The 251,397-nt window shown below is 48.2% G+C and overlaps 6 protein-coding genes, 3 long non-coding RNA genes, 3 other non-coding genes and 1 pseudogene across 30 annotated transcripts; 6 read left to right on the top strand and 7 right to left on the bottom strand.

Annotated features, from left to right (window-relative positions):
* The first annotated feature begins 11,566 nt into the window (after positions 1 to 11,566).
* Positions 11,567 to 20,499, top strand: HPCA (hippocalcin). Of its 2 annotated transcripts, none has more exons than XM_072827194.1 (4): positions 11,567 to 11,713; positions 14,489 to 14,887; positions 19,380 to 19,485; positions 19,574 to 20,499. In XM_072827194.1, the coding sequence occupies exons 2-4, from the start codon at positions 14,510 to 14,512 to the stop codon at positions 19,669 to 19,671; spliced, it is 582 nt and encodes a 193-aa protein (XP_072683295.1). In that variant the 5' UTR covers positions 11,567 to 11,713; positions 14,489 to 14,509; the 3' UTR covers positions 19,672 to 20,499. The 2 variants fall into 2 exon arrangements, with proteins under 2 accessions (XP_072683295.1, XP_072683294.1); XM_072827193.1 differs by lacking the exon at positions 11,567 to 11,713 and adding an exon at positions 12,025 to 12,139.
* On the bottom strand, positions 20,446 to 26,634 carry TMEM54 (transmembrane protein 54). Of its 3 annotated transcripts, none has more exons than XM_072827191.1 (6): positions 26,507 to 26,634; positions 23,694 to 23,887; positions 21,696 to 21,755; positions 21,368 to 21,556; positions 21,110 to 21,244; positions 20,446 to 20,732 (listed from the first exon to the last, which is right to left on the bottom strand). In XM_072827191.1, exons 1-6 carry the CDS (start codon positions 26,520 to 26,522, stop codon positions 20,658 to 20,660), a joined length of 669 nt encoding a protein of 222 aa, XP_072683292.1. In that variant the 5' UTR covers positions 26,523 to 26,634; the 3' UTR covers positions 20,446 to 20,657. The 3 variants fall into 3 exon arrangements, with proteins under 3 accessions (XP_072683292.1, XP_072683291.1, XP_072683293.1); XM_072827190.1 differs by lacking the exon at positions 26,507 to 26,634 and adding an exon at positions 25,736 to 26,292; XM_072827192.1 differs by lacking the exons at positions 21,110 to 21,244; positions 26,507 to 26,634 and adding an exon at positions 25,736 to 26,216.
* Positions 26,635 to 35,383: 8,749 nt separating this feature from the next.
* On the top strand, positions 35,384 to 35,546 carry LOC140634512 (U1 spliceosomal RNA). Its single transcript, XR_012031959.1, has one exon. It is a non-coding gene; the product is annotated as a U1 spliceosomal RNA (small nuclear RNA).
* A 14,351-nt stretch (positions 35,547 to 49,897) lies between these two features.
* RNF19B (ring finger protein 19B) lies at positions 49,898 to 72,544 on the bottom strand. Of its 5 annotated transcripts, none has more exons than XM_072827181.1 (10): positions 71,811 to 72,541; positions 62,559 to 62,764; positions 61,245 to 61,389; positions 59,465 to 59,627; positions 58,912 to 59,026; positions 57,019 to 57,159; positions 55,847 to 56,054; positions 53,250 to 53,381; positions 52,013 to 52,455; positions 49,898 to 50,657 (listed from the first exon to the last, which is right to left on the bottom strand). In XM_072827181.1, the coding sequence occupies exons 1-10, from the start codon at positions 72,464 to 72,466 to the stop codon at positions 50,584 to 50,586; spliced, it is 2,283 nt and encodes a 760-aa protein (XP_072683282.1). In that variant the 5' UTR covers positions 72,467 to 72,541; the 3' UTR covers positions 49,898 to 50,583. The 5 variants fall into 5 exon arrangements, with proteins under 5 accessions (XP_072683282.1, XP_072683285.1, XP_072683283.1 ...); XM_072827184.1 differs by having other exon boundaries at positions 51,957 to 52,455; positions 71,811 to 72,539; XM_072827182.1 differs by having other exon boundaries at positions 61,245 to 61,386; positions 71,811 to 72,539.
* Positions 72,545 to 76,136: 3,592 nt separating this feature from the next.
* Positions 76,137 to 98,862, bottom strand: LOC140633962 (uncharacterized). Its single transcript, XR_012031552.1, has 4 exons — positions 98,626 to 98,862; positions 96,717 to 96,802; positions 81,723 to 81,770; positions 76,137 to 76,476 (listed from the first exon to the last, which is right to left on the bottom strand). It is a non-coding gene; the product is annotated as an uncharacterized lncRNA (long non-coding RNA).
* Positions 78,592 to 78,698, bottom strand: LOC140634578 (U6 spliceosomal RNA). The gene has a single exon (XR_012032004.1). It is a non-coding gene; the product is annotated as a U6 spliceosomal RNA (small nuclear RNA).
* On the top strand, positions 83,479 to 84,138 carry LOC140633106 (epidermal growth factor-like protein 7 pseudogene; annotated as a pseudogene).
* A 14,905-nt stretch (positions 98,863 to 113,767) lies between the features above and the next one.
* Positions 113,768 to 142,833, bottom strand: AK2 (adenylate kinase 2). 3 transcript variants are annotated; one of them, XM_072827188.1, is made up of 7 exons: positions 135,135 to 135,317; positions 125,612 to 125,737; positions 123,390 to 123,500; positions 123,167 to 123,261; positions 118,283 to 118,355; positions 116,681 to 116,876; positions 113,768 to 114,667 (listed from the first exon to the last, which is right to left on the bottom strand). In XM_072827188.1, exons 1-7 carry the CDS (start codon positions 135,231 to 135,233, stop codon positions 114,663 to 114,665), a joined length of 705 nt encoding a protein of 234 aa, XP_072683289.1. In that variant the 5' UTR covers positions 135,234 to 135,317; the 3' UTR covers positions 113,768 to 114,662. The 3 variants fall into 3 exon arrangements, with proteins under 3 accessions (XP_072683289.1, XP_072683290.1, XP_072683288.1); XM_072827189.1 differs by lacking the exons at positions 113,768 to 114,667; positions 135,135 to 135,317 and adding an exon at positions 142,731 to 142,833 and having other exon boundaries at positions 116,507 to 116,876; XM_072827187.1 differs by lacking the exon at positions 113,768 to 114,667 and having other exon boundaries at positions 116,507 to 116,876; positions 135,135 to 135,322.
* Positions 142,834 to 146,666: 3,833 nt separating this feature from the next.
* Positions 146,667 to 159,414, top strand: LOC140633038 (uncharacterized). 2 transcript variants are annotated; one of them, XR_012030680.1, is made up of 4 exons: positions 146,667 to 146,848; positions 151,857 to 152,070; positions 152,716 to 152,812; positions 158,904 to 159,414. It is a non-coding gene; the product is annotated as an uncharacterized lncRNA (long non-coding RNA). The 2 variants fall into 2 exon arrangements; XR_012030681.1 differs by lacking the exon at positions 146,667 to 146,848 and adding an exon at positions 149,771 to 150,301.
* A 2,426-nt stretch (positions 159,415 to 161,840) lies between these two features.
* Positions 161,841 to 198,807, top strand: AZIN2 (antizyme inhibitor 2). 7 transcript variants are annotated; one of them, XM_072827178.1, is made up of 11 exons: positions 161,848 to 161,977; positions 162,069 to 162,189; positions 162,871 to 163,043; positions 164,821 to 164,994; positions 171,264 to 171,436; positions 172,453 to 172,587; positions 173,319 to 173,484; positions 174,623 to 174,785; positions 175,940 to 176,052; positions 193,172 to 193,386; positions 195,964 to 198,807. In XM_072827178.1, the coding sequence occupies exons 3-11, from the start codon at positions 162,939 to 162,941 to the stop codon at positions 196,100 to 196,102; spliced, it is 1,383 nt and encodes a 460-aa protein (XP_072683279.1). In that variant the 5' UTR covers positions 161,848 to 161,977; positions 162,069 to 162,189; positions 162,871 to 162,938; the 3' UTR covers positions 196,103 to 198,807. The 7 variants fall into 7 exon arrangements, with proteins under 7 accessions (XP_072683277.1, XP_072683279.1, XP_072683280.1 ...); XM_072827179.1 differs by lacking the exons at positions 193,172 to 193,386; positions 195,964 to 198,807 and adding an exon at positions 184,645 to 192,062; XM_072827175.1 differs by lacking the exons at positions 193,172 to 193,386; positions 195,964 to 198,807 and adding an exon at positions 176,721 to 178,010 and having other exon boundaries at positions 162,072 to 162,189.
* Positions 179,558 to 202,356, bottom strand: LOC140633959 (uncharacterized). 2 transcript variants are annotated; one of them, XR_012031551.1, is made up of 4 exons: positions 201,904 to 202,356; positions 198,599 to 198,831; positions 198,388 to 198,474; positions 179,558 to 196,403 (listed from the first exon to the last, which is right to left on the bottom strand). It is a non-coding gene; the product is annotated as an uncharacterized lncRNA (long non-coding RNA). The 2 variants fall into 2 exon arrangements; XR_012031550.1 differs by having other exon boundaries at positions 198,599 to 198,716; positions 201,904 to 202,310.
* LOC140634584 (U6 spliceosomal RNA) lies at positions 183,351 to 183,457 on the top strand. The gene has a single exon (XR_012032009.1). It is a non-coding gene; the product is annotated as a U6 spliceosomal RNA (small nuclear RNA).
* A 17,059-nt stretch (positions 202,357 to 219,415) lies between the features above and the next one.
* TRIM62 (tripartite motif containing 62) lies at positions 219,416 to 250,881 on the bottom strand. Of its 2 annotated transcripts, none has more exons than XM_072827171.1 (6): positions 250,800 to 250,881; positions 249,824 to 250,355; positions 237,531 to 237,626; positions 232,228 to 232,484; positions 231,135 to 231,250; positions 219,416 to 221,741 (listed from the first exon to the last, which is right to left on the bottom strand). In XM_072827171.1, the coding sequence occupies exons 2-6, from the start codon at positions 250,229 to 250,231 to the stop codon at positions 221,191 to 221,193; spliced, it is 1,428 nt and encodes a 475-aa protein (XP_072683272.1). In that variant the 5' UTR covers positions 250,232 to 250,355; positions 250,800 to 250,881; the 3' UTR covers positions 219,416 to 221,190. The 2 variants fall into 2 exon arrangements, with proteins under 2 accessions (XP_072683272.1, XP_072683273.1); XM_072827172.1 differs by having other exon boundaries at positions 249,824 to 250,258; positions 250,800 to 250,876.
* Between the last annotated feature and the right edge of the window lie 516 nt (positions 250,882 to 251,397).

The raw sequence follows: 251,397 nt of genomic DNA, 5'->3' as shown, positions 1-251,397 counted from the left end.
GCACCTTCCAGGTCCCAGACACTGCCAAGAGCTTGACTTGCATCTTGCCCCTCCTTCTCACGGGGCCCCTTAAGGGGTGCTCCGGGCCCCCCGTTTTGCACGGGAGACCGCAGCTCGGAGAGGTCACTTGACTTGCCCCACGACTCGCAGCAGAGCCAGGATCTGAACACAGGCTGATCGGACTCCCACGCGTGTGCTTGACTCGATTGTGTCCCCACCCAGAGTGAACTCACCCACCCCACCATCCCTGAGATCCTAGAACCTGCGTGTGCCAGCTTGCTCCTCAGAGAACAATCTGGAACAATCTTCCCAACAGCCAAGGGTGGCTCCAGCCCCCTCCCCCACCGTTCTAGTCCCGCCGGTGCAGCGAGCCGGGAAGGAGCTAATGACTCTAAAGTGCAGGGGGCTTTGGGGACTTGGCAAGTAACCGCGGTTCAGAAAGGGCGCGGATGGCTCCTTCCCACCACCCTGGGCACACCCATATGCCTCCTGCTGTGCCCACCTCAGTCTCGCCCCCTCTTCTGCCCAATTCACCCCTTTTCTGTCCTTGAAGAGGCAGAGAGCTGCACCTGCCCCGGTCTCCCTAACCAGGGAACCTCCGGGCCAGCAGGCAGCGAGGGAAGCCCCCCCCCCCCCCCCCCCGACCTGGGGCACTTTCCAGCCCGAGTCCCAGTCAGAGAAACAAGGCTGAGGAGGGAAGCACAGACCGGGCCCTCGCATCTCCAAATGGGCCCCTCCCCCTCATCTGAAATTCTACCATTAGGGGGCATTCCTTTGGCTCTTAGAGGCCTTTTTGGTCTTCCAGAAGCTCCTGGAAGGGGCTAATCCTTTTTGAAAAGGGACACTTTGCAGAGTTATCCCACCAGAATGTCTTCAAAATCTCCCACGCCCACCATTTGAGATTGAGAAACTGAGGTCAGAGATGGAAAGAGCTCCCCGATCGGGAGCAGCAGTGGGCCCTCTCCTCCCGGTGCCCACCCCAGGACTCTTGCACTGACCCCCAAAGTTTCTGTGGGTCACCTTGGAAAGGGCAGGGTGAGAGGAGGCTCCGGGGTTCTTACTGGCCCCTCAGGACCGCCAGGCCTGCTCTGCGTGCCAAGCTGAAACCCCCGGCCCCACGGGCTTCCCCAGCCACATACCTGTGCTGAGGGGAGGCTCAGTTGGGACCTCCACCTGTTTGGGGCAGGAGCCAAGGAACCAAAGCACCTCTCTCCTCTCTCTCTCTTCTTTCTCTCTCTCTCTCTCTTCCCCGGCAGCTGCCTTCGGCCCCACCCCGCCCGGCCCCGCCCCACCAGCTGCAGCTTGGCCCCTAGGGACCCCCAACCCCAGCAGGCAGGAAAAGACAGCCCGGGGCTCGCAGGAGCAGCTGGAGGCTCCTTAGGCCTCACGCGGGAGCCAGCAGGAAGGAGAGGGGTCACTTAGAGGTCACGGAGTCCACTCTTGTCCCCGTTAGGGCGAAAAAGAGAGAAGGGAGAGGGTCCGGGGGGCTCTGGAGTCCAGTGTAGCGCGGGGGAAGGGGGAGTCTCGGCGCCACCTGCTGGCCTCTCTCGGTATAACCCCGGGTAGATGTAGGGCACCGGGAGGGGGGGTGGCAGTGTCTAAGGCTTTGAGAGGGAGGGGGAAGGTGGTTGAAGGAGGGCGTGAAAGACAGGGAGGATTCAGAGAGTCGTGCCTGTGGGGGTGCAGCCCTCTCAGGCCCCAGGATGCATGGGGTGCTTGGGCATTACCACCGTTCCGGGAAAAGCCTCGATGCCTGGAGTCTGGCATTCAGGGGAAGCTGGGTAGGAGACAGGAAAAGTTGGGAGGATTTAGAGCCCCCTGGTGATCTTGGGAGGGGGCTCTCAGGACCAGTTACTGTATGGGCACCATCTGTACACCATCTCTTAGCACAGGGCTACAAGCAGTAGGCACTCAATAAATGTGTGTTGAATTTATGGAATAAATTCTCTCTTGCAACATATATCTATTGAGCACCAATTATGTACCAGGCTCCGTGCAACATTCTGGAAATACAGCCTTAGAAGAATGAACGAATGCATGAGTGATGGGCCTCCGTCTTCCCAGGCAGCGCTGGACTCCATTCGGGGAGGACTCCACAGGCATCTCCCAGGGGGCTGGCTAGTCCTGAGCACTTGGATCCTCCAGAGTCCAGAGCTGCCCAGAGTCCTAGTACCTAATTCAGGCTGCAGGTGCCCAAGCCAGACCACCCAGGTAACCATTTAGAATGGGAAAGCTCCTCTTCACAGCCTAGAATGGTCATGACCCTGTCTAGGGAGTTCCCTAGATACGTATATACCCCCAAAATCACAGGAAAAATCAGAAGGGCAGGAGATTGCTTTGGGTATATAAATAATCAAGCACCTACCAAGAGCTTAACTTTTTGTCCATGTTATTCTGAGTCTCAGGCTGAATGGAATGTGTTCTTAGCTCCTGTTCCAGATCCAGAAGCGGAGGCTCAGAATGGTGTGAGAACCTGCCCTGGATCATACAGCCGGTGAATTATGGAGGTTGATCCAGTCTGCCTCCCTCCTCCCCTCACCTCTAGGATCCTTAGAGTAGGGATCCCGGCCAGGGTCGACTGAAGGACATTCATTTTCCTCTCCTGGAGGGCATAAGGGGGCTTGCTGCTTGCAGAGGCAGTTGCTAACCCCAAGACCACACCAGGGAAGGAACCTACCACTCACCCGATATTTTCCACATGCTAGCACATTACATATATGACAGAAGCTTCTTTTGAATCCTCACAACCCTGAGAAGTCAAGATTGTTATACTCATTTTACAGATGGAACTGAGGCTCCAAGTGAGGAAGTGGCTTGCCGTGGGAAACCCTGGTCTGACCTGTCTAGTCCCCAAAGCCCCCATCACAGCAGTGATGATGCTAGCCCAGCTCTCTGTTTCCCGAGTGCTTGTGCCAGGGCAGCCTGGGCCTGGGTGCTGAAGACACAGTGAAGAACCAGATCGATCCTAGCCCTTGAAGAGCTCCAGTGGTAGAGGAAAGCGGCATGCTTAAAATGCAGAGAGAACATGACCCTCTGTACCAGAAGGATCTAAAGAGGTCAGAAGGGAGCATTAATTTAAAAGGAAAACAGGGAGGCCCCCTGGAAGGAGGTGATGCCTGAGGTTAACTAGTACTTGAGAGTCAGGTGGCAATTAGTCAAATGAGGGTAAAGGGGCAGAGGGAAAAAGGAATCTTTGGCCCTGAAGCCCCGGAGAGCATAGTGTTCATGTTGTGGGGATGCAGGGGAGACAGAGGAGGCTGGCAGGGAAGGGTGCGGGGGGGGGGGGGGGGGTGCGGAGGTTGCTACAAGCTCTGGGCTGTAATGATGGGAGCAGGGAAAACAGCCCTGGATTTGACAGACTGTTGCAAGCTGCAGAAGTTGGGCTAGGGAGGGCTCTATTCATGCAACAAATATGTAGGAACACCTACAAGTACCAGGTCCTCAGCTAGATTCCAGGGACACAGCCGTGACCAAGCTGGTAAGATTTCCGCCCTCGTGGATCTCACATTCCAGTGGGGGAGCCAGGAGATAAACAGTGAGCTAATGACTAAATAAAATCCCATCAGGGACTCCCAGGGGGTACGAAAAAGATGGAGTGATGTGGTAGGGAATGGCTGGGTGGGGTAATGTTAGCTGGTGTGCTGTAAGGGGCGAGCCAAGGCTTCCTGACTGGGCAAAAGAGACCTCCTCAATTTTCTTCAGTTCTTCAGAATCTACAAAGGAACTAACTTCTATCTGACAGGACCCAGAGAGGTTAAGAATCTTGCCCAACCCCACACAGCCAGGCAATGCCTCAAATTGCCTCAAACACCGGGGCCCATTTTGCTTTGGGAGACGTTCTCAGCTACAAACTGCGGTTCCCCAAGGTCCCTCGAGGGTAGGAGGGCCAGAAGCCCTGTTTTCAGGGCCCAGATGTGGAGGGGGCTACAGTAGGAAGTGGAGGCAGCTGGAGTAAAACCTCTTGCTCACCAGGGAGGGCAGAAGGACAAGAGCCTGGCAATCAGACGGCCCTTAGACTCCAACCTTAGCTCAATCTTAACCAGCTGGGTGACCTCAGGTACCCCCATCTGAAATGAGGATCCAAGGCCCCAGGGCCTGCCCACGCCTCACATCCCAGGGCCTAGAGGGCCTCCCCTGGCCTGAGAGAACATGGTTCTGCAGAGCCAGGAATGGCCAGCAGAGGGCGCCTCATTGGCCATAGTGAAGCCAATGTTGCCCAGAATAGGAACTGGCTCCAGGACCTGGGAGCCCTGACCCAGGGGAGGGTGTCCTGCTTTGCCCAGGAGGCCAGCTGTGGGGTCGGCGGACCACAAACTCAGCAGCCAAGCACAACATAGGTCTTGCTGTCCCTGCCCGTGCATGAATCACTGACATTTTTTTTTTTTTAAGATTTTTTATTCATTCATGAGAGACACAGAGAGAGAAGCAGAGACACAGGCAGAGGGAGAAGCAGGCTCCATGCAGGGAGCCCGACACCAGACTCGATCCCAGGTTTCCAGGATCAGGCCCCCGACTGAAGGTGGCGCCAAACCGCTGAGCCACCCGGGCTGCCCCAAGTCACTGACCTTTCTGAGCCTTGGTTTCCTCATCTGTAAACGGGCCTAACAATAGCGCCCGCCTCTTAGGTCCCTATGAGGAGTCAGCGGAAGAGCAACCACACAAGGGCTGAATATGTAGGGGCTGCTATTTTTATTAGCAGTAGTGGCAGTCGTATTTTAAGTGCCTACGCGAAGGATATCCAATCAGTGGTGGCTCTGACAAAGACAATGATGATGACAATGATGCAGGGCTCAGTCACTGTTTATTTTGAATTGCCTAAGCAGGGGGCACCAGCACCTCCTGATCTGGGATGCCTGCAGTGACAGGGAGCTCACTATCTCCTCAGCAGCCTATTTGCACTGCCAATGGATCTTCCTGCCGACAGCTCCTTCCTGGATGATGCCCCCCTGCCAACTCCTTGCTCAGGTTGACCTGGCTGGCTTGGCCTCCAAACTCAGGCTCCCTCACTTCTGAGGGGTCTGCCTGAGAGGCCCATGAGGTTGGAGAGCCAGGACCTCAGCAGCTAGATTCCTACCTTTGCTGGAAGGGCAGGGAGCTCACAAGTGAACCCGGTGGCTTCACCATCAAGAGGTTCCTGGTGGGTCTTGGTGTTCAAAATTCCTTGTCTGCTGCCTGGGAGAAGTAAGTGGAAGGCAAGTGCTGCTGTCCCTTGGACCTCCCTTCACTCCCCAGTCTCAAGAATGGCTGGGGGCTGGAGAGGGAATCTCATGACTCTCATGAGCCACAAGTCCAGGAACCCTGCATTCTAGTTTGGAGGCCCCAGTTCCTGTCCTACCTACTATGAGGCCTCCCCATCTGTTTGTGGGTCCCAGGCAAGTGCTCATGGGTCTGGCACCAACAGGTCTGGGGGAGGTAAGGTAGGAGCCAAACAACCCTGGACTCAAACTTTGGCTTGGCCCACGTCTACTGTGACAACACCCCCCTTCTACTCCCAACGAGCCTGTTTCCTCACTGGGCACCTGTCTCAGAGTGGCACTGTGGAGAGTACAGATGTTATACGTGAAAAGGAAAATGCAGTACCGGGCGCATAGTAAGCATCTATATATGTCTCAGTGGGTATTATACAGTGGAAGTCCCTCATTTCCCTAAGACCCTCCCTGTGCCTGAGTGGGCCAGGGTGTAGGTTGTGTCAGGCATGGTCATATCCTGATCCGTTTCTTGGTTAATGGGCACCTGGCACATGCACCTGCTTGTACTGACATGTGCAAGGATGTGCACGGGTGTTCACAAGGGGGGCATGGGGGTGTGCACATGTACATTGGGTGTGCATGCGTGTGCAAGCAAGTGAGCCAGTATGCATGGGTCTATGTGCTTGTCCTTAAAGCTATCCATCCCAGGGATTCCCAGGCACATGCATACTGGCAGATACCCGTGCAGTATCCCTGCACTGATTCAGGAGACCCCTCTGTTCACTGTTACTATGGAAACAAAGAGGCAATCCCCAGCTTCAGGGAGAGTCTAAGGTGCCAGAAATGAGAGCTGACCCCATCTTCCCAGTGAGGGAGAAAGATCGGGAGCATGAGGTCTTCAGCTTCTGAGGGCTGGGTTGTGAGACTCTAGGTCCCTGGGAACCCTCTGGGAAGCCTGTACTACTCCAAGGCATCCTGGCCCACTGGAAAGAGCTCAGGAAACAGAGCTGGGTCCCTTCCTGATCTGGCTCCCATCCCAGGCACAGTCTCAGGCAGGGAACTCCATTTCTTTGTGCCTCTGCTTCTTCATCTCTAAAATGGGAACAGTAGTGGGTGCCAGCAGAAGCCTTGAGCGAGGATGTCACCTTTCTTCTCCCTGGAGCACCTACCCTCCAGGCTGTAGGAGGGTGCACCCGTGAGCCCTGCAGTGTCACAGAGCAGCCTCCTTCATGTGCACTACCCTGCAGTGTCTTGTGGGCTCCTCACAGCAGCTCTAGGAAGGAGGCTGTTTACAGCGGAACTGAAACTGCAGGAGAACACAGCTGGCCGTGGAATCAGATCAGCTGCCCCCACTCCTGGGGGCCCAGCCCTGCAGCGCGTGTGCAATCCTTCAGGCCGTGGAGCCACTGCAGAGGTGACTGGGGATTCCATCAGCTCTTCTGGGTTGGGCATGGCAGCGGGGGTGGGATGGGGTGGGGGTGGGGGTGCAGGAAAGTCATCATGTGGCCCTGGGCAAACCCCCAGGGCAGAGCTGGGCTGCTGGAAGGCTTCTGGGAGACAGATCACAGTGTAGGAAGGACTTTAAAAAATATTTTTGGGGACACCTGGCTGGCTCAGTCAGAGGAGCTCGAGACTTTTGATCTTGGGGTCGTGAGTTCAAGCCTCACATTGGGCATAGAGATTACTTAAATAAAAAACTTAACAAAATGCTTTGACTCTAGATTCTGACTCAAGTTGTGAATGCGGTTGAGTGTGTGCATGCAGGTTGTAGACATGCACACAGAATTGTGTCTACAGTTACAAGTGAACACTCAGCCTCCTGCCTTTTATCCCACTTCCAAGGGTGACCATTGCATTTGTGATGACCCCAGGAGCAATTTTCAAACAGTTAGTGATACACCAAGAATTGCTGCAGGAGCAAACTGAATGTGTAATGCAGTAAAAATGTGCAAGATCCAAATGCTTATTTGCCAGAAAAGGTGCCACAAAAGGGGCCATTTTCTCATTTGAGGTGGAGGAAGAATGGGCCCAGAGGGAGGACCTAAGGCAAGCCATCAAGCCTGAGGCCCTTTCCAGCTAAGAGTTGCTTTTACCTGCAGAGGGAAGAGGGAATATTGTGCCAACAAGGGGTGGCTGGGATGTGACCCCAGCTGCCTGCATCACTTCACCCAGGTTAAAACCCATATGCAGGGATATGGGGGTCAGAGGGGTCCTTTTCCCCAGCCTTGACTCCAGATCCCTTCTTCAGCCTAGGGGAGATCCTGGTCATCTGTAGAGGAGGTATTGGCCCTTGGGGCATTTATCAGAGGAAGGTGGAGAGCAGGAGCTGGAGTGGGAAGCAAGGGTTGGGCATGTCATGGAGAGTCTCCATGCCCACTTACTTTGGTAGGCAGTGGGGAGCCATGGAAGATGGCTGGAATATTAAGCAGGGAGGAAGGGGATTAGAGGTGGAGGAACCAAAGGCTGGGGAGCTGTAAGAGGACCAGGACAGGGTAGGCCCAAGAGGCATCCTTTGGTTGAACTCTGACTTGGGAAGGAAAGAAGGGTGGGATGAAGAGGAGGGAGGGTCCCCTCCCCCCCTGGAGGGGACCCAGTCACAGTGCAGGCTTGGTGGAGGGCCATGAGTTGGATACCGGCTGGCTTGAGTCTGAGGTGCCTGTGTGCTTCTGACAGCAAGTCCAGGAAGTGGCTGGAAATACTGGCTTTACTAAGAAGAAGCAGTCAGTGGGGTGGTTTTTGTCAACTTTCCCAAAGTTGGGAAGGAGCCACATCAAGATCTGAACCTGGGTCTGTTTCCCTCTGATGTCTGTAGGTTCACGCTGAGGGACCAGTAAAGGTGTGCCTTTGGGTCCTGGATTCTGAGCTTGGCAGACAGATCAGCTGCTCTTACCCGGGAGGGAGTTGGTGCTTTTCCTGGGAGCTCTGCAGAGGCCGGCAACCTCAAGGGCTCCGCACGCAGGATCTTCAAGCCCAAATTTCTGCTCTGTGAAGGGGCCATTTCTAAGCAGCCCCACCTTCCCAATCCCCCAACACCAAGCTCCACCTTCCCAATCCCCACCTTCCCAATCCCCCAACATCCCCCTGGAGCTGACATTAACTGTGTACAGCCCAGTGTCCCCTACTTCATAGGCTTCCTCTCACTCAATCCTCACAAAGACCCTTCAGGAAGGCGTTAATATTCTTGTTTCCATTTTATAGATGAAGGAACCAACAGAACCTTCCAGAGGTGAAGGGCCTTGCCCCCACTCCACTGTGGTGACCAGGGGCTGGAGCTCAGGGTGAGGCTGTTGTGTGACGTGGCCCAGCAGCTCTCTGAGCACCATCTGTATAGTGAAGCTTGCTGGAAGGGCCCCACCCCACCCTGATTTCAAGTCTACAGTCCCAGCTCCCAGGACATTCCCGACACCCCCACCGCCCCCATTCTGTTCTTCATGGCCCAGCTCCCTTGGGAACAGCCAGACCTACCCCCTCCCCCTCCCGGGCTGTGCTCTTGGCAGCTCTGCCGCCCTGGGCTCTGGTCCGGGGGTGGTCCCCGTTGGTGAGAGGGGCGGGTGGGCAGATGCTGGGATCAGTTGGACTAAGACTGGGGTATCCGGAGCCCCTCCAGGCCCCCACCTCTGGGTCCATGGTGCTCCAGGCAGGGGTGGGCAGGGCCCTTTGGAAAGGGGTGGCTTGAGGTTTAATCACTTTATCAATGTTTGTTTGTGTAATTCAGCCCTGAGATGCTTTTCCTTCCATCTGTCCCCACCATCTGCTCCCATCAGGATTTTCCAAACCATTTGGGACCTGAGAGAAGAGGGTGGGGGCTGTGTCTCTGAGGGGGCTGGGGAGGGGCTGCCTCCACCTACCTCACTTGAAGCTCTCCAGGGGAAAGCCTGGGCTCCTGAGTCACATGGAACTGGGTTCACAATTCTGACATTGTTACTTGTATTACCTCTAGCAGGTGACCTTACTTCTCTGAGCCTCAGTCTCCACATCTGTGAAATGGCAGTAACACTATTGACCCCTCAGGATTAGTTCAGATCAAAGGAGGTGATACATGCAAAGTACTCTGCATACATCAGGTGCTCAAGAGATACGCAATCCCTCTCCATTCATTCCCCACTGGCTTCTCCCTCTGGCATCCCTCTTTAATGCTAGGGGAAGGTAGCGGCCTCTTTCTATACCCCAGCCCTATTCCTCAGATCCTGGGGACATCCCTCCCCTGGGACTTGCTCTTTCTTCCATCCCCCTTGGGTCCTGCCCATTGCTCAGTTCTCTCAATGACCCCACTCAACAGCTACGCTAAGCTGTGCCTCTCCTTCCCTCCTAGATGCCTCAGTGTGGGGTGGAAGGGGGATGAGCGTCATCAGTAAGGACACCCGCCACCCTCACCCTGACCACAGGCCTTCATAGAGCCTTCCAAATCTACAGGGTTCCAGGGCCACTGGGGCCTCATCTCTACTATGCTCAGGTAGGCCTCTTGACAGCTGCCCCTCTGGGCCCTTTTCTGGGCTATCTCTCAGGGCGCTAGGTTTTGGGCCAAGGGCCTTGGGGTGCAGTGTGAGGGAGCCCCAAGCCTTCTGTTTTGGCTCAGAGGGGTGCTCCCAGTTCTTCCTAGGACCCCCAAGAGGGGAAAGGTGGCTGATGGGTCCAAACTCGGCCCCCAGATCTACCCTACTGACTCAGGGAAAGTCAAAGGGAGGTGAGGCCTCAAGGTAGAGAAGACATGGTCCTGCCTTCAGAAGCCCCATCTCCTGGGAAGACAGGATTCAGACTAGGGGTCCTGAGGGCAGGGCATCAGAGTTTCTCTCGCAGGGAAGAAAAAACGGTGGAGATAGAAGGTTCCTGAGGGGTTAAGCCAAGAAGTCAGCCTGGGGGAGGTGAGGCTGGGTAAGGAAGTGAGAGGACAGAGAGAGTGGCTGAGCAGCACCCAGTGAGGGTAAACTGAGACCTCACGAGGAGGGAGAAGAAGATCCAGACCAGCCTGGGAAGATTCTCTGGCTTCAGGCCGAGAGAGAAGAAGGAGGAAGAGTGGGAGAAGCTCAGGCAGTGAATGCAGGGCTGTCCCCTCATCCAGTCCCAAACAGAGCAGACTCTCCAAGCCTAGTGGGAAGGAAGTAGGGAGCTTGTTGCTCCAGGGCCCTGGGGTGGGAGCTGAGTGGCAGCTGGCTCCCTGCCCCCAGGGCCTCACACAGGAGACAGCTGGGAATCACCCACGCATGTCTGGCATTTCTCACGCCTCCACTGGGGGTCCCAACACCAGAGCCAAGACACACAGATGAACTGATGTTCTAGAGGGCCCAATTGGCCCCCATCCCTCCGCCTGGCTCCCCAGCTCCTACAGCTGAGACCTCCCCATGCTCATGCAGGAAGTACTAAGGCTAGACTTCTAACACCTAAACTGCCTGGTCTAGGACCTGGAGGTGGAGCTTTGGTCTGAGCCCTGGAGAGCCGGGGGTCTCCCAGCTGCTGCCACTGAACTGGCAGGAGCTATGCGGTCAGAACGCAAATGCTGTGGGCTCACCTTCAAAATAACCAGACCCATCTCTCTCACCCTGAAATGGTCCCCTGCTTCTACCCTGGCCCCCACTCCTCAAAGTCTGTTCTTGACAGAATGCCCGAGTTAAGCTTGACCTGAAAGTCAGACCCTCACTCTGCTCAAAGCCCCAAGAGCTTTCCATCTCACCTGGAATAAAATCTAAAGTCTCTGGGATGGTCCTAAGCAGCACCACCACCCCAACCTCTGAACACCAACTTTTCCCCAAACACTTATCTAATACATCATAGGATTGACTTGTCTATTCTGTCCATTGTTTACTGCCCGCTTCTGTAACCCCACTGCCTAGAACAATGCTGGGCACAGAAATAGTGCCTGATGAACATTTGTGCCATGAATGGATGAGGCCATATGGAGTCAAGCCCAAGCCTTCCACTCACCAGCTGTGAGACATGGGGAAAAATCATTTAACCCCTCTGAGGGGTTGCTCATTTGTGAAGAGGGGACAGTAAGGACCACCTCCTAAAAATAAAGGAAAAACTCAAGCCAAGGATGTGGGGATTGTTGCAGAAGCTGGGGGAAGGAGGATGCAGCCTCCATCCTGGCAGGAGGAGCTGTGATGGGGGTCAGGGACTCGGGAGAAGGGCTGTCCTGTCTACAGGTGAGGTCCCTACGCACTTCAGAACCCCTCCAGACTGAAGATGCTCCCCAGTCCTCACCTAGGACCAGAGGCGGGGGAGGAAGGGTATGGGAGGAGCAATTTAGATCAATGTTGGGAGGTGGGATTCATTCTGAGAGGAGCCCAGGTAGGAGATCCCGGGCTGTAGGCAGGAGATGGGGGCGGGGCTCTCTAAGGCCGAGGTAGGGTAGGGGGCGTGTCTTTCCCCCGAAGACCTCCGGGACCGGAGGAGTGGGCGCTGCCCCTCGCGGAAGAGCCCCCAGCTCAATTAGTTCCCGAGTTGAGGCGCGGGGGCAGGGAAGGTGCCTATCCAACCGCCCAGGCTCCGGATTCCGCCCGCGGAGCGACGTGCAGCTCCGCGCACAGGTAGGGATGGGGCAGGAAGGCGGGCGGAGCTGCCGGGGTTGTCCCCGGTTCGGAAAGAGGTCTCTGGGCAGTGACCCCCCCGACCCCATTCGGGCTACCTGATCGAGATGCTGAGGAGATGGAAACCTCTGTCCTCCCCCGGCGGGCGCTCCCTCACGAGGGGGCCAGGGAAGTGAGGGCGTCCCTTCCCCTCTCCCGGGCAGGGACGGGGGCGGAGCCAAGCGCACCGCCCCCTCCCCCCTCCGGGGCTGCAGGGGAAGGGGAGGAACGGGGACCCCCCCAGGGGAGGGGCTCCGGGCGAACGCCGCGGGGCGTCTCCCTGGCAGTCCCTCCCCCCGCCCCCCGCCCGCCCCTCCGGCCGCCTCTGCCGCCGCGCGCCGCAGCAGCGCCGCCTTCCCTGCGCAGTCGGTGTCTCCGCGTCGCTGGGTGAGTGGGGGCCGCTCCGGCCGGGGCCGGGGGGTGCAGGGAGGGGGCAGCCCAGAGGGAGGGGGCCCCGTCGAACCTCTCCAGCCCCGCCGCTCGCGCGCCTCCCGGGAAGCCTCCCGCCCAGGGCGCGGGGGGGAAGGGGGCTCCCCCGGGGAAGGAGCGCGGCGCTCTCCAGGGTCCTGACCGCCGAGTGGCCAGCGGGGAGGAGTCGCGTTCTGGTCGCCTCGGAGCGCCCCCTCCAGGAGGGGCCCCGCGCCCGGCGCTCTGAAGCGTGGGCTCAGGGCGAGAGCTGGGGAGAGGTTTGGAGAGGATCCCGGGGGTGAGTTGCTCAGGTCGAGCCGTGGGTCCTTCCCATCTGGGGGACGAGGGAGTCTTTGCGGAGACAACAGATTCTCCTACCACCCTCGTTTCCAAGTCTCCCGATTGGGAGGGGCAGCTCTGAGGGTGGCAGGGAGGAGGGGGCACTGGAGGATCTCTCCTGCTCAATGCATCTCTCAGCCCCCGCCCCGATGACCCAGTTCCTTGGACCTTGAGGAGGGGACTAAGGGACACACTCCTCCGCCCCAGCCCAACGCATTTCCTCAGTCCCCCCCCCCCCCCACACACACACTTGTTCATTGGGTCCTCAGTCTGGGGCAGAAGAGGCTGCTTTAGAAAGGAGGGTCATCAACTTACAAAAACATGCATGTGACACACTGCTGAGGACACACACAAGTCCCCCAAATGGCCATTCAGGCACATCCCCCTCATACTGTGATGGGTGCATACCTAGTCACATGCACATGTATGGACTGAAACACACGGGAGTCAAAGGCAATGCAGAAACCAGGGGCATATGTGCATACATGAACGCTAGCACTCACACAGATGCTCATCCACATGTGCACAGAGCTTCATGCAGATGCACACACAAGGAACCCCTTCATCCTGTCTCACTCCCAGTGCCAGGCTGCGAGGAGGGAGTCACCTGCATGCTCCCCTACATCCCTGCCTGGAACTGCCTGGCTGTCTCCTCTCCCTTGCCTTCCCCTCAGCCATCCACACCCTAAACTCCTACATGAAAAGGTAAGTGTTGGGGGAGGGTTGGCTGGCCGGGGCTCTCCCTGGAAGAGAGGCCCCCCAGTAGGTCTGAGAAGGGTTGCGGCTCCCTCTCCTGGGACCTAGAAGCACCCCTGGGAAAAGAAAGATGGCAAGGGTTCCTGAGGGTTCCACGTGCAGCTGGCCATGTGAGAGGTGTCGGCATGGGAGTTGGCTTGTGATGGCATGTGTGAGACATGTGGGGTCGTGGGCTGGTGTCTTGATGCATAGGGTATGGGAGCTGTTCGTGAGTGGTGCCGTGTGTCAGAACATGTGAGTTGTGGAGCAGAGGGAATGCTGTCATGTGTGGAGGCATGGTGACCCATGGGTGGCTGTGCGCTGGTGTGTGAGTGGCATGGGAGCCAGTGTGTGGATTTGGTGAGTTGTGTACCACAATTTGTGTGTGTATTCATTTGTATATTGTTGTGCATAAGTCTTGTGGCACCTGGGTCCATGTAAATCATTTTTATTTAACACTTACATAGCACATATATGTGCAGGCATCACTGTAAGTGCTTCACATGTATTAACTAATTCAATCCCCATAATAATGAGGTAGGTACTATTACCCTCGCTTTACAGATGGGGCAGAGAGAGTATAAGAAACTCGTCTAAGGCCACCTAGCTGGTAAGAGGCAGAGCTGAGGTTTAAACCCAGGTGGTCTGGTTCTGTTGCCTAGGTTAACATCTACCTTACTTGGGCCTTTGTCAGGCACACATGTGTGGAAGAGAGAACAGGATAATAGGTCAGTGCCTGGGCTGCAGGTGTATTTTGTAGTGAGCAGACATATGTGAAGCAAAGAAGGAGCAGGAGGGAGGAGGGAGGACCAGAAGGCCTATTGCACCTCCCTGGGCAACTCTGGGAGTCAGCCCTATCACTCCATGGCTATGTGACCTGGGCCAGATCTCCTTACTTCCTTGAGTCTGTCTTCCCATCTGTAAAGTGGGGCTAATCTCCAGGCTTCACTTTGTGAGGGTGAAATGGTACACACCTGTGATGGCTCAGTGGCTGGCACTGAGCAGGCCCTCAGTGAATGGGAGCCCCCTTCCCTTCCTCTGTCTCCTGGTCTGTTCCCTGGGAAAGTATAAGCTCTGGGGAGATGATGTGGAGCTGGTCACAGAGGCAGGATGCTGACTTTGGGCCAGCTCCTCTCTTTCCCTGGGTCAAATGAGAGGCCAGGTGGCTGGTGTCTGGGGCCTCCCTGGAGAGGTGTCAAGGGGCCAAGAGGGTCTGACCATTCCTCTCTGCCCCTTGACCCCCTCGGGATCCAGGTGGGACTTGGCTTGGTGGCCATGGGCAAGCAGAACAGCAAGCTGCGGCCGGAGATGCTGCAGGACCTGCGGGAGAACACGGAGTTCTCGGAGCTGGAGCTTCAGGAGTGGTACAAGGGCTTCCTCAAGGACTGTCCCACGGGCATCCTCAACGTGGACGAGTTCAAGAAGATCTACGCCAACTTCTTCCCCTATGGTGACGCCTCTAAATTTGCTGAGCACGTCTTCCGTACGTTCGACACCAACAGCGATGGCACCATTGACTTCCGGGAGTTCATCATCGCGCTGAGTGTGACCTCACGTGGCCGCCTGGAGCAGAAGCTCATGTGGGCCTTCAGCATGTATGACCTGGATGGCAACGGCTACATCAGCCGCGAGGAGATGCTCGAGATTGTGCAGGTGGGCCCCTGGGCCCCTCAGAATGCCAGGAGCAGGGCCCAGCCGCTGGCACCCGTCATCCCTTTTTATCCTCTCAGCAGCCCTTGTGGGTAGGTAGTGGCAGGTGCTACTCTTGTGACCCATTTGAAAAACCATTAGGAAATAATTTCCAATTTAAGGAAAAGTTGAGAAAACTCCCATATACCCTTTACCCAGATTCACCAATTAACTTTGGCCATATTTGCTTTATCATTATATGTGTGCGTGTGTGTAATGCTTTGTTGTTGTTCCGAACATGGCCCTCTAACCCTGACTATATCAGGATATATTTCCTAATAACAGGGACATACTCTTATATAACCCATAATATGATTATCAAACTCAGGACATTTAATGTAGAAACAATGCTATTATCTAACTTACAGACCATATTCCAATTTTGCCAACTGTCTCAGAATGTTCTTTATAGCCCTTTTTACCCAGGTCCGGATCACACGTTGCATTTCGTTGTCATGTCTCTTTAGCTGCCTTTAATCTGTAGCAGATTCTCAGCCTTTGTCTTTCAAAACTTGACATTTCTTCAGGGTACAGGCCAGTTATGTTTCTTTGATCTCCATTTCCTAGTACTAACCAAGATGTTTATATATATCCTTACAATAACTCCATGAGGCTCAGAGAGGTGAAGTGACTCGCTCAAGGTCACACAGCATGTAAGTGGCGTTAAGTTCAAGCTGGCCACTACTCAGAGCTGCCCCTAGAGAGGGGTCTGGCTTCCAGTTCTGGAGTTGGCTTCAACTCCTAGATTTCTCATTTCAATTTCCATGATTTCTCATTTCTCATCTCAAATGAAGATGATGAGACTGACCTCACAGGGAGATTTAAGGACCTGATATGAATGCCCATTCTTTTTTTTTAAGAGTTTATTTATTCATTCATGAGAGACACACAGAAAGAGAGAGAGAGAGAGGCAGAGACACAGGCAGAGGGAGAAGCAGGCTCCATGCAGGGAGCCCGATGTGGGACTCGAACCCGGATCCCCAGGATCTGCCCTGGGCTGAAGGCGGCGCTAAACTGCTGAGCCACCTGGGCTGCCTGAATGCCCTTTCTTAGTACAAGTTTAAGTGTAACACATGTTAGCTCTACCTCAGAAACCTTCCAGAGTGCCCATCCCTTCAGCCTGTCATTGAAGTCCATCAGGGCTCTGGTTCCATTTTTTTTTTTAAGATTTTATTTATTTATTCATGAGAGACACAGAGAGGCAGAGACATAGGCAGAGAGAGAAGCAGGCTGCATGCAGGGAGCCTGATGTGGGACCCAATCCCGGGACTCAGGGATCATGCCCTGAGTCAAAGGCAGATGCTCAACTGCCAACCCACCCAGGTGTCCCTGGTTCTATTTATCCAGTTCCAAGTTCACTTTTTGCCTAAGCCTGTGTTTCTTTACCCATATAGTAGGGGTGTTAGCCCCCAACATCACCAGGCTATTGTTGGTAAAGAGAGTGGGATAGGGGCTCCAGCAGAGGATCCAGCATATACTTGTTACTTGGTTAATGTTAGCAGTCGTCACTTAGTATTGTCTCCTCTGCACATTCTCTACTCTAGCCAGAATGGCCTTTTCAGCATCCTTCGGATATGCCCTGAATAATCCCACTGCACAGCTCTGCACAAGCTCTTGTCCTGTTTCCTTTTGCCTCTCTGAATCCTTTCTCTCTGGTTCCCCAGCTTTGCTGCTTCCCCCTCCACCTCATCCAGACCCTACTGGATTCTTGCTTTGGCTTCTCTCTTGCTAAGCATTGGGGTCTGCTCTTGAGCTAGAGTAGAATGGGCTGCTTTGGAATGTGGTGCCCTCTCTGTACCTATCATTAAGGTAAAGCCTTAATGTTTGTCTGTGACTCCCATGGGTCAGGCATTAACTCTCTAGTTGATGGATAGTGGGAAGTTCTGGGGGTCCTAGTGGAAGGGTTGGGGCAGGTGGGGTGATAGCAGATCCCTCAGGGATTGGGCAGCAGCTGGATACCAACCAATATGAGGGATGTTCACGTTTTACCAGTTAGGGTGGTTGCACTGGTATATACTGATACATATCAGCCCTATTGGAGGCACCAAGCCCGACATCAGTCAAGCTAGCCTCATTCCTTAGACATCCTTAGGACCTCTGCTCCCCAGGCCCTGATTTCCTTTACGGCATCCGGGTGGCCTGAGATGGCCAGTGCTGTCAGAGCTCTGCAAACCCCAGTGACATTAATTACAAGTCGGCTCAAGTGAAACAATGAGTGCACAGCAATTCCAGACAATTAATTAGGAGGCCCAGGAGAGGGGTGTCATGAGGGGAGCAATCATTCTCTAAATCACTCGCCCATCCTTCTAAAGATCCAACCCTGCGGTCAGGTGTGGGCACATTGCAAGGGAAAAAAAACGCTGCATCTTGGCCTCTTAGGACTCCCACTCTGGTGGGAGGGAACAAGTGTTCAGCCCACACTGATGAGCTAAATGTGGCATCTGAGAGTCTAGGGGACTGAAAGGCAGGGAAGACCTGAGGATGTGATGGATGAGTAATGATTATAATATGAGCTGCTGTTTACTGACCACCTACTCTAGCCAGCTACTATTCTAACTATACACACTGTCTCATTCAATCCTCTAGATAGTCTTCATGAGGGAGACATGAGAAACTGAGGTTCACAGAGGTAAAGGACTTGTCCAGTAAAGTGATTAGTGGAACCAGGAAGCCACCGCAGGTGCACCTTCCTTCGAAGTCCCGGCTGGTCATCACCACCCACAAGCATCTATCCAGCAGCTAGGAGGGAACAGATCCTAATTCAGTCTCTGCCATCAATTCCCTTCCAAGCCTCTGTTTCTTATCTGGAAAATTGGGATGATACCTGCTTTTCAGGCTGTTGTAAACTCGAGAAATAATGCATGTAAAGTACCTGGCACATAGCAGGTGCCTGATAAGTAGTAGCTAGTAGTATTATTCCAAGTGGAAGCTGTCCATTCTGGGAAACCTGAAAGGCATGGAAGTGTTTGGTTGTGGTGGGGTCACCCACCAGGGGAGGCCTGATAATGGAGAGGTCAGTAAGGAGCAGAGCACCAAGTCCCTTGAATTCCTAGGACTGAATGGTTTGGACTCAGTAGAGAGGACAGTGGGAGGTGCCAAAGGCTTTTAAACAGTGGAGTCCCTGCCAGATGCCAGACACTGTGCTAAGTTCTGAGGATATGGACACTAGCTAGGTGTCCATGATCTTTATCTGTATGCTGGGGACTAGGAGCAATCCTACAAAGGCAAAATAACTTACAAGGAGGTGTCCCCAAAGGAAAAGCCCAGGAGACTCTGGGCCAGCATGGGGGCCTTGACCCAGCTGGGATCGGAGAAGGCCTCCCTAAAAAAGTGCCATGTAAGTTGAGTCCCAAGGAAGAGTGGGAGGCAGCAGAAGGAGCGTGGGGCAGCATCCAGAAGGAGCTGGGTGCATGGTGGGCCTGGAGGGAAGCCTGCGTGTGTGATGGGAACGAGGGGGTGGCCCATTGGGCTGTGGACAGGGCGGTGATCTGTGTTTGGAAAGCTTTCAGAGGCAGTATAGGGGACAGACCTGAGGGAGAGAGGCCTGAAGAGACCAGTACGCAGGCTGCGGCCGGATCTAAGGCAAGGGAAGTTTTTGGGATGGAAGAAGGGAGGCTTCTGGGCGGAGGTGTCAGTAGCAAAAAGCTGGAGGATTGGGGTGATCGATTTAGTCCTTGAGCTGTGGGGCGCTGGGACCCAGCCCATCCCACAAGCCAAGCCTTACGTGCTCTGTGTACAAGTAGCACAAATACCCTACCCTCCCTCGCGTTGCCTCCAGAGCTCCTGCACGTGGCAGCTGCAGTTCTGGGCACCACGGAGCGCATACTGGCCCCGCCCCCGGCAGATGCTCTTTTGAGTTTATTTGCATAACGTCTCCGCCCCCTCTGAGCCCAGCTGCCTCGGGCCTTCAGCCCTCAGAGAGACCCTGCGCCCCCTGCCGGCCACAGAGGCCCCGCAGCCCAGCGTCGCCTCCTCTGCCCAGCGCCCCCTGCAGGCCCCCGAGCGCTGGCCGCCCAGAGCCCCCAAGTTCCAGAAGAGCAGCGCCTGGCCCGTACTTACCCTGCAGCCTGCGGCGCCAGGTGTTCTAGTCCCTTCGCTATCCGGGCCCTGATAGCCTCCAGCATCTCCCCTGGCCCCCTGCACTCAGACACCCCAAATTCTCGGCGCCGACTCCGAGCTTCCCGCCGTGGGGCCTCCGTACGTGCAGGCTGCTCTGCCTGCAATGCCTTTCCCGCCTGGCGCGCCAAAGGAACTTGGTCAGGGCCCACTCCAATAGCCCCCTCTTCTGGGAAGCCTTCCTGAACATCCCCCCCCCGCCCTCCCGCTTCTCCGCGACCACCTCTCCGCCTCCCCCAGGAGCTGCGATCTTCCGCGTCGCTGCGGGCGGCTTGGGATGGGGGGGTGGGGGGCTCGGGCAGGCTCCTCTCACTCCCTGCCTCCCCCTCCCGCCCCTCAGGCCATTTACAAGATGGTTTCGTCCGTAATGAAGATGCCGGAGGACGAGTCGACCCCAGAAAAGAGGACCGAGAAGATCTTCCGCCAAATGGACACGAACAACGACGGTGAGGGGCAGGGGCGGGGCGGGGCGGGCGCCACACCCCGTCGCTCTCCCGCGGCCTCCTCCCGCTCACTGCCCCCCTCGCCCCGCAGGCAAGCTGTCCCTGGAGGAGTTCATCCGCGGAGCCAAAAGCGACCCGTCCATCGTGCGTCTGCTGCAGTGCGACCCCAGCAGCGCCTCCCAGTTCTGAGCGAGAGGACCCAGGTTCCCCCTCCTCCCTGCCTTCACTGGCCCTCTCCCGGCTCTCAGCTTCCTCTCCCTTGTGTCTGTCCAGCCTGGGGGTCAGACTGGGCTCCCCCAGGGCCTGCATTCCGGGGTCTATGGAGAAGGGAACCCCGCGGTAGCCCCAATGCCCAAGCAAGCAAGCGGTCAGCACCTCCCGTCGAGGCAGTAGCTCCCTGAGGCCGTGGTTGAGACGCAGGCTCTGGCTGGGTCAGCCTTCTCTTACCATTCTCCTGCCCCCCCCACCCCGCCCCTACCCGCAGCCTCAAGCTCCTCCCCGAGCCCCCACCCAGCTCTAGTAGCTCTCCGTTAGGGTGGAGGGGGAATCATGCCCAGGTGAGGAGGCTGTCTTCATTTGGAAAGAAGAGAAGGATTCCAGAGGTGTTTGAGGAAAAAGCTTCCTTGAGCAGTCCTTCCCTGCAGGAAGGCCTCAACTCTTCCTGTTCCGCTGCTTTTGTCGGGCCTGGAGGCCAGGATGCAAAGGAGAACCTCCCAGTCCAGCCTCCCAGCTGTGGGTCCCATGAACCCCTACCTGCCTTTCAGCACTTGGATGAACACAGACCCACTGATCCTTCTGTGTAGTTTTCCTCTCTCAGACACACACATGCACACACACACACACACACACACACACAGGCCCACGGATGGGCAGACACACCCAGAGCCCCACCCACAGCATCCTGTGTGGGAAAGAAGCACAGGCCCCCTGGCCAAGTCCCCGCCCCTGCTGCATGCATCCATGTGGAGCATCTCTGTTCTTTTTAATAACTTCAGAATAAAGTCTCATTTCAGCGCAGTGGGCTGGGTAGCTGAAGGAGGGGGTGGAAAGCCCCAGTGGGGTCCCTGAGTGACCAGTGAGCCTCTCGGGTCTGCTCCAGGAATCCTGGCCTGGTCACAGTACAGACTTGGTTGTAGGGCCATAGTGGTCATGGGGCCTGGACCGGACATCAGCTCTCAGAGAGTCAGCGGCTCAGAACTGGTACAGCTCAGCAGGTCACGGCCCTCCACAGGCTCTGGGCTCTCCTGCATCTGCAGAGGCACAAGAGGGTGCTGGGGTCTGAGTCTGCTCCTCCAGGACACCTAGGGGATGGGAGGAGGGGAGGGCTGCGAGGATCTCTGGGGCAAAGAGGCATCACTACTCCCTCCCATATAAAATACTCCTGCTTCTCCCTCAAGACTCATCCTGGCCCTTGGGGGAGCCACATTTCAGCTGTGTGACTTAGCTGGGAGATCTGACCTCTCTAAGCCTCCAAGCTTCTCCCTTTTGTCCTGGGGGAAAAGCTTTTGCCCCAGTTCTCACGGCAAGCGCCCCATACAGAGGAGTAGGGGAAGACCAGCCTAGCTCCCCAGCAAGTGCTCCCAGAAACATGGGGAGTCGGGCTGAAAGAGGGGATAGCAGGCCTTACCATGCGGTGGCTGCTTTTTCCCCACCACGGCCTCAGTTCCAGCAGCTGGTGGGCGAGCTGGGCACAGCGTACAGCAAACACACTCTCTGCCACGCAGAGAACTAGCGAAATGCCCCAGAGGCACAGGCTGGAGCTCTGTGGGGGCACAAGGCACAGGATGGGGGGGGTCTCCAAGAACCCTTCCTGCCTCTGATGAGCACCCCCCACTCTCCTACCCCAGCCCCGCACTCCCTGCAATCCCAAGGCCTAAGCACTCACATAAATGCGTGTGGGGTCGAAGGGACAGTCAGGCACCAGTACTAGCAATTCGGGGCTTCCAAAAGTGCAGGCAGCCAGTAGTGCACGGCCCTGGGTGGCAAACGTCACAGCGATCGAGGCCAAGAGGCCCAGAGCACAGGTCAGAGACAGAAGGGCACATGCCACACTCGAGCTAAACACTGTCCAGCGCTAGATGGGGGAGGAGAGGTGGGTACTGGTCAATGGATGTCATGAAGTCGGCCTCGCTCCCTCCAGGCAGACCAGGCCCTTGGGGGTGGCCACTGCCCCTGTGCTACCCCTACAGCCCCTCCCAGGAGGAGCCGCATACCAGGGGGATGCTGGGGAGGTAGCGTGACAACACGATGGCTGCAATGCCTGATGTGATGACCTGTGGGGGAAGGAGAGTGGGTAGGGGGTCAGGGCCACTCTTGGACAAAGACTCCACTAAGGCTAACTCTAGCCCTCCCAGCCCCCAGCCCCTCAACCTGGCTTGGCTTTGGCCTCATTACTTCCATCTGCACAGAGGCACTGACTCCTCATGTCCAGCCCTGAAGACATGTTTCTAATACCCAGTAATTCCCTGCCTGCAACCTTCCATGACTCCCACTGCACATAGTTGTATATCTCAAACAGGCCCCTGTGTAGCACAGGGCTGCAGGGTCATGTCACAGGGTATATCCGACAAGCCTCCCTGGAGTGGAAAAGATTTTGGAAGAAACTAAGTAGCTCAACTGGCAAGGAACTAAAAACAAAATTGTTATTTTAACAAGTCAGAAAACTTTATGGAGTAGGGGTGCCTGGGTGGCTCAGTCGGTTAAGCATTCAATTCCAGCTCAGCTCAGGTCTGGATCTCAAGGATGTGAGTTCAAGACCCCTGTTCAAGACTCCACACCTAGCATGGAGCCTACTTAAAGAAAAAAAGAAAAGAAAAAAGAGAAAACTTTAGGAGTAGAATTCTATGGGCTGGGCGCATGGGAGGCAGGTTGTCTGATGGGGATCCAGCAATGTCTTTAATTCACCAAGCAGACTCAAGTAAGTGCCTCAGCCTCTTGGGGCTAAGTCCTACTCTGAAGGCTGAGCTCACAGAGAGGACACTAGGTTTGGTGTCATACACAAGTCGTTTCAAATCCAGCTTGGTTTCTTTCTATCAGCAGGACATTGGGCTCGCCCTCGGTGTGGCCCATGTTGCCGGAAGCAATGAGGATTAGCTGAGAAAATGAGGGCAAAGCTGAAGGGGTGTGGCCCGGAGCCCATCCCCAGCGGACCTCCAAACCCGGAGCTCACTGCTTTCCCTGACTTCCTTGCAAGGCAGGTGAGAGGAAGGAACCCACTAACACCGGGGGACACTACACACATCTGCACCACCCAGCCCTGTCCCATTGACTGAGGCTCTCCTGCCAGCTGAGGCCTGAGATCTTCATTCACCCCAGCCTTGGGGCCAGCAGGCTGTTTGAGCTTCACTTTGTAGAGGACAGAATAGGCTTTAGAGACAGAAATAAGTCCCTCAGGCAGGAGGCAGCAGAGGTGGAACTCCAGAATTTGAGGTATGGATGTTGTCCAACAGCTGTCACCACCTCTGCTAACAGGTGGGAAAGAGCTTTATGACCTTGAGAATACCAGGCTCCTTCACTCATGTATTCCTCAAACAGGTATTGACATCCGGTCCTAACCATGGCCACCATTAATCGAGCACCTACCATAGACCAGGCCAGTGCTGAGTTCCTGACAAGTCGGTTTTTTCAGCATCTCCAGAATAGATTTTAGCTAATCCCACCTCCACACCTTTGCCTCTGCCATTCTCTGTATCTGGAATGTCATCCCAGCTTCCCCTCCTACCTGCTGGCCCCAGCATGCCTCCTATCTGGGTTGTGGTAATTACAGCCTATCTTTGAACTCCTACTCATCCATCAATACCCAGCTCAGGGGCCTCCACCTCTGTGAACACTACTGGACCCTCCCAAGCTGAGCTGATGCTCCTTCCTTTCGTCCAGCACTGCTTGACTACTTCCTTATTGTAATAATAATCCTAGCTCGCAGTAGTCAGCACTACCCGTGTGCTAGATACTGGGACAAACACTTGATGTGGATGATCTCATTAGTACTCACCAGGACCCTCTGAGGTGGACACTTGTTACCTTCCCCATGTTATAGACAAGGCAGCTGAGGCAGACAGAGAGGTTGAGAGACATGAACAGTTGGTAAGGGGCAGAGCAGAGGGCGTGGGGATCTCTACGTGCCCACCCCAGGCTCGGGGTAGGGACTCATCAAAGACCTTTCAAGCCCCCTCCACTCGCTCTCGCCGGTCACCCTCCCAGCCTGGCCATACCACGATGGCAGAAGTGACAGAGACGATGTTGACCACGCAGTACTGCAGGGCCACAGCATCGTGCGGGGCAGTCACGTAGCGCAGCACGGTGCCATGGAGTAGAGCGGCTGCAATGAAGCTCACGTGGCCCAGCACCACCAGCACCAGCCCTGTCTTCATCAGCACCTTCCGGAAGTCAGCCACATTCAGGCCACCTGTTGGGGACAGCCACGTCAGGGCTACGGGTAGGGCTCATCCTCTGGCAGAGGAGAAAACTGAGGCCCTGGCAGGAGTAAGGGACAGTGGGCTCTAAGTCTGTTTCTGTTTCTGGATGACTTGGAGTTGGTAACTTGTCTTGAGCCTCGGTTTTCTCATTCAGAAAAGGGGTTCATAATGCCTTCATGAGAGTCTTTGGAACTCTAAGGCTGGAAACTTGAGTCTCTAGCTCTAGATCCATGATCTTTCTACTAAACTCCCCATTCACTGACTTATTCATTCAGGAGTTTATTACACAAATGTTCACGGAGTGTCTGCTCTGTGCCAGGCCCTGAGGTACCACGGTGAGTTTGACAGTGTCCAGGCCCCAGGATCCCCTAGTACATGGAGCAAGGATCAGGTCCTGCTCAGAATTCAGTTTGGTGTATAGAGCCAGGCACACAGTAGATAATCAACTCACAATTACTGAACTGACTTGGGGCAAGAAACTCAGTCTCTGAGTATCCATTTCCTCATCTTTAAAATGAGAAGAATAACCCTTGTCTCCCAGTGGAGAAGGAGGGTCCCACGAGGACACAGATGGGAAGGTGGGGGGCATACCCTGGGGGTGTTGGGAAAAGCCAGCTCTTGGTGCAGGGGCACCGGACAGGGCCAGGGCCAGTGGGGGAGGCTGGGATCAAAAGAACATCAGAGACTTGTATGCAAATTCCCTCTGAGTGGCCAAGTGGCTTCCCAGCCCCTACCTGCACACCCCAGGAACAAGGAACTCTCCTCTTTGGACAGCCCAGGCTGCTCCATATATCCCTCTGGAATGTTCTCTGTGGATCCTGGCTCTGCCCCTGAGGATACACACCTTGCTAGCCCTTTGGCCCTCTCAGCCCCCTCATTCCAGCCAGCTCTGGGAGACTGGCCAGGCCCCTGAACCAAGCAACCCCTTTCTTTGTTTAGCTCTTTCCAGTGGGACCTGTGAGCCCCTTCTTAGACCTCAGTTTCCCCATCTGTGGCAGAAAGGGTTGGATCATATTTCATTTATGGGAGCCCTGTAGCTAAAAGAGATAAAGAAAAAGATAGAGAGGGATGGGGGAATCCCTGGGTGGCTCAGCGGTTTAGCGCCTGCCTTCGGGCCAGGGCGTGATCCTGGAGTCCCCGGATCGAGTCCCACGTCGAGCTCCTTGCATGGAGCCTGCTTCTCCCTCTGCCTGTGTCTCTGCCTCAAGCTCTCTCTCATGAATAAATAAATAAAATCTTAAAAAAAAAAAAAAAAAAAAGAAGGATGCCTGGGTGACTGCCTTTGGCTCAGGGCATGATCCTGGGATCCAGAATCAAGTCCCACATTGGGGTCCCTGAGGGGAGCCTGCTTCTCCCTCTGCCTCTCTCTCTCTCTCTCTCTCTCTCTCTCTCTCTCTCTCTCGTCTCTCATGAATAAATGAATAAATCTTAAAAAAAAGAGAGAGAGAGAGAGGAAGGAAAGAAGGAGAGAAGGAAGGAAGGAAGGAAGGAAGGAAGGAAGGAAGGAAGGAAGGAAGGAAGGAAGGAAGGAAGGAATCGCTAGGTTGGATGTTCTTGGGGGCCCTGTGCCAAGAGGCAGTTCCTAGGGAGCAGGGAGGATAGGGTCACTGTCACAGCCCTTCTGCCTGACCTTGCCATATGTAAAATGGGGAGGGGCTGGTCCAGTGGTCTCTGAGACCAGCACGGTCCTCTGCAGCTGGACCAGGTCTAGGAGCAGAGGGCAGATAATGAGCTGGACAGGAACTGTGGAACTGGAATGACATTGTGAAGCTTAATTGCAGGCCAAACAGGAAGCTTCCTCCCAGGGACCTGACCCACCACCCCATCCACCCACCTACCTGGCAGCCCAGACACCATCTGGCTCAGGGTTGGGCTCATGAACAACAACAACGTCCTAGGACCAAGACTTGGTCAAACAGGAGGTGCTGTGCCAGAGCAGCGCTGTGCCCAGGCCGAGTCTCGGGGCCTGGCCTCTCTTAGTTTCTAAGTGACCATTCTTAGAGCACTTAGCAATGTGGCTCACTTCACTCTTAGGAGCGAACTTCCTTCTCACAGTAGTCCTAGGAGGTGGGGCTGCCATCCCCATTTTACAGATGAGGAAACTGAGGTTCCCAAGGTCTCTTGGCTGAGAGTGGGGAGTCCTCAGGTCTGTCTGATGCCCAAGGGCAGCATCCCCGTGCCCAGGGAGTGAGGGGAGAGGACGCACGGGTCCTACTGTGTCCCGCTGTTTGCGAGCGGCCCTTCCATCCCCGCCTGGTGGGCGGCGTGGAGAGGGGTGAAGGGGGAGCCTTTTGCAAGGCCTCGGGCTCAGAACCCCCCGGGCCCTGGCTCTCTCTCCCTCCCGCTCTCTCCAGCGACTCTCCTCCTCCCGCCGGGGGGGGGGGGGGGGGTCCTCTCCTCGGTAAGAAAGGAAAGTAGGGGCGAGGGGCGGCGGCGCTACGCCATCCCCTCTCCACCTCCCCGCCGGGGAAACTGAGGCCGAGAGCGGAGAGCGGCGCGGGAGGAGGCGGCGCGGACCCCGGGGCTCGGGGCTCGGGCTCGGGCGCCAGCGCTCCGCCGCGGGGGATCTGGGGCGGCGGGGGCCTCCGGGCCGTCCCGCCGCGGCTCACCCAGGCGCAGACACATCTCGGCTCCCGCGCGGGCTCCCCGCGGCCGCTTCAGCGGGGCTCCGGGTGCGGCGGCCGGCGGGGCCCCGCTCGCATCCCCGTCCGCAGCCCTCGCGCCGCCCGCGCCTCCGTCCCGCCCGCGCCCGGCCGGCCTCCCTTCCCGTCACCCCCCGGGCGGCCCAGCCCCGGGAGGGCCCCGGCGGCTCCTTTGCACCCCGGCCGGTCCGACCGGCTGGGCAGCCCTTCCCGGCCCGCCCGGCTGAGTCACGGCCCTGGCCCCACCCCCCGCCCGCCTCTCCCAGCCCTGCACCCCCTGCACGCCCCCCCCCCCCCCCGCAGCGGTCCCACTGCTGATGACCCCTGAGGCTCCGGGAGCCGCCGTGCTGGGGTGGGGGCCGTGTGCCTGGTGGCTGCGGTGCCGCGACCTCGTGGGCACCCGGACGGGGCCGCCCCAGGGTGAAGGTTGCGAATCCCCTTCTTTCTAGACGATGCGGAGGGGCAGCCGTGGTGGTGCAGGAGCACTGCTTGGGGAACCAGAGTCTGTCCCTGACTTACTGCGTGACCTCAGGCAAATCACTTTCCCTCCCTGGACCTCACTTAGTTTTACGGGGCAGAGAACTGGCCCTTCCATCCTCCGTGCCGAGCAAGCCGCTTTCTTTCTCTGTCTTGGGCGTCTCGGTTGTCTCACACTGGAAAAACAGGAATAATAACTGGTGTCCTTAAAGGCTGTGGTGGGACCAAAAGAGATACCAAAATGAGATAAGAACATTTGGAAAATTCGCTGGAGTACCTTCAAAGTGTAAACCTAGTGGGAACACACAGTGGGAGCTTTACGCATCCTGGCTGTTGGCTACTGAGCTGCTTTAATGAGACAGGATGGACCCCTGCCCTCCCTTGGTTCCTTCTCAGCGTCTGGACAGGGCCTCACCAAGAGCTCCCAGCAGGAAGTGGTGGAGTAAGTGGGAACCCAGACTCCCATTCAGGTCTTGGTGCCCATGTCCCCCACTGTGGCCCTGCCATGGTTGCCTCCCTGGGCTTTCTCAGCAATCAGAGCAAGCCTCTGGGAGGCACTTGTGTGGCATCTGGGCAGCAGCGGTTCATGGTCTGCACCCCCACCCCACTTGTCAGTGGTCTTTTTTTTTAAATTTTTTTAAAATTTATTTATGATAGTCACACAGAGAGAGGGAGAGGCAGAGACACAGGCAGAGGGAGAAGCAGGCTCTATGCACCGGGAGCCCGATGTGGGATTCGATTCCGGGTCTCCAGGATCACGCCCTGGGCCAAAGGCAGGCGCCAAACCACTGCGCCACCCAGGGATCCCTGTCAGTGGTCTTAAGGGCAGGGGCTGGCTTGGTACATGGAATGCCGGTGTCCACCAATGTGTGCCCTCCAGCATACAGAGCCTCTGGAGTCTAGATTTTTTTTAAATTTTTATTTATTTATGATAGTCACACAGAGAGAGAGAGAGAAAGAGGCAGAGACACAGGCAGAGGGAGAAGCAGGCTCCGTGCACCGGGAGCCCGATGTGGGATTCGATTCCGGGTCTCTAGGATCGCGCCCTGGGCCAAAGGCAGGTGCCAAACTGCTGCGCCACCCAGGGATCCCGAGCCTCTGGAGTCTAGAGGACAATAATACCAGGTGGGAGTGGAGCCGTGTGAACCGGACTGGGAAGTCCCCTGGAGTGTAGGCAGACCACCACCATCAGGCAGGCTGGTCTGATAACCCCTCAGCAGATACATCTCCCAGTTAGCTTCTGTCTGTGGGGGGACCATGCATGGCAGGGACAGAGTGGGGAGAAAGACTTTCAGGGTGGAAGGCAAGATACTGACTTCATGACCATGAAGCCATTGGGCTCATGCCCTCCCAGGCTGGCATTTAATTTTTTATGTCCTTAGAGACCACCTTTTAGTATGGCAGGTGGGCAGTACTTACCTGCATCGTAATGGTCAAACACTTGTATTTGTGACCAAGCAATTCGATTTCTAGATCTCTATCTTACACATCAGAAAGTGCAAAGATAGGGCAGCCCCGGTGGCGAAGCGGTTTGGTGCCACCTGCAGCCTGGGGTGTGATCTTGGAGACCCGGGATCGAGTCCCACGTCGGGCTCCCTGCATGGAGCTTGCTTCTCCCTCTCCCTCTGCCTGTGTCTCTGCCTCTCTTTCCGAGTCTATGAATAAATAAATAAAATCTTTAAAAAAAAAAGTGCAAAGATAGGCATGCGTTTAATGATGGTTATGGGCGGGCTGTTCCTGATAGCAAGCAATAACACCAAAGTGGCAACCAAGGAGAGGGAAGGAAGGATTTTGCTTTTTGTTGTAGGTATGGCTATATCGTAGGAGTCTTACAGGCATATTTATTCATGTCTTGCTTTTGTTACAAAGAGAGAAAGAAAAGGCCCTCTTACCACCGCCCTGCCCCACTCCACTCCGACACCAACTTTTTGCTGACAAAGGCCACCTCCCAGGGAGAGTACATGTGGTCACTGCAAAGCCAATGCCAAATCTCAGGTGTGCCTGTGGCTTGTCCCTCAGTGTCAGGCGGTTGGTTATCTTGACACTGAGCCCATCTGGGGCCTTCTGGGAATTAGGCCGGGGACCCAGACCTCTTAAATGTCTCTGCCTTCGATGCATAAGTGAGGATTCTCTCTTTTTATCCTTGGAACAATACTGAGTTCATGGTTATTACCCTGTTTTAAAGATGAGGACATTGAGGCCCAGACAGGGAAAAGGCTTCTCAAAGATCACACAGCATTTATCAGTGGTAGGGCTGAGCCTTGTGTACCTGTGAAGCTGCTCCGGAGTGTGTGTGGGGGCTGGGGGGTGGGGAGGGGAGCCCCAGCCTCCAGGGATGGGCTTGCTCTCTGAGATCTCTGAGGAGGGTGAACTGCCCATATGTTTCTCACCAGTTTCCCAGCCATGGCCCAGCCTTAGCTCCCTGAAGTTATTTCCATTTTTCTTCCTTATTGCCAAGTGGCCAAAGTCCAAGCTGCCAGGTGTTCCTTGCCTCTACCCCACCCTTCTGCATACTGGCCTAGGCTTCTGGGAAGAAACCTAAGCCAAGCTCTGATCCCTTATCCTCTACCAACTCACTGTGACATTCTGGCAGCTGCCTGCCATTCCCTGGGCCTCAGTGTCCCCATCTGTCAAATGGAGATGATGATTGACTTCCTTGGCTCCCAGCTCTCTGAGGTGTAAATGACTTGTGAGATATGAGAGTGGGTGGAAACCTAACCAGGGAGGGGCACCTGGGTGGCTCAGTTATTGAGCGTCTGTCTGCCTTTGGCTCAGGTTGTCATCCAGGGTCCTGGGATGGAGTCCCACATCAGGCTCCCTAAAGGGAGCCTGCTTCTCCCTCTGCTGATGATGTCTCTGCCTCTCTCTGTGTCTCTCATGAATAAATAAATAAAATCTTAAAAAAAAAAAACACCTGCCCAGGGAAATAAAAACAGTAATTCCCCCTCTTCCTGGAACATTTAACAGCCAGGTGTGGCCCAGCACATCAGCTGAAGGCTGTGGCTTTCCAGGTCACGGCCTTCCGCTGGGCTGCGCAGCTGGAGAGGGGGTTTGGGCCCCTTGAGTCCCTGTGCAATTCCTCCTCACCTTAAAAATCTCCTTCCCCCTAATTATTCGAACACTTCCTCCATGTAAACTCAATAGTCATGCACAAACCATTTTCTAGTTTAGGTGTGTATGTGCACAAACCTACCCTAGGTGTGTATATGTGTGTGCATAAAACGAAAGACCTATTGATCATGCTCCTCTGAGAGGAGGAGGTACTCAGAGGGGACTCAGGCAAGTTTACTATGACAAATTCTAGATGCTGTGAACGGAGGAGTTTGTTATTTGAATTTTTTCCTTATCTTTTACATTTCTACAAAAAATATCATTGTAGGAAACGGGGGGAATAACAGGAAAGCGTAAAAAAGAAATCAGAATGACCCATGATCCTCCTAGCCCTCGTGGACACCTGTGGAGGGTTTTCTCCTGTGTACATACATTTTCTTCCTCTCTGAGACTCCTGCCACCTGGCTCTACTCTGCCCCCACTTCTCATCACCCTGACTTCTTGCCCTCCTGGTTACCCCCCTCCTTCCAGCAAGGACTTGGGTTTCAGAATTTCCGTTGGGTGATCTGTCCTCTTGTCCTGCTCCTGCATGTAAATGAACCTCCCACACCCTTCCCTGACCTGCATCATGACCTTGCCTCTCGGGGGCCATGCCTTGAATAGGCCCCTGGAACCCCAGCCTCAAGGGTCCCACAAGGGCCCCTCCTGCAACATGCCTGTCTTCTAACTTCCCTGCCTCATCCCCTGACTTCACAGAGGTTGGTGGCTCATTCTATTTCCTTCTTCACTCAACCCCTCCTGGCCACTTGTCCAGGGAGCCTACACCCAAAGGCTGAGCAACTGAAGGCCGGTGGCAGAATGATTGGGGTGAGGAATGCAAAGCTGGGACTTGATTTGGGGAGGAGAGGAGACATTTGAGATATGTGATTGGTGCACACATCCACATTTGAAAAGCACTATTCCAGGGCAGCGTGGGTGGCTCAGCGGTTTAGCACCTGCCTTTGGCCCAGGGCGTGATCCTGGAGACCCAGGATCAAGTCCCACATTGGGATCCCTGCATGGAGCCTGCTTCTCCCTCTGCCTGTGTCTCTGCCTCTCTCTCTCTCTCTCTGTGTCTCTCCCGAAAAAATAAATAAAATCTTAAAGAAAAAAAAAGAAAAGAAAAGCCCTATTCCAGAGTTCCGGGGAGGAGGGGGGAACTCAGTTGGTTAAGCTCTTCCTTCAGCTCAGGTCATGATCTCAGGGTCCTGGGGTGGAGCCCCCATCTGGCTCCTTGCTCAGTGGGGAATCTGTTTCTCCCCGCTTGTGCTCTCTCTCTCACTAATATCTGTCTTTTTCAAATAAATAAATAAAGTCTTTAAAAAGAAAGAAAAGCACCATTCCCAACCCACTCCCTTGCTTTCTTCTCCTCCTGCTTCTCATGAACCCCACTCCCTCCCTCATCCTCCCCCTTTCAGCTAACCCTCCCCACCAGCCCAGAAACACTCCCAAGTCTCTTCTGCCCTAAGACCCCATGCTTTTCCCTTGACTCCCTTTCGTTTTCTAGTTACTTCTTTTTCATGTCCTTTTCCTTCCCCTCCAAACTTCTGGAATGAATTATCCTTCTATGCTGCCTCCATCTTCTCAACTACCCCCTGCTCCTCATCCACAGCAATGCGGTTCAGCCTTCTGCTGGAAGAGCCCAGTCCAGGTCACTAGCACCTTCTAACTCAGCCCAACCCAATGGAAGCGGTTCAGCACATGGCTGGTCATTATTAGCCGCTCCCCTTGCACTCAGAGAGCAGCACACTGGTTGTTCCTGGCTGGTCCTTCTGTCTTCTTTGTGCCCTTCATTTTTCTTTATTTTATTTTAATTCCAGTAGAGTTAACATACGGTGTTCTATTAGTTTCAGATGTACTATATAATGATTCAACAATTCTATACATTACTCAGTGCTCATCAAGGTAAGCATATGCTTAATTCCTCACTTATTTCACCCATCTCCCCACTTACCTCCTCCTCTGGCAACCACTAGTTTGTTCTCTAAAGCTGTGAGTCTGTTTTTTGGTTTGTCTTTTTTTCTTTGCTTTGTCTCTTAAATTCCACATATGAGTGACATCACACTTTATTCGGTGTTTCTTTGACTGGCTTATTTCACTTGGCATTATACTCTCTAGGTCCATCCATGCTGTTATGAATGGTCCTTTGGGGACTTTTTGTGATCTGCTTTACCTTTATTTATTTTTTAAGATCGATTTAATTATTTATTGATTGATTGATTGATTGATTGATTGATGAGAGGGAGAGATTGAAAGGGAGCACACAAAGGAAGGGGCAGAGGGAGAGGGAGAGAGAGAATCCCAATCAGACTCCTCACTGAACACAGACCCTCATATGGGGCTGGATCTCATGACCCTGAGATTATGACCTGAGCTGAAATCAAGACAGGGACGCTTAATCAACTGAACCACCCAGGCACCTCCTGCTCTACCTTTAAATATTGACAGTCCTTTGCATCCTTTCTGCTTCCTTTATTGTTGCCAGTGGTTGGTTCATGTCATCCCTTGGCTCTCCTTTTATGTGATGGTCCTCAAATCACCATTGCCAGGCTACACTCTCCTGAGCATTAGACTCAAATATTCAGTCACCTGACCTTTCTGCCATGTGCCCCAGTCATCTCAAGCTGGACATGTACCAACTGATCATTTCCCCTTTTCTCTCAAACTGCTCCTTGTGTATTTTCTGTCTCAGTTGGTGGCATCACCAAGCCAAAACCCTGGGAGTCATTCTTTATACTTTCCTCTCTTTCTACGCAGGATCAATCATCAAGTCCCGCTGAGTTACATCATAGATGATTCTGTAACAAGTACTTTCCTCTTTGTCCCTGCTACTATTGCCCTTGTTCATGTAGCATCTCTTACCCACCAATTGTTTTTCCACACACTACTGAGTTTATCATCCTAAAGTATAAATCAGATTATGTCACTCTTCTGCTTAAAATCTGTAACATAAAGAAAATTTGAGAGACATACATAAATGGAAAGCCATCCTGGTTTTGTGGATTGTAAGACTTAATATTGTTAGGATGGCAATTCTCCCCAGCTGATCTGTAGATTCATTGCAATCCCTATCAATCCAAGCTTCCCCTGCCCTTCTTCTGCAGAAGTTAACAAGATGATCCTAAAATTCATATGGAAATGCAAAGGATCCAAAATAGCCAAAACAATCTTGAAAAAGCAGTCAGTTGGGAGACTCATACTTTCCAACTTCAAAATATACTGCAAAGCCGCAGTAATCAAGACATGATACTAGGCATAAGGATAGACATATAGGCCAATGGAATGGATTTGAGAGTAAAAACATATAAGGAAACCAGAAATAAATCAGAAATAAAAACATAGGTCAATTAGGTTTTGACAAGGGTACCAAGGTGATTTAAAGAATAAACAGTGGGGTACATGGATGGCTCAGTTGGTTAAGCACCCAACTATTTATTTATTTATTTATTTATTTATTTATTTATTTATTTATTTATTTATTTTTGAGACACACACAGAGAGGCAGAGACACAGGCAGAGGGAGAAGCAGGCTCCATAAGGAGCCCGATGTGGGACTCAATCCCAGGACTCCGGGATCATGCCCTGAGCCAAGGACAGACGCCCAATGGCTGAGCCACCCAAGTGTCCCAAACACCCAACTCTTGATCTCCCCTCAGGTCTTGATCTCAGGGTGATGAGTTTAAGTCCTGCATTGGGCTCCACACTGTGTGTGGAGCCTACTTTAAAAAAAAAAAATCAGTGCTTCCCAAAGTGTGATCTACAAACCCCTGAGCATCCCCAAGAGCTTTTCCAAGGCTCTGTGAAGTCAAAACTATTTTCATAATAATAGTAAGATCTTTTTTTTAAGTTGATTTATTTTTTTTTAAATTTATTTATGATAGTCACACACAGAAAGAGAGAGGCAGAAGGAGAAGCAGGCTCCATGCACCGGGAGCCCGACGTGGGATTCAATCCCGGATCTCCAGGATCACACCCTGGGCCAAAGGCAGGCGCCAAACCGCTGTGCCACCCAGGGATCCCATAATGGTAAGATCTTATTTTGTCTTTTGATGGTGGGAAAGTGATGGTGGGTAGTATAGCCGGCTCCTTAGAGTAAAGTGAAGCTCGGCTCCAGACTACATTTGAGGTCATTGTATTCCTCGTTGCCCTGTTTACACTGCAAAGGAAATAAATAAAGCAGTTTCACTTAAGACCGACTTGATAAGGGGCGCCTGGGTGGCTCAGTCAGTTAAGCGTCTGCCATCAGCTCAGGTCATGCCCAGGGTCATGGGGTTGAACCCTGCATCAGGCTCCTTGCTCAGCCAGGAGCCTGCTTCTCCCTCTCCCTCTGCTCCTCCCTCTGCTTGTGCTTGCTCTCTCTCAAATAAATAAAATCTGAAAAAAAAAAAAAGTTGAGGGCAGCCCGGGTGGCTCAGCGGTTTAGCACCGCCTTCAGCCCAGGGCGTGATCCTGGAGTCCCGGGACCGAGTCCCACGTTGGGCTCCCGGCATGGAGCCTGCTTCTCCCTCTGCCTGTGTCTCTGTGTCTCTCATGAATAAATAAATAAAATCTTAAAAAAAAAAGATTGACTTAATAAAACAGTAAAAATTATTAACTTTATTAAGTCTCTACCCTTGAGTATACTTCTTTTAAATATTTTGACAGAGTGAGAAAAATTCTGCTAGATACCTAAGTACCATGATTGTCTCAGGAAAAGTACTTTTGTTTGAGTTGCAAGCAGAACTAGCTGCTAGTTGCAAGTTCAACACCATCTCTACCCGAAAAAAGGATTGATAGACCATGATTATGCAAACATTCATATATTTTTTGTTCTCTAAAATAAGTGAGCTGATCGATTCAGGGGGAAAATTGACAATATTTGCTGCTAATAATACAATTTCAGTTTTTGAGTGAAAATTCGCCTTTTGAAATATTTGTATCTACCACTATGGGCTTAATAGCTTCCCAATACTAAAAAAAAAAAAAAAAAAAAAAAAAATTAGCTTCCCAATACTTAAAGACCCTCTGATAAGATCAATGGTGACATTAATGAACATGATTTTTAAAATATTGTATAATAACATGTGTGACATTTGGAAGACCTGTATAGTATAGCTCAGTGAACCCTATGTTCCAAGTGTTACAAAATCACTCGTGGGTAAAAGATACATTCAAAATGCGAGATAGACCAATGAATTTTAATTAATGAAACATTGATTTCAGATTCCACACTGAAACTAAATTTTACAAAACTGTCATTTGTTAAGTTTTGGTGTAGTATCAAAGAGGAATATCCACATACTTATCTGGATGGGGATAACCATGATCATGAAGATGATTTTCCCAGGGCGAGGCCCATCCATGGCACTCTGGGTGTGCTACCCTTTTTGATTACTCCAAATGTAGGAGACTTGGCTGTGTAATTTATGGTGATAGGGAACTGTGTCCAGTCTCTTCCCTTATAAACAAAAGAGGAGGGAGCATCTGAGTGGCTAGGTGGTGAGTGTCTGCCTTTGGCTCAGGGTGTGATCTCAGGGTCCTGGGAACGAGTCCCATAATGGGCTCCCTAGAGGGAGCCTGCTTCTCCCTCTGCCTATGTCTCTGCCTCTCTATCTCTCATGAATAAACAAATAAAATCTTTTTTTTTTAAGAGGAATATCTATAGTTATCTGAAAAGTCTTTTAAAAATAATCCTTTTTCCACTTTTATATCTTTATGAGTTTGAATTTTATTCATATACTTCAACTAAAACAACATAGCTCAACAGATTGAATAAAGAAGCAAATATGGGAATCTAGCTGCCTTTTATTAAGCCAGATATTTAAAGAGACTTGCAAAACTATCAAATAATGTCATTCTTTCCACTGATATTTTTGATTTGAAAAATGTAGTTATTTTTCATTAAAAAGGGTGTTATTTTGGGATCCCTGGGTGGCACAGCGGTTTGGCGCCTGCCTTTGGCCCAGGGCGCGATCCTGGAGACCCGGGATCGAATCCCACGTCGGGCTCCCGGTGTATGGAGCCTGCTTCTCCCTCTGCCTATGTCTCTGCCTCTCTCTCTCTGTGACTATCATAAATAAATAAAAATTAAAAAAAAAATAAAGCAGGGTTAGTTTTAAAAAAAAAAAGGGTGTTATTTTTAAAAAAGGGTGTTATTTATGTTAGGATTAGTGAGTTTATTGTTTTTATTTTTTAAAATATTTTATTTATTTATTTGACACAGAGGGAGACAGAGAGTGAGAGATGGTCAGAGAGAGAGCATAAGCAGGCAGAGCAGCAGGTAGAGGGAGAGGGAAAAGCAGACTCCCCACTAGGCAGGGAGCCCAACACGGGTTTTATCCCAGGACCTGAGATCATGACCTGAGCCAAATGCAGATGCTTAATGACTCAGCCACCCAGGCACCCCTATTATTGTTATTTTTAAATAAATAAATGTATTTTTTAACTCTTAATTTTACTTTATTTATGTATGTATGTTGTTAAAGATTTTATTTATTTATTCATGAGACACACACACACAGAGGCAGAGACACAGGCTGAGGGAGAAGCAGGCTCCATGTAGGGAGCCTGATGCGGGACTCGATCCCAGGTCTCCAGGATCAGGCCCTGGGCCAAAGGCGGCGCTAAACCGCTGAGCCACCCGGGCTGCCGTAAACTCTTAATTTTAATTTAAATATGGCAAATATCAGGGGGATCCCTGGGTGGCTCAGCAGTTTAGCGCCTGCCTTTGGCCCAGGGCGTGATCCTGGAGACCTGGGATCGAGTCCCACATCAGGCTCCTGGCATGGAGCCTGCTTCTCCCTCCTCCTGTGTCTCTGCCTCTCTCCCTCTCTATGTCTATCATAAATAAATAAATCTTAAAAAAAATAAAAAATAAATAAATATGGCAAATATCAGTAATTTACCCCATATAAACAAAAGCTCTTTCAGGCCTTCAATTTTTCAGAATATAAAGGGATCTTGAGGCCAAAAAGTTTGGAAATTACTACTATAGATAAACAATGAAGTTAATCAGCCCCATACGTAGTACTTTAGTGCACTGGTAAAGGTTACACCAGATAATTATAAATAAACATGCCTATTTGGAAGAGGAGAGGAGACAAAACAGCACCCAATGGCCTGTGGTGTGTGTTGTACCCAACGAGGTGGAGAATAGGAAGGATTCCTTGCCTTGGTAGAGTGAAGCCAGGCTGTCTACTTTCCCATGTTGGTGGGTCTCCCCTATTTGTTGTTACTGTGTGGCCACATAACCCCCACATAGGGGGATTTTGAAGATGTCCCTTAGTGTTGGTGGAACCAAAACATGGCCTTGGGTGTTGATCAATTGCAGGCTTCCTTGTGCTAGGATTTGGGTTTCTCTGGCAAAACCACTCCCTTAGAAGAGAAGTTTCTGACCACTCCTATTTGGATAACTCTACGAGTTAAGAACCAAGGGGCAGCCCGGGTGGCTCAGCGATTTAGCGCCGCTTTCAGCCCAGGGCCTGATCTTGGAGACCCAGGATCGAGTCCCACATCTGGCTCCCTGTGTGGAGCCTGCTTCTCCCTCTGCCTGTCTCTCTCTCTCTCTCATGAATAAATAAATAAACATCTTAGAAAAAAAAAAAGAACCAAGTCAGAAGAATTGTGAATTATGGTCTCTGAATCTAGACCAGAGGAGTCTGTCAGCAACTGGACCTCCAGTCCCTTGGCCCATCATCACCTCTGCCTTGGAGCAACCCTGACCACTAGGCTGCATCCCAGTGGAAGGTTCTTTACATAGGGTAACCATTCTATTAGTGGGGACAGGCAGGAAGGGCTTGGGTGGGGCTGTGTTTCCTGCCTTCCTGCCTTTGTTCTACTCACTTTAGCTTTGGCTTTTTCGATCCTGCAAGGCGTGTGACCTGCAAAGCACGCGATGGTCAGACTGTGCTGGTTACAGGCAGGCTGTCTTGGCAAAGCTGTAGGCACGCAAGATTGGGGGCCAGGCTGCCTGGATGCAAGTTATAGCTCTCGCTTGTGTAGCTTCGTGACCTTGGGCAAATTGTTCTGTGCCTCAGCTCCCCTAATGTAAAATGGGGAATGACAGTGCTACCTATTTCTTCGTGTTATTGTGAAGATTCAGTGACTTCGTAAGTGTAAAGGTCTTAGACCCGGCACAGGATGGGTGCCGCGGAAATATGAGCTTTTATTATTCATTATTCTGTCTGCAAAATTTGTGTCTTTGACTGCAAACTAAAGGCTTGGGAAATTATTTTTTTTTAAGATTTTATTTATTTATTCATGACAGACACACAGAGAGGGAGAGAGAGAGGCAGAGACACAGGCAGAGGGAGAAGCAGGCTCCATGCAGGGAGCCCGATGTGGGACTTGATCCCAGGTCTCCAGGATCCGCGCTAAACCGCTGAGCCACCCGGGCTGCCCAGGCTTGGGAAATTAGCCAACACATACAACCTCCTGACAGATTCCTACTGAGTCCCGGAGCTCCCACCTGTGTTAGGTACCTGGTCTCAGGAGCTGCGCTGCAGGGCATGCTGCCCTCCCTGCCTAGGATGAGGAAAACCTCACTGCCTGTACCCTACCTCAACCCTGCCAGTCCTGTGGGCTAGGGATCATCACCAGCAACACCTCACTTCCATCAGTAACAGGTGACAGAGGCCTAACAGAAATGGCCATTGGATAAGGGGAAATAATTTGTTGAATTATGGTACGTGAACGTTCAGGGGCTTCATGCATGGTTAGATCCTGGCCCTAAAACAATGTCATCTGATATCTTCACATGGTGACCCTGTCTCTTGCCTTCCATTTCTCAGTTCTGCCTTGCTCTGCATGGTTTCAGTATCAGGAAGTCTGTCCCCATAGTGGAAGATCCACACTTCCATCTTCCCAGCTGAGGAGCCTCAGGAGAAAGCAGCCTCCACTCCTCTGAAATTCCAGCAAAGTTTGGGGATGCCTTGAATTTCTCCAGCTCTGGCTGTGTTTTTTAGTCTTGTAATAGCCCCAAGTGATATCACATGTGGCTTCAAAGGACTGGGACCACACAGCCAGGGAAGGGAGGAGGACTGGCATTTATTTATCAGCCATCCATTCTGTCTGTAAGCATTATAATCTTCTCAGAGTGAAGATTAGCCCCTTTGGGAAGGACACTAAATATCCTGGTCTTCATGTCCCTCCAAGCTGAGAGAGGAAGGGCCTGGTCCCCTTCTTGTGTCCACAGCTAACCCCTCTGCCTGCGCCTGATTTCGTCTCTCTGACGTCCAGACGCAGAGCACTATGAAATGGCTTCCTCTCTTTTTCTATTTTCTCCTGAGTCTCCAACCTTTCATGAGCCTCTCCTACTAAAAAAAAAAAAAAAAAAAAAAAAAAAAAAAAAAAATCTGGGCAGCCCTGGGCAGCCCTGGTGGCCCAGCGGTTTAGTGCCACCTTCAACCCAGGGCTCAATCCTGGAAACCAGTGATCAAGTCCCACATAGGGCTCCCTGCATGGAGCCTGCTTCTCCCTCTGCCTGTGTCTCTGACTCTCTCTCTCTCTGTGTCTCTCATGAATAAATAAATAAAATCTTAAAAAACAACCAAATCTCCTTTTCTTAAGAGAGAATTGTCTACCATCTCTACCTCCTCCCCATCCACTCACACCTCAACTAAATGAAATCCGTTCCAATTCTCAGCCAGCTTGACCTATCCCACATGTCAGTGAACCATGCTTTCCTTCTTGGACTTCTTACCCCACTTGGCCTCCAGTATTCTGTTCCTTCCTGGCTCCCCTTTCCCTCCCTTTCTGTTGCTCCTTTTGCTGCTCTCATTAGTGAAAGGTTTATGAGAAGAGAAAGCCAGTCCTCCTCTCATTCACATCTGGTGCCATTTTTTCCCTTGATGATTTCCCATCTGCACGGCCTGGGTCTGTCTCCGGGTGTCAGCTCCTATGGTCAAGCACAGAGTCTGGGCAGAGCTCCTGTCCATGTATAGTGAGCAACGAATGAATTTCCTCAAAGGCAGGGGCTTCAGGAATGGCCAAGCGGTATGTGCGTCTAGAACTCTATCCCAAGCCAGTGGCAAAGGCAGAGCCACAGGAGTAAAGTGAAGCAGCATCTCCAGTGCAGGCTAAGAGGAGGGACAGTTATCCTGCCCTTGCTGGATCCCTCTAATGACAGTTCAGGCCTCAGAATTCAACCCCTCAGAGCCAATAGCCTCCTCTAGTCTCCCCACACTCAGGAAGCCCCCACTTTCATGTTGCATGTGACCCAGTCTTGTCAGAGTGGAAAGAGCATAAGGTCTGCAATTCCAGATCTGGGGTTATGGGCTGCTTTTTTTTTTTTTTAATCTGTCTGTGATCCCCAGAAAACGAGTGGCCATGTCTGGGTATATTCACGAGCTTCTTCAGGTGGGCAAGGAAGAGCCGCGCTCAGGTGACTTTCAGTAATGGGAGTGAGTGGAAAGGACAGAGATGAAGTAAGGTTGGCAGGGGAAGCTGTGTCAGCAGCCCACCTAAATCCCTGGAGAACAGGAACAGTGATGTGGTGATGTGTTCTATCAGGTTCTATCTTCTAGCACTTATGTCTCCATACCAGGCATCTCACACAGGCGATTGGCCTCTATCACATCTAGGTTGTTCACAGCGGCATTTGGCTTGGGCCCAAAGCCTGTGTCCAATCAGCCACAGGAAGGTTGGAAGGGCTGGCCTCATTGGATTTACGTGACCTAGATCACAGATTTCATGAAGCAAGAAGATCAGCTCAGGTCCACTGGCCTTGGGAGAAGGCTGAGGGAACTGTGGGCCCTTGGCTTCATGGGTTGTGTGTCTTGTCTTCCTCATTGCATCTCATTTTCCTTTTCCATTTGACAAATGAAAAGGTTGGACCAGTTGATCTTCAGAGGTGCTTCCAAATCTAGACTTTCCAGTAATTTATTATTACAATGTAATCATACATCAGCTCTAGCAAAATGGTATGTCCTATTCCTGCTGGAAGGTTTCAAGCTGTCTTATTTATCAGTCAGGGGTCAGTTGCAGGAAACAAAATTGCTCTAATTATTTTAAGCAGCAAAGGACTTCATGCAGAGAATCCAATGTTAAGAGAAACAGATGGAAGGGCTGGAGTGCGTTCTGGACAAACCTCCAGGCATGACTCCTAGAACAAGACCCCAGAATAGCTGCTAACTCTGGCACAACATGAAGGTGATGAGTCAGGAGGCCACTACTAGAATTCTGGCATTGAAGAACGTACCAAGTGAAAAGACAACCCACAGAATGGAGGAAAGAACTTGGGAATCAGATGTTTGTTAAGGGAATTTTATTTTTTAATTTTTAATTTTTAAAAGATTTTATTTATTCATGAAAGACACACAGAGAGAGGCAGAGACATAGGTAGACAGAGATTCAGGCTTCCCTGTGGGGAGCCTGATGTGGGACTCGATCCCAGGACCCTGGGATCATGATCTGAGCCGAAGGCAGAAGCTCAACCACTGAGCCACCCAGGTGCCCCTGTTAAGAGAATTTTAACTAGAATATATAAAGCAGTCTTTTGACTCAACAATACAAAAGGCAAATAACCCAGTTTAAAAATAAGCAAAGGATTTAAATAGGTATTTTTTCAAATAAGACTTACCAAGGTATAAGTGAAAAGATGCTCAATATATTAGTCATTAGAGAAATGCAAATTGTAACCACAGTGAGTTAACACTTCATGCCCACAAGGGTGGCTACCATGAAAATGACAGACAGTAACAAGGATTGGCAGGAATGTGGAGAAATTGGAACTCTCGTGTATTGCTGGTGGGTAAAATGGTATAGCCTCTGTGGAAACAGGATGGTGATCCCTCAAAAAATTAAATGTAGAACTTCCATATGATTCCTTAATTCCACGTCTAGTTATATACCCAAAAGAATTGAAAGCAGGGACTTGAGCAGATTTTCATACACCAATATTCATAGCAGCATTGGTCACAATAGCCAAAAAGTAGAAAGCACTTAAATGTCCATCAGTTGATGAATGGGTAAACAAAATATGGTATATCTGTACAATATACCGTGGAATATTATTTAACCATAAAAAGGAATGTGTTCTGATACATACTACAATGTAGAGGGACCTTGAAAACCTTGTGTCAAGTGAAAGAAGCCAGACACGGAAGGTTATCTATTGCATGATTCCATTTATACAGAATGTCCAGAGCAGGCAAGGTCATAGAGACAGAAAGTAGATTAGTAGTTGCCAGGCTTGGGGGAACAAGAGAATTGAGGATGACTACTAATAGGGTGTGTTGAGGGTGATGGAAATGTTTTGGAATTAGATAGTCGTGATAGTTGCACAACTTTATGAATATATTTAAAATCTACTGAGCAGGAGAGTTTATTTTTTGCTGAGTTGTACAGTTTAAAATGGTGAAAGGATGGTTAACACACACACACCCTTGTGGCAGCAATCTCAGGCTCAGAAGGCCACCCCTGCTGCTGCCACCACTGCTTTTCAACCTCATGAAGCTAGTGATTGGACCCTGACATGCTGCTGAAGAGTAACCCAAGTTTGCCATGAACATAAAGCAATAACCACACAGCTGGGAGGTGACCTTGGCCTTACTTTCTCCTCCCACCTCTCATAGAAATAGATGAAATTTATAGACCCTAATTTGCGTGCAGAGTGTTAACCGTCAAGGATTTGGTGAAATACAGTGTTTATTTATTTTTTTTTTTAATTTTTATTTATTTATGATAGGCACACAGTGAGAGAGAGAGAGAGAGGCAGAGACACAGGCAGAGGGAGAAGCAGGCTCCATGCACCGGGAGCCTGACGTGGGATTTGATCCTGGGTCTCCAGGATCCCGCCCTGGGCCAAAGGCAGGCACTAAACCGCTGCGCCACCCAGGGATCCCGAAATACAGTGTTTAACTTTTCAGCCTCGGCAGTATGACAAAGAGATTGGAATGGATGCTAATGGCCAATTGACCATCATTTACCCTTTGACCTTTTTGGAGCCTAAATTTGCTCCCTAAAAGGAGATATCCAAAGTCCCATTAGTCATGTATCCATCTCTGGGTGATATTCATCATCCTAGTTCAGTTGGAATTCTGCTTCAACAACTTAAGGATCCCATGATCAAATTAGCAACAATAACACACCTTATAATGGTAGGGAAAATGGAGGTAGGAAAGAAATGGGTTGATATTTATAAATGTATACACAATAGAGCAAGGAAAAAATATGAAATGCTAACATAGCCCTCATTTCTCAACTTTTCATGAATTAGTTATTTATATTCATACATTTCTTTAAAAAAAAACTTTTAAAGATTTATTTGGGAAAGAAAGCAAGCATGAGCTGGGGTGGGTGGGGAGAGGGAAGGGCAGAGGGAGAGGGAGAGGGAGAAGTAGGCTCCCTGCTGAGCAGGGAATGTGATGCAGGGCTTGATCCCAGGACCCCAGGATCATGAGCTGAGTCAAAATCAGAGTCAGGGCAGCCCCGGTGGTGCAGCGGTTTAGCATTGTCTGCAGCCCAGGGTATGATCCTGGAGACCCAGGATTGAGTCCCACGTCAGGCTCCCTGCATGGAGCCTGCTTCTCCCTCTGCCTATGTCTCTGCCTCTCTCTCTTTCTCTCTCTGAATTAAAAAAAAAAAAATCTTTAAAAAGAAATCAAGAGTCAGATGCTTAACTGAGGTGCCTCAATACATTTCTTTTAGAAATTTGAGTCCTAAATATGGCAGGACTGGAAATAGCCTTGGAGGGTCCTTTAAGTTCCAGACATACACCTTCTTGCTCCCACTGAGCAACAGCAAACCCATCTCCCTCAAAAATCAAGAACAGTCAATGTACCTAACACAGTCGCCCCCTTTTGGCTATTGGTTCAGTGGATGAGGAGCCCAAATTGGTCAGAAAGCTTTCAGATCAATGGTCTCATTGTTGTGTGCTCTGGTGGAAGTATTCCTCCCCTGGCTATTGAGGTAATGAAGTATTGGAAGTATGGAAGTATTTCTCCTCTGGGTCTTCTTCTCCTTCTTCGAGTGAGTGAGCGAGGGAGGGGTAGAGGGAGAGGGCGAGAGAATCTCAAGCAGGCTCCATGCCCAGCGCAGAGCCCAAGGCAGTGCTCCATCCCACAACCCTGAGATCATGACATGAGCCAAAATCAAGAGTCAGATGCTTAACTGCCTGAGCCACCCAAGTGCCCCTGGGTATTGAGACTTCTAAACTAACAAAGACCAAAGTCACAGGGACAAGCAGTATAGCTTTTGTGGTCACTGCTTCAGAACATATACCTCATCCTGTGGGACAGAACTTCCCTCACAAGATGTTTTCCAGTAGTCCTCAGTAAGCCATTTGACTGTTCTCTGGGGCCACGGGTCTTAGCCCATTGGCCCTAGCTCACCTGATGAGAGGCAGTATGTGGAATACTACACAATGAATACGACATTCAGTAAGTTCATGGATGATAAATGAAAATAATATTAGCTAATACATGTAGCACTAACTATAGGCTAGGCACTGTTACATGTACTCAATCCTCACAGTCTCAAATGATGAAAATGAGATAGAGAGGTTAAATAATTTGCCCAAGGTCATAAGCTACTTAAATGGTGGAGTTAGAAATTCCTATCCAGGCATTCTGGCTCTGGAGTTTATCCTCTTAACCACTATGCTTCTCAAAGTGAACGTACAATCAGATTTACAATCAAATTTAGAATAGTGGAAAGGGGGGGATATCTTTGGTTTCATAATTGAAATTTTATTTAAAATTTGTGAATAGGGCAGCCCCGGTGGCTCAGCGGTTTGGCGCCACCTTCAGCCCAGGGCCTGATCCTGGAGACCCGGGATGGAGTCCCATGTAAGGCTCCTTGAATGGAGCCTGCTTTTCCCTCTGCCTGTGTCTCTGCCTCTCTCTCTCTCTCCCCCTCTCTCTGTGTGTGTCTCTCATGAATAAATATTCTTTAAAAATAAAAAAATAAAATTTGTGAATATTGTAGGTTTGACATTCATGGAAACAATCCATATCTTGAATGTGTGTCTTTTCCAGTGAGGACAATCCCTGTGTTCTCTGTGATGGAAGGGATCTGATCTGCTAGTATGGAGAAGAGCTCAGTAGTAAGCCACCATCAGCTTCTCAAAAGGAGACATTGCCAAAATTAGCACAACTTGACTCCAAAATCTTATGGCCCGGTACTGTGGTTCTTTTATGGAAGTTTGGTGTGTACGTATATACAGTATCCTCATTTGCTAAAGGACTTTGCACACCCCTGGATCTGTTGGGTCATAAAACCCAAACTGGTTACATTTCAGCCTATAGCAACTGGTGACCATTCTCTTTTTCTTGGCTCACCAAAGTCGATAGCCGTATGACTTAGTTGGTAAACAGGTCAGCACAGCATAACCCAAGGTGGCATGTTACCTCCAATATCAAGAGAGATTAAATTCTCAGGATTTTTCTCAGTGGTGGCAGGTGTACAGTGCAATAGCTTATCTTTCACTGTAAATAACCTACTATGCTCCAGGCTACTGCTCTGGATTCCTAAAAACTTCACGGAGGTGGAAGTACCCTTAATCTCCACAGGGATTACTTCCTATCCTCTAGAACACATGTGTTTTACCAAGGCATTCAGACACCTGCTACTTCCTACTAGGTCCAAAAACATGATGTTATCACATGTAGAGTGGTGTTCCGGGAAATGAGATGATTTAAGTGCCTACAGCTTGGATTTTAACAGAGTTGGAGAGGTGATATAACCCAGATGTAGGACAGTATGATGGACTGTTGACCTTGGCAGGTGAAAGTAATCTGCTTCTGGTGTTTTCTGCTCATAGGGCTAGAGGAAAAAGCATCTTCCAGGTCACCAGTTGTGTGGCTGCAGGTGCTGGGGCAGGTGCTAACCTGCTTCGTGAAGAGATTGTATCTGAAATAGCAGCTGCGAGTCAAGTCCTGTACAGGGCAAACAAATACTTTAAATGTGGATAAGATAGGGATCAGTCAGCACTCCTGAATTTCTCAGCCTTTGATGGTGGCAATAATATCTATCATGCCCTCAGGGATGCACTTACTGCTTTTGAATTATGATTCTGATGGGAAGGACAGTTCCAGGTGCTTTCTTTTGCTCTTCTTACCACAGTAGCTTTCACTCTGCAGGTCAATGTGAAGATCCTGCCAGTTGCCAAGTATGTCTATTACACCTGTGCCCACTCCAACTGGGAAATAACCCACAGGATGAATATATGAGATAGATCTGGGCCAAAACTCCTTTTAAATTACTCGATCCCTATGTATTTGTCTGGTAGATATGCTATACCAAGTGCCACACACTTAAACACCACACTTAAACACTTAAACACCACACATTGATGGAGTAGAAATCTGAGATCAAGGTATTGGTGGGTTTGGTTCCTTCGGAGGGGCTGAGAGAGAATCTGTTTCAGGCCTCTCCCCTAGTTTCTGGTTTGCTGGGAATCTTTGCAATTCTTTTGCTTCTGCTGCATCATCCTCATCTCTGGCTTCATCTTCACATGACACTGTTTTTGTGCCTCTGGTACAAATTTTCCCTTTATAGATGACTCCAGTCATCTTGGATTAGGGGCCTTACCCTACTCGAGTATGACCTCATTTTAATGCAACTACCTCTGTAACAGCCCTATTTCCAAATAAGGTCACATTCTGAGGCATTATAGGTTAGGAATCCAACATATACAATTTGAAGGACACAATTCAACCTGTAACACCCCATAAACCTCTAACTAGTGGGCTACAAAGATCTTTTAGGTCAGTTGAGATTACTGCTAGCCTAGGGCTAGTTTCTAAGTATTCCCTGAAGCCTCAGGTGTTTCCATTTCCCAAGCACAGGAACATAGATAAATGGCTTAAGGTTCCTTGGGAGAACACTAAAAGATTTATGAATACAGTTATGGTGATATTGTTTGGTGCTTCCTCCAGGGTACTAAGCACCCCCTTTATTCCAGGGCCTTGGTTCTGAGAATTTAATGAGAGTTCATAACTTTCCATTTGGTAACTCATAACAGGCCTTTCTTTGCTAGATCTGGCATCTTGCTTTGGGTTATACAAACCAAATAGAACCATCACCCCAGCTCTGTTGCCTTGGTACTGACCCTTGGGCCCTGCCACTTCAGGCTCCCATCATACCCACTGTCAGGGATTCCATTTCGACAACAGCATCTCTTAGCCTCAATCCTAGCCTATTAAGGATATAAACTACAGCATTTTCCCAGATAAGCTGTTTCTCTTATCTGTGTACTTTCCAACTCCTTAGTGAAAGGAATATCCTCTGAGCAATTCACATGTAAGTCACACATATGATAAATCTGCATCAACATTTCTATCTTCATGTTTCTGGATCCATCTTCTAATGCTATATACTAATGCATTTCAGTCTGAGTAGAGACCACTATTCAGTCCAGGCTGCTAAAGCCAATATATTATCTAATATCTCTAGAATTTGTTAATAAATTCAACCCAAATGAAAATAATGTTTTCTTCCTGGTTTAAAATCCAGGCTTCTGCTGATTCAAATTAACAAAATCTTACAATTCTCCTATACACCTTCTCTCAGATACTTTGTGTTTGCTTCCAAAAGCATACTGGGATCTGACCCTAGTTACAGATCTGGTGGCAATACAAGGTAGTGAGTGGGACATAAGTACTGGCATTCCCTTTCAAAGCAGGTACCCAAAGATCTCTGAGTAAGACAGGACCATCCGTATCAGTGAGGGAAGAAAGGCTGTTTCTGCTGGTAGAGAAGACTAAGGGGAATCTGGATTCAGAACACTGGAATTTGTCCAAATCCACTCAAATGTCCCCATTTCTCATTTTACGGTCCCACTCTCTCTCAAACAATGCTGTAATTTTCACATGAGAGACATGGTAAGACTATGAATTTAACTTATGTTGTAATTCTATAACCCAGAATCTCCTTTTGATTTTCATGTACATCAGCCTTGTAGTCACAAGAGATGAAATTCTTCTGGGGCTCTCCTATACATGCCTTGAGCTGAAAACTTAAGCTCTTGAGCCTTTGGTTTTCTTTCCTTTCTAAAATTTATTTATTTAAGAGAGTGCATGCATATGCAAGTGCACCCGTGTATGTGTGTGAAGGAGGGGTGGCAGGAGAGGGAGACGGAGAGGGAATCCCAAACCAACTCCACAGCTTAACATGGAGCCCAATGCGGGGCTTGATCCTAAGATACTGAGATCATGACCCCAGCCAAAACCAAGAGTCAGATAGACACTTAACCAACTGAGCCATCCAGGCACCCCCTCATTCCTTTACTTCTTTAGCAGAGCCACCACCATCTAGGCCCTCGTTTCTTATATAATGGCCTGTAATGGCAGCCATTTGGTCTGCCAAAGTCCTCCAAAAGACATTTCAAATTACCACAAATGTAAATAATCTTCATCTATTTCCTTCCAATGGCAATTTTATCCTCATTTCCTTCAAATCCAGCATAGTCATAACTAATCTAAGAGTCCCATCTGGGATCCCTGGGTGGCATAGCGGTTTAGCGCCTGCCTTTGGCCCAGGGCGCGATCCTGGAGACCCAGGATCAAATCCCACATCGGGCTCCTGGTGCATGGAGTCTGCTTCTCTCTCTGCCTCTCTCTCTCACTGTGTGCCTATCATAAGTAAATAAATAAAAAAAAAAAAGAGTCCCATCTTTGAGGGCCTATTGCCTATAACCACTTTTGGAACCAAATACCATTATCAGCATTTAGTAGTTGTAGGAAACAAAACCCTTCTATCTATTTTATAAGTAGATAAGGATTCAATACAAGTAAATTAGGTGCTTACAGGAATTGGAAAGCTTGAGCTAATGGGCTCTAGGCTGGATCTCCAAGAAAACTCAGATTGGTTCTACACTGGTAGCTGTTACCTCTGCGACTATCGAGATAAGGTATCAGGAGGCAACCATAGGCTAACTACAGGAACACACATCACTGTTATTTATGGATCAGGAAGCCCTTCAACACTTACAAAACTACGGATGGATATTGGAATACTGTTGAAGAGAAATCCAAGGTCTCTATATCCTTGCAGTAGCAACCAGCCAAAGTTGCTGAAGATGATGCCTCAATCACTCCCTCCTTCCACATCTTGCTTGCATAGTTAATTAGCAAAACTTAAATTATATTCAGAATCTTGGTTTAAGAAAGTTTAAGACACATAGTCCTTAGCTTCCCAGCCTCTGGAGTACAAGAAAGTATATTGAAAAGGGTCGGAATACGTTAGTACCCATTTACTATATCTGTGAGTTTCTTTACATCATTTCAAGTAGGACTGGTGAACAGACAAATCCTACCCCAATCTTAGCCTTTTTGAAAGTTGACTACAAGCATCCCGTCTGTCTGGATTTCAAGATTACCTCTCTTCTTGGCCTGAGAGAAACGTAAAATTTGTCTGCAGAGTGGTTTTGCTAAATCTATACAATCTCATCCCCAGCCACCTCTCCAACCTCCTTGGTCCACATAGGTCAAGACATATAGGCATGTAAGCTGTGTGTGTGTGTGTGTGTGTGTGTGTGTTAATCAGACTAAGGATGTTCCACCAAAGAAACTTTTGTCTGGTATGTTATTCCCCTAGATATCCACTGGTTCCTTCTCATTCCCCTTAGGACTCTGATAAAATGTACCTTTATCAAAGAAGCCTACACCACCATCTGAAGTAGAATCATCTACCATTCTCTCTTCCCTGCTTTGTTTTCTTCAGTGTATTTACCCTCATCCAGATTATAGATCTGATCGTCTTTCCCCCTAAAGCCTTAGTTTCACAGGGACGATAATTTTGTGTTTTCTTTACTGCTGAATTCTATACTTGAAATGTGGTAGGCATTTCAAAATGAAAAAAACAAAGAGGAAGTTAAACTTTCACCATATTTTAAAGGGAGAACTAACTTTTCCAACGCATTACTCATGTTCTTGTCCAGGTGGCGCCGAAGGGCCTTTTCATCAGCTAATGTCTAGGATCTACAACAGGACTACAACAGGAGTGTTACAAAGGATTAGAGTAAGCTTAGTTTTTCATAGCCTCTGGTGTAGAGTTCTGTTGTTTTTTTTCCCTTAGATGACACCCATCATCTCCCCTTACTTTTTCTCATTCCTGCAGGAGGAAAAAACATGGGTCTTTACCAAAAGCATTTCAGTACAACATCTCACTCAATCTTTACGACCACAGTTAAGGATTGTTTTCCCCATGTTGCCTAAGTGAAAGCAGACTCAGAGGCAACTGCCCAAGTCTCACAGTGGGAAGACGTGGAACCCAGATAACAACACAGGTTTGGCTGCCAACTCTTGCCCCTCCAAAGACTTCTTCGATTTTATCCAAGTTAACTGCTATCTGGTGAGGCTTCAAGAGAATTGCAATCTTGAGTTGATTATTTGCATTTCAGAGATTTCCAGACTGTCTGCCCCCTTTTCCAACAGGTCCCCCTTTTCACACAAGGACATTAGGGCACTTTCTTCCAGAGACCTTAAGTCCACCAAGAGCATTTCCTGTTCCAGGCACAGGGAAATGTGCTAAATCTAGCTGCAGTGCCCAAGAGATAATCATCTTCCAAGTTGTTGTCCAGACTCCTCTTCATTGTGGTAAAGCACAGGCCAGGAAGACAAGGAGCAGGCATCTGTGAAAGGAAACAGAAAGCCATCTGGTCCTCAGGGAAAGGATGACAACTCTTCCTCTGGGCCCAGGGCTAAGGTGCTAGAGAAGTTTGGCACTGGAAGCTCCTTAAATATTGTCTAAGAATTGGGGAAATTAGGGGCATGAGACAGAAACTGACTCACAGTCACAAAGTTACTGCCAGATTTAGAATCTTACATCAGGTTTCATGAATCTTTTAGTTTTTCTGCTATACTATGTATGAACTTTCATTTCTAAGGCCATTATTCTAGACAGAGCCAAAATCCTAAGTAGTACTAACTTAGCTCAATTCGGATGAATTTATAAGAGCAGATAAAATTAAATGCTAGATTTTGATGGCATGTCTCCTCTCTCCTTTCAATATGAATTTTAGTCAGATTCCTTAGCCACTCTCACTTACATGACGTTGGCAAAACAGAGAAAGCTTTTAGGAACAGGGAATGCATACCTGAGAATATAACAAACACTTGGGCTATTGCTTGGTGATTATGCAAAATCGGTACCTTTCCTTCTCCAACAAGAATACTCTGTCCCCAACTTGTAACCCTGTACCATTCACTGGGATCTCTCTGAAGAGCCACTGGGAACAGCCACCCCTCGCCTCTTCTGAACCACATTTCTCCTAGTGACTACAAACAACTCGGAGAAGTAAAGCTTTAACAGGAAAACTGCACAGTTGCCTCTAGAGGGCAAACAAGGTTCATTTTAATCCACAGCTTCTCCATATGGCTGACTCAGCTAATTCTTCAGTCTGACTACACAGTCCAAAACAAGCCTACCTTTACTTCCTGTCAGGCTAGGAGTCGTCGGTTTATAGAGGACTCCACTGCAGTCCTAGTTAGAATACAATCCTTCATTCCTGGGAATGGGAAAACTCCAATCTAGAGACTGTTAGAGATGTAAGTGGTCTACTCAAACACTTGGCTCTGTAGGACTACCCAAGCCAAGGAAAATGAGATTGAATTGAATTACGACAGAAATCTTTATTAAAATGTGTCCTTCAGTAATATGTTAGCATACATACAATATACACACATACATCTGTACACTCTTTGACACATCTCACGGATTGCCACCATCAATTTAACCAATAAATTAAAACTAAAAAAAGGAGGGAGGGGTTGGGGGGTAGGACTAAGGGCAAAAATCTCCATGTTTTATCTGGTAAGAAACTGCAAATTTCTCAGAATTTCCCTGGGGAAAACCTGTGACCAGAGAATCTTTGAAATAAAATACATAAGTCCCCGCCTCCCCAAAAAAAGATTCCAAAAGATGCAGTTACAACAAGTGTGCTTCTCAGAACAGCATTCATTCCACTTCATACTCTGGCTTCTGCACCTTCTGGCTTCAAGATAGTCTTCCCCTCGGCTGGGGCAGAGAGGTTCATATGGGCACTTGGGCTCGGTGCACCTGGGGCTCTGGGAGTCGAGGGGCAGGCTGCCGTATGGGAGCGAGGGGAGCCACACTCATCTGAGGTGATGTCTGGCACATCGTCTGACTGTGTATCAGAGCTCTCCAGGTCACTACGGATACTCTCAGGCTGGGCCAGGCTGATATCCCAAACTTTGCTGGCCAGGCAGTCTTTCTGTTCACAGCTTTGGTGTTTGCAGGAAGGATCCTCTTCATTGCTGCCACTGCCACCACGACCACTACCTTCTTCTTCATTCTCTGCCATCTGAGCATGAACATGGAGCGAGTCCTCTGTGCTGCTTCCACTCACCAGCTGATAGTGGCTCGGTTTGGCTTCAATGTCCACTTGGATTTCCATATTGTTGCATTCTCTGTGGAGACAAAATCCACTTTGCTGAATCATGAATGGGTCATGCTATACCTGTTGGTACAAGCAGTTTGTGGGATCAGGATTAGAAAGTTCAAAGCATAGGTAAACTGTAGACTGAAACTCACTTTTAGCAAAAATAAAAATTTAACTTAATTCTCAAATAAGAGAAGAACTAGAACGCTTTTGATGATTAAGAACACACATACCTCTGCCAATTTCTTTACACAACTAAAAAAGAGCTTTCAAAATTCAACTAAGGGTCAGACCCTCACACTATCTTACTCAAAATACAAAAATGAAAGAAGATTCGTAGTGTCTTACTACTATGTCACAATTAGAAGAAACCAGAACCTCTCCTGTAGGGAATGCTGCAATCACACCATTATCAGTTACACTAGCTTCTCAAAAATAAAGAGAACTAGGTGACAGGAGACACATCAAGCAAAGGGCGACCTAAGAGCAAAAGCCACAGACCCACAGACATCAGTGAACAGCAATCTAGCTCCTTAAGTTCCGTGAATAATTATACAATAGCCAAAAAAGACCTGAAAAAGTGGGGAGAGGGAAGAAAAGGAAGAAAGAAACCCCTAAAAATCAAGGGCTAACAAGAAGAATCAATCAAAAGATCCTAAATACCCCTATACCAAGAACCTGCCCAGTGAGCTCACAGGGCACACACTATATACCCTATCTGATGGTACACACAGCCCTGACATGAGGCATTGAAAATCTGAAGGCCTAGGACCCGACCACAAACTGTTAACCTCTCCTGGGCATCTCTGACTGTTCACATACCTGTCCTGTGGGTTGTAGGAACTGATTATGGAACCGGCCATAGCACGAGTACTTGCGTTGTCACTAATTGCACCAAGACTGGCTGTGTCTTTGGGGAAAATTTCCTTTTGGACATCGGCTTGGACTTCTAACCTGTGTAAAGAGGGGACGTTCAAGTTAATACAAGACCTGGGTATTCCGAGACAGTCTGCTTCCTGGAACACATCTATTGTTATCTTGCAAATTGAGTTGATCTGATCTTTTCCAATTGTCAAATAGCTCAAATAGATGCCCACACATTTCTCTCTCTTGAATATCTACTGAAATCGTCCCCTCCTTTCTCTCCCCATTGCTACTACGTAACTTTAGGTGCTCAACAGCTCCTGCCTGGAAAATTGCAATTAGGTTCTCTCTCCAGCAGCCCTAAGTCCAAGTCCAACACCTTACAGATCAGTGCCAATGTGGACCAAGACCCGATCACTCTAACAGTCCTCTCTTGGCTCTCTACTACCAACAGGCATTTAAGGTCTTCATGATCTGCCTTCAAGCTCTCTCTCCAGTTCCATCTCTCACCGTAGGTCCTAAATCATAATCACTCTGAATTCTTTCTTTCCTTATACACACATATACATTGTATACCTCCATAACTTGGCACATACTACGTCCTCTCTCTGGAAGTTTCCTTTCCTTATGTGTTCAGTCCTTAACAACAAAAGAAGTACCTCCCCTCACTCTCCCAGCAAACCAGTCATTTCCTGTTAAATGCTCCCATAGCATCTACCTACTTAATCAATTTATGCATCTCTCCCCCACTCATCTGTGAACTCCAAAAAAAAAAAGGAGAGACTACATCTCATTTATACTTTACCCTCTGTGTCTTGCAATAGGAACTCAAACACTTAGCAATCAAATTACCCCCAGGCTACGAGACTGAAGGACATAGAGGATCCAACCTCCCACAAGAGTAGCAAAATTTCCCGATGGTGTCTCAAAGTTGAGAACCTAATAACTATTTCCTTCCTTGGCTCTAACACCAGTTTGCTACACACCTAAGTATTTCCTCTTAATAGGTTTCACAGACAAACCCATCTGACTCATCTACTTCCTATAAAAGGCTTTCACAGAACTGGAACAGCTGGACTGGCTAAGCTGCAGTTTCAGCAAGTCAGTCTCCAATTATGTCTGTCTGCTTATTTACAACAGTGATGGTTTTAAGAAAGCCCAGCAGTGAGTTCTCTGGCATGTGGGGGGGGATCCCCTAACAAGAGATGACCAGAGTCATGAGACACAGATTGGTCAGCAGCAGCCTCCAGCTGCACATTCGAGCAACCCCCATTGTACAGCCTATGCCTTTACTCTGCAGCTCCAGGCTTAGATACCCTTTAAGAATATGCCATGCTCCAGGAAGATGAGGCAGTGTAATGGAAAGTGCACTGAATCAGAGACCTGGGTTCTAGGTTCAGATCTTTCATAGAATCTCAGAATTGGAAGAGGATGTTCACAAACGCCATTGTTTAGGTGCTTCTCAGATGCTAGCTTGTACAATGACTATGCTAGAATCACCTGGGGAGCCTTTTCAAAACACAGATTCCTTAGGTCCTACTCCAGGAGATTCAATTTATTAATTTTGGGATAGGGCCCTGAAATCTATTTTTAAGAGGCTCCCAGGTGACTGACAGGCACTCAGGTGTGGGATCCAGTCCATCTGTCATCTGTTGCTTGACTCCTTCTAATAGCCAAATGGCCATCTGGTCTTACTTTAAACACTTCAGGGATAAGCAGCTCAGTATCTTCTGAAGTAATTCAGTTCTTCCTTGGACTTTTATATAGATTTTCCCTATATTCTCTATAATGAAACAAAATTAGGTTTCCCTCTAGCTTCTGCCAAATTGTCTCAATCTACCTCTTGGCATGAGTCAGAATCCTTTCTTCCTATTTAAGGCCCTTCAGATATCTGAAGGCAACCATTTCTCTTACCTCCCTATCCTGTTTTGCCCCATCTGCAGGCCTCTCTTCTCAAGTGCATTCAATTAACTGCTTCTCATATTAACACCTGTTATGCTCCTCCGAATATGTTCTGCTTTACCTAACTGGTAAAATGAGCAAGTCAAACATTTTTAGTCACAAAGCTTTATAGCTTCTCAACACAAATTCGTAGAATTGATCTTCCTTATCTATCAAATGGGAATAATAAGGTAATAAGGATCGTAGCATCAAAAGCCAATAAGATACAGTATAGATGCTATTCAATTGAAGGTCAGTGAAAAGCCTCATGGGGAGCACAGCCCTGGGAACTCTACAAAAATGCACGCATTCCCTTCCAGAAGCAGGCAGCCTAATGTAGTAGAGAGGATATCTGAACTCAGGATTATTCTTTATAGGAAGCCACTATGGTGCAGTAGAAAGAACACTGAACTTTGTGTAAGTCATTTAGCGTTTTAGAAACTTGTTTTCTCATTGTAAAATTAAAAACAACAATAACAAAAGACCCAAACCACGATGATTACACCAAAATCAGATGATATATGAGATGTGCCTAGCACAGGGAAATGGCTCGATACAGGTATGTTACTTCTTACCATTCTAACTGGTTCTATCAGAAATTATCTATTGCTTACCTGCTATATTTTCCCTTGCCACTGGAAAGAATGCCACCACTCAGAGTGCCCCCTGAGAGGGCTGCAAAGCTGGCTGTTTCGCTGTATGGACCCTGCATAACACTGAGTCCATCTGTAGGGCTTCCACTTGTGCTCAATACACTAGTCAGACCTTCAATGCTGCTTTCCCCAATGCTGGGATTCTTGAGGGCTCGCCAGGCATCGGCCACTGGAGATGGAACCAAACATTTCAATTCAAAATAATATAGCATCAATAATAGAGTCTGTTATTTTCCTGTAATGACTCTTCAGAGTGGAGAAAATTCATGAAAATACTCATTTACTCACTTAATAACTACTATATGTAGCCACCACACATTAGGTGTTCTAACATATTGTTAATATTTAATCTTCCCAGTAACTAGGCAATAACAGTCCCAACTTTAGAAGAGAAAGCAAAAGCTTAGAACTAAATGACATGTTCAAGTCATGCCTGGTCACATGAAACTATACTTCCAACTCCAAGTCCACTATGCTGCCCATTTTACCATAGATGTCATCTAATCAAACATGAAGACTTCAAAAATATATTTAGGTCATGTTAGGTGTTGATTCTGGTAGAAAGCTTCCAAAACTTGTGAGACTCTCTGTGCCCCAGCTTAGTTTTCACTTTAATATGGTAAAGTGAAAACATCAAAGTAGAAGGTGGGGGGAAAAAAAGAAGCTAGAAGACTTGCTCTAGTCCCAGCTCTGCAGAAGCTCTTAAACCCATTTAACAGATGTTGAGACAAAAGTTTAAAGAAGTTCCCATTAAACAGGGATAATAATAGCCCCTGCCCTTCCTATTCAGAGAGCTGTTGTAAAAACCAGGTGAGATAATAACTGTGTGAATTCCTCTGAAAATTATAAAGTACTATGTAGATATAAGACTTTATTATAATCACTACTATTACCAGCATACTTGGAGTTACTTGGAATCCTACTAGTTTGTACCTGTCACACAGAGCCAAGTACCAGAGGAATTAACCTAATAACTCTGGAACAAAGAAATGAAAAGCTAAAAATACTTTACCCCCTACAAAGCTCATTATCCAAAATAATCCAATGACAATCTCTCTGTAAAATGTGCTGAATTCTACTGATTTTTATCTTCTGTCCCATAAATTTAAGGGAAATGAAAATCCTCTCTTTACCTGTGATTGGACCATCATCTTCATCAAATTCAATTTTCACCCCCTTTCCGTTGGCCGTGCTAACTCCACAGCCACCTCCACGACAGAGAGAAATGGGCACAACCCCATACACATAAGCCAGCATAATGGGGACACCAATACCTGGGGGAGGAGAAGGAAACAAATCAGCAGGCCATCGGGTTGCAACTGCCCTAAATTCTCCTTCCCAGCCTAAGCACAGACACACCACTTTATAAAGGGCCAAAGACACCTAAAACATGGCTATCCTAAAGAGATAGCTAGGGCTAACAGAATGACTGGACTTAGAATTAGAAAGCCCTGGATTAGAACCCTGGCTCCAATTTACTAGCGGTATAACCTCACATATCTCTTCCCAGGGTTGTCAAAGATCAAAAGAGAAGGCATACAGTGCCCAGCACAGTGAGTATATGTTGCTTTCATTTTCCCTCTTCTACTCACTGTTGACATGTCAATGCAAGAACCAATCAATACTCAAACATTAAATAAGTGACTCCTGGGGTTTAGGATCCCCCCCAGTGTTAATTCCAAAATCTTACTGCTGTGTGAGGCAGAATGGCTTAGTTATTAAGAGTACAAGCTCTGAAGTCAGACTGCCTTGAAAATCCCATTTCAGCTAAGTGACCTTGGGCAAATTACAACACCTTTCTATTACAATTGTGCTGCTGTAAGGATTAAATGAATTAATACATGCAAAATACTCAGAACTACTACTGGTACTGGTACATGGAGAGCCTTAATAAATGTTAGTTACAATATTCTTCTTTTTTAAGATTTTATTTATTTCAGAGAGAGAGTAAGCACACAGTCCATCTGTCATCTGTTGCCATTCAGTTGTCATTCACTAAGTAACTCAATGTTTGCACGAGAGAGAAAGAGAGAGAGAAAAAGAGAGAGAGAGAGAGAACATAAGGGGGAGGGGGGAGAGGGAGAAGCAGATTGCCCACTGAGCAGAGAGCCTGACATGAGGCTCTATCATGGGACTCCAGGATCATGACCTGAGCTAAAGGCAGATGTTTAACTGACTGAGCCACCTAGGTGCCCCTTGTTATAATATTCTTATCCTAAAACAAACCATCATGTCTCCCAAAATACTTTGAGGCATTAAGCAAATAAAAATAAAAGTAATTTGGGTAGTCCGGGTGGCTCCGTGGTTTAGCGCTGCCTTCGGCCCAGGGTGTGATCCTGGAGATCTAGGATGGAGTCCCACATCAGGCTCCCTGCATGGAGCCTGCTTCTCCCTCTGCCTATGTCTCTGCCTCTCTCTCTACTGTGTCTCTCATGAATAAATAAAATCTTTAAAAAAATAAAAGTAATTTCATTTTGTGGGTTCCATAGCAAGTGGAGAAGGAAGATAAAAGGTGAAAAACTAGGCCTTAAAGTAATATTCTTTTTTTTTTTTTTTTAAGATTTTATTTATTTATTCCTGAGACAGAGAGAGAGAGAGAGAGAGGGAGAGAGGCAGAGACACAGGCAGAGGGAGAAGCAGGCTCCATGCAAGGAGCCCAACGTGGGACTCGATCCCGGGCCTCCAGGATCACACCCTGGGCTGAAGGCGGCGCTAAACCGCTGAGCCACCTGGGCTGCCCTTAAAGTAATATTCTTTAATTCAATTTATGTGCCAGAGTTCTATTAATTTAAGAACCAAAGATCCCAAACTGACAATTTTGTGTGGCTGATATTCATTACAATAGTGCCTAATAGAGTTAACTCCCAAGATAGGTTTGACATGAAACGTAGAGAGCCTCCAGGGTGGCCATCTGGCCACATCTGGCCAGCTGGCTACACTGCTATCATCAGAAAGCTGGGAAGAGGGATATGGTAGAAGAAAAGAAAGGGAGGGAAGGAGAAGAGACACAGTCCAGGCTTGCTTACCCACACTAACCGCAGCAATAACTGGGGATGCAATGACTGACAAAGTCACTCCTCCTGTGATAGCCAAATTCCTCTTATGTTTGGAGGTTTTCCTTCCTTCATATCTGCTGTGTATCTAAGAATAAGAAAGAAAATCCAGGTCAGCAGGTTACATATCAATCTTTTTGCCAGGGTGGAAAAAGAGAAGCGAATATTCTATCTATATTAAAGTCTATCCCCCACCTACCAAGAAGCCATCTTTCTCAATTTTTAACCTAACTCAGATCAGGGTGACATAAACTAATACAGAAAAAGTTAGTCCAAGAAGAGACAAAATAACTCAGGGCTAGTGAGGAAAGTATTTCACCTTTAAGTCACTGAGACAAACCAGGCCCAGGATGCTAATAAGAACTTTTAGATCTCTTGGGGTTTGTGAAGATCCATTTAAGAAATTAAGGTTATTTTTATCTACGAACTAGTTGGTTCTCAATAAGTTCTGAAATATAAGCTCTTCCCTATTTCCTTCCAAACTTTACCTGGGGATGGAACACACACAGAACTCATTATGTCTTACCTTCCTGCCAACATAAACAGGAATGCCGATGACCATGGCAGGAATGGCAATGCCAGCAATGAGGGAAATCCCCACTGGAGCACCAATCAGTGTTCCCAGCTGCCAAAGAATTTTCTTCTTACGGCTCCACGGCTTCTTGCCCCAGAATGTGCAGCCAGAGGGGCTGCAGAGGAAACATGTTAAAGTTACTACCAATATTACAAATGCAGCTGTTGTCACCAGAGGGCTTGATAAGAGCAAGAGCCTTTTTTTTTTTTCCAATAAGAATAATTAACAGTTACAAGAGGTTGCAGGAAATGAATATAGAGGGGGGAGCAAAAGACAAGGTCAGATTATTAGACCTCTGGGCCCTTTACTTTTTGGTTGTAAAGATAGGCTTCCAGACTTGAAACTTCTTTCCTTTCTTTGCTACTGAACTCTGTCCTCCCTAACCCAACACTGATCCAGCTTCCTTGACTGATATACTACTTGGGATCCCAACCTACACACTTGACATCTCATCCAAAAGCACTGTGCCCTGCAGTTAGTGAACACTGATTTGCATAGTTTTCTTGGCATATGTTCTCCCCATATTCAATAGATAGTGTAAACCATGTTCCTGGGAAAGGATTTAAAAAGACTTGTCACACCCTTTATGCTAGTTTCATACCCTTAGTTTGCCTACTTTTATACTTAATGGTTTTGTGTTCAACCATTTTTCTTCACTCCCTTTGTCCTGTCTTCTCTACTATATAGGATAAGCAATTTTGAAAGTAGGGATCACGTCTTACACATCCTTGTGTCCCTGATTAATTGGTACAGTGTAAGTAACTCAATGTTTACTATATTGGAAATAAAAATGTTGCATTCAAACAACGAATTTTAAGTTTACAAATATTAACTCCTTCAGGACAATATTTTAATATTCACTTTGAATTCTTTGAAAAATGATTACATGCCAGGAACTGTAAAAAGGTTAACTCTGACCTTAATAAACTTATGCAGTTTACCAAATTAGACATGTATATGAAGTAAAAGTAGTGATATTTATACATTTAAGGAATGTCAATACAGAAGAACGAGGCAGAAAAAGCTGGGAAGGCATCATAGATGAAATGGCATTTAAGTGGCTCCTGAAGGGTGAATAAGAACTGAACAAGTTGAGATAAAAGGGGATTGCTGGGAGGGTGATGTTATCAGAAAGCATTCTGGGCAAAGGAAAGAGCATGAACAATTATGAAAGAACATGAACAAGTAAGATAGCCAGAGGAGAGAGAGGAAATAGCAAGCCCAGGTTACCCGGAATATAACATGTATAAAAGCAACATGAAAAAAGCTAGAGAAGTAGATTAGGGCCAGACTGTTGGAAAGCTATGGGAGGGAAACTGAACTCTATCTGGAAGGTAATGAAAACAGTCCCTGGAAGTTTCTGTACTGAAGAAAAACATGGTCACAGGAGTGCTTCAGAAGAACTTTTTACAGGAGATCCCTGGGTGGCTCAGTGGTTTAGCGCCTGCTTTCGGCCCAGGGTGTGATCCTGGAGTCCTGGGATCGAGTCCCAGGATCAAGTCCCACATCAGGCTCCCTGCATGGAGCCTGCTTCTCCCTCTGCCTATGTCTCTGCCTCTCTCTCTCTGTGTGTCTCTCATGAATAAATAAAATCTTCAAAAAAAAAAAAAAACTTTTTACAGCTTTCTTATACTGTAATGCGAGGATAGACAACTAAGTCTCTTTGACAACCTTTTTCCTAAATCAGTAAAAGAACAAGACTATAAAGCAAAGGACACATTTCCCATCTCACCTGAGGTAATGCAAGTCTGAGATCTCTTTCATGCAAAGCCAACAGAATTCACAGCCACACACTGCACAGGTCATATGATTACAGCTTCCATCATTCATCTTGATAATGTAAGCGCTACATCGTGGGCATGGCTTGATGTCATCTGCTAAGGGGGGGAAGGAAGATTGGGTAGAAAAATACCCCCAGTTAAACCTAATTTGACTTATTATTCCTAGGAATATATATTAAAAAAATGAAGAGGCAGTCAAGAACTCTTGGCTGAGAATTCCAAATTGTGCAACCCATTTCACTGGAAGGTTGGCTATGTCTAGACCTCAGGAATTTTCATAAAATGGATCCTGTCTCATATTGAGCTGCCTATCCCCCAAACTGGCATCGTACACAGCACTTACGCCACACTCCGAACAAGAAAACTTCCCTAGAGACAAAAATGGTTCCAAGGAAAATGGAATTTCACCAGCCAATAAGCGGTGTCCTGCAGGAAGAATAGTCTGCAGCTTGGGATTGGCTTTAAGTTTTGAAAAACTTTAGCTCAGGAAATTCATTTCTCTGGCTCAGCAAGTATCATTGTGATGTGCTGTTAACACAACCCACAGACCCCTCCCATGATACTTTCAAATTCAAAACCTAAAGATAATTGGGTATGTTATGTAGCACACACCTAGTAATTTTCACAGCAAGCTAGGAACTATCCTATTAAAATGACAATTTAGGAGATTATGCTGTGCCAGGAAAAAGTGAATGGTAAAATCTTTCCTACCAGCCTCTCCCAAATGACATCAGTGAAATAAAATACATTTATAAAAGGCAATAAACTCACTGACATTTTCAAATAGATTTACTCTGACTTGCCAAGGTTCCTCCTTTTAAGGTTAATCATTAACCCACACTAATATTTTTTCCTTTCCTTAACTCTGTATCCTATTTCCAAAAGCTGTGATGTACTTAAAGCTAATAGGAAGATAGTAGAGGTTTAATACCCATTAAATGTCTTTCTGCTCACAATGAAAGTTTTGAAAAAGTCCCTTGCAAAAGGATCTAATTACTCTCCAATATGAGACATATTATTAAAAAGGTAGAAATTAGAGAATTCAATTTTGTTTTATTCCAATTTTACCAAGTTATAGGTTGGAAAACCTATAATTGTCAGAGAGAGAAGTTACATGTCAAATAGAATATTGAAAGTATTACCAAGTATTTTTTGCTCTCTGATCCCAAGAAATACTTGGTTATACAGTAAAATAATCTCTTCCAGCTTTAGGCTCACATTATGAAGTATAAAATAAAGAGAAAAATGAGACAATGCCAACATACCTGGTCCAGATTCTTGTCCATAACTGAGACCTGAAGTGTGCTTGGTCCGTACTCGCAAAGTCTGTGCCCTCTGTTGACGGGCCATATCGCATGTCTGATTTGGATGCCATATTTGTTTGCAGTGGTAGCAGAACTCTGTTTGGCAGCCTTCCCTCTCACAGGTCAGCTTTGGGCAGCTGGCACAGCCATAGGCAATAACAGCATAACTGGGTAAGGAAATAAGAAGAGATAGGAGTAGAGTGAGATTGACTGGAACAAGACAGACATTATTCATCAGTTTCGGTGGGGTAACTGATACTCCTCCCCCCTACATGTGATATAGAGAAAAAAGTACATATATAACACATAAAATACACACAAGCATGACTAACAAAACTGTAAAAACATATTCTGTGTGAGAAAGTAAATTTCTTCTTGAGATTCTAAAAACAGCGATGCCTGGTGGCTCAGTGGTTGAGTGTCTGCCTTTGGCTCAGGGCGTGATCCCAGAGACCCGGGATTGAATCCCACATCAGGCTCCTTGCATGGAGCCTGCTTCTCCTCCCTCTGCCTCTCTTTCTGGGTCTCTCATAAATAAATAAATAAAATCTTTAAAAAAAGAGAGAGAGATTCTAAAAACACAAATCATTTACCTTTGAAAAAACAGGGAAAAATACCATATTTAGGCTGAATTCTAGCATGTATTCTAGCTTCCTTAAGAGCAGTTTACCACAGCAAGTTTCATAAATAACAGAGTACAAAACTATTCCTTTTGATGGTTTGCTGTATTTTTAAAGATTAGAATTTGTTTATATTAAGGATAGAACATTTGTAAAACAAAGGTATTATGAAAACTAAAGTATACTTTTTCATTTTAAGTTCCACAGTGAAGGGATGCCTGGGTGGCTCGGTGATCTGCCTTTGGCTCAGGAACTGATCCTGGGGTCCTGGCATAGAGTTCCGCGTCAGGCTCCCCACCGGGAGCCTGCTTCTCCCTCTGCCTATGTCTCTGCCTCTCTCTCTGTTTCTCTTATAAATAAATAAATAATTTTTTTTAAATAAATAAATTTTTAAAAAAAAGTTACACAGTGAATCTGGTCTCAGCACATATAGTCTGAAACAATTGTCATAGATGGATTTGTGATCAACTTCTCCTACTGAAAGCTCATTTTATCTTTCAAACATTTTTTTAAACTCAAATCTATACCTTGAAATATCTACTTCCTTGACAGACTCCAGAATCTAAGAATACCACTCATCTACTTTACTAATTAATACATAATAAGGCTATTATCTCCCTCCCCTTCCTTCTCTCTTCTGACACATATTCTTAGTAAAGATGGGCAACTCAGAACCCATCTGCACCAACATCAACTGTTTCTTATAATTCACATTTATTTTCTTAGAATTACTCTCTCACAATCGAATATATTTACAACTATTAGCCTCTCTCTGACTAGTTCTAAATGTCAACTAAATGTTTAGATAACCCCCAATAAGTGAACACTTTTTAAAAAAATTTTTTAAAGTAAAGAAACAAGGAAGGGGAAATAGTTGTGAACGTTCAAACAATTTTTAAATAGGTCAATGAATGCAGGTTTAGGTGTTGCCATTGGGCTTTGTTGTCTTCTAGTCCACTTTCTCCTTCAATAGCCAAAGATTTCACACAAACTTATAAAAAAAAGCTAATAACATTTTCTTGGATTTATTCTCCTGTTTATTTGAATGTACATTGATGTTTATAGCAGCAACTCAAGTTCTCAGTTTATTATAGAATCTGCAAGTTGATTTGAGAATGACACTGAAAATATCAATGACATATCATCTATGTTATATAATACAATCTGTACTAAAACTCTTCTCAGAAAGAGCAAAGTGAGAATAGGTCAATGTATGAATGCAAATGATTCATATCCTGTAGGAGTTCTGAGTAAATTCACCCTACCTAACTGCAAAATAGCTACTACAGATAAACAATGTTTCTCCTGAAGAAAGTGACTTGCTTGTTATTTTGTGTTAAATGGGAAAGGTACTGGATGACCTCCCTGCCTTAACACAATTGCTGATGATAAAAATTACATACTCAGGAAACCTTGATAATTTCCTGATCCATTCCTACCTTACCTGGTGGGAATAAATACTTATTAACAGATTCTTTTATTTATTTTAAAGAAGAACATTTAACAAGATTGAAAATGTCAATTTTGGATGTGTAAATTGGTTCCAAGGAAGTAAAATAACCCCAAATACTCATGAACCCACAGTGATCTATTACCATGACACAGAATTACTCAGGGCACGAGACTTGGTATTCCTGTTTTGGAGCGCCTGGTCTGAGCTCCTTGCTCCTGACTCATACTGCATGACACTGAGCTAATTTAAATTGCCAAGCCTTAACCTCTATCTCAAAAATGGAGCTTGCCACCTCCAAGTGTAACTAAACATATTCTAAAACTGCATTTGAGATCTTGCCCTGAAAGGTATGGTATAACAATATAGCACATTTTATCCTACTTCCTGGCCTTTGCATAATCTACTCCTTCTGCCTAGAAACGTTCTTTCCTTTCTTCTTGATCTGGCAAATAGTTATCTATTTAAGAACCAGCTCAAATGTCATCTTCCCTATAAAATCCACTTAACCTCTCCAGGTAGCTGGTTGCCTACTTTATGCCTATGTACAATAACTTTATATTACTTATTATATTATATTGTAATTATCTGTTTATACGTGTATTTCTCCAGCCAGACTAGACTCAAGGAAAAGTACTATCCATTTTTTAATCTTCGGGTCTAGCATACTGGTTCATGCTCAAAATACTTGTGTTGAATGAATAATAGAGACTCTCTCCTGTTTAGGTGTTTTACTTTCCTCAGGCCATTATAACTCTTCTCCTGGCCCATTACTCTATCACAAAGCAATCTTTAAACCTTATCCATGTATCTATTGGTTTACTATATGCCAGATACTATAACTTAATTCTAAAATTTTGTCTAGGGATGCCTGGGTGGCTCAGCGGTTGAGCGTCTGCCTTTGGCTCAGGGCGTGATCTAGGGATCAGGGATGGAGTCCCACATCAGGCTCCCTGCAAGGAGCCTGCTTCTCCCTCTGCCGAATGTCTCTAGCTCTTTCTGTGTCTCTCATGAATAAATAAATAAAATCTTTAAAAAAATTTTTGTCTAAACCCATTTTAGGAGCAAACTCCTAAATTCTGAATAGGGTAATCTTCTTCCCTAGGTAGTTGAAAAAAACTTCATCCTTGAGACCAAATCCACCTTGACAATCTTGTTTCTTCTCTTCCATGTCCTACAATGGAGCTTTTCTCCTACCCTGCTCTTTGCTTAGCCAAGAATTCAGGGTTGCTAATTAGAAGCTACATGGGGGAGAGGTGGGGAAGCAGCAGCAGCTAAATAGAAGGTGATGGAAATTACATGGTGCTAAGAAAACAGATGTATCCTTCCCCCTCTCCTTAAGTTTATATAAGTTTACTAATTTTGTTAATTTCCTAAGTCTTCAGAAATATAATAATATGTGACAGGCTAGATAGACTACAGCATTACCTAACTTCAGCCTTGGAGAAGAAAATCCCAATATTATGAATTTGGTTATGCTCCAACAGACCCTAGTAGTTAAAGGAATGTGTTCCTCTATTATGTTCAAACTTTCTAGCTCCAGGCCACATAACTTTTTTTTAAAGATTTTTTATCTTTAAGTCTACCTTTTCAGATTGATCTCTAGTTAACTTTCCAGATCATGCTCTCCATATTGTGCATCCAGAGGCTGACCAAACTAGATTCCAGACTTAGTATTGTATTTTTATACCTCTATGCACTTGCTCAAAACACTCTGGTTTAAGATGTTTTTTTTTTCCTCTACTCACATCAGTTTGCCTCGTATGAATTCCTACTCACATTCTTCAAGGCCCAGATCAAATATTACCTCCTCTATGAAGTTTTTCTTGACACCATCATACAAAAATCTTTTATCTATCCTCTAAGAGCATTTGTGTTTTCTTTAGTATGTATTGCATTGCGTTTATAATTTTATCTATATCTATTTATCTATCTAATCTCTTCTAACAGGTCAAACACTCTGTCAAGAGGACCATGTCTGAGTCCTTTTTGTAATACCCAATATCACCTAAGGTTCAACACTGCATAATTCTCAAAAGTGTCTACTGAAGGATCATCAGTCTGTCCTCTTCTTGACCCTCCCATCCCCATTATCTGTTTCTCTTTCAAAAACTGTGCTGTTGGGATCCCTGGGTGGCGCAGCGGTTTGGCGCCTGCCTTTGGCCCAGGGCGTGATCCTGGAGACAGGGATCGAATCCCACGTCGGGCTCCCGGTGCATGGAGCCTGCTTCTCCCTCAGCCTGTGTCTCTGCCTCTCTCTCTCTCTCTGTGTGTGACTATCATAAAAAAAAAACAAAAACAAAACAAAAAAAAACTGTGCTGTTCATCTTCTTTATCTTATCAAAATTCAACTATCTCATTCTTCTGGGATCTAATTGAAAAATTTTGTTTGTAGAGTTGTAGAATAAGTTGGAATATGGCTATCCTAGGCTAGAGAAACTCTCAATCTATTCAGAGCACAAAATTCATTGTTAAATCAGGACACTAACAGAAGACAGAGTAACACTGTACAGAGTAACTGTTAAAGAAGCTTAGAAAACTGCTCATAGGGGCACCTGGGTGGCTCAGTGGTTGAGCATCTGCCTTTGGTTCAGGGATCCTGGGATTGAGTCCCACATCAGGCTCCCCAGAGGGAGCCTGCTTCTCCCTCAGCCTATGTCTCTTGTGAATAAATAAATAAAATCTTAAAAAAAAAAAATAGAAAACTGCATATAGGGAAAGTGTCAGTTAAAGATGTCATAGAAAAAAACAAAAACAGGGCATCTGGGTGGCTCACTTGGTTAAGCCACTTTTCTCTGCTCAAGTCATGATCTCAGGGTCCTGGGATTGAGTCCCCACCCTGCATCAGGCTCCCTGCTCAGTGGGGAGCCTGCTTCTCCCTCTTCTTCTGCCCCTCCCCCCTTCTTGTGCATGCAAGCGCTCTCAAATAAATAAAATCTTTTTTTAAAAAAAAAGGAACTTTAAAACAAACCAACATGTTTCCTGTTGATCTAAATTTGGAGAAATTACACCAGATTGAAGATGTACTGTATATTAGCATTAGCAAACTTTACAGCGTATATTAGCATGTTTAAAGGGTCTAAAAAGTTCAGAAATAAATTTTGTTCAATCCAATACTTCCCAAGCTTATTTGATCAAAAAGGTTTTCAGTAATACCTATGATATACATTGGAAAATACTGATGTAGGTGAAAAACAGAAAATAAGATGAAAAGATGGTGGGAGACTGTAAAGGGACTTAAATTATAAGGGTAGATCATAAAAATAATCAGTTCTTGAAGATATAAGTCATTTTATAGGTTAGGTACTAACAGTTGGAAGCAGGAGAGTGATATAAAATGTTCCACTTTAGAATGAGTACTTTGACAAATATGGGAAAAATGTATGGAGCTGGGTGCAGATGGGAAGATGGGGGGCAGAGGATAGGATAGAATGAGGAGTTGTGAAATAGAAGGTACAGAGCTAAATTAAGAGAAGACGTACCCATGAGCTATATCTCAATTTTTAAAATGTCATACCAGAGAGAAAGAGAGAGAGAGAGAGAGAGAGAGAGAGAGAGATAAAGATGTAGAAAGGCTTCAGAGAGGAAAAAAAAAAATCCTTCACTGAGAAATTTGTCAAGGAGTTTAATTCCCTCATAAATGTGCTAGAGATGAACAGAATCTTCCTATTTATGGGATGGTCCAGTTCAGTTGTCCAGGAAGGCCAAAAGCTCACACCTGTTGGGTCCAGGTAGGAGGGGGGACTCTGCAGGAGAGAGAGCCAGCAATGTGGACCTACACAAAGAATTTAGGTCAAGACAGCCTTATCTCCTATTCATCTGTACAGAAGATCTGCTGCTGCACACCAGGAAATTTTGTTGCCTCCTTTGCTCACCTCTCAATCTTCTAGAGATTCTGAAAGGGTTTAAAGATTGGCAACAAGGTACTTGAGAGGAAAAATTATATATTTACATGATGTAGGGGTGTCTGAGAAGACCTCATGCTTAAGCAGAGACTCTAAGGGGTTATAGATCAACCGCACTATTTATTAGCCTGAGACATTGAAGCCCACACTTAAACTTCTACGAACTGGTTTCTCCTTTATAAAATAAGCTTACCACCATCCTCCACTTTAATGAAATTAAAATTATTCCTGAATGAGCTTATAGTCTGAAGATTATAAAGAACTATAAAAATGGTTATTTATATATTGAGTTAATTTAATCTCATTTAAAAATATGTTTTAAATATGCTTGGTAATATAGTACTTAATAATATTAAAAAATAATGTAAACGCTTCCCTACTGACATTGGTTCTCTTATTCATGAATAAAATAAAATCATATTCAAGTGTGGGAAAAGAAAAATTCAAGACTCTGCTCTACAAATATTTTGTAAACAAATAATCTTTTAATATATGATGTTCTCATTATCATAATCATAGTGAAACTAATGATCAGAAAGAACTCTGTGAGACCGCTTACATGCCCCCTTCACCCTGCCAAATACATAGACATATACACACACAGAGCGAAGGGAGAACTTGATAAATTTGGCTCTAAGAACTTGATCTGTTAGTAGTAAAGATAGTCAGGTACAAGAAAAGATAACTAGGGACTACACTTAATCCTCTCCATAATTTTTACCAGACACAGAAGAATAGAACAGTTTGATCAAAACAAAACAAACTGTTTTTCTTCCGGCATTAAAAAGAAGTGGCAAAACCATTGGCGACATCCCCAGGGAACTCAGACACCTGTTTGGGAAGTGACAGAATTTTAAAGTTACTCCCTGTTTATCTAACACCTCCAACTGCAGACCTCAAAATACTCTGCAAACATTAATTAAGCTTCTCAAGTCAGGAAAGGATTAGGCCTATTTCAGAGAAGAAAAATAAAGTAGATAAGAGGCTGTTCACAAAAAAAGAATCAGAAAAGAAACTAGATTCTTGGCTCTCTCAAAGTTGTCCTTAGGCCACAACTGACAAAATGGTCCAAATAGTAGCATCCCCAGTAGTGCATGCTTTTTAAAAAGAAAAGGTTGAGAGGAAAGAATATTGGCCTTGGTTGGAGTTAAGACCAGTGTTTCAAGCCTAGTTCCATCACCCAATAGGTATGACCCTGAACAAGCCACTTAATTTATTTAAATTTCAGTTTTCTCATCTACAAGACTAAATCAATCTTACAATGTTGTAAGGATCAAATTAAATTATGTATGCCTGGCACATGGATACTCAGATGCCAGCTTGCTTGCTTTCAGCAGACTTCACCTCCTTTAAACCCACAGATAACACATTACGATAAATACATAAATATAATTTTTATAATTCTTTTAACTAATTAAAAAGAGCTCTACATGATACTAACCCAATACTTGGCTAAAGTAAGAAATGGCCTTAATTCTTTAATAACTTTCAGTAATGGTTCACAGTTGTCACCATAAAGATTGTAAATTAATTCATGTCCATTTTTATTGTTGTGAGCAAAAACAGTCATTGACTTCAGAGAAATAAAAACAAAAAGGGAACTTTCCCAGAAAGATAATCAGCCATGCCACATTTCTCAGTTAAAATTCAAGGAAAGACATCTCAAAAAGGAGTTGATATACTATTCCAAAATTAGCCATGCAGCGTTCTTTCAAGTAAATATCCCTTTGGTTCAGAAAATAGATTAACAGTATCTATAAAAGTTGCCTATCATATATATTAGCCTCTTAGGCTAGTGAGATCACCAGACCACCAGATATAAGAGCCTACAACATTCTTTCCGACATTTATGAATTCAAAGTGAAAGTGATCTACCATAGACAAACACCATACCTTTGACCACAACACTTCAAAGTAATTTAGAAACTCCAACTCAGTGAGGTTAGATGGCACACCCATCTTTAGAGATAGTAGAATAGAAAGACAGAAGTTAACTCTTCCTACTTGACCCCTAGACACTCTTAAGACAGCTTCTTTTGAAGGGGACAAATAGCAGCATCATGGAAATCTTAAAACAGTCTTGGTATACAGGCTACAATTAAAAGCCCTTTTAAACTCCTTTGAAGTAAAGGCCCATGCAGCTTTTTTACTAGCATTATGTTCACACACTGCAAGGAGTCCCTAGCATCTTTTTGTCCCCAAAACATAACACACGAGAACATAATGATCTGCTCAAGGTCACAGAACTGGTAAACGGCACAGTCTGACTCCCAATCACTCCCTATCACTCCCTAGATAAGCGCTCTGCTGCATGCAGCCATTCATGGGATGTACAGACAGTAACACACAGATTTGTTTTACGTGGTGGGAGGGTGGTCTCCATTGAGTACTTTATAGATAGTAAAATCTGGTGGCATTCTATCTCTGCACGTACTGCATATTTTCTCACTGGCCTTAAAAATCCAGGATACATGGTACCTTCCTTAAAAGACAGTCATCAAGAACTCAAGATCAGAAGGGCTGGATAACACACTTTCTCCTACCGTGTCAAGCCTCTGGGCATCCTTCTTCTCAGTGTTGCTTCTCTGGACAAAGAAAGGGTCCGTCCACTCCTCACCCTGCCCGAGGCAGCGGTGTAAGAACCACAGGGGGCCTCCCAACAGCTTGGCACACAAGGAACACAATGCCCAAGATGCACCGGAGCTGCCAGTGAGCTGTCCTTTCCCCCCAGTGCCATTTCCATCACCTTCATCCCAACTTTCGCAGCTGTGGTCAGCTGCAGTGCCGCTAAGTCTGTCACTGGCCAAAGGGACACGCCCCTCCGAATGCTGTGAGCCCCTCCGAATGATATGCTCATTCCGTCCTTCGCCAGTTACCCGCTCCCCGCCCTCCTTAAGACGTGGCCCCTACCTCTGGACAGAGGGGCGTGCACCCGACCTGAAGGCCTCTCCCTGCCTCCTGACTTGATGGACAGCTCCCTCGCCCTCCCCGACTGCTCAGCCCCCACCTCGAGGCCTCGGGCAGGGCAGGTGGCGGGTGCCTTCCCCCACCCGTCCGGGCTCGCCGACCGTGACGGGTTACCGGCCCGCCGCGGTTGCCGCCTTCCCCTCCTTCCCGCTGCGGGGCCCTCACCCGCTGCTCGGCGCTGGGCCGCGCACACGCACGCACGCACCAGCCGCACCGAGGACCCAGTGGGGTCCAGCCCCGGGGGCCCCGGCGGCCACGCCCCCGCGCTCACCCGCAGTCCGGGGCCGGGCACCAGCGGCAGTCGGGGTCCGAGGCCAGGTAGCGGCGCAGCATGAACTCCTCGTACTTGTGCATGAGCGGGGGGTCGGCGAGCAGCAGGCGGATGTCGTGCGGGTTGAGTCGCTCGCTGCACTCGGGGCAGCTGATGGGCACCCGGCTCTCGCTGATCTCCAGGCGCAGGTAGTGGCGGAGGCAGTCCCGGCACGAGCGGTGCGGGCAACTGAGGAGGCGCGGGGCCCGCTCGGGAGGCAGCCGCACCAGGCAGAGCGGGCACTCCACCTCCTCCGGGCCCGAGCCGCCGCCCTCCGCCGCCTCCTCATCGTCGAACCCCGGCCCGGCCGCCGCCGCCGCCGCCGCCGCCGCCGCCGCCGCGGCCTCCGCCTCCGCCTCGGCTGCCGGCTCCGCGGGCAGCGCCTCGGGCGGCGGGGCCTGGGCCGCGGCCGGGACCGGGGCGGGCGGCGGCGGGGCGGCCGGGGGCGGCGGCTCGGCCTGCGGCTTGGCCCGGGCGCGGCGGCCGCGGGCCGAGGCGGAGAAGACACTGTGGAAGGTGAGGCGCCGGCGCCGGCCGCCGCTGCGGCACTTGGGGTCGGGCGCGGCCGCGTGTAGAGATGTAGAGCGCGGCGACTCGGAGTCCTTCTCAGAGCCCATGGCCCCCAGAGCCCGAGGAGCGAGCGGCGCCCAGCGCCGCCACAGCTCCCGCCTCAGCGCCCCCCAACCGCCGCCGCGACCGCCGCCGCCTCGGCCGCCCTCCCCGAGCTAGAAGCCGAGCGGCCGCGTCGAAGTGGTTATAAAGCCTCCGCCCCGCGCGCCTCTGCTCACTGCGCAGGCGCCTCGCGGAGACACCTCACAACCCGCACCCCCCACCGCGGAGGGGCGCTGGGCGCTGGGCGCTGGGCGCTGGGCGGGGCCGGGCGGGGCGGGGCCGGGCGTGCTGGGGCGGAGCTCCGCCTCCTCCTGGTCATGGGGTTCCCGGGCAGCCATCTTGAGCGGGCGCTGACCCAACTGCGCTTCGTGACCCCCTCCCCCATCCCCGCCGCCCCGACCGCCTTCGCCGCTGAGGTGTTTTGCGTGAGCCTCTCCTGGCGGCTGGGCCGACTGCCCCTCACAGCAAGCGCTCCGAGGTTCCTTCGTCTGTAGAGCGTGGACGAGGGTAGATCACATGGTGATTCCCAGCTGGTCCACCTTCCAACACTCCTTTTGCTGTTCAAGTTAGCAGCGTTAATAAAGAAAATAGTCATTCATTAAGCATCTACAACCTGGAGGCATTACTACATAAGACGGTTTCCTATCAGCAAGGGATTTACAGAATAAAGCCCGAATTCCTTAATCCAGCTTTCAGTGCTCTGTGTGAGCTGAAAAACTGTATTCCCAGGCCCACCTCATACTCCACCCTCCTGGTAGCTTGGTTATTTACAATTTGTGGAAGGAGGCCTAGCACTTTTTTCCCTCCCGACATGGAACTTTTTTTTTTTTTTTTTTAGGTTCTTACTGATTTATTTTATTTTAGGTTTTTTTTAGGTTCTTACTGATTTATTTTATTTTAGGTTTTTTTTAGGTTCTTACTGATTTATTTATTTATTTTTTTGTATTTTTTTTATTGGAGTTCGATTTGCCAACATATAGCATAACACCCAGTGCTCATCCCGTCCAGTGCCCCCCTCAGTGCCCTTCACTCGGTCACCCCATCCCCCCACCCACTCATTTGGGGAATATAAAGTATAGTGAAAGGGATTATAGGGGAGAGAAGATGAGTGGGAAAAATCAGAGAGGGTGAGGAACATGAGAGACTCCTAACTCTGGGAAACGAACAATGGAAGTGTCTTTCTTGTGCTGTATGCAGGCTTCCTGATGGGACGCAAGCGTGCAACTACAACAGCAACAGGAATGATCAGTTAGGGTGAGGTTTAGCTGCACATAACGAAAGAAAATAACTTACAATGGAAATTTGTTACTCTCTTCACAAAAAGGAAGTCCAGAGGTAGGAGCGCTGCTCTGCTACACTCAGCACTTGGTTTCCAATCTTAAGATCACCTCATTATGAGGATGCCTGGGTGGCTCAGTGGTTAAGCGTCTGCTTTCAGTTCAGGGTGTGATCCTGGAGACCCGGGATGGAGTCCCACCCACATTGGGCTCCCTGCATGGAGCCTGCTTCTCCCTCTGCCTATGTCTCTGCCTCTCTCTCTCTCTCTCTCGTGAATAAACAATTAAAATCTTTTTAAAAAAATAAAAGATCACCTCATTATGTCCCACCTTTGGAAGTAGGGAGGAGAAATGGGTAAGAGTGCACCCTTTTCTTTTTTAGGAGACTGCCTTGGAAGTCCCATACCTTTGTGCTTACATCTCATCTGCCAAAACATAGTCCCATGGCTCTACTGAGAAATGCAGTCTTTTAACTAGATACATGTGCCCTGCTTTAAAAAAAAAAAAAAAAAAAAAAAGGTCTCTGGGACTAATAGAGAATGGTTGAGTGAATACTGGAAGGTACCAGCTGTCTTTCTCATGGGTGGCAGGTAAAACCATGAGAAAGGTCCCCAGGAATAAGCCTTGAGAAACTTCAAACTTTTGAGGTAAAACAGTGGAAGAGGAGCCAGTGAAGGAAACTAAGAAGCAGAGGCTGTGAGAGAAGAAAAACCAGGCAGGTGTGATGTCACAGATGCCAAGATAAAATGTTTCCAGGAGGGAGTGGTCAATTATGACAAATGCTGCTGAGAAATCAGGAAAGAACAGAAAAGTGGCCACTGGATTTGGCAATACCATAAGGAGGGGGAATGTTCCTCCTCAAATAGGGAGGTCTGATACTGGATGGCTAAAACAATTAATTTCTATATGTTGGTCACAATAGGCTAGGCTTTGCTGTGGTAACACACAACCCAAATGGCTCAATGGCTTAACATAACAATGGTCTATTTTCCTTACTTGTGCAAGATGAGTGTTGATTTGGGTCAAGGCACTTTCCAAGACACGTATCCTCTACTCCACTGAGTACCTCAGGGATCCAGGCCACTTCCATCCTGGCTTCCACAACCTCAATGCAAGGCTTTCAGGATTGCCTCAATAAGGGAAAGATTGCTGTAGGGTTATACACTGGCAATTAAATACTCCAGCCTGAAAGGGCACTTATTACTTTTTTTTTTTTAAGATTTTATTTATTTATTCACGAGTCAGGATTGCCTCAATAAGGGAAAGATTGCTGTAGGGTTATACACTGGCAATTAAATACTCCAGCCTGAAAGGGCACTTATTACTTTCTTTCTTTTTTTTTTTTTTAAGATTTTATTTATTTATTCACGAGAGACACAGAAAGAGAAGCAGAGACATAGGCAGAGGGAGAAGTAGGTTCCCTGCAGGGAGCCTGATGTGGAACTCGATCCCAGGACCCTGGGATCATGATCTGAGTCAAAGGCAGAGACTCAATTGCTGAGCCACCCAGGTGCCCAGCACTCATTACTTCCATTCAGACTATTAACTGGAACTTGTCATGCAAGCCGAATTTAACTGTAAGGGAGGCTGGGAATTGTAGGAGGGAGTCATGGACTAGTTAGTAAGCAGTATTATCAAAGCCATGGTTCCCTGTAGTTATTTTTTACTCTGTCCTAAGTACCCAATGTCCTGAGAGGTTGCAGGGCTGCTTTTGAGGAGGTGTGTGCCTGTGGTAAGGACGAAGGGTGGGGGAAAGGGATGCCTTGTTTTTTGGGTTAGATTGTGTTGAAGGAGATGGGGACCCTTGATTCCAGGCAGCCCCAGATGGCTTTTAGGTGCTTCTCCCTGTGCAGCTGTCAGAATCCATGCTTGCTGAAAAGCTCAACGCACAGAATGTTTGCTTGTCTTGGTGCTGGCACCCAAACAAACTCTGCCTCAGCTCAAAGCTGCCACCATCCGGGATTTGGCAGAAAGCTGACCTCTCATAAATGCCATTGAACTTTGCAATGGCCCCGTTTCTTTCCTCCTGGATTTTCTTCCCTATGGATCCATCACTCTTGAATCGAGGGACTAAAGCAATTCCACCCACGTTTTTGTTTTTTTTTTCTGTGTCCTCACTTGGTAGAAACTGAAGAGTGACTCAGGGAGATGACATGAGAAAAAGAAGGATTTTTACTCATCTATTCACCCATTCAGTAAACATTTATGATAGTTTGTGCTAGGCTTTTTGTCAGGCATGAGGGTCATGGAAATGAACAGCATAGCCTAATGAGGGCTACAAACAAGAAAGCGGGTCTTTGGGATACTAGGTGACAAAGGCATGTACAGGAAGCTCTGACAGAGGAGGGCATGGCAAGCCCTGTGGTCAGGGATGGCTTTCCGAGGAAGAGCTCTTTCATTTTTTTTTTTTAAGATTTTATTTATTTATTCATGAGACACACAGAGAGAGGCAGAGACACAGGCAGAGGGAGAAGCAGGCTCCCTGCAGGGAGCCTGATGCGAGACTTGATCCCAGGACCCCAGGATCACATCCTGGGCCGAAGGCAGGAGCTAAACTGCTGAGCCACCCAGGGATCCCCAGAAGAGCCCTCTCAGCCCAGTCTCAAAGGATGAGTAGGAGTTGACACTTGTAAGTAGGGGAAAGGGCAGAGGGAGTCTGGAGGAAAGGCATAGGGGTACAAATGCAGGATTGGTCTGAGGAACTGTGGGCAGCAGGCTGTGACAGGAGTAGAGAAAGTCTGAAAGGATGTGAGAGAAAAGAATGGAAAGATTCTGTGTTAGGACTCCATCAGATGCAAGGAAAAGAAGGCCAACATGAACTAGCCTATGCCAAAAGAGTAAATTTTTGACTCATAAACCACCCTTTGAGACAAGCATTACAGCAACAGGCCCAAAGATCGACCATATCCAGGGAGCCACCTGCACTCCTCCCTCATTCCATCTTTCCTCATCTGCCTGGCAGCTCTTCCTCCTCCTTCTTCTTTTAATTATGGTAAAGTGTAGGGGCGCCTGGTTGGCTCAGTGGTTGAGTGTCTGCCTTTGGCTCAGGTTGTGATCCTGGGGTCCTGGGATCAAGTCCCAAGTTGGGCTCCCTGCTGGGAACCTGCTTCTCCCTCTGCCTGTGTCTCCTCCTCTCTCTCTGTGTCTCTCATGAATAAATAAATAAAATCTTTAAAAAATAATTGTGGTAAAGTGTATATTACATAAAATACCATTTTAACCAATTTTAAGTGTGCAGTTGAATAACATTAAATATATTGACATTGTTTGTGTGAGCACCACCCATCTCCAGAACTTTTTTAAAAAAGATTTATTTATTTATTTATTTATTTATTTATTTATTTATTTATTTATTTCAAAGAGACAGAGCAAGCACACAGAAGGAGAGGGAGAAGCAGACTCCCCGCTGAGCAGGGAGCCCAGATCCCAGGACTTGATCCCAGGATCCCAGGATCATGACCTGAGCCCAAGACGGATGCTTAACCAACTGAGCCACCCAGGTGCCCCCATCTCCAGAACTTTTTTTTATCTCTCAGACTGAAACCCTATTAAACAATAACCCTCTCTTCTCCCTACTTTGGTTTTTTAGACCACTTTACTCTCCAGGCTGGCACTGTGCCCAACAGCAATCCCCAGCTCACGCCTCCTAGCTTCCTTACCAGAGAGATGAGAAATTTTCTTCCCTTTGTTCCAAATCTCCAAAATCCTTCAGGAGGATTCTGATTGACCAGGCTTGGTCACATGTGCACTCACACCCTTGATTATGGGGAATGGGATGCTAAAATTGATCGTCCCCACCTGGACTATATGGTTGGGCCAGGGGAGGAGCAATTCTTGTGTTTTCAGAAGGAAGGAGGGGCCAAACATGACCAGGTAAAATATGAACCATTCACCAGAGATAGTTTGGACCAGGTCACCAGAAGGCTTGAGTGCCAGGCTGAGGACCTCAGCTTTTATTCTGTTAGGCAGTGAGGCACTGTGGGAATATTTTGGTCAAGGAGAGCAATATATACAAAGAAGCTGGTCTGGAAAATCTGCTCTTTCTTTACTTGAGGCTCTACTTTTGAGTTTTCCCTTGCCTTTCAAGGTTGTTCTGAAAGCTAATTTTATTTATTTTTTCATGAGTCACACACACACACACAGAGAGAGAGAGAGAGAGAGAGAGAGAGAGAGGCAGAGACACAGAGGGAGAAGCAGGCTCCATACAGGGAGCCTGACGTGGGACTCCAGGACCACGCCCTGGGCTAAAGGCGGTGCTAAACCGCTGAGCCACCTGAGCTGCCCTGAAAGCTAATTTTAATCAGATGTCACCCGAATACTAACTGGGCCCCAGCTCCTTCCTCTGACCTTAGAAGTGACCTCTACCTCTTATGACCCCTACTTTTCCCCTCTGGATCAAGAGTGGTGAATGCCACAAGTCCAATCTGGATCACCTCCTGTCTCCGGGTTTCCTGGCCCTCTCATTTCCCCACCTGCTTCAGGGAATGGCCTCCTCATTCACCTGGAAGTCCTCCTGACCTGTCCTCCAGGCCTACATCCAAGTTCCGCTTACCTCTAAAGTGCTTATAGAATCTTCTCCTGGCTTCAGGCTTCATTATTTCTCTTGCCTGGATTTTGGCCCGAACCCCTCCATTGGTCTCTTTTGTGAATCTGCTCATACCAATCCCTTCTACAGTTCCCACTGCCAGCCTCATCTCCTTCCATGCCTTTTGAATAGAGCCCTTTGGCCTTTTTCTGTTTTTGTTTTTGTTTTTGTTTTTTAAATAATCTCTGCACCCAATGTGGGACTTGAATTCATGACCACAAGATCAAAAGTCACATCCTCTACCAACTGAGCCAGCCAGGCACCCCTTAAAAATATGGAACACTTCACAAATTTGTATGTCATCCTTGTGCAGGAGCCATGCTAATCTTCTCTGTATCCTTCCAATTTTAGTGTATTTGCTGCCAAAGTGAGCACCATTGGGCCTTCTTAATATTATCTAAACATGCCTCAAATTACCAAATTTTGTTTCCTTTGCAAATGCAGGCCCCTCTGTCTGTTATGCCTTTCCTATCTCTTTTCACTTGGTGTAATCACATACATGCTTCCAGGCTCATTTCCATGATCACCACCCTCCTTTCTATAGTCAGCTCACCACCCTCCTACCTTTGTTGTCTCCAGGGCACAATGGGGATAACTCTAGTGTTACACCTGTGACTAGGATGACCACATAATTTACTGTCCAAACCCAGGACACTTCTGAGAATGAAAGGGAATGCTATTAATAATTGCCCTGGTTCAACAGGTGTCAGCTGGTCTGTTCCAGGCAAAGTAGGGGGGCATGATCACCTACCCACACACAACATTGTTGAAGAACCTGGCACTTGGTGTTTTCATTTATCTTGTTCGTATCTCTCAGCCCTTTTAGGAAGTACTGTTATCCCCCATTTTTAAGATGGAAAAATGGAGCCTCAGAGAGAGAAGAGACTTGTGGTCACACAGCCAGAAGGAGGCAAAGCTGGCCGGGGAAGCCAGATCATCAGATTCTAAGCCCTGGACTCTTCCGACTCTAGAGGTCATTCATTATATACCACCACAGCTAACCTCTCCAATACCAAGGTTTATTATCTAGGTTGGACATGTGTGGTCCCTCCATATGAAGGGGAAAGGTGGAAATGGTGTCTTATCCATCTTGTGCACCAACCCTGCTCAGAGCTAGCCTAGAGAAGGATTCAGGGCATGTTTGTTACATAGATGACTTCTTGAGGATAGAACTGTGTGTCTCATCTTAAAATATGTATCCCCCTCCACACCTACTACCTAGCACAGGACCAGCCATGCATCTATTTATTTACTAAAAATTTATCAAGCACCTACTGTGTATTGGTGATATAACGATGAGCAAAAAGATAAGGTCCTTGTTCTCGCAGAGCTTACTATACAAAAAAGATCACAAATAAACATACAGGTACAGATTGGGATAAATGCTAAGGAAAAATACCGGATATTGAGGTTTAAGACATAATTTGGAGGTAAATTTAATACATTTCAGTCATAGGGACACCTGGGTGGCTCAGTGATTGAGCGTCTGCCTTTGGCTCAGGGTGTGATCCAGGCTCCGGGGATGGGGTCCCACATCTTGGCTCATTATAGGGAGCCTGCTTCTCTTCTCTGCCTATGTCTCTGCCTCTCTCTGTCATGAATAAATAAATCTTAAAAATACGTTTCAGTCATAGATTTGATGGGGGACAGCAAGATGGACACGGCTATCAGGTTTTTGCTTAAAACAGAGATGGAGACAGAAAGAAGAAACAGTTTGGGTAGAAACTGGCTGGCTGGTTGGGCTGTGTGGGGCTTGAGGTGTCTGTGGGATTTCTATTTGATTCTTCCCCACCTCCAGCCAGGTTAAATGATTTCCCCAAAGCTGCAAAATTGTGGCAAGTAACGGAAACCTGCTTCGGCCAGTCCTAACAAAGCTGGCTTCAGGTAGCACAGTGGGAAGAGGGACACCTGGGGAAAGGCAGGAGAGAAGCCGAGAAAGGATGTGTTCACGGAGACAATAATCAGACCTCCCAAACTGCGGCGAGGATCGCAGCGAGAAACCAGGGACCTGGCAGCGGTTAGCTGGGCAAGGAGAGCTCGGCCCCCGCCCTACCCGGCTCTGCGCGGGGCCAGACCATCCCCTGCGCGCCGGGACGCGGCAGGGGCTGCTCGGTGCTTGGAAACCCGAGCAGCCGGGCAGGCTCGGCTGCGGGACCGCCAATCGGGGAGCGCCTGCTGGCGGCGCCACGTGACCGGCCTCCCTCCCCACCCCCTTCTCCAGCCTTCCAGGGAAGACGGGCATCCCCGCCACCCCGCGCCCCCGCCCCTCGCGTGCCGCAGCGGCGCGGGAGGGCGCAGAGGCGAGGGGCCGGGATTCCGCCGCAGTCCGCTGCGGCGCGGGGGTGGGGAAGGGGAGGAGGCAAGCGCTTTGCAGCTGCAGCGTCCGCAGTGTTTTCCGTCAAGGTCAAGCGTACCCATTCCCCGGCAACGCGGTCCCGGGAATCCCTCCCTTGTCATCCTCCCAGCCCTTCCCGCCGCCGCTGCCACGCGCCTGGCCCGCCTGGACCTCGGCCTCGGCCTCTCGGCCTCTCGGCCTCTCGCTGGGCTTTTCCGCGGGGACAGCGAGGGGGTGGGGGGTTCAATCCATCCTGCCCACAGCTTCCCAGCCTCTTTTGTCATAAGCACACCTCATTCTGTGTCCCTGTTTTAAACCCCACACTGGCTCCCAGTGCCCGCTAAGAAAGCGTTAAGGCCCTTTAGAACCGACCCCCAGTTTAACCGTTTCCAGCTCCACCGCCCCCTCACACCAGAGACCCGGTCCCTCCGGACACTTTGCCCTTCCAGGAACGGTCACCGCTTGCATGCTTAAGTGACTATTGTTGCTGTATCTTTGGCCTAGCGTGCCCTTTGCGAACCTAGCAAATTCATAGAACCCAGTCTGATCGCAGGAATGCAGTGGAGGTGGAAACCCATGCTGAAATGCCCTTTGGCAAAGGTTCACAAAGTTGAAAGCCTACAGGGATCAAACAGGAGAAATAAGGCCAGTGGGCCAGGGCATAAGAAAAAATCTGTCTAAATTAGGGCAGGGACTGTGCTCTCCATTCAGGCCAACATGCTCCTTGAGGAGAAAGTGGGTCCCATGATGTCAGATTTTATGAGTTTACAAGAAAAGGCACAAGTCTAGATTTTCATGTGTAATGTCTCAATTTTCAAAAGTATTTTACTTATTCATGAAAGACACACAGAGAGAGGCAGAGACTAGGCAGAAGGAGAAGCAGGCTCTCCGTGGGGACACTGATAACTGGGCTCATCCAATGACCCTGGGATCATGATCACAACCTGAGCCAAAGGCAGATGCTCAACCACTGAGCCACCCAGGTACCCTTAATCTCTCAATTTTTTTTTTGATCTCTCAATTTTTAAATGTTGTTTTAATTAAAAACAAAAACAAAAACATACCTGTGGACCAGATGCAGCTTGTAGATCCTCAGTGCATAACCTCCTGACCTAGGGAAGAGAATGGCTTTTGTTGGAAAAATACCTTGAAAAACTGTTGAAGGTGAAGGTTTGCTCTTGAAGCTCTGAGAGACAGCTGCTGTGGAGGCAACAAGGAAGTGGAGTAGGATTTGATTTTGTTCCTAACATGACACTGATGTTTTAAACTACCGGGCACTCAAGAGAATCTACCAGAAACTGGAGGACTGGGTTTGGGAAATGGGCAGGAATCAAGGGTGAGGAGTATAGGGGAGGCCTGTTGGGCAGCCACAGCCACCCACCAGCATCACCTACCATGAATGATAGCAAACATTTCCTCCTATCCTCGTGGGGGCTACCTGAAAGCCTGAGAAATACCCTGTGGTGCTTTACTGGTGGGGGTGGGGTAGGTGGATGAGGGAGAGATAGGAGGGAAAGCCAACCACCACCACACCGCCCTCCCAACCTCTAAGGTTTCATACAGTGGGATAATGCCTGGAATGGAAATTGGAGAGCTCCTTAGAAAGAGAGAATTGGAGACAATAGCCAAACTATGGCAACTGTCCCAAGGTTGATGGGCTGCAGATAATGGAGAGAAAGCAGAAGAGCAGACTGAGGCCATCTTGGGAACCAGGTTACTTTTAGTTCACCCTGAGGTTTTTTGTACCTATGATGTGATCCCTTTCTCTGTCCCATCCCTGGAAACCTTAAAAAATAGTCTCCTATACCCACTGAGGCTACCTTGACTGGGGCGTTTGTGGAAATAGCAGAAGGGGCCAAGTTTTACATCTATTTTGGTATAGTATTGACCAAAGACAGTATATGCTGAAGCAGGAGCTGGATCAGGAGAAATCAAATTGCCCAGGAATTTCCAGTAATCTTGGAGAGGGTTTTGTAGTAGCTACTTGGGCTCATTCTGTGAAGATCTCAAGGGGTCAGGAGGCCCCTGGCTGATAGCTAAGTGACAGTAATCAAGAACCAGCTACAATTTACTGGATGCTTACTTGTGCCAGACACTATGCTACATATATATTATCACTTCCCCCATGCCCCATGCCCACACTATCATCATAGTCCCCATTTTACACATGAAGAAATTAAGGCCGAGAGAAGTGCCCAAAGCCACACAGAAAAAGTGGAGTGGACCTGCTCTCCAGCCGATTGCTGCCAGCAAAAGAAATTAGCATCATGTCTGCACTTACCATGCACACAGTGGGTGCTACATACATATTAGATCAATTCATCTAAGGGAGGCCAAAAGCAGTGCCTTCAAGTCTCAGATCTCTGTGCCCTTGGGCAAGTCATACACCCTCTCTAGTTTCCATTTGTGGAATTATAATATAGACTTCAGAATTATTGTGGGATTTACATGAGACCAAGTCATAGAATTTCTATAACTTGCCATACATCCGGCAGCTGTTGTTGCTGCTAAAAATGATGATGATGATGGTGGTGACTGAGGAAGGAGCAGAGAAGGAATCCAGGATCTGGAAGCGCCCGCACTGTATCAACTCAGATGGGCGCTAGTTTGCAGTTTCTAAGAGTACTGCGTCTTTATTTGTTCATCATGCCTACCTACTATGTGCCAATGCTTGACCTCATTTCATTAAAAACTGTTTCAGGAGCTCCCAGTTCAGGGGGCCATCAGGTGGCCTTGAGGACAAGGCTATCTCACCCGCAGACGTGGGCCATGTGGGGTTCACAGAGCTACTTCTGGTGTGGTTCCAGTGCTGGCAGTGTCATGCATGGCACCAAGCATGTCTACTGGGCTGGCTGCAGGGTGTGCGCCATCAGGGCTCTTGTGCAGCAAATGTACCAGCCCTTCCAAGACTGTTGCACCTACTGGGCCATCTACAGGACTGCCTACCGCCCTGGCTGGAAGAGAACCAGCAGGCTCCCCAGGGCCCGTGGAGCAGCAATATGCCAGCCACCATGCCAGAATGGAGGGAGCTATGTCTAGCCAGGCTGCTGTCACCACCCTGCAGGATGGCAGGGTGACACCTGCCAGACAGACGTGGATGAATGTGGTGCTGGAGGGGGCACTTGTCCCCCGTACTGTGTGAACACCTCGAATAGTTACTGGTGCCAGTGTCGGGAAGGGTATAGCCCATCTGCTGATGCTATGCTCTGTCTGCCCAAGTGAAGGACCCCCAGGGTAGCCCCAAACCCTCTGACAGGAATGGACAGTACAGTAGAGGAGGAGGTGCAGAGGCTTTGGCCAAGAGTGGATGTGCTGGAGCAGAAGCTGAGTCCCTTGAGGGCCCTGGAGCACAGGCTGCCTGACCCCCGCAGCCTCCTGGCTCACTCCTTCCGGCAGCTGGACCGCATTGACTCTCTGAGTGAGTAGATCTCCTTCCTAGAGGAGCAGCTGGGGCCCTGTTCCTGCAAGAAGAAGCTGTGACAGACTTGGCCCAGGTCCCTGGCTATGGCCACTGAGAGCCGGTGCCCACTGTGCTGGCTAGCACCCCTGCCCCCCCACCAGGGGGCCCGTGCCTGAGGGAAGGGACGAGGGTCCAGCTAGCCAGGCAGCATGTCGGGGAGGGGCATTTTATTCTGATCTGTGTCAGAATAAAATGAGGGTTCAGGGGAGAGGGAAAAAGCTCTGTTTCATTATGAATAGATACTCAGTTATTTTCATTTTACAAGCAAGAAAGGAGGTTAGAGAGATGATGTGACTTCCCCAAAGGGAACACAGCTGGAAAGTGGCAGCGGTAGGATTTGAACTTGGGTCTAGATTCCTCCGAAACCTTGTTCTTTCTGTTTTCTAGTCAGTCTTTCCTCCGTTCACCAGAACATTTATCGAGCATCGACTAAGTGCCAGGTCTTCTGTACAGGCAGGGGATACAAGACCCAGACAATGTGAAAGAAGTTCCAGGTCAAGCTGGGGAAGCAGACAACTCAGTAGACACTCACATTTCACCATGACAAGCTCTCTGCTGGGCGGAGTGCAGTGATAGAAGAGGGGCTGCTGCCTTAGACTTGCCTTTCTCTTTGGCCCATGGACCCCTGAGGCACATCTCAAACTTGCCTAGTGGTCTCCAAGTCCCCCTACTCTAAAGTAGGAGGAGACACAACTTCATCCCTCCTCCCTGGGCAGAGAGGATTGTTGCAGTGGGAACAGACAATAATCAACAATCCTCTGCAAAAGAAATCCCTCCCAACTCACCTTTCCTCTGTCTCTGTGTCTCTGTGTCTGTCTGTCTCTCTCTAACACACACACAGTCTATGATGACAAGAGGTGGGTGATGGGTTAATGCAGTCTCTGCATCCTTTGGTATGCCCTGCCTGGTTTGTTCTTGCCATTTGTTGTCTCTGCTCTAAAGGCAAAATAACAGGACACTTGCATTTAACACCCTGGGACACATGCATTACAAAGAAATCAGGAGGGGGTGCCTGGGTGGCTCAGTCAGTTAGGTGTCCAACTCTTGATTTCAGTTCAGGTCTTGGTCTCAGAGTCATGAGTTCAAGCCCTGAGTTGGGCTCCACCCTGGGGAGCCAATGTTAAAAAAAAAAAAAATCAGGAATGAAAGTCACCCAACCATCAGTAGTGATTATCTCTGGGTAAAGTTACATGTAATCTCTATTTTCTTCTTTTTTACTTATTTGCTTAGATTTTTTTTATGGGGTGCCTGGGTGGCTCAGTCATTTGAGCATCAGACTCTTGATTTGGTCTCAGATCATGATTTCAGGATCATGGGATTGGGCCCCGTGTCTTGCTCTGAGCTCAGCACAGTCTGCTTGTCCCCTCTCCCTCTGCTCCTCCCCCAACTCACAAACTCTCTCTCAAATAAATAAAGTCTTAAATTTCTTTTCTTTCTTTCTTTCTTCTTTCTTTCTTTCTTTCTTTCTTTCTTTCTTTCTTTCTTTCTTTCTTTCTTTCTTTCTTTCTTTCTTTCTTTCTTTCTTTCTTTCTTTCTTTCTTTCTTTCTTTCTTTCTTTCTTTCTTTCTTTCTTTCTTTCTTTCTTTCTTTCTTTCACCATGGACATACTATTTTTGTAATCAGTAAAAATATAAGTAAAATTATTCTCTATTTTAACCATTATGTGTGGCCTCATCATGTCTGGAAGAGGGTCTATGAGAAGCAATCTCACAAGGGGGTTGGCCCTGCTTTGTCTGAGTCCCAGACGGCACAGCACGGACAAGACATCACAGAGGGGAGATGGGAGGAAGTGAGAGGTCATCGAGGATTAAAAACAAGAGCAACCATTCCTGAGAGCTTGCTCTGAGCCTAGGTCCTTCCCAAGCCCTTGATGTGCTCATCTCATTTACCTCTCAAAGGCAGATTAGGAAATAAACTGTTATTTCACGGGTAAGGACATCAAGGATCCATTTTGTAGGAAAAGAAACCAAGACTCAGAGAGGTTCTATTCCTTGCCCAGTAACACAGCTAGAAAATAATGGAAGCAGGAGTTGGACCTAGATCTGTGTATTTTTAACTTCTGGACTTAGAGTTCATTCCAAACCCTCCCAGTGGCATAGTACTTTCATATTCCCAGCTCTTCTCATACACACACACCACACACACACACACACACACACACACACACATACACACTAGTACTTGTCCCACTTTCTGTGTGAGAAAATCAAGGCCAAAGAGGACCTTGCTGAGCTGAGAAGTGGGGGCACTCCTACAATCCAGGCCTTTCTCTTTTCTGGCCATCCTCCTCCTTCTGCTACCTTCTGCCAATTGCGGAGGCTTCCTTCTCGAAACAAATGACTCAAGGTAAATTGCTGCCTGGACTTCCCCTTTCTGAAAACACAGGAAGTCTGTGTTGTTTGTAATTCTGAGAGAACAATTTCAGGTCTGTTAGAAGGTGGGTGGGGCCACATAGAGGATCGGGTCCTGCAGAGGCAGGGCTCCCTGCCTCCTGGGCTGGCAAGAGATGCCCCCATTTTTCCTGAGGGTCATGTGCCTCTGGCGTGTCCACAAGAGTTGGCCTGCGTCTAATCCCAAAAAGCTGACTGAACTATTATGGAATTTAGAAAAATGAGCCCAAGAGGGAAGGAGGGCTTAATAATAATAATAATAATAATAATAATAATAATAATGGTGGTGATAATGATAGCTCATGTTTATGGTACACTAACCTTTGTACCAGGCACTCTGCTAAGTGGCTGACATATACGAATTCGTTTGAGCCTCATAACAGTCCTAGAAAGAAGATTCTATACCTTCGGAGCCAAAAGAAAATTGGATTCAAATCACAGCCATGCTGCCTCCCAGCTGTATGACCTTGGGGAAGTTATTTATATCCAACAAATATTTTTGAGCACCTACACTCACCACACTATGTACCACACACCATTCAGTGAACAGAACAAGGATCCCTGTTCTCTTACTGCTTATATTCTATAAGCAGAAGCAGACAAACTGTAAACATAGTAGGTTTTGTTGGAAGCTATAAAGGCTAAGCAGGGTAAGGAGTTCTGATGCGTGTAGGGGTGGAGAGGGGATCCAATGTTAAACAGTGGTGTCAGGGAATGCCTCACAGAGAAGGCAATATTTATGCAAAGCCTTCAGGAGTTGAAGGAGTTAGCCATGCAGATAACTGGGGGGAGTCTTTTCTAAGCAGGAGCAACAGCCAGTGCAGAAGTTCTAAGAGTGACTGGTAGTTTCAAAGAGCAGCATGAAGACCAGTATGGCTAGAATAGAAGGAGCCAGGGAGAAAGTCCTTCTACCCCCAACAATGCCCCAGTCATTCTTTTGCATACCAGGCTTTGCGCATCCATCACCTCTCTTCCCATATTTGTGATTGTTTTATTTATATTTGGGTGTTTGCCTATTTCTTGTTTGTTTCCTCAGAGCACTAGGCTCCTTATAAGCAGAGGCCATGCTAGCCTTGCTCAGTGTGCATCACAGAGAACCTAGAAAGCACGTAATACTAGTTGAATTAATGAATTAAATCCATTCATCCATCAATCTGGTCCATATTTATGACAGAAGCTCCCCATCACATATAACACTATCTCTCAGGGGTGCCTCATTCGAATTTCCAGTCCAGAGTATTAGGAACAGAGGTAGCAGTTAAAAGTGTAGACTCTGAAGCCAGACTGCACGGCCAGTCCAGGTTTCACTACGTACTAGCTGTGTGATCTCAGATAAGTTGGGAAAACCTCTCTGTACCTCGGTTTCTAAACCTGGAAAGTATCTCTCTCCAAGACTTGTAAGCATTCAAAGCGGTGCCAGGTGTAGAATGCTTATACATGTGTTGGCTGTCTCTATGCAGCCGAACCATGGGAACCAGGACTCTAACTTCTTTCCTCCTGCACCAGATCCCCGAAGGAACCTGAGAAGGGCAAGGGGTGCCTGTTGCCGTATCTGTGTTGTGTGCTAGCAGCTGCGAGGCTCTAGTGTCTCTACTAGAGTAGCATTCTGGGGAAGTTGTTCCTTGCTGTGTAGCCTCCCAGAAATGATACTCTGGCCCTTTTCTGCTAGACAATCTAGAGTGGACTCTTTTTTTTTTTTAAGTTTTTATTTGCTTATTCATGAGAGACACAGAGAGACAGAGAGAGAGAGAGACAGAGACATAGGCAGAGGAAGAAGCAGGCTCCATGCAGGGAGCCCGATGTGGGACTCGATCCCGGGTCTCCAGGACCACGCCCTGGGCTGATGGCAGCACTAAACCCCTGAGCCACCCGGGTTGCCCTCTAGAGTGGACTCTTGTTTATAGTTAAGAAAGTTAGCTTGATAAAGATATCAATACTGAGTACCTTCTTCTATGCCTAGTACTTTACATTTATTATTGCATTCATTCCTTATACAGACCTGAGAGGTAGTAATTAACAATCCTATTTTGCAAATGAGAGGACCAACTCAGAGAGATGAAGGGACTTGACTAAGGTCACATAGCCAATCAGTGGCAGAGCCAGGGTTCGAGCTCATGTGCAACTCCACATTGCTCTCTCTCTGCATTGCTCTGGCAGGATTTTCTCCTCCAGCACTTGCTGCTGTCTGCGAAGACAGCCCACAGCTCAGTTCTGCCTAGATAGAAGAAATCATGGGAGTTTGTCCCCAAGCCAGAAAGATAGACAGGTCTTGGCTGTCTGGGAGGAGCTCCAGACCTGGAGGGGAACTGACTGTTCCTTGCCTAGGTCAATACTTCATCAGGAGGAGCCCTCTTCGCTCCCCTTTGCCCTGTAAGCCAGAGATATTTTTGCTCTGAGGTCTGAGCCCAACTGTCACTGGGTGGCCTGATTACTGTGGAAATGTGGAGATGAGAAACATCTGGGGCTGCTGCGGTTGCCAGGCAACAGCCGGCTACTCACTCACTTGACAGAGTCAAGGAGGCTGCCCTGATGCTGTTAGAGATTCTTGGATCGAATGCCAGGAGACCCTGATTCTGGTTCTGATTTGCAATGTAATCTTGGGCAAGTCCCTGCCCCTTTCTGGGACTCAGTCTCCCACCTCTTGTTTAAAGAGTAGTCAGAGTGTGTAAGCCACAACATGAGTAGACACTAGATGGTTGGAATCAGAGTGATGGTAGGGCAGGGCCAGAGCCTCACGGGCCAGTCATGGGTGAGAGCAGCCTTGGTTCTCCTTCTGTCTGTCCTGCGCTAGCCTGCCCTGGCCCTAGTTACTGGTTGAGGGCAAGGGACATTGCCTTTCTCACCCCAAGCTAATTCAGACCACATAGGCTCCATCTTAGACCCACTCTTACAGCTCAGTCTGGGAACCATCTTTGGACTTGCAAGTTAGGCAGAGTTAGTGCAGCTACCTCCTACCTGGCATGGAGAGTTTTCTGAGTTCCTGCCAAAATGAAGCTACCCAGTTCTGAGTGTTTCCCTGAACACCCATCAGAGGACCTTCTGACGCTGTTTGCAGAGACTGCACTGATGGTAACCTCTGAGCATGGTGTGTTGTGCAGCAATCAGCAGAGTTAACACGTTCCATTTCATTTCACTACCACTACAAAAAATGGCATGGGTTGCATTTGCTGGGCTTGGCCCAGCAACATGTGCTTTGTGTCCATGATCTCATTTAATCCTCATACAATCCAGAGGGATGGGAACATGGGCCTGTGTTTCAGGTGAAGAAATGGAGCTTCAGAGAGGTGAAATGACTTGCCCAAGGCCCCAGAAAATGACAGTCAGGGCTCACACTCAGAGCTAGTGTCATAGTCTGGGGGGTCAAGCCACTATAGGGTGCTATTCCTCCACAGTTCCAGAGGGTCTGTGCCAGAGCTGGAAGGGGTCAGCCTGCCCCCAGCCCCCACTTTCCAGATGGACAAATCAAGGCCCTGAGAGAAGTGACTGTCTCAGAGTCACCATATCAAGCCAAAATCAGAGCTGAATCTAGGACCACTCTCTGCAAAGCTTCACCACACCATTCCAGAAAACAGAATGTGTCCAGACACAAACAAGAAATCCTGTCTTGGGATGCCTGGGTGGTTCAGTGGTTGAACGTCTGCCTTCAGCTCAGGGTGTGATCCCAGAGCCTCAGGATCAAGTCCTACACTGGAATCCTTGCAGGGAGCCTGCTTCTCCTCTCTCTGCCTGTGTCTCTGCCTCTCTCTGTGTCTCTCATGAATAAGTCAATAAAATTGTTAGAAAGAAAGAAAGAAAGAAAGAAAGAAAGAAAGAAAGAAAGAAAGAAAGAAAGAGAGAGAGAGAGAGAGAGAGAGAAAGAAAGAAAGAAAGAAAGAAAGAAAGAAAGAAAGAAAGAAAGAAAGAAAGAAAGGAAGAAATCCTGTCTTAAGAAATCCCCAGCATTTCCTAGGAAGTGTAACAGTGCCTCAGGTTCGCAGACAAGGATGTCCTAGAGGTCTCAGAGTTAGGGCTGGAGTTCTAGTGCTCCTCTAAGCAGCAAGGGGGCTGTGGGTGTCACTTTCTGGGGCCTACAGAGGAGGCATCATCTCTAAACACTTGCTGAGGAGATTTATGTGCCCAGAATATTCTCCCTCTCAGCTGCTTTGGCTGGTTAATGCCCACCTGTCCTTCAGGTGCCGGTTCAATGTAACATTCTCTAGGGAAGGCCTCTGCGAGCCCCCACGGTGCCCCAACCATAGAGTCTCATGAGTCTAGCTCTTTTCCATAATAGCATTGATCATAGAATGCCCTGTGGACTCACAGCAGAGACACATTTAATGAACACCAACTTCATAATTCACCTTCCAAACACTGACCTGCAGGAGGACCTCTAGAATTTGGGGTTTTTTTGTTGTTTTTTTGAATTTGATATTATCCTTACAAAAGCAACCCAATCTTTTAACACTCACTAAGACAATGATTATTTAATATAAAAACAGATTGGAATCACCCCTGCAGCTTCCAGGAGCATCCCTGAATTCTCTATTCATTCTCAATTCATCCCTAAAGATGGAGGGGTCTATTTCTTAAGGTCAGAGCAGTGTTAAGGACCCAATATCTCGAGACAGCTTTTCCTTTGGTTATCTCCTTCAGCCCAGGTCTCAGACCCATGCATGCTACAGATTTATTGTGCATTACAGGTAATTTAAGGACTTTTTTTTTTATGATAGGCACACAGTGAGAGAGAGAGAGAGAGGCAGAGACACAGGCAGAGGGAGAAGCAGGCTCCATGCACCGGGAGCCCGACGTGGGATTAGATCCCGGATCTCCAGGATCGCACCCTGGGCCAAAGGCAGGCGCTAAACCGCTGCGCCACCCAGGGATCCCAATTTAAGGACTTTCAAATGTAATTTTGAATGATATGCCCTTTTTACCTGAGGGCTGACTTTAGAGGTGACCCTACTCTAGAGACAATCCTCACCATACGAGAATATTGAATTTCTTTCTGTCCCCCTCTCTCACCCCTAGACCAGAAGCCCCATGAGGATCTGTTTGGCTCATCTTTCTGTATCCATATCCAGCACCATGCTGGGCACAGAACAGGTACCCAGTAAGTGTTTAAGGGGAAATGAATCACATTTTGCTTACTTGTGGAAATAATATCAGCCGTGGTCTGTGTGGATCTAGGTGGCTATGGATGCTCTCACTCCTCATGGCTGGAAGGCACTTAAACATCTATTTGCACTTGCTCTCCTGCATATATAAGGCCAGAATCAGTATGAGTGTGAATGCCCATATATTTATTTGCTCACAGGCTTATGTGAAAACCAGATGCAGTTTTCTATTTGGGGCAGTTATATTTGTATCAATTTCCATTGCTTCTGTAACAAATTATCAAAAACCTAGTGGCTTAAAATAATGATAAATCTATCTTAGAGTTGGAGGTCAGAAGTCCAAAATGGGACTTACAGGGGTGAAAATCAAGGTGTTGGCAGGGCTTGCATTTCTTCTGGAGACTTTAGGGAAGAATCTTCTTTCCTTGTCTTTTTTTTTTTTTTTCCTTGTCTTTTTAACTTCTAGAGCTACATTCCTTGGCTTGCAGCCCTTCCTCCATCGTCTAAGCCAGCAGCACAGCATCTTGAGATCTCTCTCTGAGTTTCTGCCTTCACACATTGCCTTCTCTCTCATAAGGACCCTGTGATTACATTGTCCCCACCCTCATAATCCAAGATGGTCTTCCCTATTTTTAAGATCCTTAATTTAATCACATCTGCAAAATCATTTTGCCATATAAGGTCATTTCATAGGTTCTGAGAATTAGGACCTGGTATCTTTAGGTGGCCATTATTCAGCCTACCTTGTCCCATTGAGCAAGATACTCAATACACGTTTGGTGACTTGCATCATAAGAAAGGGAAGAACTAATGCCCCAGCAGAGACCCCACAACATGAGAACCTGGAGCTGCAAGGACTGAGAAATTCTGGGTGTGATATAACCCAGAGTCCCTCCAACGTGGCATGCCTCCCACATCCCCCAAAACATTGCTGTTGCTCTGCCCCTGGAATACTGGTATCTCCTGCCCCAGCCTCTTCCAGACATCAAAATCTTTGTTCTTATTTTAGATCTTGAAGAAACAATTTACAAATTTGTTACCAAACAATAGAATCTTGATTTCTATTTACCAATTAATCAAGCAAAAGAACTGATTGTCTTGGCTAAACATGAACTTTGGAGTCGGAAGACCTGAATTCAAACCTAGGCTCTCCCACTTACTAGCTGCAAACAATAATTTTACCCCTGGGAGGAGCCTCAGGTGATATGTATTGTTTTGGTTTTTGATCTGTAAAATGGGGACAATAACAGAACCTCCGTTGTAAGGTAGTTATGACAAATAAATAAGATGATGTGTATTGTGGTTTTGAAGTGTGGTTCCCAGACCAGCTCCATTAACAGTACCTGTGAATTGGCCCCACTCCTGACATATTGAATCAGAGACTCTTGGGATGGGGCCCAGCAATCTATGTGGCAATAATCCTTCCAGAAGATTCTAGCGTAGCTCAAGCTTGAAAGCCACTTTATATATATATATATATATATATATATATATATATATATATATGCCTTTATGCCTTCCTTACATATATACCTATATATATATAATTATATATTGTACAACATACCATATGTTATGTATACACTTAGCATAATAAATATAATATATATTACATATAATATGCTAGGCCTAAGGAGCCTGATGCACAATAAGCACTCAACAAATGGTTCTCATTATTGTTATCGCCAATGTATACTATTGATAGTTCTAGCACATTCTGAGATTTTTTTTTTAATATTTTATTTACTTACCACAGACATAGAGAGAGAGAGAGAGAGAGGCAGAGACACAGGCAGAGGGAGAAGCAGGCTCCATCCCGGGGCTCCAAGATCGAGCCCTGGGCCAAAGGCAGGTGCTAAACCGCTGAGCCACCCAGGGATCCCCTCTTTGAGATGTTAAGCTGGGTATATATCTCTCCCTTTTCATATTCTACTAACACTGTATGTGTTAGGGAGGTCTCCTACTGCACCCTTACACCCACACAGCAGTCATTTAATGAAGTGGTCTTCCCACCTCTCCTTGCTCTCTATTTCTCCAGACAGGTTAAGCCCCCTGGTCAAACCCCGCCCATACCTGCATGCCAACTGTGCAAGTACTGCAAAGACCTCCCCCTAGCTGTCTCTTCTCCAAGGAACCTCAGCTGCACTTAGGGCTCTCCAGCATGTCTGAGCCTCAGAAGAGGGCTGACCAGCCCTGAGGCACAGGGGACGTTTCCTCTTCTAATCTGGGACCTATGTTTCTCTCTCTCCTGGCTTTGTCTGTCTGGCTTTGGCAGCTACTTCACCCTGCTGACTCACTCCGCTCTGAGGTTGACCAAAACCCCCAGGGCCTTTTTCTCAGGAACTGCCTGAGCTCTGGTGTCTTGGGTCACCCCAGTCCTTGTCATGTACAAGTCATTTCTTAAAAATAACATTTACTTTCAAATTACAAGAGTAATACATCCTTGGTGTAGTAATTTAGGGAACAGAAAGAGGAAAAAAAAATCATTAGTAATGGTCACTTTTAAATGGTCACGTTTAATTTTCAAAAATGATCCTATATTTGTTGTAATCAAGAATAAAACTCCCCCCATTTAAGCAGCTTTCATTTCTGGAGAAAGAAAAGGAATAGGAGAAAACAAAACTAATCTACATGGGGTGGAGGGCACCTGGGTGGCTCAGCTGACTGTGTCCAACTCTTGATTGTGACTCTTGGTTTCGGCTGGGGTGGTGATCTTAGGGTGGTGGGGTTGAGTCCTGCATGGGGTTCTGTGCTCAGTGCACAGTCTGCTGCAAATTTTCTCTTTCCCTCTGACCTGTGCCCTGCTTGCACTCTCTCTCTCTCTCAAATAATTAAATTAATAATAAACTCTTTAAAAAAACCTCTAATGTACATAGGGATAATTGTGAGTTCTAGCATATACAGATATCTCTGTTCCCATCTACAATTCAAATGTATGTCAGTGTATAACAATATAAACTCATCTCTGAGAGACTACCATTGCTAATATTTGGGGTATAGCCTCCAGGACTTTATAGTTTACATCCGGTACATTTAAACTTGAATTTAGGTCTAGAGAATGCAAACTGGTGCAGCCACTCTGGAAAAGAGTATGGAGGTTTCTCAAAAAGTTAAAAATAGAACTACCCTGTGACCAAGCAATTACTCGATGAGGCATTTATCCGAAGGATATAATCAAAGGGGTACGTGCACCCCGATGTTTATAGCTGCAATGTCCACAGTAGCCCAAATATGGAAAGAGCCCAGCTGTCAGTCAACAGGTGAATGGATAAAGAATATGTGATGTATATATATATATACACACACACACATATACATACATATGTATATACACAATGGGATATTAGTCATCAAAAAGAATGAAATCTTGCCATTTGCAACAATGTGGATTGAGCAAGAGTGTATTATGCTAATCGAAATAAGTCAGTCAGAGAAACACAAATATCATATGATTTCCCTCATATGTGGAATTTAAGAAGCAAAACAGATGAACATGGGGAAGGGAAGGGAAGATAGAATAAGACGAAACCAGAGAGGGAGGCAAACCATTAGAGACTCTCAACTATAGGAAAGGAACTGAGGGTTGTGGAGGAGAGGTGGGTGGGGGGCTAGGGTAGCTGGGTAGTGGGCATTAAGCAGGGCACTTGATGGAATGAGCATTGGGTGTTGTATGCAACTGATGAATCACCAAATTCTACCCCTGAAACTAATAATACAGTATATGTTAACTAAACTGAATTTAAAATTTAAAAAAAAAATTTAAGTTTAAATTTAGGTCTAAACTTAGTACTGGATTCGGAGATAGACCTGGTTCAAATTCTGGCTCCCCTATTTATTGGTTGTATTACTTTGGACAATTTATTAAATCTCTTGGAGCCTCGGTTTCCTCATCTGTAAAATGGAGGTGATAGTATCTACTCCCCAGGCTTCCAGTCAACATGAAAATGAATGGAAATAAAACACACAGTAAGAGTCTGTAAAGCGCTTATACTGGGGTTGTTACTATTGTTAACCGTTCACCTGGCCAGCTGCTGTTCCCTTCCAGATCCAGGTCAGATGCCGCTCTTCTTCCTAGTCTTCCCTGGCAGCTCCCACACCTCCCGCTCCCTTCCTCTTGCTGCGGTCCTGTGTCCGTCTTTCTGTTATAGCATCAGACACACGCTGCTGTGCCTCCTACAATCTTAAGCTCCTGGGAGAGAACGACCATGTCCACCGTGTTCATTTCTGTGTCCCTGGGGCAGGGTCCAGCAGGAGGCGGGGCCCAGAGCGGCTGTCAGAGTGCACCAAATGGGGCTGGATAAGGATATGTTAAGGACTGGATGAATAAACATCGGGGAGACTGAAGGCGTGAATGCACGAACACGCGAATGGGTCGGGAGCGCCAGGCGTCGCCCTCCCACCCAGCGCTCTTTTCTGGCGCGGGGAGCGAACCCCCTCCGCCCCGGCGGCTCGTCAGGTGGGGGGCGGGGCTCCACGGCGGGAGCTCCGCCCGGTGGGCGTGTCGGGGGCGGGGCCTCTGGAGGCCCGGGGTGCGGACTGCGTGCCGGGGGCGGGGCCGGAATCCGCGCACCCGCACAGCCAAACCCCCACAGTCGGCCGCCCCACCCCGGGCGTGCGCCCTGGAGAGGCCGCAGTCTGGAAACTGAGGCCTCCGGGGTGGGACGCTGCCGCTGGGCCGAGTCTGACCCCAGCCAATTATTAGTTCACTTGCTGTGTGACCTTCGTTGGCACCGGTCTCGGTCCCCGCTCCAATCTCCCCCTATCCCGAGGAACCCCTCCCGCTTCGGCGTGATTCAGTCTGAACTCTCTCCTGGGCAACCTCCAAGAAAACCTCCGAAAGCAAAAGCGAAAGCTGATACCTGACAGCGTCGAGTTAGACCTTTAGGAGTGGCAGAGAGCTGAGTCAGAAGGAAAAGCCGCCTTACCCCAGCTCCCTCCCTGCCCCGGGCTTCCTTATCTGTAAACCGGCCTGCGGGGCCGTAGTCACTGCCCCCACGCCCGCAGGCTGGCAGCGGGGATCCAGGGGCTGCTGCGCGGGTTACTCTCACTGTCGGAGGCCCGCCCCCCACGCCGTGGGCCCGTGCGGCAGGGGAGCGTAAGAGGGGCTCCTGGTACCTTCTGGGCTGGTGTGCTGCAGCCGGAGAGGCTAGGCTGGGTCCTCTGTGCCGCGCGCCTAAGGGCCTCAGGCCTGCGGGGAAGGCCTGCGGAAGAAGGAAATGGTTGTGTTGAGACAGGATGATAGAGCAACTCTGCCACGAAGGATCCGAAGGATCCGGGTGGAAAGCTCCCTGCTCCCAGCGTGTTCTGGTGGTGAACCTTCGGGCAGCCACCGAGGTCAGAAAGTACCTGGTGTTCACCAAGTACTTCACAGGGCAGCAGCAGGCCTCAGCTTGAGGAGCCTCAGGCCAGCCACTGGAACCTCAGAACCTTCCTCTCCTCGGAGCAGTTTTCCAGGTCACCCGGAGGTGGTGACCAGCCAAGCCTCTCATCTGCTCCTTCATAGAACGGGCCCTAGGAAATAGCCTTGGGAGTTAGCTCATGGGAGCTCGTTTCCCCTCTCTGGATGTCAGTACTGAGTGAGAGAGAGTTGTATCTAGCTCTGGAGTGGCGTAATCTTGAACCCAGGATCCTATGGCCAAGACAAGTATTTTGTAAACTCTGGGGTTGGAGACAGTAGAGAGGCCCAGTCCCATGGACAAATGAAAAGACACCCAGGATGTTTGATCACTCTTCACTGAATGACTTGGGAAAGACCCAAACTTCCTGTGTTTCTCCTTCCTCATTGGCAAAATGGGGACATTCCCTTTTGGGCCTGTCGTTCCTTTTCTGTAAAACAGGAGGGGGATGGGTCCAAAGGTTTTAAGTTCTGTGATTGGGCTTCCTAGCTATGACCTTGGGCAAGCCACTTCACCGCCCCCCCATCTTAGAAAAGTTTTAGTTTTTCCCTCTGCCCAATGGACATCTTACTCCTCCCTACTCTTAGGGTTACTGAGTTCAAATGGGGTGAACAGGAAGAAAGTGAACCCTGATATAGGCACAGCCGAGCTTCATCTCCCCCCACTTCCTGATGAATCTGGGGTGTGCTGTTCCCATGGTGCTGGCTTAGAAGTGACCTTCAGAATCCATCCCCCTGAAGTTATGAAAGAGCTGCTGTGGCTCTCCACTGGCCCAAATGGGATCAAGGACCAACCTCGGCCTCCATTCAAAACCCTCTCCCACTCATATCTGTTTCTCCTCACTCTCCAGGATACACCAGTAACTTCCTCAAACAAACCTTCCTCCCCTTTATTTGTGATTTCAGGGTCCCGACTGTACTTGTCATCAAGATCTGCTCTTCCTCCAACTATTTTTGAAATTAGAGAAGGCTATCCCCACATACCCAGGAGCTGGAGCCTGAAACCCGGGGTATATTATCCTCAACTCCTTTTCCTCACTATCCACATTTATACTAGCCCACAGTCATGAAGCTTCTGTTTTCTGGGAGTCCAGCTCCTGTGTCTCTCAAGGACCCCAGGACCTTGTGGAACATGTGGGGCCTTTACTGAATAGCCACACACCTTTGCTCTGCTGGGCCCTGTGCTGACACTGGAGGCACAAAGGTGGGTCAGTCTTTATCCTTAGGGGCCCCAGGCCAGTGGGGAGTCACGTGACCACTCTCCTGGACTTGCTTATTCAATCTCTTTACGTTTTAAGCCCCTACACAGTAGAAACATGGTAAGATCTGCAAACACGGGTGGAGAGAACTGGCTGAGTGACCATGGGGAAGCTCTCTCCCCCTCTGGCCCTCTGTTTTGCTATCTGCATAATGGAATTGAATCGAATAAAGGATGAGTGGGGGCTTTTCCAGTTCCAACAGTCTTGGAAGCAACGCCTCTCCAAGCCAGGGAGCCAGAGGAGGAGCGGAGGAGGAGAAGGGAGACAGAGACAGGGCTGCTAAGATGCCCCCCCCCTTCCCCGCCCACTAAGGAGGAGGAGGTCCCTCTCCTGCCAGGCAGTTCCTTGTAGCCCCACCCCTCTCCCTTACCTCTCCTCCTCAGGCTGTGTAAAGCCTCTGTAAAGCCTTTTGCCTAAAGCAGAGAAGCTACTGGTTAGCTCCTTCCCAAGCTCGGCTGGGCTATCTGACTGGCCCACAGCCTAACCCGGCTGGTGACTGATGGCTTCTCTCCAGCTGGCATAGGGCTGGAGTCCAGGCTGGGAAAGGAGAGCCCTGCGGATCTCTGCCCAGTGGCTGCTGCAGCGAAGAGTTTGTGAGTCAGACCGACCTGGGTTCCAACCCCAGCCGGGCCACTTTATAGCTGTGAGACTGTAATAGTTAGTTTCTTGTGTCAGTTGACTGGCTCACAGGGACACAGGCTTGGACTGACAAGGGCTTACAGAGGCTTTGGGCAGTTTGCTGGCTCACTCTGAGCCTGTATTTTGAAATTTGTAAAAAATTGAAATCATAATTCCTTGCACAAGTACCATTCCCTCCTTTAGAATTCCCATTATTTATGGAAAAGAGCTCGGAACCTTCTTTGTGAGCATTTCAACGCTCTTCTCCACCATGCCCTGCCAAGACTCATTTCCCCCTCACTGACTGGATGCACTAGCTAGACACCATTCCCTTTCCAGCCCCCATCGCTTTGCAGCAGCTGTTCCCTTCCCGTGAAACACAGGCCTAGTCTTGTCTTTTGTCTGCTTGGTAAACTCTCATGCATCCCTGAGGGTCCAGCTCTGTAGTGTCCTCTTAGAGCCTTCCCTGACGCCATTAGGAGTTGTGTTGCAGTGCCTGGCACACCCTTTGGCTGTCACGCTGTTCAGGCCTTGGTGGGATTGTAGGCCTGTGTGTCTGTCTTCCCAGACTGTGAGCTCCTCATCTCTGTACGTAAGAGAGTGATGGTTTCCCTTTGTGTTGTTTTGGTGTTCTTCAGTTTATGAAGTACTTTCTCAGATCCATGATTTCACTTAAACTCAGCACCAAGGGGAAGGAGGCAGAGCCAGGATTAAAACCCCCCAGTAAGGGATGGCTAGGTGGCTCAGTGGCTGAATGTCTGCCTTTGGCTTAGGGTGTGATCCCAGGATCCAGGATCGAGTCCTACATTGGGCTCCCTGCAAGGAGCCTGCTTCTCTCTCTGCCTATGTCTCTACCTCTCTTTTTCTGTGTCTCTCATGAGTAAATAAATAAATCTTAAAAAAAAAAAAAAAAAAAGAAAGAAAGAAAACAACAACAACCCAGTTCATCCCCAGACAGGGCTTTTCTTTGGCTTCTGAGGCCTACAGTTCAGCAGGGGCTGGAATGGCAAAGCCAGGTTGGGTTGGGGAGGGTGGGCCCTGGGCTAGTAGAGGGTGCAAGGGCAGATGGAAGCCATGGGACATGGGGGGAGGGGGGATCTGATTCTAGATGTGTCCCTCTCTGTGGGGTCCTGGGCAGCCCTCATTTCTCCATCTTTCATCTTTAGCTCCATAAAATGGTGGTTGAAAGACCAGTGTGGAGGGGACAAAATAATCATGGGGTGAGGTGAGTGCCCTGGGAATGAAAGGCACTGAGGACCTTCACAGACACAGCAAATATGTGCCCTCAGATTGACTCAGATACTCTAGCTGTTCCCGTCTTTCTCACGACTCATCTGTTATTGTGAGGATCCCTACCCCCTGAGACAGAGTATCCAAAGACTCTTCATCAGAACTCAAAAATCGGGGGATCCCTGGGTGGCGCAGCAGTTTGGCGCCTGCCTTTGGCCCAGGGCGCGATCCTGGAGACCCGGGATCGAATCCCACATCAGGCTCCCGGTGTATGGAGCCTGCTTCTCTCTCTGCCTATGTCTCTGCCTCTCTCTCTCTCTCTCTCTGTGCCTATCATAAATAAATAAAAAAATGGGATCCCTGGGTGGCGCAGCGGTTTGGCGCCTGCCTTTGGCCCAGGGCGCGATCCTGGAGACCCGGGATCGAATCCCACGTCGGGCTCTCGGTGCATGGAGCCTGCTTCTCCCTCTGCCTATGTCCCTGCCTCTCTCTCTCTCTGTGACTGTCATAAATAAATAAAATAAATAAATAAATAAATAAATAAATAAATAAATAAATAAATTAATTAATTAAAAAAAAAAAAAAAAAAGAACTCAAAAATCTTCCCCATAAGAGCCCAGAGACCTTTCCCAAGGGGCCAAGAGAGATCCATGCCAGTTCAGGGCTTGAGGACCCAGTGCTAAAGGGCTTAGAGCTTCCTTTAGTAGATAGGTCTTTCTGATGGTGGTGCCCACATTCCCTGGAGAGGACTCCATGGACTTAATGTGGGGCTCATGCTTCATTTCATTCAAAAGCAGTGCCATTTGCACACTCAGGGGCAGAAAGAACCACAGTCCCGGTGTCTGCTCCAAGCTCTGGGTTGCCAGCAAGGCTGGGGAATCTGCATAGGGTTCCTAGGCTCCCTCAGTCTCCGCATGGGGCTGTCCCCAAGTCAAAAATATCTCTTGGGTCATTCTCATGTCCCTCCAGGAAGTTATTTTCCAGGAAAGTCCCTTGGGTGTCTGTCATCCCAGGGTTGGCCTGACTCAAGGCAAAGCTGGGAAAGACAGTGGTGATTTTTCCCCATGATTGTACTGTGTAGCTCAGAGCCCAGAGATGCGGTTCTGATGCTGGTTCTGACTTGCTGTGTGGACATGGGTGAGTCCTTCAAACCTCCTAAGTTTCAGTTTGCTTCTGAGTGGGGATCCAGTAAGATCAAAGATACGGACATTCTTTGCTGTCGACATTTGAATGGTAGGAAAGATTACTGTGGGGCAGAGACTGTGAGGTGGTGGCCAGGGAGTCAGATCCCCCTTCTGGACAGATGTCCATGAACACTCTTCACTGGTGCTGCTTTGCAGAGGATGCTCCCCATCTCAAGTTTGAACTACAACATCACTCGCTTAGCAGTAATGCCTTTCCTGTCTGCCCAGAGAGGTTGACTTCCTGTTAGAAGGTTCTCCAGCTACCTATATTTTTCTAAAGAACCCAAACAATGATAACTAATTCATCATTGGCACGCTGACATGTTTAGTGCCTGTCCTCTCAGGCAGTGGGCTCCAGGCAGGAATCCTGTCTGACCTGTCCTCCAGAGGTCCACATGGGGCCTGTCCCATGAGGTCTTCATTGTTTCTGCAGGTTCTTGGGGTTCAGCTGCTCACTGGGCTGCTGGAGGAACCTGGGAAATAGAGGATGAGGCCCACAAGTATGAGGTGTCTGGGTGAATGGGCTGCTCTGTGGTCTTGCTCTGAGACTACAGGGTAGGGAGCGCTCCAGGAGGCAGGATGCTTTGGGATTGAGAGAAGAGAGATGGTGTGGGCAAGCTGAGATTCTAGAGGCATGGGGTTACCCTGAGATACCTGTGAGGCCTGCGAGTGGGCCCTGCTCTTTCTAGCCTGGGAGCCTTCAGATGTGTCTTGGCAACCGGGGCTCAACTCAGTGTCTGGCTGCCCCCGGCCTGCCCCTTCGGCTCCTCTCCTTGTACTGACACCCACTCCCCTCCTAGCATATGCCACCAAGTGGAGCGTGCTTCTTCCTCCCCAGATTCGGTCCTTTCTCCCAGCAGGTCTTTGCACACTGTCCCCTCAACAGCACTGCCCACTCCTCTCCCTGGAAAGTGTGAGACACATTCTGTTCCATGCTCTTTCTGTAGGGAAGCATTGCAGGCCACTACAAGCATAGTTGGTGGCACCCGCCTTGGGCCCCCATAGCCTATTGGGTCTCCTTCTCCCTCCACCACTCAGGATCTACCACACTGGGCCGTGATTGGTTTCCTGACCCCAACCTCAAACTGACTGGGAACCACCTGGGGGTAGGGATGGGCTCAGCTCCCCACTGCGGCCGCAGGGCACAGCACAGGGACTGGCACCAGGGAGAGATCCTAGGTAACCTAGGGCCTCAGTCTCTTGGCAGGAGACATTACTTCACAGGATCCACAGAATCAGAGGCAGGATGTGGTAAGAAAATCAAGGGCAAGGGCAGTCTTATATATTTGCCCTCTGGGAAACTGAGGCGCATGCAGGGGTAGGGATTTGCCCAATGTCCCACAGTATATCCATGACTGAGGTCCCCAAACCCAGGGTCCCGATGCTTGTCTCCTGCTCTGGGCTGTAGCAGCCTTGCGTAGTGTCCCAGCATCGAGCCAGGGTGCCTGGAGGCCCCAGGGGTCCAGGCCCTGCAGCTGCTCACTCTGCACTGGCTCAGCCCTTCTGGCCGGGCTGTCAGCCAACTGCAGCACGAGGCTCTGTCTGGCTGTCCCTGCCAAAGGTCACTGTCAGCAATTTGGGGAGGTGGCCAGGCCACTTCCCTCTGGGTGGCTGGGACACACACAGCAAAGCCTGGACACTGGACTCTGGGCTCTTCCAGCCAGACAGTATCCTCCCTGTTAAAACAGAGCTAACAGTCTGACATGCACAGAGCAGAGCCCTGTAATATGCACTCAACAAACATTCAAGCATGGCATCATTATCATTACTGGGATAACAAGGAGAATCTAGGAGGCACAGTGACTAAAAAGCACATACCCTGCAGTGTGCCAGCAAGGGTGTGCATCCAGGATCCCCCCACCTACAAAGTTAAGCAAGCTTCTCTATGTCTCGTTTTTTCAATATTTAAAATAGGACTGTGGGAGAATTTAATCAGTTAATATGTAAAAGGTAATTAAAGAGCCAACACTGAGAAAGCTATCAAGTGGCCCAAATTCCTGGACTAATAGAGCATCTTCCTCCCTGGACTCTCTATGCCCTCTCTCAATGGACCAAGACAGCTATTCTGTTTGAGAAGCTCCAATAATGGGCTCTAAGATGTGTGTCCAAACTCCTCTGCGCGAGGGTCAAGTCTGCTCCTCCTTTGAGGCCCCCTCCCCCCACCCCAGCTGCCTCTGTGGCCTCATCTCACAGGCCCCCTTCCAGTCCTCCCACACTCCAGCTGTATCAAACACTTGCTGTCCCTGGAGCATGCTGCGCTTTTTCATGCTGCCTTGTACAAGCTAGAGTATTTCCTGCTTTTGCCGCCCAGAAAGTCCTGCTTTTGCCGCCCAGAAAGTCCCTGCTTGACTCTCAAGGCCTGGTTGGGATGGTGACTCTGAAGGCCTTCCCCACTGCGCCCAGTTGAAGTAGCTGCTCTGTCCTGTGTTCCCCCCATATCACTCCACACCACAATCACCTGTTAACATGGGAGTTTCTCCCTGGACTGTCCTGTGCCTCTTGTGTTTTGTGCCTGGCTCAGCACCAGCAGGCCGGAGCAGAAGCTCAACATTTGCGGAAGTGGATGACTTCCAAGCATCAATCGAGATGCAAGTTTGGGTCAGTTCCTATGCTAGGCATGGGGTGGGGGGTGGAGGGGTCAGGAGGAACAGAGGTTCTTTGGCAGTGAAGGAGCCCCAGTCATTTGGGGAGGTAGGACAAGTCTGTATGTTTATAAATAGAAAAGTGTCAGGTGGCTTGAGTCAGGTGTGGGCACAATCACACTTCCAGGAGATGAACTGAGGGTTACCAGGTGGGTGTGGAGAGGTAGGAGACCCAGGGAGGAGAAACAGGGAGGAGAAACTCCAACAGTGGAGTTGGTTTTAGGGACCTGGAAGTGGTTCTGTTTTGCCAGAGCATAAACTATAAAGGGGGAATGGAGTTTGACAGGACTTTGTGTGGCCTGCTAGTGAGTTTAGACTTTGCCCTTCGGGCGATATCCCTCCCCTGCCCTATTCTAGGAACTCTTGGCCTGGGGAGGGATTTCTAGGGCATTTTTTGTTTTTCACAGGAGCCTTGAGTACTCAGGCAGGAGCCTAGGAGGGAAAGGCAACCCGATTTATAAAGCATGTTTATTTGACACTAAAACTGTCTCCCCAGTGGCTGCCTGGCAAACTCGCACTCCTCCTTCAAGCTGTGGTTCAGATGTCCCGTTCTCTGAGCTTTCTCCAACTTGCCTGGGCAGTTTAAGATGTACAGCAAGATGGTTTGATTTACATAGATTGTGGGCAAGAGTACATTTTTTGAATTGATAAATGTGATAAGTATTACTGTGTCTACTTTGCAGAGGAGAAAACTAGGCTCATCACATGAGAGGGGGCAGATGCAGGACTGAGCCCTGGTTCTGGGAGTCCATCTGGTGGGGAAGGAAGGTACGGCTTTGAATGGCTAAGGTTGGAACTTGGCACACTTTCAAAGGAACCACATCTCAGTTCTGATCCCCATTGCCCTGCCACTGACATTGCCCTGCCCTGCCACTGGCACTCTCATGACTGAGAGAGAAGGAAAGAGAAATACATGGAGCATCTGCTGTGTGAAGACCTAGCTAGCATGGGACACTTTCACATACAGAAGTCTATTTAACTCTGAAAAAGGCATCACCATCCTCAATGTACAAGAGAGGAAGCTGAAGGGCACAGGAGGGAAGTGGCTTGTCCCCTGTCTCCCAGTCAGGGGAGAAGCAGGGCCAGGATCTGAACTCCAGGCTCAGTGCCTCTATACCTGGGGGAATCACTGAGGGGCTCGTATGAACGAGAGTAGGGGCCCAGTGGGGACTCTCAAAAGGAGAAGAGTGGATAATCTTGGGTGGAACAGGGGGCCCACTCCTAGGATTACACACCTCCACCCAAGCCCAAGGACCTTGCAGTCTGGGCACGTGCCCAGTGCTGTCACTCCTGCTGCTCTCCTGGTCTCCTGGGAATATGTGAAGGGCTGTGTTGTTGCCACTGAGACCTGTGGCTCCGGCTTGGGGTCTGCAGCTTCCCTACACCTAAGCCAGCCTGAAGCAAAAGCAAGGGAGGCACAGAGCCCAGGTTTGGTGGCCTCGGACCCGAGGAGCAGGAGCGGGGGGAGTCAGACCTAGAAGGGAGTCATAGGGTGTTAGACCTAAAAGGGAGTCATAGGGTGCTAGCCCTAGCTAGCACCCCATGGGAGGGGGACTCTGGCCTGCAAGGTCACAGTGACTTCCTTTTTGTCTCCCTGAAGAGGTGTGTGGACTGGGGTATAGAAGAGGATAGGACCCCAAAGGTTTGGAGCTGGGTGGAGCTGGCATTTCGATGCCTCACAGGTTACGACTCTGATAACAAAACCCCTCAATTCCTATAGGGCCACCATGTGCCAGGTTCTGTGCTGAGAGCTCTATCGGGCCTCATTTATTTCTCACAATGGCCCTTAGAGATAGGCATGCTACAGCCCCACCACATGGATGAGGAAATGAAGCTTAGAGTTTGAGTGACTTGCCCAGGGCCAACAGCTAGGGCACAGAGAAGCTGGGATTTGAGCTCAATCTGGCTCCAGAGTGAATAGTTTTCTTCTAGCCTTGTCATTCTGGAGCCCAGACTCCCGGGTTCTAGGATCAATTGCATTCTTGGGCAAGTCCCAATCTCTCTGCGCCTCAGTTTCTCCTCCTATAAAGTCAGAGGATTGGGGTGCCTGAATAGCTCAGTTGGTTAAGTGTCTGCCTTCGGCTCAGGTCATGATCTCAGGGTCCTGGGATCAAGCCCCATGTCGGGCTCCCTGCTCAGTGGAGAGTCTGCTTCTCCCTCTGCCCCTCCCCTCACTTGTGTTCGTTCTCTCAAATAAATAAACAAAACCTTAAAAAAAGCGAGAGGATTAGACCAGGTTAATCTCTGAGGGCCCTAACATCCTGCCTATCTGTCCCTCCAGCCCTTAGAAGAGGTCACCATAGCAACTGTAAAGGGAAGTTCACCGTGTCAAGCCCTAAGATACAAAGATGAGGTGCAGTTTTTGTGAGGACCTTACAGAAGTCTAGCAGGAAGACAGACACACAGTTCCATACTGTTAGGTGTTATAATGTGTTATGAGGCTCAGGCCTTGCTTGAACTGGGCCATGAAGAGGTAGGGTTTGGACAGGTGGGTGGAGAAAGAATTCTAGATAGAGACTGGAAGCTGGCTTCCATTTTTCACAACCTCTGATGATGTCTGAGATCAGGCCACTCCAGTAGTGCACAGACTTTCTCGGTGACTGTGGCCCTCTTCACTCACTAGCATCGTGGCTTACTGTGACACCTCTGGGTTTGTCTGTAAAATGGACATGATAAGGATATTGACCTTGCAGGTCACTGTAAGGATTCATTGAGATGATGGACATGGAGTGTTTGGCATGATGGCTGGCACATGGGAAATGCTCAACACATCATCATGGGACGCCCTTCCCTTCTCTCCACCTACCCCCTACCCCCACTGCCTTAGTCTCCCTCCTCCTCTGTGAAACCACCCTTCTGACTGCTGCAGTCCTCACTCATTGCCTCCTCCTCCTAATTCCTGTGACCCTTGTCTGTGCTGTACAATTCGGTGTATTAGGTTGAGTTGGATTCCTGTTGGTTACCTCCCCAGGATCTAGACTACTCTCCCTTCTTCAGAGTCTCAATTCCCATTGGGAATTTACATGGCTTTAGGGAAGCTGACTCTACTCCCTCTTACCCCCCATTCTAAGGGTAAGACACATGCTCTGAGCTAAGCCACTGAACCTCCTCTGTCCCTAAGGGTTAATCCATAGGTGGGTAGGTGACCTTAATCAGTCCACAGTGAATCTCAGGACTTGCTGGGAATTCTAGGACACACATTCTATTTTCTCAGTGGCTCCAGACGGTGTGGAGTACAAGTGTGAGGTCTGGAACTGCTGCAGCCATTCTGAGGTCATGAGAGAAGCCAGCCTGAGGATGCTGCAGAGGGTGCAGAGCTAGGAGACTAGCAGAGAAATGGAGTTCTGATCAAACCATGCCTGACTGACAGGCTCCACTAGATTTTTCAGTTGCATGAGCCAACAAATTTCCTTTCTTGTTAAGTCAATTTTCTACTATTTGCAACTAAAATCATCCTGATTCAAATACTACCTAGTTAACAGTGTTGTTTACCAAGAGATCTACTTACTCATTTATATTGATTAGGCCTTTGCTCTACACCAAGCACTATGCTAGGTGAACGGGACTGATCTGGTTCCATCCTAAAGAGTTTACAGTCTGATGGAAAGAATCAGGGATTAAAATGCCTGCCTTGGGGGCTGGCTCTGATGTATATAACCTGCTCAGCATCCACCCCCCCCTCCTTAAGTAGGAGAACCCTGACTTTTCTTTGGACACCATCAAAAGGCCTGGTCAACTGACCACAGCGACTCATTCAGTGATGGGTGTGAGAATCAGCCGTGAGACTGCAAGCTTTAAAAGCAGGTCCTGTACTTCTGCTGGGGCTTACCAAACTGGGGAAGCATAAGACTGGGATTTCCTCAAACTGAAAGAGTGTTAGGACTAGTTAATCTCTGGGAGTTGGTAGCGATGAACTCCTCTGACTTCACTCCTTCATTCAACCAGATGTTGGTGTTTCTTCCCATGCCCAACCCTGTGGTGTAAGATAGGAAAGGAGGGATGAAGCAGATGTGGCCCTTCCTTCTGAGCTCCATCTAAAAAGAAGGACAAATGAATAGGTAATCCACAACACGACACAGCTGTACTAGGAGTAGTCAGTTTAGTTTGAAGGCATTCATTGTTGTTAATTCTGTGACATGTTACACATAGGAAAAATTAGAAGACTTAAAAAAGATTTAAAAATAAAAGTTTGGGATCCCTGGGTGGTGCAGCGGTTTGGCGCCTGCCTTTGGCCCAGGGCGCGATCCTGGAGACCCGGGATCGAATCCCACATCGGGTTCCCAGTGCATGGAGCCTGCTTCTTCCTCTGCCTGTGTCTCTGCCTCTCTCTCTCTCTCTCTCTGTGACTATCATAAATAAATAAAAAAATTAAAAATAAAAGTCTCCTGGGGTACCTGGCTAGCTCAGTCAGTGGAGAGTGCAGTTCTTGATCTCGGGGTTGTGAGTTCCAGCCCCACGCTGGGGGTAGAGAGGACTTAAAATAAATAAACTTTAAAAAAAAAAGAAAAAAAAAGAAAATCTCCTCAGTTCTACTACATGGTTCCAACCATGATCACAGTTAATATTTTTGTCTATAACCTTCCAGATGCTTTTCTATGTACATACATTTTTTTTTTTTTAAGATTTTACTTATTCATGAGAGACCCAGAGAAAAAGGCAGAGACATAGGTAGAAGGAGAAGTAGGCTCCCTGCAGAGCTTGATGCAGGACTTGATCCCAGACCCTGGGATCATGCCTGAGCCAAAGGCAGACACTCAACCACTGAGCCACCCAGGTGCCCCTCTATGTACGTACACTTTACAAAAAACTAACTAGGGCACCTGGGTGGCTCAGTCAGTTAAGTCTATGCCTTCAGCTCAGGTCATGACCTGGGGTCCTGGGATCGAGCCCCATGTCAGGTTCCCTGCTCTGCGGGAAGCCTTCTTCTCCCTCCTTCTGCCCGCTACTTTCCCTGCTGTGTGTTCGATCTCTAATAAATAAATAAAATCTTAACAACAAAAAAGAACCACGACTAAATGCAATGTGGCATATTGAGTTGGATCCTGGAACAGAAGAAAGCGCCCTAGTGGGAGAACTGGTAAAAAACACCAAATAAAGTCAGAGTAATGTCCCAATGTTCATCTTAGTTTTGGTAAATACCATGATTATGTTAACAGCAGAGGAAGCTGGGTGACGTGTATGCAGAAATGTCTGTGTGCTATCTTTGGAACTTTCCTGTAAACTTAAAATTATTCCAAAATAAAAAGTTTACTTCAAAAAAAAAATGAACTCATTCTCTATTGTTTTGTAATCTGTGTTTATTCACTAAATAGTTTATCTTGAAATTCTTGTCTTAAAATGATGTTTCATGATCACATACGATTCCATGAATGAATCATCATAGACTATCTCCCCTTTGTTGGAAATTTAGGTTGTTTCCAATTCTTACTGTTATAAAAAATGCTGCACATACTTAGTCATTTCCTAAGGGTACACTAACAAAGTAGAATCCCTGAGCCAGAGCTGCCAGCTAGGAAGCACACTGAGCATCCGGACTGTCAATGTCCTCAAGCCCCTGATGTACGTGAACTTGAATCCTGACAGGCACACCAAGATAGAAGCACTGCTCTCATTCCTTGATTATGGGGCAATTTTCAGAGGTTTTTGAAGGATGAGCCAATAAATTGACTAATGCAGCAACTGCCTGATGTCATGTCCAACTCAAGCGCACACGAATCTAGCCCATCCCATCATGCTTTTCTGGGCTTCCTTCCATTCTGGCCTTCAGGAGGGCAGTTCCTGCAGGCAATCACCGTAGTAGTCTGTGGAGTAAGAGCAGGTACTGCCAGCCCAAGGTGCGATTTCAACAGCAGCTCTCGTTTCCATCTTCAACCACAGAATGTCCTCCTCTCGACGACCTTTGGGCATTGTGGGGGCCATGTCCATCATGACCTGACAAGCCGCTACATCAGGATAGCCTGCTTCCTGCCAGCCTGGAGTAATATCAGCAACCGTATGGAGGAAACTTGGATTTCCACCCTCCCCACCCCCACCCAGAGGCACATTTGGCCACTCAGGAGACACTCCAGTGAAGAACAACCTGTTCTGGTTTGGGGCAGTATTCCTGGGGGGATGGAGGTGGCACTGGGGATCAGGGATAAAAATACACAGTCTGAAGCACCTGGTAGCCATGGCAGGGTCCTTCTTTTCCTTGGTAAAGAGCCATAAAGAAAGAGCCTTTCTTCCGAAAGGCAAAAAGCATCACTTATTGGGCTATTTTTCAATTTGTGTGGACCATGCCTCTCATAGATGGGTGCTATGATCCTCCTTTTATAGATGAGTTCGTTGAAGCTTGGAGGTTGGGCAGCTTCCCAAGGGGCACAGTGAGTTATGTCAGTGTCTAGATCTAACCACAGGTCATCTCTGTCACCAGAGAACCCATGCCCACATCACCAGGCACACGATGGAACACAAAGCTGATGATAAAACCGAAGAGACTTCCTTCTTTTCGGTCTCACCACAGCAAAGGGGCACCCAACTCAAGGTCAAAGCACTGAAGCCGTTTGTTTGGGAGAGGTGGGAAACGTGGCTTAAAGTGGTCATCAGCTCTATGTACACATCCTCAATCTCTGGCTTTTCTGGGTTGAGTGGAAAAACTTCCTTTCTGTTGTCCTTATGCTTCATTTGTAAAACACGGTTTCCAAGCAAATGTAGCTGTCCCAAGCACCCTAGGGGCAGTACGTCCTCCTGGAATGCCGCCCAGTATGGTTGGAGCCACCCCAGGCCCACCTCATCTTCCTCCTTCCCCCAATTATCTTTGCAGCCTCCCCTCCCCTACCATGTAAGCAGCCTTTTCTTTACTCACTTCTTTCCCAGAATAGACTCAAAGCAGTTTGGAAAGACTTGAGACATGTCCAAGCACATTAACGCTAAACAAAACCACTGAGATTGGGTGAGGTGGGTGAGAGTTTTATTAAGAAACCCCTGACGGAGGAAAGCATCCCGTCGAAAACAAGGGGTCTCCTCACCACCAGAGCAGAAAGAAAAACAGCAGAAAATGAAGCATTTCTTACCTAGTTGAAGAATGCAGACCAACTCAACAGGAAGCAAAATGATCTCCTAAGCTCTAAGCTTAGAGAATTCTGTCCCCAGAGTCTTTCTCTAAGGGATCCCCTGCAATGTAATGATTTGCTCCATGGCAATTTTACCCTAAGAGTGTAGATCTGTTCAGCCTGAGGGTTTCCTGCACAGGACCTGGTCTTGCCCCTGCCATCTGATACCTTGTCTTCCCACTCACCCCTACTCTCTGCTGGGGGCTCCTCATCTCAACTGGGCACCTGAAAGGGGTCTTCTGTGAGAGAAGCTCATCATCACATTGCCCTGTGTGACTCTGAACACAGAACTGCCATGTTCCAGAGATGTCAGCAGGACAGTAGTCCCTTGGGATCATGAATCATGCAATGCCATTAGCTGTGTGGGACTGCGGTCCAAATGGAATGGCTGCAAAGTGAAGCCAGTATAGACACCCTCCTGTTGCCACCCTTTCCAGAACATACTGGTGGGGAAAACAGACACCTCTCTCCCTTAATAACTTGCTCCTCTGGTCTTCTGGAACAGGAGTGGTTCCTAGGGTTTTGGGAATCCAGTACATTGGAGCTTCAGCAATCACAGCAGGGAAGCAAAGGGAAGAGGAAAGAGAAAACGGTCTTACCTGAAGCAGTGCTCCCCACTCAGGTCTGTCACCATGCCAGCCAAGCCTCGACTTTTTTCTCCTTTTTTCTTCTGATCCATGGCTCGTCGACTCCTCTGTCTCATGAGTGCCTCGAGTCTTTCCCCTCTCCCAGCAAAGTGTCAACACAATGGTGCAGCAGTGAGAGGCTGGGGTGTGGAGCCACAGCTAGGCTCACTCTCTGCTTCTGCCGTTCCTAGATGTATAGACCTCAAAGTGCACACGCATCACATTGAGGTAAGAACAGCATTCACTCCCACAGGCTTACTGAGAATAAGTGAGAGAGTACATGCAGAACCTAGTAGACAGTAGGCATTAAATATATGTTAAATTAGCAGTTATTAGGAAAATATGAAAATACGGTATTCTGCATACAATTCTAGAGGCCCATGGACTTATGGGGAATCCTTAGGTTAAGAGCCTTTGGCCTGGTCCTTGAGAGTCAGCAAGATAACAGCTGTCGCCAATGCTTACGTTTTCTCTCTGAACGCCATTAGCACTTCCTGGGCGGCTACAGTGTGCCGGGAATCTGGGTCACCGGTGCTAGCAGCACACCTGAGGGGTAGGTGTCCCTTCTGTTCTGATGAGGAGATAGTTCTCCCGAGGTCTCACGACGGAGGAGGTGCAGCAGAAATCTGTCTTCTGACTCACTGAGCTGTCCTCCTAAGAAACACCGATGCTGAGGCTCCCGAAGGACCAAGGTTGCTCTTCATTCCCTTTTGTCTGCAATGCTCTGTGCCCACAAGACAGCCTGAGACCCATTCCCTGGGTCCTCAGGCTGGCAGTGAGCGGCCACGAACAAGAAGGCATCAGAGGGGTCTGTCTCGCTGTAGAGCTGTTGCTAAATCACTTCAGCAACAAGGTCAAGGGGACAGACTCTGGCATCAGAGACTGCTTTCTGACTCGGCCTCTTCTGTGTGACCTCGCTGCTCCAGGTCTTGACTGCCTCATCTATACAACAGGAGAGGGACAGCCCTGACTGCCCAGATGCCCCATGAGGGCTGGACCAGGTTGTGGCCACGAAGCCCGAGCACAGTACCTGGCCTGGTGTCGATGCTCCAGGCACAGGCGCGGTTCCAATTGTAGCTTCCAGATGAGGAGACCAAGTTGAAAGACGTGGACAAGAGGCGGCAATCCTGGTCTTCTCTCAGGCCATTCTTCTCAACCATACCATGTAGCGGCCTCCTGGGCTCAGTCCACTAATCTTTCCCCCAGTTTGTTGCATGATGATCAAGGAAGGTAAGAATATTTTCATGGGGCATTTAAATGGCTCAGGGAACAAAAAGATCAGAGCAAGTCAATCGTATCGGCCCTGAAATGACTGTAGAGGTGGGGTTGTGGGGAAGCAGAGGGAGAAGCTGGCTCAAGAAGAGGGATTTAATAAGCCCATGACCACTCTGGATCTCTCCAGAAAAAGAAAGCCCAAAGGATGGCAGTGCTTCCAGTCCAGCTTCCTCTGGTTTCTGGAACAGCAGTCATTTCTCAGAAACTGCACTGGCAGAGGTAGCCTTTCTGAAAAGCCTCAGAGCTTCAGCTTGGCACTTTCACTGAGCAAGAAATGGATTTGCAAAGAAGCAACCAGGAGTGTTAAAGAGACAGCTGAAGAGACAGCCAAAAATCTGGCTAGTGATGAGAAGCACTGGCTTTCTAGGCTGTGGACAGCTGTCCACTCAACAATTATCCAGCCTGGCATGAAGCAGATATTTTTATATATATTCGGATCCAACTAACATTTATCAAGTGTCTGTTTTGTGCCAGGAGCCAAGCACAAAGCTTCTTTTTATAAACTTCATTTAATGCCAACAAGTCTGAGAAGGTGGCATCACACTCCTCTTTTTTCAGACAAGGAAACAGAAGCAGCGTAAATGATTGGCCAGAATTCGTTGCACATCCTCCGCTCCAAGCACAGCGTTGTCTCCACTAAGCGGAGCTGCCTTGTCCTCGGGTGCAAGAAAAGCCTGCCTGCATCTGAGCTGGGGCTCAAGAGGGTGCGGCTCATCTTATGAGCACACATGGGACCACCCTGTTCTGTAACTTCTAGTGACAAGAGGGGCTTCCAAGCCAGATTAATTCAATGCCATTTTTTTTTTCTAGCCCAGATCCCCTAAAAAAAAATGCCACAACAGGGGATACAAATTTTTAACATACTTTATTGATTTAGGGGCCAAACAAGGCAGCATTTGGTCGGTTAAGAAAGGCACCTCATTGAAAATAATACATCACAGTGCTGACGAGTGATCCCACTCACAGGATTTGAGGATGGAAAGGACAATCTTTGGATGATGTTGCTTAGGACACTTGCTCTTATTAACAAGGGTCCCTTCCCACATCGTGGATGGAAGATGGCAAGAGCGCAGGGATGCTGAGTGGCTGCTGAGAACTGACCCATGAGAACAGGTGGACCAGTACATAATGGTGCATCATTAAGGAGGGAAACCAGCCCCACTTTCCCCACAACTCGAGGAAACTCGATTAGCTGAGCCACTGCCTCCATGAATACGCCCCTCCCCCTCCAATTTCTTTCCAATGTGGAGACAATCTTTTGATCTCATGGTGCAGGGAACTAGGGCCAGGAGTTGAACTCTCCCTGTTCCAAGCTTTAAGAAGGTCAGGACAACAGTTTGATTTCCTGCATTTTTAGGCTGGCAATCCATGAGGCTCTGAGATAAAAACTGAGGTCTTAGGGCATTTGGCTTTAAAAAATATTGTCACCAATCCACAGTAAATGAAACTTGGATCCTTTAGAAACAATACTACACCTCCTTATTTCTATTTACAGCCTCTAATCAGTTTTTTTTTTTAATTAATTTCCCCCTTCCTCTGTACTTTTTCAGACTCCTCTATTATGTATAAAAGAGATGGCCTCACTACCACATTGCTGTTCTTTGTTACTCCTTTTGGATCCTCACCACTCCTCCCTCTCCATCCTCACCGTGACCACCCCTCCTCTCTGCCCAGCACCTAAGAGCAGGGATCACGCCGCGGGGTGATGAGCAGTGGTGCGGTCTCGCCTGGCCTTCTGTTACTAGGCTGAAATAGAGAGGAAACAAGAGAGAACAAAACGGGTTTTTTAAAAACCAAGTAAATATCAGGGAAGGCTGGCATGCACGCCCCAGCAACCAAATGCATCAGACACTGGACATTGCTCCGTCAGGACAAAGAGCTCTCATGCCTGCCTGAGGTTAAGGCTCTGTAATCAAACGAAGCAAAAATCTAAATCCTAACCACTCCCCAGAGGGCATATGCATCCCACATGATCTAGTTTTACCAGCAGCCTGAATAGGCACATGTGAATGTATATGGATGGGTGACAAATATTTGAGCAAGGATCATGCACATACAAGTAGCAAACATTCAAGGACTGCAACTTTGAGGCTGAATGCCTCCAACTGTCCCTAGTGAAAGGGGAGGTGACTCTAGGATCTGTGAAGCCACCTTCACCCAGAGAAGGGTTCCAGACCTCTGCAGACACAGCTCATAGTTTTGGTTTCGCTCCTCTTCCTTGAAGTCATGTGCTTCCCAGAAATGCCCCACACCAGACTGGGTTTCCGTTCAGAATGGGTGGAGTTAGTTTACAGGCAGGGAAACAAGGCAGAGCAGAGCTAGCAGACACTCACATGAACCAGGCCAAAAGGAAGAAAAATGGCCACATACCCATGCCTAGCTTCCAGGTAGACAGGGGACAAACCCTCTGATAGTTCCACAGATAGCAGGAGACTCAGGTCAGACGGGGACTGGGACTTTAGAGTCCATTGCAGCAAGTCAGCAGATTATGCTGGGGCAGGCAGTATTATTTACTGGGCCTGCCACTGTTTTTTCCAGAGGCCACCGTTTTGCGGCCTCTCCCAACAGTCTTATTAATTCATCTGTTTGCCACAAATCAAACAGCACAGCATGGACCTCAGGAAATGCTTAATAGCTGGGAAGCTGAAGTTAGGAATAAAAGTTGGTTACTGTCATAGGTGATCTTATTTTTGGGTCATCTTTTCTTGGGAAGTCTGTGGCTACCACCATAAGTAAGGGGTAAAGGACTGGATCTGGAGGGGAGAGAGTCTAGTTTAAAAGAGACACATCCGATTGGGGTTTCATATCCCAGAGAAACTGGGTTTGAGTAAACTCTAATGAAAATGAGGCTAAAAACAGATCACCTCCAAATCACTGTTTTGTTCATACTTGGAAACTGAGGCAAACATTAAAAATGAAAACAAACAAACCTACCCTGGTCTCTTTGGGAAGTGGACTGGCTGCTCTCAGATGACCAGCCTGGATGTTCAGAAGACAGTCTGAATTCAAAAGGACCGTCTACTTGGGTTTAATTCTTTGGTAACAATTTAGTTTTTAAACACAGGTCCCAAAAGATCCCTACTTTACAGCACTGTGATGCAGATCACAAAAAATACTACAACTAGCCTGGATCTTTCTATGGTGATACCCACTCCCAGTCATTTCTGAAATTTGTAACATAAACGCCTTTTTCTTTCCACTTAGGGAAAAGATTAATGATTCCCATCCACACACTGACTCATGTGGCTTTTCACTGTGGGGTAGAAAACAAGTGGAATTCCCTACCACAGCCTGCTGTCAGGAACTTTGGCCCTGCTTGACTTTATATGATCCTGGACTTCTACTCAGCTGCTGGTGTTGGAATAAATACCATGAGGTTTTAGAACTGCAGTACCCAGCAGATACCTGAATTAGGTTATCTTGGCAAAAATAAATAAATAAAATTAAAGAATACGGCTAAAGAAGTATAGCAGTATAGCTGGTATAGCAACCTTGCTTGTACCTTAGAAAGAAGGAAGACCATACATGTACTTAAATCAACACACACACATACACACAGAGATGAGATGAGAGTTGCACACACACTGAAGATACATCAAGCAAGTGCTTTTTTAATTGGTACATCAGATGATATTCTTGCTGGCCTGAGGAAGCTTCCCTCCCCCCGCTCTGCAAATCCCACCCACTCCCTCAACAGGCACAGGAAGAAAGAAATTCCTTTTTGGACCCAACATTAGATAAACATAACCAAGTCTTTACATGTGGCTTTGGAGAAGGCTGCTAGGATGCTGGCAAACACGACGTCGGGGGTCTGGGTGGCGTCAATGACAGAGTGGATCCCTCGTTTCCTGTAGTAGTCCACCAGTGGGGTGGTCTGAGTGTGGTAGGCCTCCAGGCGGATTTTTAAGGCCTTCTCATTATCATCTGACCGTCGGACCAAGGGCTCCCCAGTGATCTGAGAACAGGAAGAGGGCAGTTAAAGCCTGGGACTGTTAGCAAGGTTTCCTTATCTGATGCCAGATGCAGATTTGCAATGCTGTCTGCTCCCAAAGTCCATGAGAAGGAAAGACAGACTATCTGGATCCCTTCCACTAAAGAACTATAAAGAACTTTGCTACTCCTGTGAAGCTGGTCCCAAGAACAGACCAACCAGTCCAGGGAAGCCGGGGAGCCTGAGGGAGCAAGCGTGAGGAAGGGGGTCTGTGGGAGGAAGATGGGCAAAGCTCTTCTCTCACAGCTTCTGCTCAGGCTGTTCGGTTTCCAAGATGAACACTTCTAGCATCAGAAGCAAGAAAGACAGAGGCCCAGGAGATCAGGAGAATACATCAAAATCAGAGATGGATTTGCCATTGTAACCTTAGTCACCAAAGTATTTGGTGTTTTCACTAGGGTGTTGGCCATCAGCGTTCTGAAAGTGGCAAGTAAAGTGAGAAAGAAGTCTGAATGGCAGCATTCCCAAACGTGGGAAATGTGACTAAGCCAACGCGAGGACTTTGAAACCTGTATGACTTGACAAGCTTGTCTTAAGTGACACAGGCAAACCCGGGAAATTCCTACTATTGCCTGCATGTTCTAAAACAGATGAACTAGGGCAGCCCAGGTGGCTCAGCGGTTTAGCGCCACCTTCAGCACCTTCAGCCCAGGGCATGATTCTGGAGACCTGGGATTGAGTCCCACGTCAGGCTCCCTGCATGGAGCCTGCTTCTCCCTCTGCCTGTGTCTGCCTCTCTTTCTCTTTCTCTCTCTCTCTCTCTCGTGAATAAATAAAAATCTTAAAAAAATAAATAAATAAAAGACGAAATAGACTAGTTATGGCAAATGTTACAGTGAACATGTCCAAGACCCTCCCTTATACATCTGCACGCAATTGAAGACTGTCCTAAGAACTTGGCAACATTAATCTAGCCCAAGGAGTCTGAATCTGTGGGACATGGCAGAGTCACTAGAGAGGGGACATTCTTCTGAAGCAGGACCAGTCAACACAGTTCTCTTCATCCCTGTCCTCTCAGCTTGGCTCTGCTTCTGGGCTTCCAAGCAGCCTTCTCCTGAGATTAGTCAACCATTTAAGTCACCATGATGCCACAGAGGGGCTGCTCTGGATGAAAGACAGGTACAAACTGGGCACTGTGAAGTAGCTGGTGCCGGTGCCTACCTCAAAGAAAAACAAGAAACCACCTAGAGAGGCGCTTTCTAGACAGCTGAGCCACAGCCCAGGTGATTAACTAGGACGTGATATTTCTCATGATTAAGTTAATTATGGTGGCAGGAATAAAGGGAAGATGGAAAGAACAAAGAACAAAAGGGAAGAAAGGAAAAAGGGGAAGGAAAGAAAAGGAAACCTCAAGTCCTGGGTTTACATACATCATCTTTCATGGGTTCCTTTGGAGGGTTGAACTCCTCATGGTAGGAACGGCCACTCAGAGGGTGAATCAGCCTGAAAGACAGCAAATAAACAAGAGTCAGGTTGCCTGAAAGTATCCCTGCACCTCAGAGGTCTCCAAGTTGACAAGCAGTGACAGGGGAGCTGGACGTGAGGACTTCCACCCAGCACAGAACCCAACTATAGGTGTCTTTTGCTTGAGAAAATAACTGGGCTTCCAAAAGGGCTTATACCAGAGGGAGTACGTTTTCTATTTTGACCCAATGTGATAATGAGTGTCTGGCTGCCGAAGCTCGCATAAGTACCTAATTCAAGAACTCAGTGCTGGCCTCACACAGCCATTCATTCTATTCACCCACTCACTCAACAAACGTTTACTAAGTGCTTAGTCTGATTCAGGCCTTGTGCTGGATCCGGGGGCTACACAGCAATAAGTCAAGATCCCTGATCACAAGCAGTGCTTACTCTAGTGGGAGAGACAAACGTGGAAAACTAAAACAAATGTGATCATCCTTTAATAGAGATTTGTGCAACATGTTATGGGGGACAGAGGGCAGAGAAACTAACCCTATTTTCTATCCTAGATTGGTTACAAAACCCAGAGAGGTGCAACAGAAAAATATGTCCTGCAGATGCAAATGCTACCAGACAGGGCAGCACTTCTCTGCAATCACACAGATAAAAGGCCACCCAAGCATCGGAGAGCAAAGCAATATGAACACTGGCACCAGGAGAAATGACTTACTCAACAAGTCATGAAGTGCCCAAGAATTAAGCATTTAGCTGGTGCTGAAAATGTAGCTAGGTACCACGTAGTGCTATACCCCCTTGGGCTGCAAACCTGAGTTCCTGACCAGGAGTGGCTATACCATGGAAGCCCAGAAACCTAAGAAGGGAAGACAGCAGGCCAAATACTGCTCAGCAGCCAGAGTCTGTCTGGTTTCCAAATCTGTGCCAACCCAGGCTTTTTTATTTAACTAATGTCTGCTTTCCTCGTGAAGGTCTGTTAAACTGGGGCTTCCCAACATTTTTCACCTCTTGGTATGTGTGGAAATATTTATGCAGTACTTGTGCACTTGCCCTGCTGGAATAACCCAGGCTTACCCAGCTGCTCTGGTGGCTCAGGGGATCAGTATCTCAGCACATCAGTTGGGAAAGTCCAGGTCAGACTACCAAAGCCTGGGCAGGGGTGCCTGGGTCGCTCAGTCAGTTGAGCATCTGGCTCTTGGTTTCAGCTCAGGTCATGATCTCATGATCGTGAGATCAAGCCCCTTATTGGACTCCATGCTCGGTGCAGAGTCTGTTTGAGATTCTCTCTTTCTCTCCCTCTGTTCTCTCTCTCTCAACAGCACACTTTTGAGGGGCCAAGTGGTCCCTTTATAGCATTGGTGGGAGCAAGGTGATGGCTGAGTAAAATAAGCTATACCGAGTGGCCTGTGCCTGTTACATGACAGGTTAGGATCTCTTTTATTTGAGTTGCTGGAGAGGTTCCTCTGGTGCCTCCATTGGGGAATGGCACCCACCAGGAGACTCAGGGAGAGGCTGTTAGGCTCAGCTACACCTTTCCCTTTGTGAAGGGCTGCGAGCATGAGACATGGACCATGATTCTTCACCTTCTGGAGAGCACAAGGCACACAGCAGCCAGGCTGCAGCAGACATGACTCTTTCCTTTCCACATCCCTCTATCTCTTGCTTACTGATTCCCTCAGCCCTCCAGTCACATACAATGTACTGCTTCTTCCCCACTCACAGACTCCGTTTTAAGAGGAATGCAAAGCTCATTCCCTAGAAAGGAAATTAAAGAAAGTCCAAGATCCAAGTTTTCAAAGTGGAATTGGTCTCAGTACCAACCAAAATAGCTGTAAGAGACACTAAGCCTGACCTAGCAGTGGAGGTAGTGATGTAGAGGCATCAAGCCTGGGATTCTAGAGCCACTGCCATTGTTTTGAGTATGACACTCAGATGCCTGTTTTCTCATCCACAAAGTGGGGATGGCTTGAGACATTAGGACAGTCAAATGGTAGGATAATTAGGATATCAGAGAGCCAAAACTGAAAAAGTTAAAACCAACAACCGCCAACCATACATATTCAAGACATAAAGTAATGACTCATAATATCGTCAGAAATGAGATCAGAGCTAATCAAAAAGATATTTACAGTGGGGTTTTATCATGTCAGATTTAAGTACAATCCATATTAAACCAACTATTCCTGCCTCTTTTTCTTCCAACCATTAGTCTAGTGGACTAGGAGACAAAAAGTGGGCTCTTGGTGCTAGTACTATCACTGATCCATAGAGTGAACCTGAAAAAAACAGCTTCACCAGTTTGATGTGCCCTGTTTTCTCCTCTGCAAGGGAGGAGGGTCACACTACACCACTCACTCTCACACCCAGAGACTGAGTCTTCTGCATCCTCTACAACAATCCTGTGGTTTGCTCTTCAGAATCTTTCTGTTCCCCACCAGCCAATCCCAGTTAAAAGCCTCCACAGCTCCACATGGGGATCACAATCAGGCTCCTAGATGGGTTCTTGTCTGTTTCTCCTTTCCCCTAATTTAGCCTGTATGCCAGGGCCAAATAATGTTCTTAGAATGTTGTTTCTGCCATTAACACTTCATGGCTTACGAACATCCCAGAACTCCTGACACGTCTACCCTCTTTACCTTGGCAAACTTCCCCCAGCCAAGCTCCCATCTGACCGTCTACCACCCAGTCCCCCAGAACACTCCTCTGACTCTGGACATTCTGCCACCAGCCCCAGCTAGAGGCCTTCTCCCAGCCTATACTCACTGCCAACTCTAACCCCTTGCTGGAGAGCCTCCCTGAAATCCTCTCCATCCAGGAAGGCCATGTTTGACATTATACCTCTCCTAGGCAGCCTTCCTTTCTTGCTCCTAGGCTCGCTCCTTAGGACTACCAACTGCGCTAACCAGCCCAGGTTTCTTGTATGGCCTATAGACTTTCTGAGGTCAGAGATGGGCATATTGCTCTTCTGTACCCTCTCCTGGTTCCCTGCCTGAGTCTAGTGCTGTGCTGGGCACTGAGGAACATGGGCTGATTGAAGCAAAGGCCCCCAGGGTCAACTAGTACAGTTAACATCTGCTTTGTACATCAGGGACCCCAGCCCTGTGCCTTCCCGCCAATCTTACCACTTCTTGGCCTGTCTCAACTTTGTCTACTCTGTCAGTGGGGACACAAAAATAAAACCCAAAAGTTCCTGCATTGAAAGTGCCTATGAAATACCTGGAAACATGAAACCTGGACATTTGGACAAAAAATTAATATAAGGTGGATCCCACAGTATCCAATATAGCCTCTCAGGAAAATACCTGTAACACTCATTGCTGTCTGTTTACATGTCTACCTTCCCCCTTAAAGAGACAGACTGCAGACCCATGGAAAAAATGTGCAACCTCAAGAAGAAATCGATGTAATTAAATTTACAACAAGAAAACATTTTCTCTCTAATTAAATCCAAAAGTCTACAGGTACTATTATGATCACGGCATCAATTTAACAGCAGACAACTAGAAAAAAACACAACTGTACCACAATAAGGGGACGAGTAAGTAAATGATGGTTCGTCTACTGTGAAATACAGTGCAGCAATTAAAAATAATAGTCATGGATGTCTGGTTCAAGTTGGTAGGCTGACCACCTTCCCGAGACTCCATTAAAATAACTAAGGGATATAAAAGCCATAGCCCACAATAAAAATGAGAATGCGAGGTCTATAAGAGGCTGAGAGCTTCCCACATATTTCTGGAAGGTACAAAGCAGATGGCAGAGTGGACAGTGAAATAGGGTAGAGATAGCCTAAAGCAGTGGACCTTTCAGAGCAAACTCAATCAGAAACAAAAGCATTTCTGTGTTCAGTGGTGACTACTACAGAGAAACAAGTACTTTTAAGATTTTATTTATTTATTTACTTAAAATAAACTCTACACACAGCGTGGGGCTCCAACCTACAATCCTGAGATCAAGAATTGCATGTTTTGCTGAGCCAGCCAGGTGCTTGAAGAAACACTTACTTTATTTTTTTTTTAAAGCTTTATTTACTTGAAAGAGAGTAAGAGTGAGAGTGAAGAAGCACACACGGGCATGTCCTGAGGTGCGGGGGAAGGGCAGAGGAAGAGGAAGAGGGAGAAAGACTCTGAAGCAGACTCCAAGCTGAGCACGGGGCCCAACACAGAGCTCGATCTCACAACCCTGGATCACAACCTGAGCCAAAATCAAGAGTTGGACACTTAATCAACTTAGCCACCCAGGGGCCCTGAAACAAGTACTCGAAAATGAAACATGCAACAAAGCAATAGTGGGTTTTGCAGAGGTGGCTGTACCATGAGCAAAATTTTCCTCCATTTTCTAAACTTTGTGTAGGTGGTCATATTATTTTCACAATAATACAAAAGGGACAGCAAGTTATGGCAACTCCAAGTGAAAGCAGATTTCAGGGCACTGAAATAGAGATAACCACATAAGGAATGTAATCTTTCTGAAGCCCCACTGTAAGTGAGGCTCTGAACTAGGAACTGCATGGTATCCAAAATGTAGCACAGTTCCTTGAAGCAGGTCTTATTAACCCCACTCTACAGAGGAGGAACTGACCTTGGAGAGGCTAAGAAACTTGCCTAGGGTCAGAGTTAAAAGGTGACAGGGCAGAGATGCTGACTGACTTCAAATCTCTTGTTCTTCTTTCCACACATCCCCATCCCATGTCACCACTTCAGTGGATGTCACCAAACCAGATCAACCCATGTTCATATGGTATTCAGCTGCTCGCCTGGGATTGGGCAAGGGCAGCTCTGCTGGTCTGATAAAGCTCTGAGGTCACAGGACCAGAAGGGACAGAGGACAAATACCTTCCTGTGATTCTTCGGATCAGCAGAGAGTCTGGGATGCTGAATTCAATCACAGAGTCAAGCTTCTCTTTCCTCTTCTCCATGAGGTCATCAAGCTGTAAAAGAGTATGTGGCTCACCTAAGCTACCAGAGCTTGATCAGAGCCATTTCCCTGAAAGGAATTTAGATATAAAGGGCCAAGAGTTCATTTCCACGCATCAGTGAAACAAATGGAGGCACCCACCATTTCTGCCTGCCTCACAGTCCGAGGGAAGCCATCTAGGAGAAAACCATTCTTGCATTGAGGGGTCTCCAAATTCTTCTCAATGAGCTCCACTACCATTTCATCACTCACCTGGAAGTGAAGAACAAGACAGCCTTGGAATTAAATCTGTTAGTTAGTTGACAGCCCAACTCCAGGGCCACAAATTTGTGTCTGTATAACCTGATTAACAGCATGTTTTCCTGACCCCAAAGAAGCAAATATCAGAGCAAATGTGGAATGGCTCCACCTTCCAAAGAAAATTCAGTTTCATGATTTTTGTGGTTGCCATATATGTGTTCTCTTCCCTTGAGATTCTCTTGTGTCCCAACAATGTGGCTGAGGGAAAAGGATCCACTGCCTGTTACTTGGACAGGAGGCTTCCATGTCTTAGGTACTGAGGTCCTCTCCAGCCATTAGTTAGAATCCTTTTCATCAGATAACAGCTCATCAGCAAGCAGCTGTCAAGACATAAGGAAGGCTTCTCTCTGAGAGATCACTGAGAAGGGCTCCACGGAAGAATAGGGGTTGACCAAAATGCAGAAAGGCACCAACTTTCCCTGTTTCACAATTTGCATTAGGCCAACAATAAAGTGGCCCAGGCCACCCTGGACGTGAGGTAAGAGACAAGGTCATCGAATTGGCAAGACTGGGTCAGAACCAAGGAAATGAGGTATCAGCCCAACATACCTCTTAACCCTCTCAAAGCCCCAATGAGGACCCAACCCAGCTTTCCAAAACTGGTTTTCCTCCTGAGCTTTCATAGAAACAGCAGTTCCCTACCAGTACAACAGTGAAGGCTGCTAACGTCTTATCTCCTAGGACTGGCTGTGAACTTGGGGACAAAGTACAAGCTCTGTGATGAAGTAAAGGCTGGAGATAAGCAATCTCATGGCCATATCCCAATTTTTTTCTCAGCACAAGATCTTCTGCCAAGACCCAAAGTCCAAAATATCTAGTTTTCTGGTTTAGCTCGAGGTCTCACAAACATGAAGGGAAAACTAGAGGTAAAGGGGCAGGTGGGTGGGCAGGCGTACCACTGATGTAGCTACGGAATCTCAAAGCCTGCCAGGAGGTAACGTGGAGATAAAGGCAGAGCCCAGTGCCTTCCCCAACCAATACTCTAAAAGAGAAGATCAGAGGGCCAAGCACAAGATGACTTCTGAAAGAGATTCCCAGATGATAAATATACCTTTTTATCCTCCTCTTCCCCCCAAATAATAAATCTGATCATCTTCATGTATGAACATAAAATAAGGAAAATGTTAAGGAAGCAAGTGGTTTGTAACTTTTTAAGTACTTATGGTATGTCTTTTTGCTCATCAATATTCTATATTATAACCATTGTTTCTGTAGTTTAATTAAAATTATTTCTTGGTGTTCCAGCTTACTAAAATGCCTGAAGGTGATTCTCAGAGGCCAAGTTCCAGAATAACTCAGTTACAACTAAGCTCTGGCACTAACCAAAGAAGATTTAGTAGTTAATAGAACATAATCATCCAATTAGATCAATTGGACTAATAATGTAAGAAAATGCTATTATATCCCCCAAATAGGAGGAATTACTTTTGTCAATTGCCAGTAACTCCACTGTTAGAGATACAGAACACAGAGCCACAAAAATAGAGTTAAAACACCCTGTGGTTTCCTGCATTCTCTCTTGGATAATCCTTGAGTTCTGGCCCAGGGATGGCAGTTTCATTTTTGGCTCTAAAAATTGGGCATGTTACAAAATGCATCAGCACAAAGGAACCTCAAGTATATTGTGAATAGAGGCACCTACCTGTATGCAACTATTAAACTTAGGGTCGTGAGTTCTAGCCCCACATTGGAAGTGGAGCCTACTTGAAATAAAATAAAATATATTTTTTTTAAAAAAGGAATACTGTAAATAAAATAAATGCCACACATTCAGAACGAACCACATAACCTACTACTCTAGAGGTTCATGTAATGTGTAAGTTTGTTAGAACATCCCTCAGCACAGGGCTGTCCGACAGAATTTTCTACAATAATGGAAAGATTCTAAACCTGTGCTGGCTAACAAATTCTTGAAATGTGGCAAGTGAGACTGAGTGACTGAATTCTCAAGTAAATTAAATCGGAAGTAATTTCTATGGTTCCATGTGGCCAGGGGCTACCAAAGAAGGCAGTGCCGATAGAGACTTGGGAATACCCACATTCACTGGTACCACCAAACCTACCAATTTCCCAGCATCCATAGTGGCCTTCAGCTTTTTCCCCAGTTCTGAGCCAGAAGCCACCATGGCCCTCAGCATGTCCCCCGTAGCCAAATGGCAGACACAGAAGTTTTCAGCCAATTTGGGTGCCTGTGGAGGGGAAGAAGAAAATCAAGACAGTTAACACTGAATGCCCGGGCATCAGACAGCCTGGGTGTGAACCTGGCCCTGGCACTCACTGGCTGTGTGAACTTCAGCAAGTGCCAATTTCCTTACCTGTAATAGGGATTAAAGTAACTTATATTATTTTTAAAAATATTTTATTTATTTATTCATGAGAGACATAGAGAGGCAGAGACATAGGCAGAGGGAGAAGCAGGTTCCCTGCAGGGACTCCAATGCAGGACTTGATCCCTGGATCCTGAGATCATGCCCTGAGCCAAAGGCAGATGCTCAACCACTGAGCCACCCAGGCATCCCTCTTTTTTTTTTTTTTTTAAGATTTTATTTATTTATTTGAGAGAGAGAATGCATACACAGGTGGACAGAGCAGCAGGCAGAGGGAGAAACAAGCCAGCCCCATGCAGGGCTCAATCATAGGACCCCAAGATCATGACCTGAGCCAAAGGCAGACTCAACCGACTGAGCCATCCAGATGCCTCTAAAGTACCTTGTGTTCTAATGTAGAATGATTAGAGGGTTACAGTAAGCATTATTATGACAAAATACATATAAAGCACTGAAAACCGCACCTAGCACACAGGAAGTGGTCATAAATATTTGCTATTATCACTACTTTCACTTGACACACACTAGTGACACAAAAGCCTCAGTTTATAAACGGGAAGAGTCAAAATACCAGTATCGGTACTTCACATCGTTGCTGCAAAGTTTATTTTTATTCATTTAAAATTTTTATTTTTAAGTAATCTCTACACCCAGCCTAGGGCTCAAACTTATGACCCTGAGATCAAGAGTCGTATACTGTACCGAGCCAGCCAGGAGCCCTGGCTGCTGTGAAGTTTAAATGAGTTCATGTATATAAAGCACTCAGCATGATGCCTGACATATAATGTGTTGAATGAGTATTTCCCAAAGAATGAATGTGTCTGTCAAGTCCTGTGGCCACTGGCATGGAAGACGGCTGGGGCCAGGTGAAGAATTCTGGTTTCCCCCAGGCACACCTGGTTCTTCCCCCTATCCTCTCAGAGGCTCAGTTTCCTTGCCTGTTTATTTTTTTATTTTTATTTTTTATTTTTTTATTTTTTTTTTAACTTTTATTTATTTATGATAGTCATACAGAGAGAGAGAGAGGCAGAGACAGAGGCAGAGGGAGAAGCAGGCTCCATGCACCGGGAGCCCAACGTGGGATTCGATCCGGGGTCTCCAGGATCGCGCCCTGGGCCAAAGGCAGGCGCTAAACCGCTGCGCCACCCAGGGATCCCTATTTTTATTTTTTAAAGAGGTTTCTTTTTTTTTTTAATTTTTATTTATTTATGATAGTCACACACACAGAGAGAGAGAGAGAGAGAGAGAGGCAGAGACATAGGCAGAGGGAGAAGCAGGCTCCATGCACTGGGAGCCCGACGTGGGATTCGATCCCGGGTTTCCAGGATCGCGCCCTGGGCCAAAGGCAGGCGCTAAACCGCTGCGCCACCCAGGGATCCCTCCTTGCCTGTTTAAAATGAAGGCAAAAAGGCTCCATCTTAGAAAGTAGCTCTGAGGATCAGACAGGATACATAAAAAGAGCATTTGGCTAACAGTATATACTTACTTAGTTTCAGGAGGCAGTATAGGTATATAGCCTTTTGGTTAACACATGGGCTTCAGAGTCAAAATTCCTGGGTTCCAGACACGATGACTAGAGAAAAATTGTATAATCTTACCATTTTTCAAATTTCCTCTAAGTCAAATGGAAACAGTAACAGTACCTCCATCACTGGGTTGATGGGATCAAATGGAGTTGACGTACATACACAGAGACAGGCGCATAGTAAATATTCTATGAACATCAGCTGTACTATATAACCCCTGCCCTAATTCCATGTTCATTCATAGAGAAAGAAAAAGCTGATGCCTCTTCCAAGAACTGTGCTGGGAGCCAGGAAGAGACACGGACCCTGTCCTCTACAGGTTCCCAGTTTGGTGGACAAAATAGCAGAATAAAGACTAGAAGAGGAAGAAACTCTGGACAGCCCAACAGTGGTTTTGTAATGGCAAAACCCCTGTAAGAGATCACAAGGAACAGAATCAGTTTAAGAAGCTTAGCATCCTGGTTCAATTGTTTTATAAAATAAGTAGGGTTGGTTGGATTTTTATTCAAACCAGTGCATTGGGAGTTTTCTTAGCTGCACACAGAAAAGCAAAATAGATTTAACTCAGTGTAGCAAATTCTAGTTTGTGATTCATGGTCTGATTCAGTTCAAGCAAAGACCTGACTCAACAGCAAAATGGAATTCAGATGAAGGAGGCATTAAAAACTGCACTTTGGAAAACCAATGAAGGTTGGACTCTGGCAGTGGAAAACCTTCTGGTCTTCCAGGCTGGCATGGTGGCCACATACCCAAAGAACTGAGCTTTTCTGTCAGTCTTTCTCCTTGGTTGTTGAAGCTAACTTGGGTGAAAATTTTGGAGATTAGGATTATTCAAGGTGAAAAACTGACCAAAACACCAGAGAGCTGTTACCACAGAACCTAACTTTCTATTTTTTATCACCCCCGAATTGCAGGATTCTTTTATGCTGCTCCCAATGATCGGATTCCACAGCTGGGTGTAAGAACACTCCACTAGGGGGGCGCCTGGGTGGCTCAGCCAGTTAAGTGTCTGCCTTTGGCTGAGGTCATGATCCCAGGGTCCTGGGACTGAGCCCCAAGTCAGGCTCCCTGCTCAATGAGGAGTCTGCTTCTAGCCTCTCCCTCTCCCTCTGTGTTCTCTCTTTCTCTTCTCAATAAAAAAAAAAAAAAAAGAAAAAGGAACATATCAGTAGGGAAGGCATGGCAAAGCAGAATAACTCCTTCATTCTCTACTGGCTGCATGGAAGTCAATGTGGTGGGTTGTAAAGAGCATGGACTTTGGAGTCCCACAGATTTACACAGGGATCCTGGCTAAGGCTTAACAGCTTTGTGACCTTGGGCCAGTTACTTCACTTCTCAGCATCTTTTTCCTCACCAAAAGGGGATGTCTACTTCATTGGGCTATTGTAAGGATAAAATAAAATAAGTACCCCAAACATTAAGACACACAGTAGGCAATTAATTAAGACCTCCTTCCATGGTCTTTCTCTTTTGCATTACAAACTACAGAAGTAGCCTGATGAAATAACTTTATTATACTCCCCTCACATTTCAAGCTTATGTTTAGACCATTGCTTCTACTCCAAGTCACCTGGGGGTGCTGTAAAATGCAGATTCTGATCCCACAGGTTAGGGCCTGAGCAACTGCATTTTTAACAAGCTTGCAGGTCTGGCTGTGCTGTTGGCCCCTGGACCGTACTCTTGGTGCTGAGGCCCTGAGTCACTGGGGTCTCACTCGCCATGGACCAGGAAATAGGGTCATCACTTCTGTGAGAACCCTATGGGATAGGGGGCAGGCTTTGGCGAGGCATGGGTAAGAATGGCTAAAACCACTAGAGAGGCAGCATGGTGGGTTTAATGTTCTCAGTCTTCAGTATATTATCACCATCCTCTGGGGCACACTAAAAATACAAAGCCAGGCCTGCCCTTAAAGTTTATGACTGAGTGCTTGTCAGGCAGCACCCTGGGATTCTGATGTACAGTTTGTGAAGTCTTGGGGTAGCGCTGCAATATTGGCTTTTTGGTGGTACAGATCTGGGTTGGAAACTGGGACCTACAATTTACTCACTGTATCTCCCTGAACAAGTTATGCAGCCTTCTTAAGGCCTCAGTGTCTTCATCACTGGAGAACAGAAAATAACGTCTATTTTCAGAGTTTTATTTTGGGGATTTAATAAAACTATGTATACAAAAGCATTCAGCATAGTGCCTGGCATTTAGAGAAATAAAGGGAAACTATTAGTTGTTGAAGTTTGATTTAATCTCAAGTGTTTTCTCACCTTGACTTTATCTCTCTGCCTCTACTCCTTCCCACTCTCATGTCCCATGTTCCTATATATGTAGCAGGAATCATCTCCTAAAATACTGTTGGGTGCACCCCCTACCCCACCCCCAAAGCGTGTGCACACTCCCCACCCCCCACATTCAGAAGCCGTCCATGTGTCCTCAATGTAATAGGGGAGAAGTCCAAATACCTATGTCTAGCATTCAGTGTCCTCCACAATAAACTTCTTACACTTCCCAAGCTCTTTAAATTTACTTGTATAGGTCCACTATCTGGATGCTTCGCACCACTGCAAACAGTGGCTCTATGTATGATTCCCAAATACATAAGCATCTCTGAGGACCTTGGCTCCTCTCCCTTCCCTCCGATGGTCTAAACTCAACCTTTCACAGTAAGCAAATTCTAAGCATATATCTCCCCAAATATCCCTTCTTTCTCTGATAAGGATTCATTTGACTTGGAGTGTTTGCAACATGCCAAGCAATTTTACCATGCACTGTTTTACTGTATTTAGTATGCATAATATAAAACAAACCCATGAGTAGGAACTATTTTTATCTGTATTTTATAAATGAAATTCAAAGGCTAAATTAAATTGCCCAAGATCACATAGCTAGTAGTAACAGCAGAGCTGGCAAGCCCTAGTTCTTATCCATGACATTATATGGCCTTTTAAAAAAACAACCCATAGAGCCTTAGTGGCTGTCCTTGGGGAAATTGTGTGTGTGTGTATGTGTGTGTGTGTGTGTGTCTGGAAGAGAACACAAGGAGGACTTCACCAAGCTGACAATATTCTGCTTCTTGATATGGATAGAAGCTACACAAATGCAATTGTGAAAATTCACATTGTGAAAATTCATCAAGCTGCTCACTTACGATATTTGTACCTTTCTCCATGTATATTATACCTCAGTAAAAAGCTTTTTAGGGATGCCTGGGTGGTTGAGCATCTACCCTTTGGCTCAGGTCATGATCCAGGGGTCCTGGGATTGAGTCCCACATCAGGCTCCCCACAGGGAGCCTGCTTCTTCCTCTGCCTAATGTCTCTGCCTCTCTCTGTGCGTCTCTCATGAATAAATAAAATCTTTAAAAAAAAAAAAAAGTTTTTTCAAAAGCACAGGAACCCGTGTTTAAATGTCAGCTCTGCCTCTTACCATAAAACCTTAGGCCAGTGATTTTTTTGAGACAATTTTCTCACCTATAAATTGGGGATAATATTGCCAACATTACTGGCTGGGCGTGAAGAATGGAATACTCTTGACAAATTATAGTTCTTATTCTAACTCCTAGCATTTGTCAGAGTCACTCACCTGACACTTCCCACATGGTACTTTGCACTGGTATGTACTATGTGCATGCATATTCATTTCTGCCTCTACACCTAGACTAGTATCACTGGTGTAAGATGGTGACTCTGCTCAGGAATCAGTCATGAGTTCAAATTCCGCCTTTGTTATTTCCTTATGTATATCCGGCGGCAAGATATAGCTTCTGGGCCTCAGTTTATCAGTAAAAAGGCATGGATAATAGGATCTACCTCTTAGGGTTGTAGGGTTAAATCAGAGGACATGTAAAATTTTCGACTAGGGGCCTGTTGCATAAGGGTGATTGTTATATTATACCCTCTTGAGGGCAACAGCTGCTCTCTGCATGTCTAACACCAAAACTATAAAACACAACATGCATAGGGTAGGGGAAAAATCTATTTATTTATTATTTTTTAAAGATTTTATTTATTTATTCATGAGAGACACACACACAGAGAAAGGCAGAAGCACAGGCAGAGGGAGAAGCAGGCTCCATGCAGGGAGCCCGATGTCACGCCCTGGGCTGAAGGTGGGCGCTAAACCACTGAGCCACCGGGCAGCTAAGGCTGCCCAGAAAAATCTAACCCAGAGTAGGAGATAGCAACAGAAAGAGGAGGGGGCTTTGGAGCCATTCAGACACAGGATCTGCCAATTACTTGCTATGTAAATTAGAGAACAGGCCTTTTGAACTTCAATTTCTTTAACTGTAAAAAGGGGAATAAGAGTATGGGACTCATAGAAGTGTTTGTCACTGCATTGACACAGCTAATGGAGGCTGACCTGCAAGATGAAGAACTGGTCTAAGCTGGACACATGGAAAAAACTGAACAGGGCTGGCAGAGAAAATAGGAAACACACCTTGGTCATGATATCTGGGAGCTGCTTCAAAATAACCTGTGAAGGGAGAGTGGATGGGGAAGGAATGGCCACCAGCTAATGGTTGTGAGGGCTAGATAATGGGTACACAGGGATCAGTTTTCTTTTGTATTCAAACTTGGGGCATCTGGGTGGTTCAGTCAGTTAAACCAACTCTTGATTTCGGCTCAGGGTGATCTCAGAGTGGTGAGACTGAGCTTCATGTTGGGCTCTGTACTAGGCATGAAGCCCATTTAAGATTCTCTCTGGGCAGCCCTGGTGGCGCAGCGGTTTGGCGCCGCCTGCAGCCTGGCGTGTGATCCTGGAGACCCGGGATCGAGTCCCACATCAGGCTCCCTGCATGGAGCCTGCTTCTCCCTCTGCCTCTCTCTCTGTCTCTATGAATAAATAAATAAAAATCTTTAAAAAAAAAAAAAAGATTCTCTCTCTCCCTCTGCTTCCCTCCCCCCCACTGCCCCCACTCTCAAGTGCTCTCTCTCTCTCTCTAAAAAACAAAACAAAACAAAAACCACAAACTCTTCATAAAAAAGTCAGGGGGTGCCTGGTGGTTCAGTTGGTTAAGCGTCTGCCTTAGGCTCAGGTTGTGATCCTAGGATCCTGGAATCCAGCCCAAGTTAGGCTCCCTGCTCAGCGGGGAGTCTGCTTCTGCTTCTCCCTCTGCGCCGCCCCCCTTTGTGCTGTCTCACTTGCTCCCTCTCAAAAGAAATAAAATCTTTAAAAAAATAATAGGTAGTGGTGCCTGGCTGGTTCAGTCAGTGGAGCTGCGACTCTAGATCTTTGAGTTCAAGCCCCATGTTGGGAGTGGAACCTAGTTAACTAAAAAGTAAACAAAACATTTTTTTAAAAAGGGACGCTTGGGTGGCTTAGCAGTTTAGCACCTGCCTTCGGCCCCGGGCATGATCCTGGAGTCCCAGGATTGAGTCCCATGTCAGGCTCCCTGCATGGAGCCTGCTTCTCCCTCTGCCTGTGTCTCTGCCTCTCTCTCTTTCTCATGAATAAATAAAATCTTTAAAAAAAAAAAAAAAAGTTAGGATGTGTTTGCAGATTAATTGCTGCTGGAAGCTGCTGCTTTCCAACCTTTGATTAATGAGCACTGCTGTTTTTTTCAATTCCACAAAACTACAACCAACAGTATTCCTACTGTTCCACTTAATGAAAAGGTATATAGAAGTTAAAAGACTTGTGTTTCCTCAACTCCCAATTACATCTCCTCCACTTCCACAAAGTGTTTTCTGACCAACACCCACCATACATGCACCCTTATAAATCAGCTCATAAGTATAATTTCCTTCAAAACTTCCTGAATACATCACCCTTTACACTGAAATACATCCGAGTTGGGGGGAGGAGAAATGTGTAAGATGAAAAGTAGTCAATAATTACTGAACACCTACGATGTGCCAGGTTGTCATCTAGGTACATAGGGTTACTTTACACATATACATGACACAATCTTCCAATATCCTTGTCAGCTTTTGGCCTACATGAGTAAGGACCTTATCAGTTTTGTTCACTTCTCTATCTCCAGTGTTCGGTACTCATGAAATGTTGAATAAGTAAGGTAGGTATTATCACCATTTTTCAAGCGAAGACATTAAGGCTTAGAAGTTACACAGCTCGCTGTGTAAAGCCCTGTCTCAGCACTGGGACAGATTGTTCATTATACAACTAATGGAATTATTAACTTCCGTATGAACTAAGAAAAAATAATTGACGCATCTGAGCTACTCTGTTTATACTCAGTCACTCACAGCAAAAGTCCGCAGAGTCTGGGATTAAACATTCCTAGGCTGCATGCAGTTTCCCTAATAACAGAGAGTGGTAGCAACAAGAGACTTCAAAGTTACTGAGGTCAAGTGTATTAGGTGAGTTCCAAGAATGAATCAGCTCCAGCTATAGAGAGAAAAGGGAAAGTGGTCGTTCATGACCTAGTGCCCAGAGCCAAAAAGCAATTATCACAGGAATGAGCTGAATCTCCCAGACTTCCCTTGTCATCATCCACATTATTCTGTGTCCTTCATCCATTTCCAACCCCATCGGTGCCAAGTGATGTGCTGGGTGCCAGAGGGGTCCCAAGAATGAGTAAGACAAGATCTTTTCCAGAGCTAGAAAAGTGGGCGGGCACAAAGCTGTCCCTAGAACACCATTCACTTAGGCACTCAGACTTGCAAGAATTCCCTCTTTATTTACTTATTTAAAGATTTTATTTATTTACTTGACACACACACACACACAGAGAAAGCACAAGCAGAGAGTGGCTGGCAGAAGGAGAGGGGGAAGCAAACTCCCCACTGAGCAGGGAGCCCAATGCAAGATTCGATCCCAGGACCCCAGAATCATGACCTAAGCCCAAGGCAGATGCTCAACAGACTGAGCCACCCAGGTGTCCCCGAATTCCCTCTTTAGAACCTAACAACCAACAAGAACCTGTGACCCGGGAGGCAATGCCAAACCTAATGCAGGAAGGGTACACTGATAACCCAAACCTATGGGCCTCCATTTTCAAAATGAGATCATAGATCCCAACTCTGATCTATGGGTCCATTACAGCACAGAACCAAGTAAGACCCCACGGTCTGCTAAGGTAGAAGGTAACTTTAGACTCCAAACTCCTGGAGCCCCATGGCTCCTGAGTTTCCAGACTGGATGAAGTCAATTTCGCTGTCTTCAAAAAGCAACTGACCTCTCTGGGCCTGTTTCCTCACCTGTATGTTGAGGTACCCTCTCCCATTCCCCCAACTTAACTGGCTCAGGCAGGTCATGCCTCATTTCTCTTAGTACTCCTCTCATGAGCACAGGCCAGCTCCCCCCGCCCCACGTGCTGGAGATGCTCCTCCACCTTCAGTCATTAATCCTAAGAAGCAAGGCTGCCCTACCCTGAATGCCTGGCACATAGCCCTGAACAATCCACTTCCACATTGCAGGGAATCTGGGGTCCCTGGCTCCACTCAGGCTGTAATCTAGATGCCTCAACCGAAGGCTCACCCCAGCGCTCAAACCCTCGCAGCTTTTAACCCCTTAAGGGATCTAAATCCGTCCTCCCATTCTCCCCAACACGACACCTCAAACCTAGATCCCTCCAGAACTCTAATGCTACCTCAGGCTTCCCCCGACCTCCAATCGCACCCTCTCGCAAACGCCTCACCAGAATCCCAGACGCCGGCCAGGACCCCCACACCCTCCCCAGGCCTAAGCCCATGGTCCGGCTCCAGGGCGATCCGGACCTCCGGCCGTCCTGACCTTGGGATTCCACAGGCTCCGCCGCCAAGCCCGGCCCCGCAGCTCACCTGGGTACCCTTGCCCGCCCCGGGAGGCCCCAGCAGCACAGCCCGGATGCCTTTAGGACTCTCTGGGGCCGGTTCGGCCGCGGGGACGTTGGGAGCCATGGCCGCCAAGCCTCTCGCCGCTCAACCCGCCAGCGCACACACACACCTCGCAGGTCCAGCGCTTCCAGCCTAGCGCGCCGCGCACGCCACGCACGGCCCGCTCGCCGCTAACACTGGTCCGCCGCCACGTCCGTCAAGTCGCTCCGCCCTCCCCCGAGCGCGACGGACACTTCAGCCACCAACCACGAGGCCAGGCTGCGGAAGGCTGCTTCTTATTGGATAGAATCTGTACGGAGTAAGGAAGGGGCGGGCCATCATGGACCAAGTGGGGTTGGGGCGCGCGGCGGGTGTGCGGAGTGGGCGGGAAAAAGTGAAGCAAGACTGGAGGCCCGGCTGGGAGTTCCAGGTTGGCTTTGACAGTTAATGACACCGGCAAGTCCGGTGAAGCCTCTGAAATTGCCCCTGGGAGTGCAAATGAGGGAAAAATCAGTCTTAGAAGACAAATTGATAATATGTATCAAATGTCCTTTGGCCCAACAACTGAACTTTCAGGAATTCAAGACATAATCCAAGAAAGATATGGTGAAGGTTTGAGTAACAAAGATATTAATTGTAGCACTTACAACAGCCAAAAAGCCTCAAATAAGCCAACCAAAGAACAAAACAAAACAAAAGCAAAGGCAATATCCCAAATGTTCAACAAGAGATTGGTTAAACAGATCGCAGCAAATTTGTATCCTGAATCCCTGCCCCCTCCCACCCCATTGTATAAAATATTTAAACACAAGGGGAAAATGTTCACCAAACAGGATACAAAATTGCAGTTACAACAAAATCTCAATTTTGACTTTACAAGTGGTGATCTGACTTTACACAGTGGTTACAGGAGCCTCTCCCCTTCTTTGTGCATGTTTATATTGTCAAAAAGTTCTATAGTAAGTTCTGTAATAAACAGCTACTACTTTTATAATAAGAAAACAACCGTTTTTAAGTCAGGGAAAAGTAGTTTTTCTCAAAAGAGATGACCTTCTTTTGGAGAGGAAAAGTATTTCTACAGCTTTTTGGTGTGTGAGAGTTTCATCCACACCCCTATGAAGCAATCCCTGAGGCCCTGGCAAGACCAGCCCCAAGGGCCCTCTTGGACTTTTAGTCAGAAAAAATCATGTTTCCTCATAGGCCCTTTGCAACTTATTTTCTACATCCTGGTAGTGAATTTGATTTCCCTTCAGTGTGGTCTCTTCTATATAACCTCACAAAAGAAATGAACATTTATTCCCCCTCTGCATGCTGGACTGCTTACAAGGTGCCTGGCCTTGAAAGAGGCAGAGATTGTTAAAACCATTTTTCAGGAAAATATGCAGTGGTTAGCCCAGAGCCACATAGTGGCAGGGTCACAATTAAGACTGCGGAGGATGAGCTAGGGTCCCAGAGAGCCTGTCAGGATTTGTAGGGGTGAGGGTGAGGGTGGGGAACAAGAACATCTTTTCTGGTGGAAGCCTCTATGTAGCCAAAATTCACTTTACTCCGAGAAAGCCAGAGTTTATCAAGGTGTGCTGTGCCCAAGGCACCAGGCAAGGGACTTAGGAGCAGTTTTCCCTTTCTGCCACTAATCCCTACAGTGATTTCTACCAGGCATGGATCCCTCAGGAAGGAAAGGAACTAAGACTACACATAAATACACACAGTGTAAAGTTTATTTATTCAAATTTCAATAATTTCCTAATCTTTGGAAGCAGACTAAAGACCATAAGGGGGATATCGACAGCCCTGGGGAAGGAAGGATTACTTCATTCATTTACTCAACTTAATTTGTATTTATAACTGCTACCATCTACCTAGTATTGGATATTGCATGCCAGCCCTGTGCTAAACACTTTATATGCATTGACTCATTTAATTTGCACAACAGACTATATGTGTAATTACTTAATTATCTGCATTTTTTTAAATAGAGGAGATTAAGGCACAGAGAGATGAGCCTGTGGCTGGGCAGATCTGAGCTCAGGTCTGTCTGTCTGGTGTCCAGCATTACCAGGTAACAAGACAGGCAGTTTCTGCAGACATGGGACTCACGGTGCAGCTGGGTTCCAGCTAGAGAGATCTTGGAGGTGAAAGAGATGGACCTTGAAAGATACAGAGGATTTGGCTTTGGGTTGGGGGACATTTCAGGCCGAGAGAACATTCAGAGCAAACCATCAGAGGAGAGAAAGAGAATGGAGTGTGTTGTAGATTTTATCCAGTGGGTTTTTGGGAATTGGGAAGTTTCTTAGAACCATTATGATCAGATTCACATTTTAATAGGATCACTTGTAGGGCAGACTGGAGAGGAAAGAAAGAGAGGAATACAAGACAACCAAAATAATTTCTGTTCGTATTTTGTGGTAGGCAGAACAATCTGCCTCCCCCGAAGATGTTCGTGTCCTAATCCCTGAACCTTGTGACCATGTTACACTTCCATAGCAAAAGGGACTTTGCAGATGTGATTAAGTTAAGGATTTTGAGATGGAGAGCTTATCCTGGATTATCTGGATGGACCCAATATAATCACAAAGGTCCTCATAAGGATAAGAGGAAGGCAGGAGAGCCAGAGAAGGCATGATAACATAAGCAGAGGTCAGAGTGGTGTGATTGTTGACTGAGGACCACAAGTCAAAGAATGATCACAGCCTCTGAAGCTGTAAACGCAAGGAAAGACTTTCCTCTAGGGCCTCCAGAAGAAACATACCTTCTGCTGACACCTTCGTGTTAGCCCCATAAGACCCATTTCCAACATCTGACCTCCTGAATTGTAGGATAATAAATTCGTGTTCTGGGCAGCCCGGGTGGCTCAGCGGTTTAGCGCTGCCTTCAACCCAGGGCCTGATCCTGGAGTCCCGGGATTGGGTCCCACATCAGGCTGCCTGCATGGAGCTTGCTTCTCCCTCTGCCTGTGTCTCTGCCTCTCTCTCTCTCTCTCTCTGCCTCTCATGAATAAATAATAAATCTTTAAAAATAAATAAATAACTTCGTGTTCTAAACCATCAAATTTGCAGTAACATTATGGCAGCAATAGGAAACATATATGCTCTTTGGGTGCAAGCAGCAGAAGCAGAATATGGCTACATCAATCAAGGAAGGAATCCACTGAAAGGATATAGTTGTATACAGGCAGCCTGAGGAATGATAGGAGCCAGGGCTGCTTTGGGTAATCTAGATACCAGGAATAAATGGACAAGGCTGAAGGGAATATTTATTCCCTCCTCTGGCTTTTTCCATAAGGAGAGACCTCTTTTAGAATAATACTCTTGTTTCTTTCCTCTCCAGAGGAGGAGGAGGCGTGTCTTATCTGATTGCTGAATTTAGGGAGAATGAACAAAGCTCAGTTCAGCTCTCCCCTCCTCTTTCTCTTTCAGATCTATCTGCCTATGTGAACCACATTTTTTTGCTCTCTTCCTCCATGCTCTAAATTTTCCAGGATCTGGCCTTCTCAGGGATGATTATTATTTTCCAGTACTGCCTGAGACTGGGTGGAAAAGATTGTTTTTGGGGGTTCAGTATTAGTAATTCCATGTGTGTGTCAGACCTAAAGGTGCATCTCTGACAGCTTTGTCAGTAATAAAGGGGATATTTTGACTTCCTTCTGTCCTACATCTGTAGCTACCTATCATTGGGTTCCACACTTGGATGAGGCTACCCTCCAACACAATAAATGATTTCTCATGAGGCTATGATTGGAATGACTCAGCTCGACTGTTCCCTGTATCTGTGTCATTCTACTCAAGATTCGAAGTTCTGGCTTGGTTTGGATTTCATGTTCACCCCTTGGGAAAGGTGGAGAATATCTTGATGAATAGTTCCCCCCAAGACTGCGGGGATGGGAGTAGTTCCCCAAAAGCAAATGACGACAGTTTCTGAAATAAGAGGGAGGAGCCATTGGGCATGCAGAAATGACAGATGTCCACAGCAGGGCGTATTGCAAAAATCCAGGAGAAAGTTAGTGAGGGACTGGCCTATGAAAGTAGAATTAATGGGAACTGACACGAGACCATATGCGGGTAATAATGTCCGTGTCTTGGGGCCAGGACTTGGGGGAGTGTGGGTCATTAATATTCATCTCATTCATTCCCTGATTCATTCAACATATAGTTAGTGGTCACATATTAAGTACCCAGCACTGTGCTTGGGGCCAGGGATCTGGTGCTGAACAAGGAGGGCAGGTGATCCACTCTCCTAGAACTTGTAGTCAAGGGAGTAACAAAATTCAAGTAAGGTGGCCATTTCAGTACAGGGATGAGGGCAATGCTGGAGAAGGTATAGGCTTCAGTGGAAATACAATGGAGGGGCACCTGTCCCAGATTTTAGGGGAAGTGACATTTAAGAGACATGAAACCTAGAGGATGAGGAGAGTTTGCCTGGAGAAGAGGGAGAGTACAAAGGCAGCTGCATGTGTCAAGGTCTGGAGGCAAAGGAACAGGTGGCAAATTGAGGAGAACTGTGGTACTCAGCAGAGGAACGCCTCTCCTATGTTGAAGTCCTATACTGCAAAGGGCTTGAGGGGCAGGGGACAGCCACATCTCCTCCTATTGAAGCTGAAAGTATAGAATCTTGCCAGCCTTTCTGGGAACTGGGGATTGAGCACATGACACGACACATGAAAGTCCTTTCCCAGGACTTTGACCTTTGAGAGAGAGAGGCAACGTGGCAGGGCTGTTCTTGGAGGGGACCTGGGAGTCTTGCAGCAGTGGGTGACCAGTGGCCAGTAGTGGCTGTCAACCAGGCTTTTTCTGCAGTATGTTTTTGCCCGTGTTCTTAGCCTAAGTGCTTTGGGTTCCCATCCATGTTTGGAGCTCATGAGCCCCACAAGTTATTCAACACAACCCTTCATTCTTTAGGTTAGCCACCAAATAGATGGTATAGGGTTGAGAGAGGGTCAATTACAACTTGAGAGGGTGAGGGAAGAAGCAAGAGGGTGGGAGACAGGGCTTTCCCCTTCAGTAAGAAGAGAGATGCCTTCAGAGGAAAAGCTCCCTTCCTGCCTACCTTTAGATGTTGAAGGAGGATTCAGTGCTTAATCTAACAGCCATCCTGGGGTTGTGAGGGAAGAGCTAAGAGATTCAGAGAGAAGCTGACCCAGAGGTGAACATCACTGTACTGCTAAATGAAACAACGTCGTATCACCTGCCTCTAGACTTCTTGTGGTGGGAGCCACATTCATTTGGGTATTCTGGTTCCTGCTGCTGAAAGCGCCTCATGTGACACTGCAAGCCATCTAAACCCTATGGGTCATAGTAAACATTAACTATGACCACCTGCATCAAAACCGTGGGGCAGATGGTTTTGTCCTAGGAGAGAGGAAAGAGAAGAAAAAGAGAATAAGAACTAAATCTGGGGAACCAACATCTGAGGAGAAAGAGGTGATCAGCAAAGGAGTCTGAGAACAATCAGAGAGCTAAGAAGAAAACCTGAAGTTTTGTTTTATTCAACACACTCTTTTTCATCTGGAAAACTCCTACTCATCCTTCAAAGTCCAGCTTAAATATCCCTTCTTCTATGAAGCCTTCCTGTGCACTTGGCCCACAGTCTCACACTCTGAGTTAGTTGTCCTGATGCTCTGGTTCCCACACATACCCTTCGTTTCTTGCGCTTATCATGATTTATTGTGATTTTCTGCTTTTACATCTGTCCCCTGCTCCAGGCTATGAATGAATTCCCTAAGAGCTGGGATGCTCTGACTGCATCTTCCAACTCAGCCTAGCATGGGGCTCGGCAGCTGGTGGTAATAATAAAAGCTAATGTTTGATGACTGATTATCCTATACCAGGCACTATGCTAAGTGCTTTACATATGGAAAATCATTTAATCCTCATGACAGCTTTGTGAGGTAAGTGCTACTATTAGTCTCAATTTATAGATGAAGAACTGTAAGGAGAAGTTATCTTTTTTTTTTTTTTTAAAGATTCCATTTATTTATTCATGAGAGACACAGGCAGAGGGAGAAGCAGGCTCCCTGCCGGGAGCCTGATGCAGGACTCTATCCCAGGACCTTGAGGGTCATGACCTGAGCCAAAGGTAGATGCTCAATCACTGAGCCACCCAGGCATTCTGAAGTGAGAAGTTATTTAAATTCAGGTGATCTGACCCTCTGGCCTGTACTGTTACCATTGATAAATGTTTGTTGATTGACATGATAGGAGGAGCATTACCAAAGCCAAAGAAAGAGTTTCAAGGGTACATTAGTCAGCTTCAGCTACGTTATGGTGCAGTGACAAATAGCCCCCAAAATATCAGCTTCTAGAAAAGTTTACATGTCAGCTGCAGATCTGCTATGGTTCTGCCATGTATCAGGTGTGCTGGCTGAAGGAAAAGGCTCTATCTAGAACATTGCTGCTCTCAGGGGAAAGAGAAAAGAGAGATAGGGTTTTGGAGTGAGCTTGTACTAGGGAGATATGATAGTACACATCTCTTTCCAACTCCATGCTCAGTGATATCACATTGGCAGCTTGAAATCAGTCATGGTGGGAGTATTTATACCATGGAAATCAGCAAATTCTCCCCTCCCCTTCCCTGAGAGCCTGTTGTTAGGCACTTATCAGCATAGCCCCAGGAAAGGACAACAATGTTAGCTCTTAAAGCTTCTGCCCAGTGATGGCACAGGTCATGGAAGTACCACAGGTCACACACACTCATATTTTACTTGTCAAAGCAAGTTTCATGGCCAAGCTGCAATACCAGGAATATACTTCTCCCACTGGGAGAGGCCCACTAGGAGGGGCAGTGGATTATTTGTGAATAATGAAGTAATGCAGTCTGCCTCTATGAAGGAGTCCAAGATGAAAATTAAAAAAGCCACTTATAACTGGCCTTGAGAAGTTCATCCATGACCTTTAACAAGGGAGTAGTTTCAGTTGGAAGCTGGGGTGGGATGTGATTTTCGGGGAGCGAGGTATGAATTAAGATCCCTCATTCCTAAGGCTATCCAGGGGAAGGAGGGAGGCAGGTGAGTTGGTAACCAGATGGGGTGGCCAAGTGGAGGCAATGTGCCTGAGTGTCATTTTAGTACTAACCAATTTTTTTCTGCAACCAAGATTGGCATGAGGGAAGGCAAAGAATGAAAGAGAAAGAATCTCATTTTGAGGGTCCTAGAAGCACAAGAGCGGGGAATGGCAGAGAGAGAGAGGGAGAGAAGGGGGGAAAGAATCTCAAGCAGACTCTGCACTGAGTGTGGAGCACATTATCAGTCTCATGACTCTGAGATCATGACCTGAGCAGAAACCAAAAATCGGACACTTAACCGACTGAGCTACCCAGGCACCCAGCATCTATCACTTTTCTGGTGGTGGGGAGGACCCAAGAAAACACAGGATCTCAGAGCCCCATCCCCTCCCCATGATCCAGGGCAAAGCCAAGGACTCGAGACACCTCCAAGGGTCTCCTCATGACTTCATGTACTGCAAGGGGCAGCAGAATGTGTTGCTGTCCATTGTGGATTGAGGGGTGGTGGGCACTGGTGACAGGTGGACTAGAAGAGGCCTCGATGGGGGTACAGGGAGCTTGCAGCAGGGACCTCTATGGACATACCTGCATGCCTTCTTGGGTGGAGCCTCGTGCAGTGATCAGCTGCTATCACTACTGCTGCTATTAGAACAAGCCCACAGTCTCCTATCTAAAACCAGAGCAGATTCAGAATTTGGAATTCCTTTGGACTTTAGACAGAGGTGATTAGGGGCATGTGTAGTGTGTTACGTAATGTTGCTTAGTATGCTCCAGGGGCAGCCCTGTGTAATGAAATACAAGAATATTTCTGCAGCACAGTGTACAGGATACATAAATATTCTAGAGTCTCGTATTGTTTAAATCAGAATGTCTTTCAGGTCAGATTTTGCTGTCAAGTTTACTTTCGGTGCCAAATTTAAAGTCTTTACAGTTCAATCCTGGGAGTCACCCTGGCTCCTTCCTTTCCTTCCTTGCTCTCCCTCCAGATCCAAGGGGACAGCAAATGCCACCCCTCCTGTCTCCTCAACACCTCTCATGTCCTGCTCCTTCCTTCCATCCCTCCTGCCTGTCTTGGCGCAAGCCACCTTCCCCTCTCACAGGGATCCACAACCACCACCTCCTAGCTGACCTCCTGCAGACTCCAGTTTCTCCTCTCTACTGCCCCCAGAGGAGTTGCTCTAGAATGCAGACTTTTGACTTGGCCTGGGTGTCTCCTCAGGATACCAGCAGAACTGAAGAATGCTGTCTTTAATGGTCCTGGATATGGAAACCTATCTTTTGGAGTCTGGTGAGCAAGAAACAATTGTGTGCTCCCAGATGGAGGTCCAGGTGACTTACAAAGTTCCACACTGAGGTCTAAGCTATCTGCTACTCCCCCACAGAAGGAGGTGTTCTGCTGGGTGCAAGAAGCTCCCCGTACCCCACCCCCTCTCCATCCTCAGGAGTCATGGCCCCCCCTGACTGCTCAGGCAGGAGCCAGGTATGTGCCTGCCTGCTTATCAGGTACAAGTAATTTGTGCAAACACACATTCCAGAATCAATTTCTCAGGATTACGAAAGAGGACTAAGCTCCATTTTGCCTGAGAGTTCTTGCTGCAACTCCAAAAGCCAATGCTGACTCCCAGAGAGTCTGGTTGGTCACAGTCATGGCCCTGTTTCATAGGTTACTTGGGGCCACAGCTGTCTAGAATGAACGCAGGCAAGAGGCCAGCTCTCCTTCTTGTGCCTATAAAAGCCAAACAAAATCCCAGGTCCTCTCAGTTAGGGAAGCAGCCCCTGATCCCAGTGGTTACATGTATAAGACAAAAAGGAGAGAAACGGGAGCTCCAGGTTACTGGTCTAGCTTCAGTGAAAGAAGTGACCATGAGGCTTCCATTTCCCCCTCCCCTTTTGGTGTTCAAAGTTCTCCATAATTTAACTTTTAAAAAGTTGCTGTTTATGGAGCAAGTCTTTATACCAGGCCCTGTGTTCAGCTCTCTATACACTCTCACTGAGTCATTTCAATCTCCTACTATGTCAGAACTATCATGATCTCTACCTTCTGGTTGGGAAAACTGAGTCCCAACCTGATTACTTGGCTTGCTTATCATACAGCTAGTGAAAGCTCCAATCACCTAGCATTTTCTTTTGTGATGGATGACTGTTTTTCACAAGTATTTGATGCCCCTCCCTGTTAATATCCTTGCCCTCTGAAAATTAGGCAAGAGCATATGACGTGCTTTGGCCAATGAAATATGAGCAGAAGTAACGTGTGCCATGCCAGGGAAGAAGCTTTCAAGAGCCGGTTCAGGATTCATTTACTCTCTTTTCCCTGCCTCTGAAGTTGTAAAGCCTGGGTTGAGATGGAGCCTTTATCAGCCTAGGTCTCTGACAGCCTATCTTGAGCAGACTACTAGTTGATTCAAATGAGCATATTCCTGTGAGCAAGGAACATATTTCATTGTTTTAAGCTACTGAGATGTTCTGGTTATTTCTTACTGCAGTAACACCTAGTCAGTCTTAATCAATCTCTCCCTCGTGTGGGGTCGGAATGAAGAGGCTGGACAGGAGACTCTTGCCATGTGGGTCAAAACCCACGTACCATAAGCTCTGAGTTCCAGTTACCTATACAGACTGATCCCTTGCCACCTGCCACAGTGCACCCCTTCTTCTGTGCCCTTCCTGGGCTTCACAACCCCACCTGACCTGGCAACCACTTCCCAATTTTTGTAACATGCTTCCTGCTCTTTTGCCACTCAAACCACAATTTTGAGATATGGTTTTCTAAAGAACTGGCTAAGCCCAAGCCATCTGAAAACACTTTCAGCTACTGTTTTGAGGTCACTGTGGCCAAATGCTTATTTCCATAAAAGCTGCCCATATTTCAAGAAGATGTTAGCGGTGACAAATACACTTTGTTGGAAAATGTTGCACCCTGGGCACTGCTTGTGAGGAAACCCTTGTGGAATGAACCAGAAGTTCTATTGAAAAATGATGATGCAGAACAGAGGGCACTGCATTGGAGGTGCTTCAAGAACAACATTTATTGAGCACCTACTATGTCTGGCAATCAGAATTCTGTTGTCCCTGTGTCAGGGGACTTAGATGAGACAGACAAATGTGAGCAGAAGGTGATGATACAACATGATAAATGAGGCTTGGCTGCCTATTTTAGTCATTAATTCATCTAATGCATATTTATTGAGCTCTCCTGATATGCTAGGGACTGGGCATTAAGTGCAAACCAGACACGGACTATCTTTGCTTTCCCCAAGTTTATATAGTCTAACAACCCTGAGAGAAGTAGACACAGGGTGCTAAGGGAGCATTTAGCAGAAGTAAATAACCTAATCTGGGTGGGGGTGTGGTCCTAGGATAACTTTATTAAGGAGGCAAGAGAGTCCTGAAGGATGAGCAGGAAGGAGGCAGCAAAGAAGGGGGAAGGGCATTCCAGGCGGGGGAACAGTTGAAGCAATGGCCTGGAAGCATGAATCAGCTTAGCACATTTGCTAAGTGCAAACAGTTTAGTATGACTAATGCAGAGGGTTTAAACTAAAGAGGAACAGCAGATGAGGTGAGAGACTAGACTGACAGGGGCTCCATCTCAAAGGGTCTTGGGTGCTGGCTTTAGGTGCTTGGACTTAACCTGAAGACGGTAGAAGCCCTTGCAAGAGTTTTTTGTTGCTGTTGTAGTTTTTCTTTCTTTCTTTCTTTCTTTCTTTCTTTCTTTCTTTCTTTCTTTCTTTCTTTCTTTCTTTCTTTCTTTCAAAGATTTATTTATTTATTTATTTATTCATGAGAGACACAGAGAAAGGCAGAGACCTAGGCAGAGGAAAAGCAGGCTCCCTGGGGGAGCCCGATGTGAGACTCTTTCCCAGGACCCCAGGATCATGACCTGATCCAAAGGCAGATGCTCAACCACTGAGCCACCCAGGTGTCCCCTTGCATTTTGAGCTAGAGTGTGTTTTTTTTTTTAATTTATTTATTTATGATAGTCACAGAGAGAGAGAGAGAGAGAGAGAGAGAGAGACAGAGACACAGGCAGAGGGAGAAGCAGGCTCCATGCACGGGAGCCCGATGTGGGATTTGATCCCGGGTCTCCAGGATCGCGCCCTGGAACAAAGGCAGGCGCCAAACCGCTGCGCCACCCAGGGATCCCCCGCGCTGGAGTGTTTATGGTGTGAGGTACTGTAACAAAGATGCTAAACTGAAAATGGGGTAAGCAAGGTAGAAATTTACTTCTTGCTTATGTAAAAATCCAGATAGGCAAGCCAGAGTGGGCATGATGACTCCACAATCATGTGGGACCCTGGTTACTTCTGGTTTGTTGCTTTGGCATCTTCAACATGCAGCTTCCTTCTTGTGGTCCAGGAGGGCAGCTCCAGCTCCCACCATCACTTCTGCATTTCAGCCAGCAAGGAGAAGTATGAGGGATGCGGAAGACATACCCTTCCCTTTAAAGGCATAACCTAGAGCTTTCCCACATCACTTTCATTCCCATTGCACTACCCAGAATTCAGTCGCAGGGCCACTGCTAATGGACAGGGTGCTGGGAAATGTAGTTTCTATTCTGGGCAGATAAGTGTTTAGCTAAAAGGCAGACGCTCCATTACTATAAGAAGGAGGAATGCTGGGAAGCAACCAGCTGGCTTCCACAGGGAGTGACGGTCCTATTTGCCTTTTGGAAGGATCTCTCCTGGAAAGGGTGGAAGAAGGAGTGGATGGTAAGAGATCAGAGCCAAGGAAATGATCCAAATGAGAGCTACTGAGGCCTGAACCGAGGCAGAGACATCTGGGGTGGAGGAAGTGAACAGAGGCTTATGAGAGAGGTGGAGATTGAATGGACCAGGACTTGGTGACCAACTGACTATACTTCTCATTTACTATACTTACCACAGTACTGTGACCAGCGTGTAATGAGTGTTTATGAGGGAGAGAATGTGCGAGGTGAGAGCAGGAGCCAAGGACAATAGGAGTAATAATAATGGCTTCTGGAACTACCTTGACTGAGGAATATCAATATTTAAAGGTAAATATCAGGGGTGCCTGGGGGCTCAGCTGGTCAAGTGTCTGTCTTAGGCTCGGGTCATGATCCTAGGGTCCTGGGATAGAGTCCCACTTTGGGCTCCCTACTCAGTGGGGACCCTGCTTCTCCCTCTGCCAGCCATTCCCCCCTGCTTGTGCTCTCTCTCTCACTCTCTCTGACAAATAAATAAAATCTTAAAAAAAAAATATATATATATATATGAAAATATCAAATATATACTTTTCTTTAGAGAAATAACTACTACCAACTGGTCCTCCGGCTGGTTCCAAGCTTTCAGTCATTTGTAGCTATAAATGCAGTCTCTTGGGCATTAACTTGGTCTTTCCAATTCCTCCCTCCCCCCTTTCCTCCTCCCTCCCCCCTCTTCCTCCTCCTCTTCCTCATCCTCCTTCTTTCTCACTCCTTCTTCCTTTCTTTATCATTTTTTTTGTCTTTCTATTTTCAAATGTTAATCTCATCCTGGACTCCAAGTCCCAGTAGGTAGGACTCGTAGTGGGAAGGGAGGTGGACACTGTCTGCCCTCTCCTCCCTGCCCTCTGATGGGGAGGAACAGAAGGAAACCAGGACCTGCGTCCTTAGGTGTCCCCTGAAGGCTCTTGGCTGGCCCCTTCTTCACTGCTTGTAACATGGCTGAGTTCCTGTCGTCACAGCCACTCGGCGCATTGTCTATAGACACAGAGTGTGGGGCTGGGCACCTCACAGGCCATGTTGGGAAAGGACTTCCTGCCAAAGAGCTGTCCTCTGCCCTCAGCCTTGGGCTTGCCTCTTTACCCCCAGCAAGTCTGCTGCCCCCATCACATCTACCCTCTGCAGCCCTAATCCCGGGGCCTGTGGACATTGGCAGAGTCTTTCTTCTTCTCTTTCTTCTTCTTGTCTGCTGGCCATCCAGTCACACCCTTGATCTTCTCTCTCTGATGCCCTTTGCACTACTTCACTTAGCACTGGGGCAGGTCAGAAGTGCAGTGGCTCAGCTGACACCCATGGGAATGCGAGGCCAATCCCCTCTAGTGGCACCCCCAAGCTTGATGAATGATTCTTTTGGCTCTGCTCCACTTGTCTAGGGCTGTGTAATAGACCACTTCAAACTTTGTGGCATGAACTACCATGAATTTTACCACCCTCATGGGTTCTGTGGGTCAGGAATTTGACAGGATGCAGGGGGGATGGCTGGACTCTGCTTGTGGTAGGCAGCCTCCAAGATGCCTCCCAGTGCTCATCCCCTTGTGTTCCAGTCTGCTCCCACTTTGTATCAAGCTGGGTCTGTGTGGTCAATCGAATATGGCAGAAGTAAAAGTACATCACTTTTGAGTTTAGGTTATAAAAGATACTGTGGTTTCTGCCTCTATGTCTTTTGGGTCATTTGGGGAGAAGCCAGCTGCTATACTGTTAGGACACTCATCCATGGAGAGGCTTGTCTGGAGAGGAACTGAGGCCTCTCTCCAATGGCCATGTGAGGAAGCTTGGAAGTGGATCCTCTGGCCCCAGAGAAAGTCTAAGATGACTACAGCCCTTGGTCAACAGCAAGACTGAAACTTTGTGAGACACCATGAGTCAGAACCACCTAGGTGTGCAGCTCTCGGGTTCCTAACTGTCAAAAACTGATAACTATTTGTTGTTTGAAGCTGTTACATTTTTGGATAATTTGTTATGTAGCATTAGGTAACTAATATACTGCTCCAGGATGTTTGTGCCCTTAGCTGAGAAGACTCAAATGGCTGGGGGCTGGGATCACCTGGAGGCTGCTTTATTTAGGTGGCTGGTGCCTTAGCTGAGATGGCTCAAAGGTTCTGTCAGCTTTGCCACCTGGAGGGCTGACACGTGGCCTGTCCATGTGGCTTGGCTTGTCATGGCATAGTAGCTGGGCATGAGAAGGAGTGTCTGTAGAGTAAGCTTTCCAAAGCTCGCCTCAAAGTCAAGCAGAGTAATTTCCACTGTGTTCTGCTGCTACAGGTGAATCACCAAGGATAGTCCAGATTCCAGGGGAAGGAATTTAACTGATTCTCTTGATGGATGAGTGATGAGGTCACATTGCAGAAGAATAAGTGGGATGGGAGATATGATGGCTATCTTTGCAAAATACAGTTAGAGCTCTGCCTCAGGGAGAGGAACCTATTGGTCTGCCCCTCAGGAAAGAAGGGATACATGGCTTTTTACCAGCAACTCACCTCCAGCCCTTGGAATTGTGCTGGTTCTGCTCAAGTGCCACTTCCTATTAAGCCCTGAGAGGAGCTGGCTATCCTCTGAACTTGGAAAGTAGAGTAGTACATGTCTTTTCTTCTCAGCTGTGGATTATGGTGCTAATTTCCCTTTCTGGATAAACAAGGAAGGTCCCAGCTGGCACCTTCTCCCATCAATGCCCACCACCCTTTCCCTACCAGCCAGTCAGTCCTGTACTCATCTACTAGCTAGGAATGATGACCTCATTTTGCAGAGCAGGAAGTAATCTGACTAAGGTCATGTAGCCAGCATAGTAGATCAGGGACTAAGTACCCTGACCCCTAAGTCCATGCTCTAGGGCCCTAGGATTCCAGAAAGTCTACTGGGCATTGGAACCTTAGCCTTGGTCTCCTCAGGGCTCTGCTGAGGGTGAGGTCAGTGTGAGCAGTGTGAGAGGGAGGGGCTGGACTCTGCCTGAGGATTTGGGCTAGTAATTAGGTGTGCTGTTGGGTGAAAGGGCAGGAGAAGCAAGAAAAGGAAAATCCACTTTTACTTCCTTTTCAGGCCTGTCCCCAGTCAGTGAGTTTTTCAGTGGCTAGAGGGTGACAGCCCTAGACTCACTGGCCCTCTGTGTTTGTTGAACTGAAACCCCCTCTCTGTCTTGGAACCTTTGGTTGGAGAGCCCTCTGAGCTCCTGGGACCTGTGAGCACTGGAGAGATTTCTGGCCCCAGTGAACAGGTCTCTTGCCAGTGTCCAGCCTGCCCGGCCCTTCTGCTCCCTGTGACCCCCTACTTCCCATCATGCTACACCTCCAGATTCCAGGATGGGGCAGTTCCTAGCGCCTAATGCCTGCCAGGCACTGAGCTCTGGGGACCCAGAAATAAGTGACATATAGCCTCTGTCCTTGAACAGGTCACAGTCTAGCAGAAGGAGAAACATGAGGTATTAACTGCCCGGTGTCAGGGCACAAAGGTAAGAATCACAAAGGTGAGAATGGCCAACTAATGATAAAAAGTAACAACATGGATGAATCTCAGAATCATCCTGCAAAACCAAAGAGTACAGACTGTATGATTCCATTTTTAAAAAGCTCCAGGCCAGGTAAGACTACAGATTATATATAGAGAGAAGTGAGATCAGTAGTTCCTTGGGGAGGTGCGGGGGGTGGGGTGTTCGGCTGGGAAGAGGTGGGAGGTGATGGATGTTCTGTAGAGTGTCCTGAGGATGAAGAATATTCTGAAGTGGTGAAAATGCTCAAAATTTTGATAGTAGTGTGGGTCACATGAGAATATTTTCTTGTTAAAGCTGAACACCTTGTTAAAACTGTATGCCTAAGATCTGTGAATTTCATCATATGCATGGACAGCATTCAAAATAGTCCCCAGTGACCTCTGCATCCCGGTGGGCATGCCCTTGTGCAAACCCTGCCCCCTGGATTGTATTGGGGGGGTCTGTGTGGCCCATAGAATATGGCAGAAATGACGGTGAGTCACTGCTGAGATTAGGTTATAAAAGACACTGCTGTACCATCTTAGTCTCTCTCTCTGCGTGTTCTGGAAGAGGTCATGTGCTGAGCATCCCTATGGAGAAGGGCATGTGGCAGAGGCACTGAAGCCTCCTACCGAGAGCGATGTGAGTGAACTTATGGTACGTGGGCCCTTCAGTCCCAGGTAAAGCCTTCGGTGTCTGCAGCCTTGGCTCGCTGCTTGACCACAAACTCATGAGAGACCGTCAGCCAGGCCACCCAGCTAAACTGCCTCCTGACTCTGCCTCTCAGAAGTTGTGTGAGATAGTAAATACTTATTGCTTTAAGCCATTACGTTTTGGGCGTTATTTGTTCTGCAGCTATAAATGATGAATACAATATTTGAATAAATAAAGTGTGGGGAAAACAGCCCCTAAGTGCTCTTGGCCCAGCTGGCTTTCCTGGGGACCTTCAGGTACTTTCTGTGACTCAGATTTCTAGGCTCAGTCTCCAGAACAGGGAGATGAGGGGCCTGGAGCTCTGTCCAGACATCAGGAACTGGTGTCCCCAACATAGCCACAGCTTCTACCCACAGCAGCAACCCCGAAACAGCTGCACACAGCCCCCAGCCTGCATCTGCTGTGGGAAGAAGACTCCAAAAATGCTCCTTCACCCCCACCCCTACCCCTGCCTTGTGGCTCTGTGTACCTGCAGGAATCCACGCAGGGCTTAGAAGCTAATCACAGCTACTATTTTTGGAACACTTTTTATGTATCAGGTGATATGCAAAGTGCCTTCTGTGCATCTTTTAATTTACTCTTCCCATCATATTAGATATTACTAAACCTATTTTACGGCTGGGAAAACTGAGACTCAGCATATTGAAGCCAGCTGCCCGGGTCCTAGAGCTACTAGGTGTGGCCGCTTTAGACTTAAATCCAGATTTGTCTAGTTCCCCAACTGAAAGGCCGGGAAGCAGCAACCCCAGTCCTGAAAATATTGTTCTTATCTATTCCCTGTGAGAAAAAAACCCATTCACATTTTTTTTTTTTTTTTTGTCAGAGAAAAGGCCACAATCTCAACCCAGATTACTTGGGCCATGATATAAAAAGACTGGTTGATGATATTCCAGTGCCAGAATCTCAGAGATCACGGGAATCCCAGAGGAGGAAACTGGGATCCAGAGAGGAAAGTGACTTTCCCAAGGACTCCTGCCTGGTGCTGTTTTACTGCAGTGCTCTGCCTCTGCCACACAGAGGGGAATGGTCACCCTGAGGTAGAGGCACAATAGGGTAAAGGATGGCTTTGGGGGAGGAGAATGAAAGAGAGAGGGAAGTCAAAGGTAACAATGGCAAAATTAAAATCTCCTAATTTTGTCTTGGGTCAACCCTGTAATGGCTAGGGGCTATGTGAACCAGCATCACAGATGGTCCCCTGGAGAGCCTAGGCAGCACCAGAGGACATCACAGAACAGCTTCGAGAACAGTGCCTGGTTTGTGGCAGGGCCTGCTAAAAAGCACTGTGTTACTCATTTGTGCTGATCTTAGGTTGCCCTATTCATTCATTCATTCATTCATTCATTCAAAAAGTATTTATTGACCATCTGCTATCTGCTAAGTACTGGTTTAGGAGCATGAGATATTTCAGTGAACACAAGTTCCTTGTCCTTATGAAGTTTAAAATACATAGACTTAATATATAAATTCCAATGTATCCTATAAAGTGAAAGTTATTGCCAAAGAAGAAAACGTAAAGAGAGGGTAAGACCTGAGAGTGAAAACAGTGCGTGGTGGGATGGAGGGGTGGGTGGGTTGACATCTTTACAAGGAGGATCAGGTCAGCTTCCTTGTGAAGGTTTCTTTCTTTCTTTTTTAATTTATTTATTTATCCCCCCCCTCTTTTTAAATTTAATTTAATTTAGGGACCCTGGGATCATGCCCTGAGCCAAAGGCAGATGCCCAACTGACTGAACCACCAGATGCCTCAGAAGATTTCTTTTGATCAAAGACTTGAAAGAGGTGAGATGTGCCATATCCAAGTGAGTTATATGGACACCTTGAGGAAGCACAGTCCCAGCAAAATACATAGCTGATATATTAGAGGTAGACGGAAATTATGTCTGCCGTTTACTCTCAAATAGTTCAGAAAAAAATAAATTATATGGACACTTAGATATAAGTAGATACACAGTATGCTTGTGTATACACCCATATATAAATATACATGTACGCAGAGAAAAAGAATGATACAAATAGTGTTAAAATGTTAATATTTGGGGAATCTAGGTGAAGGGTATATACTTTTTTTTTAGAAATTCTCTGTATGAATTTTCAAAATAAAATATTGTTTTAAAGAATTTATATATATATGTATATATATAATTTTATTTATTTAAGAGAGAAAGAGAGCATAAGCAAGGGAAGGGGCAGAGGGAGAGGGAGAAGCAGACTCCCTGCTGAGTAGGGAGACAGATAGGGGGCTGGATCCAGGACCCTGAAATCATGACCTGAGCCGAACACAGCTGCTTAACCGGCTGAACCACCCAGGTGCCCCAAGGTTTTATATTCTTAAAAAAGAAGAAAAGTTTCTAGGCGGAGGGAGCAGCCTGTGGGAAGAGCCTAAGGCAAGAGAATGCCTGAGGGGCGCCCAGCTGGTTCAGTCAGTGGAGCACGTGACTCTTGATCTCAGGGTTGTGTGTTCAAGCTTCACACTGGGTATAGAGATTACTCAAAAATAACTTGATTATTAAAGAAAAAAAAAAGAGACAGAGAGTGCCTGAATATGTGAAGGGAACACTTAAGAGTGTCAGCAAAGAGAGAAAGGGGATACATTAGTGGTTTTTACCTGCCTGGACTGCAATCCTCTTCTTTAGATAATGACGACCTATTTTTCCTTTGGGGAACCACCCTTTTTTCACTGTCTTTCCCTATTGACCCCATCTCCCACCTGGGGGAAAGGGGTGGCTCTAGACCCGGGCCCAGCCAATCAGAGACAGGGCTGAGGAGACAGTCCTGGGGTCCAGGGCTGGTGCTGTTGTGAGAGTCCACCTGAGGAAGAAACAGGTCCTGAGGAATGCAGAACTGAGATCTGAAGCAAAGTCTGCATCTGAACTTTCCCCCTCCAGTGGCTTCCATACATGAGGCAAAAAGAACTCTGCCTTTGGCTTGAGCCAATGTGAGTGGAATTTTTTCTTACTCGCTACAAAAAAAAAAAAAAAAAAAATGTATTGACTGATTCAAAGTGTCAGGGACAGCTTCTCTGAGGAAAGGACATTTACACAGAAACCTGCAGGATGAGCAGCAGCAGGGCAGGTGAAGAGGTGGGGAAAATGTTCCAGGCAGAGGGACCAGCAAAGGCCAAGGCCCCAGGAAAGGGTGAAGTGGGTTGGAGGACCCATAGGACAGTGGGCGAAGTGGTGGCAGGAGAGCTAGGAACTGGGCAGAGAGGAGGCTGGAGCCAGGTCCCTGATGGGAGGCCTCACAGGTGGTGTCAGGAATTGGGGACTTTACCCCACTAGCAACAGGGAAGTCTTGCAGCCTTTGAAATAAGGAGTGACTTAATTTGCATTTTGCCATTATTTGCATTTTAATAACTCTGGGGGCTGTGTGGGGACTAAATTGACAGGAAGGAATAGTACAGGGGGATTACTTAGAAAATTATTGTAGACCTCTGGGCTAGAGATGATGAGCATGACTCAGACAGAGTCAGGGTAGCGGGCAGAACAGAGATTGGATGGCTTTTGTGGCAGCTAGTTTCCCAAGATGGTCCCAGCGAACCAGACTCATCCCACATTGAATCTGGGACAGCTCTATGACCTACTACAGCCAATAGAATGCAGAGGAAGTGACAGTGTGCCTTTCAAGGGCAGGAGGCCTGCTGTCCATGTCATTAAGGACTCTGCTAAGTGGCCTCTGTGAAGAGGCCTACCCAAAGGACCCAGAGTCTCTCACAGACACCAAGTGTGGATAGAAGCCTCTGGCTCCCTCTAGAGTGGAACCGTTGACTCTGGCTCTGACGACCTATCACACGAGCACAGTCTCCGTATCTCTGACTGGCGCACAGTCTCTCTATCTCTGACTGGTGCGTTCACTGGAGGCCTAAGAATGTGGGGATGTTTAGTCAGCGGAGGGGGAGGGGAGCAGAGAACCCTGAGATACAGACATGTTTGCCTGGCCCCACTTTTCCTGGGTGTGAATGAGCAGTTGTCCAGAGGAGAACATGACCACTATAGTAATTGAGAAAGATGCCCAGCTTGGGTCAGGCTTGCGTGACTCAGTGCTCAGCACATGGGACCTGGTCCCAATTTCTTGGGGGAATGGAATGGAACTATACCACCCACCGCCTCATACTAGGTTGACTCTCCCTGAGCCCCTGACCCCTGCTGGGTATCCCTCAGCTCAGGTCTGCAGACAAACCTCCCTGTGGGGCTGCTTCTCCCACACTGCCTCAGCAGTATCCTTCTGATACGTTTCTGGATTTTCTCCTCTGGCCTCCTGCATCCCAGGGTAATAAGAGTAGTTGGTACTACTTAGAATGCATTTATGAAGGTATGTACCAGGCACTAGGCAAAAGCTTTTACAATACTCATGGATTCCTTACACCAGTTCTAGGAAGTAAGTATTCTTGTGGCCATTTTATAGATGACTAAAGGGGGGGTTCACACAGGATAAGTAAGTTTGCCAAGGTCACACAGCCAGGAGATGGATAGAGGCTTATCTACCCCTGAAATGTGTTTTCTTGTTATCTAGAGACAGTATGGCTCTAGATAAATGTTCAGCCCAGGATGGTTTTTGCCCCATCCTACCTCTGATGATAAGACCCTGATACCTCTTTCAAGAGTACACAGCTTTGACCTCTTTGCCTGCTATGCTTCAAGTTCATTGAAGCAGGGGTTCTCAAAGTGTGGTTCCTGGGCCAGCAGCCTCAGCATCACCTGGGAACTTGTCCAAAATGCATATTGTCCAGCCTACCCCAGACTTACTGAATCTGAAACTCTGGGGTGAAGCCCAGACATCTGTTTGGACAAGGCTTCCAGGTGATTTTGCTGCACACCCATCTGAGAACCACTGGAGAAGGTGGGAGGGGTCCTGTTTTTTTTCCATTCCCTCCTGTGCGGCTCCCGGGGTTGGCAGCTGGAGAAAGGGAGGATTTTCAGCTGAGTAGTTTGTATTTGGTTGTTATTGTTTTCCTATCACATTTGTCAGAAATGACTCAGGTCCGGCTTGGGAGAGGGTGTGGGAATTCCTTAACTGTCACACCCTATTACTATTTTTTCACATTTCTGCTCAGCCTGAAAAAAGAGTGAAAGTAAACATAAAGTGATCCAAACTACCAAATTCAGCATCTCAGCACCTGGTCTGTGTAGGGAAGGGGTGTCACAATAGTCCTACATTCAGTCAACATCCTCGAACTTCCGCTGCTCAATGCCTCACCAATGCTTGGTTCTGCCTGCCTCTGTGTCAGGGGACACAGACACCTCACTAATAACTAGAATTCTGGGTTCCCAGAGTCAGGGTCCAAGGTTTGCTCTCACATGACCCTGGGCTATGCCATTCCAATTTCCTCACTGTGCAGCCTTGAGGTTGAGTCCTGGCACTGCCACCTGCCAGCTGTGTGATGTTGAGAAATATCATTTGGCCTCTCTAGGCCTCAGATTCCTCCACAGTGAAATGAGAGTAATAATTCCTGCCTGGCAGGCTTGCTGTGAGGATGGAAGAAATGTATGTAGCATAGTGGTGCCACACACTCACTGTGTGACCTGGAGGAGGTTAGCCTCTCCTGTGTGTTGCCTCCCCTATAATACCAACAGCAGACATCACATAGGGTGGCGGTGAGGTCAGGGGTTACATCCGTCTTACAGCAAGGCCATGAGATGGCAAGTACCCTGGCAATGTTAGCTATTATTACCACGAAGTGCATAATGTGGTGCCCGGGGCCCAGAAGATGCTCTATCCATGGTGGCTGCTGGTATTATTCGTTTCCATCCTTAACTTGAAGACAGTTCTGACCTTACAATGCCTATGACTGCTTTCAGCTCCGGGTTGCTTCAGAGTCTCCCTTTCACTGATGCCTTCTGGGAGTTTGCAGTTGATGCCCTTTCTGCCAGTTCATCTTTTTTTTTTTTTAAGATTTTATTTATTTATTTGACACAGAGAGAGAGTATGCACACAAACAGGGGGAGCTGCAGGTGGAGGGAGAGGGAGAAGCAGGCTCCCCGCTGAGCAGGGAGCCTGGTACATATGTGACTCCCAGGACCCTGGGATCACGACCTGAGTCAAAGACAGACACTTCACCAACAGGCACCCCTCTGCCAGTTCATCTTGTGTCTGACTCTGAGTTCCAGCCTCTCTTGGGTCTCCTGTTGTTTGCTCTTGGTTTGGTCTTTGCTTTCTTTGTTCTGGCTTCCTGCCCCATTCCTAGGTTCTATCTCATAGGCATAAAGTTTGCCAGATCAAAGTTGAGTCCCAGCTCTGTTACTCACTAGCTGTGTGACCTTAAACACAGGATTTAACCCCAATTTTTTCATCTGTAAAGTGGGACCAATAGGGGAGCCTGGGTGGGTCAGTTGGTGAAGTATCTGCCTTTGGCTGATATCGTGATCTCAGGCTCCTGAGACTCCCTGCTGTCAGACTCCCTGCTCAGTGGGGAGCCTACTTGTCCCTCTGCCCCTCCCCCAACTTGTGCTCTCCCTCTGTCAAATAAATAAATAAAATCTTAAAAATAAATAAAATGGGAGTAATACTGGGAATTTTGCAGGGCTGTCTAAAGATTAAATGCAGTCATTGTCAATATTCAGCATGGTCAGGGCCTGTTGCCCATCCAGTGCTCCACGATGCTTATTTACTTCTCTTTCCATTTCTTCCTATGGTCCAAATCCCATAATCATTCTGACCTGGTATACTGATCTGTAAAAGGGGGAAATAACATTTCCAGCCTCTGTATGATATTCAGTTTCCTTTTTTCTTTAGTGTTTTGACTTTATTGGGGTGGAAAAAGCAACAATGTACCGTACTAAAGACTCTGCTTTCTCCCATCCCTTGCTGCTATGTGGCGCTGAGAATGTTTTAGACAATGATATGAAAGGAAGTGTTGAGTAGTGGTATGGATTGAACTGTGTCCCCACCTCCCCCAAAATTCTGTGAAAGTTCTAAGCCCCAGTACTGCAGAATGTGATCTCATTTGAAAATAGGGTCTTTACTGGGGTGCCTGGGTGGCTCAATGGGTTAACGGTCTGCCTTTGGTTCAGGCCATGATCCCAGTGTCCTTGGGATGGAGCCCCATCATGTCATTGCCAGTTGAGGGTTCCCTGCTTCTCATCTCCCTCTGCCCCTCCCCCCTTCCTATCCCTCCCCTTTTCCTACCCCTCTGCCTGTACTCTCTCTCTTGCTCTTTCTCTTAAATAAATAAAATCTTAAAAAAAAAAAAAAGAAAATAGGCTCTTTATATAGATAATCAAGTTAAAATGAGGCCATTAGGGTGGGCCCTCGCCCAATATAATTAGAGTCCTTATTAAAAGGGGAAATTTGGACACAGGGAAGATGACATGAAGACACACAGTGAGAAGACAGCCATATGAGCAGGGGAAGATTCTCCCCTAGAACCATCAGAGAGAGCATGGCACGCCGACACCTTGGTTTTGGACTTCTAGCCTCCAGAACTGTGAGACAATAAGTATCTTGTTTCAAGCCACCCAGTTTTTGGTACAGCAGCCCTAGGAAATTAAGCAATGTGCAATGGCTGATGGCCTCCTGAGCAAGCTCTCCTGGTGACTGCAGTGTGTAGCGCTGGTACTTAACATAGTCAACATAGTCGACAATTGGCACGGAGATGGGCACTGATGAGTCAGAGGGGACACTGAACATGAACAAGTCATACTGATTAAATGTTAGCCCTGTGAATGCTCCAGCAGCCATGTTGGGCCATGAGGCTAAAGCCCAGGAACTAAGGATTGCAGAATTGAAAGAAGGGAGGAGCCTTGGTTCCTGATGACTTTGTGAAGCTTCCACGCCAGACGTGGACTGCCCACCTCCAACGGTATACTATAGACATAGAAGGATAAACCTGTGTTTGTTCCTCACTTTGTGAATTTTGACCTTTCATTTTCCTCAGCCAAACCCAAATTGAACCGATGTGCAATCCCATGAGGCATTGGGAAGCCTGAATGAAATGATGAGCCAGAAAGTATTTCGTAAACCCTCCAGTTCTCTACACACGTAAGGCATTTTTATTTAGGAAGAATAGGTTGATATTGACTGACGCCATCCTGGCCAGAGATCAAAGGCTCTTTGTCCTGCTTCAGCCACATGTTTTTGAGAGCTGTGCATGGATAACAGTGGTACAAGAGACTGGCAGAAGAGGGGCCACCAGCCTCTGGCTTGGATGCCAGCAGGATGACTGGGTGGCTTTTGTTGAGCTGGGGCCAAAATGACCAGGCACTGGTTGGCAGGTGCACATAAAGGCTAAACTGGGATGGTTGGGTGTAAATCTGGCTCCAGCTTCCCTTGCTATGTAACCCTGGGCAGGTTACAGAACTTCTCTGATTTTCAGATTCGTCATCTGTAAAATGGGAACAGTTATAGCCCCTATAACATAGAGTTATCATGGAGATTCAGTGACATCACATACCCAGTAGGGAAAAAAATAAATCCACAGCTTATCTGTATCCAGCCCAGGTTACAGACTTTTCTGTTCTGACTACTAACCCTTGACAAATTAAAAATGGACAGAGTGCATTCTGGCTTGTTCCTTCTTACCTTGTTTGATTCATTTAATAAAAATACTAAATGTGTCCACCATGTGCTTTACCATGTACCAAGTGATAAAAGAGCTAGTAAGGGGGACTTAGCCATGGTATCCAAATACAGCCAGCTCAGAGAATATTAAAAAAAAAAAGCAGAGCCAAAGTTTGTTAGAGTGTCCCTCCTCTTCTCTTACTATCATCTTTTCTTGAGGGCTCTCTTTGAGGTTTCTGCCATAGTCATGCTGGTCTACCTCCTCCTAATCAGTAGATATTTAGTCTCAGGAGGACCTTAGTCACTAGTTCATATCATGGTGCAAATGACTACAAATCTCTCAAAGCAGGGACCTGCATGACCTGCAAATGACCCATCCTGTGAAGTGGACTGAAAGGCTGCTCCTATGCATAAAAGCAAGAAGGTTCAAGGCAGAAGGGCCTAGAAAATTCATTCAGTCTGAACTCTCTCCGTTCATGGAGGGGAAATCAAGCCAGGCAGAAGTAACCTTGGTCTAATCAGGATGACCCAACCAGTGGTCATGTGGCCAGGCTGAGTGAGGAGTAGAAAATGGCTCTTCCATACTCCCGTGGTCTATATCATATGTATGCTAGGCATGTTCTGATTAGATTGCACAGGATGCCCTAGGGAGATACAAGGCAGGATAAGAAGTGTCTCTTGCTTTCAAGAAGCCTACAGTCCGGCAGAGAACATAAACACAGGTGTTAGACTAAAAAGCCCTTTAACCCCACTGATTAGACTGATTTTTTTTAATTTTTATTTATTTATGATAGTCACAGAGAGAGAGAGAGAGGCAGAGACACAGGCAGAGGGAGAAGCAGGCTCCATGCACCGGGAGCCTGATGTGGGATTCGATCCCGGGTCTCCAGGATCGCGCCCTGGGCCAAAGGCAGGCGCCAAACCGCTGCGCCACCCAGGGATCCCTAACCCCACTGATTAGAAATGCTGCCCATTGCATATCAAATTCTCCAATATGCATGAGACTGTTCTAGACTCTGTTCTGTTCTACTGCTGTCTCTTCCTGCACAGCAACATGATGTTTTAAAGACTAGCTTTATAAAATATTTTGATATCTGGTAGAGGAAGTCTTTTTTTTTTTTTTAAAGAATGTCTTGGCTATTCTTGTATGATCACTGTTTCAGATTAACTTTTTAAAAATATTTTATTTATTTATTTGAGAGAGAGAGAGAGATCATGGGGAGCAGGAGGGGCAGAGGGAGAAGCAGACCACTGAGCAGGGATCTGTATATTGGACTCCATCCCAGGACTCCAGGGTCATGACCCAAGCTGAAAGCAGATACCCAGTGGGCTGAGCCATGCAGGGACCCCTCAGATGAACTTTTGAATTAGCTTTTGAGTAACACAGATACTGAATCTTCTTCAGCACTCTTGTTCATGCCAGGCACTGGGCATTCAGAGGAGTCAGGCACTGAGTTCCTGCCCTTGGGAGTTCACAAAATAGCTGGGAAGTATAACCAAACAAGAAGTGTAAAGCAACAACAGGTATCTCATGCTCTGGGTAACCAGAGCCCAATGAGTGAGGAGTCCACACAGATATGACTGCTGTGAGTTCCATTGTCCCTCCAGGCTAGGAAAGTCATGGGGGTGAGCAGGAGTCTGTCAGGTACAGAAGAGAAAAAAAAAAAAAAAGCTCTATGTTGAGGAAGTCAGAGAATGCATTTTGGAGGAGACATTTTACTTGAAGGTGAGTAGGAGTTTGCCCGATTCAGAGGGTGAGATGAAGGAAGAGATTGCCCTGAGCTGGGAAAGTCACATCTCTGAAGACATTTTAGCTGGATTTTGAGTTGGAGGAAGCAGAGAAGATGCTGGAGGAGATAATGAGGAAAAGTAGATGACATTTGACCTGGGCTTTGAGGGATGAATGAGCAGGACACCAGAGGAGAGGAGAGGCACCCCGAGTGGAGGTAGTCAGAGAAGGTTTCCCGGAGCAAATAGGAAACCTCGTGGCTTCCTGCCCGCTCCCTGAGATCCAAGATCCAGGCCCTAAGCTTCCCAGCGCGTAGGCGCTCGGGATTCTGAGGTGGCGGCTCTGCAGTTGCCGTTTCCCAGCGTGGGGTAGCCGCGGAGCACGCTCGGCTGCGAGGATTGAAGCTTACTCAGGTTTGCGGAGCAAGGGTGGCAGAGCTGAATGCTTTATGTCGGAATCGACCAATGGGATGGCGGCACCCGGTTGCCAGGGCGACGGAGGGGGCAGAGGGGGCGGGGCCTGGGCACCAGGGGCGGGGCCGGGGCGGGGCTTATATAAGCGGGCGGCGGGCGGCGGGCGGGGCGTGGGGTCGGTGGCTGCTGGGCGGGCGGGGCGCAGGCCGCGGGGCCCGAGCCGGGGGGAGCGGGCGAGCGGAGGCGCCGAGGATCCGATTCACTCGCTGGGGAGACCCATGGGCCGAAGCCGTGTAAATGCGTTTTAAGGCGAGTGCGGGGAGTGGCTCGGGGAGCCTCCGGGAGCGGGCGCCCCCGGCTCCAGTGCTGACCTGCCCCCGGCCCCCTTGCCTCCTCCCAGCAGGGGCCTCGGCTCCGCAACTGCCACTCCTCCTCGGGGTGTTGCACAAGTTTCGAGGTCACCGGCGACCCCCCCTAGCAGCGCGCCTGGCTCTGGCCCCCGCGAAGGAGGACGGGGCTTGGTAAGGGGGTGTGGGGGGCGGGTCCTCGGCCCTGCACTCGGGCGGGCTCCCCCGGGCAGAACCTCAGCCTTCGGTTCCCGCCCGGGAGCCCGCGACCTCTACCCACCATGTGGCCCCAGGCACGCTTAGAATTCTAGCGCGTCAGAACTAGCCCCCCCACCCCGCCTTTACAAACGGTGAAACTGAGGCTCGGAGAGGGGACAGGGCGTACCCAAGGTCACGCAGCCCAGGCAGACTGGAATCTAAGCTCCTGCTCTGGGGCTGAGACTCCTTGGTGGGGCCACTCCCAGCCTCTTTTAGTTGGGCGTGGTCAAGACTGAGGGTCCACTGAAAACTTCCCCACCCGAGCTTCTTGGCTTTCCTGCTCCCACTCGTTCTTTCCCTTTTTTGCTGAAACCTGAATATCATAACTGGGAAGGAGCTTCAAAATAATCCACCCATTTTACAGATGGGGAAACTGAGGCTCGGGGAGGCAGTGACATCTAGGCATGTTATGCCTTGTCCCAGTCCAGGATTCCCGATTGTCCCCATCCTTGCCAAGGAACCCAAGCTCCCTAGGCTTGTGCTAGCAGCGGGGTGTGACAGGACTGGGCGTCCTGGCTTGGGGAGGTCAGAGGGGCTGGGGAGGGCAGCCCCTCAGCGGCCCCCTCACTTTAACCCCCTTCCTCCCCACCCCTTCAGTGTGTTGCATACTTTCTAAGGCGGCGGGGCGGTGGCTCCATCCAGCCCATCGGCTCCTCCTCCTCGGCATGGCTGGCTACTTGAGCGAAACGGACTTTGTGATGGTGGAGGAGGGCTTCAGCACCCGAGACCTGTTGGAGGAGCTCACTCTGGGGGCCTCACAGGCCACTGCGGTGAGGGGCCGGGAGTGGGGGTGGGTTCCCTGTAGAGGCCCAGCTGAAAGAGGTGGGAAAGAGGTGTACACCACAGTCCTTCTCTGGAAGGACTCCTCTGGCTCCCATCTCCCTTCATATTTGGCAGTTAGTCCTTGCTATTGACCAGAGACAGGCTCATTTTACCCCCATATCCTGCCCCCAAACTTTGCCCTTTCTGCCTGCCCTGATGAAACAGCACCACTACCGTCTGCCCAGCTCTCTAGGTCAGAAACCTGGGAGTCTGGCTTCACCCCACATCATCAGGGCACCACCAAGCTCCTTATACCACCTGCCAGGGTACTCTTCTGGGTCCTGGCATTGTAGTTCAGACCTCATCTCTCTAGAGGTCCTGCTAATCTCCTCCCTGCCTCATCCCACTTGCTCTGACTTTATATCACAGCCATGCCGAAACTCAGAACTGTCTGACAGTTCCCCACTGCCTGCAGGGTCAAGCCAGGGCTCTGCCTTCATAGCTCCGCTGCCGACATGGCCCATGGTGTATCATGCTCCATCAGAGCCCAACCACAGCTGTATTTCCCAATGATGCTGTGTGCTCTGTTAGACCCCTTCACCCAGGCTGTTCCCTGTGCCTGGAATGCCCTTTTGCCAGCCTCTCTAGCTCTTACCTATTTCCGTCCTTCCTTATTACTCATCAGTGTCACTGTCCTAATCTCCCAGGCCAATTTTGTATTTCCTTTGTCTGTGGCCTCCACTGCATTGTGTAGAAACTCCTGTGGAGCATTTATTGACCGGGCTTGTAATTGCTTAGAGGGTTTGTTGTCTTCAAGACCAAAGCCCTTGCAGGGCTAGAGCCCTGTCTGGTCATCTCTATCCCTGAGCATGTCAGACACAAGTGGGGTTCAGTAAAAAAAAAAAAAGAAAAAAAAAAAAGTTGCATAAAAGGGAAACTGAGTCCCAGTGAGGGTTTAAGTAATGCTGTCTTACCCAGAGCCTTGTACATGTTTTGCCCCCAGCAAATCTGTGGTGACCAGTCGTTCACAGGCATGGGTCACAGTGGCAGTGGGACTAGCTCAAGGCTTCAGCGAGCACCTCTCTGTGAAAGGCAGTGGGCTGCAGGCCATGGCTTTGGCTTGCAAGGAATTTATCTTTTTTCTGGGGAAGACAAATGTATATACAGTTCTGATACTTTGAAAGCATGTATAAAATGCAGCGAGAGCATTTTTTAAAAAGATTTTATTTGAGAGAGAGAGAGAGAGCGCGAGTATGCATAAGTGGGGGGAGGGGAGAAGGAGAAGCAGGCTCCCCGCTGAGCAGGAAGCCCGATGTGGGGCTCAATCTCAGGGCCCTGGGATCATGACCTGAGTTGAAGGCAAACAACACTTAACTGACTGAACCACCCAGATGCCCCCAGTGAGAGCATTAAAGCCAGAGTTGCCTTATTGTTTCTGAGGAGGTAACATTTGAGGTGAGACTTGAAGGTAGATTGGGGATTTGCCAGATCCTAGTAGGGACAAGGGTATTCTGCATGAAGCGCATGGTGGGAACAAGAGTTTGGAGCTCTTGTGCAAATGCTCCAGTGTGTAGCTGGAGCTTGAGCTGCAGCGAGGGGAGGTGCTGGAGCCAGATCACAAAACTCTGAACACGGGCTGGGGAGTTTGCCTTGGGTCCAGAGAATTTTCGAGCAAGGTGGCTTGGGTGGCCAGAGTTGGGCTTGGGGTGGGTCCCTGGGAAGACTGCAGATGGCACGCAGGAAGAGGGAGCCTAGTGGGGTCTCATACTCCCCCTTCTTGTGCAGGGTGACGTGGCTGCCTTCTTCGTGGCCGACCTCGGTGCTGTCGTGAGGAAGCACTTCTGCCTTCTGAAGTGCCTGCCACGAGTCCGGCCCTTCTACACTGTCAAGTGCAACAGCAGCCCGGGTGTGCTGAAAGTCCTGGCTGAGCTGGGGCTGGGCTTCAGCTGTGCCAACAAGGTGAGCCCCTGGCCCCCGCTGGCACACTGACCCTTGTTGCCTGCTCCACACGCATGTGGCTGGGGTGCTGCCAGGGGCCCTGGAGAAGCAAGGGTGGCTTGCAGCTGGCCCCCACCCTCTGGGAAGGGCCACCCACTTGGGAGGGGGTGGAAAGGATGAAGGAGGGAGAAACAAACGTAGAAGTTCTAAACGGGAACTGGAACTGTGTGTCTCTGGGGAGGTGGGTCACCTTTTTAATGGAGATTTTCAAGCTTCTTGGCATAGAGCTATACGTGGTGTTCCTCTAATTAAAACAAAACAAAAATACCTTCTTATCATTGTTTTTTTTCTTTTATAGTCATAATAATGTGTGACAGTACATTTTCTCAGCTAATCCTTTGAGAATTCTGTGGTGTTGCCAATTTTGCTGCCTTTCTAGCTAGATTAATGCTGTTGTCTTAATTCCCCTCCTGCTCTCTCTAGACTTACTTGCCTATTTCCTATCACTCTTTATTCATTGAACTACATACAGTGTGCTAGTCAGTGTGTCACCAGGGCTGGCAATACAGTGTGTGGAGTAAGGCAGGCTCTGTTGTCTTGGATTTGAATGCTTAGATTATCTACTTTCATCCTGTTCTTAGTTAATGAAAGCCTCCAAGCTATAAAGTTTCCTCAGGGTACAGCTTTGGACATATTTATTCATTCAGCAGACCTCTTTTGAGCACCTACAAGGCGGCAAGTACTATTCCGGGTGGGGATTTAGCAAGTGAACAAACAAAAACAGAAAAGGCTTTTCTTTCATTAAACTTGTTTTCTAAAAAACAAGCAAGTTAAATAATGAAAATCTATATTATTTTAGATGGTCCCATGCTAGGGAGAAAGAGAAAGTGGGGAAGGGAGGTAGGGAATGTTGGGAGGAAGGATTGTACTTTTATGTAGTTTGGCCAGGGAAGGCTTCACTGAAATTTGAATACAGACCTGAAGGAAGCAAAGGATCAAGCAGGTGGATAACTAGAAGAGCATTCTAGGCAGAGGGAACAGCAAGTGCAAAGGTGAGGCGAGAGCAAACCTGGTGGGCATTGCTTTGTGATATTGTCATTACTGTTATTTTTTTAAATGATTAGTAATGATTGTTTTAAGTCCTGGTCAGCAATATGGTTGGATATTGTGAGGAGGATTCTAGAAAGGTACACTGGAGGAGACAGGAGAAGAACTAGCCTGGGCAGGCTGAGAGGGGTAGAGGGATTCTGGGTGGGAAAGAGGTGTACACCACAGTGGGATGGTAAGAACAAGCAGGTTAACCTTTATCAAAGATGCTGTTAACACTCTTAGTGATAGGGGAATCTTTCTCTTTTGTCATCTCAAAGCCCCTTGGCATTTGCTCTTGCTTTGCACACTTTGTTTCACGTGTGCTTGCATAAAGCCCGTGAGGTCTGTGGGGAGAGAGATTGCCATGTACAGTCCAGGAGACTGGGGGCCGACTGCACACAGCTTGCCGGTAGCAGAGCCAGGATGTCCCCCTGTGGCATGCTGGGACTCTGCTCTGGGATCGGAGGAAGGGGATCCTTTTCTAGCCTTCTTGGTGTAGGGATGAAGAACAGGACCAAAACCTCCTGACTAGCCCTGTGTGTCTGGAAACCCAGAGGTGGTATACTGTGTGCTTGGCCCTCCAGCCTCAGGTCTGGTCTCCAAAGAGCAGAGTGTAGGATGTTAGGGCTTAGAAGGACCTCGGAAGTCCGCAGGGACATTGAAAGCGTATACTGTTGCGGAGTGCTTCTGTTGTGCCAGGCACTTTGCAGAGCGTTTTCTGTATGTGATCTCATTTATTCTCGCAACCATCCTGTGAGGTAATGATTATTACCCTGCTTCTGACAACAGCTTTGTGAGGAAGCATTTAGCATACAGCAAAGGAGGCGCCGAGGGTGAGTGACTTGCTGGGAAGTGGCCACTTGAGTAGGGCCAGTGGCAGTGGGGTCTCCAGCTCTCTCACTGCATCTTTTCATTGTCCTTGGGGAGGGGATGGCAGAGCTGGGCCCCAGCTGGTGACGCTTGCCTTAGCAAGCCCCCAGAGCTGTGAGAGGCCCCCTGCCTGCAGGTGAGAGGATCACACTTACTGGGTCCAGGATGCACAGCTTTTCTTGAAAGGCCGAGGCTGCCCTCTTCTGGTTGGCCATCACTAGTGGCTATGCTTTAACATCACCATGACTTGGCCAACATTGACCTAGGGGGCTGGGTGTACTTATGCAATGGACAGGTCAAGGGCACAGGCCATGCTTTGCATGTCCACTCACCCTTCCAAGGACCTTATGTCACCTCCCCTGCCTGCATCCTGTCTTTTCTTGCTGTCTCTATCAGCATCCTTCCATCTTAAAAAGCCTTCCCGGGATACCATACCACCCCCCAGCCCAGTGCCAACCTCCCTCTTCACTGCCAGAGTCGTCTACATTTGCCTGTCTGTGTGCACCTGGCTCTTTCCCTTATCTGCAGCATCTGAGGCATGCTTCCCCATTTCCACTCTCACAACTCTGAGGAATTTCTACCAACATCCCCAGGGATCTTCAGGATTCAGTAAGCACTTTATTTTAAACATTCATTTTGAATTATTCAAATAACGAATTGATTCATTCACACAAACGCGCACACATGTAGGCCATCAGCTTAATGTCTCCAGAGATAATCGCCATTATGAGTTTGAGGTTGGTGGGCATATGGTATTTTAAAAATACTTATAAATATGATCCATAGAAAATATACAAAATGTAAATGATATTTATGTGTCGCAATGCTTTAAACTTGACAGGTGTTGGAAATCTGTCCCATGCATTTAGACCTTGTCAGGGACACTCCTTGGTTCTCTTCTTATCCTCTCAACATTTAACACCACGACTGTTTGCTTTTGTGGCAAGAACAGTTAATGTGAGATCTACCCTCAATGCATTTTTCCCCCTCAATGCATTTTTAAGTGTACAGCACAGTATTGTTGACTATAGACACGGTTCTACAGATCTCTAGGACTTAATTCATCTTGCAGGACAGGAATTTTATACCCACTGAAGAGCAGCTCCCCATTTGTGACATATTCTTCTTAAAAACCCTCAAAGATAACCTATGCTTCTAGTTTTAAAAAACTTCAGAAGTCAATTCACTGAACGGGAGCGCTGCTCTGCACCTGCCCCACCCCCACCCCTGGGCACCTGTGACAGTTGACACCCTCCTTCTGTACAGACATGAGTTGCTGTGACAAGGTTTGCTGTGACAAGAATGGATAGCCTATGTATTGTCCCCCCGCCCCTTCTGGACACGTTCTTTCTCCTCCCCTCCCCTCAGATCCTGGCTGCCTGACTTCCTTCTCTCTAAATGGGAAAGCTCCTCCGGATTCTGTTCTGTCTTGGGCTCCCTTTCTCTTGTAGACTCTCCCTCCTCTTGGGGGATTTCATCTCCTCCCACGGCTGTAAATACCATCAATATGCCGCCACCTCCTACGTTTTGATCTCCAGCCCAGACCTTATATATCCAGCAGCTGCCTGGATACCACAGGACGCCTGGAACCCAGTGTGTTCAAACGCACTCACGATCTTCCCCTTGGGGAAGGGCCAGCCGGCTTGCTGGGCATGGAGTCAGACAGCCCCACAGGCTATCCACCACCATGCTGGCCAGCCCTGTCCCCCAGAACACATCTCCCTCAGCTATTACCTCGCCCAAGGCGGTTGGGACCAGTCCCCCCAGAATCCTCTTGCTTCTTGCTGAGTCCTCGTTTGCATGGTAGCCAGAGCCTTATGCATTGAAACCTTGCATTTAAAGTGCAAACCTGACTGTGCCCTTTCCCTTCTTGAAACCTTTCAGATGGATTCCCTTGACTCACAGGATAAAATAGAAATCTACATCAACCTTTTTGGGCTCCTTGTTGGCTCTGCCCACCTCCCAGCAACCTTATTTTCCCCACTGTGCTTTCCCGGCCCAGGCCATCCTGCGTTCCCTGTTCCTTGACCAGGCTGAGCACATTGTGCATCTGTAGCTCTGAACAGGCTGCTCTCTTGACCAGAAACTTCCTTCTATCCCTCTGGGCCTGGGGGAGGCCGCCTGTGGAGCTCAGCTTAACTTTCTGACTCTCAGAAAGGCTACCCTTGGCTCCTGGCACCCGGGTCCCACATCCCACACTCTCTAGTATCCTGAGCTCTTTCTTTAGGGTTCTTATGTGTTTAGAATTCCTTCATTATTTAGTGCTCATTTGTTCTTACCTATCTTCCCCGAAGATCTCCACAGGGCCAGAGATTTTGTCTGCTTCACTTACCACTTGTTTTCTTTAGCACCAGTCACAGAGCCTGGCACCTCAATCGATTCTCAAGAAATACTTGTCAACTCAGCATCAAGGTTGAAATCTCTGTTACAGTACTGTGGTTAAGAGCTCATGTGCTAAAGTCTGACAGTCCTGGATTAGAATCCCAGCTTTGCCACTTAAAAGCTGTGTGACTTTGGATAAGTCACTTAACCTCTCTGAGCCTCTGTTTTCTGTCTCATAAGATTATTATGAGGATTAAATAAAAATGTATATAAAATATTTAATGCAATGGCTGGCATATGTAAATCCTTCAATGAATAACAATATTTATTATGTATTTATCATCAAAGCTAAAGCACAGGTCCCAAACTGCTACCATTGTTTCTTCCTCTTACCTCATGTGGTAAAACTGGGGACAAAAACACATTTTTCATCTCCTTTCAGACTCACGGTCATTGGAAGCCAGCTGTGAGGGCAGCAATTCCAGCTCTGTTCCACTCTGCTACTCACTGGCTGTGTTTCTGCAGGCAGGTGGACTTCTCTGAACTCAATTTGGTCCTCTGTAAAATGTGGCCAATAAATGCTTCACAGGACAGTTATAGACATCACATGAGATCATGCACATAAGTACCTCATACTAAAAAGCGGCTAACTTAAAATCGGAGTCTTATTATAAACTCAGGATGGCTAAAGATAGCCCAGTATCTCCCACAGTGTTTCAGAACCGGCTGCTTCTTGACTTCCTGCCCTCCATCCTGGAGAGTGAGACTTGAGTTTGAAAGCTGGTTCTGCCTCCTACTTGCTACACCGCCTCTCTGAGTACCAGCTTCCTTCTCTCTCAAGTGGAGCCGGTACCCCTCTGATGGGGTTATTGTAGGGAGTAGAAGAAATAGTGAATCCAGAGTGAAGCCACTGCCTGCTTTTGTTGAGTTTTATTGGATCGCAGCCATGCTCGTTTACTTATGCACTCTCTCTGGCTGCTTTTGTGTTGAGTAGTTGTCATAGAACCTATATGGTTGGGGCACCTGGATGGCTCAGTCCGTTGGGTGTCTGGCTCTTGGTTTCAGCTCAGGCTGAGATCTTGCAGTCTTGGGATCAAGTCCTGTGTCAGTCTCCATGCTCAGTGTAGAGTATGCTTTGGATTCTTTCTCCTTCCCCCTCTCCCCCTCTGCCCCTCTTCCTGCTCATGCACTAGTGCATGGGTGATCTCTTTCTCTCTCTAAAAATAAATAAATTCTTAAAATAAAAAACCCTACATGGCCCACTAAGCCTAAATTATTTGCTCTCTGGCCCTTTATAGAAAAAGTTTACTAACATCTCATTTGGTGCCTGCTTGTGGTAGGTGCTCAGTGACAATGGTTGCTCTCATTGTCATCATTATCTGTACCATTCATGCAGCAATCAGGTGGAACAGTGTTCTGTAAAGGTGAGGAAGAGGAGGCCCCCTTGGGAGGTAGGGGTTGCCAGAGTCACCCAACACAGCACCGGGCACACAGCGGGCCTTGGGATGTGGGATGACCTGTGTCTGGTGAATGTTCCAATACATCAAGGAATATTCATTAAACATTAAATCTGTCTGGAAAATGTGTCAGATACCTATTGTTAGGGCCATCAGGACTCCATGTAATGTCTGTGTGAATTAGAAAATGTACCCCTTCCTTAAGACACTCATTATAATGAATATACTGATTTTGTAAGGCTGAGATGCTTTATTGCCAGGAAGCTGTAATAGATATATAAACCTACCATGGATTCTCTGTGAATGGGACCTCCCACCCCTCGATTGTACAGTGTACTACCTGCACAGCTGTCCATGGCAGCCCTGCCTGTCAAAGAATGGTGAACCAACCTGAGTCCTGATTTTCACATTTTTGTTGTGAAAAAACAAAGTCCACTTTTTATGGACCTCCCCATGCATAGCTGTGACTTTGCCCTTCATTTGTGCTTCCTCAACTTCTGTGGGCCCTAGTAGGCCCTGAGCCTCCTCACCATCACCTTTGGGACCCCACAGGCAGAGATGGAGTTGGTCCAGCGTATTGGTGTCCCTGCCAGTAAGATCGTCTACGCCAACCCCTGTAAGCAAATTGCACAGATCAAGTATGCTGCCAAGCATGGGGTCCGGCTGCTGAGCTTTGACAACGAGGTGGAGCTGGCAAAGGTGGTAAAGAGCCACCCCAGTGCCAAGTAAGCTGAGAACCACTCATGGGGAGGCTGGGCCGAGTGTGAGGGCAGAGGGGGTGGGAGGAGTAGAGATGGAACAGAGGATCCTGCCCTGGACCTGGCCACAGTCACAAGAGGTTGGGGCAGACACTCCTGGACTGGACCCAGTATGCCAGGGCCTGACTGGGACAAAGGCTGAAATACCCATGACAGCCCAGACAGAGAAAAGTCGGTGGTATTATGGAGGTCAGGGTCACAGGCTGAGAGAGCAAGAGGGGTGGCCAAGACTGCTGCACAAAGGAGGTGGCATGCGAGGTGGGCCTGAGGAGTGAATAGAATTAGAGGGCACACGAACAGTGTACCAGAGTGAACTGCTTCAGCAAAGATTGTGTGCAGGTTGGAAATGGCACAGGGCATTTGAGGGATGAGCAGAAATTTGGTGTGGCTGGAAAATACCATGTGGGAGGAGGTGAGGGCAACAATGAATGCTGGTCGGTCACGGTCACAGGGCAGGGACCTGATGTAACTGGGCTTTGGCAGGGTTGGGGCCAGACGTTTTGCTCCGGTGGTGGCTCTCACGTGGTCGTTTGACACCATGGGGATTCCGGGGAGGACCTCCCTGGGGTGATGGGGAGGCCAGGTGGTGGACCACTCTGGTTCACCCAAAGCAGCTTCCATTTTGTCTGTTTTATATGATATTGGGGTTCTCAATAAGACCGTGTTTAAAAAATGGTTCCCCTCATACAAGAAAAGTTGGAAAAGCCTGGCTGGTGTAGAGGCTGATTCGGAGGAAGTGGAGCTGCCGGGGAGAACTGGTGAGGTTGGGACCAGGGCAGGGTCCGCGGTGCTGGGCCCAGGGCGTTTAGGGAAATGGATTGGATGGGCCTTGGAGGCTGACCGGCAGTACAGGGACAGGAAGGGGTCAGGGGCCTGTGTTGGGGGCGGCGGCTCTTAGTTTATACCCCTTTTCTCAGAGAGGACGTGATTGGGGTGGGGGGGGTGGGGTCCACCCGGCAGAGGTGCGCTGCATGTCTCCTCAGGATGGTTCTGTGCATTGCTACTGATGACTCTCACTCCCTGAGCCACCTGAGCTTCAAGTTTGGAGCATCGCTGAAATCCTGCAGACACCTGCTTGAAAATGCCAAGAGGAGCCACGTGGAGGTGGTGGGGGTGAGGTGAGTGCCCGGAAGCCCCATCCTCCCTGCCAGGCCCACTGCCTCTTTCCCCAGGAATTAATCAATTCTCTATGAGAGCTTCCTCGGGGCCTCCAAGGAGGGCCTGTTTCCAGGCCTAGAATCCTGCCATTGGAGAGTCGTCTCTCTTTGGAAAGAAGGTTCAGAGTGTTCCACTGCCTGGCTTCGCAGGAGTTACACCAGCCTGTAGGCCAAAGGTTGTGCAGCCACACCTTTGCTCTGCCTCTTTTCTTGCAAGGATATGAAAGAAGTCATGATAATGACCTAATAGTATAGCTTTCATTTATTCTGTGCCTCGGATATGCCAGACACTGTGCTAAATGCTTCAGGTACATTATCCCACAGCCTTGTGGGGTCTTATCTCCACTTTCTAAATGGGAAAACTAAATCACAGGCAGGCCACAGTGCTGATTGAGAGGTACATACAGACCTGGCTGACTCTGGGGCCCTGGTCCTCATCCCAGAGGGCTCAGCCCTAGTGGCAGCACGAAGAGATGGGAGGGATACCAAGGGACCTTGGATCTAGTCTCTTGTCCACTCCTCACTTGCCATGTGACCCTTGGTGATGCATTTAACTTCTGGGGCCCTCAGTTGCTACATCTGTAGAATGGGCACAATGTCCAGTGTGCCTATCCAAGGCTGCCCCTGGCTGGGGCTGAAGCAGTGGCATCTGGGGCCCCACAAGTAAGTCGAAGCTCTCCCTCCTTTCCCAGTTTTCATGTTGGCAGTGGCTGTCCTGACCTTCACGCCTATACTCAGTCCATCGCAGATGCCCGTCTTGTGTTTGAAATGGGCGCTGAGCTGGGCCACAGGATGCACATCCTGGACCTTGGTGGTGGCTTCCCTGGATTGGAGGGGGCCAAAGTGAGATTCGAAGAGGTAACCCTGGGGTCAGAAGTGTGGTATTGGGCTGGGTGGGAGGTAGAGCTGGCATATCCGGCACTGTGAGCGGGTCCTCAGTGCTGAGTGCTGTGCTTGGTGCTTTACTGGATTATTAGCCCCGTGTTACATACAGCTGGGCAAGCCAAGGCTCCTCGAGGTTATGTCACTTTCTGAGTCTACGGCAGAGCTGGCTGTAGACAGCTCTCTCTGACTCTGGTCCAAACACATATTTGAAGCTTAACCAGGCCTATTTTCATAAGCCTGGGAACCCTCGGAAGGCCTAGCACTCTCCATTCTCCCTCTGGTGAGCTGATGAGAAATCAAACGGGAGGGCAAGGGAAAGAAAAGCCCACCTGTCTATTTTCATCGGAGATGAAATCAAGAAAAATATGTCACCGCAATCCCCACTCCAACCACTAGGGGACGCCTCTCCCTAGTAAGAGCCAAGTTCTGGAATATCCACAATTTAGGACTGACCTAAGAAAATAATCCCCGAAGGACACAGAGTTAGCCTCAAAGATGAGCATAACAAGAGCCCAGTGGACTTTTCCTAGCACTCGGGAATTGGTTAAATTATAGTACATTCGTATGACCTCCATGTGAGGTCATTCACAGAGTCTTGAGTAAAACCGGTTACAGAACGTTTATATAGCTCTATCATGTTAATAATAAAAAATAGTGTTTGTATAGAAGAAGAATTAAAGGAGTCACTCCAAAAAGTTAACAACGATTAACAATCTGGATGACAGAATTAGGGTAATTTTGATCTTCAATCTTCTCTGTATTTTCTGTGAAAAATATGTCATTTAACAGATTGGACATTGATGAAAGAAAGATCTACATCAGGGCTTCTGGAACCCGAGTACCAAGTGTTACGTTAAGAACACCTCTTCCCATTGTGGGGGCATTGAGGAAGGTGATTTACACAAGCATAAGGGTCTTGACCCAGCTCTGTCTGGCTCCTCCCTTCCTGGCTAACTGTCTGCTGCCACCAGCTGGGGCCTTAGCAGGTGCCAAGTCCTTCTCTCTGAAATCAAAGAAGCTTTCAAGAAATAGACTTGGAGCTATAGCAAGTCCTCAGAATGTAAACCCCACATTTCAAACAAGTCATTGTCCTCCATCCCTGTCCTACCAGATTGCTACTGTGATCAACTCAGCCTTGGACCTGTACTTCCCAGAGGGCTGTGGTGTGGACATCCTTGCCAGGCTGGGGCGCTACTATGTGACTTCGGCCTTCACTTTGGCAGTCAGCATCATTGCCAAGAAGGAGGTTCTTCTGGACCAGCCTGGAAGGGAGGGTAGGTGGCAGGTGGGCAACAGAGCCCCATTTTTCCCCCTTGACGCTAAGGACAGTGGACTGGCTGAGCAAGGCCTGGTTTTAGGGGATGGGGAATCTGGAGGGTGGATTGTTGCTTTAGAGAAACTTACAACCAAGTTCCCTCACCCCCAAGACAACTTGTGTAGTGCAACTTTTTCTATGCATATTTCTATTTTATGAAGATTGAGATAAAAACAACCTTAGGGAGAGCAGATACTTTATTAGCCCATTGTACAGATGAGAAAATTGAGAGCCAAAGAGAATGCAAGTGAATTGCTTAATAATAAAAAGTAAAGCCTGCATTCGACCCCATGTCTGTCTCCTCTCCAAAGCACAGGCTCTTACTCATCCTATTGCTTCTCATAACATAATGAAAATAATTAATGACAACTTATATTCGTCTAAGCCTACTTTATAGGTGACAGAATATAGGCATGGAGAGGCTGAGTCACTAGCCCAAAGTCACACAGCTGGTAAGGGGCAGTGCCTGGATTCAATTTTAGGCTGGGCTGACTCAGGGTTCTCTGCCCACGCTGCAACATCAGCGCTCATCCCTGCCCTTCCAGATAGATCAGCCCCTTGAGTGAGGAGTGGGGCAGGAGTTCTGATCTTGGGGCTTTGCCTTTTGCTCCAAGATCTCAGGCAGGAGAGCTGAGGTCTGTGTGTCTTCCCCTAAGAATCCATTTGGAGGGATGATGGGCTCCAGGTAGTTAGAATGTCTGGTGTGTGCGTGTGTGTGTGTGTGTGTGTGTGTGTGTGTGTGTGTAGATGATGTTCTTCTGGCTTCCTTTATAAATCTGGGCAATTACTATATCTAGACCAGCCAGGAGACCTGGTTTCTCATTTCAGCTCAGGCACTGTTCCATTGTGTGCCTCTGAACGAGTGGCTTACCCTCTTGGGACATCGAGTTTGGGGAGGAATGTTCTCTTGCCCTTGCAGGCAGGAAGTATGTCCTGGGCAGGGCCGCTCAGCGGCAGGGGTGAGTGTGCTCCACATGAACCTGATGTCCTGGGGACAGCAGGACCAACCCCATAGTTGAGGAAGGGGCAGCCTTGCTGAGCCGACCATTGTGCCAGCTCCCCACTCCTTCACGTGGCTGCTTGTACTGCCCCTGACCCCTCCCCTCCCCACAGAGGAAACCGGGTCCACCCCCAAGACCATCGTGTACCACCTCGGTGAGGGCGTGTATGGAATCTTCAACTCGGTCCTGTTTGACAACACCTGCCCCACCCCCATCCTGCAGAAGGTAAGCCTACCCCCACCCACCGGCCACTTTTCAATTATGGGTGTGGGGGTGGGTGTTTAAAATCACATGCAGTTTTTTTTTTTTTAAGATTGTATTTATTTATTCATGAGAATACACAGAGAGGAAAGAGAGAGAGAGGCAGAGACACAGGCAGAGGGAGAAGCAGGCTCCATGCAGGGAGCCCAATGTGGGACTCGATCCTGAGTCCCCAGTATCACGCCCTGGGCTGAAGGCGGCGCTAAACCGCTGAGCCACCCAGGCTGCCCTACTGGGGGTGTTTTTAACTAGTTTTGAAAAAGTAAAAACAGTCATTGTAGAAAATAGTGGGATGATGAGGATCACCCATAGTCCCACCTTGTGGAGAGAGATCCTTTGAACATTAGATTTCTTTTCAGTCCTTAAAAAATGTATTCTGTTTTCAAAAATAAAGTTGGACTGTGTTTTGTAACCGCTTTTTTCCCACTCAATATGAGGTATACCTCCTTCCATGCCATTAGCTAACCTTTGACAATATACTTTTTGAGGACTACATAGTATTTTAACCCATCTTAACCCTACTTGGTTTGGTTTCCTGTTTTGCTCTATCTTGACATCTGTCTCCGATCAAGCCCTGGAGTGAATTTCTAGAAGTAAAAAGAAGCAGTTCATCTTTCATGGTTTTTTTCCAGGTCAACAAGGGAACAGGAATGGCCAAAGAGGGGCAAGAAAATCAGACACCCTGTTGTATTTTTGGATCTCCAGGCCTTTGTTTCTGTGGCCCCCTTTCTGGGGGGAACCTCAGTGTCTCACCAGCCCCTGGTCTATTATTCACACTCAGTGTATTTTTGTTTTCCTCTCTCTTTCCACCCCGTCCAGTTTTTCAAGACCCACTCAAATGTCAGCTCCTCCTTGTAGCTCTTCTGCTCTTCCTGCCCTTTATCTCTCACAGGCAGAAGGAGCACTCCTGCCCCAGGTGCCCATGCCACGACTTGATTATATCCTCGTTCCACCGCAGGGTTGTGAAATGTGGTTTCCTCTGGCTAATGGGAGTAAGCCTCCTTGATGTGCGCAGGAATTTAGTTTTCCACTGCCATGCGCTAGCCCTGCCTGCATTCTTGTGGTTTCCCACGTTCTACTGCACCAAGAAAGGACCAGGCGCCCCAGGGCACATAGCAGGCAGTGGCTGCTTCCCAGGTCCTGCCCCCCTCCATACCCTCTTGGCCTGCCGTTGGAATTCCTGACCTGCTCCCCACTCGGGTGAGCAGGACTATGGGCCCAGCCCACCCCCTATCCACAGTCTCCATTCTGATTCATCTCCAGTCAGTATTCCTGCCTTGGGCACTGAGATATTACTGACCCTCTTTGTGGTCAGCCCTATTCCTCCTCTGGATGATGTTGAAGTTTCTTCCTTTGGTCTGTCAACCACTTACTGGGTCTAGCCATGTGACCAGATCCAGGGTGGATCCCCAGTCTGGTGGTGGAGATAGATGACAGCAGATGGAATAAATTAGCTAGAGTTGTATTGGGAGTGTGTCAGAGGCACCCAGCCTGGCGGGTGGGGGCGGGTGGGGGGAGGCATCTGCACCTTCTTCCCCAAGGAAGGTCCCCTTCACAAGTCTTGATGGCAGCTTTGAAACCCTGCTCTTCATCCCCAGGACTTTGTTTGGACCTCAGGCACAGAAAGTTATGTTAAACATAATCAATCCTTGGTTCAGAGTATACTTCTTATTGCTGGAGCTTGCTTGGCTCCTTTTTTGTTTGTTTTCTTTCTTTTAAAAAATTTAATAAATATTTGAGTACTCTCAGCATGCAAAGCACTATGTTGAGGCCTGCACAGGACAGTAGGTGGTGAGACAGAACTGACTATGCTTTGGAAATACAGTCCTGCTGGGTAGAGGTGTGCGTGTGTGATCAGTACACGGACTGTAACAGTGTCATGAGAAAAAGCACAGAAAACTACAGAACAAGTGTTAGTGGAATTTTTGCAAAAATCTTCTAGTATATATCTTTAAAAGGAAAGGACTTTAGAAAAATGTAATACCATTATCAAATTAAAAATAAACACTTGCATAGCAGCCACCATCATCCTGCCTCATAAATGGTTTTTCTAGTTGATTTGCTGAAATCAGCCAAAAAAGGTCTACATACTGCATTTGGTCAATTGTCTCTCTTTTAACCTATTGGTTTCCTGAAACTCTTTTTTTTTTTTTTTTTTTTTTTTTTAATTATTTGTTGATGAAATGGAGTTGTCAGTCCTAAAGCTTCCTGCATTCTGGATTTTCCTGATTGGTGGGTTCCCTGGATTTCCCTTCGGTGCTATGGAATATGTTACTCCATGCTCTGTATTTCTTTGAAACTAGGTAGTTAGATTTCATGGTTTCAGTGGATTCCCAATTAGTTTTGGGATAAAAATGTTTCATGAGAGGACTTGTCTTTGCCTTCTTTTTAGTGAAATAAGCATTCTTATCATTTTACTGCCTCATTCTTTTGTGTCTTCCCATGCAAAGTACCCACTGTTTTGACTCATGTATTACCTTTTTTTTATACAGGTTTTTTTCTTTTTTTTTTCAAGATTTTATTTATTTATTCATGAGAGACATAGAGAGAGAGAGAGAGAGAGAGGCAGAGACACAGGCAGAGGGAGAAGCAGGCTCCATGCAGAGCCTGATGTGGGACTTGATCCCAGGACTCCAGGATCACACCCTGGGCCGAAGGCAGGCAGTAAACCGCTGAGCCACCTGGGGATCCCCTCTTTTTTTTAATATCATTTTTTCTTCTATTGTGGTAAGAGCATTTAATGTAAGATCTACTCTTGTAACAGATGTTTAAGTGTATGATCCAGTACTGTTATCTATAGGCACACTGTGGTTCAGCAGATCTCTAAGAACTTGTTCATCTTGTGGAGCTGAAATTTCATGTCCATTGGTTATCAACTTCCCATTTCCCCCTCCCATCAACCCCTGGCACCCACACTTCTATTCTTTGTTCCATGAGTTTGATTATTAGACACCTCATATAAATACAAGCATGCAGTATTTGTCTTCATTTCAGTTAGCATAATTTCCTCAACATTCATTCACACTGTTGCATGTTGCAATCTTTGATAAGGTAGATAATATTCCATTGTATATAGATACAGCATTTTTTTTAATCCATTCATCCATCCAGGGACATTTAGGTCTTGGCAGCTGTTAATAGAGCTGCGATAAACACAGGACTGCTAATACCTCTTAGAGATCCTGATTTCAATTTTTTTTGGATAAATACCCAGAAGTAGGATTGCTGGATCACATTTAATTTTTTGAGGAACCACCATTCTGTTTTCCATAGTGACCGAATCATTTTGCATTCCCACTGGCAGTGCACCAGGGTTCCGATTTTTCCACAACATTGTCAACCCTGGCCATCTTTTCTTTTTTGAGAATAGCCATCCCAACAGGTGGGAGGTGACATTTCACTGTGGTTTGGATTTGTATTTCTTATTTGATTAATGATGTTAAGCCTCTTTTCATGTGCTTGTTCACCATTCATATGTCTTCTTTCATGTAGTTTTGGCACATTAAAGTTTATTCCTAAATGTATTTATAATTTGTTTTTTTTACTTTACAAAAAGGATGTTATGATGTATGTAACCTTTTGGAACTGTTTAAAAAAATGTACTGCACAGTCTAAGATGCATCTCCGCTGCTGTATGTGCTTTAGGTCCGTCCCTTTGACTGCTGGTTTACACTGTTGGCAAGCACGCTGCAGCTAATCTGTCTGCTGTCCTCTCAAGGCACTAGGTTGTTTCTAGGTCTTCCCTACTGTGAAATCTGCCACTCTGAATGTTCTTGTTTGTGCCTCTGTGACACAAGAGCAAGGGGTGGAATCACTGGGCATAGCTAGGACACATGAATGTTCAGCTTTCAGAAGACAGTGCCAGATAGTTTTCCAGAGCAGTTGTACTACTTGAGGATCCCACCAGCAGTATCTAAGAGACTGGATGGATCTACATTTTCCCTAACACTTGGTCTTGTCAGACTTTCAACATTTGAATGGATGTGAAATGGTTTCTCCTGTCTTGATTTGCATGCTCCTGTTTACTAATGAAGTTGGATATTCCTTTGTATATTTATTGGACACACATATTTCCTCTTCTTTCAGATGCTTTGTAACCTTCTCTTCAGTTACTGCCCTTTGTATCTGAGCCTCTCTATCCAGCAGCCTGCACTCACTGCCCCTGCTCCCTCAGCTTTCATTCCCTCTTAAAACCTTCCCAATGGGACATTAATTGCACAGCTATAAAGAAGATACTCTTGAAAGTTCCTTGCATGCAGCTAGCCCAATGGTGGCACCTCTGTCTTCAGCAGCTGATCTTTCTCCAACTTCACGCTCTTGGCTTTGCCTCTTCCTCTGTCATTCTCACCTTGTCTCTCTAGCATGTTCCCCATTGCTCACCCCCTGAATGTTGACTCTCAGATCTCCATTCTCGAGCCTCTTCTCTGCCTACAAGCATTTCCTAGGTGAGTTCTTCCAGCCTGAAGTTTTCAATATCATCTATAGTCTCATCATTTTCAAATTTATATCTCTAGTCTGCACTGTCCTCCCAAGCTCCAGACTTCTGTATCCACTGACCCACTTGCTATTTCTACTGGGTGTCTTAAAGGCACTCAAATTTATCTTGTTCAGAACTGAACTCTTGATTTCCAACCTAAACTTCTTTCTTCCCACAATTTTCTCTCAGTACAGCACAGCCACCCATCCAGCTGTTCAAGCTGTAGTACTTTGGTATTATCCTCAATTCTTGCTTCCTTCTCTCCCCTCAGGCAGTTCACCTGCAGTTTTTCAGTCTAATTCCAGAATATACTTGGAATGCATCTGATTTCTTCCCTGCCACCAGGGCAGAGTGCAAGCTGCCATCATCCCTTCCTGGGCCAGTGTAGCAACCATTAACTAATCTTCTTGCCCTGATTCCTGCCTTCTTGCTATTATTTTCCACACTGTTGACAAAGTGATTTATTAAATACCCAAAGATCATATCTCTTCTCTGCTTAAAACTTTCAGTGGCTCCCTGTTACTCTTAGAATAGAACCTAAACTTCTTACCCTGGCTTGCAAAGCTTCTGCCCACATCTTTAGCAACATCTATCCCCACTGAGCCCCTCACTCACCTGCTCCAGTCCCAGTAGCCTCCTTTCTGCTCCTGGACCACCTAAGCTCCTTCAGACCTAGGGACCATTGTATTCACCTGACGAAATGCTCTTCCCCTTGCTCCTGAAATGATCTCCTTATTCTCGTCTGGTATGTCTCAGGTTGGATGTTACCTCTCCAGGGAAACCATTCCTGATTACTCTCTCTAAAGTGGGCTTGCTTCTCCCTACCAGATAATTTTGTTACCCTGCTGATTTTCTTCATAGTATGTCAGAATCTGAAGTTATTCTTATTTGTTTTTGTTTCCTTGCTTATAACCTGTCCTCCCCACTAGCATGCAGGCTCTGTGAGGGCAGCCACTTAGCCTGCCTGTTCCTTCTGAATTCCCAGGATCGGCACAGTGCCTGGTACACTATAGGTATTTGATAACTACTTGTTGAATGTATGATGAATGAATAGATCTCCCAATAAGCTATGAGCCCCTTGAGGACAGAGATTGTTTCCCCAGTGCAAGACTTGGCACATAGTAGGTGCTGTATGTTGGAATTGAGTCAATCTTTAAAAATTACAGGAGCAACCCAAAATTTAAAGGAACAAAGGAGGGAGGAGCTCTGCAATGCAATTTATCTATAATGTCAACCCCTTTTTCACCAGACACACCGAATGGCATGTGGCTGTGGACCTCACATTCACTGGTGGCCGGTGAAGCCACCATGCACTTATTGCAGCATGTCCTGTTCTAAGCACTTTACATGGCATTACTCTATCTTTATGATAATCCTATACGTGGATACTGTTATGAGACCCATTTTACAGATGAGAAAACTGAGGCATGGGGCTGAAGCAACTTGCTCAAAGTGTACAGCTAACAAAGGGTAGAATTTTTTAACTGCAGACTGTGAACTGCTTGGGGTATGGTGCATAACTTATTGTCTTTGATTACCTGGGTGTTGCCAGAGAACAGGCTCTTAACTACTTTCCTGTAAAATTATTGACTCCAGATAAAATCTTCCTATTACTGGGCATTTGGACGTGGCTAATTTTTTTGAAAAAGATTTATTTGTTTATTGGAGAGCGAGAGAGTGAGTGTGTGAACGCGGGGGAGGGGCAAAGGGAGAAGGGAAGCAGACTCCCTGCTGAGTGCGGGGCTCAGTCCCACGACCCTGAGATCATGACCTGAGCTGAAACCAAGAGTTGGATACTCAACTGACTGAGTCACCCAGGCACCCTGGACATTGCTAGTTGTTGCTTATTATTCATTCATGTGTTTGTGAGAACTACCTCTGCCTAGAATGCTCTTTGTTAGTGTGTTTGTGTGACTGGCTCAAGTTACACACTGATGGTGGATTCCCTTTAAAAAAAAAAAACTGTTTTCTGGGCAGCCCGGGTGGTGCAGTGGTTTAGCGCCGCCTTTGGCCTGGGATGTAATCCTGGAGCCTGGGATCGAGTCCCACATCCAGTCCTGCATCGAGTTCCACATTGGGCTCCCTGCATGGAGGCTGCCTTTCTCTCTGCCTGTGTCTCTACCTCTCTCTCTCTGTTTCTCATGAATAAAAAATTAAAAAAAACAAACAAACCTGTTTTCTTATGATGAGTCCCTAAAATAGGATTACCAGGTAAAAAGTTATGAGCATTTTCAGGTCTCTTGATACATATTGCCAGATTGTTTTCCTCAAAGTTTGGCCCAATCTGTACTGTTAGCAGCAGGCTCATTTCATAATAAGCTCACTAGCAGTGCATGCTGTGACTTTTTCTTGTTGGCTAATTTATCTGAAATGGTATATGTCTCAGTATTTCTTTCATTTCTGTCTTTTTGACAGGTATAAAGCATTTTATTTGTTGTTTTATTTTTTATGTCAATATCTTTTTATATCCTCCATTTACCTAATTTGGAATTTCTCTTACAAACGAAGATGAGCTTGTATATGCATGTGTGTGTTTGTGTGTGTATGTGTGTGTGTGTATTTCATATAATATTTGACACAAATAGTTTTTTTCCTCAGTCTGTTGGTTTTAGTTTTGTGATTCTTTGTTATTCTTTCATAGAAGTTTCAACATACTATCATGTGTCTTAACTAAGTGCACTGCCATTAATAGGGAATTTGTCCCTATTTACCTTTTGTGCTCTGCAAGTTATAGATTACATTTATTTTATACATATTTTTTTCTATTGTAGAAATAGAATGTGTTGTGCTGGCTTTGGCGGCATATATACTAAAATTGGAATGATACAGAGAAGATTAGCACGGCCCCCGTGCAAGGATGACATGCAAATTTGTGAAGTGTCCCATAAATTAAAAGAGAGAGAGAGAAAAAATGTTTATTAGGGAAAATCTAGTGCAAACGCCCATATAAAGTGATCCTTTAAGCCCACCATTTAGAGATGATTATTGTTAAAAATTACTTTCTTTTTCTTTTTTTAATGTCAATACACATTATTTTTTAACTTTGAATAAACCATATATTGGAAAGTATGGTTTTCTTTAAATGCTGATATGTTACATGGACTTTTTTAAAAGATTTTATTGATTTATTCATGAGAGACAGAGAGAGAGAGAGAGAGAGAGAGAGAGACAGAGACACAGGCAGAGGGAGAAGCAGGCTCCATGCAGGGAGCCTGATGTGGGACTTGATCCTGGGACTCCAGGATGACACCCTGGGCCGAAGGCAGGCGCTAAACCGCTGAGTCACCCAGGGATCCCCAGGTGGACTTTTTAATGTATAAACATTTTAAATGTTCATGGAGTGGTCTAAAATGACATATATTTAGGGTTAAATATACAATTTAGCAACTATGTACTGGCATTTTATTTTTATTATTATTATTTTTTAATATTTTATTTATTTATTCATGAGAGACACAGAGAGAGAGGCAGAGACACAGGCAGAGGGAGAAGCAGGCCCTATGCAGGGAGCCCAATATGGGACCCAATCCCGGGTCTCTAGGATCACGCCCTGGGCCAAAGGCAGGCACTAAACTGCTGAGCCACCCAGGGATCCCCAGTACTGGCATTTTATAAATGCAAGGTATAGTTGGGTGTAGGAAGGGACCCAGAGGGGGCAAGTACCACAGGAGTTTAATAAGAATCTTGGGACCCCAAATCCAGGGCACAAGCCTCAGTCACTCCACTCTGTCTGGAGATCCTCTCTCTATTGACAGGATTGGGCTTTCTTAACTTGCCTATTGTGTTTTATTCTAGTGATTTATGGTTATGAAGCGTGACTCTGTCTTGAGTGTGCTGCAATAGCATTGTTAAATGTGGATCTGGCTAGTTTTTGTCTTAAAAATTCTTAACTTATGATTTCAACTGCTTTTTTGTTTTATTACTGCTTTGCCATACTGTACAGTAATTTTATTTTTTTCATCTCTTGTCTTTATCCTGTTTTTTGATAATTTGTTTTCTTTGTTCAGCCTATTCCATAGTGTTTTCGCAATAGCTTTGTGTTGTGTTTAGAAAACCAGTAGGGTGCCTTCTATTTCCAGCAATGTGGCAGTCTAGATACTCTGAACAGCCTCCCCACTGACAACAAAGAAAACTGTATCCTGACTTACAAGAAAGCAGGGGATTCTTCAGAGGTCAAAATTAAGTGAAAGCAGGCATCTCCACTTTGAGTAAAAGCCAGCCTATTCTCCACCCACTAGCCAGAGGAATTCTTTTAAAATGTAAGTCAAATCATGTCTAGCTTTATTAAAATTGCCTGAAACCCTGCCCTGGCTCCTGTCTCACTCCAAATTAAAGCAAAAGCCCTCCAGGGGTTTCTAAGACCCTTTGTGATCTGCCCCTGTCTCCTCTCTGATCCCCTCCCTCACTACTTTCCCTCTTGCCCATCCTATCACAGTCATGGCAGCCTCTCTGCAGTTCCTCATGGAACAGTTCCTCATGGCATGTCCCTGCTTTAGCATCTTTGCACCAGCTTTTCCTTCTTCCTGGATCACCTTTCTTCCAGGTACCACACAGGCTCATTCCTTTACCTCCTTTGCATCTTTGCCTGAGGTCATCTTTTCAGTGAGGCCTTATACTTTATCCTTAATACTGCCACCTGCCCTTCCCCCTGCTCTGTGCTTTCTTTGATTCAGTATCATTTATTATCTCTTAATTTACTTCTTTATTTTGTTGTTTGCCTCCCTCCTGCTGGACTGTAAACACAATGAGAAGAAGGACTTTGTCTCTTTTTTTCACTAGTGTGTCCCAAGCATGTAAAATAGTGGCTATTCTAATATGTATTAAATGAATTCATTAACCCAGAGAGAAAACCCGACTTTGAAACTGGCTTTCTCTCTGGGAGTGTATGCTGACCCCTTGGGGTGTTGGTCTTTGGTTTTGATAGCTGCATGGGTTCCTAAGGGACTCAGTCGGGATGGACAATCTGATAGAATCCCTCGCATAAAGCTGTGAACCTGAAAAAAGTACCTAATCATCAGTGTAAGGGTAAACCAGAAAAACACCTATCCCACAGAGGAGGACAGCAAAAAGACATTTTTTGGATCTTGGTAGTGGTAAGAAGAAGATACAAAATGGATACTTTAGAGCCATAAGCTAGCCTTTTTTTTGGCTTTGTTGCCCAAATTCATATTCAGACAACTGTGTTGTCTGAAAAACGTCAAGGCTAGAATTTATTTTACCTTTCAGAAGCAAACACAATGTCCCTCTGGAGTAGAAATCTTTAGCCTAGGCTTTTAAGAATTCTCACAAGTGCCAAAGTACATGAGCTTGCAGTCAAAAAATTGCAAAACACAAACACCATGAGGGAAAACCAGCAGAATAGACAACAGAACCAGACCTACAATTATTTCATGTATTAGAATTATCAGATGTTAAAACAGAATGTTTATAATGTTTAAAGAAATAAGAAATTTAAAATGTGACCACTGTTATCAAGAGGTACTTGATCACAGGGTAGTTCATGTGGTTAGGCCTCCAATTTTTTATTTTGACTCAGGTCATGATTTCAGGGTCGTGAGATCAGCTCTGCCTTGAGCTCTGTATCAGGCCCTACACTGGGTGTGGAGCCTGCTTAAGATTCTCTCTCTCCCTCTCCTTCTGCCCCACCACAACTGGATCTCAGGGGTAGCCTGCTGCTGAGTGGAGGAGAAGCTTGCTGGAGGGCATGGGCCAAGGCTGAACTGTGAGGACCACTGAGGTGAAGGCTACCATACCCTTGTACACTGAGCCATAGGGACTACACAGAACACAGTATGATGAAAGAGTGAAAGTCTCTTTTTCCTGATCTGTCCTTGTAATATCTTTCCAGCAATCTCTGTTGACAAAACTTAACATAGAGCTACCTGGCAAGGGTTCAGCTCCAGTACCACAAAGCAAGGCAAAGAAAGGTGAATTGGGAGCTGAGAGGCAATAAGTTAGTAACTGGCAGAGAGTCAATAGAATGGCAGAGAGGAAGACCTGTTTTCAGATTTAGGAAATCCAATGAATCCCACACATAGGCAACATATTAATGAAACTGAATACTGAAGACAAAGAGAAGATCTTAAAACTAGTGATAGAAATGAGACAGAAGACTACCTATAGAAGAATGACAGACTTAAAGCTTTTCTCCCATAATAATGAAGGTAGGAGATATTAGAATAGCAGCTTTAATATATCAACCTAGAATTTTGTATCCAGCAAAATTGTTTTTCCAGAATGAGTATGAAATGTAGGCATTTTCAGACAAGCAAATACTGAGAATAGATCTTCACTAATGAAAGTTCTAAAGGATATATTTCAGGCATAAGGAAAATGATTCCAGATGGATGGTCTGAGTTGCAAGAAGGAATGGTGACCAAAGATAGCTAAATATGAGGGTTTATCCAAAGGATCACTGACTGTCACCACCACTACCACCACCAATAATATTTTTGGGGTTAAAAACAGTTTTCAGTTATGATTAGGCTCTGCTGTGAGTAGCAGATCCCAAGTTACCTGACTTGAACAAGATATCGAGGCTTATTTCACTCTCATGTAAATGTCTGGATGTAGGCAATTCGGAGCCTACATCCATCGGAGGTTTGGTGGTTTAAGCATATTGCTTCCAGTTGTACCTATTTCTAGGTGTCATCATCTTGCTGGGGCTAAGATCTTAGTCCCATGGCCATGAATACCTGTAAGGAATGTTAGCAACATGGTCTTTCTAGGTGGTCCTGTGTCTAGCAAAAATTGAGGATTGGAAGTGTTGGTGTAGGCAATTAGCAGCCTCTGCCACAAATAAGATAAACTAAAACACTGGACAGCAATAGAATATAAGTTGGGAAGTAAAGGAACCAAGTTGGTGTTCTAAGGTTTTTAACTGAGAGGAAGATATTGTTTAATTTTAGACTTTAAGTTAGGCATGCATGTTAAAATGTAAATGTTTAGAATAACCATAAAAGAATATAGATAATATAATGGATAATAGATTATACACAATAAAAATATATATCTATATAAATAGATAATATAATTGCCAACATTGAAGGTAGTTGAAATGGTTTAGTTTGGACACCGTCATAAAAAAAATAAACAACATAGTTGAGACCACAGGAAAACCCAATATATATCTGGAAACTTGTTTTTCGACAAGGCTTGAAAAGCAGATCACTGAGGATAGTTTAATATATGGTGCTGGGACATCTGATTGTCTATATGCAAAAAATGAAGTTGAATCCCTATCTCAATGCACACATGAATATAAATCCCAGGAATCCATATAGGAGAATATCAGTTTAACCTTGAAACAGGGAAGAACAGTGAAGAATCTCTTAGAAACCAGAAAAGGAAATGACTGATATTTGTCTAAATTAAAACAAAGAGCTTCTGTTCATCTGTCAGCAAAAGGAAAGAGGCAATCACACCCTAGGAGAAAGTATGGAAACATATATACAACTGGATAAGAGATCAGTACACAGAATATATGAAGGATTCTTACATAAGAATCTTAAGAAAATAATAAGAAAAGCAATACGAAATGGAAATCAATAGAGAGATATAGACAAAATACATTAACAGGCAGTTCACAGAGGAGGAAATCCAAATAGAAAAATGACAAACTGCCCAACCTCGTTGATAATCAAGGAAACATGAACTCAAATGAAAAGGAGACACCATTTTCTACTGACTAGATTAGAAAAAAATTAAAGGCATGACAATATCAAGAGTTGGTAAGGGTATAGAGTAGTTGGATCTCTTAGACATTGACAGGTAGGAGTTGGTATTTCTATTTTGAGAAACAAGTTGTCACTACTCAGATAAAGTGAGATATGTGTATACCCTACCTTCCAGCAAGTTCTTAGATATATATTGTCAAGAAACTCTTGGCATGTGAATTTGAGGATATATATGAGGAATGGTCACAGGAGCAATTTTTATAATATATAACATTGGAAACAACATTAACATTTGTTGGCAGGGTAATAGATAATAAATTACTGTGTATTCCATATAATGAATTGGATGCAGCATGTTGTGAATTAAGGGTATATATATATATATATATATATATATATATATATCAGTTGGATGAATCTTGGGAATGTAAGTTTCAACAAAAAAAGAAAATTGCCGAGATTACATACTCTATAATTTGATTTTACACAAATTTCAAAAGTGTACTAAACTAAATACTGTGCTAAACAGAGCAGGAGAATAATGAAAACAAAATTCAGGATAACTGCTACCTTTGGAGGGGGAAGGGAAGTGGCATGTCATTGGGGTGGGCCACATGGGGGTTTCAAAGATATTGGAAATTTTATATTTATTTAGCTGGTGGTGGGTACACTGATATTCATTTTATTGTTATTCTTTCTATCTTAAACATGGTACAAATATTTTTTGTAGGAATTAAATATTTAATAAAAATGGAGTCTGTCATTATTGCTTATTAGTATTCTTTGATAGGCTCACATTTATTCTATCATGCCACTTATAACATCCAGAAAAATATCTTGGGGATTTCAATTAGCCTACTTAATCTATTTATTAAATAGGAGAGAATTCTCTATTTTGCTTTATTAAGTTTTTCCAGCTAGGAGAAGTAGAGCTCTTGTATTTTATTTCTCTCATTAAGGTTTTATTATTTTCTTTGAATAAGTTATTGTGGGCCAAGTACATCCAAGAATTTAATAACATAATGCTTTCATTACTATTGTGAATGGAAACATTTGCCTGTGTTTCTGAGCTGAGACAACGGCTTGCATGCTGAGACACATTGATTTTCCCCGAAAACTATCCCCTTTCCTTTGGATTTTCTAGGTAGGCAAACATGTTATCTGCAATATGATTTTTTTTTTTTTTTTAGATTTTATTTATTCATGAGACACCACAGAGAGAGAGAGGCAGAGACCTAAGCAGAGGGAGAAGTAGTCTCCCTGTGGGGAGCCCAATGCGGGACTCAATCCTAAGACCCCAGGATGCAGACAAGCAAATACTGGATCACGACCTGAGCCAAAGGCAGATGCTCAACCACTGAGCTACCCAGGAGTCCCTGCAATGTGATTTTTTTTTCCATTTTCTATATATTATACCTTTTTGTTTCTTTTTCCCCCCCTAATAGCTATTGCCCACACATCTCATGATATATAAAATAGGAATGGTGACAGAAAGCTTCAGACTTGGAGTCAGAAGACATGGGTTTGAGTCCTGACTTTACCATATAATAGCTGAGTAACTTTAGGCAAGTTAACTTATCTCTCTGAGCCTGTTTCTCCCGTTTCTTCGTCTGGAAAATGAAGAGTTGAACTTAATTACTAAAGTTGGTTTTGGTTCTGAAATGAGGCCATTCTAATGTATATCCATTAAGTTAGAGTTACCTCTTTAAATAGTCTCTGCTTTGCAGGGCTTGATTTTGTTTTGTCTGTAGTTGTAATCAAGAATAGATGCTATAGGCTATTGAATGCCATATTGACATATACTGAGAAAATTAGATTTGCATTGTGGATCTATATTTTCCATATTATGATGAAGCCGGTGGTCGCCTTGCTCATATTGTTCCTATCTTCCATAGAGAAATAAATCACTGAAGGTGATTCTTTGGCTATGAGCGGAGATTTGGTTAGTATGGTTTTGTTTTAGATTTTCCTGTATGTTCACAAGTTAAATTCTGACCATATGTTTTTGTTGTTTTCCTTTTTGTGTGTTGCCCTTGTTCGTTCCATTTTTTTAAAAGATATTTTTGTGCACTTTATGTAGAATAGGGATTATTGCTTTGTTTTTAAGAGTTGGGGAATTATTTAAGGACTCCATTAGGACCATTAGACATTATAAATGTTTGACCTTGTTTCTTCTGTGGATTCAGTCACTTATTGGGCCTCTTTGAGGAGGGCAGCCAGTTGATGCAGCGAGGAGGCCCCTTGTCTGGGACCACTAGGGAGATCTGCTATTAACTCAATCCAGAACCTGGAGCAGGTCACTTCCTCTCTCCGACTTTTCTCATCTGTAAAATGGGGGCTGCAGCTGCCTCTCAGATGAGGTGTGAAGTCGTAGTGGGCATGCTCTGTAAACTCTGCCCTCTCTCACAGAGGGGCCTGGTAGCAGATTGGGCAGCTTTATTTTTACAGGTGCTTGTCCGTTTCCACTCAATTTCCAGACTCATAAAAAGAGCTAAGACTTAATAAGCCTGTCACCACATGCTTTTGGAATATTTATTTTGCAGATTCTTTTTTTTTGTTGTTTCCTTTTTTTCTTAAAAAACGGGGGGGGGGTGCTTTAAATAGCAAAAGGGTAGCTTTGCATTATTTCCTGTGAAGTTAAAGTTTTTTTCCTCTGATTTTATTTATACCACTAATAAGAAGAGAACTCTTATTATAATGCAAGGGTGTCTTTTCTTTTTTACTTTATTGTCAAAGAACCTTTGGAACCTCTTTTCTCGGGATCCTCATGGATTCATTTATAGAGCATTTTCCCCTCAAAGCTTTGAAAGTTAGCTTAATGTTTTTTAAAGTGGAGCTAAGGGAAATAATTCAGAGCAACTGAGATTAATTTTACTTATTAACAGAAGGCTCACAAGCAAGAATGTTAAGTTATATGAACAAGGATATATGTGTTTCTCTTTACTAGAATATATACTTCCCAGCTCCTAGATTGGAGCCCAGCACATAGTAGGTGCTCAATAAGTATGTGCTGAGTGACTCATGAATATGGATAGCTTGAATTTTTTACTTTAATATGTACATGTTTTTATTAATGAGACTAATGGCTTATTAATTTTTAATCATATACATGAGTATTATTTCTGCTTATGGAATCTGTAGTTTTTCTCAATTTTATTCATTCCTGCTGCTGGCTATGGTATTGGAACATTTTTTCTTTTTCCTCTATTGGTCTTCTCCATTACCTCCTTTATTTTTTTTTATTAAAAAAATTTTTTTTAAGATCTTATTTATTTATTCATGAGAGACACACAGAGGGATGCAGAGGCACAGGCAGAGGGAAAAGCAGGCTCCATGCAGGGAGCCAGACGTGGGACTTGATCCTCCATGCAGGGAGCCTGACGTGGGACTTGATCCTGTGTCTCCAGGATCACACCCTGGGCTGAAGGTGGCGTTAAACCGCAGAGCCACCAGGGCTGCCCCCTCCTTCTCTTTAGATGGCTTCTATCAATCTCTTCTTTTTTTCTTCCTCCCTCCCTTTTTTTCCCCTTTCTTTTCTTCTTCTTCTCTTTCTCATCACTTATGTATTTCCTATTCGTTCATCTATTTAAAAGATATTATTCAAAAAAGTACCTACTCTATGCCAGACTGCTAGACACGGGGGAGAGGGAGAGTGAACAAGATGGTCATGATCTCTGGGGTCATGGAATTTATAGTCTGACAGGGAGAACAGGCCTGAGCAGATACATTTCACAAATACCTAATTATAAATTATGACAAATGCTATGAAGGCTAAGTTTGTTGGAGGGAGCATGGAGCTTTCAGAAAGGCTTTTCATGAAGTCATGGTAGCTGAGATCTAAAGGGAAATTAGGAGTTGATGGGGTTGGGGCCTCAGGGCACAACAGGGTGAGGAATGGGGTTGGGGGAAGGGAAGCAAGGTTTTCCTGAGAGCCCAGAGCCTTGGAGTAACTGGAATACAGTGAGCGTGTTGGGGATGAAGAAGGGGGCTAAAGGGCACAGTCAGGGTTCGTTCATGTCCACCTTTCTGTCAGGACTCCTCCTCTAGGACCTGCCTTGCAGGATCCCACACTGCACTGGTTGTCAGCAAGTGGTCTGTGTTACAGATTTCTTTTCTGGATTTTTAAGTCATTTAAGAAAACAATTTTAATTTTATGTCTTTGGGCAAACCATGTAACCTCTCAGAACCTCACTTTCTGAAATGAGATGAATTTGGTCTACCCCATGGAGTTCTTTGTGATCACCCTGTGATTATCTGCTAGAGGCCCATCTTCCTCCCAGGCTTGAGAGCCTGGCGGTGAGTGGGTGTTTCACACACCTGTATAATTCTGGCTCCTATGATGGGGCCTGGCATGGAATGAGGGTATCTGGGAGGCTGTCATAGAAGACGGAGCCCCAAGGCTGGGCCCAGAGGCCAAGATGGATTTGAGGAAGGGGGAAGGGCTGCAGAGGTATGGACAGACCCAGGGTCTGGAAAGTGGCAGATGGCCAATGAAGATCAGAGCAGAGAGGTAATAACAATAACAGTAATAATGATAGCGCTATCTTACTAGGCCCTTGTTATGTGCCAGACACTGGTTTAAATGCTCTACATATACTCATTTATCCTTTTAGTGACCCTGTGAGGTAGGTATTATAATTATTCTCATTTTACAAATGAGAACACTGAGGTACAGAGGGATTAAGTACCTTGCCCAAGGTCACATATCCACTAAGTGTTGAAGCCTGGATTGAAGACCAGGCATTATGGCTTCAGAATATATAACGTAATGAATGCAGAGAATTAGGAGTGGCTTAAATGCCAGGCTAGAAGGCCCTTCTGGGCTATTGTACTGGTTATGGGAGCCATGGAAAGCTTTAGAGGGAAGGAGTGCTAAGGCTGCACTCACTGTGCCCAGGAAAGCTGAAATGACTGTCTGTCTCTTCTGCAGAAATCATCCACGGAGCAGCCCCTGTACAGCAGCAGCCTGTGGGGCCCTGTGGCTGATGGCAGTGACTGCGTAGCTGAGGGCCTGTGGCTGCCACAACTACATGTAGGGGACTGGCTGGTCTTTGAGAACATGGGCGCCTACACCGTGGGCATGGGTTCCCTCTTTGGGGGGACCCAGACCTGCCGAGTCACCTATGCCATGTCCCGGGTGGCCTGGTAAGGGGGCCCTGCTGAGAAGGGAGTGGGGGAGGGCAAGGGAGCAGGCAGGGAACAAGAGAAATCTGAGATTTCAGACTGGTTTCCATGACATCCAGTTTGACAAGTACCTCCTGGCTGTTGATTCCCAGTAAGGCCTGTGCTTGGCACCTGGTGTGGCCACGAATGAGCTGGAGCTGGCCTTGAGGAGCTCAGCATCCTGTGAGAGACCCAGAGGAGCAGACAGGCACTTGTGATAATGGGGGGGGGGGGGGGGGGACACGGGACTGCGGAAGCTGAGAGCCCATTCTGATGCCCAGACCCAGTTCCCAGAGGAGGGAAGATGGTAGAAGAGTGGGAGTGAGCCGGCAAGAGGGAGCAGGGGGTTCAGGGCAGAAGGAACAGCGAGTGAACACGCTGCCTTCAGAAACTACCTGAGGTTGGTTGTGGCTGGAGAGTGCGCAGGGCTGGATCTGGGCAGGGCTCTGAGCAGTGGGGAGCATGGACTGATATGAAGCAGGTAAGTGACACATCTGGCCTGGATTTTAGAAAGACCACTCTGGCTACTGGGGGAATTACGGGAGGACAGGGGAGATTGCTCAGACTAGTGGGGGGCGGGGGGCTCTGTGGCCTGGGACTTGCCTGCTGGCTGAGCCTCCATAGGAAATATATACATTTGCCCTGCTTGCCTCACCAGGCCAGTGCTGGGATCCAGTGAGGCAGGAGGGGCACGAGACAGAAGTCAGATTTGTTGAACCCTTCTGTCTGGCCTTCTGTCAGGCATCGTATGATTATTTTCTCTCACCTGCACAGAATCAGTGTGATCACAAAGAGAGGTTTGTCCAGTGGGGGCTGGGAGAGGCCTGCAGAGGCAGGAGAAGTTGGAGGGACTTCTATGCTAGGCCTCAGGCTGAATCTAGCCTGTGTTCTGGGGGACATGCTAGGTGCTTGAGCACTGCGCCCCCCACCCCCAATAGTGCTACCAACCCCCGGCTGGTGTAGCTCAGCATCAAGGTCACATTTTATCCATCCACCCAACAGACCTTTGTAGTACTTGCTCCCTGCAGGGGCACAGGATGGGCTGATGCAACCATTGTGACATCAGGGGTGTTGTGACAAGGTCTGAAACAAACTTAAAGAAGCAACCACACAGGCCTCCTCATCCCATTCTGGCTCCATCATAAGCAAACACAGGCAGAGGTGTAGGGAGTCGGGTTATTCATTATTAGAGATGAAAAAATTTGATGTATTAAAATGGCTGTGCCAAGAAATTCCCCACGTCCAAGGAATTCTGCCAAAATGTCCTGCTTTAGAGCCTGGCTCTGTGCTAGGTCCTGAGGGGATAACAGCACCCAAGGCAGAGTGGTGACCTGCACACACAGACACTGGCACAGAGAGCAGAAAGATCACTGGGGAGAGACAGCCGGGTGGCAGAGGTGCCAGGGCTAGGGGAAGTTAGGTGCAGGAAAGCTGATGGTGGGGGGCAGTCTGGGCTGAGAGATGTGGGGGTTTGAGGCCAGTTCATTCAAAGAACTGCAAATAGTTGCACCTGGCTGGAGTGGCCTGTGCAGAAGACTGGATGGAGAAGGACCTTGGAGGCCCAGGCTGGAGTTGATCTTGAAGGCACTAGAGGGTCAGTCACTGATGCTTTTTAGGAAATTGGATCAACCCATTTTGACAGATAAGGAGACAGAGGGTTCTTGGCCTGGGAAGCCTCCTACAAGCCTGACTACTGACTTGCTGTTGAAGTGTCCATGTCAGCAAAGAGGGAGGCCTTCCTGCAGGTGGGAGACCAGGTTGGGCAGGGCCTGAGAGCAGACGGAAGCTGCTGACCACTCAAGTGCAGGTGTTTGCCTCCTGGAAAGATGAACCTGGGCCAGAATTGTCTGGCGGAGGCAGGGGCAGAGCAGAGAAACTGGATAGCCCCGGGTAGAGACAGTGGTGGCACTGGGAATGGAAAGAAGTGGCTACACCTGTGAGAAAGCTCAGGACCTGGGCTCAACAGGGATAGAATGGGCTGGGGAACAAGATTCCTGACTTGTGGCTGAGCAGCTGGTCAGATGGTGGAGCCATTTATCAACCTTGGTAGGTAGGTCTGTAGGATTTTGGAGAGGGGCAGGAGATGATTTTTTTTTTTTAAGTCCTATGCCTGGGATATAAAGAATGTGGGCTTTGGACTGAGAGAATTGGGTTGAATCCTGGTTCTACCACCTTCTAGGGATGTGACCTTGTACAGGTCACTTCCTTCTCAGTCTCAATTTCTTCACTGGTAAAATGGGGATAATAATGCTGCCCTTATGTGGTTTGGGGAACACAATTAGATACTATAAGGTGCCTGGCACAGTGTGTGGCATGTAGTCAGTGCTCCATAAATATGGGTTCCTTTTCCCTTACTGTGGAGGAAGACCACTGGGGAAAAGAGACCAGTGGGGAAAGAAGTCATCAGACTCATCCTCACTCCTGCACTAGGCTGGGCTCTGGGCCCAGGTGGGAACCCTACATACCAGGGGCTGGGACTTCTGGTGCAGGGAGCCTTCAGGAGCCCCTGGCCTGTGGGCCCCATGCTGGCTGCCTCCAGTGCCCCTCTCTTGCCTGCAGGGAAGCACTTCGAGGGCAGCTGCTGCCTGCAGAACAAGACGAGGACACCGAGGGCATGTGCAAGCCTCTGTCCTGTGGCTGGGAGATCACAGACACCTTGTGCGTGGGCCCTGTCTTCACTCCAGCAAGCATCATGTGAGCGGACCCTGTCCCCCCTCCGGAGAACTCCAGCAGGGCCGCAGAGATGCCTCTGGGAGATGTGGGAAAGGCAGCAGGCAGGGGCACCCTCTGGCCAGGACTCTGGTGCTCGCTCTGCTGCCCCCCACGCTCCACCTGTAGTGTTTCTGCCCTGTAAATAGGACCAGTCTTACACTCGCTGTAGTTCAAGTATGCAACATAAATCCTGTCCCTTCCAGCTGTGTCGCTTCCTCTGCAGCGCAAGGGGCCTGGTCAGCCAGGTGTGGGGGTGTTCTGGGGGTCTCCCTTGGTCTCCTTTCCACCTTTGTAAATATGAAGCAAATAAATATTTAGGTTTTTTAAAAATAACCCAGTGGAATCTAGCAGTTCAATTCACAAAGCAGCCCGGGCTAGGCCAGGGCTGAGACTTTCTCACCCTACACCGATGACCCCATGCCCTCTGCTTCAGTCCTGACCTAGCTGCAGTGTGGGCATCTCCCTCTGGCATCCAGCTTCTCTGACTCATCTCTTTCCTCTGCATAGGCTGCCATGCTTGATGTCATGAGGAAGAGTGAACTGTTAGGGGTTGAGGCAGGGGTCAGAATTACCATCCTACAGCCCTAGGGCTGCAGCTCCTGACTTGTGAGGGGCCTCTATGTGAACCCAACACCCAGCCTAAGGCCTGGCTCAATGTAGGGATGACATTACCTGACACAGCTTTGGAAATTCATAACAAAGATAGAGGGCAGATGGGTATTGGGAGATGTTCTGAGGAGACCCTGCCCCCTAACCGTCCCTGCAGGTCTGCAAGGCAGTAAGACTAATGCAGATATGGAGCGGCTGGTTTTGCTTATTCAGGTAGTAACTGCCAGAACAGGGCTGGCCATGGAACACTGCCATGTCCAGTGCCAAGGGCCCTTCAACTAGAAGTCCATTGTCAAGATAAAGGCTCCTTCACAGCGCTAGGGTCCCAGGCTATTCATCTGGGGTGTGTGGGCTGCTTAGCAAAGAAGATCAGATTCTAGAGTCCTCAGCTACAACAGGGTACCTGAAAGATTTTTCTTCTGCAATTAAAAAAACCCTTGAAATATAAAATTATCATGCCTTAAAACCCAAAGTATAGAATTCAGTTGTTTTTTAGTATATTTAGAGTTTGCACAACCATCACTACTGTCCAATCCAGAGCATGTCCATTTTCTTTAAGAAATTGGCATTCGTGCCTCATTTGCCCCTTCCCCAGCCCCTGGCATTCACTAATCTACTGCCCATCCTTGTGGATTTACCTGTTCTGGACATATCATTGAATATTTTTACCTTCACTTGAGCTTCTCCTAGGTAAGCCTGGTACGTGGGTCCCCCCCCCCCCCCGCACTGCCAAGCAATTCTCCGACACCAGCTGGGTGTCCAGCAATTCAATTTGATCCTGACACTATCTACCTGGAGATAGCTTCAGATCTCACAGGTTAAGGGCTCAGTCCTACAAGACTCCCCACTCTTCTCCCACTTCGGACACCAATCACCAAATCCAGGTTGTGACGTGTGTTGGGATGAACCGGCTATAGAGTGGAGGTTCCAATAACTCTCTTCCTTGGGTTCATTTAATTTGCTAAAGTGGCTCACAGAACTCAGGGAAACACCTTACTTACTGTATTACTGGTTTACTATGAAAGGATGTAACTCAGGAACAGCCAGAAGAGCTTCCTGGGGCAAGCTATGGAGAAAGGGTGCAGACCTTCTATGCCCTCTACAGGTAACATCACTGTCTCAGCACTTCCATGTGATCACCAGCTTGGAAGCTCCCCAAACCCCATCCTTTGGGTTTTCATGGAGGCTTCATTACCAAGCAAGACTGATTAAATTATTGGCATCAGTGACTGAACTCAATCTCCAGCCTCCTCTCCTCCCCAGAGTTTGGGGGTAGGATATAACAAAGGACACCTTTGTCACTCATCACTTAGGAAATTCCAAGGATTTTGAGATCTCTGTGCCAGGAGTAGGGATGAAAACAAAATATACATCTATTACTGTAAGTCATAATATCACACCTGGTCAGCTTGTTTCAGCGTCTCAGCCACTCCTGGGTCCTACATGTGGCTCTGAGGTCATCTAATGAGGCAATGTGTTCTGAGTGAACTGGGTGCTTGTCAAAAGCAGAGATGTTTTTTCCAGGCTAGGCCTGGTTTTTGATTATTTGACAATATATAGGCTGAAAGGTCAGGACACCAAGAGACTTGGAGACCAATCAGACAGGGACAGCATCACTACTGCCCATTGCTTATCCACCCACCACCAGGTTTTGCATCTTACACTGTGTGGGGCTCAGCCCTCATCCATGAGGCTAGTTCTGAGACTCCTTCCATTTTGATGGCCGAGCAGATCTGGAGCCGCTCATGCCTGTTTGGAGGAGAAGGAAGGAAGGCAAACACAGGTTCTGCTGGAACCGGCCATCTGCTTCCAAAAGCAGCAGATGCCCTGCTAAGACCTCTGGCTGCAGTGAGATCCAGGAAAAACTCATTACCTTGTCTGAGGCAGGTTCGCTGGGGAGATGCTTCTGTGGCTTTTAAAATGACAGCAGCTGGCACGGAGTTTGAACAGATTTTTCACTGGAGCCTTTCAAATGTTTCATGTTCCATTTGCTGCAAGAGTGTGAAATTTACTTTTCTGAGAAGGATATACACAGAAGTTGATGTGACTTGCTTGAGAATAATAAACAGTCATTTCTTTTCAGTTGTTTTTGTTTGTCATTTCCATCTTTTTGTGAAAAGAAGAGAAGAATACTAAATATCTGGAGAATGTTAAGGCCCTGATGCCTGTACAGGGGAATCTGACCTGGGTCTCCTGGAGCCCAGGCTGCACGGGCATTTGCATCCTTTGAACACCTCCCTAAGCACGCCACTAGCAGTGAACCTGCATGCTATGCTGGCTGCCCTGGAGGTCACTTTCCTGTTGGCCTCTCCCAGACCCATCCTGCCCTGGGACCTCACCTAAGGGACACGCTCCTCTCGACACCTCCCCACAACCCATCTGTGCCTCCTGAGGCTTCTCCCATGGGTTAACTCGCTTACTCACTCACTCTGGGAGGTTAATGGACCTGACCAAGCTGCCACCTCCCTCACCTAGGGAATGGCCCCCTCCTTCCCCCACCGTCCACTCTGCTCAGTGCTGGATCCAGTCGCCCCAGTGATTCCCATTTCATCGAACATACCATTTAAAGTCCTCATCCAACTCCTGACTCCCTCTCTCCTCCCTTGCTCACTACTCCCCAGACACAATGGCCCCTCCATTCCTCAAACACTCCATACATCGTACCCTTGCCAGGCCTGCATTTGCTGTCCCCTTTCTGAAATGACCTTCCCAGGTTATCTGGGGGGCTCGCCCACTCCATTCAGGTTCTACTCAAATGTTTTCCCTGGGTAACAGCTTCTCTGACCACTCTTTAGAAAACAGCACTTTCCAAGTCTCTCTCTCCTCCCTTAACTGGTTTTCTTTTTCTTCACAGTACCTATTGGACACACTCCATTACATGTTGTTCTGTGCATCATCTGTCAGCCCCTCCAGAATGTGAGCTTGGCTTTTTTTTTTTTTTCACTGCTAGGTCCTCACTACTTAGAACAAAGTAGGTGCTCAAAAAGCATGTATCAAATGGACAACTGAATAAACATAGCATCTGACCTGTCTGAATCTGTTTCCTCTTTTGTAAAATGGGGCTGCTAAATATATTTCCCTCAGAGGGTTATTGGTATAAAGTACTTGGCTCAGGGCTTGGCACATCATTAGGTCCTGACGAAATAAATGATGTTGAAAGGTTAATTCCTTGAGCATTTACCGTGGCCATGCCCTGTAGTAGAAGCTGATGATGCAGAGATGAATCCTCAAGGAACTCACAGTGCAGTGCAGTCAAAGAGAACCCTGAACGAGAGTGAGTCTGACTTTAATTCTGTAGGCGTTAGGAAACCCCATATGCTTCTGGAACAGAAGCACACAGGATCTTTGAGAAGACAATTGAAAGTATATTCAGGGCAGCCCCGGTGGCGCAGCGGTTTAGTGCTGCCTGCAGCCCAGGGTGTGATCCTGGAGACCCTGGATTGAGTCCCACGTCAGGCTCTCTGCATGGAGCCTGCTTCTACCTCTGCCTGTGTCTCTGACTCTCATTCTCTCTCTGTGTCTCTATGAATAAATAAATAAAAAATCTTAAAAAAAAAAAAAAAGAAAGTATATTCAAAAAGGGCAGAAGGCGGAGAGCTGTAGGGTTGGTGGTAGTACACACTTCCTTCACTCTACTTCATCCTGGTTAAGGCGGGCCCCACCAGGGAGACTTACAGAGGTCCCAGGGACACAAGATGCCATGCATGTCTGTCTATGCCTATTCTGGAGGGAGACCGTGGCCTTCTGGGTGTCATCCCTCTCTCTGGAAGCCCCCCCTGCCCAGGCCAGCTCATTCAGCTGTAAAGGGACCGCAGGGAAGGCAACAAGATGGGAGTTTCCACTCAACACTTTGCTCCATTTTAAATCCTCTTCCTGGCACCCCTGGGATGAACAGCTAAACCTGTGTAAATTCAACCAGCAAAATTAAATTGCCCAGCACAGCCTCCAGCAGTCAGAGGGAGCTTACTGAAACCTGAATCTGATCTTGTCAGTCCTCTGCTGAAAGTCCTTCAGTTGATTCCCACTGTGATGTCAATAAAAGCAAACTGCCCGAGACCTCCGCCTGCCTCTCTGATCTCGCCTCATACCACTCTGCTCTCACCATGCTCCAGCCTACTGGCCTCTTTTCAGTTTTATGTTTTTGCTGCAGCCAGGCCCTTACCCTTGCCATTCCCTCTGTGCTCCTGGACTGACTCATTCTCATTTTATTTTTTTAAAATACTTTATTATGAGAGACAGAGAGAGAGAGAGAGAGAGGCAGAGACATAGGCAGAGGGAGAAGCAGGCTCCATGGAGGGACTTGATCCCAGGTCTCCAGGATCACGCCCTGGGCCAGAAGGCAGACGCTTAACCGCTGGGCCACCCAGGCATCCCACTCATTCTCATTTTAAAGAGTCACCTTCAGGGACCCCTGGGTGGCACAGCGGTTTGGCGCCTGCCTATGGCCCAGGGTGCAATCCTGGAGACCGGGGATCAAATCCCACGTTGGGCTCCTGGTGCATGGAGCCTGCTTGTGTCTCTGCCTCTCTCTCTCTGTGACTATCATAAATAAATTAAAAAAAAAAAAAAAGGGTCACCTTCAATGTCACCTTCTTGGGAAGGCCTTTTCTGAATACCCTTGAACAAAGTGGCCCCTCCATCTGTTAGGTAGAGTCACATTTTATAAGAATGAAATCTTGAAGGCGTTATTTACGGTAAGAAACGCATCAAGACTATCCCTGAAAATCCTTAGAAAGCAATCCTGCACACCATTCCCTTTTTTTCTGCTCCTCTAACATGCCAGGCACCATTTCCTTAGAGGCCCAAAGAACTCCATGATCTCTCTCCCTCATCTCTTCAGGGCTTTGCTCAAATGCCTTCTCAGTGAGGCCTTTCTGACCACCACTCTTGAAAACGAACACTCCTACCCCAGCATTTTGTAGCCCCTCGGTACCCTTACTCTCCTCCCACCCCCACGCCCGCCCCATAGCTCACCCTTTGATGTACTCTATATTCTACTTGGAATTTAAGAAGGCAGAGCTCTCTTCACTGCCTGTCCCCAGTACCTAGACTCCGCCCTATACATAGCTGTTCCACAATTAAGTGTTGAAGGGAGCATCTTTCAGGTCTCAGCTTAGGGTACCTCTCCCTTTGGGTGGGGTAACGCTTCTCTAAGCACTCGCAGCATCCTGTATCTACCTGTATTAAAGAAATGTTGATCACAAGGTGATTTTTCTACTTCTCACACACTGGCTCATCTCACAAAGACAGGGAGCGTCTCCCAACTGCCTGTGTCACCTGGAGCTTGGGTTTGTGCTTGGTAGAGTAGGCGTTAGGTGTCGTCTGAATACGGGAGTCTTGGGGGAGGCGGGTGGGCATCTGGCCCCTTGGGCTCAGTCCCCGAGGAGCAGCCTGCATCCTGCAGGGGGCCGACCACTCACTGCCATGGACTGCGGGCTTCGGGGGCTGGGTTTTCTCACCGAACAGACGCGACAGCCGGGGGGCGACACCGCCACCCTGAGCCCGGAAAGCCGGCTTCCGGCCGTGACGTCACATCCGTGCCAGAGAGCCTCCGAGGCCTCGAGCCCCGTGCTCTCGCGCCCTCTGCCGGTCGGGAGGAGGACCTGCCCTCACCCACCGGAAGAGAGCGCGGAGTCCATTGGGTTCCGAGACCGACGCTCCAGTCTCCACCAATGGGAAGCCGACCTTTCGCCGTGGGCGGGGCTCTCACAGGAAAAGGGTCAGCCCGGGACAAAAGCGGCGTGGGAAGGCGGCGACCCGGCCTCCGCGGGGCGAGAGAGGCCGCAAGCGGCCCCGGAAGTGGGCTTGTTACCCAGCAGCTACTTCCGCCTCGCGCCTCGCTTACAAAGCGGGGGGGGGGGGGGGGGCCCGGGAGGAGAAGCCCCCGAGAGGGCCGTCGGCGGCTGGGGGGGCTCGTCCCCGGTGTCCCGCCCGCCCGCCCGCCCGGCCGTCTCACACCCGAGAGACGTCTGGGGAGTTCACGCAGAGTATCAGGGGCTTTGAACGAGTTCCTGACCTGGAGGCCGAGGTGTTTTTACGTCTTAAAACAATAAAAGAGTACCTCCTGCGTGCCGTGCCCCGCCTGTGCCCCTCGCTCGCTTTATTTCATTTAATCCGCACAAGCCTGGGAAGTTATTTTGACAGAATCGGACCCGGCCCTGCCGGTGCTGGCGTCCTGCTTCTGTCTAGTTGTTACCCGTTTCCCGGAGGCAAATCCACACCTGTGCCACAGTTTCTGCATCTGTGAAATGGAATAATTGTGCGTATCTCGTACCGTCGTCCTAAGGACGAAATCAAGGACGTTTAAGGCACTTAGAGCTGCACCTGACTCGCTAAGCACAGCGACTGCCTACAAGAGTCCCATTTGCAACCGAGGAGACTGAGGCTTGGATAGGAAGTAGCTTGGCTAGAACGGATAGTAATTGGCGAAGGCGGTTGGGAAGCATCTCTGCCTGCCTCGGAGGAACCTCTCCACCATACTCCCCCAGTCCTTTTCCTATGGGAGCCTGAGGGGGCGGTAATTGCCTTTACATCAGCATGTGTATTTATTTACTAGGATCCCCTCTTATCAAATGGCTGCTTTCTGGGCATTTTAATAACGCCAATTAAGGTGGTGAAGTTCTGTAACTTGTTCTGTACACCTTCAGTTAGGGTGAGGTTCCAAGATCCAGCTAATAAATCCCATCAATATGAAAATCAGAAATGGATTTCTGAACACATTAAGATGTGAGATATACGAGTGGAGATAATTATGATTAGGTGTGGAAAATGCCGTTAGTGGAAAGCACAGGGTGCCAAGTGGGGTCTGGTTAGGGACAGATGTAACTGCCTGTGAGGGGTAGGACAGAAGCTGCGGACTTTGACGGATGGGTAGGAGTTGGCCAGGTGGAAAAGTAAAGGGAAGTTGATGGGAGCATCCCAGACCGGGGCCATGGTGTGTACAAAGGAATAAGGTGTGATAATTCAGAGTCCTTTCTTGGGAACTGGAGTACCAGATGGAGGATGAGAATGAAATGGAGAGTTGGACTTTTTCTTTTTAATTCATGAGACACACAGAGAGAGGCAGAGGCGTAGGCAGAGGGAGAAGCAGGCTCTCCCAGGACCCTGGGATCATTACTTGAGCTGAAGGCGGTCACTCAACCACTGAGCCACCCAGCTGTCCTGAGATCCGGACATATTATGAAGGTTATGTTCTTGAGGTATCTGCAAACCAACAGAAGTTTCTCAGAAGGAGAGAGAAAGGTTCAGCTATGTACTTTACATGGCTCCCTAGGAGGCAGTGAAGAGGATATGGGAAGCAGTTCCTAAGATGTCACCAATGATCCTGAACTCCAGTATTCACACTCTAGTAAGATTCCTTCCCCTTAAGTATGGGCTATGTTTATTGATTCCATTCTAATGAAGAGACTGTATTAGAAGTGATGGATTGTTATTTCTGAGATTAGTTTACAAAAACTGTGGCTTTTGTCTTGGGCACTCTCTTTCTCTCTTGTTCACTTGTTCTTGGGGAAGACATGTACCATGTTATGAGCTGTCTTATGGAGAAGCCTATGTGTCAAAGGGCTGATGTCTCTCTTCGATAGCTAGCAAGGACTTGAGGACTTCTAACAGTCAAGTGAGTGAGCTTGGGGGTGGATCCTCCCCTAGGCAGGCCTTGGAATGATTTTGGCCATGGCCAACACCTGATGGCATTGCTGTGACAGCCCTAAGAGGTACTCAGCTTAGCCATTACCAGGCTTCTGACCCCAAAAAACTGTGGGACAATATGTTTGTGGTTTTAAGTTTTAATGAAATTTTAAAGTAATTTTTTATATATCAATAGCAAAATAGATAATATAGAGAGGAGGGGTGAGAGACAAAGCAGGGAGATTGGGAGGAGACTGTTGTTGTAGGCTAGGAAGAGATGATGAGAATTGGAATCAGGACAGTGGCTGTAGGGTGGAAGAGCAGGACACAAATTTGAGATATGTCTGGAAATAAAAGGAGGACATTTGGCAATGGAGTTGCATGTGGAATGAGGAAGAAGGCAAAGGAGAGAACAGTGTCAGTGTTTAGTAACAATGTGGGAGATGGTATTAGCTAGAGTTGCTAGCATGCAGGCCATAGGGATGAGTTTAAAAAGTATTTGCTTAAGATTTCTGGCAACAAGATAGATCAACACACAGACTCTAGGGTGGACAAAGATAAAACAGTTACTGTGGTCTGGGGAAGAAATACTGCAGTAAAACAGAATCAAGGAAGTGAGAACTGAAGGGAGCTCTCTTCTCTGAGTTAGATTTACTTGTCAAAGTATATGGGGTGCTACTCTCCTTTTCATCTAGTCATTCATTCAGCAAATATTTAGTAAATGCCTTCTTTGTACTAGGCACTGTTTTAGGCACTGAGGACACAAAAATGAGCACAAAAGTCCCTGTCTTCATGGCATTTATTTTGACTGTGGGAAGAGAAACAATACCATATTTAGCTTCTGGCTGTTATTCTCTCCAACACTGTTTCTGTTTTATTCTTTGATAATTTCAATATACACAGAGATGATCCTTCCAAGATTTTGTCCTCTCAATTTCTTGCTTCAGAGATCTTGTCTTTTCACTTCAGCCACTCACTCATGGTCATACCACTGGCCTTGCCATGGATCTGATTTTCTAAGTAACACCTCATACCTTTCCAGTTATTCTCTCTCATATTCTGACTCCATCGAATCCTTCAACTCCAGCAACTGAAATCTAGTAATCCTACATTTTGCGTTTCCTCTCTCTGTTAATGTTCTCTCTTCTAGCTATATCAGCCAGGATAGGATAAGTGGTAATGGAGTAACAATCTCAAAATTTCAGACTTACATTTAAGGTTTACATTTTAAGCTTTAACACAATAAGGTTTTATTTCTTGCTCATACAACTTGAACATGATGGGGCTCTGCTTATTGTAGTCAGAAACCCAGGCTGACAGAAAAGCCAACATCTTAAGCAACATCTTATGTTGGTCACTAGGCCAGAGGGAAAAGAGAACTCTGAGGGTTTTGTCATCAATTATATGCTCCAGCTAAGATCTGTTACTAGATGGCCAAAACTAGTCACATGGCCATGCCCAACGTCAAGTGAACAGGAAAGTGCATTTCTACCCAAAGTCCAAAAGGTTGAAGTGGAAGGGTGAAGTGGAGAACTGAAATATTTATGAATAGCACTTAGATTCCCATGCCAGCTTAAATTCCATGGTCAATCTTTAGCATCATTCCCTCATGATCACCCTTAACAATCATGTGTCTCTTCTGTTTGTTGTATTCCCTTGGCAAAACCATCACCTTGGTTCAATACAACTTTCCACCTTCACTCATGCAGCTGAAATAATTACACCTCTTGGAGTTGCCAATAACCTCTTAGAACAGGATTCTTTAGCTTACCTAGTTTGGGTGGCACTGATATTCCTGGCTTTCATATTTCAGAATTGGGGGTTAAGTGTGGGCAGGAGCATTCAGAGAAGACTTTTTTCCTTTTCTTTTTTTCTTTCTTTCCCTTCTTTCTTTCTTTCTTTTTTAGTTTTTTTTTTTTTTTTAAGTGAGGTTTACACCAAATGTGGGACTTGAACTCACAAACCTGAGATCAAGAGTCTCATGCTATACCAACTGGGCCATTCAGGCACCCCTGGAGAAGACTTTCTTGAGAGAGAGAGGAGACATTTGTTCATTGTTCATTGATCCCCTGCTGTGAATCACTCTGCATGCGTAACTGCCATGGACTACACTCTTAAAAATTGGGAGGACTTGCTTCTTTGCTTCTTTGATTGCCAGAGAGAAAAGGAGAAGATATTTGGGATGGGGTCATGGCGAAGAGATACATGAACGTGTACCGGTAGGAAATAGCATTAGTCTGTCAGGGCAACAGTGATGATGAGGCATGTTGCTTCTGCTTCCTAAGCATCTCTTTTTTTCTTTTGTAATTTTATTTATGTGAAAGAGAGAGAGAGAGAGAGAGAGAAAGGCAGAGACACAGGCAGAGGGAGAAGCAGGCTCCATGCAGGGAACCCAATGCGGGACTAGATCCCAGGATCACGCCCGGGGCCAAAGGCAGGCACCAAACCACTGAGCCACCCAGCGATCCCCAACGCAAGCATCTCTTGAATTCAGTTGTCTCCCAGTATTCCTACTGCCACGGCCAAAGTCTATCATCATCATCATCTCTCATCTCTCATCTGGATGACTTTAACTCCTCCCAGCTGATTTTGCCAATGCTAGCCTTAACTCCTGCCCAGTCTATTCTTTAAGAGGAAGTCACAATGATCTTCCTAAAATGAATCTTTTTAAAATCATGTTACTTCCTGGCTTGAATCTCTGGATGCCCACTGCTTTCGGAATGAAGCCAGGACTTTTTAGCTGCTCCCCCACCACCCTCAGGGTCTAAATCTGTGCTGTCCATTATGTTAGCCACTGACTTCATGTGGCTATGGAGTGCTCAAAATGTGGCTAGTCTGATTTTAGATGTGCTATAAATGTAAGATATACTCCAGATTTCAAAGATGTAATTCAAAGAGAATGTAAAATATCTCATTAACAATTTAAAAATATTGGCTATGTACTGAAATATTTGTATATATTGGGTGAAATAAAATATATTATTAAAATTAATCTCACTCATTTTTTTTACCTTCTTCAGTGTACCTACTAGAAAATGTGAAATCACATATGTGGTTCATATTGTACTTATATTGGACTGTGTTGATTAAACCTACATACCCCTCTGGCTTTATCTTTCTCCACTCCTTGAATTTTAGTTAAGGCTATTAAAAATAAGAGAAACTGACTTTGAAAGGAAATGAAAACTCAGAGTTTGGGGAATTGACTGGAAGGGGCTTCTGACTCAAAGGAATTGTTGATTAAGCAGTCTGGGGGTTCTCATCCGCAGAGGTTCACAGATGTTATTGTCACTCAACTCCATTTCTGGGTCTTACATTCCACATTTCAAATTCCTAGGAAGAGAGAATCCAATTAGATCAGTTTATTTATTTATTTTTAAGAGGATCTATTTATTCATTTGAGAGAGAGAGTGAGCATGGGTTGGGGGAGGGGCAAAGGGAGAAGGAGGGAGAATCTCAAGTAGACTCCGCATTGAGCATTCCCAACCCCCTCGTTGTGGGGTCTATCTCACAACCCTGAGATCATGACCCCAGCTGAAATCGAGAGTTGGAGGCTTAATAGGCTGAGCCACCCAGGGGCCCCTGATTAGATCAGTTTAAATCAGATGTGTCTATTCCTGGGTCAATCCATTAAGGACTCATCATGAGCTGCCTACTGCACATTTCCCCCCCCACCCCTCCAGCCATTACGGTAACCTCTAGGAGTTAAGGGTCAGATAGTAAATTTTGTATGCATTGCAAGCCACAGTGTCTCTGTCACAACTACTTCGCTCTGCTCTGTACAGCAAAAGCAGTCAAGAGACAAATACATAGTGGATGAAGGATACGACTATGTTTCAATAAAACTTATTTATAAAACCAGGAAGTGGGCCGTGTTTCACCAACCCCTACACTTTATTTTCTGTTCCCATTACGTGTACTACCCTTTTCCACCTTCCTTCCAACAAGCTGCTAGTTACTCTTCAGTTCTTGGTTTAGATGCCACTTCTTGGAAATTTCCTTAACTCTTTCCTTGGCCAGTTAATGGTCTCTTCTCTAGGAAGCTCTAGGAGCTTCCACAAGCTTCCACTCCTATACCGCATCCAAGCACTTCTCATTGCCATTGTTCTGTTCCAAGCACTAGATTACTAGTCTGAGTCTCATTTGTCATTATGAACCCAGAACCCAACATACTTAGTAATTATTGGATGGGTGAAAGAAGCCATGAACCTGTGGCTGGCAGTCAGAACAGACGTCTGAGATCTTAGGACACTAGTGAGAATTCTGGGATTTTGTATTAGCTGCATGATATCCGCTTCCTCCCTTTGTTGCCCCTCTGAATCCCAGAGATCAGGCAGTGGATAAGGGATAGGGGAGGCTCCAGGCTGGGCAGAGGTTCATGGTCCTGGTGATTTCCATGCCATCCAAGCCTTGCCTGTCAGGGGCTTAGGGCCATGTTCTCTAGAAGCACCATGTAATAAGTGGAAACTCCATGACCGCAGGAAAGCACAGATGATGTGAGTGTTTTAAGATTGACAAATGGGGGATGCCTGGGTGGCTCAGTGGTTGAGCATCTGCTTTCTGTTCAGGGTGTGATCCCAGAGTCCTGGGATCAAGTCCCACATCGGGTTCCCTGCATGGAGCCCGTTTCTCCTCTCTCTGCCTATGTCTCTGCCTCTCTCTCTCTGTCTCTCATAAATAAATAAAATCATTTTTTGTTTAAAAACATATGAAAATGGTGGGGCACCTGGGTGGCTCAGTCGGTCAAGCAGTTAAGCATCTGCCTTCAGCTCAGGTTGTAATCCCAGGGTCCTGGGATTGAGCCCCAAGATGAGCCCTGTGTCAAGTCCCACATCTGGATGCCTACTCAGCAAGGAGCCTGCTTCTCCCTCTCTCCCTCCCCATGCTTGCGCGCGCTCTCTCTCGGTCAAATAAATAAATAAAATCTTAAAAAAAATTAAGGTGTGACCAGTGGGAAATTCTAGGGACATCAAGGCTTGGATAGTGTGATAAGCCAAGCCCCAACTGGAGTGAAACCACATGCTCTCATCCAGTCCCTGGAGCTGGTCTTCCTGTTTTGTTGTGAGATTCCCTGTGAAGACACCACCAGCTCAGGAGGGGGGGTTTCTCAGAGAGATAAGGGGGCAGCATTGGCCAAGGGAAGCCTTGGCCTCACAGTCACCCAGAGCCATAATTACAGGGGCTGCAGAATGGGCTTCCTTGACCCAAGGTTTTGTGAGTAATGTCCAACAGAACCTGGACAAGGGTACAGGAGACTATGAGGCTACACTACATGGTTGTAGCCTCTGCAAGGCTTCATCTAGTTCAGCATATTATTGCTTATTGCCTCAAGAGAGTAAAGGAGTTTCTTCTCTTAAGGGTCACATGTCACACCTTTGGGCAATACACACTCGCTAGGGCTTTTTCTGAGTGTTGTGCCAAGGAGACTGAGAATATAACATAAATGGAAACTTCTGGTTTTTCAGTCCTTGAGTGGCTTACCTGGGTCCCTGATGGGGATGGTGGGCTGGGGTGAATGACGTGAGACCACCGGGAGCACGTCTTCCATAACATACAGCTGACGATCAGCAGAGTGGACAAGGACAACAGGGCCGGGATGATGATCACCGCAGCCTGCAAGCCACCCACATCTGGCCAAAGGGACTGAAGTGTCAAGGCAGGAGTAGCAGACTGCTCTCCAGGGGAAGGCTGTGCTCCTGCCCTCAGTAGCTGTGTCCACACAAGATTGAGATCCCAAGTCTAGAGGAGGTATGGTATAGCGCAAGAACAGACTTGGAGGTGAAGATTGAGTGACCTTGGGCAAGTAGCCAATAGTTCTATTTCCCCCACTGGTTGGCACTTAGAAGTACATGGTACTTGGTCCATGTTTGTGGACTCTAAGTGAGAGAAGTGATATGAATAACACCTTGTGCTTTATATGCCTTGTCTTGTCCAACCTGGCAAGCTGCCTGTAATATTCCCATCTACCAGATGGGGAAGCTGAGATGCAGAGGCTGGCTTGTCTGAGGTTAAAAAGTTAGTAAAGGGCAGAAGTAGGATTTGAACCCAGGTCTGCATGCTGCCAGGACTTCAAGCTATCCATGTGATTCCCAACAAGAATGGGCCGGGCATGTGGGCCAGCCCAGCAAGACAACACCTGGCACATGATAGTCCTTCAATAAGTTCCAGCTCTCATTAGATAGTAATATTAGTTTGACTCATTGGGTCCTCATCGGAAGGATAGATGTTATTACTCCGGTTTCTCAGGAAAGCGGAAGCTAGGGAGGTGAAGTGTCTTCCTTAAGATCACCCAGCTGGGAAGTGGCAAGCCTAAGACTCAAACCCAGGCTGACTCCCCTTTTCTCATGTAGGCTAACGTGCTTAAGTAGTAGAGAAATCCAGTACTCCTGCCTCAGTTTATCCAGCTGAAAAATAGGAAGATGTCATTGGAAAAGCAGTAACAGAGGGATCTTTAAAGGATCATCCTATGACAAGGAGGCCAGTCTTGTCTGGGGGGACCCAGAAGACGGGGCTAGAACCAATGGGGACGCAAGGGGACCCATATAAGGAAAGGTCTCCTAATCATTATGGTCCAGTAGTGGGATGGGCTGCAGCAGAGCTAGTGAGCTCCCTGCCACCAGACACTTTACCCAGGAATGCTGTGGTATGGGAGACAGCAAGAATCACATACAAAGGGTTCTGCTGGTCGGAGGAACAATGTGGGAGCTCTGGATCCTGTTTCCTGGAACTGCCAGCTTGCTGTACCTGTCCTCTCTGGGGCTCCTGAGATAAGGGAGTCGGGCCGAGCAATATGGCTCTGAAATAGCCCCCAGTGCTTCCAGGAGAATTCTCCCTTCCAACTTTCTCTCTACCACATGCTGCAGCCTCACCAGCCTTCTCTTGGCCTCCAGTTTTGCTCTACCCCATGCAACTATGGCCTCACCCCTGCCATGATTAATGCCTTCTCATGGCTCCACAGTGCCCGCAGATGCCGCACAGCATGGCGTGACCTGCCCTGCTTTCCTCTCCAGCTGCATCTCTCTGCCCGCTGGGTCATGTTCCACCCTCAGCCACATCAACCCCATTTCTGGCCCCCCTAACCCTTGCACATGCCGTTCCCTCTTCCTGGAACACTTTACCCACTTCTTACTCATCCTGCAGGCCTCAGCTTCAGCAGTACCTCCTCCCGCAGCCTCTTCTCTAGCCTTCCCTCTGCACATGCTCTGTGACCGTCTGGTCGCTGTCAACTCTTGGATAGAGACCTGGGATGCACCTGTCATTGCTTATCTCAGTGATAGCACATAGTAGATACTCTCTACAGGTTTGTTAGGTGAGTGATTGAATAAGAGAGAGAGAGAGAGTTGATAACACAGTGGGGCTGTTTTGGAGGAGAACAGAGAAGGACGGAGGGGTCCTCTGGCCCGGGCCTCCCCCACCCCACAGGTAATGTCACCTTTTCTCCATTTAAGTCTTGCCCAAAGTCAACATTTCTCTGGACTGAGCTCGGGGAGGGTGCACCCAGGCTTGGCTGAACAAACATGACCTTCACCACTTGACCACCCCACCCCCATTCAGTTCTAGTCATTTGACTCCAGCCCAAGGGCTATATCTGGTTCATCAGCTTCCCTCTTTGAGAATTAGCCAGTACTGGGCAAGAGGTGAGGGTAAGCTGGGAGGCACAGAGCCTGGATTCACCAGCTCTGCTATGAACTTGCTGTGTGACCTTGAGGAATTCAGGTCCCTTCTCTGAGCTCAGTGTCCCCAATGATAGCAAGGGAAGTTGATCCCTACACCCATCACAGGATGGTATGGGAAAGGCAAGATAATAAGGAGCATGGGTTTGGGAGTCACACAGACCTGGGTTCAAATATGCACTCTACTGGTTAATTGGAAAATCATCTCAACTCTCTGGACTTAGTGTTCTTACCCATAAAATGGGGATGAAAGTAGTATCTCCTCTCGAGCTTGCACTAAAGATTAGCTGAGATGACAGCTAAGAATGATTATTAGGTTAATGATGCTTCAAACAAGACCTGGTGCACAATTTGATTCAATGCATCATAAGGTGTGCAGGGACGTGGAGAAAAAAGAGCATTTGGAGGGATGCGCTTGGGTAGCTCCATGGTTGAACGTCTGCCTTTGGCTCAGGTCGTGATCCTGGGGTCCTGGGATCTAGTCCCGCATCAGGCTCCCTGCAGGGAGCCTGCTTCTTCCTCTGCTTATGTGTCTGCCTCCCTCTCTGTGTCTCTCATGAATAAATAAAATCTTTTTTTTTTTTTAAGAGAGAGCATTTGGAAACATGACTTCAAATTTAGTTATAAAATTCTAGAGTTGGGAAGGTGCCTGAGGAACCACATGATATGTTGGTGAGGACACTGAGACACCCCCCGCCAAAGTGGAGAAGGGTCTTGTCCAAGATCACTCAAGTCCATTGTATTTGGCTGGAAAATTCCAGTGTGGGCCTGGGCAGGAAGCCGAGTATTTGTTTTGGGAACCAGAAAATGTTCAAGTGGCTTCAGGTCCCTCCCCACCAGCCCTGGCCCCACTGCCCCTGGCACAGGCTTGCTGCTGTTCCTCCCTCAGCCCCGTAAGTTTGAGGAAAAGCTGGCTGAAGAGCTGGCTGAAGTTCAAGGGTGTGTAGCACTTTTCTCCAACTCCCTCCCACCACTTGAGCCCAGAAGAACTCCTTTCCCTCCAAGGCAGGACCACCCAAACCCTCCACGCCCCGTAATCAGAGGAACCCAATGTTTAAGAAAGTGGCAGAGGAAAGGGGCAGGGTTCTACTTACTGCACCGGTGGGCAGCAGTGGAGAAGTTGCAGGGGGGCTCTGCGCCCATCAGTGGGGTGTCGGGACCTCAGCTCAGGAGGGGTGGAGGTGGCAGGTGCTCAGGCCTTCCCAGCGCATTCCCCTTCTGGGAGGGGGAAGACCAAGGTTACATCCTGAAGCAACTGTGGCAAGAGGGTCCCTACTCAGAATGGACATCAGGAAGAGCAGGCTTCCAGGGACTCTGGGATCAAACATCTCTTATGGCGTTAAACTGATGCTGTAGAAGACTATTGAACAACATGGAAAAATGAACACAGTCTGTTATTAAGTGTGGGGGGGAAGGCTATGGAGCAATAAGAGACTGTGTTCAGACTCAATAAACACACTCACATGGGGGGAGAAAAAGACTGTAAATGTTATCACCAAAGCACAATCAGTGGTTATCTCAGGACAGTGGCTGGTAGGTGATTTTACTTTGTGTGTCTTGACTGTATTTTCTCAATTTTCTATACTAAACACATTATAAGAAAAAAATTTACTCAAGAAAGCAGCACACTTTAAGAGAGCAAGCATTTGACCAACAATTCCATTTGTAGGAATTTACTTTACAGAACACATAGAAACATGAAGCATGATCATATTTTCGTAAAAGAAAATTCTATTTCTGTTTACGCATAAGCAGAAATGCCTGGGAGGACCTGAACCAAACTGTTAACATCTATTGACTTCTGGGAGCCAGATGAGGAAGCTTCCTGCTTTACAGTCTTACATTTATTTGAATTTTTAAACAATGAACATAAGTTATCTTATAATTATTTAAAAAGGCAAACAATCAAACAACATTCCTAGTCTTTGCTGGCTCTCTCTGGTTCTCCCTCTGTAGAATCTGGCTGAGGGTGATGGAGTGGTCAGTGGGCTCACTCTGGGGGCTGTTTCTATCCGAGCATCTTCAGGGAGGAGCTTTCTCTGATCTGTAAGACTGACCCTCAACTTAGAGCTGGGGTGGCTTCATGATTCCAGCTTTCACACTAGCCAGTTGCAACCAGCAAACATTTCCTGAGGCCCTCTCTGCACCCAGCAGGCAGAACCGGAGAAATGATCCTGCCTCAAGATGCTCGTGGTAGGGGGAGACCCAGAGTACTACAGGGGCCCAGAACATTTTCTGCTGGGTCTGAAAGACTGGGGCAGCCGCATCTTGAGTGAGACATGAAGGATGGACAAACAGGATATCAACAGGAAGAAAAGGGAGGTCAAGGGCATTCTAGGCAGGGGGACAGGTATTACAAAAGCAGAGCTGTTAAGGACCAAAATATGCTTAACACTCCATTTTAAAAAAAGATTTTATTTATTTATTCATGAGAGACACACAGAGAGAGGCAGAGACATAGGCAGAGGGAGAAGCAGGCTCCTCACAGGGAACCCGATGTGGGACCCGATCCCCAGACCTGGGATGACGCCCCGAGCCAAAGGCAGATGCTCAACTGCTGAGCTACCCAGGCGTCCCTTAAAATGCTCCGTTTGGAATCCTAATACTCTGAGTGCTTTCCTTCTACCATTATATACAGCCTTTTCCTCCTCTACAGGTAGCCCCTGCAAACGGAAAAGCCATGTTGTGTCACCAGCAGTCTGTGTCAGGGTGTTGGTGACAGGGAATGAGGGCTGAAGGCTGGGCCAGAGTGACAATTGCATTGGCCAGGTACACAGGAGCTACCACCACTTCTAGCTGGATCTGTGCCCACACAATAACATCTGCTCTCGTGCTGCCTGAATAGTCATAAGGAGACCCCTCCCTCTTCCCATCCCCCCTATAAATTATCACCTACCTGCTTGATGTGGTGCCTGAGATCCCACCACTAGTCTCTCTTCCTGGAATGGCTCCTATTAAGAATGTGCACAGGTTGAAAAGGGCACAGCATCTGAGACCGTAAGCCAACCACCCTGAGGAACACAGGAGGGTATGTTTTGATAGAGGAAGGAAAGGGACGGAGGAGGACATTTCAGGAGTGTGACAGAGGAAGAGGGAGGGTGGAGGGGGTGGGCAATGTTGGGTAAACTTCACAAGGCTACCTCTGCCTCTTAGAACCTTAGAACCAGGGGTTGCCCCATTATCCCTCTTGTGGAACCAGTGAGGAATGGACACCCTTAAGGTGGAGATGAAGGAAGCTGTCCAGAGTCACTGGAGGGTCAGGGTTGGAGCCAGGATCCAGTCAGATTTAGCAAGGTTCTCCCAAGTCTTGACCCTCAGTCCCATACCTGTGATGTCCAGCCAGCTCTGCTTTTTCTGGGACCTCCTGAGGTCCTTATCTGCATCTCCCTTCTCCCAGGTGTAAGAGCAGAGCTGCTCATTCCTCATACAAACCAGGACCTCATTCCTGGTTTGTAGATCTTGCAGTTTGGTTAGGGAGGGGCTTCTGCCTGGGGTTTGCTGTAGGCAGAGGAAGCAGGTAGGTCCAATGGCTCAGCCTACAGCAAGTGAGGGGCAAAAGCATCTTCTCTTGAGAAAAAGATTCCCAAACCTCCAAACCACTGCAGTCCCGGGTCTGACTCTAGTGCTGTGGAATCAGGGGACCCCCTTGGGCCATTTCCCCAATACCCTCACTTACCTGGAACTCCTTATGGCTCAGGCAGCTGCCTAGGTGGCTTTGTCTCTACTGTGGCTGGTGCTGGCTCTGGACTGTATTGCCAGTAAGGCAGGTACCAGGTGTGGACAGGCACCAACTGGCTTTGCCCTGAAGGGGGGACCTTAGGGTCAAAGCTAACCGTCTCTTCTTGGGGAAGAGCATAGAGAAAGGCACTCGGCTCTTGGTATCTGGAGCTTTGGGGGCCCTAGCCACTCCTCTTTTCTTTCTGCTCAGGCTCCAGGTTCCCAAGGGGTGGGAGGAGGCACCAGAATCCACTGGGAGGAGATTAAAAGTTGCATGAAAAGAGCCAATGACTGGGAGGCAGGAGACCTGGGTTGGGCCTGGCTATGGGCCACAGGCTGGTGTCTTCTCATTTGGGTCACAGTGTTCTCTGTAAAATGACATGGTTGTAGTCAGTAGTCTTTCAGCAGTCGTCCTATGATACTGACTGGCATGCTCAGTTGGGCTGTGTCCATCCCAGAGAGGACTTTTCAGCCTTGTGACCCCTTTGTTCTCCCCTCCAGTCTGAGGAGGGCGGCTGCCAACTCTGAAGGTATCCCTACACCCCCACTGACCTTCTTAGACATGGGATCCTTCTTCTCTGGGTGCCTCCCTCCTCAGCGCTGCTCCTTTTCCTTTCCTGGGCAGGGCCCTCTTAGCTGGCCATCCTCCCTCTCCTGTTTACTGACTGGGAACCAGGACACTTGGGTTTGGGTCTTGGCTCTGCCTTGTGCCATATGCCCTTGAGCTAGGAATGAACTGTCTCTGAACCTCAGATCCCTCAGGCCTCACGAGCATTCAGACTTGATCATACCCAGGCCGACAATTTTGGGGAACTCACCAGGACTTGGGCTTCATGGCCCTGGCTCCAGCCTCTTGAAAGGCCACCCTTGCCATGACATCAGAGTAGGAAGCCCCTGGGCCTTTGGTCCAAAGTGTCAATCCTTCCCACACTTCATCTAATTCCTTGGGTGAGTGGGGGGCATTTTGAAATAGTCAGAAATATAATAGAACTATCAATTTTTTTGAAAAAAAATAGAAGACAGTTCTATTCTGTACACAAAGTAAACACACACGTCATTTCATCCAGATAAAAGGAAAAACAAAGGAAAATAAACACATTTCAAAATAAAAGTCTCCCCCAATCTCCAAATTTTTTGGAGACTGTGCCTCCTGACTGCATCTCTCTTTCTTTCTGTCTCTGTTTCTGCTCCCCATCACCCCATCTTCAGGCATGGTTCAGGATTCCCGGAGTGGAATCATGGGTATCCCAAAGTAAGAAGAAATAACCACGCCCTGGTGGGCAATTATGATTCAGCACCTTGGCCAGCACTTACCACTCCCCGAACCCCACTTCTCTTCAAGACCCCTTCATTTAAGCCTGTGACATGGCCCTTTGCAACTGACCTTCTGGTGGAGTGTCTGGGGATGGTGAATAGAGTCAGGACCCAGGCAGGGTGAGAGGAAGCCAGGTGGGAGCAGTCAGCCTCCTGGGACAACCTCCCTGGCTGAGCTCTGTGCTGCTAAGAGACCTTATCTCTGTTGTTTTCTATTCCTGCTGCCACCCCAGAGAGAAACACCCAGAACTAATGTTAGATTCTGAGTAGGACAAACCCTGCATTAGACGTACAAATCCCGGACAATCAGAGCCAGAACCTTGGCAATCCAATTAACTAGAGCCCTACCCCCCTTCCCCAAAAGAGATGGGGACACTAAAGCCCAGGGAGAGAGAGGCACCTGCTTAGGGTCACATTGTACCTTCTTGAGTCTACCCCTGATCCTGAGAGACACATGGGTCTTGGCTCAAAGTTGAGACTTGACTCACAGTTGCACAAATGCACAATAGTGTGGAGCCAGGGTTAAGGTCCCCTTTTGAATCCCAGGGGATCACAGTTCTGGTGTCTGCTGCCTGTCACTGAGGCAGTCCTCAAAGATGAACAGCATTTCCAGGGAGGTCAGGTGAAGAGTTTGGCTTTAGCTTTGGATGGGCCTGGGGCTAATTTCTGGCTCTGCTGAGTACTAGCTGTGGGTCCCCAGGCAGGTGATGTTCTCCATTCACACACAGTGAGAAAACGATAACAACCCGTGGGCTTGTCTTGATGTTAGATAAGTATTAGCATTCTGTCTGCTGACCGCAAACTGGGATCCAGATAAGGATAGTGTCCTATCAGTTCTCTCCTGCTCTGGGTAAGACTTTTGTTGATCCCTCCTTCCTTCCCAAGACTGGGATGCCTTTGGCTCCCCTCTTTGCTTGCCTGTGTTAAATGGGAAACTCCTGGTATCAGCCTAACAAACCCAGATCCTTACATTCAGGAATTTTTTGGACACTTCATACCTTTGGAATTGCCCTGATTTCCCAGAGTCCTGAGTTGGGTGTGCAAATTAGGCCCTTACAGTTACTCCTAGACAGTGGGAAATGGGAAGTGAAGACTGGGATGTGGCTAGCACTTCTTGGACCTCATGCAGAGGCTGAGTAAGGGAAGGGTAGGAGGGACCATGAAGACATGGTCTGTCTTCTCCCCCAGAAGACAGATCCATTGAGCAAAGATGCAGGGTCATGACTGGGGGGCCACAGAGATTTGAGAGCCTCGGGTCGGGTAGAGGGCTTGGGGATACTCTCAAAATCATTTCCCCCCAAACTGGGTGCTCTCCATCAACCAATCAGAGACCTTTCCCTCTGCTCCTGCAAATTCCTCCAATCTTTGTTCATGCCCCTCTTTCTAGAAACTCGAACAATTTAATGACTGTGGTGGCTCCCTCTCTGCTCTCCTTAGCTCCAGGTATAAGTGAAGATCCACCTGAAGCGTCCAATATGGTCTCCCTCATTTGCAGGTAAGGAAACTGAGGAGGGAGGCCTCAGGGTCCAGAAAGAGTCATCCCAGAACTAAGACAAAGCTCAGGTCTCCTGTTCCCCAGATTGCTGCACTGCACAGCTGTGGGGCCCCAGGGCCTTGTCACTTACAGTGTGCACAGCTCATCTGTCCATATTCTTGGCCCTGCCTGACTCCTGGCCAGACTCCTTCCCAGCTAGTCAGAGGTAGGGTGGACCTCCTTCTTTACAGCAGACCTGGGGACATTACTGGCTAACGTAGATACCCTCTGCAAGGCATAAAGAAGAAGATATACTCCTTAGGGTCAGATTTCTTAGGGCACTGAGTCTGGGAGGCAGCTGGAGTGAGAGTAGCTGGAGTAAGCGAGCTCCCTAAATGCATAGCACTTTGCAGCTTACCAGTAAATCATGAGATGGGAGTTATTATTCCCATTTTCCATGTGGAAAAACCAAGGCCCAGAGAGGTTAAGCCATTTCTCTAAAGTCATACAGTAATGGAGTCTGGGTTCAAGCCCAGGTTTGTGGAATTCAGGAGACCATGACACTGTCTCATGAGCTCCCCTTTACTCCTAAGGCTACCACTAACCCCTCCTCCAGGCAGACTACCAGTCTTCCCTGACTAGTAAGTTGTGATGTAAGTGCTCGCTTTAGAACCCAGTTCTAATCCAAACTTTGCCACTTTCCAGCATGGGACATGGGACTCTGGGCATGTCACATCTTCTCTCTGAACCTCATTTTCTACCTCTGTAAAATGGGCATAATACTACGTACCCAGTAGGGTTGCTTTGCAGATCAGCCATGTTAATATACGTATCCTGCCTGGGATGGAAGAGGTGGGCCTTTCTCAAAATGAATGGAACTGACCACTGACATTCTGTAACTTTAATTTAATACAAATTCATCATAACTCACAAAATGGGTAACATTTAAAATAAAAATACAGCTGGGGGTGGCCCAGATTCTGGTAGATGAAGGGGCGGGATGAGATTGAGGATTTCTCCTGCCCAAGAAGGATGCTAATGGGCAGTAGTTGTGAGGGGAGCCCCCCAAGTTCACCTAGTCTGGTTCCTTTGGGGTAAGGGTGATCAGGGACCCCATGAGCTTCAGAATCTAGGCTCCAGGACTAGAAAGCAAAGCCGAGGCTTGAGACATTTCAGCCGCTCCTGCAGATCCACCTCTCGGGGCTGTCACCCCTGGGAAAGGACAGAGCCACGGAGCAGGACATCTGGAGGCTCTGCTGCTTCAAAGCCAAGACCCCGAGGTGAACCCCTGTGCACAGGCTTGTTCAGCACTCACTCTAACTTCCTTCTAGGCCCTTTCTATGTGGCTGGGGCTGGAAAGAAGAATAATTTCCCAGATACCCTTACAGCCAAAGTCCTGGGTCATATTTCTTTTTCTCCAACAGTGCCCCTCATCCAGATTTGGATTTGGGAATTAAATTGAGTGGGAGAGATGCCTCAGGACATCCATTTGCTGGCCTGGCCAGAAGTGGAGGGAGCACAGCTCTGCAGTCAGCAGCTTCCTGATGCAGTGGCTTACTGCAGATAGGAGCAGTGTTTCTGACCAGGACAGACATGATGTATCTGGTGACTGGGAGTTATTCCTGGAAATTCAGCAGAGTCTGCTCCTGCAGTCCTTCCAATGATTTTGCAAAGCCATCAGGGATGTGATAATAAATCCTGCCTAATTAAACTAGCTAAAGCAGCTCTTGTTATCTGAAACAGGATCCTAACAGAAACGGATGCCAAGCCTGATGGGAGGTCCCGGCCAACAGCCTGCCCCAGAGCTCCGGTCCTGACTGAAACACCATTCCCTGCAGCCTCTCCGCATCCTAGCCTGGTCACAGAGACCTGCCTGGACCCTTATCCAAGCTTCTGGGGACTTCCGTCACCCAGTGATGCTTTCCTGCAGCTGCCTTTAGGCTACTGGTCTCTGCATTAGCCTCAGGGCGTGCTGTCATCCTGCTTTTAGACCTGCGTGGGCTGGAAGGGGGTGGCACAGTGACTGTAACATGTGGGCTCAGTGACCGGGTGCCTCCCACAGGCCACAGCATTGTCTCTACCTACAGGTCAGTGGGAAAAACAGGAACCATAAAGCTCTTGGTCTGGAGGTAGAAGAGGTAGTTCTCAGACAACCCTAAGACCCGCTACTGCCTGCATCCATCATGGGCTGGGGTCAAGGGTAAAATGGCCCATGGCTTAGTGAGGGGCAAGTCTGAGACCTGGGAGCATGAGAGGGTTCCTGTGTATCTTTCAGGCTGCCAGCTGCTGGCAACTCTGACACATCCTGAGATTAGGGCATGCGGGCAGGAGGGAGACACAGGGAGGTGGTCCCCCTGCCCCTGAGAGGATGGGGTGAGGGCTGGGCGGGGGCTGCCCTGAGGAGAAGCCACATCACATTCTTGGACCAAAGCTGCCTCCCCATCAAGTTCAGAACTACAGGACATCAATGCTGATAGAGTTTAGGAATCATGGAGCACAACGTCCATTTTACAGACAGGGAAATGGAGGCTGAAGGGTAAACAAGCGATCTGAGACCTCGCGGTGGCCACGCTTGACCGGAGTCCAGGCCTCTCGTCCCCTGGGCAGCGCTCTTGCTGGTGGCTGTGGCCCAGGTGGCATCTGGGGGCGCCCTCTGCCGCCCTAGATGCGGACCGTATTGATCCTCAACGGCTGCACGTTCTTGCCGTTAGCGTGGCTCTGCCCGGGGCTGAAGTAGGAGCAGAGCTTGCCCGGAAACTTCTCGCGGAAGGTGTAGAGCCAGGACATGTCGTCAGCGTTGTAGAAGATGAGCAGGCCTTGATCATAGTCCAGGAACACGCCCACCTTGTCGAGCTTGTCGCGGACGTTGAGCCGGGTCCAGGGCTCAGTGCAGGCGCTGTACTGGTTGCCGTCGTGCATGACGATGCAGTAGAAGCCCCGGCTGGGCTGGATCTGGATGCTGCCCTTGCGGCTGGCCGCCTCGTGGGCCAGCCCGATCACCCACTGGGTCTTCTCCGCCACCACCACCTCCCAGTAGTGGACGCCGCTGCTGAAGGCCTCGGAGCCCAGCACTGACACCTCCACGTCAAAGCGCTTCGGCGAGTCCTGCAGCGGCTGTGGATGCAGGTTGCCGTAGGCCACGATGGTGCAGTCGTCGGACAGGATCAGGCGCTGGTGGGCAGTGCCCGGGTCCAGGGTCAGGGCAGCGGGCACTGCAGCGGACGGAGCAGGGAGAGAAGATGAGTGGAGAGAAGGCTGTGGACCTGCTCTGCGGTCCTCCCTGAGGGCCGGGCTCCCCTGGGTCCCTGGGAGGCTGTGTGATGCTGAATGCAAGCCTGCCCTGTCTGGTCCTCAGCTTCCTCCTCTGTAATATGGAAGGGTCATGGCTAAGGTCCTTCCAGATTTAAACCTGGCTGCAGGGACGCCTGGGTGGCTCAGGGGTTGAGCGTCTGCCTTTGGCTCAGGGTGTGATCCCGGAGTCCCAGGATCCAGTCCCACTTCGGGCTCTGCAGGGAGCCTGCTTCTCCCCCTGCCTAGGTCTCTGCCTCTCTCTCTCTGTGTATCTCATGAATAAATAAATAAAATGTTAAAAAAAAAAAGGGGGGGGGATCTCTGGGTGGCTCAGCGGCAGTTTAGCGCCTGCCTTCGGCCTGGGTCATGATCCTAGAGACCTGGGATCGAGTCCCACATCGGGCTCCCTACATGGAGCCTGCTTCTCCCTCTGCCTGTGTCTCTGCTTCTCTCTCTCTGTCTCTCATGAATAAATAAAATTTTTAAAAGAAAAAAAAAAAAACCTGGCTGCTGAGGAGCAGGAGCTGTGACTGCCTTGAGCAAGGAACATAGTGGGCACCCCACAAATTTGTTGAATAAACCATAACGAAATCTAGAATTAGGGGACTTCAAAGCTGGGAGAGCTTAAAGATTATCCAAGGGCTGGTAATCACCCTGGAGTGGGAATGAGGAAATTTATGGGGGTGTGTGTTCTCAATAGGTGGGATCCATGCATCTAAATGCCCTGAATGAAATGACAGGGCAGTCTCATGACACTCTTGCCACCCATAAATTTTCAAATGCTCAACCACTCAAAAATGTTTTCTGTAATGACCTAAAATTACAACTTAACTCCATTTCATGTATAAATAGGATATAATATACTGAATATTTTAGAACACTACTACCATGGAAACAGGGGAGACTGAATTTGTTTTGTTTGGGACTTCACTGAGAATTGTTCACTTTTTGGGAATACATCTCTAAGAAAAATGCCACTGACTCATATAATCTGCTTGTTTCGGACCACACTGGAGGCAGAATGGAGTTTTATCTATGGTGTGAGCACCTGACTACTTCATCATGTTTTCCAACGTGGCTATAGTGAGTACCTATTGACATGTGCAACATTTTATTATAAATCATTTCCTTCTATTTTTCTTTTATACTATCATGGGTGTATGGGTATATACAAGTTCAAGTACACACACACACACACATATGTAAATATATATTATATATTCAAGTATATATAAATATATAATGAAATTGTGAAAAGATTATATTATCCTTGAGACATCACCCATTATTTGTTATGAAATGTAGGTGACAGGTCTGAAAAAGCTGAAAGCCATTGATTCTGAGCCAACTCTTCCACTCAATAGGTGGGGAAAATGAGACCCAGAGAGGAGAGGTGACTAATCTCAGGTCACGCAGAAGCCAATGGCAGAGTGACAGCTAATCAAGGCCATGTGCAATCTGACCCCATCCCTCACCTCCTGCCTCCCCATCACATGATGCTGCCTCATGGCACCCAGCCCCAAAGCCATCACTTGGACTGTTTCTCTACTGACTCCTCTCTGCTTGTTGTAATCACCCTGGCACACAGCTCCACTCCAGGACCCATCCTCTGGGAAGGCTTCTTAGTTGCCCAGCAGGTGTGCTCACTCTTTTTTCCGAAATTCCTTAACTTCGTGTCCCCTCCTGATTATATACAGGTTATAGTCTCCTGTGCCCACAGCTTATGCCCATTTGCACCAGGAGGCCAAGGGCTATGTACCATACAACCAGGTTCTCCTTTCTGTGTCCAGTGCCCAGCACAGAGCCAGGCATGGTAAAGGTTTCCAGAAAGGCTTACCAAATTAAACTTAACCCTGTTTGTGTTGCTCTTGGGCAGGCTGCACAGGCTAGGTCACCCGGCTCTGGGCTGGCCACACTGGCTTAGCAGGTCTGGCTTTCAGAGTCTCTGTTTATTCTCTTTGTGGTAAGGGAGCTGATGCTCAGCCAGAAGATGGAAGGACCTGAAAGTGGCCCTCCTGAGCCTGGATGACCATTTCCAGGCCAGAGCAAGACAGGCAAAGAAGGATGAAGAAATAGAATCCTGCCACCAGTTCCTATAGGAGCAAAAAATATCTTCATGCTGCTCTCTGGTGCTTTCCTCCTCCGGGGGTGCAGAAGCATGCTTACACTGGCTGGAGCATTACCCCCTACTTCTACCACCTCTGTTGGCTGCATGTGTGCCCAGAAATAAAACACCTACATGGTGGCAACTGTCCCCAACAGGGAGCAACAGCCAGGTTCCGAACTATGCTCCCGTTCACACATCCACTAACGATGCTGACCGTTGACTTCTATCAAGCTCCTTCCATGAGCCCTGTTAGGAGTAAATTCAGTTTTGCATTTTACATTCTTCTTTCCTGTTCTTAGAATGCAGAGCGCTGAATGGAAACAATTAGCCCTGTGAATAGAGGGGTCAATGGAAACACAACTCTCTATCCAGGGACAGGGAAGAGGGGGAGCCATGAGCAGGAAGGCATGGGATCAGTGGATGAGTGTTCAACTGTGTTGTCGGCGTGGCGGAACCAGAAGCTCCTGCCACATGGCATGTGGGAATTCCCACATGCCTCCCACGGTGGGGTCGGGAGGTGAGAGGTGGAGGGAGGTGTAGGAAGTGTGTGCGAAGGGGAGGCTGGGGAAGGAAGAAGAATCTAATTAGACACAGATGGGCCACTCCTACTGGCTGTGGAATGTGGGTCACACTCAGGCGGCTCTAGCAAAAGGGGCAGAGCGGGCACAAAGCCAAGGTGTGGGCAGCAGCAGTTCTGAGTGCCACGGGAGCCTGGGGTGCTCAGGGTGATTGAGGAGGTCGGCAACAGGCAGAAACTGCAGCCAGGCCCGAAGGACAGGGGCGTGGAAGGTGGGGACTGGGGGGGGTGGGGGGGTGGGGGGGGGGGTGGGGGGGGTGGAGGCAGATACCAGCACACAGGCCGGAGGGCTCAGGTCCAGACCCTTGGGCCCAATGTGTGGCCACTTCCAGGCCTACCGATGCGCGGGGAGGCAGCCAAGTGGGCTCTCAGTGGCTCTGAGATTGGGCCCACCGAGCCGAGCCTGCGGTAGAGGAAGTCCGGAGAGCACGGGGAGCCAGCTCCTGGGCGTGGCCCCTCCCTGCTTTGACGCCCAGGGGACTGGGTGAGGGCAGGGTCCACCACTCATTGGGTGGGCTTGGGGGCGGGGTCTGCCGTGCATTGGGCAGTGCTGGCGGTGGAGGCGGGGCGAGGGGGTGGGCCCTGGAACGGGGTGCTGGGCCAGACCGCGGGGGTGCGGGGGACTGGGGTCGGTGTTCTTATGAGGCACAGGGTGTGTCCTGTTTCTTTTGTGTGTGTGTGTGTGTGTGTGTGTGTGTGTGTGTGTGTGTGTCCTGTTTCTTAAGAGGCTTTTACACCTCGAGGGGTGGACCTTGGGGTCCACCTCCAAGGTCTCCCATCTCATCAGAACAGGTTCTGTCTTCCAAAGCCTCCTTTCCACCCTTCCTGAGGCTAGCGCCGGCCAGAGGAACAGCCTTTCAGACCAGAGAGAGACCCAGAAGGGGGCATGGCAACACCTTTTCCCCCCACTGAGATGTCGGCCCTGGCTGGGGAAAGGCAATCTCCACCCATCCTGTATCCTTGGCAGAGATGCCAGGCTCCAGCGAAACAAAGCAGTCCCCCGGGGATCACTGTGTTACAGGTCAGAGCTCTTTCCTAGGTCCTGAAACACTGTTTTATAAAAACAAAAGCAGATATTGGGGCACCTCATCTGGTCTCCAGGTATTTTGTCCGTCCATGTAAGCCTGAGACCCTGAGGTCAGGGGCATGGGGGTGGAGACGTGGAACTGTGGAGGCCCCAGGAAAAGTCTTCTGGCCATCGTCAACCACACACCACATGGCCCAGGCAGCAGAGAAACCCCTAGGCCAGCACCATTGCCGGGCAGCGGGTGGCTGGTACCTCTCTGTTCCCAAGGACAGTGGCTCAGTGGTTGAGCATCTGCCTTTGGCTCAGGGTGTGATCCCAGGGTCTGGAGATCGAGTGCTGCAACCAGCTCCCTGCAAGGAGCCTGCTTCTCCCTCTGCCTATGTCTCTGCCTCTCTCTGTGCGTCTCTCGTGAATTAAAAAAAAAAAAAAAGAAAAGAAAAGAAAAGAAAAGAAAAGAAAAAGGAAAAGAAAAGAAAGGAAAATATCCCAAGGACAATGGCTAAACCCTTCAGAAGCCTGATGGGTCAGGAGATACCACCAGCCGTTTCCTCTAGCCAGGCTCTTACAAAATCTGCTGCCTTGGGCTTCCCACCTATTTAGGCCCTCTGTGGCATCGGCATCGTGCTGGCATTTGAGAAACACATTCATATCCACTAGCTCCTGCGGAAACCGCAGCATCCCCAGGAGTGCAGATTACCATATCATTTGTCAGAAGAGGAAACTGAGGCTTCTCAGAGTTAAGTGGCCTACTCGAGCTGCCCCTTGGGGTAGAAGTACAGTTGGAATTCGAGCTAAGGTCTTTCCTTCCCCTTTCCTTTATGTGGCCCCAGAAAGCCTGCTCAGCAAGACTGAGGAACCACTGGATGAGTCATGAGCATAATAATAAACAGGTATCATGTACTAAGTTCCAGGATTATTATCACAAATAGATAATTTTATTTCATTCTTATACCTACCCTGGGAGATAAATCACATCTTCCCCATCCCTGTTTTAGAGGAGAAAATTGGCTCAGAGAGGGCAGTGATTTGCCCTGGGCCACATAGCCAGGCAATGAACACACTGGAAGCCAAAATGATTGGGTTCAGGGGAGCAGGAGGAGGAGCGAGCAGCCCAGGGGAGGCAGTGTCTCGTGTCCTCTGAGCAGGAGCCACCTGGTCTAGGTGGGGAGGAAGTTTGTGCTGGGGAGCAGGAACAATCAGGCCAGGCCGTTGGAGGAGGGTTTTCAATGTCAGATGAAGGGTGGGACAGAGGGTGGGTGGTGGTGGAGAGTGGAGGTTTCAAAGCAAAGGGGAATGACGAGTGCTAAATGGAGTTCTCAGGTGACCCAATAGGAAGCCTGAGCTGGAAGCTGCACAGCAGGAAACTGCTGGAATTCATGGGCTAGGTCCCTGGGGGCACCTGCCCCTCCCATCTGGACATAAAGGGCCCTGGTGCTGGCAGAGGAACTAGAGTGACTTCACAGGCCCTACAGACAAAGCAAGGGGCCTGGCTAACCAGGTCACTGTTCTCTGAACTCCCCAGGGACCACGGTCCTTGGCAGGATGCTCAGGGCACACACTACTGCTCCCTCAGCCCCTCTTCCACAGAATTTTCTCTGGGCCAGTGGTTCTTAACTGAGGCGATTGGCCTCACAGGGGTCATCAGGGAATATCTGGGAACATTTTTGGTTGTCAAAACTGGGGAGGGGGGCATCTAGTTGGGAATGCTGCTGAACACCCTACCATGCACAGGACAGCCCCCTAAGACAAGGAATTATTCAGCTGCAAAGGTCAATAGTGCTGACAGCGGGAAATCCTGCCCTGAGGCAACCAGCAAGTTCCCACATCCGTGTGCTCATACAGAGGCTCAGAGGAGAAACTGACTTGTTCAAGGATGTGTGGCAAATTCATTAAAAAATATTGGCCGAGTACCTCCTTTTTGGCACTATTCTAGTGGCAGAGCTGAGACTAGGACTTACTCATTTCTTTACTTATCAACAAACATTTACTGTTGGGGCTGCTAAGGGTATACAGTGATGAATTAGACCCAGGCCCGACGTCTTAGAGCTCATGGTCTAGTGAGACACACAGCTACACAGATGTTGACAAAGCAGTGCAACCAGGAAAGCCCAGGACTACGTGAAGAAATCCAGGAAGGCTTCTCAGAGGAGGTGTTTATAAACTAAGATGGGAAGGGAGTAGGAGTTAGTCATCAAAGACTGAAGTTTGTGTAGAGGGTTCTGGGCAAAGGAAGCAGCATGTGTGAAAGTGGAGGAGGGAGAGTACAGCTCATTTAAGGCCTGAAGACGGTTCAGTGTGGCTCAGTATTATGGGGAGACAGGTAGAGAATGAGAGAATGGCAGTGCCCAGGTCTTACAGGGTCTTGCCTGTCAGCCCAAGGTGCCTGGAGTGCCTCTCTGAGCTGTGACAAGGATGCAGCAGGTGGCCGCTGAGACAGAGAAAGCTCCTGAGACCATCTGCCTGAGGGGCTTTCCTGAGTCAGTAGCTAGGGACGTGCTCCTTGCCTCCCTGGGTTATTCTGCTTCACCTACATGTTGCCCTCACCCTGCTGGGTCCCAGGGTGATGGTCCCTCCAAGTCTAGGAGTGCACAGAGGCTAGGAGTACCCCAAGAGGACAGCCCCGAGCCCCCCCCGCCCGCCCCCGGCAAAATACTGCCCCTCCTGGAAACGAGGACACAGATCCAGATGGAAGAGTAAGAGTAAAAGAAGCAAAAAAAAAAAAAAAAAAAAAGAGTAAAAGAAGCTGTCCCTTCACTTCTGGGAAATTGGTAGTGATGTTCAGCGGCCTACGGGGAGCCCCATCTCCATCCAGCATTCACACCCTCAGTGATGTCTTCAGCCCCTCTCCATCCCTGCCTGGGAGGCCCAATCATGACATCCTGGGACCAGTCATGCTCCTGCACTCCGCACTGTCTTTGCCGCTGCAGTTCCCCACGCTAGGGACAGTCTGGAGGCCCCACCAGGCCCCACCCTTCCCCAAGTGGCAAAAGCCTCAGCCTTCAGTGCTTGGTTCAAACATCGGTCCGTTCAGTGCTTCCCCTGGCCACTCCCCTGCCCCATCCAGAGCCTCCTGCTTCCCCCTCGGGGCTTCCACAGCACTGTGTTAGTCCCTCGTCATAGCTTGTCCCGCTGGGCTCTCAGGATCTGTTTGTGCATCTGTTTCTCCTGACCCCTGAAAATCCCCTGAGGGACTTTCAATGTCTATAGATGGAAAGAAGGAATGCAGACATGGGGACAGAGCTCTGGCTGCTGTGTGACTATGGGAAATCAGTGAGTCTTTCTGAGCCTCAGTCTCCCATGCAGCTTTCCTGGGTTAATATGAGGCCAGAGAATGCCTGGTTGGCTTAGTAGGTACGGGCACAGGCTCTGGGGTCTGATAGGTCCGAGTGTAAATCCTGGCTGTACCACTGATAGGCTGTGATCAGGAACAGGACAAGTTCCTAACAGTTCTGTGCCTGTTTCCTCAACCGAAAAAATGAGGATAATAAGAGTGCCTACTTCTTAGGGAGACATCACCTTTATGTCCTTGTCTCACCTTAAAGGACATGGTGCCTTTGTAGGTTGTATGATTTCAGGTCCCAAGATCTACTCATGCCACTAGAAACCTGATTAGACCTTCTCTCTCTCTGCAAACCTCCTCTTGCCCATCCTCCTCTCAGCTGACGACCCTGCTTCCTATCTCACTGGGAAAGGGGAGGCCATCAGAAGAGAATTCTCAAGCTCCCACCCCTGCCCGTTTCTTCTCCCCCCTCTGGGTTCCCAGCAGAGGCAGCTGCAGATGCCACTGCTGGCTGTCCCCCAGCAGAGGCAGCTGCAGACGCCACTGCTGGCTGTCCCCCCACCCTCACCCCCGGCAACTCTCTCTGCCTTTCACCCTCAGTTTTGCCCTCCTTCCACTGGGCCTTTCCCATCACCTGCAGATAGGCTGTTACTTCTTCTACCTTTAATAGCCTCTGCCACATTCTCTTTCCCTCCCTTAAATAAAACACCTGTCTTAGAAATAGAAAGCACTGTCTCCACTCACTGTCTCCCATTCGTTCTTGGATGGCCCCCTCTCTGGCTTACACCCCTGTGACTTGGCCAAAGCTCCTGTCATCAAAGACCTCCATGGTGCTGGAGAACAGTCAGTTCTGGGCCCTTCCACCTGGCTCAGTGGCCATTGCTGCCATCAGCCACTCTCCCTACTTGGTTTCCAGGCCATACCGGGTTTCCCTCCCACTTCTCTAGCTGCTCCTTCCCAGTCCCCTTGGCTGGGTCTCCCTCCTGTCTCTACCTTCTGGGAGTGCCCCAGGGCTCTAAAGTTTAGAGTAGCCCTGTCTTTCTTCTCTTGCTTCCTAGGTGATCTAATCCTGACTCATTAAATACTATCCACGTGCTGACTCTGCCAGCCCTGACCCTTGTCCTGTATGGCACTTGTCATTCTGCCTGCCTTCTCGGCACCAGCACTTAGACATCTCATCGGTATTGCAGACCTCATGTGCTTACAGCTCTGTCCTTCTAGGCACCTCGGCTCAAATCATTGTAGCTTCCTTGTCTTCTTTCTCTCACACCTGAGATCCAATTCATTAGCAAATCCTGTTGGCTCTCCCTTCAAAGTTTACCCTAAATCTGATAACTTCTCTCTACCTCCACAGCCAGCACCCTGCTCTAAGCCACCATCGCTCACCTGGAGTATTGTGGTAACCTCCTAACCAGTGTCCCAGTCTCCACCTTTCATCCCCTTCAGTCTGTCCTTAACCCCGCAGCGAGAACGAGCCTTGAGGAACTTAAGTTTATGGCACTGCATGTCCCCCCAGACCATCCTATGGCTCCCATCTCACTCGGCATGAAATCCTAAAGTTCTCACACTGGTCTGTAGGCCCTCAGGGTCTGGTCACTGCTACCTCCCTAACCTCACCTCCACTCTCTTCCACTCTAGCCACACTGGCTTCCTCACCAATCCTTGAACATGCCAGGCTTTCTCCTGCCTCAGGGCCTTTACACTTGCTATCTCCACTGCCAGGAACACTCAGAAATCTGTATGGATCGCTCTCCTTCTTCCTCCAGGCATTTACTTCTATGCTTCCTTCTCAGTGAGGTCTTCTTATTGGGCCCTTTACCTGAAATCTCTATCCTACCTCAACATCCCCTAGCTCCCTTCCTCCTCTTTTATCCTTATCTAATGAACTATGAATTTTACTTATTTACTTTCATTTTTTCTCTCCCTATGATGTAAGATCATGAGGACAGGAATTTTGGCCTATTTTGCTCACTGCTATGTCTCTAATATCCAGAATAGTGTGTGGTGTGATATGTGTCATATGTATAGGATGGATGAGTGAAGTGTCCAAAGTTTCAGTCTCTTCATCTGGAGAATGGATATCCTAATGGGACCTACCTTATGGCTGTGTGAGGATTCACTGAGTTGAGTGATTGTGTGGCTGCCCAACACAAGGCCTGGAACACAGGAGCTACTAAGCAAGAAACTCATCTCATCTCTCTACCTTGCCCCATGCTGGGTTTAGAGAAGGCAGCTGGGCTGCGATGGACCCTTCTAGCTCCTGCCCATGATAATGCTTGCCTCTTCCTGGGGTGCTCTCAGTGACTGGCTGGAAGGGCCTTACCTGGGTGGATGTCCTGGAACAGGGACTTCCAGATGGTGTACTGCAGGGGGCCTGTGTACTTGGAGGTCGGGAAGTCTTCATAAGTCAAATTGGTCTCATGGATTTTCCCTTTAAGTCTGGAAAGAAAGGAGAGCAGGCTGCATTGGGGGCTAGATTTTGTTCCCAGCACTGGGGGCCTTATAGCCATGTTCAGGGCAGCTGACAAACGGCAAGATCGTGTACGTAAAGTCTGACAGCCCCAGATTCAAGTGCCTACTTGTGTCACTTGCTACCTCTCTATAGCCTCAGTTTCTTCACCTTTAAAATGGATACTATGGGGCAGCCCCAGCGGTTCGGCAGTTTAGCGCCACCTTCAGCCCAGGGTGTGATCCTGGAGACCCAGGATTGAGTCCCACGTCAGGCTCGCTGCATGGAGCCTGCTTCTCCCTCTGCCTATGTCTCTGCCTCTCTCTCTCTCTCTCTCTCTGTGCCTCTCATGAATAAATAAATAAAATCTTTTTTTAAAAAAATGGGTACTATGATAGCACCTGCTTTCTTGCCTTGTAAGGACTACATGGAGTAATGGACATAAAGTGCTCACCACAGTGCTGGGCTCATGGTCAACACCAAATACCTGATGTTAGCTATCAGCACTGATCATCAACAGACCAATAATAAGGGACACCTGGGTGGCTCAGCAGTTGAGCATCTGCCTTTGACTCAGAGCATGATCCTGGGTCAGCATCGAGTCCCACATCGAGCTCCCTGCATGGAACCTGCTTCTCCCTCTGTCTGTGTCTTTGCCTCTCTCTCTCTCTCTCTCTGTGTCTACCATGAATAAATAAATAGTCTTTTAAAAAAATAAACTTGTAAAAAAAAAGAAAGACCAATAATGGGTATTTTTATTAAAGGTGGTTATGGGACCAGAGAGACCTGCAGTTGAATCCTGGCTCCACCATATACTAGATGAGGGGCCTTGGCCAAGCGATCCAGCTTCTCTCTGCCTGTTCCTATGTGTGTGAAAGGGTTTGGCAGCTGGAACTATCTCCGAGGGAGTTAACAGGGGAGGCCTGTGTGTGCAGGGGGAGGCAGCTGGCTGGCGGCGGGCACTCACCGCTCGGACAGCGAGGCCACCCCGGCCAGGAAGGTGTGGCGGTCAGTTTCAGCCAGCCGCTCCTGCAGGATCTGGGCGCCCTCCTGCACCTTGCGCAGCTGCTGGCTGTACCGCTGGACCTTCTGCTCGATGTCGGTCAGCGTGCGAGCAGTGTCCGCCTCCAGCTCCTCCAGCATGGCCTTCTGCCGCTCCCGCAGCAGCCGGTGTAGCCGCTCGAACGCCTCACCGATGGTGGTCCGCAAGCCTTTGGTGGAAGACTGTGGGGACAGTCATCAGGGGTTATGCCCGGGGGAGTAGATGGGGTGACCCCTGGGAGAGAGGAGGAAACCGAGAGCCTTGAAGTGGTGAGAAGAAAGACCGGGGAAGGGTAGGCTCTGGCCCAGGAATGGCAACCTGGCAAAGCACGGTGGCATGGCAGGCTGGCGTAGGGGGGGCCGGGCCTGATTCCACGTGCCCCTTAGGAAACGAATGAAACGCTCTGGGTGACACACTGTGGCTTGAACTAGAGGAGTGGCAGAGGGACCGTGGCTTGAAAGACATTGGGGTGCAGGCTGGATGCAGGAGAGAAAAGTGTGAGGGTGAGGATGATGCCCAGCTTTCTGGCTTGGGGGTGGGGGGGACGTGGAAGCTGGGGGAGAGGTGGTAGGTGGGGAGAAGATGCTGAGTTCACTCTAGGATCCAGTGAGGTTTTTATTTGCAAAAAAAAAAAAAAAATCACTCCTAGGGCTCAAGTGAAGATGACAAGGAGATTGCAGATATCAGAGAGTTTTATAAACTGCAAAGTGCCAGGTAGACCTTGGTGGTCACTCGATCTGTCCAGCCACCCTTGTGACCTCCTCGCCAAGAAACCAGAGATGGAGCTTAAAACCATGATCACAGGAGGCAAGACTGGACTTGCCTAGTTCTCTGCTCCGCGGGAACCACCAGGCCCAGGAGGGGCCCGCGTGGTGAAGGCCACAGGCTTCGGTGCCCAACAGCTCTGGGTCTCTAGCATTGGCAAGCTCAGTCCCCTGATGTCTCTGACCCTGTCTTCTTTTCTGTGAGGGAGTAACATGACCACATCACAGGGTCCTGGGGAAGATTAATTGGGGGCATGTTCACAAAATGCATGGCATTGTTTGGGGTGCAGAGAAAGAGCCTGATTATTAAAAGGGACCAATTCTAACAGGCACATCCTGGAAGTCTTCATTGAGAGGTGGCCTCTGAGCTGGGGCCCAGACTGGCAGGAAGTCCACTGGGGTTGCAGGGAGCAGCACGAGTCAGGACAGCACGGGGGTACGGGGGGTACGGAAGTGTGGCCAGGCTGCGGCAGCGTGCGGGACCTGCCTCTGCAATTTTACTTTGTGGGATTCTGGCTGGGAGTTCACGGAGTCAGAGACCCTGCTGTGTTCAGTGCCCAGGGCTCTGTGGGAGGCTTGACAAAGGCTCAATTAGGGCCAGTTCCCTCCTGTCGCGGCGGCAGGAAGAACTGCTGGCAGTGGGCCAGCCTCCCCGCGCATGCCCACCCAGAGCGCCAGGCAGACAAAGGGGGCGGAGGAGAGGCTGGGGCTGCACAGCCAGCCTGCCTGTGGCCTCCCCGAGCCCCTCCCTGAACCCTGAGGCTTCCGTGCAGGTCACAGGTGGAGAAGATGAGGCCTGCCTTCCCTGCCCCATCTGCCGCTGCCCCCTCAAAGGACCCTCAAATCCCACATCCACTCCTTCCAGCTCCTTCTCAACCTTCTATGGCAGTGTTTGGCACACTGGGCAGTCCCTACTAGCTGCAGGTTCTGGTTTGCCTCTCACCTCTGTGGCTGCTCCTTCCCAGCCAGCTCCTTCCCTTCTCATCTACATGTCCTCCTATATATTCCAGCCCCGCTGCATTGAGGATGCTGCTACGTCCTTATCTGTGGCCTAGCATGTCTTCTGAGCACCACATTCGTCTTTCCACCTGCCTCAACCACACATACTCCTGGGATCCCATAGGCCACCCAACTCTCTTGGTCCGCAAGTCAACTCTGTGTCTTTGGCAACCAAACTCACTGCCTCAGTGACCCTTCTAATGTGCAAAGCAGATCAAAGCCAATGCTGTTTAGGAACATTTTTTGGCTCCTTGATAAGTAGTAAAACACTAAATCCCTTAGCCTGGCTTCAAAGTCCTCAATCTGATCCCAACTTACCTCTTCATTGCCATTCTGTTGCAATTCCACCTGTCTAGGATGGACCCCCTCCCAACAAAATCTTTATTCAACAGGCAAACTCCTACTTATCCTGCAAGACCCAGACTGAAAGCTACCTCCTCTGTGATAACCTCCCTAACTTTTCCAGGCAATTAAATAGTTAAGTGTCTCCAAAGCATTCTGTAAATATTCTTAATACACAGTCTTACATTTTATGTGGCTCCAGCTAGTGAACAAACCCCTGGGGGTAAGAATGACGTCTTTCCCAGGCTTGAATTTCCTGTGCCCATCCCAGGGCCTGGCACAGGGCTGGCAGTCAAAATCTGCTTGAGAGGTGAAGGAGGAAGAATCTTGACAAAAATTGCTCTGCAGAGGTGGGTGCAGACTCCATTTTCTTTTTAGGATGGGGGCCTAGTATCTCCAGGACAAAAGAGGAAGGACAAGAAGAGGGGGGAGAGGCAGGAAGGGGGCAGCTAAAAGTGGAATAACAGAGTGACAGCCATTCCAGGTGCCTCAAGTATGTCCCTGATAAGTCTTCCCAATCTACCTGTCTTGCTGACCACACAGCCATAGATCTGGCTGAGGACATCCCAGCATGTGGCTGGAATATGCACTAGGTTCTGACAAAACTGGATAGTAAGCTCCCAATTAACCACATACTACTAGCTATGGGGCCGTAGGCTGGTTTTTCAACCTCCTTGTACCTCAGTTTCCTTGCCAATAGAGTGGAGATAAGATTCCTACCTCAAAAGGTGTCCCCCTCACACCACACACACACACACTCATTTGTTCTACAACTATTTATTGTGTGGGAAGCACTGTGCTGGGTTCTGAGGAGTCCTGCTGTCACAGAGGTGACATTCTGTGGGGTTCAGTGAGACAATGAATGGGAAACACAATTACCAGCACAGAGAAAGGTTCAGCTCAATCGGTGTGCCCCATTTATTCTAGTTTTTTCTAGGGCAGAGCCACCCCCACCCCACCCCCCATCCCTTTTGTGCTGTGGCTGAGAAAGCGGCCCCTACCCCAGCCCACCACAGCCCTGGGAATACACTGGGGCTCCGAGGAACTGGGGCCGTTTCAGAAGAACACCCTGCCAAGAATGCGTCACTTGGTCAGCCCCGACCAAGGAAAACACTGGGACCAGGGAGGGAGTTCAGACAGGCCCTCAGGCCGGGCCATTGGAGGGGCAGGCGCTGCAGGAAAGCCGAGTCAGGCACCAGGTGAAATATGACCTCCAAAGCATCCATAGGCATTTCTTGTATAAACACCCCAGTCCAGACAGGAAGCAGGGCTGGGGGAACTGGAGGGGGAGGTGGCCCCACAGGACCCCCCAGAGGTAGACAGATGGACAGGAAAGCAGGGGAGGAAAAGGTCAGTGGAGAAAAACAATGGGGAGCGGAGAGGAGAGAACACTAGAGAAAAAACTAGACTATAATACTCTGCTCTCATTCACATAGTCTTCCATTTGCTTCTCTTCACCTGAGGGTTCAGAATCACCAGGAAAATGGGGAAACTGAGGCTGTGGAAGGCAAACAAGCTAGATAGAGTCCTTTGTTTCTCATCTATTGCCTGCTGAGGGTCCTGCCTGCAGGCGCTCCAGAATGTTTTCCAAAGAAATGTTTGTCATGACCTCCCTGAGACCCCACACGGGTTGGTGGCCAAGCTGGGGCATAAAACTGGATCTCCAATGGCCTCTCCAGGCCTCAGGGTGACCTCCAGAGGTCCAGAGCATTCCTAAGGCTCTAGTTCAGCTGCTAGTGGCAGCTGCACCCCTGCTAGCTAGTGGGACCAGACTGAAATAATCATAGAGCTTAGCGGCTGGGCCTGGGTCCCCAAGTCTTGGTCCCAGAAAGGGCATCAATCAAAGCTCACCAGTTGGTGAGACATTTGTGTGTGTGTGTGGGGGGGGGGGGACTCAGAGGGAGGCCCTGGGATCTAGAACTTCAGGGCCAGAAGGAGCTTGGCAGAGTCTCTAGTGTACAAATGGGAAAGACTGGGGTTCCAGAAAAGTATGCAGTTTACCCAAAGTCACACAGCGAGTTAGTGGCTGGATCCGAATCCAGGGCCTCCCTCTCAGGTCAAGAAAAGGCCTTTCTGTAACGCCTGGGTGGCTCAGTGGTTGAGTGTCTGCCTTTGGCTCAGAGTGTGATCCCCAGGTCCTGGAATTCTGCCCTGCTTCAGGCTCCCTACAGAAAGCCTGCTTCTCCCTCTGCCTGTGTCTCTGCCTCTCTCTGTGTATCTCTCCTGAATAAATAAATAATATCTTAAAAAGAGAAAGAAAAGAAAAGAAAAAGCCTTTCTTTTCAAACCACTGCAGCCAGAGACTACAGGGTTTGGCACTACTTTACAGTAAGTCCATATCCTCACAGTTTAAGTTTAAGAGAGATACCAAGGCCGGGCCACAAGGGAACAGGCTCAGGGCTGGCTCCTCTGGTGACGGGCGAGTATGTTTAATAAGACCAGAGTTAAGAGAAACTAGGTACATTCTCCCAGCCCTGCAGGACGGGTCCCTGGTCCCACCTCACTCAGAGCAGGACGGGGAAAGGGTCCTACAGGTAAGGCCAGGCACCAGTCCGAGTCCCTCCCTCAGTCAAAGGATGACTGAGTCCGTCTCACTCACTTACACAAAGAAGATGTGGTCTTTGTATACAATGGAATATTCCTCAGCCATTAGAAACGACAAATACCCGCTATTTACTTCAATGTGGAGGGACCTGGAGGGCATTATGCTGAATGAAATAAGTCAATCGGAAAAGGACAAACATATGGTCTCATTCATTTGGGGAATATAAAAATTAGTGAAAGGGAATAAAGGGAAAGGAGAGAAAATGAGTGAAAATGTCAGTGAGGGTGACAAAACATGAGAGACACCTAACTCTGGGAAATGAACAAGGGGTAGTGGAAGGGGAGGTGGGGGGGGTGTTGGGGTGACTCGGTGACGGGCACTGAGGGGGGCACTTGGGAGGGATGAGCACTGGGTGTTATGCTATATGTTGACAAATTGAACTCCAATAAAAAAAATTAAAAAAACAAACCTTACATCAGGGTAAGCCCCGCCCCCGCATAATTGGCACCTCTAAGCCCCGCCCCTCCCAGCAGGCCCCGCCCACCGCGGGCCCCGCCCCGCGCCCAGGCCGCGCTCACCTTGGTCTCGGCCAACTGTCGCTTGAGCAGCTGCAGCGCCTCGGTGTGCTCCCGCTCGCTGTCCTGAAGGGCCTGAAGCTGTTCCTTCAGCTCCCTCTGGGAGGACACAAGGCCGGGATGGGGGCCGGGCCGGGCCGGGCCAGACCGCCGCGCTCCCGCGACCGGGCCCAACGCCGTGCTCCGCGCACGGTTCAGCCCCCCACGCCCCCAGGTACGGAGGCGGCTTTCTTCTGGAGTTTGCCACACCCTCCTCTCCAGCCATCCCAGGAGCCCGCGGGCTCCCTGTCTGCACCCGCCTCTCCATCCATTCCGCCCCAGCCTCATGTGCGGAGACTCCCGGCTTAGAATCCGCTCGTGGGTACCAAGGTACCCCTGTCCGCCGCCACGACTAAGCGTCCAGGGGGCTAGGCCTGTTCTCAGTCCTGTGCTCGCGCTGGGTCATTTAGTCCCCTCAACAGCACAGAGGAAGGCACTCTTACTGATGGAAAAATGGGTACAGAGAGGTCATGAAACTGGCTCAAAAGCTTGCAGCTAAGCGAGTATGGGTAAAATCATATTTGCGATTCAAGCAGTCTGGTTCTGGAGACCCCGATCTTGACGTCAGGTGACCTGCTTTCTACAGTGATGACACCCATAACAAACGGCGACAAAAATCCACTATACAACATAGGGGAACCTTAAAGCCACGATTAGTATTACTGATTTTTCCCTTTGCCTCAGGTTCCAGTAGAGCTTAGCATGACACTGCGAGTAATCTTGTTTTTACTTAAGAATTTGATATGGGCAGCCCCGGTGGCGCAGCAGTTTAGCGCTGCCTGCAGCCTGGGGTGTGATCCTGGGGACCCTGGATCGAGTCCCACATCGGGCTCCCTGCATGGAGCCTGCTTCTTCCTCTGCCTGTTCCTCTGCTCCGCTCTCTCTCTGTGTCTCTATGAATAAATAAATAAAATCTTTAAAAATAAAAAGAATTTGATATTATGTTCATCGTGGGGCTTTTTGCTTTACTATTGGTTTTTAAAAATTGCATTAAATATTATCCATCTCAATCACTGAGTTTGGGGGATGCCTGCTTCAATGCTGGTCCCACACCTGTCTTCACCATCCATCTCCCCTGACTCCCACACAGCCAGGCAGCCTTCTTTCTGTTGCTCCATCACGGGCTTGTCTCAGCTTCATGATTTTGCCCTTGCTGTTTCCTTTGGCCAGTGCACTCCACTCGGATTTTCTCCTGGTGATTCCTTTATGTCATTAACATATCAGCTCAGATGCCACGTCCTCAGGAAGGTCTCCATGTACAGCATCATCCTCTACACCCTCTGTCCCACATCCTGTTTCAAGGTCTTTCTGGCACCTTCTGCTGTCTGAGATGCTCTTACTCGCCAGTCAGGTGGTTGTCTCATCCACAGCACTATGACTATCATGAGGGCAGGAGTCTTGTTGAGCTTGCTTGTGTTTAGAACAGTGCTCCACACACAGTAGGGCCTCAACGAATATTTGTCAAATGAATGAATGTGGTGTAGAGGTGGGTACCACCATGACAAGTCCAGCTCTCTGCATGTATGGGGCATTTGGCCCACTGTATCATAACTGGTTCTCCTGTCTGTCCCCAGGGCCTCCCCCTATGAGCCCGTGAGTTCAGTGGGGCAGGCCCTTACCATTTCCTGCTCCACAGCCCCTACAGCTATCAATGGCCTGGCAACAAGATGGGGCTCCAGGAAGTTTGCTTTGTGGATGAATGTCCATGGAAACAGCCTCTGAGCAGGACTGGGTTTCCCCAGTCAGCCTAGGCTGCAAGAGATGCCACGGAGCTGCCCTACCTGTTCACCCTCACTTCCTTCCCTCCTACTCACTCAGCTCATCATAGCAGGGAGGGCCCTTGGAAAACATCTGGCCCAGCTAATTTTACAGAATAGGTAGCAACATGGGAAGATAATTATGATGACATGCTAAGGGAAACATGCAGAAATTATCTTTGCTTATTACTCTTTGGTCATGCAACAAATATTAAGCAACTACTATGTGCCAGACACTGTTGAGGCTCTGGTGACACAGCAGAGAGCAAGACAGACAGTCCACATCCATAAGGACCGTCCAGTGTGGCGGGGAAGACATACTGAGCAAGGAAAAGAACAAAATAACCAGGTGATTTTTGGATTCTAGTCTGTGCTCTAGAGAAAATAAAGCAGTGCAGGAGGGGCCCATGTGTGGCGAGAGTGGTCAGGGAAGGCTTCTTTTCTTTGAGCTGTCACCTGAGATGACACAGTGGCAGGATGGGGAGGAGCCAGCCTTGGAAACAGTTAGAAGGGACACTGGGAGCAGCTTATGCTGTGACAGCAGAGCTCCCACAGAAGGATGGCTGCAACTCTGCGAGCCACCTCAGGCCACAGGGCAGCTGTAAAGATGGAAGTTGAAGCTGAAACCAGAGGGGTAAGAGGGGGGAGCCTGGGTCCCTGATGACTGTGGGACCCACAGCCACAGCACACAGTCAGCCACAGCATCACTGCTCAGTGGTGAGCTAGGGCGCTGGCCCTCCAAAAAAAACAAAAACAAAAACAAAAACAAACCCTGATTTATAGTGTTTGCCAATTTCTGTGGTGTAAATGCTTTCACTAAAGCCAATTTCAAGTGCTCAATGCGAGGTCACTGGACACAGACTGAGAAGACACTGGCACAGTCAGCTCACAGGAACCTGAGGAGGCTGGCTCCACCACTCACTGCCTGGGGGCCTTTCCTATAGGCATGTTGTACGGGAGACAGAAACACACACCATCTAATTGTGGCTGCTTAGCCAGGTGTCTGTTACTAACAGCCGAGAGTCATTCCTAACAGGTTCTTGGGCATCTGAGTCCTTGGAGCAGACGAATCTCATTCACCTGACAGTACAGAATGAATGCTCCTCAGGCCCTTCCTGATGGCCTGCGTCTGTCCAGCTTGGGACATGGTGAACAGACATGCAGGTATCTGAGGGATGAGCTGAGTGTGACAATCCCCCTTCCCTTCCAATGTCCTCATGGGTCCACATAAGACTCAGCTCCCCAAGCAGCTCCTCCGAGTCTGAGAAAACTGCCCTGGAGGTAGAGTTCCTCTCATTTCTGAGGGCACCCAAGAGACTTGGACAAATTTCTCCCTGCTTCCAGGGGCGAGGAATGAGGGAGCAGACCTGCCTCTTTCTACTGGACCCTGGGAGCAACAGAGCCCTCCTTGCCCATTCCACAAACATGGGCAGAGGCCTCCTTGGCCCACGTGATCCTGTGTCAGCAACAGACAGAAGGATGTCAAGCCCCAACCCATGATGTCTCAGGAGGGGTGCTAATGAGTTAGTTGGGGTGGGGGGAGACAGGGACACATGCATTAACATGACAGAGAATGCCGGAATAGAGATAGGGGACACCAGGCTTGCTGCTCTTCCCATATTGCCATCTCAGTGAAGGCCACCCCACCCCTACTGCCATCCAAACAAGAAATCTGGGAGTCATCCTTGACACTGCCCATCCACCAATGCAATCAGTCATCAGGTTTGTCTTGGCAGCTACTGTCTCCTGTCCTCACCTTCCCCTGGTTCAGTTTTCACCTCTGCTTTTCTGAGCTATGACCCTAGGCTCCCCTCCGCCCTTGTACTCTTCAAGTGCCCCACAGAGCAGCTGGAATGACTGCTCCACCAGACACATCTGTGCGTTCTTCTTCCCCATTCCCCATGGCAGGAGTTCCATGGCATCTGGAAAGGTGAGCATGAAGCTTGAGCATGGCATTCAGGCCTTCACCACTGGCCCCAAACTTCTGCTCCAGCCTGGTCTCTTGGTCCAGACCTGCACTGTCCAAGACAGCAGCCATTAGCCATGTGCTTTTTCTACTAAAGTTAAAATGATTTGGAATTAAATAAAACTGAAACTCAGTTCCTCAGTGGCACCAAAGTGTTGGGTTACACATTTCAAGTGCACGTGAGCCACATGTGACTGGTGGCTCCTGTCTCACACAGCACAGATGTGGAACACCAGGAACCGTCTGGTTAAACCCTCCAGATTTCTGTAACAGGAAACTGAGGTCTACGAGAAGGGACTGACTGGCCTGTGGCCACACAGCTTGACAGAAGAGAACCAACCAGAAAATGGACCACCAGCAGAAGTGAGACAGGAACCAGGAAGCTCTAAGTGGTAGAGGGAGCTCAGAAGGGCAGTGGTGACGTTCAGCTTCACAGGTGCAGGTCACGTAATTTTCACAACAGCCTCATAAGGTGAGTGCCTTTGTCACCTCCATCTCACAGAGGGGGAAACAGAGGCTCAGAGAGGTCAGTCAGCTTCCCTGAGGTCACACACACTTTCCAAATCTGTAAAGTGCAGCTAATACCAGTGTTGGCTCTGTGGTTGTAAGGATCAGACAACTTAATTCATGACCTGACATGATGCACAGGGTATATTCAGTCACTCTTAGGGTGCTGTCATTGTCATCATAATCATCCCAATTTCCTGTGAAATAGGGAGTCAGAACCAGCAGAGCTGCCAGGAGAGAGTGTATTTCTGACGGAAGGCCCGGGGAAGATGGATGGACAGGCAGCGTTCCTTCACGTCTCCTGGGTGGGGCCTGAGCATCCTGGGTGGAGAGACTAGTTGAGCAGGGGCACACCTGGTGTGTGCAGGAAGTGGGGGGCAGCTGGGGATGACAGGAGCCCGCTATGGCTGGGTGGGTGGAGTCACAAGCTGGGAAGGCTGGGGTGGAGGGGGAGGAGGCCTTGAAGGTCAGCTTGGGGGAGCTGGGCTCTGCAGGTCCCATCAGAGCAGGATGTCAGGAGGAGGAGGGTCAGGAGGGACCAACCATAGAGGGCAGAACCACAGCTCTGTACCCCTTCCTTTGGAGTGGGAACAGAGTCAGGGCTGGCGCAGACCTGAGTAGACAATTATGCAAATGTCAGCTGGGAGCCTCTGGGGCTCCCAGAGGTTTGGAGAGGCCAGGACTGGGGCAGCAGCTGGGGGGAGGACAGAGAGCCAGGGCTCATATGCTCCCAATGCCAGACCTCCCCTCCTGTGGGGCCACCCTCTCCCAGCCTAGAAAACAAAGTTGCTGCAGGAAGCCATTGCCTGAAGACTTCAGGGACCCCTTCTCACCCCTGTCACCAACAGGGCTGCTCGGAGGGGACAGCATGAACTCTGGCATCAGGGAAACCTGGGTTTGAATCTGGCTGTGTGACCCTGAGCAGATCACCTCTTCCCCTCTCAGGGCCCACCTCTGGGAGCCTTATCTGTAAAATGGGGATCAGAACCACCCATGGGGTCATGGTGGGACCCCACAAAAGGGCCAGCGTGCTGCCAGCATGCGCAGGTGCCTGAGCCCCCTCCCCTTCTTGCACTCCGGCACTGCTCTCCCTCCTGCTCTAACCTAAGGACACCAGATACCTTAACATGGCAAACTGAACTTGCCCCCAGCTTTTTCCTCTCCTCATCCCTCTTCCATGCCCAGAACCCCTGATGCTCCTACTCCCCCAACAGGCCTGAACTCCTGCATGTCCTCTCTCTCTCTGAGCCTCACCCCTCCAGGACCACCTGCAGCCTCTCGCAAGGCCTCCTGGCTGTTCCCCTCTTGCCCCCCCAGGCTCTCCCAGCCCTCCAACTGCCCGCTGCCCATCACATAGATCTGACTGGGCCCTGCTTGTCAGCTCAAACCTGTTCCTGGCTCCCCAGCATCTCTGGGAACAAATCCAAGCTCCCCAGGGTGGGGGTGGGAGACTGTTCAAGGCCCTTTCAGAGCCGGTGCAACATCTCTTTCCCGTTCCTGCCTGGCCTCAGGCACCCTCCCCTCTGACCACAACTAACCACCAGCTCATCTCTATGCCTGTCCCTGGTCTGACCACCTGAGTGAGTTCCAGTTCCAGCAACACTTACTGCTTCCGGGGCAGCAGGCACAATTTCTGAGCCTCAGTTTCTTCATTGGTAAATGAGGACCCACCTCACAGGTTGGCCGTGAGGATTCAGTGAGAGAGCCAGCCAAAGCACTGGACCTGCCCCTGCACTCTGCACCCAGGTGATGGGGGCTGTGGATCGCTGTGGATCGCATTTATTTCCTGTGTCCACGATGTCGTCTCTCTCTGATCTCAGCTCAACTGTTAGCCCCACGGGGCCTGGACAACTCCCAGTTACAGCCACAGGAGCCTGGGACATGACCTCACAGCTTATGGCCCCTCCCCCCAAACCACAAAGCAGAGCCAGGGCTCCTTCAGCTCTCTCCTGAGCCTGGCACACAGCCTGGCCCTCAGCTGCCACAGCAGGAGTGCTGAGTGAAGAAATTATTGACTGAGTCCCTGAGTTCAAGATGGAACTCACCTCCAAATCCTCTATACCCACCCTGGCGTCCAAGCAGAGCTCAAGGTGCAGAAAGTAAATGATGCTGTGTCGTGGTCTCTGAGGCCCCCTCTGCCTTCAGATGTTCCCTGAGGCAGTTAGGATGTTGGTGAGGAAGGTGAGTTCTGAGCCAGACAGACTGGAGTCTGAGTGCCTGGCTCTGGCTCCCACTGGCATCCTCCCACACCCATTCCATCTGGGCAAGTTACGGAACCTCTCAGCCTCAATGTCTTCATCTATCAAATGGTGCTGGTGCTGGTGCTGGTCCCACACAAGGAATTGGGAAGGAAGAAGGATTTAATGCCCATCACAGCACCTAGCACACAACCAGTGCCCAATAAACTTTGGCTAGTGTTTTCCTTAGAGTTGTTTTTATTTCTGTTGTCATCGCCTACCAGATCCTTTGCTTTCTATGAAATAAACATCCCGAGGCCACCCAGGTTCAAGTCTCTACGCTGTGGCCTATGCTTAGCCAAGATGTCCTGGATGAACATTCCTGGCAGCCCACAGACACCTGTGAGGACAGAAGTCGAGATGCCAACAGGCAGCCCTGAGTTTGACTCACGGCCAGCCTCGCCTCCATGGAGGCTGCTGTTTGCACATAAATCGTGTCCTCTGCTGGGAAAAGTAACAGCAGAGTCTGCTTCCCTGGAACACAAACAACCTGGCTGCCTCCCTGTCCATGGCACCAAATAAAGTGGCTTCACATCTGTTATCTGTTTTTTGTTGTTGTTGCTGTTATCTGTTTGGATAGGCAGCAACTCTTTCTCTCTCTCTCTTTTACACATCAAGTGGCCAGTCTTGTTCTTACTTCTATTTCCCACATCAGGAAAGGGTGAGAGAAGGCAGTGCCCTCTACTCAGCTGAAAGAAGCTGGAGTCAGGATTTGAACCTGGTCCCCTAACCCTGCTCTTTCCCTATGTGGCTGTCACTACACCCAGCTCGTCAGGGGTCCCATCCGAAGCAGATCCAGCACCATCTCCCCTGGTAGGACACAGGCCTTGGGAGAGGCTCCAATGGTCACATGACACCTGGAGGAGGTGGCTGGGACTGAATGATCCCTTCTCTGGAAGCATGGAAGCTGAGATCTCAGGCCAGAGAGCCGGATGCATGCCTGACCGAGATGACATCCAGCCACCTGCCCTTGGTGCATCAGCTAGCAGACAGTGTCCTTAGCCTGACTCTGTGCTGAGTTCTTGAAATACAAAGACAGGCAGGAAGGGGTGGGCAGGGGCAGGGGACAGGACCACTACCTGGCCCTCAGAGGCAGCCAGGAGGCCGTGAGTGGCCCAGTCAGACTGGCTTCTCATCCTGTCTCTGCCATTTCCCAGCTGGGTGACCGAACTCGGCACTCAATTCCTCTGAGCCTGTTTCTTTATCTGGAAGAGGAGCAAATGACAGGACCCACTTGACAGGGTTTTATGAAGATTAAATGAGGCAATACAAGAAAAGTGCTTAGTCTAGTCCCAGGCAATGGGCCAGGGCCCAATAGGTATTGGCTGAGAAGTCCTAAACCCTTCTGAGATGGGGTCCCTTCTTCCCTTTGGCTCTGTGGTCCGTGGCTCAGCAGTAGAAAAAAAAAGGTAGGGTGGGGGAAAGCATGAACACACACACATACACACGCACGCACAAACTCACATGCTCTTCACACAATAAAAATTCTGAAGAATCACAAAGCAATTCTAACCATGTTTTCCTATGGGGTGAGATTATGGCAGAGACTTTAACTTTCAGGTTATAAAGCTCTGTTGATATTTAATTTTACAATCAGAAACAATAAAGAGACTTAAAAATTGTTGTGTGCTACTCAGTGCCAGGCACAGTATCAGGCACGTTTGATACAGCATCCCTAACCCTTAGAACATCCTTCTCAAGGAGGTCATATTATTCCCACATTGTAGATGAGCAGGTTGAGGCTGAGAGAAGTAAAGCGACCTGATCAAGGACACAAAGCTCATCAGTGATGATGCCAGGATCTGACCCCAGTATTGGAATCAAGTTCAAAGCAATTCTGCTTGGCAGGTCAGGGAAAGCTTCAAGGAGGAGGTGATATTTGAGCAGAGCCTGGAAAGCTGATTAGGGCTTCTCTAGGGCGAGGTTCTCAACCAGGGGTGATTTTGATCCCAGGGGACATTTGATGAATCCTGGAGACGTTTTTGGCTGTCACAGCTTGGTGGAGTTGGAGGGGTGGGAGGGTGGGAAGCCTACTGGCTAGTGCTAGTGGTTAGAGGCCAAGGATACTCTTAAACATTCTATAATGCACAGGATTGCCTTGCACACAAAGACTTATCTGGCCCCGAATGTCAGAACTGCATGGTATGATAACACACTAGACTGTCATTTACTGAGTGCATTACTAAGTTCTCGCAAATGTCATCTTGTTTAATCCATCTCCATTGCTGTCAATGAGGGACTTGAAGCTCAGAGATGTTAAGTTTTCTAAGGCCACACTGCCAGAAAATGGTAGCACTGGGATTGAAGCTGCCCAGTACAAAGCCAGAATTCTTAACCTTTCTGCTCTGCTACCTCCAGGATTTATAATAAATGTAAAATCTCCAACCACTAGGTGGGATATGAGGAGACTCCAGCTGAGCTCAGACGTGGCCTCCTCTGGCCTCAGGCCTTGGGCAAGGTCCCCTCCCTCCTCTGCCATTTCTGCATCTGTCAACTGAGGGTGGCACCAAAAGATCTCCAAGGCCCTGCCCGCTCTGAGTTTGTTATTCTCCAGGAGAGGGGCCCAAGCCCAGGCTCCAGGAGCCCTGGGGACAGAAGCACCGCTGGGAAGGGAGGGGGTATGTCGGGCAGACTCAGCCTCATTCCCAGTGCACAAATAGCTAATGAGCCCTGCTCTGTTGATTATGTTACCCCACAAGGAGAGAGAGGCAGGTGGGGTGGGGAGTGGCTTGAACCTCATCCAGGAGCTTACCTCTCCCGTGGGGAAGGCATGTCTCTCTGCCACCTTCTTGCCACGCCCAAAGAAGGCACCAAAGCAAGGCCTCCTTCTCAGGCAAGAGAGACAGGTCTGGGCATTTGCCCAGCTGGGCACGTGAGTTCTTACAGGTAGAAGAAGAAGGGATGGGAGTGCATGCTGACCCAGCCCCTACCATGTGCCGAGCATCTCAAACAGCAAGTTCACCTCAGGTCAGCCTCCTGAAGTCCTGGTAGGAAGGAATCCAGTTTACAGACCAGAGACTCAAGGCTTATGTGAAGGGACTTTCCGAGTCACACAGACAGTGCTGAAAGAAGGTTTGGAACCCAAGACTGTCTGACCACAGGACAATACAGTAGAAGTTAGGTAAGTGGCAGTCCTGTTCTCTTCACCGAGGAGTAAAAGTGTTTCAGTAACATTTGGAGAAAATATATATTTAACTTCTCCTGCATTTCCCAGGACACAGAATGGATTGTAAAAAAAAACAAAACACAATCGCTCTGATGTCCTGGTTTGCAGACAGGGGAACCCAGGCTCAGTAGGCAGAGGCCTCTCTAGCTGGAAAGTCAGACAGGGAGAGGAGGGGCTAAGTGGCAGAGGAGGGATCTGGCTGGGGCAGGTGGAGCTTTCTAGTCTGGCTCTTTGTGGTAGTGTGGCTTTGGGGGACTCATATCACTTCTCTGGACCTTAGTCTCCACATCTATGTTGGGAAGAGGCTGGACAGATGGTTTCAGGGTCTCTTCAAGCCCTCACAACCTACACTCAGCCATGTCAGAGGTTCTCTCCTTCCTGTTTATGTGACTTCACAGATGGAGAGATAGGGATACCAGGACCCAGGACCAAAGGCTCTGGGGACAGAGGGCCAATGCCAGCCTGTGCGAGCTCCCAGAGCCCCTAACTCTTGCTCTCCAGCCTCAGAGCCAGAAAGGGAGGGAGTCAGTCACAGTTTGGTGATGAAAGGGGCAGCAAGGGAGAGATGATGAACATGGGGCCATTTCTCATCTGCTAAGTGCAGGTTGATTCGCAGAGACTCATGTACAAGGTGGGGAGGGTGGTGTGGAAACACCTCCTACAACATAGGGAAAAGTAGTAGTTCAGATGCTTAAGCATCTCAAGAGCCAGGGAACTTACTACCTGCCAAGTTAGGCCACTGCATATTCAAAAAATGTCTGAGTGAAAAATCTTCTGCTTCCAAAGGCTTCCACAGTCTGGGCCAGCTCAGGCCAGAATTGATCATTCATTATTCAGACTTTACTGATGAGTACGGATGTGCCAGGCTTTGGGGCCATAGATATGATGAATTAGAGACTGTCTCTGCTCTTTGGGAACTGTGTGCTAGACTGGTATCCCAAGGCCAAAGACACAGGACCGGTGGATGGAAATAGTTTAGGTTGAGGAGAAGATTCTAGACTTCCAGGTTGAAATAAGCTTGGGTGCCATTTTAATTTTTTTTTTTTTTTTTTTTTTTATTTATGATAGTCACACACACACAGAGAGAGAGAGAGAGAGAGAGAGGCAGAGACACAGGCAGAGGGAGAAGCAGGCTCCATGCACCGGGAGCCCGACGTGGGATTCGATCCCGGGTCTCCAGGATCGTGCCCTGGGCCAAAGGCAGGCGCTAAACCGCTGCGCCACCCAGGGATCCCGGGTGCCATTTTAGTAAACACATTAAGTGGATTTCTTTGCTACAAGATTTCTCCAAACCTTTAATATGCAAAATGTACATGGAGAGTCCTCCAAGGGGGGTATAGAGAATACACTATATTTCCCCAATATAGCTGATCTGGGAACACTAGTTTTAAAAACAGCATACTTATTAACAGAGGATATTTGGGGGAAATGCAGCTCTAATGCCTTTTCTTCTTTTCTTCTTTCTTTTTCTTTTCTTTTTCTCTCTTTCTTTCTTTCTTTCTTTCTTTCTTTCTTTCTTTCTTTCTTTCTTTCTTCTCTTTCTTTCTTTTCTCTTTTTTTGCCAGGGGAGCATGGGGAAGCCTTATACTGAGAGGACATTTGAGCTGGGCTTTGAGACTTGAATAGGAGTTGGTCAGTGAAGATGAGAAGGTTTAAGGGAGATCAATTATAGTGCCAGGCTGACTATGCTCAGGTTACCCTGCATATACTGTTTCATTTAGTCTTCAAAGGTCTTGATGTGAGTGACAGAGCCAAAGAGGTCATCAAAATCCTCTGGAGACTCCTAGAGATCCACCCCCTCCCTTTCTTGAATCACCTCATTGCAGGGCCTTATTCTCCTAATCTTGAGTCTTAAGTCCTATTCCCACTGTCAACCTGGCCTCTACTCTGGTTTAGACTCTAAATAGGTTTTACGGTACCAGGACTAGATCCCAGTTTTAACCCTTCACACACCCTGACCTAGCCCTTGGCCCAGTAACCTACCCTCTCAGCAGTTTGTGTGGCCATAACTTAGACTCTTTCTTAGAACTAGCCCTGACCTGCCCAGTGCAGTCTAGCCCTGGTGCTGCCCCCTAGGTCCTCATGCACACCTGACTGAGTGCTGCTCCGTGGTGTCCCAAGCCTGCCCCTCAGGTACTCCGAACAGTCCTGGACCTATTCCCGGATGGCGGCCCCGCTCCCTGTCCAGCCCCGATAGTGCTCCTATTCCCATCTGTGTCTTTGTCCCCACTCTGTCCCATTCATTTGTGGGTCCTGTCTTCAGGTCCGGCCCCCTGATCCCAGACAGTAGTCCTGCCCTTGCCCAGCTCTAATTCGTCCTGGTCCCCAACTCTGCCCCAAGCCTCTGATCTCACTGGTCCCCCCCCACGCCACGGGTGACCCCTCCCCAACCAAGGACCCACCCCCACTTCTGGTTTGTCTCAGACCCGGGCGGGGACAGGCGGCCCGAGGCCCCGCCCCCAGCACCCCGCCCCCTCACCGCGGCCCCGCCCCGCCCCCGTCCCACACTAATTCTGATAGGGCCCTGACTGCGCCGGCGGCCCCGCCCCGTGACAGTTCCGACGCGGCCCCGCCCCGGCCCCGCCCCGGCCCCGCCCCGCCCCCTGGCCGGCCCGGCCGCTCACCTGCAACTCCTCGAAGGCATCGTCGATGCCGGTGACCTGGTGCTGCTCGTGCAGCGCGGGCTCGTCGCAGAAGAAGCAGAGCAGCGCGCGGTCCGTGAGGCAGAAGAGCTTGACCTTGTCGTGCGCCTGGCAGGGTCGCGCGGCGCGGCGCGCGCTGAGGATGGCGTCCAGCGGGAAGGCGCTGTAGCGCTCCACGATGTTGGCCAGCTTGAGGCTGGGCGCGAGCGCGGGCTCGGCGAACGTGCGCCGGCACTCGGGGCAGTCGCGGGCGCCCTGCGCCTCCTGCCTCACCCAGTGCTCGGTGATGCAGCGGCGGCAGAAGTAGTGCTCACAGCCCAGGCTCACCGGGTCCTGGTAGATGCTCAGACAGATGGAGCAGAGCAGCTCGTCCTTGAGGCTGCACGCCATGGCGCTGGGGGCGGCGGAGAGGGGGCCCTGGGATGCAGGGGGGCGGCTGGGCGAGCGCGGCGCTGCCGGGGGCCGCACCGAGGGATGGGTGCGGGGAGCAGGCGAGGAGAGGCAGGAGTAGGAGCTGCAGAAGGAAGGGGGGCTGTCCGGGAGGGAAGGGGGGTACGCGAGGAAGAGGTGCAGGATAGATGGAGACTAGCCGGGATGCGAGCCCAGGAAGGTGGTCTCGAGGTGGTGGGTGACTCGGAGCGATGGGTGCTGGAGGGAGGGCGCCGTAGGTGTCTGAGGGAAGGGGCTCCTGGCAAGGAGGTTCTAGAGGAAGGGACAGCCTGAAGGGATGGGTTTTGGGATAAGAGGATCCAGGAGGGGGGCGGACGCCTTAGGGGGACTGAAATCCCGGGATGGGTGCAGTGGGGGGAGGGGGAGAAGCAGAGGATGGGGAATTCTGGGGAAGGGGGAAGCCAGGCGGAGCTGCGCCGCGGCTGTGCCTGGCAGAGGAGAGGAGGGGTGCGAGCGCGCTCAGCTGCCCGATCCCAGCCCCAAGACCCCGCCCGGCGCGGCCCCTTACCCCTGCCGGCTCAGCGGCCACTGCTCCGGTCCGAGCGCAGCCTCTCAACCCGGAACCAGCCGAGCGCGAGCTCCCGGCGGCAGTGACTCCCTCCCCGCCCCCGCGGGCCTGGCCCAGGCGACTCCGCCCCTACGGCGGGCGGGGGAGAGGAGAGGCGGGGCCAGGCCTCCAGCCCGCGGACCCCCTCTCCGCCCCCACCGTCCCCCCTACTCCCTGGGGACCGAAACCCAGCTGTTCTTTCAGGATCTGCACACGGAACAACATGCACGTCTCGCTTAGGGTCCCTGCGGCGGGTGAGGACAGCTAATTTAAGAGGATAACGAGTAAACAAGGAGCATCTTTCGAGATCATCGACTTGAAGAATTGGGGAAAATAATTTTTTATTAAAACAAGCAAGAATATGTCCTGTAATCTGTATAGAATACAACCTTTCCATACAGTGTAAAGAGAAATGCCCTGCTTGCTTAGAGCAAGTTCAAGATTTCCTTTTCACTTTCTTTTTTTTAAAAGATTTTATTTACTTATTCATAAGAGACACAGAGGCAGAGACATAGGCAGAGGGAGAAGCAGACTCCCTGGGGGAGCCCCATGCGGGACT

Source organism: Canis lupus, chromosome 5 (genome assembly GCF_048164855.1).
Source record: "Canis lupus baileyi chromosome 5, mCanLup2.hap1, whole genome shotgun sequence".
Classification (NCBI taxonomy): Eukaryota; Metazoa; Chordata; class Mammalia; order Carnivora; family Canidae; genus Canis; species Canis lupus.
Note: the sequence above shows the minus strand (reverse complement) of the source record. Positions and strands in the feature narration are given on the sequence as shown.

Bases quoted from the DNA above. Each gene is read 5' to 3' on its own strand.
- TMEM54 (XM_072827190.1), bottom strand. From the start codon at position 25,775: ATGAGCCCAACCCTGAGCCAGATGGTGTCTGGGCTGCCAG. The intron at 23,888-25,735 runs GTAGGTGGGTGG...TGTCCCCAACAG, and splicing joins GATGGTGTCTGGGCTGCCAG to GTGGCCTGAATGTGGCTGAC. The intron at 20,733-21,109 runs GTAAGGCCTGCT...GTGCCTCTGCAG, and splicing joins GAAAAAGCAGCCACCGCATG to ATGCAGGAGAGCCCAGAGCC.
- HPCA (XM_072827194.1), top strand. From the start codon at position 14,510: ATGGGCAAGCAGAACAGCAAGCTGCGGCCGGAGATGCTGCAGGACCTG. The intron at 14,888-19,379 runs GTGGGCCCCTGG...CCCGCCCCTCAG, and splicing joins AGATGCTCGAGATTGTGCAG to GCCATTTACAAGATGGTTTC. The intron at 19,486-19,573 runs GTGAGGGGCAGG...CTCGCCCCGCAG, and splicing joins AATGGACACGAACAACGACG to GCAAGCTGTCCCTGGAGGAG.
- RNF19B (XM_072827181.1), bottom strand. From the start codon at position 72,466: ATGGGCTCTGAGAAGGACTCCGAGTCGCCGCGCTCTACATCTCTACAC. The intron at 61,390-62,558 runs GTATGTTGGCAT...TCCCCCCCTTAG, and splicing joins TGGACAAGAATCTGGACCAG to CAGATGACATCAAGCCATGC. The intron at 59,027-59,464 runs GTAAGACATAAT...TCTTATTCTTAG, and splicing joins CTGTTTATGTTGGCAGGAAG to ATACACAGCAGATATGAAGG.
- TRIM62 (XM_072827171.1), bottom strand. From the start codon at position 250,231: ATGGCGTGCAGCCTCAAGGACGAGCTGCTCTGCTCCATCTGTCTGAGC. The intron at 237,627-249,823 runs GTGAGCGGCCGG...GTGTCCTCCCAG, and splicing joins ATGCCTTCGAGGAGTTGCAG to AGGGAGCTGAAGGAACAGCT. The intron at 231,251-232,227 runs GTGAGTGCCCGC...CTTTCTTTCCAG, and splicing joins GTGGCCTCGCTGTCCGAGCG to ACTTAAAGGGAAAATCCATG.
- AK2 (XM_072827187.1), bottom strand. From the start codon at position 135,233: ATGGCTCCCAACGTCCCCGCGGCCGAACCGGCCCCAGAGAGTCCTAAA. The intron at 125,738-135,134 runs GTGAGCTGCGGG...TCCCCTCCACAG, and splicing joins GGGCGGGCAAGGGTACCCAG to GCACCCAAATTGGCTGAAAA. The intron at 118,356-123,166 runs GTATTTGTCCTC...GCTGTCTTTCAG, and splicing joins ATCCGAAGAATCACAGGAAG to GCTGATTCACCCTCTGAGTG.
- AZIN2 (XM_072827176.1), top strand. From the start codon at position 162,939: ATGGCTGGCTACTTGAGCGAAACGGACTTTGTGATGGTGGAGGAGGGC. The intron at 174,786-175,939 runs GTAGGTGGCAGG...CCCTCCCCACAG, and splicing joins GGACCAGCCTGGAAGGGAGG to AGGAAACCGGGTCCACCCCC. The intron at 176,053-176,720 runs GTAAGCCTACCC...GTTTTTTTCCAG, and splicing joins CCACCCCCATCCTGCAGAAG to GTCAACAAGGGAACAGGAAT.